The 248,829-nt window shown below is 40.4% G+C and overlaps 8 protein-coding genes and 1 long non-coding RNA gene across 13 annotated transcripts; 6 read left to right on the top strand and 3 right to left on the bottom strand.

Moving 5' to 3' along the window:
* Nucleotides 1–1,748: 1,748 nt before the first annotated feature.
* Nucleotides 1,749–21,166, top strand: rbbp8l (retinoblastoma binding protein 8-like). Of its 2 annotated transcripts, none has more exons than XM_036147105.1 (13): nt 1,749–1,838; nt 1,931–1,973; nt 5,523–5,618; nt 6,703–6,815; nt 6,950–7,025; nt 8,705–8,883; nt 8,979–9,022; nt 10,791–10,870; nt 11,139–11,850; nt 11,930–12,023; nt 15,141–15,202; nt 15,316–15,508; nt 19,961–21,166. In XM_036147105.1, exons 1-13 carry the CDS (start codon nt 1,778–1,780, stop codon nt 20,020–20,022), a joined length of 1,815 nt encoding a protein of 604 aa, XP_036002998.1. In that variant the 5' UTR covers nt 1,749–1,777; the 3' UTR covers nt 20,023–21,166. The 2 variants fall into 2 exon arrangements, with proteins under 2 accessions (XP_036002998.1, XP_036002956.1); XM_036147063.1 differs by having other exon boundaries at nt 15,138–15,202.
* A 26,574-nt stretch (nt 21,167–47,740) lies between these two features.
* On the top strand, nt 47,741–76,912 carry hck (HCK proto-oncogene, Src family tyrosine kinase). The gene is made up of 13 exons (XM_036147044.1): nt 47,741–48,103; nt 62,258–62,388; nt 66,762–66,795; nt 69,208–69,301; nt 71,030–71,125; nt 71,217–71,320; nt 71,520–71,669; nt 72,111–72,263; nt 72,358–72,540; nt 72,665–72,741; nt 74,289–74,442; nt 74,671–74,802; nt 74,970–76,912. The coding sequence occupies exons 2-13, from the start codon at nt 62,266–62,268 to the stop codon at nt 75,170–75,172; spliced, it is 1,503 nt and encodes a 500-aa protein (XP_036002937.1). The 5' UTR covers nt 47,741–48,103; nt 62,258–62,265; the 3' UTR covers nt 75,173–76,912.
* Nucleotides 76,913–82,883: 5,971 nt separating this feature from the next.
* On the top strand, nt 82,884–108,922 carry tm9sf4 (transmembrane 9 superfamily protein member 4). Its single transcript, XM_036146961.1, has 18 exons — nt 82,884–82,950; nt 89,046–89,156; nt 91,156–91,255; nt 92,111–92,267; nt 92,557–92,701; nt 94,355–94,478; nt 94,604–94,725; nt 97,027–97,138; nt 98,581–98,651; nt 98,832–98,964; nt 100,096–100,177; nt 100,259–100,334; nt 101,396–101,479; nt 102,447–102,622; nt 102,724–102,787; nt 102,923–103,042; nt 104,668–104,757; nt 106,024–108,922. The coding sequence occupies exons 1-18, from the start codon at nt 82,933–82,935 to the stop codon at nt 106,171–106,173; spliced, it is 1,935 nt and encodes a 644-aa protein (XP_036002854.1). The 5' UTR covers nt 82,884–82,932; the 3' UTR covers nt 106,174–108,922.
* A 7,709-nt stretch (nt 108,923–116,631) lies between these two features.
* plagl2 (pleiomorphic adenoma gene-like 2) lies at nt 116,632–177,199 on the bottom strand. Of its 2 annotated transcripts, none has more exons than XM_021324055.2 (4): nt 176,585–177,199; nt 120,373–120,520; nt 119,794–120,293; nt 116,632–118,842 (listed from the first exon to the last, which is right to left on the bottom strand). In XM_021324055.2, exons 3-4 carry the CDS (start codon nt 120,114–120,116, stop codon nt 117,375–117,377), a joined length of 1,791 nt encoding a protein of 596 aa, XP_021179730.1. In that variant the 5' UTR covers nt 120,117–120,293; nt 120,373–120,520; nt 176,585–177,199; the 3' UTR covers nt 116,632–117,374. The 2 variants fall into 2 exon arrangements, with proteins under 2 accessions (XP_021179730.1, XP_012732988.1); XM_012877534.3 differs by having other exon boundaries at nt 119,794–120,276.
* Nucleotides 177,200–179,202: 2,003 nt separating this feature from the next.
* On the bottom strand, nt 179,203–179,870 carry LOC118565783. Its single transcript, XR_004932613.1, has 2 exons — nt 179,819–179,870; nt 179,203–179,324 (listed from the first exon to the last, which is right to left on the bottom strand). It is a non-coding gene; the product is annotated as an uncharacterized LOC118565783 (long non-coding RNA).
* Nucleotides 179,871–183,637: 3,767 nt separating this feature from the next.
* LOC118565754 lies at nt 183,638–187,370 on the top strand. Its single transcript, XM_036146728.1, has 2 exons — nt 183,638–186,834; nt 187,329–187,370. The coding sequence occupies exon 1, from the start codon at nt 184,040–184,042 to the stop codon at nt 186,362–186,364; it is 2,325 nt and encodes a 774-aa protein (XP_036002621.1). The 5' UTR covers nt 183,638–184,039; the 3' UTR covers nt 186,365–186,834; nt 187,329–187,370.
* Nucleotides 187,371–201,859: 14,489 nt separating this feature from the next.
* Nucleotides 201,860–210,610, top strand: pofut1 (protein O-fucosyltransferase 1). Its single transcript, XM_012877594.3, has 7 exons — nt 201,860–202,039; nt 202,420–202,541; nt 204,452–204,634; nt 205,606–205,718; nt 205,887–206,079; nt 207,594–207,836; nt 209,936–210,610. Exons 1-7 carry the CDS (start codon nt 201,910–201,912, stop codon nt 210,128–210,130), a joined length of 1,179 nt encoding a protein of 392 aa, XP_012733048.2. The 5' UTR covers nt 201,860–201,909; the 3' UTR covers nt 210,131–210,610.
* Nucleotides 210,611–215,197: 4,587 nt separating this feature from the next.
* Nucleotides 215,198–226,871, bottom strand: LOC105924782 (kelch-like protein 7). 3 transcript variants are annotated; one of them, XM_036146465.1, is made up of 12 exons: nt 226,725–226,871; nt 226,536–226,638; nt 225,582–225,675; nt 225,367–225,491; nt 225,119–225,291; nt 224,589–224,763; nt 224,295–224,422; nt 223,844–224,087; nt 219,259–219,454; nt 218,885–218,982; nt 218,639–218,816; nt 215,198–215,315 (listed from the first exon to the last, which is right to left on the bottom strand). In XM_036146465.1, exons 1-12 carry the CDS (start codon nt 226,827–226,829, stop codon nt 215,249–215,251), a joined length of 1,686 nt encoding a protein of 561 aa, XP_036002358.1. In that variant the 5' UTR covers nt 226,830–226,871; the 3' UTR covers nt 215,198–215,248. The 3 variants fall into 3 exon arrangements, with proteins under 3 accessions (XP_036002358.1, XP_036002479.1, XP_036002426.1); XM_036146586.1 differs by having other exon boundaries at nt 218,639–218,795; XM_036146533.1 differs by having other exon boundaries at nt 218,891–218,982.
* Nucleotides 226,872–230,784: 3,913 nt separating this feature from the next.
* Nucleotides 230,785–242,815, top strand: kif3b (kinesin family member 3B). The gene is made up of 9 exons (XM_012877565.3): nt 230,785–230,930; nt 232,809–234,288; nt 234,382–234,483; nt 237,105–237,227; nt 237,465–237,583; nt 237,874–237,990; nt 238,998–239,103; nt 240,219–240,430; nt 240,548–242,815. The coding sequence occupies exons 2-9, from the start codon at nt 232,897–232,899 to the stop codon at nt 240,651–240,653; spliced, it is 2,277 nt and encodes a 758-aa protein (XP_012733019.2). The 5' UTR covers nt 230,785–230,930; nt 232,809–232,896; the 3' UTR covers nt 240,654–242,815.
* Nucleotides 242,816–248,829: the final 6,014 nt, after the last annotated feature.

The raw sequence follows: 248,829 nt of genomic DNA, 5'->3' as shown, positions 1-248,829 counted from the left end.
AATGGGAGAACAGTAGGAGAACTCAGCAGAGTGAGAGAAATAAACCCTGATGTCCTCAAGCAGCCTAAGCCTATAGCAGCATAACTATAGAGGTAGCTCAGGGTAACATGAGCCACTCTAACTATAAGCTTTGTCAAAAAGGAAAGTTTTAAGATTAGTCTTAAAAGTAGAAAGGGTGTCTGCCTCACGGACCCAAACTGGGAGTTGGTTCCACAGGAGAGGAGCCTGATGACTAAAGGATCTGCCTCCCATTCTACTTTTAGAGACTCTAGGAACCACCAGCAGACCTGCAGTCTGAGAGCGAAGTGCTCTGTTAGGACTTTGTCCAAAAATGACAACTTCTGTCTTCTCAGAATTTAAAAGCAGAAAATTTAAGGTCACCCAGGTTTTGATGTCATCAAGACATGCCTGTGGTCGAAGTAATTGATTGGATTTGTCAGCTCACAGATCCCAACAAGAATCAAGAGAATAAAGACTCAAGAAACTTTATTTGTATTTTTTTAAACTGATAATTGTACTGGCCAACAACAACACTCCCTGAGGGGTTTAAGCATGCGTATAGTCTTTAGCAGCTAATGGATTTATCTACAAGTCAAAAAGATTGCAGTCTATAATACTTTTCAATAAATTTTGTTGCAGAATTGTATAATTTCCATGGATGTCTAAACAGGCAGACCCTGAGAAATTGCGTAAATACTCATTAGCTAGTGAGAGACAGTAAAAATGATTTTCATCAGAACAGAGACCCGAGTAACCAGTTTGTTTGTAACATATAACAGACTGCACTCGCCTGGTGGTTTGTTGATTTTCAGCAAGGGGCGATAGCCCTTACAACTTTGGGAAAGAAGCTGTTTTTAAATGTTTCTGATTTAATGTTCCTGAATCGTTTCCCTGCTGGAAGTGGGTCAAACAGTGTAAGGTCTGCGGGATCTGTGGCTATGTGTCTGGCCCTTTTCTGGACTCATGCTGCATAAGCTGCGTCTCTGTCCTTTAGATGGCACCCCACAATCCCCAGTGCGACTCCCATACCACACTGTTATAGATCAAGTTTTGTTCTTTAAACGGTTTGCAGTGGACTTATTTTTGAGTGGTGTCATTGACAAGCCAGAGATTGTACATGTTATGGCTTAGTGATTATAGGGTATGATGAAGGTGTTCTAAAAAACCTGTAGAAAAAAGACTCTGATGCTGCCACAGCCCAAATCAGAGCAGATTGGCCCAGCTCTCTAGAAATCTATACACTGTGTGCTTTTGAGGTTTTTACTTAGGAGTATCATCTTCATCTTTATTCACTGAACTCAATTTGTTTTGTTTTGTATTTACTGATACAGGAGGGGAAGGTCTCTTAAAATGATTAGTTCCTACATGCGACCATTTGAAAATATGTCTCTTTATATAGTGAAAGCACACACAGTAACTTGTGTTGTTCATGTATTTGAAACACAAACTGCAAACAAAACCACCATCCCTAGCAGAGCTGGTCTAACAAGTTTTCCTCGATATAACAAAAAAAATTTGCTTCCACATGAGAAAAGTAAAGGGCACTGCACTTCTCGTTCTCATATTCACACAAACAGTCCTCAGGCTACAACGTTCATGCGTTTAAACTGTTGTTTTCACAAGTTTTGTTATTACGTAATAACAGCGGGTTAAGGGTGTGGTGTGCCAACTTGTACCAAATCTGATTCTCCTAAAAGGGAAATTTTGTTTAATTTTAATCTTCTGTTACCTTTCTGTTACACAATTTAGACCAAGTTCAACTCTGAGTGCTGAAGAAATGGAGAGCTTTAAGGATCTTCTGCAGAAGCTGCAGGATGCCCATGAGCGAGAAGTGGAAGGTGAGGCCTAAGGATTAATGAGCATTCCAACACATTTCTTTCACTTAGGTCCTCAAAATCAAATAGTTTTCTTATTTTGTTTATTTTTTCAGCTTTGCAGGGGAAAGTCAAAGAGCTGTCCAACAAGAAGGGCTGGTGAGTAGATAAAGGACAAATCTGAATCACAACATATGTGGACAAGCTGTTTAAGCTTGAATGCAGGAAATTTAAGACAGCTAAATACTGAAGTGTTTTTGGATCAGACAGTGAGGCGGGTGGGCATGCCAGACCTGCACCTGGCTCCATGTTCATTCACGTCATTTTTTGCATGGAAGGAAGCTCGTGTTTCAACAAGTCTGTTATTGAGTCACTAAACCTTTGATTTGTTCATCTTAGAACTGGGAAAATAGAAAGAAGCTGGACATATTCATTAGTCTAAAAACACCTATAATAATAATAATAATAATAATAATAATAATAATAATAATAATAATAATAATATGATTAAGCATTTAAAGAAGTTTAAATCTGCACTTTTAAACCATTGTACAAGTTTAATTGTTCTTAACATAGACATTTTCCCTGTGGATCTTTGTTTACTTTGAACGGTTAGTACATGTCAACAAAACTTGTATTAATTAAAATATAGCTAAAAAATTTGAGAACTGAATAAGAATACACTTCATTGCCACCAGCTCTCTTTGGCTGCGGCGAAGATAGTTCTCAGAAGAAGACAGGAGCAAAGGCTACATACGAAAATGTCTAATTATAGCTGGCTAGCTCCTAGCTCCTGTTTGTTGACCTTTCATGAAGTCAACAGTAAGAAAATTTTTCGTGGGTAGGAAAGGAACTTTGGACTGCGGTGCCGATTTTGAACAGCCTTTAAACTTACATATGTCACTACTCGGTGGAAGCGCATATGGATTATGCGAGTCAAATTAGGGCCTACAGGCTCCTGAACAAGAACTACAAAACACGCGAGTTAGACAAATGTAGCATATGGCGGAAGCTCTCCATTACAAAAACCCAAATATGAAGGTGTATAAACTTATATAGACTTTTCAGTTCAAAACTGAAACACCACTATTGAATGCTGTTCTGGAATAACACTATATTTAAATCAACAAACCCTCTCTACTAGGCTAGTGAAACTTAACTAAAACTACTAAGCAAAATTAAGATTAAAGAAACTAAAGAACTATGTACACACAAAATACCAAAAGGACAAATAAAAATAGTTGAAAACCATCACCATAATAATGATTCAGTGAATCTTGGGTTCACTGCAGATTAAAGCTAGAGAACCAAAGTTCATTTTACAAAATAGGGAATGAGGTAAAATTACCTTATTAATTTAGAACAACATTTGGTACATGTTAAACCAATTCACAATGCAACTTAGATAAAACATTATTTGAAGAAGTGACATACTGAAGAATGACTTGCTAAATTAAAATCAATGACCTTTAGGACACTTGATTTCTATTAATGTAATTATGCCCCCAGGAAATAATTAAAGCTCAAATTGGTAACTTAAGAGGCTAGAGGGCGCTGTAAGCGATCGATCAGCGAGAGATGATGTGTGTCGGAGCACATCCTGGCCATATCACTATTAGCATGATGTGTTAATCTTAAACAAAACACCATTAAATTGACAATAATTTCCCCTATTAATGCCGTACTAACACTTGCCGCACTGTCGGACAATGGCAGAGCGAAAAAAAACTAGCATTATTTCTAAACAAACAGTAGTTATGTTAAACTAGGGTTAGCAGCGAGTTATTGGGGAGGCTAATAGCGGCTAATGCTAGCGGACATTTGAAGCTCATTCAAAAGGACTTTTACTCTATATTTGATTGTAGTGAGCAGACTGGAAAACACAAACAATGTCCCATCAGTGTATAAAACCCTTGTGCAAATAAAATTTGTCATAACTGCAAAACACATCAGCAAAGCATTGCTTCAACCGTGGCGGTCAGCTGCTTAAGGTTCAATGTTAAAGAAGGCAGGCTGTACTTAGCTTCAATTCTGGTCTTTGCCCATGTGGCGGATCACCGAACTCCATTTGGACCCACGGTCGCTTCATGAGGTCCACGGAAAAGATAGAGCATTTCTCCAGTGCAGCTGGCCTTTTAGTTTCAGTAGGCACCCTGCTGTGAGAGACTATCCCTTGAAGAAGGAGCCTAATCTGCTACTTTTAGCATTAGAAACAGTGTGATTTTATTTCACTTGGCTGAAATCACAACACAATGATAAAATATTTGTCATTCCTATTGTGCAACGAGCAAAGCACAGCAATGCCAGAGCAATGTGCTTGCTTCTGCAATGTTTTCTATGCTTTTCTTTCCTCTGTTTGTTTTTTGTTTTGTTCATGTACAGCACCTTGAATCATCTTATTACTGAAAAGTTTTTTATAAATAAACTTGCCTTGCCTTGCCTTACACCAGTAAAGTGTTTCTCTCAGTGTTGCCAACTCAACGACTTTGTCGCTATATTTAGCGACTTTTCAGACCCCCCCCCAGCGACTCTTTTTCAAAACAGAGACTAGCGACAAATCTAGCGACTTTTCTGGTGTCACTGGGGACTTTTGAAGACTCTGACCTGAAAGCACGTATCGTTCCTACTCTTGTCCTCCAGCAGTAGGTGCTGCCGTTGGGAGTCCCTCTCAGCGCTGCAGTCAGAGCCACAGCATGTTTACCCTCAGCGTCCAGACTGCAAATGAAGCGCGCATGCGCCGGGATTGACGGTGCAGGTTGATCATAAATAACTAAAATAAATAAATATTTTATGTTAAATAAATAACGACATTTGATTCACACAGCCACATGTTCATGTTTTACCGTGATTTGTAGGCTCCTTAGTGGATCACAAGGCAAAAAAGAAAAAGTTAAAAAGTTGCAACAAAAAAAAAAAGAATTGTAACTCCGCCATAGTGTCTCTTTATGGTCCGTTTTTGCCCATCCCAAGCCCGGGTAAAGGAGGAGGGTTAGTATTGTAAAAAAATAAACATTAATTATGAAAAAAATAAAATAAATAAATAAACATTAATGGACAGAAAAAAGTAGCTCTATTTATTGAGTGTTTTTACTCACTTTTTGTCTCTAACATTACATAATGTGGCAGATTATGCAAATTAGGCGATGACATCATTCAGCTACTTCTAGCGACTTTTAGCACAGCCAATAACTACTTTCCTTACTGAGGAGTTGGCAACACTGATTCCTCTTCAAAAATGAAGTGAATGGTGATGGGATGGGCTTGGCTTGGCTGGGGTGGGGTTGCTTGGTGACAGACAGTGCCCACGCTGATTGTAAAGCAATAATCGGGAGTTATTTGAAACCAATAATTTTTAGACACCAGAAAACATTCACGTATTGCCAAAAAACGGCTGGATGAGTTTTCTTGGTGCTTGGACTGTTTACAGAAACAGTAGAGACCCAAATGGAAGTAAAAAAAAAATGCATTTTTCTTAATAGGTCACCTTTTGTCAGAAATCCCTTTTGTCAGAATAACATAATAATAATAATGTGACCTATAGAAATACATTCATCGGCAGCTTCACCTCCATACACACTGGATAATATTAGAGTAAGATAAAATAGGTTTCACAAGAAGCCTTCCAAGTAAAACAGAATTTTTTTTTTTAATTTTTTTTTATTGTTTTACTGAAACCCAACTCTGATCAGAATGATTTGGTTCCAACAGCGACACAAAGCGTATGGAGGAACTGTTCACCAGAAACCAACAGATGAAAGAGCAACACAGATTACTTACGGAGAACATCAAGACACTGGAAAATAGGTACAAATTAATTTTAAAAAACTGCAATTTTCTGTTTTTTAAAGTTGCTTGATATATTGATTTGTTTTCTGAAAATCGACCACTGTGCCATGCAGGTGGTATTTACAAAGAAGAACTTGGGAAACAAAAGAGTGACTAAAATTTAAGAAAGTGATAACATTAATTAAGCTATGCAGACTATACCAGTCAGAGAGAAAATTGATTACGTAATTGTTGTGAGGGCCAGAACCTCAAAACTAAAAGTTTACACTGAGTGGCACCTGGGGAGCAATCAGGAGCTCCTTGTTTCTCAGGGACACCTGGGGGCAGTCTGTGGGGATTGAACCTATTACTTGGAGCCTTCTCAAAATACAAGCGAACTGCTCTACCCACTAGGCCACCACTCCCCAAGCTGGCTTGATTAAATTCATTCATTAAATTATTTGAATGAAACCACACATTGCTTGTTTGATTTTTGTCATATCTCAGTCAGGCCTTTGTGTTATACTTCATCAGCTGTGCTTTTCATCTTTGAACTCTCTCCTGGTGGCCATTGTTTCCCAGTCCCTGTTTTATTATTGAATCATGACTTATGACTTTAACTGAGGTAACTTAGATGTTGTTCTGGCTTCTTTTGTGACCTCCTGGGTAAGTTGTTGATGCGGTCTTCAAGTATTTTTTTTTTACCCAGCTTACTGCTAAGTAGCTGGGTTATCGGCCCTTGGTGTGGCTAATCAATTTGAACTCAGCTTTCCAAAAAATGTATTTTTACAGTTAAGTCATATGTTTAACAACGCCTTGAAAATAAGACCAGGTTGGCATGTACAACTTTTTTTCCCTTAATAAACAAAATCATCATTTGAAAACTCTTTATCTTTGTCTGATATTAAATTTGTTTGATGATCTGAAACCATTACAGCCCAACTTAGCAGATGTGCTTAAAATACATGTCAATTCAAAGCATATTAGCAGTAAAGTAGATGGAAAATGATCTTGAATTGGCATTTTCCATTGCAATATAAACAGAGACACAGGGCAAAAGCAGAGTTTCAAACATGGACTTAATCTGTTTGTAAGGCCTTGTATCGTTGTGTCGTGTGTTCAGACTGAGAGCTGGGCTGTGTGACAGATGCACAGTAACACAAGAAGTCGCCAAGCAAAGACAGCAGGAATACGAAGCCTCACGGATACAGAGCCTCCAGCACATCTCCCTCCTCGGTATCGCAGATCTGTTCCCATTTATAATAATCATTACATTCTCTAACTATATATATATATATATATATATATATATATATATATATATATATATATATATATATATATATTGCAACTTAATTTTTGGGTTACAGCTGGAGAAATGACCAACTTGAGAAAAGAGAATCTTAAACTTAAAGATGATGTCGCCAATTTAAGAGCAGCTCTTGGGTGAGTATATAATATTTGAATATAAAGGTTTGGTTTACATTCATAAATTCATATATTTTTACTGAAAGCATACGCCAAGCAAGAACAGCTGGAGATGCATTTTGATTAAATTATCACAGGGTGTTACACCTACATGTGCCTTATGACAATTAACGAAGTCTAAGTCAGCTTAATGATAAAGCAACTTAACTAATAATGTTTATATTAAAATCAAAATGTAAAAATATGAAGACCAATTTAATCTACTCAATTAGAGACAGTTTAGAAATAGCTCTACAAGTTAAAATTGGCAGATAAAAATATACAGAAATTCAAATTTGTACTATAAAGATGGTGTCCAGTTTAGTTCACTACATGTACAGCACTAAAAACAATTCAAAAATAAATCCAAATCATTCCACATTTGTTCTGAAAGATTTAAGCGAGACCTTTCCAGTTTGATCCATTCAAACTGGAAAGTTTGATAATTAACGGTTAAATTACCTTATTTCATATCCGTAAGGTTTAATTTATATAATTCTAAGTAATCATTTCATTCCCAGTGGATGAAAGTTAAGTGCAATGCAATCAACTTCAAATACATAGTCCTTTTAAGACACTTAAATAAATCAAATATAGTAAAAATGTATTACATTCCAATGAAAATCACCACAATCTGATTCGGTTTACATAATTTTTTTATGTTGTCAGTTCGTAACAGATGGCTAAATGCTGGTTCACATGGCAAGATTATAAAATTCTTGGCCGGTTTTCAAAGCATGAGAGACCCCACTCATAACAATAAAACATATCATACTATACCATATTTAATTATAGAGCACTTCACAAGAACAAAGGTCATCAAAATGCTGTACACATACAACTGAAAATAACTGGAAAATGAATGGTGCCTGTCTCCGGCGGTCATTGGGCGAGAGGCTGCCACACCCCGGACAAGTCTCAAGTCAGTCACAGGACAGCACATGCCCACTTCAATATATTCCAGCAAAAAGTAAATAAAGTTTATTTCAGTTTTCTTTTTGAAATAACAGTCCACTAAATAAAATTCATCCCAAAAGAATGAAAGATTATTCTTTCACAAACCTTTGAATTCAATCAGTTTCAATTAAAATAGATTTTAATTCAGATAAGTTGTTCTTGTAATGTGATGCTCAGTTTTATTTGGATACTCTGTACTGAGACATTCCCATTAGCTTCAATTGTAACAAAATTTCTGTCATTTGATTTGATATAAATATATTTGAGTTATTTCAATTAAATTTCTTCAAATTCAGTTTAATATAAATAAAATCTTGCACAAATGTGTAGTATTTATTTTGAAACTTACAAGAAACAACAAAGAAGTGTTAAATCTGTTTGAGCAGTCCTGTTTAATCAGCACAGTCCAATTTATGCAGGTCAGTTCCTTCTGTTTCAGGCTATTATGGCACAGTTTGAAATTCATGACTAAAGTCAAACAGATGCACAGAAGAGAGAAGTTAAATACATATTACAGTTCTGTGAATCACGCTATTAACCAATTTTAATTAATTATGTCTAATTCTGTCTAAAATAGTTTTGAGCATCATTTTACATCCGTTTAACTGTGCTGTCTCCTCACATTTGCTCATATGACCAATATCACTATAAGCCATGTGTCTTTTACTTGTCCCACACCCCATGTCTGTGTGTGAAAACAGAAGTCGCAGCGAGCACTCCTTTAACAACAGCAACTCTGTCGACATGAAACCAAAGATGTCTCCTGACCTTTCGCCCTCTGGAGCCGTGGCCCTCGTCACCCCAACCATCACTAGGTCCAACAGCCAGCCAGCAGATGGGGATGTAGGGATAAAAACTGAGGCAGACCACAGGGGTGAAGGTGAGGATGAGATTCGATTTACAGGAGCCAAGGACAGAGAAACAGGGCTTATTTGTTAAGAACAAGGTTTGAAAATTGCTTTTTTTTTATTACAGAAACCGAATGCAGGCTGTTGAAAGTCACAAACCGAAGCAGTTTTGTAAGTTTTCAAGCCCAAGACCTTGGTGGGTGGGTCATTGATTTGCATCTGACTGAGAATGCACCTAGGAGGACGGGCCTCCGTGTCCTTAAAAACAGCAGTGCACCAACTTGCTCAAGTGCAAGCCACAAGAATTGACAGACTCCTGGATAGGCGTTAAAACGTCTTCAGAAAAAACTGAACCAAAGTCTGGTTGCCTCTGATTTAAGCCTGTTTGCGTTAAGCCTGAATCTAAAGTTTTTACAGTTACCTTATAAGCATGATTTTCAATTCAAAACAAATGTTTTTACAGAGCCTTTTTTACTGAGTCTTACAGTAAACATTGTAGAGTTTAACCTCAGGACTCCAGCAACACTTGAAGTACTGGACGAACAACTTTATTTGCTGACCAATGCGTTTCAGCTTGTGGCATTCAGCAGGCTCATCAGTGCTTCAAGCATTATTGGAGTCTTCACCTCACTAGATGTTTAACCTTCCCCATACACATTGGGAAGTTGTGCCAGAAACATTTGGTTCTCAAATTTTAACCTCAGGCATGTTTTGTAATTATTCTAATAATATACTTATTGGGATGTAATGGTGCAATTAAAGGTACCAACATGGGATCAATGGTTTATTTGTAGGTGTGCTTTGTAATATTGCTTCCTGATAATGTGAAAATGTAAAACGCAACCTGTGGATTTAAATATTTTTAAACCTTGTGGGGGGGGGGGGGGTTAAATATGTGTTCTCATCACATTCACCACTAGATAGTCCATAGAGGTCAGTATCAGACCTGAAGCAATCGAAATATGAGTCAGTTCGCTTTGGATTAAACAACTCACACCAGCAGTGTTTGGATTGGAGACGTTTTAAGGAGTGATCCTCTTCCAGCCTGTTCTAGTCAAGAACGCATGACGCTTCTAATAAAAAGCTGCTGTTCCATAATCTGCTCTGTCTTGGTGTGTTAGAGAGCAGCCAACTGGTGTGTGTCACTTAACATGCTTGCTGCAGCTCTCCAGATCTCTGTTAATGGATTGTCTAATCGGGTAGTCAAGCTAACAAGTGCTCAGAGCTGGGCCTTTTCAAGCCAGTTTGACTGAAGTCACTCCAACAGGTTCTGAAACTTTCTTCCACGATGAAGTAATTTTGCTACATGTCACTTTTGTATGAGAACATGTGTGTTTGTTTAGTTTTCAAAGCAAAGAACATTTTCAAGATATTTACTTTGTACTTCTGCTGTATAATCTGAATCATATGGATATATTTGTATCAAGCTTATGTACAGTTATTATAGAAAATTTCGATTATAATTATTTCAGATTTGCTTAAAAAAAACTGTAAACAATTGTCTTGTGCAAAATTTCCCCTTAACTGGAAAACCTATTTAGTTTGAGTTGTTTTGGGTAGTGGACAATTGGTCTTGAATGAGTCCTGGTCTGGGAACTTGTTAGTTTGACCCCTATCTGATTCTCCAAACTAACACTGATGTGAACGTGGTTCACTACAGACAACATACTGAGTACTAATATTTGAATCTAAAAACTATACTAAAAAGAAAAAAGAAATTTAAAGATTTACAGTGTGGTAAACTGTTGTTCAGTCTGACCTCCATGTTTATTACTGGGTTTAACAAAGTAGCTTATATTTAGCCTACACGTGAGAAAAGCACCAGTCAGGTTATGAAAACTTATCTTAATCTTATTTGGTATCATGTACTTCATTTTATCAAAGAAATATGATAGCCACATTGAAATTTGTTCTATTTCCACCTTTATTTCTCTTAAAGGAAGTATACAAGCCGCGGTCAACTTCAGCATCATCTTCCTGGAAGACAGAACACAAGATAACTCGAGGTGGCGAGATGAGGTAAGACCTTACAAGATATATTACATATATAAATCTCTTTTACACAAAGACAAATAGATGTATTCATAAGAAGGATTTAAATATAATGCCAAGTTATGTTTTTGTGCAATGCCTCTTAGACCTAACAAACAAACAAACAAAACAACACTGAATTATTTAACCCCCCATTTACTTTACTGCCTTTCTTTTCCCATCTTGTTAAAAAGAAATCCTACTAAACTATGATATAATCTATAACACAATACTTCTCTCATTAATTTCTTCAAAGTGTTGAAGCACTTGGGCAACATTCCTCCATTCATCCACCACCTTTTCACAAGATGTCTTCTTCCTCACCAAGTGGAGAGGTGAAACCAAGCAGACCTGTGGTCCACGCTCCCATTCCCTGTCATCCCAAAGCGATCAAGGGTGGCCCTCTCTCTCTGCCCTGGCCCCTATCTGAATGCTCAGACTGGCTTTCTGTGGCTGCTCCAGCAACCAGCCCAGTATTGCAAACCTCTTCCAGCAGGCTTCATTTGCCACGTTATCCAAACTTGGTTGCGCCAATCTCACCAGCCACCACCAGAAGACATGGTTTTGGTCCTCCATGGCAAAAGCAGAGTACCCCTCAGCCCCCTAAAGAACCAACAGTAGTGTTCACATTCAGGAGGATGCCAGAAAACACAGAGAATGAAACTAAGCCCCCGGAGAAAAAGGAAAAGCCACCTCCCAAGGCTCAGAAAGTCTCTGAAGAGGAGCTTAGAGACAGCTGTGATGGGCCTCTGGACCTTTCCGATCGAGCAAAGTCTAAACCTAACCAACCTGCAAATGATGATAGTCCCATTGCCTTACAATGTGAGGGAGGCATACAGAGGAGCCCTGACAGAAATGTGAATACGCAGAAACCAGCATCATCACCTTCAGTCATTGCCCTCCCTTCTTCTTCCTCTACAACAGCAGTCAAACAAGAACAAGAGCCAACCAATGATCATAACCAAGAGGTAATTCCAAGTTTCCTAACACTAAAATTAAAGGAACTGCAAGGGACAAAAGGGTGTAATGATGGCATTATCACTGCAGGTAAAGGACCAGGAACAAAATGAAGAGGGGATTGATAAAACAGAGCAAAGCAATGGAAAAAAAGTTCCTGTCCTCACCCTGTCACTACGTCCAGGTGAGTGAGTGAGTGTTGCACATAAGACTGTACAAACAAAGAGTAATGAAGCAAGTTATACGTTAAACGGCCAGTTCCACCAGCTCGTATTGGCTATGCACCGCTTGGCTTTGCCCACTTGCGAGTGTTTCAGGAGCAGTTTTTTTATGGGCCAGCCCAAAATGCTCCGGCCCCTCTCAAGAGCATGGTCAAACCAAGCGTACAAGACCAATAAGTAATACTGACACCTTGTGGCTACAACAGCCTGCCACTCAACAATCTACAGGATTTATCTAAGGTTCTGGAAAAATTAGTTCTTAATCAGTTTGAGATGTTTTTAAAAGACAATAATATAACTGAGAAATTTCAGTCTGGGTTTAAAGCTGCACATAGTACTGAAACAGCTTTGCTTCGAGTGTACAATGATCTTCTTTTAACAGTTGATTCAGGCAATGTCGCAGTTTTACTGCTTTTAGATCTGAGTGCTGCATTTGACACTGTAGATCATCAGATTGTCTTACACAGATTAAAACATTATGTTGGCCTGAGAGGCCCAGTATTTGAATGGTTTCAATCTTATTTAGAAAATAGAACTTTTTCAGTTCATCTTGACCAATGCTGTTCTGGGGCCAAACCTTTAAAGTATGGTGTTCCCCAAGGCTAAATTATAGGACCTATTTTGTTTATTTTGTATTTACTGCCTCTTGGTCAGATTTTCTATAAGTTTAGTGTTTCTTTTTATTGCTTTGCAGTGTTCAGATTTATATGCCCTTCAAACTACAAAATGGAAAAAATTTATCTCTTCAGCTGTTGATAGATTGTTTAGCTGAAGTCAAATCATGGATGGAACAAAACTTTCTTCACCTTAATTAAAGTAAAACTCAAGTTATATTATTTGGTCAGAGTCTTCACACTACAAATCCAGATCTGATTCTTGGTTCTTTAGCTTGGTTTTGTCAGACCTCTGCTAGAAATCTTGGTTTTACTTTTGATAGCCGTTTATTTTTTGTTTTATTTCGTTTTATTTCTTATTTTTGTTTTAGGGACTTTGAAGGACTTATCCATGCTTTTATTACATCCCGGTTGGAGTATTGCAATTTAAGAGGAAAGGAGATCAGGCTTTCTCTGTTGTTGCTCCAACTCTGTGGAACAATTTACCTCTTCAAATTAAATCTGCCCACAGCCTGGATCATTTTAAATCGCTTCTTAAAACTTATTTTTATTCTTTGGCTTTTATTTGAAGCAGTGTTTCCCGTTCTGTTTTGTTGATTGTTTTTGTCTTTTTGTAAAGCACTTTGGCGCAGTTTTATACCTGTTTTTAAAGTGCTATATAAATAAATTTGACATTGACATTTGACATAGGTACATGATGTTGTATTCTGTTCTATTTCCGGTCTGCTTCTCTTACTGGCTTCCAGGTTTGCAGGCTGCTGCTCTTTTACCAAGATAAAATATCAAATGCTGTGCTCTGTTTGAGGAACCCTGGGAGCTCTCATAGGATTGTCTCAGGAACTAGAAACAAACACAGGCTGCACACTGAGCCGAAGTAGTCCCAGACCATACCTGTAGGTTTGAATGGAGAGAAATGTGACAGATATTGTTGATGGAGATGACCAATTGTTTATGGGTAATTTTATTGCCATCCAAATTGACAAATGAGAATGATTTAGATTGGTTTTACAGTAAATATCCTACTTGTTGCTCCTTTAAAGCCATCCCCAGGAGGCATTCCCCCCTTCCAGGCCTTTCTAGGCTGTTTAAACACAACCCGCAGGAACATAAACCAAGTAGAGAAGAGCGGAGCTGGGCGAGCTAAACCGAGTAGGGTTGGTGGAACTGTGCCTTAAGTTGACTGTTTTTTTTATTTTATTTTCATCCAGTTTTGTTTCCCATATTGTTTGATACAGCCATCTTATTTAGAAACGTTAGTTTTATTTCAGAAAATATTACACCCCTGAAACTGTCCAATAAGGACTTGTCTGCTAAGGAAGCAGAGAATGACTTTGAATCACAACTTCTGAAATAACACTGCATCAGAAAATAGCCTAGAAAAGCTTATAAGTGAACGTTGCAATCACTTTTACTCTTTGTTTCTCAAATTTGTATATTATACTACTATTCTATAATCTGGATATACCTAATCTTTCAGCTGTCTGTGTGTGTGTCTGTCTGTCTGTCTCTCTCTGCATATATATATATATATATATATATATATATATATATATATATATATATATATATATATATATATACACATATACACATATATTATATATATATACATATATACATATATATATATATATACATGTTCAGCATGTATCTCTGGTGTGTACATTATTTATTCTTACATCAGTTTCCCAGCACGTCCCCTAAGTGTCACCATAGAGCCAATAACTGTACCAGTGCATGTACACCAGCCACAGAGATGCTGCATGATTGTGCAGATTTCCACTGTCAGTTCAGTTGATATGTTTGAACTCTTGCCTTGGCATATGTCATGTTTTGTGCATAATGCCTTTTGCAGATAATACTCTTGGTCTTTTGCCTTCCTTGTCTCGCAGGATAACACCTTTCTATGAATTTGTCAATGTTGGACTTGATCTAATATTTGGATGTCATCCAACTCAATACAGTTGCCCTGTTTTAAGCTCCACAGGAAAAAAGTCTAAATTGTTGCTTTTTTAAGTGTCCAAAGTACAAAGCCATGTCATGTTCTGATAACCTGTTCTATTTGTATTGTGTCTTTTTCATCCAGTGACAGTTTAGGTTTGGTATAACAAACAGTTGATACATCTAGTATTCTTTCACTCTGTCATGGTGGGTTCTGCATAACCATTCCACTAACATTCACCAATTCTTTGCCAACTACAATGGCTCTGTCAGAGGGTGTATTGAACGAGTGGTTTAGCAGGTTATTATGGAAATGTGTCACATGCTGATCTAGATAAGTAAAGTTAGAGGATACTGCCAGTAAGGCCTGTGGAAGCAAGAACTAGAAAAGAGGAAAGCAATGCTTTATTTTGGTGTTCAGTATTGGTGTCCTATAACAAAGTCATTTAGCTAAACATCTAAGAGTTGACAAGCATATTGTGGATAGGTGACTGATTTTTTTCTTGTATTGTTTATCCATAGCAGTGGTAAGGTTGGAGTCCATTACATCTGCGCTACAGCAAGATACTATATCATCAAATGGCAAGGTAATGCAAACCAAGACAGTCAACACAGTGCCGGGCTATGTTGGTGCACCACTTCATTCATTGTCAACAATCTAACATGTAAACATTAAGTGTCTCTTTATTCTCACTTGTAGAAAAAGTGCCCGTCTATTGTGAGCCCATGCGCGTCCTCTGCATCGTCACAGTCCTCGTCTCCTGCAAACGAGGTAGAGAGCAGCCTGGATGAGCAGGGAGGCAAGTGTGTGTCAGGTCAAGAGATCAAGCAGGACTTCAAGAGGAAGAGACCACGTGTTGAGACCGAAACCGACAGAGACTCAGACACAAGCAGTAAGCATGAGTTTATTTTTAGTCCCTGAGTGTCTGGTACATTTAATGTGTGAATTTCAGGGTAATGTGGCCATTACAAAAGACAAGAATGAAGATCCAAGGAGATACATAAAGTAAATAAAAAATAGAGGGTTTGGGAAAATAGCTCATTGAAAAGTACAACAGGTTGAGCAAAAGTTTCTTGCTACATGCCCTTAGCTAAGCCTTTACTTGCTACTTGGAAATATTTGTAAAGGTCCTGTCACCCTCTGACCCAGCTGCAGAAACAAATCCAATTTTTCAATGGGCACACTTTTTCAAAAAACATTTTATATGCTTCAACTGTTTGCCACCAGACCCTCTGACAGGACTGTTGTAGGCAGGATACGACCTTGTGTGAACTTGAAATGTGAAGCCCTACTTTTTTTTCTTTTAGATTTTTTGCGGCTCTAGTAGCTCGCTTTTTAACACAGTAGGCTGACAGGAAGGGGGGTGAATATATATATATATATATATATATATATATATATATATATATATATATATATATATATATATATATATAAATTGTTACATCCCTGGATGTCGCAAAGGTTGTCTAAACAAGCTGTGACTTACATGTCTCTAACCACATCTGTTGGTTTACTTTAAAGGGGAAACCACAGATGCACATTAGCAGCAAAATAACCCAGAACAGAGTTATAGATTGTTCCAATTTACAAAAATAAACAGCACATGTGGATGTGATAAAATCTTTTATTACGCAGAGGTTGAATACGCGTCCATTAACCCGTGTTAGTTCTGCGTTGTGTTGTGTTGCATTGACTGAAGAAAGGACTCTGACCACGACCAACTGCTGGTTGCTTTTACTGGAGGCAGGTTGGAGGATTTGTCTGTACAAGTCAACAGAACATAAAGGCTCTTTAACATGCAGTTTCTTCCACATAGCACACGCTCACGCTCCTGTTAGCAGATGAAAACACAGGAAACTCTGCAGAATATCATGCGGAAACATGTTTATTTTAATTTACAAAAAGTCCATTTACAATATTCATATTCAATAGACACATTAACTGCCTGTTTACAAGCCAAACACCAACATTTTTACATGAATAAAACAAAGTTTGCATTGTGCAAAAACCGAAACAAATGCTCAAAAATCTGAATCAGTATCAGAATCAGACATATTTTAATAATCCCAGAGGGAAATTACTTTTGTTATAAGCTCCAGATATTCAGATATACACACATTTTTATATATATATTTACAACATTCCACACAAAGTAATATAAATATATAGATATATAAGACAGCTGCCGAACAAATTAAACATGTAAGCTCCTCTTGGTTAGTCTAGCACATGCAGAATGATAAATTGCTTGTATTGTATAGCGCTATCAAGTCCTATGACCCCAAAACACTTTACACCACAGTCAGTCAGTTGCCCATTCACCCACACATTCACACCCTGATGGTGGTGAGCTATGTTAGGAGCCACAGCTGAGACTTCCATACAATGGAGCCACTGGGCCCTGTGACCACCAGGCAATTTGGTTCCTTTTGCCCAAGGAACAGCAACTGAGACGGTCGAAGCGGGGGATCGAATCAGCAACCTGCCAGTTGCAGGACGAACTCCCTAACTCCTACACCATTGTCGCCCCAGAAAGTGCAACAAGAAGGGACATTGGATCAGAGTGTGCCACACCAAAGCAGTAAGCAAAAAAAAAAAAAGAGTAATGGGCAGTTAACGTTTTTAGGGGAGGTTAGTGGAGATCATGGCCAAGATAAATGGACTGTCACCTTGAACATTTATGACGTGAACATTAAATGCAATACAATGGATTGCAATGAATGAAAACCTCCTTGACATTGCAAAATCCTCTGTGTGAAGGAGGAATTTCCATGGCTGTGTGCTACGTCCCTCATCCAAACAGCTCCTATACGAGGCGTCAGTTGCCTTGAGTAGAAGTGTTGTTGTATAAATGAGGTCTAACATATCGCTCTTTCGCCACTGAGCAGCGCTGTGGCAGGCAGCAGGCATCTGTCTTGCAAGTGTGAACTGCTATCACTTCTGGCCACAGGCAGTGCAAAGTTGTGACAAAAGTTTATTGATAGTGACGTCAAAGATGCATCAAATCCGGCTTGGTTGCTCCCACTGGAGTCACTTTCCAAAAGATCGGGTACAAATCGGATTAAGGACAGTGTCAGCGGAGCGAGCTCTAAGGGTTTTCCCGGTACAAGCTCCCTTCAGGGGCCACCTCTGAGTTAAATTTATAGCTTTATGAGATCTATTGCCTCAGCCATGACGGGAGTGAGGAGAACACGTTAATAGCTTACAAAATTTTTATAGGTTTGATTTTGCGTTGACTCCCCGGCTGTGTAAGCAGACAACCGCTGCTTACTACCGCATGAGGTGGATGGATGGACACTCCAGAGAAATAAGTGTCCATCCACGGTGTGTAAAATAAGAGAAAGCCTTGGTAAATCTACAGATCTGATACAGTACATCTGCATGTAATAAGCTGATCATGTTCTTTTTCGTTTCTTTTTTTCCCCTTCAGGCATGGGTCATGGTTTGTAAATAGTAAAATTATATTATATTATCATATTATATTATTTATTATATAATTTCTCCTCACCTCAATCACTGAGGAGCAGTGTATTCAGTTTGCTAGGTTTGACCTTAGCCTACTAGGGTCAGATGGGGGAATGTTCCTCCGAAAGGTGAAGCCGTTTGTTTTTTTGTCTATATACCCATAGAAGGCTATGCCTGAGAAAGGAAAGGACAGGCTGGGTTTTGTTTTGGTATTCAGACAGTGCTCAAGCAACATCAGGGCCCCGTTCTTCGTACATCGCTAACTCAGTTAGCTGGATTTGATTGTTGACGATTTGGCATGATCTTGGATCGTTTGGTTCTTCGAAAGACATCCTGCACTTGTTGTCATAGCAACATGTGTGCCAACTTAAACCTGCTCGCGAGCAGGCTTATTTCATGTAAACAGTATTAGATCGCAGCTTTATAAGCAGAGGAGATAGGGAAGTCTGTCATAGCCATGTCCATTTTTACGACTGCAACCTGTTGCGGAAGGTGCAAGAATAATTTGCAGAGCTTTTCGAATTAATCGCGTATTGCGCAATAGAGAGGATCCTTTAGCGCAGCGTGACAGTGTGATTGTAGAGAGATTTTTCTTGGTGGCTGTTATAAACAGACAAGCACATAAATTAACAGTGGCTTTTAAAGAGGAAAAAGTGGTGTTAGAGCCATAAATCTAAAATATTTAAGTTATTTGTATGATGGTTTGCTTTTTATTTTTATCATATTCAGTAAGAAGATTTGTTCAGGCCATTTTATTGTGAAGTTTAGTTTACTTTGAAAGGCTTGCTTCCTGTCGAGCCGTATATTGTATTAGAAAAAACTATGGATGGATTATCTAGACAAGGAGCAATACAGTTTTACCGTGTAAACTGTGGATGACTTGGAAAAAGAAAACTTCATTTTTTATAGATAAAGAATTTTTAGTTAAAATTCCCAGTTTGCACGCGTCCTTTACTTCCAGTGTCTAAGGAATGACACTGATATTGGATCTTCACTTTTACTTGTCCCCATGTTCTAGTGGGTCCCGTGGAGGCTCTGATATAAAAGAACAAAGTAAATATCAAGTTATTAAAATGCAAAAATTTATACTGTAGAAAGTGATAGAAACATCTACCATGGACAATATTTACGATTTAATTTGTTTGCTACTTTTTGCCAGCCCTCTCTCCTGGCTTTAGCAGACTTTGAGGTGTTCCCTGTCGTTTTAATTAATGACTCAAATTCGGCATAACCTTCCATTAAAAGCTCGTGTTCTGCTTGGGAGAAAAACTGTGGGCGTTCTTTGTTCATGCTGAACAGCTAATAGCAGCGCTGCTGATCAATGTTTCTACTATCGATACATTTCCCCTTTTAAACAAATGCATGAATGCGCAGTTATCTCAGATAACTCAATCCAGTCATACTAATCATAAACAACAGGTGTGTTCGAAGAACCCAATTAGCCGGATCACGATTAGCCGGATGAAATCATCTTGGATGTCTCATTTGATTTTGGATGTTTTAAGCAACGTACGAAGAAGAGCGTGTGTGCACCACTACATAACATTGGGGTCTTAGGTTATGATGTTTCTTGTTGACATAAGGATAGCACCCCCACCTCCCAATCTTAGCTTGGATCCACCCTGCATCTCAGTTATACTCTTGTCTATGTCTAAATATATATTTTATACTTTGACACCCACGTACTAAAATCCATATTTTCAACTTAATTAAACTTGGAATAAATAGCGATTCTCAGAATTGCGCTACAGCAGAATTTGCTAATTGTCTGTTGTGTCCCTCTTTTTTATCCTATTCAAACCAAGCACCATAGTGTTTTTTATGGATTTCTTTCTCTACGAGAATGACAAAGAATTCTTATTTCTCTTTCTCACAGAAATCCATCAGGAGAGAAGAATCAAAATTACAGTGAGAACTGAGGAGAGGAGCCCCAGCTAAAGAGGAGGATGCTGCATTGATATTACATGCACATGTTCACATCAATGAGTTGTGAACTCATGGAGGCAGGACGATAAACTGTATTCACAGCACTGAATTAATCAAACCTTCCTACCTTCTGCAGCAGAAAGGAAGAGTTTTTCTGTATATTGTTAATATTTTAAATGTGTAACGCCTAACCAGCTTTCCCTCTCCAGCTCTGCTTTTCTCTCACACAGAACATGCTCAAAATATCTCATGTATAATATCTTCATTTACAACTGTATATTAAAGTTAGTGTACAAACATTAACTTTGACCATCGGACTGTAGTTTCTAAGTGCCGCTATGTCAACTGGTGAAATAAGAATAAGTATGGTAAGATTAAACAAATACAAGTTGAAAGAACGTGATAGGACCTTATAACCATCTGTGGTCTACAGGAAATAGCAACTGCAGTGTCACATTGCTTTCATCTGTGGCCATATATCGATAAGTGACATTAGTTGGTTGTTTAGTTATTATAACAAATTATTTTAAAGTTGTGTTTTGTGTGTTTGTAAGTGTTACTTTTTAGCATTTAGACAAAGTTGTGTTAAATATACTAAGTCAATATTAGTTTTGTATGGTATGTTGTTGCATCATGCTGAATGTGTAGCAGTTAATAGTCAACATAAAACCCAAACCCATTTTTTGGCTCCATCTTTTTTTTTATTTTGAGACAAAACAAATATCCAGTGCCACAAAAGTACTTAGTTCCTTACAGATTTCTTCTGTTCTTGCTGTTTTGTCACACTCAAATCATGGAAGATTTTTTTTTTGCATATGACAGTTTTCAAATGATGATTTCACTCATGAAGGGTTCTCCAAACAATCCTGGCCTTATGTAGAATATAATTTCCAGTCCTGGTTAAATCATGACTTAACTGTGATTGATCACTTTTCGGTTCAGTTTTACTTGCCACATCCAGGTCCGATTACTTAGTTGTAGAATTAAGAAATCACATCACTACCGGTAGAAACTGTCTCATAACATGAAGAACACGAAAATGTCTTCAAAACTAACACATCATACCCTGATCTGCAGAAAGGAACTAGTGTTACTGGGCACATTTTGTATAATGTTGAAAATGTGATCTAAATAAAAAATAAAAACTTAACAGCTTTATTGTGGCCTGTCTGCCTTTCTATGGTTTGTCAGAATAAAGGCATTGGCAGCAAGACATTGGCAGGCACATAATGGAGAGTACAATGTTTAAATGGAAAAAAAAAACCTTTACAGAATCACAGACAACTCAGCAACAGGGATAAAAAACAGATAATGTGACAATGAAAGAACAAAAACACAGATTTTAATGTGACTGGGAAAGAACGGAAATTGCCTACAACACGGGTGAGTGGGGTCTCCTATTTCAGTCTGAGGGAGAATAATTAACTGGGGCAGACAGAAGAGCATAAAGAAACAAACAGAATCCAAATACTCAATGTACAAATCTGCACAAAACATGATAAATAACTAAAGATGTCATGATCCCAAAACAATCAAATTCAAAATACAAACACCCAAGGATGATGACAGAAGGTTTTGCAAATAAGTATTTAGATCACTTAGTAAACAGATTTATTATGACCAGTTTGGATTAAATATTTCAATATTTTGACCATTAAACATACTTTATGGGTGAGATCACTCAGCTTTCTACCCCATCCAAACAGCAATAACTTTATTTATAAAGCTGCTCGAAGATTTATAAATAAAACAATACAATTTAAAACATAACACAAAAAGGGAACACCAAAAGAAGCAGCAAAATATTGAGGTATAACATTAAGACACCTAAGAAAAGGGCAAAAAAGTGGGTCTTTAGTTTAGCTGTGAAAGCCTCCACAGAACATGCCTGCCTAATATCTTGAAGGGGATTGTTCCATAATGATGGGGCATGAAAGACAAAAGCACAATACCCATCGGTTTTTCTTTTAGCTTTGGGAACTTTTGGAAGTCTAGTGTCCCAAGATCTGAGAGCATAGTGTGGAACATGTAGGTGCAAAAGATCAGTGCACCTATTCACAAAGATTTTCAGTCCACTCAGAGAACTCCTTTCTCAGGCTGCATCTGAAGTTATAGCTCCTGTTCCTTGACCTTTCATTGGGTCAACAGTAAGAACTCTATTGTGGGAAGGAAAGGAGCTTCTGAGTGATGCGCCGATTTGGACAGCCGGTAGAATTGAACTTTCTTTGGCTGTACGATGGACATGGCTTCATGGTTTCCTCAGCAGATAGAAATAATGGAGAGGTAGCGGAATGGTAGATATCAAGATCTTCACAGATGAAAAGAACAATGAGGAAAAGACAGGAAAGAGACAGAAGCTGATCAGAGGAGAGTGAGGCACGAAAGGAGGTTTTCAAGAACTATGAAGCATGTCAGTTAATAGGCCTTCCTCCATGATTTATTTAATTAGAACTGGAAGCACGTTTGTCTGTTTGATAATATTAAACTTGCCTGGGTATATTTTTATAATAGTTTTAATCCTTTTATTGGCAAACATGCTTCTTTTCATCAGCTGAGAGTTAAGGGTCAGGTTAGTCCCTGGTTCACCACTGAATTAGCACAGGAGAAATAAGCTATGGGCAACTGCAAGTAAATCTGGTTATGAAGCCTATTGGCTACATTTCTGTCAATTATGAATCAATTGTACAGCCACCATATGGAAAGTAAAACAGGATTATTATGTTTCTCAGATTTCAAGACTTTGTGTTTTAGCCAAGGTTTTTGAAAACCTAGTTAATAATCATCTTAAAGAATATTTGTGGACAGCTAAAATCTTATCACGTCATCCGTCTGGTTTCAGTTGGTGCAACACGGTGGTCTGTTATGACATTGCCTAAATTCATAAAAGGTTTGCCACAGGGTTCCATTTTAGGTCCAACTCTGTTTCAATATAAACGATGTTGATAAAATATTACTGATACTTGTACACATTTTTATGCTGATAGCGCTGTAGTTTACAGCCATGCAAAAACGGTTACTGCTTGATTATCTGCAGTCTACGTTAGACACCATTCATTCTGACTTACTTCATCTGAGACTAGTCCCAAATGCTGTTAAAACTAAGTTCATGCTATTTGCTAACCAGAAGTTCTTCCTCTCAGAGAAGTCTTGACAAATAAGCTAATAGAGTGCCAATGCCTCAAAACTGACAATAAGCTGTCTTTTAAATCACATAAAGAAAATGTTAAGAGTTTTTCTTTATGTGATGTGTTAACTTCAAATGTTAAGAGTTGAAACTAAAACAAGAGTTTTAGCTTCAACACCTGCAAATGTTGGACGCAGTCTATCATTGAGCACTAAGGTTCAAAACACTTAATATATCACTTAATCACCACTGTAATTTATATTATCTGGTGAACTGGCCACGGAACTGGATCATCAATCCGACAAAAAGAGAACTCTTCGTATACAACGTGCTCTTGTTTTTAAGTCATATTTTGTTAGCTTGCTTTTTCTTTTTTGTTCCGGGTTATCAAAAAGGTATCTCATGACAATGAGAATATGTTACAATGTTTGGGTTTGTAGCGGGACCAAAGTACAGTACAAAGAATTTGGACCCTAAATTCAGCCCGACACAAAGAGAGACTTTAAAGAGATTTATCAGAGAAACATGTGCAGCCGGTGCGGGAAACTTCTGGAACCTCTGCAAGGAAGGTCAGTGGGAGTTGTTGAGCGCTGTATAAAAGCCACTAACCTCTCTTGAATCTGGGATGTAGCACTAAATCCAAAAAGTGGTTCCAGGAGGATCTCGGCTTATCCTTTGCTTGCAGAAGCAGGGTCCAAAACTCAACTAGATACAGTGGAGAAGATCCGGGGACAGTCCAGGGTCATGCATGGGGATTCTGAAGCAAGCTGAGGTATCAGAGGAGGAATACAACAGGCAGAGTACAGAGTCTGGTCCAGAGTCTAGATCCTCAAGGTTAACTGATAGAGAGAAGTACAGGAGGGCTTGGCAGAGAGGCAGAGCCAGGCAACAGTAGGGATGTTATGAGATGAGCCTCCAAAGTGGTTCCCCTCATGAAAATGTTGGAGCAAAGCCTTAGGAGGAGCAGACAGAGGAAGCACTAGCAGGTGCATTAAAAGTTGAAGACCATTTCTTTAGGCAACTACGGAAAAAGCTTCAGATTTTACAGATCATGAGCATCCTATCCCTAGCCATCCTTGACTCTAGATTCAAAGTGATAGGTTTTGGTTGACTGCATGTTTCATCATTTTTATATATAAAAAATATAAATATACTTATATTTTTGTGAAAAGGATGGCTTTGTTTTAGATTTTGTTCACTGCATATAGTTGCACATATTTTTAATTAAATTTCCTTAATAAAAAAAAAGGCCCAAAAAATTAGCGGTTTCAAAGGCTAGAGAAGTAGTGTGAAAAAAAATTTTTTAAAAACAAAAGCTGTTGAAAACCCTATTTCTGTATAAAATCTCCTGTTTTAGCAGATCATTGTCCAGGTTGCATAAGCACTTTAATAAGTGTTTCACCCCATGCCGTTTCATTTAAAGTGACATACACAACCAGTCATATAATATTCTACACAGAAGAAATACCCACAGAATATGTTAATAGATATTTTATTATACACATGTGATATTCATAAGAGAAATAAATGATAACTTGTCAATGATTATTTCCAAGGACCCTAAATGATGAAAATACAGACAAACATCACAGATTATATTGCTGACTGTGATTATGCACTCAGCCTGTAGGTGGTTTCATGTGCAAATGAAGCTTTGTGAAATTAATTAACCCTTTGGTGAAGCAATTGGCTCAAGTGGTTCAATGCCTCATGAGTTCTCAACTCTATGGAGGTCCTCCATACATCTCACCATCACCTGGCAACAGACACAGGTTGATGTCCAGAAATTGAGAACCGACAGGAGAGTCCGACAAGGGCGAAGCAAACAAGCAGGAGTCCAATCAATCAGTCAATCAATCAATCAATCAATCAATCAATCAATCAATCAATCAATCAATCAATCAATCAATCATAATCACTCACAGGAAAGCAGTCAAGTACTCACAAGATGGTTTTCGAGAATCTGGCGCCTGCACACTGGAGGAGCCAGGTATATATGGTGCTCCACACAGGTGTAGCAGCGCCCCTAATTAGAGGAATCACAGGTGCAGGAAATCAGGGGATAATTGCTAGAGCAGCACATGCAGCAAGGTTAAACATAAGCAGCAGAAACACAGAATCCCAGCCAAAAGCTGTGAATGTAACACAATGATTGAACAGACCATAATAAAATAAACTCACTAACTGAACCAAAGACAGGAAGGATCTAACTGGAACAAGAATAGCTAACTGTGGTAAATTATAAAGATCAGAATACCAAATGATGACAGGAAAGAACAGAATAAGATTAATAAACAACACTAAAAAAAGTGAAAACAGAATGCACAATCCCCAGGAACATAAAATAACCAAACCCCTGGGGATCGTGACAGAACATCTGTATGAATAAAGGTTAAATGAATAAATAAAAAAGACAAAAACAAATACAAGTCTGAGAAAACTTGTAGGTTTGGATAGTTTTTGTAGGGTTTATACAAGAAGGGAGACATTACAATCCGATAGAATTAACTAAAGTAATCGAGAAGGAAATCGAGAGGATAATTAGCCGGCTCGTGTAAAACAGACAAATATTAATTCATGCTGCAAACAAACAGCAACAGGAAAGAATTTTTAAAATGACAACTCTTACAATAAATATGACAACAGCAATATCAAATGGGGGAATTTCAGGAGTAGCACTTGACATGGCAATAGAAGATGTCAAAACAAGAAATCAAAGGAGGAAAAGTAACTAAGGCAACAAAGTTAGAACATTAAATTAACAGAGTTGTAAAAGATGTTAATAATTCTTCAGTTTGAGAATGCTATTCAAGACTCAGTACAGGTTGGCTATATAAACTGCAGAGTTAGATAATATATAACCCAGTCAGGTGTTTTGTCAAACAATGGACCATGTAACACAGGTACGCAAAAGAAAACAATGGTGTGCAAAATGTGTAGGTTCACGAAATGAGCATGAAAAATGTATTAAAGATGAAAAGTGAATTGTTGTATTTGTGGAGTGGAACAGAGTGCATCATATGGTGGATGCATAGTCCAGAGGGAAGCCAGAGAAGCTTAGAGAATTAAAAAAACAGAGAGAGTTTCATTTGCTGAGGCTTTAAAGAGGGTTAGAAAAGAAGGCACATAAGAATTGAGAACAAGAGAAACAAATCAGAGAAATGCAGGTCAGAGTACAAATGATATTCAGAGCGAACAGAAGCAAACCCTTTTACACCAACAGCGGAACATAATGCCTGTATGCACAAATGTAAAGTGGATCAAAACTCAATGATGGTGAAAAAAGAAGACTTTGTTATATTTGTCACACTGTTAATGTAACAGTCCAACTGAGATAGCAGAAAACTGTCTCTTTATGGAGCGTTTACATGTAAATGGTAAATGGACTGAACTTATATAGTGTTTTTCCAGTCATGCTGACAACCCAAAGCGCTGTACACTATAGCCACATTTACCCAATCGCTCTCACTAACACACACACCCATTCATACACCGAGACGCAGCTCGGTAGGCAACTTGTTGCTCATATTGAAGAATTAACGGCCCTCAACAAGTGTTCAAAATGCAAAAAACTGCTTGTTAGATCCGCAAAACTACGTGCAGTGCATGTTTGTGTGTCTCTCCTCCTTCTCTCCTTCCTAGTTCCATGGCTGAAACTCATTAAAGGCCGACCAGGAGGAGATTAAAGAGGAGCTGCTTCCCTGAGGCAGATGCCAGATTGTTTTGATCTCTCGAGTGGCAACCAGGCGTCCACATTGCGCTTTGCTCCTGGGAGAGCTGTGACATAGCTTCCCTGTTCGTCACTGACAGAAACCTGTGGTTGGCTATGTCACGCAAAGAGATAATTATAATAATATTAATAACCCAATCGGCAAACAAATGATTGTGCCGTGAACTTTTCATTTATCACATTGTTGTTCATAAGTTTAAACTTGCTGACAGGTTGGTGTCCTTTTTATTGGGTTTTGATACCTCTAAGTACAATAACAACGTTCAAGATATTCATCCACAGTTAACGTCACTGTCCTGGTTCTCTCTACACAATACACAGCCACACAGACGTCTCCACAACAGTAGCAGGCATGGCTCCACAAAAAACATTGTTACTAGCTGTGCTGTTTACTTCTTATTTTTCTATTTCTTATCGTGTAGTCTTAATATTGTCAATTCCCATCGTTTACAAACAGACTCACCGTTATTCGCAGGGGAGGGAAGGGGGAATGGGGGGGGGGGGGGGGGGGGTTCTTTAAAGAGGGTACGGCTGTGTGACCCTAATCCATGATTTAGTAGTTTGAGTGAATTGCAGCATGGCTCAGTGGGACTGTTTCATTTTTTCTACACTTCCGTACAAAACAAGACCCGGCTTATTGTCTACCTTGTAGAGATCCTGCAAAAAAATAAATAAAAAAACATGGGAAAACATGTTTCTACATAGCAATGATGAAACAGATTTCTATTTATGCTTTTCAATTCTAATTCTAACTTCAAAACTGATGTACAATAAATACAACAGTATTGTTGTTATTGATGTTACAACAATAAGTAAACAAAAAAGTTATGATTTATTGCACATTTGTAAAAGAGTCTGATGACAGAGGGATAAAGGGACCAGGTCTGCTTATTATCAGCAACGTTGGACTTGTTAATTTATAATATTTACAACGTAGAGGTAATAGAGCTTGTTTCTTTCACAAGAACTGGCAACACCATTTTCTTAAATGCAGCTGCCTGGCCATAGAGGGATAGAATCGTATAGAAAAATGTTATAACACTGTGGATAGAATATTTTTCTCAAATGCTTCCACTGCCATGTAAAAGTTAAAATCTAAAAGTTATTTACCCTAAACTAAAACAGCTATAACCTCAAACATGTAGCGCTGACACCTGTCTATACACAACTGCACACATAAACCCGTAGTTATGCTCAAGTACTTGCACTTTTGCCCTGGATGAGAAAAGTTCCCTTTTGTTTTGACATTTTATTCCTACTTGCTTTTATTGTTTTATTGTCCTATATTTTAATCATGCAAAGCACTTTGCATTGTCTTTGTACTGAAATGTGATATACAAAAAAATTTGCCTTTGCCTTTCTGCTCGGGAGCCATTTTTCTTCATTCATCAGAATTTAAACATAATTACACTCTCTGCCATCCAGTCTCCCAAAACTGTTTTGAAATTTGACAGACATTTAGTTGAGTTCTTGTGAGAATCAAGCTCTGGCCTGATCCATGATGCTGGTAGATGAAAACTTAAGCAACACCTGAAGTATAAGGAGCAGACTTCATTAACGAACCAACACGTTTCGGCTGGTGGCCTTCTTCAGGGTCATTACAAATTGCCATGCCAGCTATCTTTAAATAAGAAGTACAATGCAGAAAAAATTTAAATAAACCAATCACTTATTCACACATACATAAACAGACCAATCAGCATACAGGAGGATGGAACTTGCTGACTGGTTGAACTAGTACCCAGTTAGGCTCTTGTTGAAAATACTTCAGTTTTAAATAAGGCATATAATCCCACACTTGCAACAGTACTTCATTCCCACAAAAATACAAACAAACAAGATCCATACACTGCAACCATAAAAACACTAAAAGTAAGAGTATTGCGATAAAAAAATTAACTCTATAACAACAATAAGCAACACCATTAAAAATATAAATACAAAAAAATATTCAATTAAGGTAATTTTAAAAAGATAATTAAAAAACAAATGCAGAAAACCATAAAAATAACAATGGGGTTAATCACAGAAACTGATTAATGGACAGATCCTCATTCATACCGGTAGGAGCTAAATTCTTAAGGTAAAATATCCAGAACGCCTCTCTCTTTCTCCTAATAAATTATCCCAATACTGGTCTGAGACATGAAACTCCGGGGCTGAAAACGAATCTCACTCCGGGCCTGGAATAATCTGTGGCACACGTCACCCTGGCGATCATCAAGGAGAGAAATGTGACGGTGGAAAACCCTGGTAAAATGTTTATTTAAGTTGGCTTATGGACATTTTTTTTATTTGAAAGGTCCTGTCACTATCAGAACTGTCTGTGACATTAGATACAGGGGGTCTAAGAGGTTTAGCTTTGCCTTTATCTGGAGTAGAATACACTTAGCCTTTGCGTTAATAGCTGAGCAGAGGAAAAAGACCAAAATAAATATGTGCATAGACAAACACTGCCCTAAATTTTTGATGCAGTGAAGAAAAACAGCTATATATCATTCTATTTGGAAAATAAATGAATTCTGACCTTTGGAATCAATCATATAATTTATTTGCTGTTATAAAAATGTCAGAGATCATGGAACTTTACTGTACTGTAAGTAGTACTGCTTCCTCTACAACTGCGTGTAAATAACATAAAACTAAGCCAACCAAGCTGTTACTTCTTAGGTTACTTCTTTTTTGTCCTGAATTACCCAAAGGCCTTTATTGTACAGAAACAAAAGCTTGCAAGCAATGTAATGTAACAGCTGTTAGCTTCTTCCATCGCTGTTTAGCATAAACTAAGCAACACAATAAAGGTAGATGTGTAAAAATGTATTCAGCAGGCTGTAAGATAGCTTACTAAACACTTGTACAAATTCTCCGTTATCCGGGTCATCGCAACAGCGAACAGGATTAAATTCGAGGCAACTGGACTTTGGCTCAGTTTTCCTGAAAGCGTTTTAGTTTATGAGCACATTTCCAGAAAGCTTGATCATTTCACAAACCACCTTTGTCTGAAATGCAGACATCAAAAACCGGTTCTGAACAGCATATGCTTCAAGTCCTCTATCAAAGAACACAGAGTGGAATAAATAATTCTGAGAGGACAAGACCAGCATCTGAGCGAAAGAATACAACGGGTTAATTTCACTCCTGATGCACGCTCAGAAAGGAGTGAAAAACAGCTCACAGAATCGACAGACTCCTAGGCGTCGAAAGGTTCTCAGAAAAACTGAGCAAAAATGACATGCACAAATTAACATGACCTCATAACGAAACGGTTGCTAATCGATATGTTAGTTCTTTGTCCTTTTCAGTGATCAGTGGAAAGGTATCGACTTTAAGGCAAACCTGCCATATATGCGTACAATGTTGATGGAGTCAGGTTAACAAGTTATGTAGCCTGTTAGTTTAGCATTTACCTCCTACCACACAGAAGAATATAAACTTGGACATATTATATAATCAGAAATTCTGTTTACAGCAGAGAAAAACATAACTTACCAGTCTAATAATGAAGCAAAAAGAGAATGAGTCTTGCATCATGACTGCTCTTTCAACAAACACCAGCGAGCAAATTCTTTAGCAAGATCCGCTCTTGTTTTTCCTCTGGAGCAATCCCTGTCTCGCTTTCTCTTTTTGGCCATAGTTTTTCTCTTTTAGATTCCCTCAGCCATGACAAGCTTTGACTCGAGGATGAGAAAAGCAGAAGCATGTGGTAGCTCTCTTGTTTAAGGGGTGCTCTGATTGCCGTAAAGGGGCGTCCTAAGCCACATGACTTTCTGAGTGATGGATCCGCGCCTCTCAAGTTACATAGCTGGGTTTATGAGAAGGACAGCTCACACGGACGATCAATACATGCTGAATGCTGCACATTGACATGATAGTTAGTTATTAAGGAGGCTAATAGCGGATAATGCTAGTGGACATTCAGAGCTTATTTAAAAACTGATAAAATAAGGTTATACACACCAAGCCTCCATCCTGATAATGTTTTGATTATCCTTTTTGTGGATAAACACAGCCCTAGCGCTGGGCGCGGTGAGCAGATTTAAACCATGCCATCTAACGACAGTATCACAAAACTATCATAATGCTGGTTTGGTTAATTAATAAATTAAAATTAAATAATGCCAGACTAAGACTGACCCTCTGAAATGTAAAGCAGCAGCTCGGCTTGATTGAATACTAACCTTTATAAATTAAATAAAACGCTCTAACATCAACTTTAATACCCTCATGTCAGAACATTTACTCATGTCAGTACACTCTGCGGGGACATCTGAGCTTCGGCAGGTTTAGCGTCCGCATCAGTGAACACCAGCGTTCATACTGTATTCCCAGCGATACATACAGCATAACATATTTTTTCGCATATTTTTTTCACTAGATATTGGAACATTCTTCTTTTTTCGCCTGGAGATGCTAATAGCTGTTAGCTGCTTCCTTGTTTCAACCTCTGCTGCGCATGCGCAGAACTTCTTTCTGTTAAAATTATAAATGAACACATAAGGCTTTATGTACTAACAAACTGAACAAAGTATAAAACACCAAAATAACTATTACACCAGCAGGACATGATAATCTTTCATAAAAACTTTGTATCTATGCAACCAGAGTGAGCTACTGACGCATAAATTAAAAATAAGTCAAATAACATGGCTATGCACCTTTAAACCTTTTTTGTCCTTGAGTGTCTCCTGAGCCTCTCAACATTATACAGAACACGACTGAGAGTTCTGTCCTCCTACTGTTTCTCATTGAGCTCCTTTTCAGGGTAGGAAGGCAAGGTGTCCTGTCCAGGTGGGATCAATTGAGGCAGATGTTTGAGTAGGTCAACAGCACGGGCTCTTGGACCCGAATCCCTTTCAACATGTGATTATAGTACAGCAAACACATCCTCCCTCGCAATTGACTGAGGGAGCATCTGTGGTGGGCTACTTGTTGCCTGAGTGTTAAAACTCACTGAGGATGACTTCATGTGACCACCAGATGACCGAAAGGCATTTTTGACAGACGGGTTTGACACATTTTTGACCTCAGTGAGAAGGCTGGTAAATGATTCATTAAGTAGCTTCAATGATCAATGGCAAAGGAAAAATCATTTTTTGAGAGCCAGCTTCCAAAACACCATCTGTAACCGCTGCAAGCCAGTTTCCTCATCAGGTGCAAACACCAGCAGATCGTCCAAATAGCACAAAGATAGTGCCACGCTGATACAGAGTCTCTGCTGTGGGCATCAATGGGGCCACCCTGAAATTAGACCAACACTGGAGAGGTGTTTAACATACATAATGTTGAGATTGGGGAAATGAGGATGAAGGTAATGATCTTGGAGGGTGACATATGCTGTTAGGTTGAGTGATTATTGGTTAGCCTGCTCAGAGGTTATGGTGGCACCCTGTTTTTTTAGCTGATAAGCACTAGTGATTCTTCCAGCTGCCCTTAACTGTGTCTGATAACCATCAATCCTCAACTGAAAATCAAGTGAAGTTCACTCCTGGATTGGCTTACAATACAAGGTGCAGGATAACTCTGGGCCAGGACAGTGTTTAACAAATATGAGTCACTTCATCATTCATGTTCTCTGTCCACTTTTCTCTTTTGCACAGGCTGCCCAGGGCCAGGTCTGCTATCTTGTTAAGCCTAACCAGTAGTCAACAGAGTTTTCCTTGTGTCTGGGCAGAGTAGCATTAAAGTAGGCAAGAGGAAGACATGAGGAAGTTTCACTGAAATAATTAAGAAGAACATCATATATCTTAATTTTAACATCAAGACCAACATCACTATGCAAAGGAATCTGTACCACATCTTCAGCTTTGCCCATTAGGTGGCACACGGTTTCCTCTGTTTGTTCACGGGTAGGTATGCCTTGTTTTCTGAGGTGTGTCTTAATCATGTCAGTCCAGTCCTGGACTGATTATTTGTCAGAGTTTTCACCTCTGTGTGTCTGGAACACCTTATCAGCTTTAACATGTACACCATAGTGTTAATTCACCACTATACAAACAACATTGTATAGTGGTGTTCTCTGGATGTTCAAGTATTGTACTTGAAGAGAAGTTGTCACTCCCTTATTCTATATGTGTGCAGAGTTTGCTGTTTAAAGAACGGCAGTGCTTGAATCATTCTTTAAACTATTGGCCTAATATCAGCTACTCGGGCTGATATTCACCAAACAAAACCTAATAGACAAAGAGTTATTCGTTAAACATTAACGCCGGGCTCACATTGAATGCGAGGAACCCAAATAATTAAAATGGAATGTGACCACTCACATCAGTCGCATGGAGTTGCGGGTCCGGTTACCAAGGCCATGCGGCACTGAGAAAAACTCCACACAAAGATAGTTTGACTGGAGTTGTTACCGGAACAAGCTCCTATAATTTCACAAGCTAAACAGGAAGCTTTTGGGAGCGAATTTCAATCACCGCAACTAGGGCTGGACGATAATTCAATAACAATATAAATCGATCGATAGACGTGTGGAGCGATAGGAAAAAAACGGGTCGATAAAAGTTCGATAGAGACAGTTTTTCTTCCTTCCTTTCAGCCTATCATATTAGTTGATGCTACAGTCACTACTTCCTCTCGACCAATCGTAATCGCGGACCCGGGCACGCCGTCACAAAGCGGCGCCCTCTGAAACCACAACACAGAGCACGTGAATATGTCGCAGCAAAGAGAGGCAGAGGAAACTGTTCCAAGACGGGGTTTTACTAGTTCGCCAAGCTGGCAGAAATAAACCAGTGATTTGTAAAACTTGCAAGGAACCGGTAAAAACAAAGTTTGGTAACGCAACCAACTTGTTTCATCACGTAAGCCGCCCCAGCAGCGCGAGCTGTGTCAGCCACGCGCAACTCCACGTCTTTGTAGGAATCTTCTGGAAGTTCTTCCAAATCAAAGCAGGTATAGCAGCTAAACTGGGCTCCCTTCTTTGTGATAAAATGAAAAAGCTTCCATAAGGACATCACGCATGCAGTAACATGCTTCATAGTGAGGGATATGCTGCTGTTGTCTGCAGTTGAAAAACCTGGCTTCAAACTTGCCACTCTTGATCCGTGATATAAAGTTCCGGGATGCAAGTTTTTCTCTAACAGCGCTCCCTAAATCGTACAACTAGTGCAGGGAATCAGTGCAAAATGAGATGCAAATGTGTCTTCCCACGCCACAACCTCGGACCTCAGCCCTGCGTCAGCCTCTCAATTCTAAAACCTGAGAAGTAACTAATCCGAGACCATGGTCTTGAACCGGAAAAGGGTAGAGTGCCTTCTCCGGGTTGGGGAGGATGTGCTGCCCCTAGTGGAGGAGTTCAAGTATCTTGGGGTCTTGTTCACGAATGAGGGGAGGATGGAGAGGGAGATCGACAGGTGGATTGGTGCAGCGTCTGCTGTGAAGCGTCGCTGTACCGATCCGTTGTGGTGAAGAGAGAGCTGAGCCAAAAGGCGAAGCTCTTGATTTACCGGTCGATCTACGTTCCTACCCTCATCTATGGTCACGAGCTTTGGGTCGTGACCGAAAGAACGAGATCCCGGATACAAGCGGCTGAAATGAGTTTTCTCCGTATTGTGTCTGGGCTCTCCCTTAGAGATAGGGTGAGGAGCTCAGTCATCCGGGGAGGACTCAGAGTAGAGCCGCTGCTCCTCCACGTCGAGAGGAGCCAGTTGAGGTGGTTCGGGCATCTGGTCAGGATGCCTCCTGGACGCTTCCCTGGTGAGGTGTTCCGGGCACGTCCCACCGGGAGGAGGCCCAGGGGAAGACCCAGGACACGCTGGAGGGACTATGTCTCCCGGCTGGCCTGGGAACGCCTTGGGATTCCTCCTGAGGAGCTGGCCCAAGTGGCTGGGGAGAGGGACGTCTGGGCCTCCCTACTGAAGCTGCTACCCCCGCGACCCGACCCCGGATAAGCGGAAGAAGACGGACGGACGGACGGACGGACGGAGAAGTAACTAGTGTACTATTGCCACCTAAATAGGCTATTTTATTTATTTATTTGGTATATTTATTTTGGTCATTTTAGTGGTCACTTCAGTTTATTCTTTGTCAGTATTTAATAACATAACTCAGGTCTCTTAAGTTATTTGTCTGTTATGGTAAAAAAGTTGGTTAAATAAAGATTTAATTGGAATTCTGTGTTTGTGTTCTTTATTAAATTTAAATCATTTAGCAATATCATAAAATGTCCATGCAGAGCTGCACATAAAATATGGTTTTAAATATTATTAATAATTATCGATATCGATCAATATGCATTTTTTTTATCGATAAGCTTTTTTTCGATATCGTCCAGCCCTAACCGCAACATCACCGCAACAACTTAACTAGCTTGACTAGTGTAAACAAAATGGTGACACAGAAACGCAAGGAAACAGAGAGGCTTCTGGAGGATGAAATAGGATATTTAAGATGACAAGTTTTGCTCCAACAAAATGAAAACCATTTACGAGGGACAACAACAGAAAGGATCACATGAATTTCTGTTCTCACCCGTGCCGTGTGAGCAACCGGAGTCGCAGCTGGCCTGGGGGCATTGTGAGTCGGAGATTGCAGAAAACCGGAACTGGATCAGGACTGCAACCCAAACAGCATTCAATGTGAACCCAGTGTAAATAACTCAAATCATGCCTAATGGCACAACTCTTTCATTTATATCCATTTTCTTTTTGATCATTTACTTTAGAGGATATATCAGGTTTACTTGATAAATTGAAAGATTCTACTTGCCCAAATGACATCCTCTCTGCAATATTGTTTAAAAAAAGTTTCCCCTGTTATTGTCTCTTGCATTGTAAAGATTTACAATACCTCACTTTCAACAGGTGTGGTTCAAAGTTCTTTCAAGCATGCTATTGTTGAGCCGTTAGTGAAAAAGTACAACTTGGATCCTACCCAGCTTAAAAACTACAGGCCAATCTCCAAGATTCCTTTTATGTCCAAGGTTCTTGAAAAAGTAGTGGCAGCTAATTTATCAAAAATTATATGGAAAAACATGAGCTCTTCAACATTTTTTAGTCTGGATTTTGTATGCTCTGTTACACAGAAACTACCTTAATTAAAGTTTCTAGTGACATTTTAATGTCTGCAGACTCTGGAGCATCAACAGTAATGGTTCTCCTGGATCTTGCATCTGCCTTTGATACTGTGGATCATAGAATTTTGATTAATACGCTTCACGGTGTAGTCGGTCTATCGGGCAAGGCTCTAGAGTTGTTTAAATCATATCTCTCTGGAAGATCTTTTAATGTTTTTGGAAACCAGTTCATGTCCGACTCAAAATACCTGCTATTTGTGGTACCACAGGGCTCTGTCTTGGGACCTAACCTTTTTCTTTTATATATTATCCCTCCTGGTCAGATAAGCAGGCAGTTCGCTGATGTATCTTATAATTTCTATGCTGATGACATGCAGCTCTATTGTTCTTTTAAGCCTACTCAATATCTAAGTTGTCCTGCTTAATAAACGGTGTCAGTGATATTAAACAGTGGCTCTGTGACAACTATTTGCAGGTAAACGCTGATAAGACGGAAACACTCTTCATTGCCCCTGAGAACCAAATAATGGAAATGAATAAATTTCTGGGTGTATTGGCCTCCTCTGTCAAACCAAGCCTCAGAAATTTTGGCATATTTTTTTATTCTGCCATGTCACTAGAGTGTCATTCTCGCAGATTAATTAAAAAACAGTTTCTTTCAGCTAAGAAATATTTCTAAGCTTCAAACTTTGGTGTCAAAGGCTGAATTAGAGATGACTTTTTATATGTTTGACTAAGATAGATCTTGGTCGTAAGCAGTTAGTCCAGAATGCTGCCGCAAGACTTTTAACCAACATAAGAAAAGACAGCACATTAACCCAGTTTTAATCTATTTTCATTGGCTACCAGTACGTTTTAGAGTTCAGTTTAAAATTTTAGTCTCTACTTTTTATAGCCCTGAGTGGCGAACCTCCAGCTTATATTATTAACCTTTTACAATGATATTTCCCTTCTCGTAGTTTGAGAACCTGCAGTTAAAGGCTGTTAATGGTTCCATGAACTAATTTTTCAGGACCAGAGGTGGCCACCATTCTGTGGAATGTGTTGCCTTTATCTTTACGCTGTCTTGACTCTGTTCATTCTTTTAAGAAGCAGTTGAAGATCCATTTGTTCGGGCTGGCTTTAAACTAGTTTTTAACTAGTTTTATGCAATGATGTTGCATTTATGCTGTTTTATCTTTTTTATCTTTTTTTTTATGTTGTTTTATGGTGATCTTTATTGTGAAGCACTTTGTGGTTTTTATCCTGTGAAAGGTGCTATATAAATAAAGTTCACTTACTACTTACTTACTTATAAAAGTAGCCATGAGCAATTTCATGGCGACACATTTCCCCACAACTCACCCTCAACAGTGCAGGACAACACTATCAGGAGGAAAGGGACAGTGTTGCCAGATATTGTGTGACAAACAAGCAACCATCTCTATAAAAACAAGCCCAAAAGAATTGCAACAGGCAACCCACAACACCTTTTCTTTTTTTTTTTTTTTTAAAAGTGTTTGGAGTTTTGCACACTTCTTAAATGTGAAACACATCAGAAACTCTTAGCTGTAGGGTGGAGAAACAAGATGCAGTCAGGCTTAGAAAGTCACACATTTAGCAACACATGCCAACTTGTTTTCACAAGTTACAACTATGTGACCAGCTGAAGACGAGTGTTACTGTACGAGGTAAAAAAAAGAAAAAAGATCCCATTTCAATAATTGTGCTAACTCAGTTACTTCCGCTTTCTAATTTTTCAGACATAATCATAAAATAGCAGCGTCCCCTGCAGATAGCAGCTGATGGATCTTTGTGGAACACAGCAAAATGACCAGGACAAAGTAACTTTCAGCTTCTACACTTCTTCTTTTTCATTTTAGATGGATTTTATTAGAATTATGTAATTGAATCCAAAAGAAGCTAGCAAAACTGTTCCCTTTTTTGTGGGGTGTTGCCAGTCGAGATGTAAAACTAGTTAAAAAAATTAGTAAGGATTTCCCAGCACCGATCACTCCTTGGCTATTTTTAACCACAAAGAACTCCCCCCAACACACAAACACACACACACACACACACACACACACACACACACACACACACACACACACACACACACACATGCAAGTTTGAAAAAGAAGCAAGTTTAAAAAAAGAGAAAAAGTATGTTCCTCTTCCTCTTTTTAACCTTTCGAATGAACATATTTTGCAAGTATCAATTTTCCATCCACAGCTTTGGTGGGTTGTGTTATTATAGGTTGAAGAGGCTATTAAAAAAGAGTGAAAGACTGTTTCCTACAGCACAGAATGGTTGTTTCGTTCTGAATGTGATATATATATATATATATATATATATATATATATATATATATATATATATATATATATATATATATATAAAACCCAGTCACTTGATAAAATAAACTGACTGGTTCAAACAAAATATACATTTTATAAGTTATTTTTGTTGTAGAAAGTGTTTTGATTTTGATTGGTACATATGTTAAATCAAAAGAATGAAAATTTTCCTTTTTTACCTTTAATACAGTCCATCCGTCCGTTTTCTTCCGCTTATCCGGGGTCGGGTCGCGGGGGTAGCAGCTTCAGTAGAGAGGCCCAGACGTCCCTCTCCCCAGCCACTTGGGCCAGCTCCTCCGGGGGAATCCCAAGGCGTTCCCAGGCCAGCCAGACATAGTCCCTCCAGCATGGCCTGGGTCTTCCCCTGGGCCTCCTCCCGGTGGGACGTGCCTGGAACACCTCACCAGGGAGGTGTCCGGGAGGCATCCTGACCAGATGCCCGAGCCACCTCAACTGGCTCCTCTCGACGTAGAGGAGCAGCGGCTCTACTCTGAGTCCTCCCCGGATGACTGAGCTCCTCACTCTATCTCTAAGGGAGAGCCCAGACACACTACGGAGAAAACTCATTTCGGCCGCTTGTATCCAGGATCTCGTTCTTTCGGTCACGACCCAAAGCTTGTGACCATAGATGAGGGTAGGAACGTAGATCGACCGGTAAATCGAAAGCTTCGCCCTTTGGCTCAGCTCTCTCTTCACCACAACTGATCGGTACAGCGCCCGCTTCAAAGCAGACGCCACACCAATCCGCCTGTCGATCTCCCGCTCCATCTTCCCCTCATTCGTGAACAAGACCCCAAGATACTTGAACTCTTCCACTAGGGGCAGCACATCCTCCCCAACCCGGAGGAGGCACGCTATCCTTTTCCGGTTCAAGATCATGGTCTCGGATTTGGAGGCACTGGTTCTCATCCCGGCCGATTCGCACTCGGCTGCGAACCGCTCCAGTGAGAGCTGTAGATCACGCCCTGATGAAGCCAAAAGGGACCACGTGATCTGCGAATAGCAGAGACACAATCCTAAGGCCACCAAAATGGATCCCCTCAACACTTTGGCTGCGTGTAGAAATTCTGTCCATAAAAGTTATGAGCAGAATTAGTGACAAAGGGCAACCTTGGCAGAGTCCAACTCTCACTGGAAACGAGTCCGACTTACTGCCAGACTCTGACACCAGTTGTACAGCGACCTGACAGCCCTTATTAAAAGGCCCGGTACTCCATACTCCCGGAGTACCCCCCACAGGATCCCTCGGGGGACACGGTCGAATGCCTTCTCCAGGTCCACAAAACACATTAAGACCGGTTGGGCAAACTCCCATGCCCCCTCCAGGATCCTGCTGAGGGTGTAGAGCTGATCCAGTGTTCCACGGCCAGGACGAAAACCACACTGCTTATCCTGAATCCGAGATTCGACTATCCGACGGACTCTCCTTTCCAGAACCCCTGAATAGACCTTACCAGGGAGGCTTAAGAGCCTGTAGTTGGAACACACCCTCCGGTCCCCTTTTTTAAATAGGGGGACCACCACCACAGTCTGCCAATCCAGGGGAACTGCCCCCGATGTCCACGCAATGCTGCAGAGCCGCGTTAACCAACACAGCCCCACAACGTCCAGAGCCTTAAGGTACTCAGGGCGAATCTCATCCACCCCCGGGGCCTTGCCACCGAGGAGCTTTTTAACAACCTCGGCAACCTCAGCACCAGAGATGGGAGAACCCGACCCAGAGTCCTCAGGCTCTGTTTCCGCAATGGAAGACGTGTTGGTGGGATTAAGGAGGTCTTCGAAGTATTCCGCCCACCGAAGCACGACATCCCGAGTGGAGGTCAGCAGTACACAGGGCCGGATTTAGGAGGATGGGGGCCCCTGGGCTGGAGTCAGGATGGGGGCCCCTGGGCTAGAGTATATATATATATATATATATATATATATATATATATATATATATATATATATATATATATATATATGCCCTCTGAAGGATTTTTTACAGCCCCCGGTTCTCAATAAAAGCAGAGGTGGGTGCAAATGAACAATTTATCATGTTCTAGACCAAGGTTTTTACAGAGAACATCTTGAAAAATATGAAGAACAAAATACAGATTTCCATTTATTAATGACACTTTTGCATTCAACTTCTTTGTAGGAACTTGAACCACAAACACGACCTACATTTACTCAAACGCAAACCAAATAAGAAAACAATACTCAACCCTGAAAAGTTTGAAACTTTGAGCCTGTCTTATAATGCAGACATGCACAATCTTTGTTTTGTATCTACACTCATTTAAATTTTTACTTTCATTTAGCAGATAAACTTTAAAAAAGACCAAGTTTGTTTTCAAAATTATTTTACAGCCCCAAAGTTGTTTTAACATAATATTAACCCTCATGTCAAAAAGTTTGGACACCACTGCCCTAACCAGTAACACCAAGCCCTTTCAGTAATGAGTGAAAGGGTTATCAGACGTTTAAGCCTTAGTCTGATATGAAATTTGAAAAGTTGCCCACTTTTCTGGATTTTTTTGCTGGAGGTTTCCCTTGATGCTCCTCCTCCCCAATGCGTAAGATGCGTCAAAAGTGGACCAATAACAAGCAAACATTCAAGATGGACGTTTGCCAGAACAAACGGTGTTCCGCGAGCAAGTTATTTTAAAACGTGACGTCATATCACGTGGTACAAGTTGGGCAAATATGCGTTTTCCTCCACTCTTTTGCTGTACGTTACCCTTGGTTTAACTCAATAAAACGACTGCTTTTTCTAAGTAAGACGTCTCCTAACCATGGTATTTAAACATTGTTGTTATGGAACGTGCAACAGCGACTCGAGGTACGCTGATAGGCCGCATATGAAGGATGTTAAAGCCGCAAGCGGCGTTGATCGGCATTCGCAGCCAAGCGCCGCTGCGGTGCCGGCCGGTGGGCGGGGTCCGCGCACCGCCGACCGGCCGGCCGGCGAGGATCGCGCACTGCCGGCCGGCCGGCGGGCGGGGTTTGCGCAGCCAAGAGCTGCTGCGGTGCCGGTGTAGGTACCAGATTGACTCGGGCTGCCAGATTGGCTCGGGCGCTACCCGATGACGTCTATATATGGCAACTCAACTCAAACAAACTAGATTATGTGCCTGCGGTCTCCATTTGTTACAAATCAATTTTATTTTGTTAATTTACGGTTATTTTCCTGTAAATTAGTCGAGGCATGAAAACTTTTAACATCATTTTGGAATACTTGTGTGGTAGTCTGACAATTTAATCGGTAATTTTGCAGGATCAAAGAAGTTACAACCTTAGAGAAATTTAATTCCTCCAATTTTTTTTTAAATTGTGAAGGGAAATTAAACCATAAACTCATTTCATTTTTAATAAAAGTCAGCAGCCACATTTAATTTTATCACGGCATTCATCACTGTAAAATCAATAACGTTCATTCCTCCTTTTTGTACTGATGTTGTTCTTTCTGATCACATGTTTTTTTATTATTCCAGATGAAATTGTGATGAATTTGATAATTTTTTTATTGTGGTATTTGGTACATTTAAGATATATGCTGGATAAATTAGTCTGGCTAGCCCTTCCATTTTTGTTAACAATATTCTTCCAAACATTGAGCCAATTGTCAAATTTTTTTTTTTTTTTTTTTTTTTTATTTGTAAAATGGCTTGAATATTTGTTCAAGCTTTTGAGAAAAAAGAAACCGCTAAATTAACTTAATAAAATTGATTCGTTACAAATGCAGACCGCGGGCTCTATGTAGTTTGTTTGAGTGGTGTTGCCATAAGGTGACGTCATCGGGAGGCGCAAGGCCCACGGAGAATCTGGTGACGTCATCGGGAGGCGCAGGGACCATGGCGATTTTCTTCGTAAAATTGTCCGTTTACAAGCCGCAATCCCGCTCTCGAATAAAACCTACACCCCGCTATAATTACTTTAGTAAGTTGTCCAGACAAATTACAATATTTTGCGCAATTGAGCAAACGTTAAACCAACAATGTATAGTGACGTCATCAGAAGACGCAGGACCCGAGTCAATCTGGCAGCCCGAGTCAATCTGGTACCTACACCGGCTGGCGGTGCCGGCCGGCGGTGCGCATACCCCGCCCGCCGGCCAGCCGGCGGTGCGCGTACCGACTATCCATTCACAAAAATAGAAAACATCCTTCGGGGCCCCCGAAATGCCGGGGCCCTGGGCTGCAGCCCCGGTAAGCCCCTGCTAAAATCCGGCCCAGGCAGTACACCACCCCCACTATAAACAGTGTTGGTACTGCACTGCTTCCCCCTCCTGAGACGCCAGATAGTGGACCAGAATCGCTTCGAAGTCGTACGGAAGTCTTTCTACATGGCCTCTCCGATCTCCTTCCACGCCCGAGTTTTTGCCTCAGCGACCAGCCGAGCCGCCTGCCGCTTCGACTGCCAGTACCCATCAGCTGCTTCCGGAGTCCCACAGGCCAAAAAAGCCCGGTAGGACTCCTTCTTCAGCTTGACGGCTTCCCTCACCGCTGGTGTCCACCAGCGGGTTCGAGGGTTGCCACAGCGACATGCACCGACAACCTTACGGCCACAGCTCCGACTAGCCGCCTCAACAATAGAGGCGCAAAACATGGTCCATTCAGACTCAATGTCCCCCGCCTCCCTCGGGACGTGTTCAAAGTTCTCCCTGAGGTGGAAGTTAAAGCTCCGTCTCACAGGAGACTCTGCCAGACATTCCCAGCAAACCCTCACAGTACGTTTGGGCCTGCCAGGTCTGACCGGCTTCCTCCCCCGCCATCGGAGCCAACTCACCACCTGGTAGTGGTCGGTGGAGAGCTCTGCCCCTCTCTTCACCCGAGTGTCCAAGACATGCGGCCGCAGATCAGATGAAACGACAAAAAAGTCGATCATTGAACTACGGCCTAGGGTGTCCTGGTGCCAATAACACATATGGACACCCTTATGCTTTAACATGGTGTTTGTGATGAACAATCCGTGATGAGCACAGAAGTCCAACAACAGAACACCACTCGAGTTCAGATCAGGTGGGCTGTTCCTCCCAACTACGCCCCTCCAGGTCCCACTGTCATTGCCCACATGAGCGTTGAAGTCCCCCAGCAAAACGAGGGAGTCCCCAGGAGGGGCACTCTCCAGTACCCCCTTCCAAGGACTCCAAAAAGGGTGGGTAATCTTAACTGCTTTAATACAGTGACTATTTTTAATGTTCTGTGGTCGAAACACCCCTTGGCTACCTTTTGAACCTTTCTGTTAACAAAAGCACAATTAAGCACTGAAGTACAACCTTCTACAGTTTTTCTTTTACTTTAACAGTTCAGTCAAATGAGTTTGGTTTGTTTGTTTGTAAAACTGTAAAATTGTACAAAAAAGAAAAGAAAAGGCATGAAGCAGATGCAGTTTGGATATTAATTATTTAAATTGTAACTCGGTAAAGGAGTCCTTGTATGTTCCACACCCCATGAAGTGGAGTGGTGGCCTAGTAGTTAGCAGAGGTAGATGGAGTAGCCAAAAATTTTACTCAAATAAGCTTTGAACTATTTCAACATAGTTTTACTCAAATAAAAGGGAAAAAGTAGCCAACCAAGAATATATCAAGTAAGAGTAAAACGTATTTGGTAAGAAGGAACAGAACGGAAGTGCTGAATAATTGAACACAACATCTGATTTCATATTTTAAAATTACGTCATCTGAAACACAAAAATATAAAGTTATGTACAAATGCTGGTATTTTAAAGAATAAAATGAAACATATACATACAAAAAAAATAACATAATTTCAAAAGCAATTAGCCAAACTGTTCAGGCAGAAGAAGTTAAGCAGTGGCAAACTCACTACTTATGTTCTCTGTAATGTATGTACATATGTATATGTATGTCCTACCTTCTTTATTTCTTTTCTCTTTATTTCTTTTTTCTCTGGTTTATTTCTTTTTTCCTTTTTTTGTTTATTTTTTTTACCTGCTTAACTGCTAAACTAAGTCCCTTTTTTACTATTCTGTAAACATCTTCCTCACGCTTTCAGAGGGTTCATAGCTAGATGTGAAACCCAGAATTGCAGCCTTGGCTCTAGTTAATCCCAAAGGTGTTCTAAAAGGTTCAGGTCAGGGATCTGTGGGGGTCAGTCATGTTTCTCTACACCAAACTGTATATGCCTGCAGCAAGGGAAGCGACTGGAACACCTGCATCCATTGATCAGCTGGTGTCCCCCAATACTTCTGGAAATATAGTTTATGTTAGAACAAAGCAAAAACCCTTCGATTGACAAAATCTACTGCTATAGTTTGCTATATGCTTATTTGAAAAACTGCAGGTGTGTCTCGCTGGTGCATTTTTGCTCAAAACAAGTCTGTTCTTTATCCAATGAAGTTACTCGTGGTGGACAGAAAGTAGCCAGAAACTTTACTCAACTAGTAGATACTTCTTGATAATATCACAAAATAAAAAGTACTTTGCAGTAAATTTACTCGTAAAAGTACATTTTGTTCAAAAAGTTACTGAAGTAAATGTAACTAGTAACTAACCACCTCTGGTGATTAGATTGGAGTCCTTGTGTCCTTTACAAGGCGCAAGTTCCGTATTCCCACAGACTGCCACTCTGGGTCAGGAGCAAAAGGCTGCCTACTAGTCCCTAAAAAGGGATGGGTTGAATGCAGAGGATAAATCTCATTTGGATGTATGTTGCTGCAACACATACAGAAGATCATCATTATTATAAAAATGTGACTTGTTGGAGCAGGCACAAGCATGAGATTTACTAGCTTAACTCCAAAACCAACAAGGATTTCTTTACCCCTGGAAGCTCTCCCCTTTTTCCAGGGATGCAGAAGTGAGGACTAGCTTTGTAACACTACAAAATTGCAAGATATGGTAAACCATTCTCTGATGAGGAGTTTATCAAAGACTGTTTGGTGGAGTCTGCAGCTTTAATTTTCCCTGATTAAAGAAAATAACTATTTGCAAATGTGTCTCCCAAGGCGCACTGTAACGAGGCGAATTAAGAGCACTTTGAGCTTGCCATTTCAGCTGTCAAAGAAAATGGACAATTTGAAATAGTTTGAAATAGAATTGTGATGTCTGTGTTACAGCCCAAAAACATATCTCTGTATGTGGATTATCGAAGGGACTTTGAAATGACAGAGAAGCTGGTCAGTTAAAGGCACTACAATGGGGAGTGATTTGTTGAAAGAGGAAAATGCGTCAATGGACATGCTGGGACTAAAATAGGAATAAGGGGTAAATGTGACAACCAAATCTGACAAGTTGAACTGTGAAGCAGATGTAAAATAAAGTGATGGGGTCAGAGAACAGAGATTTAGGAGTTTTGTGAAAAGAAAGACAAGAACATTCCAGAGCTCTTAGCATACTGGATGGCAGATATGACCTTTGCTGTTGATGAGACTGTACTAATGAATAGACTAGAGTAAATACTAAGCTGCAAGGACTCCATTGGGGTTATGTGTCTTCTGACCGCGTAACATGGCGCCTGTGTCTGGTTGTGCTCCCTCTTCCATCTGTTTTATATGTTTGATCAGTGTTTTTGTTACATTTTCGTTTGTCATCTCAGTGTGAACATATGATGGTGTTACTCGGGATCTGTAATAGATCACACCCAGAGCCAACAAAATGGACTCTAGACTGTGTCTGCAATTATGGTCTTATTCTTGATCCTTTCCACAGAAATGATGTTGCCTTCAGTGATCATAAGTCGTTTTTAATGTACAGTAACTTGTTATTCAAAGTCCCGCTCTCAAAATTGTATTCAGCACAGATGTTTTATTGATGCTAATTCTGTTGTTAAAACTTTTCTTGTTATTTCAATTTCACATCTTTTTCTGATGATAATGTTAATTCTTTTAATGAAAGGTGCCTTGCCATTCTCAATCAGATTGTTCTTTACAAAACCAGTCATGGCTGTTGTAACTTGTTCATCCTGGTTAAACAATCAAACTTGGGGGACTTTTAGGTTTTATATCTATATTTTAAACATTAACATTTGGAATCAGACCGTATTTAGTTCACCTCTTTACGTCTGTTGAATTCTGCAGCAGACTACCTGAAGGTAGTGCCATGGAAATCAAAACTTGCCAAACTAGATTAAAAAAACTTTGACAGATTTTGGCTTCGTTGTTGGTGGCAACAAATATTTCTATAGTATTCAACCCTCTAGTCTAGGAGATACATTTTAAAAATAACTCTTCAATGTTTGTATGTTTAGTATTTTTAAGATTGTGAAATGGTAGGGACGTGCCAGGCATTGCAAGCAGCTGAGTTTGGTCTGTAAGCTAGATAGCTGAGACTGAGAGGAGGGACAGGTGATACACAAAGTGATACACTAAATGTCCAAACAAATTTGCATTATGGCTGAATTATTTTATTGAATATTTATCAAATTTGATTCAGATGGTAATATTTACTCTCTGGTGAGATATTGTGTTTTGAGTATCAAGTTGTAATAACATCACTGTTAACATGATTATTAAATACATTTGACCATGCCATTTCAACCAAGTTGATTACAAATTATTCTGTATTCTGTGAACAACACTGATAAGGTTCCATCAGTGTCACAAGAGTACATGCTCTTGAGAAATCTCTCTAAAACAATGAGAAAGAATTTCCCCCCTTGCCATTGACCACACTTTATTGTGAACAAGGAAGTGGGACATATAAAGTCCACATACAGCTTGGAGCCTCAAGAGCTGATGGGAAAATTACAGCAATTTATAAATAATAATCCACATGACAGAATACCAACTGGATCAAAGAGCTTAGGCAATGAGCTACGATCATGTAAAATATTAACAGAATGACAGAACAAGAGCTCATTGTGACACTTTGTCCAAGGAAGAATCAGATCCAAGCCACAGCACCATGCATGCAAACTGCTTGTGTTTCCGTAGTGCATGAATCACCCTAAATTCCAATGCTCTACTCTGGGTAATTTCTTGAGTAATTATTAAAATAACTCCGTCACTGTTGTCTGGTTAAAGGGGAAGTCATTTCTCCCTGAGGTTTGAATGTGAAAGGGTTGTCTTTGCGTGCGCAAAAATCTATTTTCTATACCCAGCATTAGTTGCCCTTCTTCTCTGTTTTTCGTTTCTCTTGTTATGTCGGCCCCTCTGTCCCATCCTCACCTCCACAGCTGGGTTTTCAGAAGGAACTTTGTTACTAATCCTGATTCTTGATTAAGGATTACATCTCTGTCTGTGTGTTAGTGCCAGGCTGCTGCTGTGACCCAGGGGCTGAACCGCCCACACACACACACACACACACACACACACACACACACACACACACACACACACACACACACACACACACACACACTACTCCCTCCCCCCCCCACACACACACACACACCCTGCTTCTGCCTGCCTTCTCTCTCTCACTTTCAGCATGATAGCTGTCAAACTATCATTTGAATACCTGTTAGAGCTTCCCAGCACACCATGCAAATGCCCCTCTCACATCTGAGAAGCCGTTTTTCACGGAACCGCCCAATCCAGGTGGATCTAAAATAAAGCCTAACTGGGATACTGCCTTCAGTGTTCATGGATTTGTCCTCTTTTCTACATGCTACCAGAGTAACCTAGAAGAAACAACTGACAAAAAGGAAGAAAGGCAAACCTATGGTCTGTTCAGCCAGTGAAACCAAGTGCACAGCTGACGTGTTACTGGTTCCTCTTTACAGCCGCTCAGATGTGCACAGCTCAAACTTCCTCCTTTGAGTCCAGTGTTCCGCCGCTCTGCCGCCCTGTTCACATCTGCAGCCTGACCCCGCAGGGTTAGGGAGGAATGGAAGCTCCGAGCGAGGAATGAGGAATATTCTTAACACCGTCATCTGAACCCTGAAGTTCATCTACAAGTGCAGAGAATAGCCTGTGACTCCAAGTGACTGATTAAAGCGAGGTAAGGGTCCACTCCTGAGTTTGCTTGTGTGAAGAAAGAGGAAACTGACGTGAAAGACAGTTGGGTATAGGATCAAGACCGTCAACAAAAAAGACAAATTAATATAAGAATAAAAGGTGTTGTTGTACTGTAACTGGAAGAACAGATGGTGTTTTTACTGAGAGGATGCTAAGTTCCAAAAGAGGAACTAGAAGGTGGAGGCAGCCATCGCCTCCAGAAGTTACAGTACACAAATGAGATGTAAACTTTTATGATCTGATAGGCGATAGCTATACAAGCGCTGCTGATAATTTCCTTCTATGACAAACACAATAAAGCATAGGGGGTGTCTCAATTAATTTCCACTCCTGACTTGGTGCTCTGCTGCATGTGTTGGTTATTTTTAGATAAAGGCAAAACTAGAAACCGCTCCAGTTTCAGTTCTGTGTTCTTACCGGGAGGCTTTGTTCACTTTGCCTTTTACATTTTCGACTCGATTAAGAATCAGGGACCACAAAGGTTCTGTATGTCAAGCTTTTTTTTTTTTTTCTACATATATAACAAAATCGAAGTGGGTTATGGAGCTACAGAAGTGCCAGAATTACATCATGCTTGTGACTAAGGTCTTGCAGTAATGAAGCTAGGTCTTCAAACTTGTGTGTTTCCCCTAATGTCGTAAACAGAAAAGAAAAAAGTGCAATTGATGCAACTATACAGCAAACTGCACAAAGCTGATTCATTTTAAGCCAAACACATAATGGAAAACATTGTGTGAATCAAATATATGTTGAAGATTTTGTGATTTTCTCTAACAGGGGTTGCATTTTATGTTTCCTTCTGAACGTTAGCTCCACATTTAGTCTCTGCTCCAAATAATCCAGAGAAATTCTGCATCGTCAGGGGGAAAAAAAAGCAACCATACATTTCCCATCTGCAAAGAAGAACCAGAGAAAGCAAAGCATCTGCGTCAGCAGAGCTGAATTCCATTTCTATTTAGCCATGGGCCAGTTATGAGCATGGATGTATGTCAAGATTTTCAAAATCCACAATTTCCAAACTGTTTAGATTTTCCCTCATATTGTTCATCGGGTTTAAAATGACTGTAGAAAGTGTAAAGCTTCCTATGCTTTTCTCTAAGAGTACATACGCTAACAAGGTATTGAAGTCTAAAACCCTTACATATAATTTATTCAAGTTTTATACTTTTAAAAAAAATTATCATTAAAAGGAGCAAATGTAGAAATCTTTCAAATTGCAAAAAAATTTTTCAGCATCACATCAAATGGTAGAACACAGTAGTAATAATTATCTTTATTGTCATTACAATGCTCATTTCATTGAAGTTTATTCTCTGCATTTAAGCCATCCCCTTAGGGAGCAGCGGGTTGCTACTTTGCGGAGCAATCTGGGGTTTAGGGTCTTGCTCAGGGACCCAGAGTGGCAGTCTGTGAGAGTTGAACCCAGAATCTCCAGGACACAAGCACAATGCTCTAACCAGTAGGCCACCTCTGCCCTGAAACAGATTGGGCAAATGGGTTAATAAGACAAATGTCGCCTTTACAGTGGCATGTTAATGGTGATCTCTAGGACTCACTTTTTGATCCACAAAAAATCCTCCAGCATATTTCTTTAAATGTTCAAATAGCTTGGAAATGTTTTCGTTTACTTCATTCCAATGACTTCTGACACTAGCATTGGAAACAAAGCATTCCAGGTTAGTTTACAATGGTCAGTGACATTTAGGATAAAAGCAAACAGATCATGTCATACAGGATATGCTTTTTATTTAATATTTGTATTAATGTTGGAATACTTTGTGGTTTTCTCTCTCAAGGTTATCATTGTGTAAGAATCTCAGACCGGCTCTTACTTATTTGCATTTTTCCACTGTGCTTTCTTGAAATTACTTGGCAAACTTTTAAACAGGATTATTTTATATGGTATGTATGATTTAATACTAGTTTTTATTACTAGTATTATTATTATTATATTATTCTTGACAATTGTATAATTATTCCTGTTTTTAAGGTGCTCATTAAGCATTACTTTGGAAAACCTAATTACGTGAATCATCTATTTTTTTAAACTACCTCTGGTAAAGCTAGAAATTCTTGGGTTTTTAAAATTAAATATTGCAGGTTTGCAAAAAAAAAAAAAAAAAAATAGGTGACTTATCATTATCCCAAAGTACAAATACCAAGGAGGGCATGGAATGAATATTATATTTGCCATCAGAGCTGGAATGGGACAGAAATTTTGCCCAGGCATTTTTGGTCCAGGTGGTCCACCATAATTGGTCAGACCTGATCTCTGCAGATGATCGTCATAAATATGGGGTGCATAAATTGGTATTAAAATGATAAACCCATAGGACAATGTGGACAAACGTTGCACATTTATTTATAAAACAGTTTTAAGAGATGTGATTGGATCTGGCTGGTGTCAGAAAATGAGATGGTTATGAGCCTCTTGGATAATAACACAAAAATGTAACTGCCCCAAGACCACAACACCAATGCCCAATAACCAGTCCAGCTCTGTTTGCCGTAATCATTTAATGTAACAGGATTGGCAGTTTGGAGTTGATGACTCAATAAAGTCAAAAAGACAGTAGTAGCCGTTTACCCCCAGAGGCATTAAGAATGTAAGAAACCCCAGTGAGATGCAAAAACAAAAAAAAAGAGTCTTTTCCTGTTGATAAGAGACTAAATAAGAAAGACTTCCTCACTCGCTTGGCTGATGGCAGGTGATGTTGTTGTGGCCTTAGGCAATTGAAAACATGTGCAAGCTGTTGCCTCATTGCAGCACCCTGAAAAACATCTCCATCTGGGCCAAACATCTCCTCACAAAGCAGGACACAACTATGAATAATTCCAATCACTTGTCTCCTGAGAGAGTCTTTGCTACCATGTCCCGCTGAAACAGTCAGAAGGTAGGATGTTAGAGGAGTCCACACTGTGCACAGAGGAGCTGAAGGTACCCAGGACTAACTCGCTTTCTGAGCTAGCACAGCATTAGGTAAACATGTGCAGTTGTGGTCTTATTGCTGATATCAGTTGTCAGTAACTTAAATTTCACTAACTTGTTTTCTGTCTTTTGCAATATGATGATTTCCCCACCACTATCCAAGAACCTTAAATCAATATCAGGTGTAGGAAAATGTACCTTTTTAACAGGCTAAATTCTATATTTTGAAGGAAATCCTTTTGTCATATTTTGTACTAAACTATAAAGTTGGCCTTTGAGTTATGGTATTCACTCAGTAATAAAGACAATAGAACAATCTCAAGCATGTTGATTTTGTTCGAACGTGGTCAAAAATAGACGCTAGAACACATGGTATCGCTCTATTTTCAACATTCTGGCTAGCTTTCTTCAAATGTGGTTAAGTACACAGTATCTGTCTTTTTTTTATGTTGTTAGACATCGTTTAGAAAATGGCATCGGTAACACTGATAATTTGTTAACAGACGCCTACTCTCCAAGCAAAAGAGTTCTGCACCCCGTATGTTGCAGCAGCACCCTCGATTTTCTGGGTTTGGTGAGAGTCTTGTGGTGCCGTTCTGCTGGTTCTCAGAAGTCCAACTGCATAAAAGGCTGGCAGAACTCTTACTTAATTTTTCACTTTTTTAGTCATGCTGACCGCTCAAAGCACTTTGCACAACATCCACATTCACTGTTGCATTCAGAAGCGCGCACACATCAGTACAAAGGTATGCAGATCAGTGGGGAAATTTCCGATTTCGTGACTGCTTTCCCCTTTTAGCCAGAGTCGCAATGGAACCATAGAGCTTGTTCACTGAGCACAGCAAATAGCAAATCCCACTGGTTTTCTGATTTGTGTCTCAGGTTGTTTGTGGCATCTTTCCAACTTCCAAGTTACAAATTCTGAGGCAGGAAAGAAAGAAACAGGGTTATTTTACGATGCTAAAACAGTATGATCACAGGCTTTTTTTCACCTTACTTCACGTTTTAAATACACTTATCTAAGAAAATTAATCTGGGGTTTTATGCAGCTATTTGACATTATTTAGAGAGCTTAGGTCAATTATTTCAGCAGTTACATTGTGACTTGTAAGTTTTATAGTATCAGAAAAGTTATACTGTGGCATGAACTGTTTAATGCTGGGAGAGGCAGTTTAAATGCGGGATATGGAAATCTGGCATGCAGTGCTTGGGATTAAGAAATTACTTAACTAAGATATAGTCCAAGCAAACCTTTACTGACAAACAATGAACAAAATAGACAATGAAGCAACACAAACCCTTGTTTTTGTAGTTTTGGTGTTTGTATTCATTGTATTACATACCCAAATAGATGGGTAAACCTGTATTTAAATGGAGATGGGTGTGCTAATCCACCCTTCTTGACATTACTGTGCAAAACTAGGCTAATCAGGTGCAATCTACCAACATTCTGTCTTTAAAAATGCAAAAAATAAAAATAAAAATACATGATCGTTGTTACAGAAGAAATCCTCATGCCTTTAGGTCCAGCTGTGATGAGGTTGGTTTTTGAGAATGATGCAGCCAGCTGATTGCCTGATTTAATATTGTCAAACCAAGGAATTCAGAGAATAAATAGCAGAAGTAAAACTGCCAGCGTTGTCATCAGGAATTTTTGACAGGTTTGTTTCACATCCACAATAAAATGAAAGAGGACTGAAGTGGCAGTGGTAGCATATTTTCTAGCAGTTTAAGACCCAGTCATTCATGCAGAAAAGCCATCTGGAACACAGATGATGATTAACTTTTGTTACATAAACAAAACATAGATATATATTTTTTTGTTTCCATTTCATACTCTTTACAGTAAAACCCTGTTTATGTGATGGTTTAGTGACATAAGGGACGGTTGGTGAGTTAATTTAATTTGCTGCTATTTTTGGGTAAATAAAGACCCGTTATTCAGAAATTAAGGACATTTGCATTAGACCTAAACTGACTTCTCACTCATTATGTCACAAGACAACAGATGTTTTGTGTGTGTGTGTATATATATATATATATATATATATATATATATATATATATATATATATATATATATATATATATATATATATATACATCCAGCAATTATCCAGTCATTAGTTTAAAAAAGCTTTGCCATGTTGGCTGCTGGTGCAGTATCTGTTTTTTAAAATGTAGCAAAAAATGCACGCCAGGTTGGACCATGCTACCTCTGGAAATTTACACCTGTTAAGATTTGTAACTGCAGAAAATGGGAAAGTCAGTGCCATGGTCGATTGGCAAGCCTCCTATAGCCCAGCGATTCCAGGAACAGGACAATTAAAAGGGTAGAACAAACCAAAAAAAAAAAACAGAAAAGCAGAAAACAGGAAGTTTAAATAAATTTTTTCCTTTGCCATCATGCAAATTTAGACTCCTGGTAAATAAAATCAATGAACTTGCGGTGTTGCCTACAACAGTGCATGATTATCAGAAGACATGGTAGAAAAGCCATCATTTGGATACTGGTACCTATGTAGCAAGCATTCAGGTTATGCAGGGACTGCAGACAGACCGCTAAGAGTAATATTAGGATGAAACGTTGCAGTACGGTTTTTCTGAATACTGAAACTTCAGGTGAAGAAAAAAATGCTGGGGTCATGTGTTTTTACTGCCATTTTACGGCCATCGCTGTCAGTAACTTTAATGATTAGAAAAAATATTTCACACATGCACCTCTAAATGCACCGTATTGGTGTGGAACCACTCTGAATTTCAGCTAAATGAAAAGGCATCTTAAGCATGATGTGGAATATATTTTACAACTTTAACAAAACAAAAGGAAAACTGTCCAAACACAAGTAAAGTTCTGTAATACTGATTTAGCTTTTACTTCATGGTGAGTGTTCACTGGCCTGAAGTGTGAAGCTACATGCAGACTGAGATCATGTAGTAACAGAGTAAGAAATAATTAATGGTGTACTGGCAGTAGCACTCTGGAACTGTGGACAATATCTTAATGATGCAGCCATTTCATTATGCCGCATTATACAGATTTAAGAAAAAAAATAACTTAAATTGTAATTTGACAAATTAATATAAAATAAGTCTACTTAATAGTATCTTCATTATGCATCTTCAGGAAGAAATCTAAACATTTTTAACACAAAAATGGATGCTTTTGTGTTGTGTAGCATGATAATACAGTTGTCTCACATTGGCTTGCTATACCAAAAGAAATCACTGAAATGTTTAAAGTTTAATCTAAAATATAAAGGATCAAAGTATCATGTTATGTGTTATGTTTCTGTACTGAATAATACCAGTATTCTCTGTTAAAACCAACAGTGTTTGTGAGTGCTCCTTGTATTGCTTACGCTATTTCTAAAAAGTCATTTTTGATCACTCTTTAAAAAAAGTGCCAAAGCACGAGTTATTCTCACGGTTTCAAGTATTAAAATAACTGACAGTATTCATGAAGGAAGTCAGAAAACGAAGTTTATAAATTCGCCTGAGAGCTCTATCTGTGAAAGCAGCTGCATGACGCTTTCTTGAGGATCTGGGACAGGCTGTGCAACTAAAATGTTGAGAGTGCCGTGTTTAAATCTCCAGATTTTGTTTTGTTTTGTTCTTTCTTATTTTAAACAAAAATCAACACAGGGCTGCAATTACAGCAAGTGACTCTCTGAACAGCACTACAGACTCAGCTGCCAAACACAGTCAACCTTTTAATATCGTCATGTAAGGCTGGTCTAATTACATTCTTCTTGATGCACTGTGTGAATTTCCTGTTTGCGGCTCTGCTGCTACTGAGCAGAGAAAGCCGCCATTTGGGATTGTTAGTATTGACGAACGCCGCTTGTTGATTAAAACGTCTTAATGAAATCAAGATGGTTATAATATTGTGGTTAAAGTCTTTCCCTGCAATGCAATGCTGCAACAAAATTCATGAAACGAAGGGTAAGATGTTTATGGGGACTGTTAGTTCTCTGGCTGCGAAACACTGAACCGATTCTTTTATAGAATCAGCAAGGAACTGGATGTAGCGCCAGTATTGAAACTGCCTGACTTAGCCCTTTTCCATTAGTTTAGTGTACAGTTCTCTACTGGTTCTATAAAAGTTCTATTTAGTTTTCCACAGCCAGAGAACCAGCCCAGAGAGACATAATTTACTGAAAGGGATGTTTAATCCCATTCAGTAAATGTTTAATCTTGTTCAAATCAGACTATTTGTGGAGGATTGCTGTTGGGGGGACAGTTTAGCTATGCAAAACTGTCAGTTTATCTCTGTATCCCTGCAAAAAGGCCTTTTAAATTACCAACTTAAATTATTAACAGTTTTTTTTTTTTAAAACAAGCATGTTTGTGAAGATTTTACAATCGCGACCAGGTGATTCATAATCAGTACCTGCAGAGCTGCATAAAGCAGGTAAATACAGCGTTTACAGGACAGTTTGTTAACTCTGCTGGATGATATCAGAAGATAGACACTGTTTGAAGGGAATGTATCATGCAAAATCCAAATTTTTATCCCTTAATTACATATTTTTGTGTGTACTTGGAGTCTGTAGGAGTGCAGAAAAGTTGAATGTAGTCTGTCTAGGTAATGCATAGATATGTTTATAGTCTGTTTGGGTCATATTTGTCGTGTCGTTCAGTTTTGCGTTTTCTGTTACTTTTTTTGAACAATTAGGTCACAATATTTGCAGCAGAGCTGCTTAAGTGCCTTTTTTAGATTTAAACACACAGTAGCAAAATGAGTTGCTCTCAGCCGCACCTCAGAAAAGGAGAATGTGGGGTAAATTAACAGGGATTTTGGACCAAAGTATTGCAGTTCCACTTTATATAGACCACAACTGAATGATTTCAATGTGAAAAGGAAGAATTGAAGAGCACAGGCTTTAAGGACAGAGTTGAAATACTGTCTCTGACCACATCTCTATGGAGTGATTTACTTAAATTTTATGACAGGTGATATCAAAATGAACAGTGGGAAGAAAACAGACAGTGACACAGAGACAGACGTATTACTCCACAGCTAAACTGAGATTTTAGCAACGCTGCGGCTGTTTGTTTTTGCTAGTTTTTGATCAGAAATGTAACTTTCTAAACAAGGAAACAAACTCTTTAAAGAGATTGATACATTTTGTTTGGTAGTTCCTCAGGCTCAGCAAAGAGTTTGTGCTGAGGTGGCATTGGGGTTGTTTTGGGGTTTTATTTCTGCTAAATCTGGGTTTCGTTGCTGGAAACAGACAGCTGCAATTACTGATTACAGTAAGTAACAGAACTACCCTGCCCTGTTGTATCATGAAAATATGAAAAGAGAACTCACAATGGTCCATATGGCTATAATAGAAAAGGCAATGCCCTGCAAAAGTATTCACCCCGTTGACCTTTTGACCTATTTTGTTACATTCTAACCTGAAGTTTAAACGTTTTTATCTTATTTAATGGAATGGATCTGCACTAAATAGTCTAAGTTGGTGAAATGAAATGAGGAAATAATATATAAAAAAAGAATAAAAGAAAATAAGCTTAGCGTGTGCATATCTATCCACCCCTTTTTTATGAAGGCTTGAGGAGGTTCTGGTGCAACCAATCACCTTCAAAGGTCCCATAATTAGTGGGATGAAGGCCACCTGTGTGCAGTCTAAGTGTCACATGACCTATCAGCATAAACAGCTTTTCTGATAAGCCCCAGAGGCTACAGCAGCACTAAGTAAGAGGCATCACACCATGAAGACCAAGAAGCTCTCCAGTCAAGTCAAGGACAAAGTTGTTGAGTCAGAGAGGGCTTAGACAAAATATCCTAATCTCTGAATACCCCTCAGAGAACCATTAGATAATCATCATCATCATCATCATAATCTAGGGAAAGCACAAGGTACCACAACAAGCTTCCCTTGAGAGGGCTGCCCACCAGAACTCCCAGACCAGGCCAGGAGGGCATTATCAAGGGAGGCTATAGAGACCAAAGGTCATCCTGAAGGAGCTGCAGAGCTCCACAGCAGAGACTGCAAGATATGTCCATAGGACCACAATAGTCCGTACCCTCTGGCTCTAACATAAAGCTGGGCTTTATGTTAGAGCCAGCTTTTTAGCACTAAGTCATTACTTAGTGCTAAAAATAAGAAAGTATGTTTTGAATTTTCTCAAGGGCACATAAATGTCTCCCCAAACGTACGGGGGAAGGTGCTCTGGTCAAATGAGACTAACATTGAACTTTTCCGCCACCAAAGAAAATACTGTCTGGCGCAAACCCAGCACCCCCCCCCCCCCCCCACCCCACCCCAAGAACACCTTCCTGACAGTGAAGCATGGTGGTGGCAGCATCATGCTATGGGGATGTTTTTCTGCAGCAGGAATGGGGACACTGGTCTGAATGGAGGAAAGGATGGGTGGTGCTACGTAGAGGGATATTACTGAGCAGAACCTGTCTGCATGTGACAGAGGTGTAAATTTGAGACTGGGACAGAGGTTCACCTTCCAGCTGGACAATTACCTGAGCCATACTGCTAAAGCATTGTTCGAGTGCTTTAAAGCTGCAGTGAGGAGCTTTGAAAAAATTTGAACAAGCACACCTTCCAGATCGCTCCTCCTTGCTTTTTACTGCGCTACAGCCCTCCCTCCACAGCTCCTCCCCCTGAGCGGGGAAGTTTAATGTTTACTGTTTATCTTTTATTTATTTTATTTTTTTCGAGCAGGTGGCACTCCAGACGTTGGCAGTTTTCCTGCAAAGCCGGTTGTTAGTCCACCAGTTCTCCACACAGCTGCAGCCCACAGACAATCTTCAGCTTGAATGACTGTAGCGCCATGTGGTGGCGGTGGTGGTGGGGGGGTGAGCAGCATCTACGCAAGAGTGATTGACAACCAATCAGAGCCAGACATTCCTCCAGGCTCTGATTGGTTGTTTCTGACCGGAAGATGTGTATTTTAGCAAATGGCAGTAGAACCACTGGGAGGAGCCTGACTTTTTTCACAGACACAATAGGCAAGGCACAGTATAATTTTGAAAAAGGCTCACCATGTGGTTTTTCTGAGATATTTTGGGATGCTATCTTTTGATCAGGTGATCAGGACCGACTGTCGGGTTTTCTCCTGTTTTGTTTATTTTCCACCAAGAGATCAGATGATTTATTGTACCTTGCTTGGCCCTCAGTTTAAGTAAATTTTAGTTTTGACTGCAACTGCATTCAGTTGTTGCCCTGCCTTTGAAAGGCAGTCCTGCCGTTTCATACACGCACGGACAAAAATGGTTGATCCCTGACACTCTAAGGCAATGTTTCACCAGCAGACTCATGCTGGCCTCCATTTAGCTAAAGTAGCAGCATAACAGTGAGGCATGTCTGTACATAAATTAGCAGAACTGTGCTGAATAGGGGTTACAACTTCCAAAAAAAACACAGAACATCCTCTTATTGGACACTTTAGGAGGAACATAGTTCAGAGAAGAGAGAAAAAAGGAACTTTAATATGCTAAAACCACACAAATAAAACCGACTATGGCAATTCCTGTGTTTTCACATTCAAATGCAACATTTTCCATTCCTCTCTGTGTAGCATTAGTATATTATTTGCATTCATTGGCCACGGTGAATAGTTAGAACTAAAAAAACAACACTTCTGACATTTCCTGGCTTTTAACTGTGCACATCATGTCTACTGTTGTACACAGTTGTAAATGGTCATATTAGACCTGACTTCCCTCACTCACTCCAGTAATCTGCCTCTGTGAGCAGAAGCGGGATTGAACCCACTGAATAATACGCTTGTGCCCTCTCCATCTGTGCAGCCTTGCATGCAGTAAAATGCAGCATATGGGTCCTATGACAGACTCCTCCTTTGTTCTGCTTCCTGCTAAACTTGTTGTATTCACCATGTCCTCCTCAGCTTTGTTTTATTCATCTGCATTCACATTTACATGCATACATACTCAAATGCATATACAAAGCATCATATTCCTGGAGGCTAAAGGTCAGAGGGGTTATGTAGAAGCATGCCCAGTGGCATTAGATATTGTACTGTGAAATATCACGTGGAATGTTAAAAACAAACCACTTAAATTGCAGTAACCTGATGTAAACTTATGTAGGTTAGATATTAAATATTCAAGAATTTTAAAATACAAAAAAAATCTCCTGAAAATTCACGTAAGAATTATAAAAAGAAAGAAATTAAAATTTCCTAAATGAACACTTCAAAAATAGAGTATTGTTTAAAATGTCTTGAAACCCTGACTCTTTGATCTCCTTCTCCATCCGTTGTTCAGATCTACCTTTAGACTAAGAATCTGAATTTTTTCAGAAGTGTGGATGCTGATCTAGGTAGATTGTTGTTAGGCAGCTTTTTCACCTGTTTCAAAAATATCCCATTTGAAATGAGCCATTTCATACACACAACAATCTCTACGTCACCATGTTTTATCATAACTTTATTTCCGCACCACGGCTACCGGCGGGTCGTTAGGTGTTTTTTTCTTTTTTTTATGTGGCGCAGCGCTGAGATGTAGCTGCTTTGGTTCTGTGTGCTGAATAAACTGTATGATGAATCACATTAAAAGCCAACATAAAGCCCTAAAAAATAACAAAACACAGATAAATGTACATTTATCTTTATTGCTATGACTCTAAACCATCAAGTAGTCAAGGTGTGAGTGGACCTGTGATGGAACTTAAAGTGGAACCAGTTCATGTTTTGTTTGATGCTGAGCTAACATCCCTGTCTGCTGCTGCGACACATCTCTGTCTCCTCTCTGATGATGAGTCGGCGTGTTGGGGGGTTCGGGTGACCTAAGGAAATCGTGTAGCTCTAGAGTCGTGTTGCCGTGCTAATGCTCATTGGAACAGGAAAAATTACCAAGTGGAGTTCCAACAATACTTTTGTTAGCATTTGTACTTTTGAAAAAGCACAATGTTCTTTATTTACATGAAATTGTGTTAAGTTGTAATATTGTTAAACCACCAGCTTTCCGAGGTCAAACTAATTGAAATCATTATCTAGAATTTACATTGCAGTTGTTGAAATTTGAATAGAATGTGCTCCAAAAGTTTACTGTCTGTTAATATTTGTAAAGAAAAATACTGCTGGATACTCAAGTTAATGGAAATAAGTAGGATTTGTTTAAAATTGATTTATAATGACTTGCACAAGCGCATACATTTTTTTTCCCTTCACTTCAGCATACTTGTTTTAAAAGCATGTTAAAGTAAATGATTTCACAAGTAAAATAAGGGTTTAGAAAGTTATTGGCATGATCTATAAAACTACACAAATGGATTTAACTACAAAATCTCAGAAATCATATTTCTCATAACTTTCACTCTGTCAGCTCACTCAGTCAAAGTGTGTGTGTGTGTGTGTGCCTTGTCCTACAGTGGTCAGTAATTTTAGAATATGATCTCATATTTAAATGCCTTTCTATCACTCAAAAAGGTTTTCAACAGCAACTGTCTGTAAAAAAAAAAAAAAAAAAAAAAAAAAAAAACGGTCTCCACTCTGCCCCATAATTGGTATTCATTGGTGTGAATTTATTTCATCATGGAAACTTGCAGAGTAACATGCAGCACAAAATGCAGGTTGGACAACAAACTGTGGTTGCAAGTGTGGTCAGCATGCAACAAAAAAAAAGACGAAACTGTCTTGTCACATTTTACAGACAGCTACACTTTAAGCCTCTTTTAACCCGTAAACCAGTGAGGCTCAACAAAAGACGGTAACTTAAAGTACTGCCATTTTGGCATCTGTGGGATCCACACTAACAACAGTAAGACTCTCAGATGCTACTTATTATTTATTATATTGGATGCTATTCACCTCCCTAACTGAGGTGTAAATAGCACCATTTAGTGACTTGGTACTTAACTATTTTTGTCAGTGACTGCATTTGCAAAGCAAAAACAAAACACACCTAGTAGGCATTACTTTTAGTTTTGCACCCAAATATATCTACAGTGTGTCTTCACCTCATAGGCATTGATGCTCATTGATACTCGCAACATGAAACTTAACCACCACATGTCCCAGCTTTGTGTTTAAAAATGATCTTATCATTATCATAGACAATACAGATGTTGGAATGGCCTCCAAGGAAACTTAAATTATACCTTTAAATAGGGTATCGTTAAAATAAGTCAATTTGTCATTTCCTGAAATTATTAATACTTTGAACAAAAGTTAAATGAGAAAGACAGTTCCCAAACATTTGAAAAGTGACATAAAATAATAGTTGCTGTATAAAAATGTTCAAAGTTGTTTTTACTGACATTTAAAACATACCCAGCTGATTTGCTTACAGTATTTGGTTATGTGTTGCATCCTTCCATCTATTTCTAAGAACTGATAGTATCTTTTAATGCCTTAGCATCTCAACATTTTTGCATTTTGGATCCTTATCTTGTAGACATCAGTCAACAGAGGATCTCTTGTATTAGTGTTTTTACTAAAGTCAGGAAGAAAAGACAATGAATTTTTCACCATTTAATCCAAAGCAGCTGCGTTAGATTTGGAAAATAATAAAGCAGGGTTTCTCATTTATAATTCAGATTTTTCTAAATAAACAAATGTATCATTTAAATTAATCGATTAATTTTTTTATCATTTAAATAAATTTTACAAAGGCTTGCTTTAAACTACAGTTGAACTGCAGGTTATCAGCCCTCTTTGTTGACGCTCCCTACAAATTTAATGCCTCTATAAATGCATCATGTAACTTCCTTCTTTGCTCTCGCAATGTTCACTATGGCCCGTATAAATTTTTTTCGTATGCTTTGATGGAAAGTCTGTTTTTACCAGACGCAAACATCAGTCAAATCTACAAAATGTACATGATGTTTAAAAGGCTCTCGGTTTATTTGAACTCCAGAGGTTTAATTATTTTTTTTTTTTGGATTCCAAGGTTGTTTATAGTTGATATAATTGTTGATTATATCAAACGAATATGTTGGAGACGCAATAACAGAAACTAGTTCATCACCTATTGCGCCTCTTACTAAGAACTCTGTTTTGCACCTTGGTGTGAAAACTGTGTTTGTGTAGTAACAATGTTAAAACAAGTAATAAACATTACATTGTAATAAATGTAGCCTTTTTGTGACATTGGCCATCTGACAGATGTTTCGGTTGTGACCATCAAGATGTCTCATGTTCCTTTGATTACAATCAAACAAATCACTGTGAAGCTTGGGTGGTTTTTCTGCAGCTTTAATGTGTTCTGTCATCCTGCAGACGACACCATGGGCTGTGTGGGCTCAAAGAAGGAGCAGAAGTCCACCAGCAAAGATGCGGATAACAGCGACCACCAGAACAGAGCTCAGGTACACTATGTCAAAGACCCCACCTCTGGAAGCAAGGCTGCTGTAAGTTGGAACTGAGAAAAAAAAATACTGCTTTAGACCTTCAACAATTCAAAGTTATAGAACAATTTCTCCTCATAAATATGAACGCAAATGTTTGCTTCATACATATCTATTTCATTTTAGTTCTTGCAGAGAGATGCTTTATTTGGTAATTGATTTACATTTATTATTTTGCCTGTTCTCCAGTTTATACCCCAATTTCATACCCAGACATCATTTAATTTCCAAACATGGCAATCCTATGTGCTTTTCATTTAAATATAGCACATACAATGGATATAAAAAGTAGGTATGATGTAAATTTGTGACATTAGGCAGAAACTGACATGACTGTAATTTTAGATGTATATTTTATTAGTGACTTTATTATTGCTAACCAGGGCTTTAAAACTAAATTACAATATGTTTTTTTTACAATCAATTCTAGTCTGCCATCAAAGTACAGTTTTTTAATTAAAACTTTATACTGTAAAATTAAAACTAAGGGTTGGTCTCTCGCTGACTGCTAGATGGCGTCAAAATGTTTCTAATACAATTGTTGGTTTGTTTAGATTTTGTATCAACAGGCATCTCAACTGCAATTTGATCTGAAGCAATTTGGTGATTGTCCTAACAGCAGTTTAAAAGCCTGAATCTATGATTAAAACTGAATAATCCTTTGGATATATGAGACAAGAAAAGAGGTCTAGTCACATTCTTTTCGTACATCTCATTCCAATCAGACAAATGCTATTCTCATCTTTCAACCATATTTTCTTCTGGTCTTGGAGGTAACAGAACTGTCATGATTTGTCTTCGTGAACCCGGACAGAGCATGCATACACAGAGCTTGTTCTTTTGAAGTTTATTGAAAATTAATGAGTTGTGGATGATGATGACCAGAGTTAGTTACCGGACTGGAGATGATGGGTGCAGGAGCAGGCTGACGGGAAAAGACTGGAGAACACAGAGCAGGATCTTGTGATGAATACTTGGAGGTGCTAGGACAGCTTTTGAACCAGAGGTACAGTGAGAAAGTATTTGAGATGCAGGGCTGCTGTTGAACCAGAGGAGCAGTGAGAGAGTATTTGAGATGCTGGGCTGTTGGAGCACAGGGGCAGCAGGAGATCCAGTAACAAGGCCGAGGGCTTACTTGGCTGACAGACGTAGAGTGAATGGGGACTGATGAGAACACGACTTGACAGGCATGGTGTTGGTAGAGACTGAAGACGAGCCGGCAGGGAAGAGAAGACTGAGAGCGCTTTATGTAGAGAGGCTGGCAGGTGGAGTGAGTACTGACTGATTGGTGCCTAACAGGTGTGACTGACTGCTGAGGGAGTGAAGGCTGAGCTGTGTGAGAGAAGGAGGTGCTGAAAAACAACAAGGGAAGACAGCCAGGCCAAAACTAAACCATGACAAGAGCCAAGAACTGAGTGACACTCTCAGGCTCATTTTGGGCATCCCAACGCATTTCCAGGTCAGACAAGAATTCCTGTCCCTCCAGCAAGCTCTGGGTCTGCCCCTGGGTCTCACCCAACTAGGAAGGACCCAGAATACCTCCAGAGGGAAATGATCGGGAACTATCCTGATCCTGATTACAATTCCATGTCTTCTAAATGTAGTTTGTGTTCAAGGACTTTGATGAAGGTAAAGGTTTGGGTTTAGGGCATTAAGGCAAATATTTCGGAACTTCCAGCTCTTCATTTTTCCACTTCCCTCGTCTTTTAAGGACACACTGCTGTCAAGTTGACTTACAAAGACTGAACAGAACATGTCTTAAACAAAGCAGCCAAAATCCAAAGACACAGTTGTAAAAATGCATTTATCAAGATCACTAGAAAAGATCAAATAAAAATCACTCTGACTGGAAGGAAAACTGATACATTTGGTGTGATTTGTAACAAACCCTCCTTGATGTTCAAAAATACGTTGCTGCTAAAGGAAGGTTCAAGTGCATGTCCATCTGTCAGAAGCAGAAAACTTCTAGCTTTATTTGAAAAAAAAAATGAGGAAGAGTAATGGTGAAAAGGCAGAAACAAGCGAGCAAAGTTGAGAGATGACAAGAACACATAGTTCCACAATTTTCCGCAAAGAATCAATAGGAAGTAGCCTTTCTTTGTTTTCATTTGCTGAAAGCTGCGTGTTTGACACAGGCTCAACATGTCCGCGTGACTTATTGTGAGTTTACATACTGGCTAGACTTTGATCTGTGGCAGAGTTAAAGTCGCAGTTTTAGTGTGAGTGTGGTTCCTCTGGCTACTGCTTCCTGTGCGTTGACTGTAAGATCTCTTTCACCCTCAATGAAGAAAGAGGAAGTGAGAGAAGCAGAACCAGGGCATTCAGACAGGACATGTGAAGCGAGAAGTGTTAAGCCACACTTTTTCATGCTGTAATAATCGTAATGTCTAAACTTATAGGCATCGCATTAAAGCAGCCTGGGGTTTAAACAGAACATTTAAAACATCTCAAAAAGCAACAGAATATGTCTGCAGCTGATACAAAGACATTTCTCTGACTTTTTTCTTTAACATCTTGCAAATGTTAATTTTGTTGCAAGGTTTAAAATGTTGTTAACTCCCCAAGCCCCCTTTTTAGCAACAACTATCTGAGACCGACACACAATTGTCATATGTCCAGATCTTCATCTGAGACTCCTCTGCAAAAGTATCTACTAAATATATAATAGCAACCCCCATTTTCAATTTCAAAAATAAATAAAAAATTTAAAATATTTGTGCCAAACTGTGCCAAAAATGGCACAAAAACCCTTGGGGTCCACCTGGATTTGTTTCGATCTAAACATGTATACCTTCCCAATTGCTTGTGTGGACACCAAATTTGCTACAGTTGTAACCAACATGTTGTAGTTACAATTTATTATGTTTCTTTACTTCTTTACACCAAAAGTAAGACACTTTGTATGTAAACATCTGTTTTTTTAGGCACGATTTATTTTTGGGGCATTTAAATCTCATTTACTCAGCCCCCGAATAATTTATTCTCAAATTTTCACACCCACATCATCCTCGAAAATATTTATGTTATTTGATAACAAGATTAGACGTTTAGACATTGTACTATTAATGCTTTATAAAGTATGAGTATGCATTTTTAAACCCTCGGGCTTAAGAGGTTAAAAACCAATAATTTCTAGGCTAAATGTTAATGCACTGAAAACATTTTTGTCACACAAAAATGTTTCAGATCATCAATTTACTTTCAATATCAGAGAAAGACAACCTGAACGAATACAAAATCCAGTCTGCAAATAATTTGACTTGTTTCAATTTAGTTTAGTGCTTATTTACAACAAATATCATCTCAAGGCACTTCACAAAAGAAAAAACTCCAATCAAATCATACAATTCAATCATAGAGTTTTAAGAGGAAAAAATGCATTAAAACCAGCATGACACTACAGTAAAAAGTCATTAAGTGGATTTCAGTTTCACTAGCTATGCCTAAGCATGAATCTGACAACATGAAGCAAGATTTACAAGATCTCATGATGAAACACATTGCGCCCGTAAATAATGAAACTCAAGAACAAATGGCAAAAAAGGCATTGATATCTATCAACCTGGAAAGGGATTTGGTGCTCCAGAGAACCACAGTGAGAGCCATTATCAACGAAGACAGAGAACATGGAATGGTGCTGAATGTTCTCAGGAGTGGTCGGCCAACCAACATTACCCCTTGAGTGCTCCAGTAATATTTCTGTCAGGAGGTCACAAAACAACTAAAGTACCACAGGCTTTAGCTGCCACAGTTAAGGTCGGTGTTGATGATTCAACAATGAGAAAGAGACTGGGCGAAAATGGCGTCCATAGGAGATATCCGAGGCAAAAACCACAGAAAATAAATAAATAAATACACAAAAGCCTGTTTCAATTTTGTCCAAAGCCAATCATTGAATTAATCGCAACGGGGAAAAAAAGGATCTGGGAGTGGTATAGTCATGTCTGGCCTCTGAAGTGATTGAGAAGCTGTGGCGTTACATTAAACGTCATTCATGCTTAAAAACCCCTCCAATGTGAATTAATTAAAACAATTCTGCAAAGAAGTGTGGGTCAACATTTCACCACAGCTATTTCAAATACTCGTTGCCAGCTATCCCATATCCCGTGTTGGTAGTTATTACTGTCAAGGGTGACACAGCCAGTTATTAGGTTTGTTGCATACTTGTATTTTGATGAAAAATGTGACTCTGAATACTAGTCTTATTGGTTATGCCCTGTTGTTGGTAACCACACTGCTCCTGTTTTTCAAAAATGTTTTGTATTTTTGAAAAACAGGTATTTTACTTTCATTTGAATACACGAAAATTAAAAAAGTGCTGCATTCATGTGTGACTCACTCTCTCTCTCTCTCTCTCTCTCTCCCTCCCTCCACAGGCCAAGCTGCCTTCTAATGCAACCTCTTCAGAAGGTGAGCTTATTTACAGTTAGGAACTACAAGGATTATTCAGGAACTATGGTAATGTTTGACTCAAAATGTCCATCAACACGGTAAAATGTCAACAACAGCCCTTGTAACATGATGTAGGTCAGTGCTTTTTGGAAACAGAGAAACCCTATCTCTAAACTCAAAAGAGGAAGGAGCAGTGTGTGGGTGCTGAGCGATAGTCCCTCTCACTGCCTCACCACGCATACTTAAAACACCGACACAGAAAAAGACCAGCCCTTCTGCTATTATTACTAGGCGTACAAGGAAGTTGGTCAACGAGCAGAAAACAGGGAAACCTATTTTAGCGACAATGCTTAGGTGTGTCAACGATTTATATATTTTGAAAATTATGTAACAGCAAAGTACTTAACATATCGACTAATTTTAGGCCGCTGATTCTGCTGCAAGTTTAGCTATGAAAGACTGTGAAAGACTGCCAAGTCTTTATTTAAAGTGAGGCTGCACAAAGTAAGAAGTGCATAAGCGGAAGGCAACTTCAAACTGTTCCCTCCCCCAAATCTAGATTCTTTATTATCTTTATAATCTCTGATTGGGCTAGCAGCAGTGACTGTGTAGTTCATTTAAAATGAAGGAACTGATGAGTTTATTTAAGAGTCACTTTCACTCAAGGTATCGGGATTAAATCGATACCTTAATTGTTTATTTGTCGTTTTTTTTCCAGTTTGCTTTAAGATGCAGGAATTAATACAGAAATGTACAAAGAAAACCTCACAGTTAAAATGGTTTAATCATCTTATATCTGTATGTTTTCTTTTATTTTATAGGTTTTTGTTGTTGTTGTTGTCTTAGCTCTTTTCTGCATTTCTCAACCCTTTTAATCTCTTCAAGCAAACTTGAATACAAAATATTATATAATGAAATATGTCTGACACCTTAAAATATTGTAATTATCGATCTTTCAATGTTAAAAAAATACAGTTGTGTATATGAAATAAGAGTGGGAAGCCATACTAAATGGTTGATTGATTTTTGGTTAAGCTAGTCACTATTGCTAAGTTAGGCTAGTCACTATTGCTAATCACTTAGCTTGCCCCTGATGATGATGCATTTTTAATGTTACTTTAACCACCCTGTCCTTCACTAGCATTAGATAGCAGTCCTTACTTAAGGAAATTAAAAAAGAAATTTTGTATTTGTCGTTTTGATTTTAAACAACATGCCTTTCTACTTTATTCTTAGCCAAGCAACTGAAGGATTTCTTTCTTTCTTCAAAACCGGAAAAGATTAAAAGAAATCTGGCCTGACTCAAGAACATTGCTCCATTTACCATCACACCAATGTATACAATACAACAAAACAACACAGTCATGTCAAAGCACACTATTGGAGAGAAAAGTTATTACACAGCAGCCATTTAACGATAGTTGCAGTGAAAAGTGTCCAGCAGACGGCGAATTTTCTTAAAAAAACGCCGGGATAAAGATAGTATTTCTATGTTGTGGGATAGCATTCCAAGCTTTGGTGTAAACATAGCTGAAAGATCTCTGTCCAGAAATGTTTTTAAAAGCTGGCAGAGACGATTTTTAGGTAGCAAGGTAAACAAAGCTACACAATCAGGGTTTTGTAGAATCTGACAGTAGAGTTTTACGCAATACATGGTTTTCAAATGTTATTGCCTTAGAGACAAAAATAGATGCAGTGACAAGTGCAACCAGGGAGTCTACAGTGGATTTTCTAAGGATGTTGGTTTTAAGATTTCATTTGTGGTGATAATGTTACGAACGTCTAGTAAAATATTGACCGATGCAGCAAATTTCTTTGATTTGTTTTGTTCTGTCTGCTACGTGTTGCGCTGTTAACAGCTGCACCTTTAATCAGACGGAGCTTCATCTGTTACTTCAGGTGATGCTTGTTTAGCATGCATTTAACTTGAAAAGGCATCATCCTTGCAATAAGTGGATTGTTTTCAATCGTTTAAGGGGAATCCAGAACAATGCGGCTGCAAAAAAAGCGACACACACACACACACACAGACAGACACACACACACACACCATTAGCCACCCAAGAAATTTCAGCTTCTGAAAAGGATTAACAGTGCTGTAGAGAGCAGATCAGGAAATTTACATTCCCAGAAAAACAGAAAGCTGGCATACAAATACACAATTAAAGTCTTAGTAATTTAAAACAGAAAATTTGGATAAATAAGAGATAAAAAGAGTGGCTAAGTATAACAAATGTAGTCAAAAGAGGTATAAAGTGCATCAAGAATTTAAATGAGGTGTGTTGACATTATGATCATCTATATAATTTTCTCTTTTTTCTTGGCTTTGGTGCTATCGGTTCTCCTAACAAAAGTACCTAATGTCTTTGTAAATGATTATCTCAGAAAGTAGACATAATGTCTTTGTCCTGTTTTCTTTTAATGCCATAGGTGAGAGTGTCGCCATTGCGCTGTATGACTATGAGGCAATTCATGATGGAGACCTTGGCTTCAAGAAGGGAGATAAACTCCGGATTTTAGAGGAGTGAGTAGCTTTGGGACTTCATCATAATTTAACGATCTGAAGGTCAATGTTTAAGACTTTTAGCAGCCCTCTGATCAGAGTGGTAACAGGATGAGAAGTTCGTGGGGTTCTTGGTGTTCTTTTATAAAGAACTATAAGTGTAGAGAAATTGGATGTTGCACTGTTAACAGCTGCACCTTTAATCAGACGGAGCTTAATCTGTTACTTTAGGTGGTGCTTGTTTAGCTGGCAGAGATGATTTTTAGGTAGCAAGGTAAACTTGCTACCTAAGGTAACCTTACATCTCTTACACCTTACATCTCTTTGACTGGGCATCTAAAGAGTTTGGGGGAAAAGTTTTAGCTTTTTGAGACAATTCTAAAGTTGATTCACAAAGTTTTGCTATAGAAAAAGTTTAAGCACCAATGTTTAAAATGTCATGCTTTTGTGATGTAAAGAATGAAACCATATTAAATCATTTCAGAACCTTTCCCTCTTGAAAATGACACTGAAACAAAAACAAATCTGCAAGGGCAAGAAGTTTAAAATGTAAAAATGAGCAACAACTTGGTTTAACGAGTGTGCACATCCTTAAAATAAAACTTTCTTGTTGCACCTTTTGATATAATTCAGCATTCAGTCTTGTGGAATCAGTTATAGTGAGCTATAGTGAATCTAATTTAGTCAAGTTGTCCCAGATGAACATTTGCTCACCTGAAGCCATATTTTGCAAACAAGTTATAAAAGCTTGTAAATGGGTTAAAAAAAAAAAAAAAAAAAACTGGCCAGAGTAGGACCATCAGGCCGCATCAACAGCATCAATGAAGGAGCTGCAGGAATTTCCCACACGTGACCACAGTCTTCCATTTTGTTTTCTTTCTATATTTCTGAACAAAAGAGTTGGCATGTAAAAAAAAAAATGCTTTTTCTTTCAAAGAAAACACCTAGGCCTGACTAAAATGGTCTAAAATCTTGTGTTAGAATGTATTTTGGTCTGATGAAACACAAATTGAGCTAATTCCAAAAGGCACATTGGACACAAAAACAAATGCCGGTTAGTTTTAATCCAAGACCTTCAGGCGCCTGGTCTTGAAAGCTGGAGAAAACTAGAGAGTTTGGCGTCACTATAAGTCCAAATGGACATCCAAATCAAGAAAACAATGGGCGGAACATTGAAGATTTGAAACAGCCAGAAGTAAATCTAGCAAAGCATATTTGAGCTCATTGAGAGAGCTGTGGACCAGAGGACCAGAGGTAGAGTGGACATATATTACCAAGTCAAGATGTGCAATGCAGATAGATTGCTTCCAAAGAAGGCAAAATACTGGAATTGGATGAAAATGCTTTGACAAAGCATTAGTGTTTAAACTTACCAAATAATGGCAGTTTTTTTATTTCATTTTTCCCAAAAAGATTTGCTTGCTTTTCCAGTTGAATTGTACATAATTGATCATGTGGGGAAAATAATGTAAAAACATTTTCAAATGATTTATCATGGTTTGTTTTTCTTTTTTACATCACAAAAACCTGGCATTTTAAAATTGGAGAGTCAATTTTTGAGAGTCACAGTAGATAACAATTTTGGAAGCTTCTGAAAGAGCCTTGTGCTGTAACAAGGCACATTTACCCCTTTAGTTGTCAAATGTTATGAGTGAAAAGCTAGATGTTTTCACTTGCTATACATTTTGTCGTTGATGGTTTTGTTTGTTGTCTCTTTTTTTTACCTCTGCCATCCCTATTCCACTTTAGATCAGGGGAGTGGTGGAGAGCTATGTCCATCAGCACAGGCAAAGAAGGCTTCATTCCCAGCAATTATGTAGCCAAAGATACTCTGGAGACAGAGGAGTGAGTGTGCACCCTTACACTTTGAACACAAACAGGGATCATTTTGTGGCTTGTTTTAGATTTCATAACTGATCTTTTTCCTATGGTTCAGTTGGTTCTTCAAAGGCGTGAGCAGAAAGGATGCAGAGAGGCAGCTGCTGGCCCCAGGGAATCGAGTCGGATCCTATATGATCCGTGACAGTGAGACCACCAAGGGTGAGAGGAACGAACTCTGAATGCATTCATGTGTCTTGTCTATACTCACTCTATATGTTAAAGTGGTTTGGTGAAGTCTGCCTAATTTAATTATATAGGGTTTCAGTTTAGGAATAAAAAATGACATTTTCAAATTTACCGCTACAACATGTGATCTGTTGTTTTATTTATTTGTTTGTTTGTTGTGTTTTTACCCCAGGTAGCTATTCTCTGTCTGTCAGGGATCTTGATCCTCAGTCTGGTGACACAGTTAAACATTATAAAATTCGAACACTGGACAATGGAGGATTTTACATCTCTCCACGCATCACCTTCAGCACTCTGCAAGAGCTGGTCGGCCATTATAAGAGTGAGTTATAACCACCAGACCTGATTTTTTTTTTTTTCCTAATTTCCTGTTCAGTAGTTTCAGTTTCTCATACTTATATGTACTCGTTTAGTGGTAAGCAACCTTTTTTTATAGTTTGTGTGTGTCATTTTTGGTGTTGCAAGGTAAGTCCTCGCCTTTGACAAAGGGAACCCAGGTTTGAATCCTGGTTGCATCAGGAAGGGCATAGGGCGTAAAAAACCAATGGCAAGTCTGTGTGTAAGTTGGAATGACTTGCTGCTGTGACCCCTGAGAAAGGGAACCGCTGAAAGGACTAATCACCATCATATTGGATAGTTAATATGACCATTTGCCTGTAGCATCAAAACTCTACTTAAGATAACAGAGACAGAAATCTTTTGTTTGTTTCCATAAAAAGCTGCATTTCACCTTAAACTGTGAAATATTGTCTGTTGTCTTCAGAGCAGGGAGATGGCCTCTGTCAAACTCTGACCAACCCATGTATAAGCCCCAAACCTGAAAAGCCCTGGGAAAAGGATGCTTGGGAGATCCCAAGATCTTCACTCAAGCTGGACAAGAGACTTGGTGCAGGACAGTTTGGAGAAGTTTGGATGGGTGAGACAAATTGGTGCCGCTGTAAACCGCAATCATTAGCGAGACTACTTTACTTGTAATAGATCCCTCTGACTGCATTTTCCCCCCCTTGAAGCTACATACAACAAGCACACCAAGGTAGCCGTGAAGACCATGAAGCCAGGCAGTATGTCAGTGGAAGCTTTCTTGATGGAGGCCAACTTGATGAAGAGTCTACAGCACGACAAACTGGTTCGACTCAACGCCGTGGTCACCAAAGAAGAGCCCATCTATATCATTACAGAATATATGGAAAAAGGTGCACCTACATGTGTAATTGTTGGCTCCAAAACATTTTACAGACAGACAGACAGATTTTTATTTTGATAGCCATTGTGTATTAATATAAATGTCAATGTCTATTAATGTGTGTTTTCTTACAGGTAGTCTGTTAGACTTCTTAAAGAGTGATGAGGGCAACCGCGTCCAGCTTCCAAAGCTCATTGACTTCTCTGCCCAGGTGGGAATTCTTCCATATTGTTGAGCTCAAATGGTGTATTGGTGTATAATGGTGTATAAGTGCTGGACGTGTATTACTAATCACATTTGACACTTGTGGTAGAGGTGCGTCATGGACCTTAAGATAAATTCATAGCTGCAGCCTTGTTTCACACTGAATGTAGAAAAGTCCAAGTGTTATTTTGTATACATTTACTCATTGGGGGGGGGGGGGAAATCATATATATAATAAATCAGTGATGTCAAAATTATTTCAAACCCTGCAGTCAAACCTCCCTTTCAGCAAAAGAACAACGCTTGTTAGTCTACTCCTATAACATTTGAAAAGGCTGGCGCATGCAGAGAAAAGGGGCCGTGTCTCTTTGCATAATCTGTTTTGATTAACCAGAGCCTGGTCCTCTGTCGCAGCACAGCCCACATGTTTTCTATAAGATTTAGGTCTGTAGGCTGACCTATACATGGAAGAAGGTTGATTTTATCCTATAAACTATTTCTGTAAAACTGAAGCTCCCAGCAATGACCCATTTTCAGTTCAGCGGCTAAAGTCACCAGATTTTTGTTTCAAAAGTTTTCCAAAAATTCTTTTCCCCAGGGCTTTTGGAAAAGAAACAGGCCCACAGCATCACTGACCTGTCATAATACTTCACAGTGAGCATGAGTGAACGTATTCATTTGTTTCACCTTAAACTCACCTGCACTATTGTTTCCAAAAGGCTCTTTCCTAGCCTCATCTGACCAAAGTAAATGGTTCTAGTGGAAGTCCCAGTAGAGTTTAGTAAAAGTCTCTTTGTTTACATTTATGATGGTAGGACAGAATTAATTTTCTGGCATCAGATAGCATCTGATGGTTGTTGTGGACTTGCTGGCCCCAAGATCCCTCTTTTTGCTGCCCCTGTCTCATTTCATAAATCTAAAAGTAGGTCATGGGTTGCTGACACTGCAGGTAGGGGTGGCTTGGATGATGATTTTAGGTCATGAGGTGTTAGAATTAGTGTTGCGCCGATGCCATTTTTTGGCCCCGATACCGATACCCGATACCTGGCTGTGCAATATTGGCCGATACCGATACCATCCGTTTGAAATTGATGTGTGTGTGTATATATGAAGAACTGCATACTACTTAGGATAGTAGAACTTTTTATTGCCTACCTGGAATGGGTGACAATAGTTGAATAAACTTTTGCCTCTCAAATGCCAAAATAGTGCAACTTTCATGAACTTATATAACATGTATAATACTAGTCGGGAGAGAGAAGGCTGCGTTCAAGTGACATACAAACATCAAAATGGTATCAGTGCCCTATTTGTTGGTACTCGCCATTTTACCACCATTTTAGTGCTGGTATCGGTATCGGCGCAACACTAGTTAGAATGTGGTGACAATATACTTAATCAGAGAGACTGTGGCGTTGTCCCCCAGCACATCCTCTCTATTGCTACTTTACGCTCTTGTGCAGCCATATAAGTCTTACTTTAAGCTGTAAGCAAAGCATGTACATGTTTATTATGTGAGATTTTACTCTCTTATGTGAAATTACTTGCTTCTAGATTGCAGAAGGTATGGCGTACATCGAACAGAAGAACTACATCCACAGAGACCTGAGGGCTGCCAACATCCTGGTCAATAAGTCCTTAGTGTGCAAAATCGCTGACTTTGGCCTTGCTCGTATCATTGAGGACAATGAGTACACAGCAAGAGAAGGTACGTCTCCTCTTTGTCCATGCTGGAGAAAAATGATCACACCCCTTCTTTTCATGTTGATGAACTGCTGCATGCTGAATGCCCTACTTGGATAAGACATTATTTTCCACAGCCAAAAATTCTCAGCATTTTTTGTAGGACTTAACAAGTGACATTGGTTTACTGTTTTTATTATTATTATTATTATTATTATTATTATTATTATTATTATTGTCCTTCCTTAACTAGGGGCCAAGTTCCCAATCAAATGGACAGCACCTGAAGCCATCAACTATGGCTCCTTCACGATAAAATCAGATGTCTGGTCCTTTGGAATTTTGCTGACCGAGATTATTAGTTATGGACGCACCCCCTACCCAGGTGAGAGCACTGCTGTAACGTCCTTTATTTCCTTTCATTTGATTTAGTTTAAGGTATGCTTTCAAAATGAGCACAGTTCTGTTATGGTATTTGGTGGAGGAAAAAAAAACGTTTTTTTTGAATATTTCCTGAGTGAGAAAGGTCGTAAGGAGCTTCTTATTTTCCAGGAATGACCAATCCAGAGGTGATCCGTTCTCTGGAGAAAGGCTACCGAATGCAGCGCCTTGACAGCTGTCCCACTGAACTCTATGAGATCATGATGGAGTGCTGGAAGAACAAGCCCGAGGACCGTCCCACCTTTGATTACCTGCAGAGTGTCCTGGAAGATTTCTACACGGCCACAGAGAGCCAGTACCAGCAGCAGCCATGAGACATGATGCATTAATATGTGCTGAAGGTTCAGTTTGGGTGTGCAGCATTGCAGCTCAGGTCACAAATACATATGCTGTTAGTTTAGCTATCTGGCTCTAATTTATGCAACCATACACAGTACAATAATGGTAGGGATTGTACAGAAATCATTAGTGGAAAAATTATTTGGCCTTTAGAAGCCAGGCCTCTATGCTTTTACTATTTAATAATATTCCACTTTTTATTTAAAAAGAAATAAATGAGCGACAGGGTAGACCGAAGCAAGCCCCCAAACAGCTCTGTCCATGAAAATGTCCCAATGCTGTTATTATACGGCAGCTACGAGGTCTCCGTTCACGCGAATTATATGCAGCAATAATTCTGCAGCACTAAAACGGCAAGTCAAAAAGTGTCAAAGAAATTACAGATAGAGATCACACGTAAAAACAGACACCTGTCGTTTTAGGAGGTACTGTGTGAAGAGATAAGTTTTTACTCAAAATGCAATCTATTTAATGTTAAATATATTATGAATTTAAAAAACAGTTCATTACTCAACGCCCACAGGCCAACACAAACTAAATCAAGCTCTGATGACAGATTGGTACCTCATCGGCATCCTTGTGGTTTGGAGTTTGACGGCACATCAGATTATGTGTAGTAATATTTTTAAATGTTAATTTTCCCAGAGCTGCATCAGCTTGTTTGATTATTTATCCTCTCAAAACTCACCACAAATCCTTTAGATGCTAACCAATCACTGTGTGTAAACTGTGTATTGGTGGATGTTCTGTGTTTTCAGAAATGCGTGTCAGTTTGGCCTCTGGCATGAATAGTAACGCTTCCAGGAACATTCTCAAATATCTTGCCGTCATCTTTGTACAGTCCCTAACATGTTAAAGATAATTAACTTCATCTGCAGCGGCTACTGCACAACCGTCGAGCTCAGCGCAAACGTCCACGCGGAAATATTTTCAGTGCTCACCTATGATGATACTGAGCTAACTCAGGAGCAGCGGAAATGAAAGCAGTGATTTACAATGTGAAAAAAAGCACAGGCCTGATTATGGTAACAATCTCTCTCTGCATGTTTTCAGACTATTTCTGGCGCTTTATTATATTCTTTGTAACAGTGCCTTTGACAGCGGTTATTTAATACTCATTCAATCAGCAGATTAAAATATATTCCATATGATTTGTATATACAGAAAAGGTAGCACCCAGAGTCTTAGGTTTATTCTACTTTTTAATGCTTATATATTTGATCCTTATCTTAAGTTATTAAAAAGCAGTGCGTCATAATTTCAATAATGTTTTTTCTTGGACAGAATATTTTCTTTAAAAGTAGAAACCTTTTATAACTTGTTTGTTTTGTTTGTTTGTTTCAGCACAGAGCAATGACTGATACTTGCTAATGCATTATTGATATTGCTGGAAGATGAATGTGAATTGCACATAAATGTTCAGGACCAAAATCCTGGACAAGTGAGCTTTCAAGATAGTTAGTTTTTCATGCTGTGACAGAAATGATCTCTATTTTGAAAAAGTTCAAAGCAAAAGGCAATGTATCAGAAATGTTGTTTTTAAGCGAAGAGCCATGTAAGAATGAACCACAACATTGATCAGAACTGTATATAATCATTCACTTAAGACTCTTTTTTTCCCCTCTCTTTTTCTATACAAATCCCTTGGCGGTTTATGAATGCTTCCATAAGTGCAACTGTCGTGAAAATGGTTAAATAAATGGTTTTAGAAATGACTGAAACTAGTATTCATATTCCTTACAGCGAATTAGATATTTTTCTCATGTCTTTCTATGTTTGTTTTTTCTTTTGCCTTTTGATTTATTCACCTGCTTATTTATGACATTTCAGTCCATTTAATTTCTTTGTTGTTTTACACGATCCACATAGTATAAAACTATATAAACTCAAATATTTTCACCAAGCACCCGAGGCAGAGTAGTGAGGGGGACTTTTAATGAACATAAGAGTGTCTGAAGCAGGGAAGATGGTGGAAACAGAGAGAGCTGATTGGCTGATCCTAGGGACACTGTGTCCTGAATTTTGAATGCAGCATTCAACTTTCAATATTTATAAACACTAGATGGCCCTCCTCACCCTACTTACCTAGAATACAGAGAAATTTTCATATTCATATTTTTCATATTTCATTTCATATTATTTGCCAAAAATGCTTTTAATAATAAACATTTTAGAAGAATTAAAAAAAGTCACAGAAAAATCCATCCATCCATCCATTTTCTGACCCACTTGTTCCCGCATGGGGTCGCGGGGATTGCTGGTGCCTATCTCCAGCGTTCACTGGGCGAGAGGCGGGGTACACCCTGGACAGGTCGCCAGTCTTCACAGAAAAAATATATGGCCTAAATGATCATCTAGACATTTGCTTGTGTGATTCCAACTATTCGCACCATAATCCAGGGACCAATTTACCTTTCAACACTCCTCTATTCTCCTCCCAGAGCTGTGGGACAGAGCTGCTGCTCCTCTGTCCAGTTCAGTTATCTCCACCTTTTTTCTCTCCTTTCTGTGTTTGTTCATTCTGCCAAATCTAGCCGCTTTATACCAGCAGGCAGTCCCAGTAAAATGCTGACAGGTGAGTGGACATTTATATTAAATAGATGAAGGTAGGAGCTCTCCAAGAGGACTCTAACAATCTTTGTGAATAAGGGCCCTGGCTTTTAAGCAGAGGTCCACACACTTCCAAGTGGGTAAAGCTCAGGGTTATACTTGACTCTTAATGTTACCCTGTTTCATCCAACCCAAAACACATTTGTGATGGTAGTTTGGGGTAATTTGATTAATACCGAAAGAAGCCTGCACTTTTCAGTCAAGCAGGAGCTGGAGTCTTGGTAGACAGCTTCTAATTGCATGGCCATGTAAAACTCAGTTCACTGTGCCAGCGGTGTCCCAGAGGCTTTCTGATCATGCAGTTGTGAGTCTTTTTGGTTACTTGTGCAATGTTTCTCATTCCCCTCACCACTTCACTCTCATCTTTCACCATACAGTGATGGCATTAACAGTAGCGATATAACGTCACTAACCCAATCAACCATGGTTTTTTGGTTCAAATCTACGTAGCAAATAATTCACTCAAGTCCAAAGTTATCTATAACCCTTGCAGATTAGAAAGGATTTTTATCTAACCAAGGATTTGTTTCTGTAGGGAAGAAGTTAAAACCACATAAAAAAAAATACTTTTGAAGAAAAAAAAAGATCAGTTTGTATTTAAACTTCTTACAATTGATGAGCAGGTTTTTGCAAGGGTCTGCTGGTGTTTTGGCAACTCGTCTTGGGTGATGAATTCCCTCCCCAGATCCTCTCAGATTCTCGTCAGAACTCTGGCAAGACCGCCCCAAAATGTTACTATTAAATCCAGTTAGAAGTAACAGGTTGCTCAAATTAAACCTAAATCTGCCAAGGGTATGAACCACTTGGGGCTGTACTGCAGCTATGAGTCATATAAAAAGACCCAACAGTCATAACATCTACAAAACCGATTCATTGTAACTGAATGATTAATTGAATGATTAATTGAATGGTGTGCTCAAAGTAAGAACAATCAGTGAAGTCACCCATTCTGCGTAAACATGTGCCGCTCATTTAAGGGATAAAGGCAGATACTCTAAATGTTGTTTCTATTGCATTCCTTTCTGAAGCCCTGAGAAATTGCATTCCTCTTTGGAACCTGTTGATATGTGAGGGGAAAAAAATTAAAACAGTGCAGAAAATGATGCTAGGCTAAAAGGACCTCAGATGCTTTAAAATGGAAACCAGAACCAGAAAGACACAAAAAAAATACCATTTAAAGATTAAAGAATAAACAAAATGACAAAGACTCAACCAATGATCAGCTCCAGGTGATCAAACAATGCTTCCAGTTACATGTGAGCACCGCAACAATTAAACACCTGAGAAACCCTGGCAGAGTCACACTGCTTAAAAATGTGACATGGGTTAAAGAGGGTTTACCAGTGCCAAAGCTCCGCCCATGCGCACCACGCACTGCAGGTAGGGCACCAAGAGCTCGGGGGCATGGGGGAAAGTGGACCTGACTACCAAAAGCCCGGGTAGAATGATGAGCCCATGAAAATCCTGTTTTTCTGGTTGTTGTCTGTCTTTGTTTGTTTTAGTTTTGTTTTGTGGTGATGTATTTATTTAAAAAGAATAGGGCCCTCTAATTCATTGGTGTCATAAATAATTTTAAATATATTGATAACTAAGACAATTAACCAGCTTCAGAAACTAACTGTGGCGCTGAAACATTTTTAATAATAATAATTGCAACCTTTCACATTATCTTTCTACTTGTTCTAAATGGTAGATGACAAGCGCTGACCAGCGCCCTCTTGTGGCTGCTTACCAGTTGAGACCACTGTTGACAGCCCACAGACATATACGTAACCTCATTGGGCCCAGGTTTGCACGTCGACGAAATAGATTTATGAATATAAAAACCAAATGGTTAAATTTAAACATTGTGGTCTTCATTATTTCATAAAACCGTGTGAACCTTTTAAGATCTGGTATAGGCACAGATTAGTAAAATACTTTTTGGGGGAGTATTAAAGAGATAAAATGACTAATATGAGAAAAAAGTCATAGGAGAATAAAGTAAAAAAAAAAGAAAAAAAAAGACAAAAGTGGTAATATTATGAGAAAAACGTCATATTATGACAATTAAGGGGGGACATTTCCAGAATAGTCACAGTTTGCAGAACTATTTTAGTCCTGGAGTAATAGGGCCAGGTTAGATTATGATCATTATTTTAATTATTTACTAGAATAAAGTCAAGAGAATGAAGTCAAAGGGATACGAAAATAAACTCGTAATATTACAAAAATAAAAATATTACGAATATAAAGTATATTCTGAGAGTCCCTCTGATACTGTTTAAGAGACTGAGTCTAACTGCAGATTTTCCACATTCAACATGGCGGATGCTCTGATGCATCCGCAGAACCCGCCCAACGAGGCTTCTACGTATATAATGTCTAAGCGACAGCCAGCTCCGCCCTTGGCAACACAAAATACGGCCCATTTGAAAGAGAATCTGTCAAAATAATAAGGAAATGCTTGGCCATATGTTTCATTATTTTTAGCAGTTTATCTTGACCTGAAATGGCTCTAGGAATACAACATGAGCTTGCGTTAAAAAATATGGTTCCCCAATTCTTTATTGGTAGAGATTTTGATAGTTCTGCATTGGATGCTCAAGGCAAGGTAGGCCAAATGCAGGACTTCAGCTGGTGAATGAAAAATGACCCCTCCTCAATATAATCTGATCTGATTGTAGCTTAAAACCCTATTTATGCTTTTTTTATTCTAAATAAACACCCCTTTTGTACTTTCTCTTTTTTCTCTTTTTTTTTTGTTAGTTTATTAATGGAAAACTGCTGTAATTTTATTTTATTTTTTCATCCACGATTACCACAAATCCATACTTTTTGGATCTTGTCTGCGCTATAGTTGGAACTATGCTTTGTTTTCTGTTAGAACGGTCTCAACAGTTTCTTCAACATTCAGGGAAAGTGATCCTTTCTGTCCCTCCTGTTCATCTCTCCCACACCTCGTGCTCAGAGAGGAGCTATGGATGCCCCTCAGTAGTGGCTGACAGGGAGAGAAACAAAAAGAACCTAATAACGCAGTAAAGCACCATTTTACATTTTATTGTATTCACTTCTGAAACGACAGTATTCATTGAGAAAAAAAAAAAACCAGCTCCACTCTGTCCCATCCTATGTCTCTCCTAATCGGTGCTGTGAAAGCTGCAGTGGGCGGCTGTGACCCTCAGTAGTGGCTGACAGGTAGGGAAACTGAAGGGATGTATAAAACCTATTGAGTTTTTTTTTTATTGTTGTAGATAAAAAAATAACATGGCAACCTTAAAATTCTTTGCGCAAAAGATAAAAAAAAGTGCAATATGGTGCACAAAGTGCTTTACGAGCTGAAAAAGAAACAAAAAGATGCAGACAAAATAGATCAAATATAAAAATGGAAAATAGCAGGATAAAAAGAGATTTAAAAAATACATACTAGCACAATTCAAAACAGTTTTAAGAGCTATACAGAAACATAAAACCACAAATAACGAAATGAAAACGTTATCCATAGTTGAACAGCTAGGAGTGAAAGGCCTTTCTGAACAGATGTGTTTTTAGCTGTGATTTAAAGACTCCTAGCTAAGTAATGGATCATAGCACTGGTGGTAAAGCTGATTCCTGCATCCTGAGCATTACATTAGTCCAGCCTTTAATTATGTAAAATAATATTTAGAAGAACGACTGACGGAGGATTCTTGGTTTTGATAAACTCCTGCTCATGAATATTCATATTAAATATCAGTATACCACAAAGCATCTGCGCTTAAGGCACCCAAATGGCTAGCGCCACCCCTGGGGTTTACAATTAGCCATGGAGCACATACCCTAAAGGGAAATGGTGCAATATGGTGTAGACTGAGAAAAGCAAGATACTTTTTTAAGTCTAAGTGCTGCAGTTTGTCATAGCCCAAAACACTGATTTCAACTCAAATTAATCAGTGAAACGCAGCAGCTAGCATGGTCAGTATGAAACATCCAGTGACAGACAGCTCAATTTGTACCTGAATAAGTCAGAAACAAAACAACCAGAACTACAGAGGTACAAAAAAAAAAAGGTTAAAATAACCAGCACCCAATCATCCTTAATCATTAGCCAGCTTTAACTAATAGTTTATTTTCCATATAAATGTTTTTGTATAATGAAACTTAATCCACTTAATGTGACCTACTGACTTTTATTTTAATATTTACTGGCAATAAGGCACATAAACTATTGAGTGTGGATTGCAATACTTTCTTGAGACCATGATTTTAATCAAGTTAAACCACAGCTGCTCACTTGGTTCATGCTCTCTGCCAACCCAATAGGAAACAATAACCAATATGCTTATATATAGCTGGAGCATGTGGAGCACACAGGTGGGGATTGAGTAGCCAAAATATATAGGCATACTCAGGTAAGACTAATTAATCAATTACTAGAGCAGGGTTATAAGATGGTATATGTTTGGTACAAAGGCTGCTCAAGTACTGTATGGCTAGTTGCTCATAAAAAAAATAAATCAAAACAACTGGAATAAAAATAATGAATTTAAGCAAATGTAGGCAGCACACATTTCGAAATCTAATTTTTGTCCAACTTAAAGGTACCAAAAACTGGCCCCAACAGTAGGTCCCGTTTATTTGTTACAAGACTGCGATGTCATCTCACAGCGATCATCTATCTATCTAATCATCTATCGAGCTAGTCTATCGATCTATCTAGCTATCTAGTCTGATCTATAGATCTATATCTATCTATATATATAAATTTTAATATATATAATAATGTATATATATATATTTATATATATATTATATAGGATATATATATATATAGTATATATGTTATATATATATTCTAGAGATAATATATATTATCTATATATCATATATTGATCTATATATATATATATATATATGATTATAGAGATATATCTTTAAGTATATATATATATATATTATATATATATATAGTCTTTATATGTATATATATATATGTTTATATATATATACTATATATCTATATATATATATATATATATATATACTAAGTATATATATATATATATATATATATAAAACACACACACACTCACTCACATTACATATATACAGAAAGAAGGAGCGCAGTAGTTAACTTCCGGAACGTCACTAATGACACGTATTCAAAATGGCGGCCGAGGCTAAGGTAAGTGGCAAAATGAACCCTTTCCTCTGTCTTAGTGTCGCATACCCTCTGCTCCTAAAATAAGCAAGAACCAGCGAGGTGACCATGACAGAGCAAGTGATCTGAGCCGGTGTACAGCATCTTAACGTAAACCCACATTCACTGGACTTAATTGTTTGAGTGCTGGCAATGGTGCTAACCAAGTTAGCCTGCTAACGTTAGCTAGCTTGGTTGTGACTGAGCTGTGGCTGTTGCAGGGATTCTTACTGTTAGTTTGAATGATGAGACTGAGCGGATACGCGGACTAGAGACCCCTGGCTGGGCAGTTTGAGGGCTGCCATGCCTGCAGAGCTGAGATAAAGCAGAACATTTCCAGTTAGCTTCAACACTGACGTCTGGAAGCGTCAGCTGGAGTCTGCTTGTTTTGACTGAGAGGTGTTAGCTTGACAGAGGAGCATTTAGTTCAACAGTATTCTCTCAGAAACCAAAATAAAACAGCTGCCATTCAACTCTGTTGGCACCGTTTGTCTCAGAAATTGTTGTTCCACATCCACCCCATCATAATGACCTGTTATTGCGGATGCAGTTGCTGCTTAAAGTTTGTGACGTTAAGAAATAACAAGGATCACATATAACAATTAAACTGAAGTAAACCAGCATTTACAGTCGTGCTTTTTAATATGCTGAGATGTGTGTGGGGAGGAACTGAGAGGCAATCTAAAGTCGATGCCCATCTTATCCTGTTGGTCAGTGACCGGGGTTGTGTAACGTGCCTGGGAATTCAGGTTTAAGGATAAAAAAAATCCTCAGTGTACAGGTATTGAGTTTTATTATTCATGTAACTTTAGATAAAAACAGCCATAAATTATGCCCCTTTGTGGGATTTAGACGATATAACGTTTTTTGTCCTATCTACAAAGGTTGATTAGATTTACTAGAATCATTTTTTCTTCTCTTAATTGCACTATATTGCATTTTTGTACAGTATCAGGGAACTATAGTGTGGTGAAACTGTTTTTATGCAGTCCCAGAAGGTCCCATCCCATTATATTTTTTTACCTATCCACAACTAAGTTAGTCTTCAGTCAAGTTTCAGGCCAAGTAATACCAGACTCATTTTTATTTTAAGATTCAAAGATACTGTGGAATTTGTTTTTAGCCACTCTGACTACGAGTACACAAACAAACAAACAGATGATGAACAAGGGTTACAGCGTTTTTTCCCCCCATTATAGCGTTCAAAGGATAACAAAAGAAAAGAAAAAAAGATGATTTCAAACTTTTTATGAACTAGTTGTTCTTCATGAGTCCCAGATAACAAATAAATAAATAGCTAGTTATCTGAATTTCAGTTTAGGTCACCTGGAGGAAGTTTAGTATAAAGCGCTTTGATTCAAATTCAGCCATGCAGTTTATTCATTGCTTTGTTTGTGTTTTTATTTTTTATTTATTTTTTTTATTTCTAACAGTCAGTTAAGGAGTGTTCACACCAAATGCGAATGATGCGACCGGAGCGAGTGATTTACATGCTGTCCCAATGTAGAGGCGCATTTAGGAGCAAAGCGATGCCAAGGACTCATTTCTAGTGAGGTGAACAGAGCGAAGTTAGGGTTAATTTCCATAGAGTTCAAAAACTTTTCTGTCAGTTTACGTCTGATTGTGACATTGGGTGAAGGGACGGCAGCAGAAACTTTTTTTTTTTTTATTATTTAAATGGAAGATAAAAATATTTATGTTGACATGGGATGAAGTAAGGAATGCTCTAGAGATTTGTGGGTGGCTTTGAAAAAAGCCGCTTTAATTTAGCCCTTACAAGGACTAAATCATTCGTCCTCCTCTTGTAGTCCCGGGGCTGGTCCCGGCCCGCCTCTCGCTCCTCTCTCCGCCGCTCCGGTCCAGAGCGCCTCCTCGCCTTACCTCTGTTTGTCAGGTGACCCGTCCCTGAAGCAGGGTAACGCTTTTGGGTCCCGATCAGACGGAAGCGACCGTGATCCAGCTGTGGCTCCTGGACTGACATCCCTGAACTGGGAGCATCTCTGGAGCATCCGGTGGACCTGCAGGGACGCCGGCTCTGTTATTGGGCTTTCCACATTAAATACAGCACCGGGACCCGCTTGTTAAAATCCCTGTGTGCTCTGTTCAGTTGAAACCACCAAGCAGATGGAAGCTCTTCCTATTTGACGACGCGGTGAGGAGAGTGAAGCGATGACCACGTTGGCCATGCAAATTGTAGGGAAAATGTCAAGCGAGCAAAAGCTTGTGAATCACACAGAAAATTTGCTGGAATGGCGTTCGACGTCAACGCACCATTAGGGCGAGAGGAAGGGTACACCCTAAACTGATTGGTAGCCTATAACAGGGAATCATGGGGGACACAACCTACACAGTTCGATTTGATCTTGTACTTTCCAGTTCTAATAAAACAGAGGCAGCAAAAGTGATGCAGCAGATGGTATCTTGTCTAATCTTTCCTTCACTGCAATCCTTCATTCTGAGCTTGCACCGGGCAACAGTGTAGAACAACCACTCCCTTGTAACATGAGGAGATCTCCAGCAGAACCAGGCTCAGCATGAAGGACCATCTTCCTCCACTGCTTAGTGGCTGAAAGGACATTAAGAAAGGGCTAAGATGTCAGTTCTGGGTCAGGTGTTGTTTTTAGGGGAAGAAAAAAGGGAATGTAATGTCCATGAAAGGAATAATCGCTAAGAATGCATCAACAGAGAGTTGGGACAGTAAAGATGGCTGGGTGAGAAAAAGTCTGTTCTCCATCAGTCTAAGCTTGTAGCTGCGTAACGACATTGGTATTTAAAAAAAAAAAAAAACTTGATCAACTTTTTTCTTTATTTTGTTTCTCTCAAAAAGCTGTGTAGGTTTTCCAGCTAGAGAGAAATTTGATGTAGGAGGACAGCAATGGTCCTTTGAAGTGCAAAGGTTGCTGAGCCCTGCCTTATCATTACCTACCAGTTAGTGATGTAACAATGTTAGAGAAAAAAGGCTACAGACACAGGGATGATTTGGTAGAATTTCTGCCGACATTCTGTTTGTTGTGTTTGATGTTGCCTGGGTGGTGTTGTTTATCTTTTTAAATTACAGATTTTTAACTTGGCTTAAGACACTAAGTTTACCTCGAGTCTGAAGTTCTGATACGGTGCCTTGCAAAAGTAATCAACCCCTTTCCATTTTTCCTTTTTTGTTGCCACACCAACTGGAATTAGAATTGATTGAGCTTTTGCACCATTTGATTTGCAATTTTGGAGATGTATTATTTTTATTATGGCAAAACAGCAGAAAACCTTAGTGTGCATCACTGTTCACCCCCCCTAAGGTCAGTCTTTGTAGTCTCTCTGAGCTCGCCACCTCTTACAGGTGGGAGTTCTGTCCATTCCTCAAGGCTACACTGCCTTTCATGCTGGACGACTTTCACGTATGAACAAAGATCTTAAAGTCTAACCACACAAGGTCCAGACTTTGACTAGGCCATTCCAACACATTAAAATGTTTCCCCTGAAACCAGTCAGGTTTTGCTTTAGCAACTTCTCTAATCACAGACAGACAGGTTCTACTCAAGAATGTCACTGTGTTCAGTCTGCGACCCATGTGTCTACTTTTGTAAGGCACTGTACCAATAATCAGTCATTTGGAATCGTCCAATTTTCACATATTTTTAATCTGTTGATTAAATTAACCAAAAGTTGAAACTGACACCTTCAGTCTAAAACTGCGTCAGCCAACAGCTTGTATTTTTATCCTCTTTACTTATTTGTATGCATATATTTCGAAGTTTGTTTTCAGTTAGATAACAGGGAGAGATGCTGTGATGCTTAAATTGGGATAATCTGCAATTCATTCAGCTTGTACAATTTCCCAAACACAAAGAATTGCGTGGACACAATATTGGTACGATGTTATATCTAAAATGTGAGGGATATAAGCTCTAAACTAATAGCATTGTACACAGACTGAAGATGGGCCATGGAGGATTTAAATAGTAAATAGCAGATATTGTCATTTGAAGTACTTTTCACTGTTCCAACATACGGTAATACGTTAACTGCTGTAAATATTGCTTTCAAGTTTAATGCTGAAAAAAGGATTTAGAAAAGTTTCTTCTGCCTGAATGTATTTAGTAATTGTTTTTATATATATTTTTTTTTTCATTTTTGTCTTTAATATACCAGAATTTGCACATAACTTTATATTCATACTGAATACTTTTTTACTCTTACTTGAGTAAAAATATGTTGAAGTAGTGCTGCTCTTACCTGAGTACAATTCTTTTTGGCTATTCTGCCCACCTCTGGTTATGCCTTGCTGTGAAACTGGGGTAATAACCATTTAACTGACTTAGTTTATTTTTAATATTTCTATCAAAGTAGATAGTTTTTTTTTTAGTGTAAAAATGTTTAAAAAAAATCTTTCGACCTTTATGCTTTTAATATTGCTTAATGTTGACAAAATTTTTAAACTAAGTTTATAGTGTAAAAAGCGGGGGATATTAACTCGTTTTCAGTTAAGCTTTTTCTCGTTAATAAGCCAATATTCCCAGCATCAACAATACCGATGAGTGAATTATTCCTTTCCAAATATGCTCTCTGTCGCTCTAGTTAGACATTAAAGTTAAATAAAACTGCCATTACAGTGTTTCCCCAGAGATTTAGTCATGGTGGCGGTGGCTCTTTCTTCCACTTAGCTTTCCATTAATCTCACAGAATACACCTTTATACAAGCAGACATCTCTGTCTCTCTTAACCTTTCTCTTATTTCTACATCTTTCTGTCTCTCTTTTAGGGTTGTTCGGTATACCGGTACTAATTTAATTTAAAACAGTACTATACTGCATTTGGATGGTACCGCGACAGCGCATTCATTTTATGTGTCGATAAGATATTTAGGCAAACTAAGAAGCAGATTCATTTACAATTTCTCTTCATCGCTGTGAGTCGAGCCATTTTGTTTTCACATTTGTTTTAAAAAGCCAGCGGTGTTATATGTGAGGAGATTTTTAGCAGGCAGTAGCTCAGGTTTTGCTTTAGGAGAACGTGTTTTTCCTGTCTTACTCTCTTCTGGGTCCATACGGTGACATGGCCATCTCTGTACAGTCTTAAGAAACAGCCACGGTTTTTTTTCTTTGCTGACTTCTCATTTTAATACCTTGATATTCATGTATAATCTGACTGCTGTTTATAAGTAGTTCTAACCAGGTATTTGACAAAAATGTTGCCACATTCAGAATCACTCTTTTTAAGTTATTAGTGAACCGAACTGTCAGGGTTTGATTCTATTTTCATATAACAAAAGGTAACGAGTGGAACCAAGTGTTGCTGGCTCTGGTCCTGGAGTCAAAAGACTTAATGAATGAATTACATCAGAGGATCTCTGGTTCATTTTGTAGAACAGTTTTAATCACCAACACATTATTAAAATGGTCTAATGCAGCAGATCTGTGGAAAAATCCTTCCCCAACAAAACAGGCATATGTGAACTCTTAAGTGTGATGGAGACAAGTGGATTTTTAACACCAAGGAAAAACACTTTTTTTCTTTGTTTCATTAGTTGATGCAACAAAATGGTTTGGAAACAATTGCTAAACATTGTTTCCTCCAGAGGAATAAAGGTTCCTTGTCCATCTAAAAACGATCTTCTTGTTTATGTCCGGTGTGCTGCTGATAAGCTCAAGCATGTCCGTCCTTTCTGATGGAAGCTGTTATCTCCCAGCCCATCTTATTGCAGAATGAGGGAACTACAGCCATGCAGCAGTGGCGCTTTCGTGTCTCTCAGCCTGAAAGAACTAGCAGATGTCACTGCAGGCTTGACTCTCGCTCCTGCTATTTGAATAAACACATTCTCCAGCTTTTTTTGGTAACCTAACTCTTCATAATATGTTTCAAAGGTATACAGCCTTTCTTTCTCCTGTACGTTTTTACATTGTTGCTTCCACCCCACCCCAGTCAAGCATGTTTGAAGCAATTGAAATGAACTTGAAATGATCAGCTTGTTGTTGTGAAATGTCTAATCTACTAGAGACCCTTAAGTGTGCAAAGTTAGTTTGGCTTTGCCTTTTCTTATAACAAGCCTGAACATCAGATTGTTTAATGGTTAATGATGGATGTTGCAGGAGACGTGGGGGGCCTTGCTGCTGTTGGCCTTGTTTCCTGTGGTCCAGTCCTTCTACGTTCCTGGAGTTGCTCCTCAGGACTTCCATGCGGGTGATCAAGTGGAAATTAAGGTAAGACTGATATTAGGGTTAGAAAGACAGGTTTTCAAAACATTCAGGTCTGGTTTCAAATTGCATAACACTGTTTTGTTTAATCTGGTAGGGAGCTTTTACAAAGTTCAAAGAAAAAAATTAAATTGATCTTAAATCGCCTCATTTATTTCTTTGGAGCTGTATAAACAGTGTTTTATTAAACAATAATGATCCAATTTATTAATTGTACAACTGAAGATAAGGCCGTTTTCCCATTAGAACTCAAAAGCCCCAGTGGTTGCTTTTCTTCCACAGCAATAGAGAAAGCGAAGGAATAGCCTAATCTGTGCAGCGTGTATATCTTATAACCGATAAAAATTATTTTGCAGCAGTTTTGGACTGTATAGCCACATAATATGCTTATAAAAAAATACCAAAAACCATTTGATCACAATAAAATAAGGTTATATACACCATTTTTGACAGTGTTTTGATCCTTTTATGAGCTGAAAAATTATTTGCTCTCGGGCGCGTTTAACAAATCTAAACAGACGTGGCGACATCTAGTGAGCGTATCACAGAACTATCATAATGCCGGTTTGCTTAATTTCTAAATCAATTGTAAATAATTCCAGACCGAGCCTGACCCTCTGCAATGCCTCACAATAAAGCGGCAGCTCAGTCAGATCAAAGACCAACTGTTATTAATTAAATACACAGATCTACAAAAACGTGAACAGCCTCATAGCAGAACATTTAGTCACGTCAATCAACTCTGCGGTCACAGCTGAGCCTCGGCAGGTTCAGCGTCCGAACACCAACGTTCATTCTGTATTCCCAGCGACATTCCAGTGTTTTCCCTCTTGGAATCATATATTTTTTGCATTTTTTTTTTTTTCACTGGATCTTGGACTTTTCTAAATTGTTTCGCTGGGAGATGCTAATAGCCGTTAGCCACTTCCTTGTTTTAATCCCTGCTGTGCATTTGCAGTAGGTACTTCTGTTAAAATCCCAAATAAAAACGAAAGGCTTTATTTACTAACAAATTCAGCAAAAACAATGCGTAAAACACCAAATTAACAACTAATACACCATCAGAACGTGATAATCTTTCATAAAAACTTTGTATGCAACCAGAGTGCGCTATTGACGTATACATAAAAAAAAAAAAAAGTCGAGCATCGTGGCTATGCACCTTTAAAAAAAAATAAACTCCTCATCCTCGCCACGGGTGAGGTAAAAGCCTGCTCATGAAGCTCTAAATTTTAATTCCACGAGGCAAACTTTGGAGCAGACAGATCAGTCTCGTCTCCACTCTCCGCTTCTGTCCCCACCACCATTGCAGTCCCAGCGCAGGCAGAGAGAAGCTGTGCTTTTTTTTTTAATTTATTCATACCAATAGGAGTAGAATAGAATGGAGCCGAGCGGGTGGAATAGGGTGTATTATGTTAAACTTGTCTTTATCATTGTTATGAATGCATTGTGTGTGTTTTTTGGTTATGTTATGTAACTATTAATGTAATTGGGTGAATTAGTGGATCTTCAAATAATCAGATCTAGAACAGAAAATGTTGAAATCTCTTTTGTAAAACACAACTGTAAGTAGAAATGAGACATAATAGAAACAATCTGCAGGATTGAATGTCACCAAAAGCACAGAAACTGCTGTTTCTACATTCACAAATAATAATAAAAAAAAAGGTTGAAATACTAGCAGCAACATTTTAACTTTGGCCTTCTCATCTTTCGAATAATGGAGAAACGAGCTTAGAGGTGACTTGCTTTTTTGATGTAGAAACTATTTTTTTTTACCCTAATCTCTCCCCAAACATAATAAAATGTGATTATTTGAAATTTCTACATAAGTTAAAAAAGAAAAAACAAACTATCATTTAATGTATTCAGCAGTCATTACCTCAGTTGATATTTAGGACGTAGAGCTTGTGTTAGTTTGAGGTGTTTCCTGTTTGCTGCAGACCAAGTTGTCTGTGTGGTTTTACATGTTACCAATGTTGTCTAAATCAGATGTGTTTTTCAGGCGGTGAAGCTGACCAGCTCCCGGACACAGCTTCCATACGAATACTATTCCCTGCCTTTCTGTAAGCCTGCCTCTGTTTTATACAAGGCTGAAAACTTGGGTAAGTGGGCGGCAGATTACGGCAGGAATTTTGATTTATTTTTTCTCTTGTTTCTTAATGTCTGGTATGTTCATGTTTAAAGTAATAAAGTGTTTTTCTGTGACTCAGATGGATTTGTGTGTATGTCTAAGCACTGAATCGTTAAATTGATAATATTTTATTTGAGCAGTTTTTGTGTGCTATATAAAGATGACAAGTGGGACAATAACAGTTCCAAAGTGAACAGTTTTCGATACCTGCATTGAAACAGAATTTAGACCAGGTTAAAATCTTGTTGTAACATGTTTGGTTATTACCAGAACTTTGGCAGTTTTTCAAAATAAATTTATTGAAAAACCTCAATAGAAAAGGTTGAGGATCAGACATCCAGCAGCGCAGGTGAAGCTTAAACAGTTGACGCTTCTGGAGTGCTAAATATTCCAGCTGCATGAATTGCTCTAAAGGAAATACAGATGTAAAGTGTGGGCTGGATCACTTATTTTTCTATAGACTGATGCAGACTAAATGCAGAATGTGCTTCACTGGGGCAGAGGGGAGCTTATCTATGCTCACAATGCTAAAAGTATTTCAATCAGATGTTAATTTTCTTTTTTTCAACATTTAGATGTCTTTGTTACAGCACAACTGATTTAATTAGTTTAATTACAGTGGCATTCAAGTGATTCGGCAGTAAGGGTTATTATAAACAGATTTACTGAAGTTTACTGTAGCATTTTTGTTTCCTGTCTTATGTTTTCTTGTAAATGGCATTTTCAGATGGTTAAATATTTAAATGTACTCATTCAGGTCTTTTTTGGGGTTTTTTTTTTTGTTTTTTTTCTAACATCTTTTTATACTTATGCTTTTATTGTATAGGTGAGGTCTTGCGTGGAGATCGTATTGTGAATACATTTTACGATGTAAAGATGACTGAGGACAAGAAATGTGAGCTGGTTTGTGGCAAGAAGAAGCTCAGCATGGAGGAGAGTAAACTGATGGCTGAACGAATCCAGGAGGAGTATTACGTTCATCTGTGAGCAGTCCTTCGCCTCATTTACTGTCTAATGTCCATTTAGAAAAAACAAAGTAACAAAAGCTTGACTTATGTGCAGTTGAGTTAAAATAAAGTCTCAGCCCAAATATTTATTTTAATTTATACATGTATAATTGAGGGGCCACTTTTGAAACTTCTGACATTAAACTTGTATGCAGTTGGATTATTTTTCTTTTTCTTGCATCTATGCAGTGTATCTGTGGTAATTAAAAGTAAATTTTTACCATTCAACGGAAAATTAACTGAGGTTTTTAATGTGTTATTTCAGTATTGCAGACAACCTTCCAGTTGCCACGAGGTTGGAGTTTTACCCCAACAGAGAAGCTGCAGGGGATGAAGAGCAGAAGAAGGTGGCAGATAAAGATGTCCAGTTTGAACATGGCTACAGACTTGGCTTCGTTGACAACAACAAGGTAGATTTTACAGTTTTTAGAAGTAGCTGTTGCCTTATCCCTCACTAAACGGGAGGACGAGAGAAATCTTGCGATATTTTCATCAGGAACAAACTGATGCTGGGAATGCTGCTATATGAGGATATAATTGAAAAGAAAAAAAATTACACTATCTGTCAAAAATTGGACACCTTCTCATTGAATAGTTGGCTTTTATTTTTATTCTTACCTTTGGGAATGACTATAAGACTTTTTAAAATTACACGAAACACCATTAAATCAACATTAATGCTTCCTATTAATGCTGTAATTACACTCGTAGCACTGTCGAAACAATGGTGGAGCGAGACGAAAACAAACAATATGTTTAAAATGAACCGTAGTTACGTTTACTCTGTGTAGCAGTAAGCTATTAAGAGGGGCTAACTAGTGCTATGCTAGCGGGCGTTTGGTGGTAATTTAAAAAGACTTTTAAGCTCTGTTTGGTAGCAATGAGCCAACCGGAAAACCAAGACATTAATATCCCAATCGATATATAAAACCCTTATAGAGATAAAGTTTGTTATAACCGTTAAAACACACTCAAACTACATCAGCAAAGAATGCTAGGGGGCTATGAGCGCTAGGTCTTTTTACTCAATTAAACCTTAAAACAAAACGGTAAAAACATTTTGAAATTAAAGCATTTTAAATTTTCCCTGCCAAACGTCAGCCTTTGTGTCTGTTCGGTTGACTTTGAGCATCCAGTTGCAAGCAGTTTGAGCAGATGAAGTTGTTTTTTCAGCCCGGGGTGGCGAGCGAGATAAAGGAGACTCCTCGTGAAACCTGGTCTGCACAGGGTACTCTGCATGGCCTTCCTGGCGTGGTTATGTCTTGAGGTTTTCTGTGCTGGCCTGCACAGGTTGCAGCAAGCAACTTCAGATTAGCTTTTAGCTGAGCTTAGCCAAAGGAGACCGCTCTGCGCCACGCCGTCTTGACTCAGCTTTCCTGCAACAGTGGAGAAAACAAGCAGACCGTTTCCATGGCATTCGGATGTTGGAAAAGGGCACGGATGCACGTAGCCTGCATATGTGGCGGGTCTCCGAACTCCAGTCAGATCCTCCACAGAAGAAGATCCCCCTATGCTGCTTAAAGCAGCCGGCAAAAAGAGACCAATTGTAGCGTAAGCAGGGGCTTTATACACAGTGCCCCCCTGCTGTGAGGGGCGGTTCCTTGGTGCCCTGTAAAAGTTTCATTTCTCATGTTGCTTTCAACTCAGTCTGATTTATCCCACATGGCTGATTGCACAACTAGATTTTTTTTTTCTTTTTGAGAGAGATCATATGTATATGCAGTCAATCAAAATATTTGTCATTTAAAGATAAGAAGCTGGCAGCCATTTTGGGTAAATTGGCTCAAGAGTTTTCATGTTTGCTGTGGCATTCCTATATACGGGCCACCACCATCTAAGGAGTGAGTGTACTCAGTAACTTAAACACACTCGGGTAAGTACAACTGAAACATCTAACTGCACCCAACAGTAAATCTCTTCTAGGTATAGTTTAGCATCAAAGCCCACTGTTGGAAAAAAACGTATCATATTTCCTCATCAGGATTTCCAGTTCTTAGTAACATGAAACAGAAGCCGGGGTGGAGCACCACTAATCAAATCGTTTTTCTTTTTTTTTCCTACAGTTTTACCTACACAACCACTTGTCCTTTATCCTGTACTTTCACAAGGAGAAAGTAGAAGAGGGAGAGACTCACAACTACAGAGTGGTGCGTTTTGAGGTTGTACCCCAGAGTGTCAAAGTGGAAGGTTTGTATCCACACCAGTTTACAAAAAGCTTTGGCCTTGGTGACGTGTCAAGCTTGAGGTTAATGCTAACAATTGGTGTGAAAAGGAAAGTCACCTGTTGCTTTGAATTTGTTTTTCATTTTTAGATCTGAAGGCTGTTGATACAGAGAAAAGCTGCACTTTGCCTGAAGCCAGTGGTTCCGCCCCACAAGAGATTGACCCGGCAAAAGATAACGAGATTCTGTTCACCTATTCTGTCACCTGGAAGGTGGGCAAAATAAAACACTTTCTAACAAAAGTCAGACCTGTTTGTAAACCATTTACCCATATCTGATGAAGTAAGGCAAAGTAAAAACCAAACCCGTAAAGGTAGTTTTAAAACTTTTCAATTTAATTTATATAGTGGCAATTCACGACAAGTCAACTTAAGGCACTTTACAAAGTCAATTCAACCAAGGTGAAAAAGTTTTCTGTCTAAGAGAATCCAGCAGATTACATTGAGTCATTGAGTTGAAGGAGGCAATCAAATAATTGACCGACAATTAATTGTTTATTAATGGTTAATTAGATTAAAGTTTGTTCCATCCCATTAAATGATAACCTCCACTTAGAACATCTTTCGGTGTTGTATGCCCTCCATCCAGCAGAGGGCGCTGCCGGTCTTTCTAAAGTGGAGACAGACCTAGTAAGAGAAAAAAGTAATGGCTGAGCAACATGAAGCAGTCCAAACGTATTCTGATGTGGGATTATTTTTGCACTGTTTGAGGATGCAAAATTATGTTTAGGCAGTTCTGTTTTTAAATATAAACGCTCATCAAGCTCCCTAAGTTGTCAGCTAAATAACTCCCATTCAGCCGGCCTGCGTTGCTGAGCAGCGTCAGTTTCTCAACCAAAACTCACTGATGTGCTCAGAAGACCAGGATGTGATGACAGAAAAGCTCAGGGCATTATGCAAAAAAAAATTGTACCATGATCGAAAAAGATATGATGCTGAAAGAGGATTGTTTGTGTTTCATCTGTTCTATTCAACTTATTTGTTTCTATTCAGTAACTTAATGGGTTCCTGTTTTGTTATATTTTATGAATATGTCCAAGTTTAATAGTATGTGAGAAAACTACAATTTTTGTTTATTCAGTCAGTATTTAATACAGGTGGTGCAATAAACTGTTAAAGTATAATGACGTGCTTCTTTTAAAATTCTGCATATTGTAAAACAAAATTAGCTCTCAATGTTATGGCAAGAGAAAACTAAGGTTTTACACAAAATGGCCACTTACCAATCAGTCGTTAGTCGATTGATAAGATCAAACAACTTTAGATTAACCCATTAATCAATAACTTGCATCCCTAATTTGCGGCATTCCCTCACGAAAGAGCGTAGAGCCACAGTGGACAGTCATCTTCATTGTTGATGGCTTTGCAGCAATCCCTCATACTGAGCATGCATGAAGCGACGGTGGAGAGGAAAACTCCCCTTTAACAGGGAGGAGAACCTCCAGCAGAACCAAAACCAGGCTCTGTGTGAATGACCATCTGCCTCGATTTACTGGGGGTTAGAGAAGACAGAGCAGAGACACAACAAACGCTGAAGCAATGATCTTTATATGTTGGAAAAGGGCAGTGGCAGACTACCTCTATAGGTGGCTATGACTAGGAAAGAAACGCAGCTAAGCAGATAATCTCTGTGCCAGTTTAACGGTCAAGAAGATAAAAGAGAGCACATCCAGTTAGTTGCAGTAAAAGTTCAGGTAATAGCTATGTCTAGGAGAGAAGCAGGGTTAGACTGAGAGACTGGGCAAGCTATATTATCTGTAAGATGAAGTTGTTGACAGCAGTAGCTCAACCAATCTACCCCCCAAGATGCTGTCACAACTAACCAGAATGCCCGGTCAGATGTAGCTTCTACAGTGCTGCTCACCATTATTGGCACCTGTGAAGTTGAAGTAGATATGACTGAATATCTACTAAGGGAAATTCCTCAAGTGAAACAACATTTTACTACCAGATTGACCAGATTTCTGCTTTGAAATCATTTATTACAACTGTCTAAATATTGCAAATGTTTTCAAAGCAATACTGACCCAAATCCTGTTCTTATTGTTTACCAAAAGGAATTCACTTTTTTTTTTTTTTTTTTTCAGTCGAGCCCAAAATGATTTGCAAACTGGATGACCATCTTTCAATATGGCAAATGAGCAAAAGCTTCTTTAAAATTCTAGTTCTACAATGATTTACATGTCCCTTTCCTACTGACAATCTGACAAAATTGTTAAATTCAAATGATCAGAGTTTGTAGAGCTGGTTAAAAAAAAAAAATTACATTATAGAATTTATTTATTATTTATTTTTTTATGGCCCCTGGGTACTTTTGACTTGACTATTTCGGCCCGCATTAAAAAGTTTGGACATCCATGCATAAGATTTACAATTTCAATACGTTGTTTTGTGTTACAGTGTTGATTACCTTTTTAATAGTAGACAAGGTTGGCAGCTAAACCTTCTATTCTTCAAGTTTACATTTGTTTTTGTCAATTGTAGTCACTGACCAGCTTTTCTTTTTTTACACAGGAGAGCGAGGTGAAGTGGGCGTCTCGCTGGGATACGTACCTGACCATGAGCGACGTCCAAATTCACTGGTTCTCCATCGTCAACTCTGTGGTGGTTGTCTTCTTCCTGTCCGGTACGTCTGGAATACCTTTAAATAAGCAGAAACTGACTGTTTCCCTCTGCAGGATGTCTTCAATCAACTGAACCACATCTGGTTATTATTTCATGTTCTCATTTAATTGAAACCTTAGGCAAACGTATGTTTTCTGCAGTGCCTGGTAGAAGTTTTCATACCCTCAGATCAGGTCACCAGTCCATCACAGAGCAACACAGAGAAACACAGGAAGATCAACCATACACACCCAGACTGTTGATGTCTACCGCCCCCTGTCAGCGGTTACACGCCTCTGCGCCCTGCCTGGTCCTTTTACCTTGTTTCATTGTGTTGAAGAGATGACCTGCCAAGATGCATCCTAAAAAAGCTTGGAAAAACATCCCTCATCTCTTTCCAAAATAACCTATAGAATTCTGTTTCCCAGAGGACATCTTCAAAATGGCCTCATCTAACTCATCAATTTTAGTTTGTTTTTCCATAAATTGATTAACATCTACATGAATAACTTTTTTACATTTCCTTGTATCATGTAGAAAAATTATGTTGCATTAAAAGTGATGTATTTGTCCATCAATTTAACTTTCATCTTTAGAAACAGATCAGTTTGTGTTCACTGTAGTCTTTTTCTATTTTAACTGTACATCTTTTTTAAAAGTTAAAAAAACAAGTTGTATTGTATTCCTCTCTCCCTTCTCAATCCAGGGAACTCGGGACCAACGGAGGCTCCTTTGGCTTTTCCTAAGAATAAGCTGGCTGGTTCATTCAGTAATTTCTTTAGTTTAACAAGTTCCCTTAGGTGACAAATCAGTTATTCTAAAAAGACTATTAATATAGGTGACACGATAAATTTGTCTCTGTATTTTTTAGTTAGCCAGTTTTTATTTATATTAACTGCCACATCTCCTATCTTAAAACCTCTTAACTTTCAGCCCCAAAATGCCAAATAAAAAAGATGCCTTTGCTGTTGCGATGACCCGGATAACAGAATTTGCAAACAGGCTAAACTCTGAGACATTCCCAAAGTTAGTTAAATGCTGGTCTTTGTAGAGGTAACCCTTTAAATGCTTTAACTGAGCCATCCTGGTAATCAGTTTTTAGTTATTGAAGTTGGAACACAGACATTATGCATTTTTTTGTTCATCATGCGGCTGCTGCATGATGTAAGAAGGTCCTGGCTGAAAAAATAAAAGATCCAACAGAGAAAAGTCTTTTCTATGAGAGGGTTAAATTTAGAGTCTTGTGGACCAGTTTTCTGTGGTTATGTCTAGGCATTTTCCAAGAGTTGTCCTAATGTATCCAGACTGTGCTAAAATGGAGAAGGCCTGGGCACACGTGCACGCTCCTTATCTCTAGCACAACTTATGTATAGTTCAACATATTTATAATTCTAAATTGCTGTGCAGAAAGTGTCTTTCTAACAGCATGTAAACCTTTCTCCTTCTCTGCGTTTTGTCTTTCAGGGATTCTGAGTATGATCATCATTAGAACCTTGCGGAAGGACATTGCTAACTACAACAGGGAGGACGACATTGTAAGAAATTACAAAACTGATCAAAGAGAGTTTGTATTCAAGGAAATGTTTTTGTCTTTGAAGTTACTTTGACTTAGAGTTAAGATATTTGTTGTTCCTAAGGCCTGCTGAAGTCGGCCTCTTGTTCATGGCGCTCACATAATCGGAACCCTTAAGCAGGCCTTTCTCCTTTCTAACCAGGAGGACACCATGGAGGAGTCGGGATGGAAGAATGTCCACGGCGATGTCTTCAGACCGCCTCAGTACCCCATGATCCTCAGCTCTCTGCTGGGCTCAGGGATCCAGCTTTTCTGCATGATCCTCATCGTCATCTGTGAGTTTGGCTCTTTTCTCGCTCTTGACAAGTCCTTTCAATTTACATAAATTCTTATTCTTCGTGATTTAAAATGAGCTTAAATAGATGTTATATGTGGTCAGCATGCTTATTTATGATGTTTAATATCTAAGAAACAACACAACAGACTGGAAGCTGGCCTCGTAGTAGAAAGACAGCAAAGACACGCATCCAGAAACAGACTGAGATTCCCCAAGAATGGCGAGAACTGGGCTCAAGTTGTTTTCCCTAAGGAAGTGGGCTTATTCACAGTGTTGTCTAAAACACTGCGGTGAATTAAATATGCAATCCACACATCTTCCATCAGCTTTTCCCAACAATCTGGGAGCAAACTGTTGATGAACAATTATTTTTTTTATGACACAATGCAGCAATATGAAAGCTTCACAGAACAAAACATGTAAATTTTCCTTCCATAACGAAAAGACTCCAGATCTTAATCCCATGGTGGTGATCAGTCGTCACACAGCAGGTGGGAATCAGCCAGGATTTGACCCAGAAGCTGGGATCCAGTGAGCCAGGCCAAACAGCAGAAGCCTTGAAAATAAAGCTCAACTTTATAAATATTAGTGGTTGGACAAACTGGATTTGGCCTTTAGGGTTTATGAAGTGTTTATTATTGAATCTAAGTATATCGTAGAAACCTTTGAGGAAAAGACACCAAACTTTGTGGGGAAAAACAATATTTCTGTTGGTCTCGGGGCTTTTGGCCGTGATCTGCTGTATGGAATTAATTAGCTGCTGGATATTAATTATGTCAACTCTGCTTGCTATGAACCCTAATAAGAAAGACAAAGACCTTTTTATTATTTGTTTATCCCAAGTGAGCTAACGGACCATTTGGCACCAATGTTCTTCCTTCCCTGTAGCCTTTGACTTCCTCAGATGTTTTTGATCATCTCGTTGTATAAATAAACACAGTTAACTGCAGCTATGTAGGGCATGCTGGTACTTATTTAGCTCATTTCTTTTATCTAACCTGCTTTGCCATTTTACCCTGTTCCCTTTATGCTCATTAGTTTTAGTTTTTTATCTCGTTTTGCCTCAGATCCTCACCATAAAAGACGCAGGTGGACCTTTCCTCAGCTAACTCTTGTTTATATGTTGCAGTTGTTGCCATGTTGGGCATGTTGTCCCCATCTAGCAGAGGAGCCTTGATGACTACTTCCTGTTTCCTCTTCATGTTTATGGGGTAAGGGCCACAATAGTTGCTTTAAATCCTCACAGAAATGGAAACAGGGACATTTTAACAGCAGACATGTTTTTCCTTTAGTGTATTTGGAGGTTTTTTTGCTGGCAGACTGTACCGCACGCTAAAGGGCCATCGGTGGAGGAAAGGAGCATTTTGTGTGAGTCAGTCCTTGGTGTTTTAAAAAAAAAATTGTCTGCCCTGCGTTCAATTGATCGACCCTTTCTCTAGGAAATCTGTCTCCTGCTGGTATGAAGCGTAGCGCACTAGAAACTGATCACATGCTGCGATAAAACTGCACAAGGAGTTCACTATTCTGCTTAACGTAGACCACAGCGCGTTGCAGTCTGAGGCAGAACACCAACGTGGACAGCTCAACAGGCGTTTCACAGCCATTTTCTCATTTTCAACTGTAAATCGCTTGATTAGAACATGCTAAACACGCTACAATCTTACAAGACTCTGCCCTGCAGCCATGTTTGACAGTCAGATCTGACCGCCAAGCATGTTGAAGCTGTGTTAAGGTTTAAAATGGGTATAATGCAGGTTTTTATTTGTATTTACATACACCTGTGATATTAAAATAGGTTTGTTCTGACATATTTAACATGTTCTCAATCGTAACATAATTAGTGGAAGATTAGATCATAGTAAAAGCCAAGTTTGTATAAGTTGGAGACAGAAAGCTCAGATTTGTCATCACATTTTCTGGAGACCTTTCTGAGTCCGTCGTCTGGACTTTAGGCATGGACAGCCTTCCTGTGTGTCCTGCTGCCATTATTATTGATCTGCTTTATCTAACTGAATATTAACCGCCTTTGATGAAGCCCTGCTTCACTCACAGCTAACAAAGTGCACCAGCATCTAGTCGTATTCGATTTTGATTAAGATTTTCTGCTGATAAAAACGCGACATTTAAGATTACAACATCATCAGACCAGTTAAAACATTTTTAATACAGAAATGGAGGCTTGATAAAAAAGTGTTAATAGCTGATTAAAAGTTATTTTCAAACAGTAATTTTAATCAGAAAAATGAGCCTCACTGGAACAGCTGTTCTGATTTGTTGGTTATGACTCTATATCCAGCTACTGCAGAGTCCTCTGTCTAAAGCGTAGTGACTAGTGAATGGAAACACAGCTTAGTTTAGTGATCTGTAAGCATGAGACCTACTGGAAGGAACTGAGAATCATGTCTGTACTGAATGTGCTTCTCTTCTAGACGGCCACTTTGTATCCTGGCGTGGTGTTTGGAATCTGCTTCGTTCTCAACTGTTTCATTTGGGGCGAACACTCGTCAGGAGCGGTGAGTTCAGTCGTCTAAATACAACCAGAAATGACACAAGTCAGAAGTTATCACTGCTAAACCTCCATGTTTCCTGTATGAAATATTATCAGCGTAGAATATTTCAGTCCAGGTCTGACTAGATCACATGTTGCAGTTTTCATGCTCGTCTGATCTAAGAAGTTCATAATGCCAACAATGACTTTTAGTGATCTCACAAAGAGAATCATTTTAATTACGTACTGGAGACAAATATTTAACACTCTTGCAACGTTGTGAGTGTGGGACTGAGCCCCTGCTTGGTACTATTCGCTATCCCTCCACTTACATGATCTAACCTCCCGTGGTGTTAGATCATGTAACCCAGGCGTCTGATTCTGTTCAAATGCAAACGTCCTGAACCGGCTTCTCACAACAGCTGACTTAGGGAAACTTGAAAACATTATATACATAGATTCATTGCTGGTTCTTGCAAGATCTGGCAACCCTTCTGAGGCTGGATGATGACGGCACGTGGTTACATACACACTAAGTTCTCTTGGCCAAAAGGGAAGAGAACAGGGCAACCAAAGACCACTTCCTTTCTTAGAACCTTAAACACAGGTCACAGGTTTAAAAGCCTTCATATCAGGGGTCCATGCAAGCAGGTAACACTTCACCAGATGAAAACCAAGACTTCACTGTAATCCCTTTAATGTGATCATTAAATTCAAACTAATCAGAAGAGTTGTGGAATTGAGAAAGATGCCATTCTTTATATTGCGACAAGAACAGAGATCTTTACTTTCACCTTCTCAAGGCTATGTGCGCTTACTAAATGTAGTTTAGTAATAGAATAGTTCTGAGATATGTAGATGTGGGAGAGCGATTATTCTGAGGTTCAGTCCAAAAGAACCAGTCCGTGGCTATAGGGGAGGGTTCCACTCATCTCATGTTCTTATTGATGCTTCTTAACATTCTCTTTGTCTCCTCCTGTGGTGTGTTGCAGGTTCCCTTCACCACCATGCTGGCCCTGCTGTGCATGTGGTTCGGCATCTCCATGCCTTTGGTCTACCTGGGTTATTACTTTGGCTTCCGCAAACAGCCGTATGATAACCCGGTGCGCACCAACCAGATTCCCCGACAGGTCCCAGAGCAGCGCTGGTACATGAACAAGTTCGTAGGGTAAGTTTGGTCCAAATTCACGTCCTTTGCTCATATTTAAAGATTACCAGTGTGTTTGGACTTGTGAACTGAAGGCATGCTTTTCCTTCTCCACCTCCCAGAATCCTCATGGCTGGGATCTTACCGTTTGGTGCCATGTTCATTGAACTCTTCTTTATTTTCAGTGTAAGTCACAGCGGGTCTCAGATAGATCATTTCATCAGTTGTAAGGAAGTTCTTCCTACATTAAGATAGGAAGGCGATGGTTGGAGCTCCACCCTCTAACATCCTCATCATGTGTGTGTGTGTCGCCACCTACAGGCCATCTGGGAGAATCAGTTTTATTACCTCTTTGGCTTTCTGTTCCTGGTTTTCATCATCCTGGTGGTGTCCTGCTCCCAGATCAGCATTGTGATGGTTTATTTCCAGCTGTGTGCAGAGGTAAGGCCTTCCAGACTGGATGGAAGCACACAGGAGTGCTCATCATAGACCAGGGATCTGCTCATCATGCTTTACATACATGCTGGTGAATAGCATCAGGGGGCAACCTCCTTTTACGTCTGACTTAAAGCAGTTCAGAACTCCCAGAATAAACGTCATAATCCAGTCATCATTTGGTCCATCACCACCTACCCAGGCAGCTAAAACACCTGCCAACACCTACGCCATGTTCAGTCTCCTAAATCTCCGTTCTTCCTCACTCTGATGTTGAGCTCGAGCTTCAGCAAGACGTCTTTTCTAATTCTAGATGTCTAAAGGCTTTGAGTTGCTGCCGTGTCATTGGCTCTTTCGCCCTTTAATGTGACAACCGATTGAACAGTTGCCTCTAATAAAGTGACTGTTGTATGTATGTATAAATAAATGAATAAAGGAGACATGCAAAATCCACTTTTTTAGCCCTTAAATACATTTTGCTGTTACTTGGAGTCTCTAGGAATGCAGAAAAAAATTTAAAGCTTTCTGTCCAGAAATCTTTGAATTGTGTTTGAGTCATAGTTTTCAAGTTGTTCAGTTTTCTATATTACATTTTTCAAACAATTACGTCACAGTATTTGCTGCAGAGCTGCTAAACAAGGCCATGGCTTTCCAGCTTACCAATTTCTCAAATCCGCTATTTTTATTTTTAGAAATTTTGTTGTCCAAGCTGAAGGATGCCGAAGCTACAAGTGTAAAAGTAAAAAAAAAAAAAAAAAAAAAGTCAGTTTTCTTTACACTGTCCCCCAGCATAATACAAAATGTCTGACTGGTGGAATTAGAACGCTCTGCGTCTGTCCCAATTCAGGGGCTGCATCCTTTGAAGGAGGTTATTTGTAGGCTGTCCCAATTCACAAATCCTTCAAATGCGGCCGACAAATGTGTTCTTTTCCCCAATTTGAAGGTTCGGTCTGTTGTATCCTTCATTGCTAATCCTAATAATCGGAAACAGCAATGGTGGAGGAGAGAAAAAAGATGTGAATAAAGTTTTATTACGCTTTCTGTGACATAAAAGTAACTTTTAAAAAGTTTTTAGGTGAGAATTAGCTACGTTAAACCGGAATATCTGATTGGTTTGTTGACATATTGCTTGCTTGTAAAAACGCTTGGATGTGATTGGACCGCAGCGGCTCACTTTGTCAGCTTCCAGCTCAGCGGGCGGCCGAGGCTCACCACGCCGAGAGAGAAGGCCTTTCTGAACTGGGACAGACCCTCTATGACCTGGAGGGGGCGGTGTGAAGTGCCTCCTTTAGATTTAAAGAGACGGCACCAGAACGAGTTGCTGTCAGATGCACCTCAGAACGGGGGTAAAAAGGGGGGAAGTGGGGGGAAATTAACGAGGAACTCTGGCCAAAGGAAAAGGAAGAACTGAGAAGCATAATATGTCCCCTTATTAATAGTTTTATTGAAGAATTTTATAGTAACACTGCAGTTTTAAAGGGTGAATTATAGACACTAAATGGGCTTAGTCTCCTATGGGGCTTTCTTTGCTGAATATTCTTCATCATATCAGAACATGTTTCATGCAGTAATAGACCAACTTGTCTTTGGTCCCATGAACAAACATGATGTGCCATCTCTGTCTTCCTCAGGACTATCGATGGTGGTGGAGAACCTTCCTGGTGTCTGGAGGCTCTGCTTTCTATGTCCTTATTTACGCCGTCTTCTACTTTGTCAACAAGGTAACAACCAGAAGAAACTCAACTGTAGACGAGAGCTGTCTTTAAATTAGACTGTAGTCTCTAGTTCACTGGGATGAACGATGATGAGTAGTTTTAGCAAGTAAACCCAGGTGGCCCACCAGGCCTATAATATAGAGGGGGACACCCTGTCTACTGTCCAGCTCTTACTGGAAGTAAGGTAAATGTCATGTAGAGGTCCAGCCAGAGTCCTGACTGGAGACATTGTGGAAGCATCTAAAGATTAGGGTGATGGCATGGAGGCCTTCCAGCCTCAAAGCTCATCCACAAAGAGAAATCATGAAAATAGAACTGGAAACATGCAGAAAGCTGCTCAGTAATTATACCAAGGGGTTGATTACTGGAATGCCAATAAAGATTTGTTCATAGATTATTGACAAAGGTATCTTCATTTATTTGTGAATAAATATGTTTTTCTTTTCAAAAGCTAATTTCTTGGTTTAACGGAAATGATTTTGAACCTATATGTACCAGGGCTATGAATAATTTTTTGCTTTACTGTATTTTATTCACGTTTCCATCGTCAAAACAGCAGAGCTGTGTGCAGCTTTTCATATAATCAAACTACTTTAAACTTAAATGTCATCTGACATTAAAGGGAAGTTTGAAGTTTTGTAAAGTTATCAGTAAACGCTCCCTTCCCGCGTCCAGACAGATGTTGTCAGTGAGTTTGTAGAAGAGGAAAGACATCCTCAGAGGTGGAAGGCTAACAACTAGTCAGACTCATTTCAGGAATTTAAAACGACTGAAAACATTCGTGGTCCAGCTAGTGACCATTAAACATCTAGAACTTTGTTGCTGTTTTCTGAACCAAACGGCTCGATCAGCGGGGACTCGTCTGCTTTTAGTCCACCAGGACTAGAGTACATGTTTGGATTTTGTGAGAAGCTGTCATTTAAGTAACGACATCAAAAACCGTTTATTCCTTGATTGTTAGAGCCGCCTCCACCAGCGTAACGTTAGCAGAGGAAAAGAAGCTGTTTGACAGAGAAAACAGCAACAGACCTGTAGCTAAGAACAGCTAAACCTCTCTGCACATTCCCTGTAACCTGACATCCGTCTGCTACGCATGTTGCTCTTACAGCTTTACAGGGACTCACCTGCAGCACTCACACAGCGCCATTGAACCATTGGGTGTTGTGTAAATGTGTTTCTAGGTGAAGAGCTGTGATGATGATGGTGGAAATGAAGCAGGTTTTACTGTGAATGAATCCTTTCTGACTTCCTCTCTGTCTGATTTCTCCCCAGCTGGACATCGTGGAGTTCATCCCCTCCCTGTTGTACTTTGGTTACACCACCCTGATGGTGTTGTCCTTCTGGCTGCTAACAGGCACGATCGGTTTTTACGCCGCCTACATGTTCATCAGGAAAATCTACGCTGCAGTCAAGATCGACTGATTCCTCGGCGCCGCTGCTATTCTTCTAGTTTTTGCTTTATTTTTTCTCACATTCAATTTTTTTGTTTTTTTTTATCTTTTTGTCCAACAAGCACTGACTTGTGTACAGGACCAGTGGTTTATTGTGATGCACAGCCCCATCTGCTGGCCACATGGTGGAACAACAGCAAAACAGCAGCTCCATTTCCTTCCTTCCTCCGTGTCAGGACAGACTGAGAGGAAGTCCTCCTCTGCTGGGACAATTTATGTCTCCCGTCGCCTCTCCCTGCACACAAACACTGCGGGCCAAAGCTTGTTAGACAATTATTTTGTCACTTTTTTTCCTTTTTCAATTTATTTCTAACTTAAAGTTTTCGTTTTGGCCATCATAAGATTGATATGGGACTTTGTTTTTCTTTTAATTGTCTCCTGAGATGCTATTTTCCTGTGATTTCCTCACAGTAACGGCATCTTATCGTCACTGATTCTGCTGTCAGAGGGCACTTTGGTTTCAGTTCAGAGACTTTATGGATCCGGGTTGTGGTGTTTGTTTAACCGATGGGAATTATGCTGGGCTCTTTTACATTGTAATACAAGAAGAGGATCAATTAAATATTCTATTACTTTTTTACTTCAGTTTCTGTGTTCAGTTGAAACCAAGTTACAACAATAACGTTCTGCCAAAAACAATGGATCTCAGCATACTGGCCCGTTTATTCTAAATATTGCAGAACATCTCCTGATCTGACTGAAATAAAACATTTGGACTGAAGAGCATCATCGCCGGCATGGACCCAGTTGGAGCAGACGGCGTGGGGGAGAAACTGTTTGCAGAACTTACACATGTATCTTTTACAGCGGCAGCAGTGTAGCCTTAGCAGAGCCCACAGAACTATGCAGTAATGGAAAGAGTGTAACATTTGAAGCTAATATCAAAGGACCGTGTTTGTTTGAAAGAAATCACAGTAAACCATAAAGTTGAAATCTAGAGTTTGTGTACTTTTTGCCTAAGAACCAGTGCTGTATTAGTGGCCATGCCTGGAAATGTTCTCTGGGCCGTTTTCACACATTTCTGCTGAACATTCTCTGACTTAAAAACACATCAGGGGATGCAAATCCAGCTTCTGTTGACACGTTATGTCAGATAAATTCTTCTGAAACGTAACTTCTGTCATCCGGGTCTTGTTCCACAATCTTCCAGAAGGCTTGGTTGGAATGTGGCTGGAAAGCCTTGAGGTTTGGAGCAGTTTAAAATGTTCTGTGCCTGCATGACGTCTCTAGAGCTCAGGATGGCGCTACGTGTGTGAAAATGGCTTTTGGCTGTAACCCAATGCTCTTAAACCTGTACAGTCACAGTTGCTCTATCAGCTGATTTTACAGATCGAACATCTCATGTCAAGTTGCATTTTCCTCTGTGATATATTAAATATTATTATTTTAGGATATCAGAAAATTGGTTAAGTAAAGGGCTCCCCAAAGATGATCCATAGTGTTTTATAGTAGCAAAAGCATGGAGATGTGTACATCTTTGCTCAATGGGCACAAACCAGAGGAGGAAGTTGACTGATGGCAAGGTTCTGTCCAGAAGTAACAACCTTTTAATTTTCAGCACGTTGTTACAGGAAATATAACTCCTTAGAATAATTTAGTGTTTCAAATCTGCTCTAATCCTATAAATCTAAGACGAGGCTTTGGGGTTGAAGAAGACTGAATCATCATTCAGTCATTAGAAACGCACTGAAGCGCCGACGTTCTGTACCGCTGAGACAAATCACCTCTCTTAACGGCAGCTTCCTCTTTGAAAAACTTTTAGCGAGTTTTGTTTTCTAACTTCCTGAAATCTGACTCGGGCTTCTCAGCAGAGTCGGGCTGACGGACTGCATGTCGCAGAGCGGGTAAACCTGTCCGAGCCCCTAAACAAATAAGGCAGTAACATTTGCCTCGTACGTTTTGAGATTCAAATCAAATGCTGTACTTGTTTTGTTTTTGGGTTGGATTGGGTGGGGGTGGGGGGGACTTGCATAGAGTACAGATCTTTGGAGGAAAACTAGTTTGTTGGTCCTCATTAATATCACACCACCCAACTGTATGTTTGAGTGCAAACAAGTTCCTAGAAGGGAGCAAGTAGAGCCTGGATCAGTTTTCTGCAGCTTGGTGAACTCTTATTGATTTAATTTCCTTCTTCTGGCTATGGAACCTTCTCAAACCTTCGGAGTCCTCGTTGCTTTCTGCCTGAAGGCAGAGAGCCGCCTCTCCTGCTGCTGCGGCGCACACGCCAGGAGAGATTTTTTTTTTAAACAGACTCAGGAGGCCTGAGTCCTGTGTGTGAACAGACGCATGGACCAGGGTTTCCAGTGTAAATAAGAGCTTTGTATTTGTTACATTTGGCTGTTTGTGGCGCTCTGTAATGATTGCTGTCATTGTTTTAGCCAAAAGCATGACGCTCTTGATGACTTAGAGCAGCGGTCCTCAAGTCCGGTCCTCGAGGGTCAGCGTCCTGCAACTTTTGTTACTCTGCTTCAGCTCGCCTGAATCAAATAATGAGGCCATCAGCAGGACTTCTGACTACTGAGCCATTTGACTCGGGTGTGCTGGACCTGAGACGCATCTAAAAGCTGCAGGACACCTGCCCTCCAGGACCCCAATTGAGGACCACTGAGTTAGAGCAATGTTTGTTTTTGTTTTTTTAAAACTTTTTTTTTGTTCCTTTTACAAATTGTCTAAATGTACAATGACAAAACAATAAAGTGATGACGAGTTGAATATGAAAACTGGTTGTTTACGTCATTGACCTTGCAGGCCTGATTGCAGTGAAATGTTTCCACCTCTCCCTTCGACAGAAGACCCGATATTTATATAAATCCAATTAGTCTGAAGCAGCTTGTCTTGTTTTTCTAAACGATATAATGAAATTTAATAAAGTAATCGATGCTGATTTAAAAAAACGTTCATAGAGGAAAATGGTCGCATTAGACCAGGCTATTTTGAAGATGTCCTCTGGGAAGTCGCCCAGCTTAGATGGGTTAAATATAGAATTTTATAAGTTCTTTGGGAAGATATTAGAGATGTTGTCCCAAGCCGTTTTAGACTGCATTTGAACAGGTAATCTCTCTATACAATGAAACGGGATCCTCATCTTAATTCTAAAGCCTAATAAAGATTAACTTTTTTAGATAACTGGAGATCTATCACTCTGAACTGATTAGAAAATATTGGTTCACGTCTTTGCTGAGCGACCGAAAAGAGGATTCAGAGTTAATTGATGAAAGCCAATCAGCCTTTGTTACAATCATAGAACAAGAAGTAGCTTGTTTTGACCTAAGTTTTTATAGCCATATATATTCAACAAAATAAATGTTGCATTATCCAAACAGATAGTGAGGATCATCCAGTGCCCATAATTGTCCTTTTTCTGAAAAAGTATGTTAACAGATGGACAACCACTGCTAATTTTGAGGTGCGATTACAAAAATCACCCCCCCCCCCCCCCATTGTTTTGACCAAAAGTTGTTGTCTTCCTGTACTGAGTGACTTTCCTCCAAGTATATTTGCATTTTTCCCGCTGCGGAGATATAAATAAACTATTCCTTTTAGTTATAGGCAGATGGAAAATTTCCATAAGCTTTTTGAATATTAAATTATATTAATTCTTGTGTTACTCAAATTAAACCTTAGAAGGTTACATACATATTCTATAAAGGGGATTCATGGACTGAAATGTAATTTTGTTTTGTTGCATGCATGAGAAATTAACGACTGAAACTGTGAGCTGATAATTTAAAACTACCCTCTAGAAATCTTTGACATTTACTATAAAGAAGAAAAAGAAAGAAATATAGGCAGTAACAGCGATTATGGCAATTTCATTTTACTATTTTATCTTATAGGATCCTTATTCAGTCCTTAATGCATGCCAGCTCATATAAGAATCTTTCTAGTAATTGTGCACAGAAAAATAACAGTAAACAAAGCATACAACATTTATTTTCCATCCATCCATCCATTTTCCGTCACGCTTCTCCCTGGTGGGGTCCTGAGGGGTGCTGGTGCCTATCTCCTGCGTTCAGACTTGTTTTCCATAACCACCGAATCTAAAAAAAATAGTTTCTGTGGACAAGCTCCCATGCCATGCAGTGGATAAAAGTTTTACAGCTTTCTTCACTTGTATATGACAGTTTTTGTGTATTTTCTTTCTCTGCTGTTGATTTTAAATACATTAAAATGAATATTTAGATGATTTAAGAAGTAAACACTGACACAGAGTGCTGCAGAATTTATAAAATCCTTCAGAAAAACATCAGATCTCTTTCCAGCAAAGTTGATCTGTTATGAATTAGTGATGTCTGTATTTCTACTTCTCTTATTCGGTGGCTGGAGTTTAAATTAATTGGATAAGAGAAGTGTGGGCAGGACCCTGTTTAATTTGAGAAATTGGCGTTTAATACGGCATAATAAATGTCAGAAGCAATGAAAATGACGTTTATTATTTTGCTCATTGAACGCCGCCTTGAAAGCTGTTTATAAGCGTTCAAAGACCCTAAAAAAACTTAATTTTTTTCCCCCGGCGTTTAGCTGGTGCTCTCAAATCGGCGCATTAGCGCTGTGGTAATAGGGTTTTCAATGTATTTTACGCTGCCCTGACTTGTAACATGCTGTTTTTTGTGTCACTTTTTAACCAGACGCGTGGTAAAGGGGCATTTTGTGGCACGTTTGGCTTTCCATATATCGAAGTGCCTAGAGGCGCGTACACCATAGACTTTGCATTTAAACCAGATACTCTTGACACTCAGAATTTGTTCGGTCTGAATGCAGCATAAGGCATCCATTTGAAAACTGCACACAAACCTGCAAAACGCCAAAGGTAAGACGGCATTTCTGTGGGTTTCATTGGTTACCTTGGCTGGTCTAAGGTAGTTTCCACAATAAACACAGGAATGCAGATAGGGTATGAAACCACCGGTTTGTCTTTTAATTATTTAACATAACACATGAGAAGTCAAAGATACACTGTACTGTACAATAAGTCAATAGTTCTGCTGTTGTGTTCATCTCTTTGGATCAACCAATATACATCTGTCGCTAGGAAACTGCAGCAACTGATTACATGAGAGATATGTTATGTTTTTTAAACAAAGGAAGACTTCTGATGCAATCATTTCTTGAACTCTCCCTGTAGTCAATAAACTCCATGCTAGAAAACATAGTGTGAGAGAGCCTGTTTAGCCTGGTATTGTTCACCTTTTCCGTTTCTTCCAAAGGTGGCTGTAGTTGCTTGTAAAAAAATAAAAATGGGCTTTTTCACTTAACGAGATACACAAAGAGGATGGAATGCACGACTTACATTTAGCTAGAAATATATAAATCTACATATGGATGATGCCTGCACCAGACACCACCCGGTTTCGTACTAAAGCCAAAAACAATAGAGGGTGAGAAAGAAAAAAAGATCATTCAAATCGAATCAGCATTTCTCAGGTTTACGACGATGGAGAAAATTCCCTTAAAATGTCTGTACTGCACCTACTAGTAAGGAGGAAAGGGGGAGGATAAGTGCATCCCTAGTAGGTGCAGGCTGAGGTATTGGCGCTCCAGCCAAGCTGAGGAGCGACGCAGCGTCTCTGTCAGAGGTCGGTGCTTCATAGTTCTCAATTTAGCGGTAGCTTCCTTCAACGCAAGCAACAGAGGCTCTATCAACACTGAATAAGTGGGAAATTTAAGTGAAATAATGACACCATGGCCGTCCAATGATCAAAATACTTCTCTTGAGGAATGATAATTACATTTTTTTCCTTTATGGGAAAAAAATAATATTTACCTAAAACACTTCTGCATCATAGATGTTCACTTTGACTTGTTAGGTCTTCTATATTCTCAAAGAGATTTATTTTTGTATCTCTATAATCATCATCTACAGAATAATTCACATTAAACTCTTCCCAACTTCCTGAATTATCAACGAATTATCAAATTCTATTTTCTCCCTACTGAAAGACTTATCTAGTTTTGATTAAAGCGAAGCCCCCCCCCCCAAACCCCCCCCCCCCAAAAAAAAAACAATAGAAGTTTTTTAAAAGTCGACCACTTTGACTTTGTCTTATTACTATACCAACAGCTCTTTCATTTATATTTTCTATATTTCTATTTGGCTCAACTTCAGTGATAAAAATGCTTTGGGGATTTTAATTCATTAAAAGTACCAATGAGCATTATTTGCATTTTTTTTTTTTTGTAAATTCTTGGATCTTTAACACTTTCCCCTGCTCACCAAACACTGCTTCTGAAATGTAAGTGTGAATATGTCCAGATTTCTAACGTCCTTCTAAAGGCTTTGGTTTCTACTCCTAAATCTTTTTCCTTCCAGATGTAGAACATTACTCCAAATCTGGTCAATAAACCCTTTTTATCTTCCATCCATGAGAAAAGTCCAACTGGCATGTTGTTAATAATGAGTCCAAGTACCCTGAAAGGCAGTCAGATTCAGCCATATGTGTGTCATCAGGTCAGATAATTCCCCAGATTGAAGCTGCAGCTATTACACCTGAACAGCACCGTTCTGACTCCTTAACGAGCTTTAGATTCGCAGGCTCTGTGATGAAGACCGTAGGTGCTTTTATTGCAGGAGTGGCTCAGAGTTTAGTTTTCGTTGGAATAAAAACGCGATCCCAGCGCTGCGATCCCGAGCGACGGCCATGTTTATCACCGCCTCTGACGACCAGACATGCTGCTGCTGTTTACTTCAAATGCTTGGCTGCAGTTTGACTAGATACACTTTTGAAAGAGAAAGCAAGGCTGATTGGGTAAAAACAGGAGAGAGAAGGGGGGGGGCTCTGCTGCAGAAGGATATTAGTGAAACGTATATCAAAAATACTGTTATTCTTTTTGGAGGAGAGAAATACACAAATCCTGATAAAGTTTAAACGTCAAACTACTGGCACATACATATACAGGATCAATACAAAATTAAAAACATATGAACATATAAGCTGAAACTTTAGAAGAAAAAAAAAATACTCTTTTTTTAAAGTTGAAAGTGCTAGAATTCAGATTAGCTCACAGAAACCCAGGGAGGACAAACTTAATGCACACTAAAAGCTTTTTGTTCTGTCATTCAAAGACTGAAGGAAAATTCGTTCCAAACGTATAAATGCTCAATGGGACTGCTACAAATTGGGCTTAAACCAGAAGAGTTTTTCTTTAAAAAGTCTTAAAACTCCCACAAAGAAAAAAAAAAAATGAAATTTTAATCTTGCCTTCAATTTAAAATAGAACTTCTAAGGAAGGTGCCGACAGCTAGAACTTTTGATCCGTCATAACAATAGTAACAATTTAATATTAGAACTTTAATTTTGACATTAGTCACAGTTAAAGTTCTGTAATTTTAGATTGACAATTGGAATAAAAGAGTAGAACTTTAACAACAAGGCCAAGCTGTGTAGTTTTGAGCTTTTAGACACCATTGCTCATTCAGAATTAGCTTTCCTAAGGCCACCAGCTGCCCGTCGTCAGCGTTCCTTTTCCTACAGTATATAAAAAAAAAAAAAAAACATCGGAAGTAGTTTCTTAATAAGCTGTTTGTGCAAAGATGTAGTTTCTTCTCCCAAGGTTTTGGTAAGAAAATAAACAAATAAAAATGAGGTGATGTGTTGTGTTGTTTCTTTCGAGGTCCTGTTTTAAGCAAACAGAAAATAACATATCATGACAAAAAAAATAAATCAAAACATAACTATAAGCAATACCCCAAGTTGCGCAGTCAGTCTCTTAGTACCCTCCTGTTGCTTTGAATGTCAAAGCGCAGGCGGTTGTTGGGTGACTGTTCTCCTGGAGTCGCCGTGTTTTCAGACCCTTTTACTCTACAAAGCAGCTACAAAAGGAGGAGGAGAGGAGTAACGAAGTGGTGGGGCAGACGAACACTTTGTTGGTTGGGCTCACTGTCTGTGTTGCAGAAAAAAAAAAGACACTTCTGAAATGTTCTAGTGGTCTACAGTCGTCACATCACCAGCCGTGGCTAAAGCAGCAATATGGGGTTCAGCTTCATAGTTTATGTGCTCTGGTTTTGGGTTTTGCTTTTTTTTCCTCAGATGGGCCTCACCTGATGCCCTCACGTTACCATACATAAAGAGAGCTGGTGTGAAATGATGATAAATTGTAACAATATTTATGAAGGATATAAGCTATTTCAAAAAGGAGTGAGATGAACATTCAGATTTCTCTGCCATTTCTGGAACAGAACAAAGGATGCTCTTTGTTCAGACGTGGGGCATTCCTCAATAGTGTGGCCACTGTGGCAACTTCATGTCTAGAGTCTTAAGTATTAATACAATATATCTAAAAAAAAAAAAAAATCATCTTTACCTTCATGTGTTTCGCCTTTTTACAACAGCTTACTGCAGAAAAGCCAGGAAAGTTCCCTTCATATTGTCAAAAAATGTCTTCTCAGGTAAAATAAGGGGCAGTAGTGTAACTAAAACCAAACAAAAACAGATTTGTATGGTAAGCACTCCCACACAGAGTTAATATGGTAAGAAAAAGAATCAATATGGGTTGTAATAGGCCAAAAGGGTAAGAAAAAGTTCTGTCTGATGAGCAGATAGACCTGCACGGTAAGACCAGAAAACAAACCCCTAAATGGTAGCGGGGGAAAACAATACAGATGGCAATAGCCCTGTATGGTAAGGAAAAGCTCCATACTGTAAGCAATATCCCTGTATGGTTGAAAATAACCTTCATGGAAAGCAATAATACCACATGGATAGTAACAGGCCTGTATGCTAAGAAAAAGCATAATACATAGTAAGTAACAGGCTTGTATGGTAAATAAAAGCTCTATACAGCAAGCAATAGCCCCATACAAGAGGTAATAGCTGTTATAACAAGAAAATGTGACCAGCGTCACATGGTGCTGAAATCAGGGTGACTGTTATGTGAACATTTAGAGGGAATTTCCACCTGCTAGTCTTTTTAAACACATCTCAATCAAAGGAGCCACAGTGACCACACTATAGGAGACTTCCAGCAGAGTCGACTAAATCTAAAATGACAAGCTTCCTTATTGGATCTTTAGGCTTTAAGTTAACTTTGGACTAAGGTTTTTTTTATAGGATCTTGGTTTTAGATTAGAACTCCAAGACCTACGGTTTGAAGTACGTGAAGGCCATCCATGTCAGCATCCCCAGAACACCATCTACGGCTAGCTCAGATCCTAGCTGATCACTACGCCACTAACAGCCTCCTACCAATATTTCCCATCCAACGTTTGGATTCTTCCTGACCGACCCAAGGGCACGTCAAGGTCGGGAACGACAGAGAAAGCTTGAGGGACAAAGAAAAGACTTCATCTTTTTCTTGATCAGAAAATGCAAGATACAAAAAAAAAATGTAAACCTGCAAGACATCAAAAACATCAGCACTTAGTTTTAATACATCTACCTAAAATACACATTTCCATATTTATTTTTGAGATATTTCGTACACTGCAATAACATTCTTGAACACATTTTTTTTTTACTCATCTGCCTTTGTTCTTTTTCTCCATTCACATATCTCAGGGTTCATCGTTTACCGTGATGATGCATCTTTTTAAAAGACTGCCTAACAGATGAGTTTGGAGGACTTCCCCCAAAATATAGACACTTTAGAAAACATTAAGGCAGCTAAGAAACTTCCGCTAGTAAACTGATAATCGGAAACTTTTAAAGGCAACTCCGGGGGAGGCGACGCGTGAAGGAAAGAGAGCCGTGCTCCCGGTGGAGCACAGAGGAGGAGCGCGGCCAGAGCCAGGTGCTGGAACGCCAACCTGTCTGTACTCCGCAACAATCCAGAAAGTCGGATTTCTCTCCTAGAGAAATCCGACTTTCTCTAGGAAAGTCGGATTCCTAGAGAAATCCGACTTTCCTAGTCGTTCTTCCCTGCAAGCCCCGGTTTGGGGCTCCTCGCAGCTCGTTGTCGACACCAACGAGTCGAAGTGAAGCGACCGCGTTTAAAGCAGAAAGCCCGTCGTCTCGCCATCCCCCGTCCTGGGAACCCTGCACCCCGGTTTCTCACCGGTATGGAACCCAGTTGGCCCGGAACTAACTCCCGCCACCTGGAGCGAAGGATCCGCGCGGTGATTGTTGCGGAGTACGTACAGACCTTAGAGGGCAGGGGGAAAGTCATTCTCCTGGTTTAAAGTTCACACTCAGTTTTGTAAACCGTACGTGTCAACTTGTGAGTAAACGGATTTTCACAGAGCTCTTTGTGAGTCACCGAGCCGGCACAAAGTGGCCTTCGTACGGCAGCACGAGAGGAGAAGTGCCCTCGGTTAAACTAAAAAGTGCTTTTCTTGAGAAACTACAAAAGAAAGCTGCGGTAAAGCTTTTCGTTTCATATTCATCTGTTACGTTTGCTTGCCTGTAGCAAGGGGGTTTTCGAATGACACGGTGGGAGACTAAAGCGGCCTTGCCTAACTCTCCAAGAGAACAGGGATTCTTATGTTATTTTTTTGTTTGTTTAATTATATAAAGAGCACTTTTTTTGGAGGCTGTCGTTGTTTTGAGGCTCTGGCTACGTCGACCCGAAGAAGAAATGCTGGTTCATCCCTTTGTTCCCCCACTGAGCTCTCTCCTCTCCAAATGAATCATGACACTACAGGGTATCGGCGTGGGTGGTTCAAACACTCAAGATATGACACATTCTACCATGTTCTTACATTTGGGGAAGGGGGAGTAAAGTAAAACAAAATTTCCACTTCAAACTATATTTTTTCTGGGTCACAACAAGACAGATAATCTCCACTAAAATCATCTTTGTTTTTTTGTTCTTTTTATATTATTACTTTAAGTATGCAGTACCACGCCTTTAGGCCTACTGATCCTGCCCTCTATTCTACTAAAAAAGGGAAGATAAACGGGGAAGTAAATGAAAAACAAACAAAAAATAATGGGTTAATACACTGTTATATCTATAGGATAAGGAAAGAAAAGCCCAAATAAAAGCTGCTTCAATTCTTTTCTTACATTTTCCTTTTTTTTTCTCCGCTCAAAGGGGTTTAACTTCCTTTTAAGGCTCAATCAAAAGCTTTTGTGCGCACTTTCATTTAAGGCTTCCAAGTGTTCATTTCTGCGTTTACTTTTACTCTTAATTCTCCAACTTTTCCATCAGGCCTTGTTCAGAGCGACGACCTGAAACATCCAAGCTGAGCTTGTGCTGGTGTGGTCGGCCACGTTGGCAGGGAACGCGCCGCCCCTGTCACTGAAAGGCCTGGTGAAAGCGAGGCAACGTGGTGGTGCTAAGGCTGGAGCTGAACACTGGTGGAAGGGGGTGCAGGGATCCAAGGCTGAGACCCCCGCTGGAGCTCTGCTGCTCCTGAGGTTGCGGTTGCAAAGAGGTAAGAGGTGCCGTGGAGACGGCGGCGACTGCGGCGGCGTGGGGCTCGGCAGCGTGCAGAGATGAGGAGGAAGAGGAGGACGTGGAGGAGGTCACAGATGAGGTGTAGCCCATAACCAGTCCTCCTGTGCTCATGGGGGCACTGTAGGGAGGAAGGTTGAGGGGCAGGAAACCCAGCAGGTGGGAGAAGTCCATGTTAGCAGCACATAGAGACTCAGCTATCACTGCAGGGCTCTTGGACAGGAGGGGATCCCCGCAAAGTTCATCGGCTAGGCCCGAAGTGGGCACCAATCCGTCCTTGGGGGGTGAGGCAGCAGCATGGGGCTCTACAGAGGGTAGTGGGCCTGGTAAACCACTCTGCAGATCCATGAGGAAACTCTCCATCTCTACTTTCAAGGGCTTGTCCAGCAGGTATGAGGTAGATCCCAGCTGGTATTTGGGCGCAGGCTGGGGCTGGTGCTGCTGCTGGGGAGCCGCGGGCTGGTGGTGCGGGGGGGTCGGAGGGGAATGGTGATGATGATGGTGGTGGTGATGGTGGTGGTGATGGGAGTGTGGGTGAATGGATGCCGGGGATTCCATATGACAGCCCATGCCCATAGCTGCAGACAAGGAATTGGGCATCAGGGAAGGGTGTGGAGGACCCACGCCAGAATTAGACATGGCCTGGAGATGGTGAGGGTTGTACATGCTCATGGGAAAGGGCGCCCCGCTGGGGAAGGATTTCCCCATCATGGGGTCTTTGTTGGGTCCCATGCCGCACATCATGGGGCTGAGTTCCTCCTTGACCGAGCACGGTGGAGACCCCGTTGTCAAAATGCCCAACATATCCGGAGGCTCCGTCTTAATCTTCAGCAGCTCCTGCGAGTGGCTCTTCTTCACGTGCCGCGTCAGGTGGTCCTTCCTGCCAAAGCGCTGGGCACAGTACTGGCACAGAAAGTCTTTCCGCCCCGTGTGGACCACCATGTGCCGTCTCACATCTTTCCGCGTGTAGAAGCGTCGGTCGCAGTGGTCGCAAGGGTGCTTTTTCTCCTTGGCCCCACCCGAGGACTTCCCCGAGTGGCTCTTCAGGTGCTCCAGCAGAACAGGCGTGCTCTCGTAACTCTGCATGCACACTTTGCAGGTCAAGTCCCCGGCGGTCGCAGAGTGCATGGCCACATGGCGCTTGTATCCCAGCTTGGTGTTGTAGTGCTTTCCACACTCCTCACACTTGAAGGCCTCTTTGTTGGGGTCGTGGGTCTGCAGGTGGTTCTTCAGGTGGTCTTTGCGGTGGAACATTTTCTCACAGAACGAACACTGATGGGTCTTCTGTGGAGAGTGTGTGGCCATATGCCTGCAAAGATTGAGACAAAGTGAAAAAAACGTTCCAGTCTTACGAACACCACCTGTCACAGCCCTTGAAAGCCAAAACCGGAAGAAGGTTTTGGAAGTAGTTTGGCCGCTTCACGAGACTACCAATGTCCGAGGATGCTGATGTGTTTAAAACTTGGTTCAGAACTTTGACAGAAATATGTTTTATGTATTTCAACTCTGGACTGGGAAGGGTTAGACAGTCCTTGCAAAATAAGAATGACTTCTTTCAATGATATGTTTCATGAGCTAAAATAAAAAAGTGGTTGTCCTCTTTGCTTTCACAATGTGCTCAGATGCACAGATGGATTCATACCAACTAATAATGAGCTGCTTCTCTCACTGATGTTCTCTATGGCCGGCCAGCAGCTTTAGGTCGCTGGATATGTCTTGGTAGGATTGCTGCTCCTCCAGACTCCTTCCATTTTCAGATGATGGGCTGAGCAGAAAATTTTTCTATATGTCCTAAGCTTGGGGTATGGTTTTATTACCCAACCATACTTGAAACCCTCTCCTGAACATGTTCCCTGACCTCTGATGTGTTCTATGATGTTCATGATGCTGTTTGTTCTCTAACATTCTCCAACAAACCTCTGCTGTCTTCCAAGAACAGCTGGATCTATACAGGTAGACTTCACTTGTTACTTAGGCGACTTTTAAGATTGTTTAACGTACGGATTTGTATTTAGGGCTATCAGAGTGAAAATCCTTGCAACACTTGTTAGCAGTGAACCCCACTGAAGAGTTTTACTGCTTATAATGTGAGCATATAATGTGACGAAACGCGGAAACGTTTGAGTCATATGAATAGACCTATGTCTCTATTTAACTTACACCTTTTCAAGGTTCAAACCGCAACCTACGAATGGTTTCAATCGGAGGCTCCAGTCACATGATCTGAAGCTGTAGATGAAGGAGGAAACGTGAGCGATACCTGAAGAGTTTGTACTTGGAGCTGAAGGCCTTGGGACAGTGCGGCTGCGAGCAGCGGAAAGGCTTCTCGCCTGTGTGACTCAAGGCGTGGAGCCGCAGCTTCTCCTGCGAGACGAACAGGGCCCCGCACACCAGACACTCGTTCCCACTTGCTCGTCCGACTTTCTCTCCGTCCTCTTCCCTCTCTTTCCCCCTGTCTCGCTCTCTCTCCGTCCGCGGCAGCGGGGCGGCGCTCCCGAACAGCTTGGCGGCAGTGCGGCGTCCCTCTTCCTCCGGCGTCAGTGCGGTAATACAGTGTGAGGCATCGGCGGCAGCAGCTGCCATGGCAGCCCTAGAGTGCCGCTGCCATGAAAGTCACGCGCGGCTCCCCTGCCTCGCAAGCTCAACGTTGGAAGGTTGTCGTGGGGGAGGGGGGTGGGTGGGGGGACGGGGAGCAAAAGGTGACTGGCAGGTCAAAGGTTGTGTCTGGTGTCCGGCTGAAACACTGAGGTCAAACAAATTCTGTGGTGAGATGAAAAAGGACAATCTAAAAGTCACCACCATTGGCAAAAAGAAGGTTCCAATGAAGCCCAAACCTTACCTGTTGGTCAGAAGCCTGTCTGTAGGTCTCCCACCTGACGGCTGTAGCTCAGTCACTCCTCCGCTCTCTTGGCTTCTCTACCCCTCACCCAGTCCCAACAGCTATGGCTGGCGGTGAGTGGGAAATACTCTTCAGCATCTTTACTGTCCTGTCGGAGGACAGCAAACACAACAAGCACACAGATCAGTGAACAACATGGCGGCAAAACACATTTTACTGACGTCTGAACGAGCAATATAGGCTGAAATGGGCCGAACCTGAACATTTGGAGCTTTATTACAAGTCCAAACTTGGAGCCGTTTCAGCCGTCACAGACAAGTGTACGAAGAGAGGAGACCGTCGCGCCGGGTAACACGGCTACACAATCGCACACTTCTGCAAATAGCTTACATGTTCAGAACTCGTCATGTGAGCCAGTCAGGTTTTACTGCTGCGGCATTGTGAAAATACGTTTTAACAAACACCGATTAAACTCCTGTGCCTCAAATAATCTGTTCTTGTTACCAAACATCTCACATTTTGCCTTTATGTAAATGAGCTGCCTGTAGCCAGCCTTTTAACAGGTTAAATAATCAGCAACGTTTTCGATAAAAAAAAATCTGTGTTGATTCAAAAAGCCATTACAGCACAAATATGAAGATGTTAAATTATTATAACTACTATTTTTTCCCACACTGATATTATTATAGTAATATCACAACTGTGAAAAAAGGCTTCGGTTGGTTCATTCAGACTGAATTAAAGGAAGCTGCCTTTAAGAATCAAAAGCTGAAGCTTTCAGGAATGTTTGCATGATTTACAGACTTTTTTTATTCTAAGGCTGAGACCGCCTTTATATAGGTCTGCATCAGAATTCCCTATAGACTCAACGTTTAATCTTGTCTAAATGAGGCCCTCTGTGTAGCCTTAACATCACAATCTACTGCTGTGCTGGAATGCAGTGAAACTACAGTATCTTTGCTTAAAGTTACCATTCAGCCACAATCCTTTCCCGGTTAAATCTTTTCCAACAGCTTGCCTTGATGCCCACTAGAGGGCGCTGCACTGCAAATCTGACAGAAGGTAATGCAAAGAAATCATTCTGTCTTCAAAGGAACCTGGTGCAATCACCCCCCATGTGTCAACAGATAACAGAACAGAGCAGTGTGTGTGTGTGTGTGTGTGTGTGTGTGTGTGTGTGGGTGCATGCATACATGTATGTACTTGCTATGAAACAAGACAAGGCTCCTGTCTAATCCTTAGAAACACACACGACCACCCTAAGGCTAGAGGTGTGTGTGGGGTGGAGTACCCATCACCCTGAATTTCTAATTAATCTAAAGTCACGATAGGTCAGAACACACATTACGTGCTGAAGGAGTAAATTAACTCTCCGTCTTTGGGTCCTCGCTCCAATCCGTTTTTGCCCTCAGAAACCTACATGGCCTCTCCCCGGCAGGCGATCACGCAGCTAAGTTCAAGGTTGAGAGGATGCAACACTGATCCCATGTCAGCCGTTCTTTGAGCGTCTGTCATGAGAACACAGACGGTAGTTATGTGCAGGAAAACACAACCGTCCACTTAAAATTTAAGGGTTTCACTTCAATGAGTTCTGAAAGATAGCAACTATCCTAAAATGTCCCCTGAGTTGTTTCAAAGATACTTCTGATATTTATTGATATAGGTGCAGACACATTTACCCGCAGCCTGCGGCTGAAGGACGTGTGCCTGAGGGCGGTGCGTGCAATTTCTCTTTTACAAGATACTCTTCACCTCATCTGCACTGACTGCATTACGCACACGTGCATCGATAAGTCCGCACCATCTATGTGTGCATGTTTACAGCAGTACTCTAGAGGACATGGCAGCAGGAGCAGTGAGTGGTGGTCATCACCCAGCAGGGGGGTGACACCCGTCCCATTGAGCGCCCTCAGGGAGCCCTGCTCTGTTGTTAAGGGGCTACCCACATCGCACATTCCTGCCCTGTACCATGTCGCGTCGCCCTGCACCGCCTTGCTCTTCATCCGTCACATTCAGTACATCCTAGCCACAGTGAGTGTGGGATCGTGCTCACTCAAAACAAGCCACCAAGTCAAAGCAACCTGACAAGGCTCGCTGGAGCCAGGATGCGTACACATGTAAATGTTTATTTCAAATCATTTTTCGTTCAACTAAAAAGTTGGGTAAAAAAGGATCTGTTTTTAAATAAATGCACAGCAACAGGCGGAAGAGTGGCACTTTCTGGTAACTCCAAAAAGCGCTGGAGTTACCAGAGCCTCGTCTGGATTTCGGAAGACAGACACAGTGCTGCCCCTCCCCCACCTGTTCTTGTGCACTGCTGGACAGCTGACTGAAAGAAGGCCACAGCAAAAACAAAGAAAAGTGTATTTTCAGCCAGGCTTCTAGACACAAAACACAAACAGGTCTTGTTTGGAAAATAAAGAGATGCAATGCTTACGTTCTAATGAGACTAAACTGCTGCTGAAGAATGGTCAGCAAGATACAAGCAGTACGTCTGTGACTGGAGACCACAGACACACCAACCAACTAATATCTGCTTGCTAGACTTGTGCTCATTTAGAACGAGTAGAATAGCAACAAGGTATAATTGTGTGCAAAGAACCTGAAGACTACTGTTAATTGTGACTGGAGTATTTTTCGGCTAAGTCTACGTGTCAAAATATCATTCAATTTGGAATGAGTGCATCAAAAAGATATACTCATATTTTTATTAAATATGTTCCAAAAATAATAAAGCTTTAGACGCAAACATTTGCAGAATGCCACAAGACATTCATTCGAGTGAAAATGAGCTAGCTATCACTAAAACTGCTTTCCTTTTCATCCTCATCTTAAAAAGTCTCACAGCTTGCGTGATTTCCGTTTGATTTACAAAATAAACAACCACGGCCTTAGCTAGGAAGTATGTCCCATTGTGTTAAAGGAATTAAAAGCTAAAACGTTTCCTAATGACATCTGTTAAAATGGTTTAACAGTTAGCTAATAACTCTATTTGGATGGTTTTCTAAGCATACATCTAGTAAAATTATCTGAGTGAACATGTCAAGTGTACACTCCGATATGGCATAATATTCAAAATAAAGACAGACACAGCTAGCCTTCATTGGGAGCTTTCCTCCTCTCACTCCTCTTTAAAGCTTTTACTAATTTTGAGAATTTAGCTTGTTAACCGTCAGCAAGGCCTTAGCTAGGAACAACAGTCAATCATGACAAAAAAACAGCCAAACTATTCCTGATAAAGATGAAATACATTTTTCTTTCTTTCAGAAAGCCTTTTTAAACTGCAATAAATTGTGTGCTCTAAGTAAGATGGTCAAACAGAAGGCATACATTTAATAAAAGAGTAATAAAATATCAAGAATACCATTGCTTGGAATATGCTATAAGTTAGCCAGTAGGTGGTGACAAATATTAACTTTTTTCTACTAATCACTCACAAAGTCTTAGCTCTTCATTAATTCTTAGAGAAAAGATTGCAAATTTACAGACAATAGTTATGTTAAAATTAGATGATTAGTTCCAGTAAAATTTAGCTATTTTCTACTGGATGAAGTTAACTAGAGCTGACTAACAGATCCTGTTGTACTCCTAAAATAATACACCAGACTGGCTGCGCGTATTTGACACATTTTTTTTTTACCCATTTTAAAAAGTCCCTTAAAGTTTTATGGGGGGGGGGAATGAAAGAAGCGGCCAGTTGAATTTGATTTTAAGACTCAATTTGTTTAATACACAAGTCCCACACAGGCCCTTTTTTGTTTCTAGATCACAAAAAACACTGAAAGCCAAGTACTTACCTTACTTGCAGTGAAGTTAATCAGGTAGACAATTATTTTATTCTGCAATGACTTACATAGACAATTTTAAACTAAAAAATATTTCTCAGTATTTTAGTTGAATTACATTTATGGTTTTCTTTATTATTGTTATTACAGGATTCCTCAATTAAGAGCAAAGTAGCAAATACAGTGCCTAACTAACATATTAATAATTACACTAAAAAAAAAAAACTAAAGTTTACTTAGTACATCAAACTTAATGATTTTGGAGTTAAGTCAGACCTTGGCATTTTAATATCCCAGACTGGTAGTCAATTGACATTGGGAAATTAAACCTCCATAAAGTGCTATTTTATATTTAAATCTGAAAACGTGTATTTTATAAACGCGTCCATCCATTGTCCACACTTGCTTTATCAGTGCCAGGTTGCGGGGGGCTTCTGGTGCCCATCTCCAGCATTCATTGGACGAGAGGAGGAGTCCACCCAGGACAGGTCTCCAGGCCTTCACAGGACAACCCTTCACACACACTCACACCTGAGAGCTACCTGTGATGTTTTTGGACTGTGGGAGGATGCCAGAATACCCAGAGAAAAACCCCCGCATGCAAACTGCACTACTGTGTATAAAGACAACTGCTTTTACCTGTTTGTGTAACCATATCAGCACCTCTGCTTGTGTGAAACATGCTGGTCACTTCTCCCATCGCCATTTGGTCCTTTGTAGTTTTGGTCATTTATACCAAACTTTCTCAAGTAGGTGTCAATTTCTACCTGTCAGGGGGACCCATCATACCATCTTCAAAAATCCCAATATTTAGAAAATAATGTCTAGTAATGTAATTGAAAGTATAAGTGAGAGTTGAGCAATTCAACGACTAATTATCACCATAATTCGTGAAAATATTTCTCTACATAGAGAGATACACTGAAAAGCACTGGTTTACGTACATGGATATGAAACAGAGGTACGAGGAAATGAAAAGTGGATATTAAATGCAGGTATGAGTTTCCAAATAAGCAAACTGACCCTAAGTCATGGGACAACACTATAGCTTCTAGCTGCATGATACATCAACATCACATCAATATTCTGCATAATAATATTCATCTAAAAGTCCTGTTTGAAATGGACTTTTTTTTACTTGTAAAGAAAACACTCGTTATATGCAATAAAATATTCAGCCTCCTGGATGAAGTCTCACACCAGATGTTCAGGGATACAGCAGGCGTATTGTCGAATTTATTTACCTCAGTCAAAGGTTACATGGCTTCTGCTTGCTGAGGACAGGCGGCTGTTTGTAGAGATAAATAAATAAATAAATCAACTTGATCAGACAACACATTCAGAGAAATAAAAAAAAAATGCATATAACAGCTTTTCTAAAACACAAAGCTTTAAAAAAAAAAAAAATCTATATAAATTTTTAGTGTTGCATTTAATTGTACTACTGCAATAACTATTGTTACCGACAGCCAATAAACATCTGATTTACATTTGATCTTCAAACATATTTTGGTCACAAATCAGTTCAGCTGATGATCGGCAAACATAGTTACTCTCATGCCTCTTTGGGAGGCTTAACTGGACATCAATGAGAAAAAAAAAACCTGATTCACCATCAGCTCAGACTCCCGGAGAACACACTTTTGGACACTTTTGTTTTTTTTTACTGTATAAGTTGAAAGATTAAACAGGAAAAAATGACATAGTGATTAATAATGATAATGCCTGATAACTTCTTTTTCCCGTTAGTAATGGGCAGTGGTTATTTTGTTCGGCTTGTAACAAACAAATCCAGGGGGAATATATGAGGTTTTTATGTCACACAGGCCTTTTAGCTTCCCCAAGCAACAACGACACAACAGCAGCCACCCCAAAGCAACCACAGAGTCAATGTAGTGTCACATAGTAACCAAAACATTGGCGCAGGAAGGAAAAGCAAAATGGCAGACGCCTCTATGACAAACACAGAAACAGCACATTCACGAGGAGCCGCTGCTTACTTTCCCTAATCAAAAACGTTGAAAGCAGAATTGAACCGCCACTTTCCAACCGCCTGGGTGTCTTTGGTTTCTGTCCTGGATGAAAGAGCTTCCACATTCCTTTCCTGAGGGGTCAGAGGTCAGCTTCTGCGCTGCCTGCCCGCCCGCCCGCCCGCCTGCCACGGCTCCCGCATGCTGAGGGATTGGTGTTAACCCCTTCGCTGCCTGCCACAGCCACACAGAGTGGTCAGAGTTTTCTGGCTGATGGCGGCAGGGCCCCTGCAGAAGCGAGCTCTGTAAACCGGGGCAAGGCAACTGCACCAGCTCCCTAACTGAACTATACGAAGAGGCTAAATATAGACAGTGAGTTCAGCGTCCGGAGCTTAGGTGACAACAGGCGCACTAGTGAGGAGTGGGGGGTGGGCGAAGAGCTCCGCTGCACAAACATTTCGGCTAAAACGTAGGAAATGATCATTGGCGAACGAGGAAAGATTCCACAGAACCGGAAAAACTCCAGTTTTACAAGCTGGGTCATGAATTTCAGGGGGGGGGGGGGAAACACGAGTCCTAAAATTAAAACCTACAACATATGCTGTAAAACCAGATGGTTTGGCATTTTAAATCTGAATTCTTCAGCTTGTTTAGTTGTTCTCATACTTTTAGACAGATTTTAAGCAGAAATCCTTCATTAGTAGCATAAAGCAGGATTTTAATTATCAGAAACAAAGCTTTATTATTTCCTGGATGTCAGTCGCCAATTTAGTTTCCAGCTAGATAACGAAGTCAGAAACGTAAATTTCAACCACGCTTTATTTTTAAATAAACTTGGCTATAAACTAGCAAGAAAAAATTAGATATTTCAATGGTACCTCTATATCTGTATCATATTTATCTTTTTTTCCACCCCGGTTAATATTAAAGGTACAAGCTGAAGTTAGTTTGTTCTTTTTGGCTGAATTTTTATTTGTTTTTCCTACTTTTTAACTTTGTGCTAAATTCAATTTAGATGCCAATCGGGGCTAAAATGGTAGATCTAAAGTGTTTTAGTAACTTGAGAAAAAAAGACAGACAGAAACGAACTGGGGAAAGTATGAAACAATGTTCACATGGAATTCCTGACTACAGAAGACGCTTATTTCAAGCGTTTTTATTTATGTCAAGTACATACACGTTTTAAACGAGAAGAAGAGATATAATCAATGAAAACAGAGAGTTTTCCAAAAGAAATAAGGGATGATAAAATCAGCCTGACAAGGACTAACTTTGGTGATTCAAGAGAAGGCCAGGGAGGCGCAGGGTAAGACTGGGGGTGGGGGACATAGCCGAGGTAAATAAGAGAGGGATAAAGCCACGATGAAAAAGGGAGAGAGAAGCGTCATTTGCAGCGGTGGAGTCAGGGCCTGCGCAGCAGTCAAGTGACTCTGGAGAGGGAGAAAGAGATGAGGACGGCTAGGGGAGGGGGCGGCAGGTCACGCTTTACTGACCACATTGACCTGGATGAGAAGCAAGGAAGTTTAGGGTTAGTGAGGGCAGCGGGGCCACCATCAGCTCACTCAGTTACACTTCACATTCCAAGAAAGCTTCTCTGGCCAAGAAAAGGTTGTGTATTTTGAACGCTGTCAGCATGGAGTGTTGGTCTAAGAGCAAAGAAGATGAACAGGGAGATCGTGTTGGGGCTGAAAAGCTCTGAACATCCTTTACAGTAGTAAAGGATGCCCTGCAACATGATCATACCCAAAAAACACCGGAGAAAACGGTGAGACCCAGGAAGAGAAACCACAACGACCGCTCTGTCCAACAGATCTAGCCAATGACAAGAAAAAAAATAAACTTAAATAAGCATCCCATTTCATGAAAAGAACAGCATATGGCCTGGTTTTTTTAAAGTGTAAGATTGATGATATTATGCAGTTTGGATGGATGAAGCTGAACCAAAGCCTGAACCAATGTTTCTGGCATTTATTGTAATGACGAAACACAGTCACAGTCTCACAAGTCCAGATTTTGTTCCCAAAAGAAAACCTATATTTAAAAAGACTAGTTCATTTACATGAAATAGTCAAACTGTGCTGGTACACAGTAATCATAAAAAACAATCCTAACCACAATTATTTTGATCAATGTTGAAATTATTTCTCACTTTGTTCATTGAGGTGTGAAAGAACACCACATTCTGTTTTTTTAGTTTTTCTCTTTCTGAATTCCGACTTCTTAAGCAGACATTTCTTCCCCACTTACAAAGTATCCAGTAATTTCTCTGATCAGTTTATCGTTTCAACAATTCAGTAGCATAAAGTCCCATATAAAAGTTTTCATAAAAACACAAAAACCGTCTCAATACGTTTAAATAAAACAAACTTTATTACAGAGACGCGTTTCACGACCACAGTCCTCTCTGCTGGGTCGACTGGGCTTCAGGAAGCTGCTGTGATCTTGTTTGGCTTTCATTTTTATTTCTAGAGGAATAAAATCATATTCAATCAATTCTAAGATGCATTCTGATATGGCTTGGTTGCACATTTTGAAAATACCAGGTGTTAAAACACACTTTTCATTAAACTAACTGTTTTGTATTAAAATAGTTTTTTTATTGTTCTGATGTAATATTGTAATCTTAAACAGTGTTTTCACCAGCTGTTAGCAGAAAATCATCATAATGAACCGAAATAAAAACTTGAAAGCATCAGTCTGTGTGGAATTAATCTTTCCCCTAGTGATGGAGTTATAAATTAAATTAACTTTTCAATAATATTGTGATTTAGTGAATGTGGCTAGAGATAACAGTTAATAGAGTGTAAACTAAACCAACAGAAAAGATCTAAAGTTTTAGCCTATCCTGCAGTTTGCTTTTGTCTCTCAATTTCAGTTGCCTTTGAACCGAAGCGACCGATGCTTTGACACTGCTCTTTTATTGTGAACATGAAAAACTTAGGTGACTTCTATTAAGTCCCATAATGCTCTGCATTTTACAGAGGAAGGCTTCATCAGCATCCGCCACATCATGCAACTAATAGGAGACGTGTTACATAGTCTTTGTGTTGGTCTGCCATGGCCGGCCTCAGTGTATTTCCCGTCTGAACTACCTCCATCTTACTTTATCTGCTACAACCAGTGTCTGAAATTAACTTCCTGATTCACCTGCCAAGTTGGTCAGTAGATATAAAAATCAACCGGCAAGCATATTTTTACCAGCCAAAATATGAATTCTGACTGACTCCTGCTAAATATCTCCACATAATCCCGTTATGTAATTAGCCTGAGCTAAATGCTAGCTGTTAGCAAACGGAATATTTACTCACATTTGGAGACATGTTACCATAGAAACATAGTGGTTGAGAATGGTGGTGCAAACTCATCTCTTATAATTTTTTTTAAGCTGAATCTACAACAGCAGGTGGCATTCACACATCTGGAATTTCTGGATCTACATCAAACATAATAGACACTGAAATCGGACAATGTACCATAAAAGTTCCCTTTACACTGCTTTTCTAGTTCTTGAGATGATCTAACTTTTTTTATTGCAACTATATGTTTACACTTATAATAAACAACTGGCCACAAACTGGTTTACAGTTTCTTTTTTTGATTGCTGGATTTTACTGGCTAATCAAAGCTAAAAAAAAATAAAATAAAGCTTTCAACATGGCTTTTCAACTGGGGCGTGAAAAGAAAAGCTGCCAACCTTCACAGAAACAGTTTCCTATCTCACCATTTTTACCTATAGGTTCCAGCTTTATAAAAAGGACGAGAACTTGTGTGCAGATGAGTAAATATATCTTGATAAACTACAAATATTTCTCCAGGAATTCTCTTGAACCATGTTGAAGCAGCAGATCAGCGCTGCCTTAAAGCTGCCCAAACCCATCATCTATTTCAGCAATACTAACCCTTTCTTGCTCTCCATCCTTCCTCCTCTTGGTTTCATTTCCTCTCCTGACCGAGGGACATGCTTTGGGGGAGGAGGGGGTCGGATGGTGTAAGGACAGCAAGAGGAAGAGTCTTTGGCATGGCAAACACTCACCCATCCCGGCAGTAACCACGGGCCACATCGGGCCGGGATGTGGCCATAAACCCAGAAGCACTGCCCCGGTGTCCTGGCTAAAAATAGCTGTGGTTGGGATGAGGGGGGGTGCAGAGCTCAACTGCCATCAAGAAACACCTTCACTGCAGCACCAGTGGTGGAAAAAAAAAAGCTTACTTTCCTTCAACTGTCACTTATATTCTAACAGAGGATGGACCATGATCCTTTTAAAAAGAAAACTAATATTTAGGAATGTGGTCGTTTGGTCGAGGTTGCTTACAGAGACCAACCTGTGCTGAAAGTCTGGGGAGCTTCATGTCCGTCAGGGAACAGGGTGTGTACAGTATGTACCTGAGATTTATTTTGTTCAAAATAACGCTAAGAGGTGCAGCAGAACTTGATTCAAAAAAGGAAGTTCTTTTTATCATGTTTTCTTGTCTAGATTTCTAGACTGCAGTGACTATTCATCCTTCCCTGACCTAATCAATTTGTTTTTTAATCTTTGCGTATCACACAGTGGTTTCGCCCAATGTTACGATCCACAACACCTGATCACTACTTTTTATTCTGACTTCCCAAATCTCCGTTTCTAGCCTGGTTCTTTTGGTTTTGACTCCTAACTTGGACAAAGCAAAGAACCACTCCTGTCAGGCACCGAGAGTGGTGCTGAGATGGAAAACAACCTGTTAAAATAATGTGAATGTCATTTTAGAGTCAAGTTCATTTGCCTTGTTTGCTTAATTTAAGATATTAATTAGGATATTTAGAGAAAAAAAATGTATTTTCTGTTCTGTTTGCACCTGAAGTCCCCAGACACAGGATTTTTAGTGAGAAAATATGATGATATGGTGAGACTCACTTGGTACATGTCCATTATCACCATCTGCACGGGAGATCAAAATATTTATTGATCCTGTTTCCATAGCGCTTCAACTCAGAGGAGAAGGAGTTGAGACGAAAGGCTGAACAGCATCAGAGAATCTTAAGGCCACTGCTTTAGCGATACTCAGGAACTTATTCCTTTGGATGTTGATGAGGTTACTGTCAACATTATCACCACCTGCTGGGTGCAGCATATGTATTATTATTATTATTATTATTATTATTATGATTATTGTTATTAATATTACTGGAATCCCACTGTATAGAGGAAGAATATCTACATACAAATTATGCAAGGTTGTGTAGGTGGTTCAGAGACAAGAGTGGATAAAAGTCGAAGCCAAAAACCCAAACAGAAAGCCGGATCAACACAGAGATATTTGCCCCTTTCTGCTGACTTTATAAACTTTGTCTTTAACTTTGTTAGTGGCGCTGATTTTAATTACAATCGCTAGCTAGTGTTTAAAATCCTGCATGGATTATGAATTGATAAGAAAATTTTACTCCACAGTGTCTAAATACTATTCAATTCAATTCAACTCAATTTTATTTATATAGCACCAAATCATGAAACATGTCATCTCAAGGCACTTGACAGTTGATTGCATCAAAGTCCCGACAAGCAGCAAATACTAAAGTCAGAAATAAATTTTAAAGGGTGTTGACAAAAAATGCGGCTGCTATGTCAAACTGCAAATAGATTATATGTGAATACAGGATTGTTTTTTAGCAGAGATGACAAAGACAAAAAAGATTCACATATAGATTTATTTATAAATGACAATCCTGCCTTGAACCTTGACACAAAAAAACTGAATGCAACAAAAAAAGATTCACTTATTGAATACCAATGGGTTACTTGGTATTTAATTACTTACTTGTAATTACTTCTATTTTTAATTGAACCCATTTAAGAAGTGGCTTTAGCACCAGCCTCTCCACAAAACAGACCCTGCGGAGAAATTCTACCCCAGGCTTTTTCAAGCACACAGTGTTCGTCATCAATCAAAATATTGCTGTCATTTGATGGTCCTACATGAAACCATCATTCAAGTCATTTTGATTTAACCTTATAAAAAATGCGCTGTAAAAAAGTTTACCATGAATGCAAAACTGCACATTTTACTCAAGCTAGTATTTTAGCATCAAAGATGTTCACCTGCTCAGTCAAAATTTAACATAAAAACAGATAATTTTTTTTGGAAATAGCAATTCTTTGAACATTTAGCCTTCTTTTTAGATACTGTATGTGGAAAACAAAAATGGGGGGTGGGGGTGAAAAAAATGAATTGCAAGCTGCTGCAGTTAAGATTTCAGAAAGGCAGCCGAACATACAATAAATGATCAAACCACGTTATCATGTAGAGTTGATCAAATGAAATTTGACCAGTGCATTAACTGACAGAGAGGAATATTCATGCATCTGTGAAAACAGAGCATAAAGTTATGTTGTAATGAGTAAAGTTAAAAAACACAGCTATGTTTGCAATACTGCACGTTTAACTGACGTTCCTCGTTCACCTTAGATATTTAACTAAACTTTGTGTGTCTGAGAGTGTTTGTGCTTTATTAGTGCTGCGCTGGGGTTAGACAGGTCGTTGAAGTTGACACTGAGCCCACCCTGCTTATCTGACACTGGTAATGTTTCTGTTAGTGAAACTGGAGATTACACACTCACACATATGGGTGGGCACGCACACGCACGCATCCTTGTTTTAAAGGCAAAGTGAGGACCTTGCCTTGACTACCATTGATTTATTTTCATTTTTTAACCCTTTCTATGGCCCTACCCTGACCCTAAACCAACCCTAACCATTACCACTACAAACCTAGTCCTAATCCTACCCTAAACCTAACTGACACCTTGGTCCTAAACCTAATCCTTAGCCCAGAAAAAAGTGAGGACGGAAAAAGAAGAAGACCTCACACGACAGCTGAACACAGTTCAGGCAAAGGAAGATAGAGCAGAAATCTACACCAGATCATATACCTTTTGTTTTTTTCATGCCACTTGTAGGTGAGCATAATTGAAAAAGGTGATTTTTGAGGTTCTGGTTGATCTTGTCAGTATTGATAGTTTGCTTCAATATCTCCCTGATCTAAAATTAAATATCGACTCAGTTTATCAAGAAGAATCAATAATCAAGTCTTCATTGTCATTATTTATCCATAATGAAATTCTGGTGAGACACCGACTCAGAGTTCACACAGATTCCCACATAACACACAGACACAACAAGACCGGGTTTCCCCCAGCATATAAGCCTGGCGGGCGGGCGGATCGACCCCCACCCAGCAGGCTAAGCGTCGTCTGTTTATTTTAAATGCGTGGATGTTTCAGAGCCACATAAAACGGAGAGTAAAGTTCCCGTCCGTGAGAAAACCTCCCGGTATAAATAAGCCCACACGCTAACTTGGCTTGACGCACAGCATGTCCGTGTTGTGCTCCTCCTTAAGAGTCGCATGAACCAATGCCGCCGCACCCCCCCCCGGCCAACACGCGCACTTCCTAGAGCCTACGACACTTACTGCCAGGATTAACCCATTTACTGAGGGAAACCCTAGCAAGACAATATTTAAATTGTGGGATGTGCCGACAACACTTCCCGAGAAGCTAAAAGTGTGCAAATAGTCCTTAGCATCTCATAGATTTCAACGTTCGATTCAAAAAAGAAAAAGACATAAAGTAATTTTACTGAAAATGACTGTCCAATTGCATCCTGGAGAAGTTAAAGTGTGCAAATGGACATTAGAATGTGAGCGACAATGTAAATAATTCTCAATTGGATCAAGAACCTGTGGAACCAGCAGCATGTTCGTAAACAGACCATGAACTGGGCTGGTGGTTTGATGATTCTCAGCAGGGGGCGATAGCCCTCACAGCTTTGGAAAGAAGCTGTTTTTAAGTATGTTAGCTTTTTATTTAACGTTCCTGAATCGTTTACCTGATGGAAGCAGAAGAAACGGTGCATTGTCCGGATGGTTTGGATCTGTGGCAATACGTCTGGCCCTTTTCTGGACTCATGTCTAATCGAACATGCCTATCAAAACAAAGCTGCACCATGAGCAGAGCACTGTGAGAGCCAAGCAGCAAAAGGAAAACCCTGGGAAAAGTCTCTCACTCGATGCGAGCCTGCTCTCCTGATTTACTACAAAGCAAACGTTCTCTCACAGCTGCATCTTTTTGCCCATGAAACATCCCTAACTGCAGACATCTATTGTTTAGAGAAGTTCTCCATCTTTAAAATGAGTCTTTCTGGTGTGCTGCAAGTTGATAATCAATGTGCGACTTAGGAGTGGAGGGGATGGAGGGGAATCAATCTCTGCAGCGGATGTTTCCTGCTCAGGTGTTGCAGCAACGAGGACGTGCTATTATCAAATGCTAATTTAGTTTAGTCCTAAACTAAATTAGCATTTGATAATAGCACGTCCTGAGTGCCTGTACTGCGCTGTGCTTTCTTTTTTTAATACGTTTAAAATTATCCACAATTTTGACATTGTTTTCTTGGTGCATCTTTTATCCCCGTATGTCTCCCACCGTGGCTGATAACTGCACTTAGAGTCCATGTATGAGCAGGATAGGTAATCATTAGCAGAGAGGAGAGCAATGTGCAACACAAATAAGCACCCAGCGGGGACACAGGGAGCTGGACAGAATTTAGTTAAGCCTCAAAAGGCAGATAATTTGCCTTTCGACAATTAAGGCACTTGAATAATTCTAGATATCATTTCAGGATCAGTTTCAACCGTATTTATGGAAATGTTTATGGAATGTTTTTGCTGGTGATAACATACTGACTTGTGAAAGGATTTTACTTACAGTATTTAAAAAGAGAAGTAACCCATAGAGCTCCTGTAAGTAGTGATAAGGTCTCTTTTTGCAGCTTTGATTGCAGATCAAACCATTTTTTCCCAATCAGTGAATCCTTCTCTATTTGAACAGAATCAACAAAGCTCCAGCTGACAGGCCCAATGGCTACATCCATCGGTAAAGATTTAGTCCACACTAAGAATTACTGCCTTTCTTTCTATGGATACCAGCATGATGGCTAAAACAAATTATCTAAAACTTTCATCTGAAAATGTAAAAACAAAGAAAGGAAAACTGTTTTTTGCTTTAATCAAGTATCATTTCCCACTCCGTTATATCAGCAACGCCTTCCTTTATAAATCAATTTAGTTGAATGATAAAAATCATGTTTCACTGGTAATGTATAACCAAGATGTGAAAGGTTTTGACACCCTTTACTTCATCTTTATTTTATATTTCTCTATGTCCCATGAGCAGTTTGACACAGATCTGACTGCTCTTTAAAAGCTTCATCGACCATCCTAACCCGACTCGCTCTTCTCCCTCAGCCTCCTGCTGTGGTTACTGCAGACAACATGTCTTGGAGGCACCTATCAAAACAAGCGGCACACGTGTTAAAGCTCAGCCAAAATTGAGCCACACCTCCCGTCAACACGAACCACATCACAATCCAGTGTCAAGTTAACAAAGATCCAAAGCATCACCATCATAATCCAAGGCGTGACAGAATGTGGTCTAATCCGCTTCAGTCTCTGCATCACAAGAGTGAGAGAGACATCTGGATAACACACATCCTTTAGGAATAACGGAGCTTGGAAAAGACCAATTAGAAAATGAACCAGCTCCACAAACTCTCTCTGTTTCTCCCTCAGAGCTAATAAGGTAAGAAAACATTGGGTTTGGTTTTAACACAAGTCGTCTGCCCAGCTGACCACCTATCATCATCAACAGTTTGGCTCGGGCATTTCCTGAAGAATCCCATACAAAGCTATAATAAAAAACGTTGTACTTTGTATCAAGCACTTTAAATATAAAGACTTAAATTGTGTTATATTTTACTGTAATCGACTCAGTCAGGTTTAATCTCTAACTAAAATCCATGATCCATGGTGATGCTTATGTTCAGAAGTATTCAAAGTCAGATAAGGTAGATAGTTAGTAAGGTAGTATATTTGGTGTCATTTTCCTTAAAGGGGCCTAGTCACGTATTTTGACCATAAAAAGAAAACCAAAAAAACAACACATATTCAAATAAAATGATATATGCCAAGCAGTTGTCCTGATAGTGTGTAGTTAGTCCTTTTTTAGGCTAAAAAGAACTTTGCACCTGGCGTGATCAGTAGACATTGTTGCACCAGCTGCAGGCAGTAACGCAGAACTATCAGAAAGCAAGATGGCGACAACTGACGCAGCTACAGTAAGCGGCAGTAAAGTGGCATCTTGGCGTGGTCGAACACCAACCGGATCTACAGGTTTTGTGTGACTTACTCTTCTTTTCATCCCTCTCTGGATGCACTCAAATATTTTATTAAGGATCAAATAATTCAGTAATAATAAAATAAGGCACAGTTTCTCTCTGCCTGCACAGGAATTGCATGTGTGTGTGCATCTGCTCCACATTTTGCAATACGGAGTTAGAATTTAGATCTTCATGAGGAGGTTTTTGCCTCAGCCATGGAGAAAACAAGGAAAACCACAGACTTTTGAACACAGTTTAATTTCTTATAGGTTGGATATTGGATATTTACGCAGTGCTGATTTAGTGTTCTTTTGGTTTGAGCCACTCTGTGAACAGCAGTCCTTAATATTAATGTCGTCACTCTTCAATTTTCCTGGGCTTCCTCTGAGAGAACCTTCTGCTTGGCATCTGCCAATCACTGAAAAGCAGTGAGTTCACGTCAAACCCCTCCCTCATGTCCAATTTGTTTGACCCTGCTACTGAGCAGGACCAAAAAAATCCAGGCTGGCACTGAAAAAAACTGTTGCTCAAACACTCAAAAGCAGGAGGACCAGAGAAGAGCCCAGCCAAACTGGACCGGTGGAAACAGGTTAGTGCAAAAAGAGTGGTTTGCATCTGGAACGGAGCAGAAAATTTTAGTTTTTGTAATTTGGCGTTTACCAAAGAGAGCGGATCCGTCGACGGTGACGTTCAGAGTAGTCAGGGTGAATGTGAAACTTTTCTCATTAATTAACGTAACGTAGCGGCTCCGTCAACTGGATGTGAGCGGAACACCGCAAGCACGGAGGATGTGGAATCAGGGGAAAATCAACATAAACCCAACACCACCACTAAGTTTTAAAAGGCAGAGAGAAAATATGAGTTATTAAGAGATTTAAAAACTGGTCAGAGAGGAGGCCTGTCTAAAGTACAGCAGGCGATCTGTCCAGAGTTTAGGACCGGCTTAAGTTAAGGCCCGGTCCCCTCTGAGATGACACCTGGTTCTTGGTACTGACAAGAGCAAAAGGTCAGCTGACTCAAGACAACGAGTTGGCATGTGGTGCTGTAAAAACTCAGACATGCAGAGCGGGGCGGGGCCATTTAACTGTTAATCCCTAAGGGTTTTAGGAGCTATTTCCGCTCCAAAATTAAATACCTGATATAAATCAACCACAGCTCCATAGTTCTAAAATATAAATTAAAACTTTTATTACCTGTCTAACGGTATGACATAAAAGAAGATTTCTTCCAGTGGAACCACCATTACAACCTGATTTATTGATGATTGAACAAAGAGCCCAAATATTTTCCTAAACAAACATTACAATACCCCTTTATGTAACCTAGGAGAAGCATCAGATTTTATAGGTCCACATCTTAAATATAAGTGCATCAAATCTGGCCTGAATCTGTTGAAACATATTTATTCTACAAAGGTCTTAGCTGTGATTTGGCACAATTAAGCCAAATGTGTTTTTCGACTCATAAAATGGAATCTGGTTAAACAAACAGGCTGATTTCCATTGTAGGACTCCTTCTGCATATGAAATAATCTTTTATCAACACATTTACCTTGTATCATTAAAATGTACCGTTGTGCACGACATTATATCAATAATGCACAAAGCAATGTGTAACGCTAAATCTTAAACTTGATTATGCACAGAAACGACATCACTGGGTATGGTGCAACAAAGACAAGCTTTCCAAAACTTTCTCTAGTTTCATGTGCTACTAGACATGTTCGGTTTGAGCCATGTGTGTTTTATGCTGTGTTTTCACCATGTTTAGAGGACCTTTAAATCCCATCAGGTATATTTAAACTGCTGTAAAACCATAAGCCTTTGTGCAAAAACAAAAAAGCAAAAAATTGGGGGATTGTTTAGGAAATATTATAGCCTCCTCTTGTGAGAGAAAAAAAAAAGTTTTTTCAGGTTGTTTAGAGGTGGAGTTTAAACACCTGTGTCAGGGGGGCCTGTCGGGGTTAAAGGGAGACTTCTAAAGAGAGAAAAAAGGAAACCTGAAATGAACGGACAGCCAGTGAAGTGAACTCAGAACCGGTGGAATTTGCTCAAACCTGGGTGTGTTGGTTAAAAGACGTGCAGCAGCATCTGCAGACGTCTGATTAAAGACCCGCTGACACCAGAACTTTTTCGCTCCACATATGGAACTTGTGAGCCGAGACGATCCAACAAGACCGTCACTTTGAACTGAAAGCTGACAAGGTGAAAAATGATCAGCATCTTTTTAAAAGTAATTAATAGTATGCCAAGTTCTAACAACTTATTTTAATAAATAAGAAAGTATCACTGAATATAGTTAGTTCTTTAAGGTTTTTGTGCTAACATGGATAACAGGTTCTGTATCTGACGTCACCTTAAGCTCCGGGACTTTTATCATCTCTACTGGTCACAGGGAGAGGAAAAAAAACAACAACACAAAGATCTGCTGAGTCAAACCTTTCCTCAGAGCTTCTTTTTTTAAATCGTTGCGCTGAAGTACATGACCGAGATGACTGCGTGGGCCGTTTATCTTTCGGCCGGAGAAAGAGTGGGTGTGTATGTGTGGAGAAGAGGGTCTGGGGAAGCCCTTCTGGCGGGGAGTCCTGGCCGTGACACGGAGCTCAGCAGCAGCTGGAGATGTGGGCACGGTGCCAGCGGGCGTAACGCCAGTCGCCCTCAACCTCACTCTAACTCTCTCTTTTCTTGCTCCGTCATGTTTAAAGAGCACAGCTCCGACAGACACAACAAGCACGCGCACTTTTACAGACGCCGGCCTCCACGCTTGTGCACTTAAACAAGCACAGGGCATATTTTGGATTACTCGCCAAAGTCCAAATAGCTCTGAGGGCATCTCTGGCCATAAAAGTGACAGCAGCAGTACACCTAAATGAGATTGATTGCATTAACGCATAGAGACATGTATAGTTTGTGACATTAAGTGCATCCACTACAGCAGCCTCTGTCTGCTTACGCCTTCTGAGACGGGCCAGGACTCATTACCTGCTCCTGCAAGGTTGTAGATTTGAACATGTGTCAGAACTTGGAAGGGAATCGGTCTCTCTCTGTTTTAAAAAAAACTGAAAGGTCTTTTCCCAGCAGTAGCAGCTTTCCCCCCCTCTGTCCCCCGCGGCACACGCCGCTTCCACCTTCACAGCATCCAGAGTCACCATTCCCAAAAGCCCATGCGGAGGACAAAATTCTACATGTGCAGCTTTTTTGAGGCTTTTAATCATAAAAACATTAAAATGCAAATGAAAACTAAATGTACACAACGAGGGCCTGGCTCTAAAGGCAACATATGCATGAGATCACTGATGCACAAAGTGCCCACCAACACATGCAGCTCGTGGCCTAAGCCGGTCCGTCCACCCGCCGGCTCTCTCCCATTCAGATGGGGTCAGCAACAAACAATCTCTAAGTTTGGCAACGTCAGCTCAGCTTAAAACAACAGGCATTGTTTTCCGGGCTTTTGCTCACAGAAATCTACAGGTTTCAATGGACCTGCTGCCATTTCCAACGTTTCCCCATCCCCACAGTTCATTTTCCTCTCTTTCGGTTCTTGTTTTGACCAATGCCCCCTGCTCACGGCTTCCTCGCAAAAGATACGCACGGCGAAAGGATAAAAGTCGGTCAGGATAACGAGGAAGCATAAAGAATGGGAGTTTGTGTCGGTGGCAAAAATGTAGCCTCGTAAAAATAATATTCTTGCATAAACTGGGCCTTGAAAGCAGGCAGAGAGCAGCTTGCATTCCTAGGATGTTTTTTTTCCCGAAACCCGATCTTGTTCAGTAAATTAGAGGCTGCAAAAACCTTTAGGCACATGACAGCGACAAGTAGAAAAACAAAGGAAACTATAACAAAAAACATGGTGAACAAGTAGAATTAAACAGATGGATGAATGATAGATCGTCCCAGCGTTTCACACAACAATGCAGTTTACAGTAAATGGATACGATTGGTGCTCGTTGTTGATTTGCTGATTTTCTCAAAGTGTGCTCATACATGATATTTATTCATCATGACAATAATTAAAAATAAAGAGATATTCTGCATATTTTACCAAACAAAAGACAAAAAAAGCTTTACACTTAAATATTAGAAATCTGTTAGGAAGTCCCTAAGCTCATTCCTGGTGGTTGCTTATAACATCATAAAACAATCAGACAAGAGTTTATGTGCCAAATGTTGGCAGACTGTTTCTGTTTGCAGTAAGATAAAGAAATGATGTAAGAAGGCATGCTCAGCATGAGGTATCGCTGATGACTAGATGAAATTGGCTGGAATGTATTATTTAGCCAACTATTTACTAATTGGATCTATAAACTGAATTTTCTTAGAGTCATGCTTTAAACAGGATGTTACCTTAGCAACTACACAATGAAATTAAGTATTTTCTCTATCAAAACGATTTCATAACTTCAACAATGTTTTGTAAAGCAAAATTACAGGCAAGAAGTAACAAAACAGAGTCGTATACTGAGGTTTGCAGCAAGTTGAATAAAGCTAGATGGAATAATGGAACACTGCTTATTCCAGAGGAATTGAAGTTAGCTAATGACACAAAATCCATCTTGTAGTGAAACATTTTAACTCCCATACCTTGTAACTATAAATTAGGATCAAACAGGACCCTGAATCTCTTAGCACTGGCATGGGAAATGGGAAAAAATGGATATCCACCTGAAAAACCTAGATCTTTTGCAAAGAATGGATTAGGCCATCCTCTAAAACAGTGCTATGAGTTTAAGATGGTTGTCCAGGTAAAGATAATGAAAGCTTAAAATTTATTAATATACATTAATGGCTACAAAACATGCAATTCGTTGATTTCTTTCAAATTTAGGCTTAAATGGTGTCCAGCTGGAATTAGTACTAACTACTGAACTAGTTTCCCTCAGTAGTAATAAAATGATTTACATTTTCTAAAGGTGATTAAAAATGGTTAGCAGCAACAGCCTCTTGTTAGGAGTGAGGATGTATTGCAGCACAGAAATGGACGATTCAGAATCAATTTAATGTCAAAACTCTTTTTTTTTTTCATCATAATTAATAACCCTAATTTTAAAGGGAATGCAAGAGGCAGAATTTTGAAGTGTTTAAGTGTTACCCCTGGACATTCCAGCTCACTGAGGCATGTGGTGGAGCAATAAATACAACCTGCACCCTTAATATTAAAGGTATATAGCTATGTAATACCCTTCTAAAAAATGACCAAAAACCATTTAATCATGATAAGATAAGGTTATATACACCAAGTCTCCGTCCTGATGATGTTTTGATAGTCCTTTTTGAAAAATGATTTGCTCTCAGGCGCGTTTAACAAATATAAACAGACGTGGCGCCATCTAGTGAGAGTATTATAGAACTATCATAATGCCGGTTTGCTTAATTTATAAACCCTTTGTAAAAAATGCTGGACCGAGCCTGACCCTCTGCAATGCCTCGCAATAAAGAGACCAAAGACCAAAAATACACAGATCTACAAAAACGTGAACAGCCTCCTAGCAGAACATTTAACGTCAGTCAACTCTGCGGTCACATCTGAGCCTCGGCAGGTTCAGCGTCCGAACACCAACGTTCATTCTGTATTCCCAGCGACATTCCAGTGTTTGCCCTCTTGGAATCATTTATTTTTTTTTAATTTTTTAAACTGGATCTTGGACCTTTCTAAATTGTTTTGCTGGGAGATGCTAATAGCCGTTAGCCACTTCCTTGTTTTAACCCCTGCTGTGCATTTGCAGTAGGTACTTCTGTTAAAATCATAAATAAACACGAAAGGCTTTATTTACTAACAAATTGAGCAAAGAGAAAGCATAAAACACCAAATTAACAACTAATACGCCAGAAGGATGTGACAATCTTTTATAAAAACTTTGTAAGCAACCAGAGTGAGCTACTGGTGCACAAATAAAAAAAAAGTCAAATAGCGTGACTATGCACCTTTATTGGGGACTAGCCTTAACTAGAGCCACACCATATGCAGACTGTGTGTAACCAGAATCATAAATGTCGATAATCTTTAGAATTTCTGGCATAGCTTTCTGACAACTAATAAAGCAGAATTGTGAAACCCTTCAGGATTCCCATCTCTAGTTCAATTAAAAAAAAAATTCTCAATACTAAATGAAGTCATCAATATATAAAGTTTCAGAACCAGGCGGAGCTTCAGGGTCCCTGGTTAATCTTACTGCACTCATGTGATTTAGTGAACTCCAGGCAAATTACACGTTTTTACTCAAAGATTGTGAAGTTCTCACAACATCCTGTCCAAAGACCGTCACGATGGTGGTCCAAGGAGAACCTCATCTTAAATATAAGATGAGGTTTTGATCAAAGTTTTGATCATCATAAAAGTTTAAGACCAAAATATCACAAATACAAACATGTAGGGCTATAATAAGAGTTCATAAGTAAGAGTAAGAGTTCATAATGTCAATAAATCTTCCACCCTCCATTTCAGCTCCATCTTGGTTCTGCTGGGCTTTCAGAACCAATGGTTTGTACTACACAGTTTTTTAGTTTTTGACTCTCATTTGGATTTTAAATATAAAATCCTAAGCCATGGAAAGTTTCTTCACTTCATTTTGATCAGGCATCATATTATTACTTTTTACAAAATTGGTCAAAATCCATGAGTGATAGTTGTGTTTTAGTCTGTTTCATCAGGAAAACATTTAGCCGTGAATAAACACAAACAATGTCTAAAATGTGACACACAGCTCTGTAGCAAAAGCCAGCTAACAACCCAAGCTAAATCTTGGTTTAAATCCAGCTGTGGATCAACTTCCATGGTTTTATCCTTGTAACCAAGCCAAGATTCTGATAAGCCCAGAGAAGAGGACGGTCCTGCTGCAGAACGGAGCGCATAATCAACTGTATGATCATGGACATGATGTCCTCTGATAAGATCAGCCCGTCACAATGTGACAGAGAGATTCACTTGTAAAGAAATTTAAAGCGGTGAAGCTGGTGTTGCTGCTTTTCAAATACAGCAGCTCTCAGTTAAGGATGTCGCTCATAAAGCAAAGGTAACACAAATGTTAGAATACTAGAAGTAAAAACAAAATGAAAACACAAAGGAAATTGGCATTTCAACCACAATAAAGGGCAAAATCTCTTTATAGGTGAAGTAAACTACAGTATCTGAAATTGTGCACCGATTTGCAATGCCCTTTTTGTATTCGGTTTGACGATTCTACGCTCCAGCGATTGTGGATTTTCAGGAAGACAGCCCACTGGTTGCAGGTTTTTTTTTTTATCTCAGTTGGGAAAAACTGCATTGGGTGATTGTGTTTTAGGTGCAGCGTTTTGTTGTCACTGCTGTGGAACAAAGGCAAGGCAAGTTTATTTGTACAGCACAATTCAGTAGCAAGACAAATGTGACATACAGGCTTGTCCAGGTTAAGTGGTTTACCCCGGTCCTTTGGTTTAAATCCAAAGAGCTCCCACACTGCCGCTGTTAACGTTCGATTTTTATCAAATCTCGACTAAAAGGAGAGAGGTGAGTGGGGACCGTAGACCGTAGTGAAACCTTCTGTTATCCAGTCTCTTTGGTAGAAAGCATCGGAGACACAAAGAAAACAAACGCATGCAAACGCAAATTATCGAGACGATTAAAATGTATCATGCAATTCATATTTATCATGTAATTAATTGTTTTATTGTTTATTGCGACAGGCTTAAGAGTAAATCTATAATTTGACCAACATATCAATACCATTGATAATAGTGTAATTCAGGGTATACCCAGGATTAATCTTATTAGTTAATCAAGAATCACAATGGAATTCTGCTGAGACACCAGCTCAGTATTCACAGATTCACACATAACACACTGGCACAAACAAGGCAGAAAGTTCAAAGAGTTGGATGCACCAACAACACCTCCTGAGAAACTAAAAACGAGAAAAAGTGTGCAAATAGTCATTAGTGAAAATTTGTGGAACCAGCAGCATGTTCGGAAACATGTAACACACCATGAACTGGGCTGGTGGTTTAATTGATTTCCAGCAGGGGGCGCTAGCCTTCACAGCTTTGGAAATAAGCTGTTTTTAAGTCTTATTGGTTTTTGATTCAATGTTCCTGAATCATTTCGACTGTCCGCTGTGGCTACATGCACATAAAAGACGAGTGAATGCTGCTAGTCAATATCTTGATGCATTGTGCTGGGTTTCCTTAGGCAGAAAACATTTAACCAATCTGTCTGGATGAATTGATGGAATTGGCTTTTGTAAAGTGCCTTGAGATGATATGTGTTGTGAATTGGTGCTATACATCTGCATCGGTGGATTTAAATCTAGATCAATCCATCCATCCATCTACTTTCCTGCAACCAACAGGCTGAAAATGAGCTCTTTCTCCAAAAATATCCAAGGTTTCGCCAACTGATACTTTGTTGAGCTACGCAATATCAGAAATATATTTTGAGCGACATTACGTCTAAAAATTCCATCAATATCAATTACGGTTAACCCACATTTTCCAGACTTTTCTCTTTATGAACTATTCCATACAGTCAGTCTCCTCCACTCCTGGTAAGTTTCAGCTTCTCAGTCAATAAAGATGTTTTATTATTGGTGGTTAAACATTTTCTGAACTAATCAGATTATGCATTTAAACAACGGGCTAAAATAATATGTGATCCATGAATGATATTTAGTTTTTTATTATAGTTATTGTCGGTAAACAGTGTGACGAGAGAGACCCCCAGAGATAAAAAAAAAACATACCCTAAATTGCATGACTGGGATACCTTAGGGGTGTCTTCCAGCTCACTGCCTCTTGCTTTGAATCTGTATGTGTGTGTCCCGTCTGTATGGGCGTGGGTGTGTGTGTGTGTGTGGGTGTGTGTGTGGGGTTCTTTGAAACGTTGTCCTTCTATTGGAAAGGTTTAAGTTTCACTAGGAGGGTAAAATGGTTACCAGATTGTCTTGTATCCGCATTGCTAGTCCACTTGGAAAGGCACATCAGACCCCTTTTGCAATTAAGCGAAATCTTGACAATTTAATCAGATATCTGAGCTTTACACACCTTCATTCTCCCCTAAAAACAGGGGGTAGGGGTTGTTTATCCTTGTGGGGTAAACCTCTCATTCCTCCTGGTCTCCCTTCTTCAGATTGTTGATCTGGACACAAAGCCTCAGGAGTTTCAATATGGAGCACGATGCGAGGCTGTCATCTGCCGTTAAAAATAGAAATCAAGTTTACTTTTTAACAAGTTCTTTTTAATAAACTCTGTTTAATAAACTACTCTCTGTGAATTGCTTTCACGTTTTGTTTGCTTTTTCTCTGTGGTTGTCATTTCACCATGAAAGAAAATACGATCAGCTGACCCATTTTTAATCCACATAACATTCATGGGTGCTTTGCATTGATCATTAATGGTTGAATCAGGGCGTGTAGAGGACTGAACGTGAGAAAGAGGCAGAACCAGTAAACATTAAGGCACAGTTGGTAGTAAGGAAAATTGTGCATTGGTGTCCATGGTTGTATAAATCAGATTTTTTTTTGGCATACATACACTTTCATTATGGTTTCTACACAATGTCTTAGCAATGAGACCCCAGGATCTTTTATCCACAAAGGTGTGAACCCGGGAAATCAAAATCACACCGGTAAAATTGCGGTGAAACAGGCGGACAGCTTTAAAAACACTGGCATGTGGCTGAAAATGACCAGCAATGAAAATGGCTAAAGATTTATTATAGAAATCCTTTGGCAGGAGCTAGCAATATCCATGTAAAATCCCAGAAAAGAGATAAACGTAAGTCTTTTTTCTTCACAGGCAAACAATACAGCAAAGTTTCAGTGTCTGGTCACATGACTCAGTGGCAAAAATATTGATTTCCCGCCCTCTGAACAGCTGCAATGAAAACATGGCGTCCTGGTGGATATGTTAGGTAAAACAGGGGTGGGGTGGGGTTCTGACTGATCCTTCTTCTGAACTGTAGCTTGGCTGTGCATTTTGGAAAAGGTAGATCTGACTGGATAATACAACATTAAAAATATCTGTAATACATCTGTAAAAACAAGACAAAACCGATCATGTTGTGCAGGCTGTGCAGCACAACACCTGCCCCTTTGGGGATAATACAGACGATGGATTGACTTTTATAAGACTAATGCAAATCCCTTAAACAATAATCAGACCATACAGATGCTAAATAGGGACAAGACCACAAACCTATCTACAAAAAACACACCAACAACTATCCATCCATCCGTTTTCTAACACATCTATCCCTTTTGTGTTCACGAGAGGTGCTGGTGCCTATCTCCAGCTGTCAGTGGGTGAGAGGCGGGGTACAACCTGGACAGGTCACACCAACAACTAAATAAAAGTAATTTAAACAGTATGATAATGCAAATAAGCACCACAAATTCTAATATATATTGTGCATGAACATTTTTAAATCTTCTGTATTGAGAACTTTATAAGTCATTTAAAGGACTATTTCAAATGAACTCAAAGTTCAGCTAAAAAAACAGCAAGATCACAGTTTGAAGGATCATGCACACCAGCCCTGTTTAGTCCGCTTTAAACGGACTCTGGTTCGTTTGCTGAGAAAGTTTGGTTTGTTTGGGGAGGTGTGAACGTATGATTGTGTTCTGAGCCGGACCAAAAAAGCCAACTTGGGTCCGCCTCAAAACCTTAGCCTCGGCTTGGCTGAACTGAACTCTGGAGCGGTTCAGATATATATGGGAATGCCAAGCGGACCGGAGGCCGCTCCAAAAGCAGGAAGCAGACTACAGCGCAGGGCAATCTGGGTAAATACAATAGTGACGGAGCTATAATACTAATGAAGTAAATTACATGTTGTAAATAACTTGCTCGACATCTGTGTTAACGTGACATCAGTTCAATGAAGCTGTATGCGCCCCAGCACGGCGCCGCCGCCTCATATGGAGCCATCTTACCCGATATATAACAATCCACTCATCCTCCGCTCATGCAGAGCCCACTGGAGAATCGTGCTCGTCTGGCACACTTACCAAAGACAGCTTTGTAATAACACGGCTTTTTTTTTTTTTCTTAAATATCTTTTTTGCCATGCTTATATTGCTTAGAACTGCAAGGTGTGGCATTTATTTGTTCCCAAATCCACTTTTGAGATGTCACCTAGATAGCAAACTGAGGGGCAGATTAGACCCTGTCTACTCTCGGTCTTCTCATACTAATCCCCAGTTTCTTGTAAACAATCGCAGGTGTGCATAGAATAATATCGCTGACATTCTTGGGATCAAAGGTTTAGCTATTTTGAAAAAGCTGCATAATTATGGAGGACCAAGTCTTCCATATCTAAAAATAAATACAGAAATAAATAAATGCTCAATAAATAAATAAGCATACAATTAATTGCCACCAAATTAATAAATGTAGGTAGAAATTAAATTATACAGTGAGACATAAATGTATATATCTCTTTTAATTAGCTTATTCTTTTATTCGCCTTTGTAATAATTACCTTATTTATTGTGCGTTATAATCTTCAACTTTATTTATTAATTACTTATTTTTTTTAAGTATTTATTTTTGTGCATGTTATAATATTTTTGTCTGTTTTATTCTTCCTTTGTATTTTTTTACCCTATATATTTCTGTGATGCTATTTATTTCTGCCTGTCGTTTTTACATTTCTGCCTGTCCTTTTTACATTTCTGTATGCATTTCTGCCTCATTATGCAAATGAGGAGGGGCTGTGTCTTAAGGGCTCAACGTCTTCCCATTGGTTGGTTAGCATTTTACTGCGTCGGTCAAATCTACATGGCTTTTCCCCGCACTAAAGCTTAAGTAATGTCAAACTCAGCAGGCAGACGTTCAGTGGCCGACCTCTTAAGGGAAGCTGCTAATAGACTGGAAGAATTAGAACGCTGTACATTTGGGATCTGAATGTTTTTTCTGTGGTTTCAGATTCGGTTTTTCCAGATCAGTAACTCATCGGCGGATGATTTATTCTACAAAACAGACACCTCTCCGCAACCACAGCAAGGCAGGCAGTGAGCTACAACCATAGTTTCCTCAAAGCGAGTCTCCCATCGCGCTGGGTGAATTACATTGGACCCTATGCAGAGCTCGCTTGATAATAAAATACTGTAGTTGATTATAAAAGTCCCGTTGACTCCATGGAGTCAACAGGATCTAGCTCATGGTTGATCCGGTTGAGGGGCTCCGATTTCGGCCAGCGTCTCTCAGCTGCTCCCTCCTCCCACACGCGTGGTGCATTTGGGGACCGCCAAAAAACCTTTGAATCAAGCACTCTTGAGAAACAAAAATCAATAAATTCCGTATTTTGTGACCACCTATGACAAAACTAATATAAAATCATGCCACTAAATAACATCTGTAAGGCACCCTTGTTTTTATTAATTTTTAAGCTATTTTCAATTTTCAAGACAAAAATTTGGACTTTTCTTCAATAGCTTCCAGGTCATGTGACCCACTCACTCAAATTCTTTGTGAAATTGTTCTACTACTTCAGCCAACTATTGTCTTTGAATAAATCTTAAAAATTGAAAATAGCTTAAAATGGAATAAAAACAAGGGTGCCTTACAGATGTTATTTAGTGGCATGATTTTATATTAGTTTTGTCATAGGTGGTCACAAAATACGGAATTTATTGATTTTTGTTTCTCAAGAGTGCTTGATTCAAAGGTTTTTTGGCGGTCCCTAAATGCACCACGCGTGTGGGAGGAGGGAGCAGCTGAGAGACGCTGGCCGAAATCGGAGCCCCTCAACCGGATCAACCATGAGCTAGATCCTGTTGACTCCGTGGAGTCAACGGGACTTTTATAATCAACTACAGTATTTTATTATCAAGCGAGCTCTGCATAGGGTCCAATGTAATTCACCCGGCGCGATGGGAGACTCGTTTTGAGGAAACTATGGTTGTAGCTCACTGTCTGCCTTGCTGTGGTTGCAGAGAGGTGTTTGTTTTGTAGAATAAATCATCCGCCGATGAGTTACTGATCTGGAAAAACCGAATCTGAAACCACAGAAAAAACATTCAGATCCCAAATGTACAGCGTTCTAATTCTTCCAGTCTATTAGCAGCTTCCCTTAAGAGGTCGGCCACTGAACGTCTGCCTGCTGAGTTTGACATTACTTAAGCTTTAGTGCGGGGAAAAGCCATGTAGATTTGACCGATGCAGTAAAATGCTAACCAACCAATGGGAAGAAGTTGAGCCCTTAAGACACAGCCCCTCCTCATTTGCATAATGAGGCAGAAATGCATACAGAAATGTAAAAAGGACAGGCAGAAATGTAAAAACGACAGGCAGAAATAAATAGCATCACAGAAATATATAGGGTAAAAAAATACAAAGGAAGAATAAAACAGACAAAAATATTATAACATGCACAAAAATAAATACTTAAAAAAATAAGTAATTAATAAATAAAGTTGAAGACTATAACGCACAATAAATAAATAAGGTAATTATTACAAAGGCGAATAAAAGAATAAGCTAATTAAAAGAGATATATACATTTATGTCTCACTGTATAATTTAATTTCTACCTACATTTATTAATTTGGTGGCAATTAATTGTATGCTTATTTATTTATTGAGCATTTATTTATTTCTGTATTTATTTTTAGATATGGAAGACTTGGTCCTCCATACATAATGATCATGTACACAAAAAAAAAAGGAGCAGTTTGAAGACTTTTCCTCCTGGAATCCATTTCTGTCATTCCTTTCCTATGAGGTAGTCTGCATACTGAACAACAAAAAATTGTCAATATGGCCACAGAGAGTTTCAACTCGTTTCAGGAAACTACTTTCTACGACTGTTTTCTTCAGGCCCTGAGACAGCGAGACTTTTAGATGATGGCAGGAAGGCTGAGCATAGTACAGAAAAGTTCGACACAGAGACTAATGCTAATCAAGCTAATTACTAATCGAAATTGCTGACCAGAAGCAAATTAGAGAAACATAGTTCAGATGAAGGCTTTATCGATGCAAATTACAGGCTGATGGTACAATTTATTTCTCCACTTAACGTCACATTTTTTTTTGAGTTACAAAGCCAGAATACTTTGCTGTCACATAAATTAGCTTTTGGTTATATCTATGAGAAAAGTAAAACAGCTGACTGAACCTCCTCCAAGAGTAGCAAATTCCCATTTTTTGCCATGGATTGTGTGACACAGACACTAAAAAAAAACCACACACACAAACAGAGCTAGCTGCTTCAGAGAGTCACTCGCTGGCAAAATGAGCCCATCCAACCAAACTGGCACATTGAAGGGAAGGCAACACTGAGAAGGGATTGGCTGGCCCACACTAGAGAGAGAGAGAGAGGGGGGGGGACAGCAAAGGTTGGGGTGGGGATGCACAGAGCGGAGAGGGCGAGTAGCGGGGAGCAAGGCAGCGTCACGTGATCGAGTCCAGCAGAGAGCGTTATAATAGCCCCCCTCTTGGAGCAGAGAGGCAGAGGCTGGATGTGAACCAAAATCCTTCTACCACACACAGGCTGGCCATTGTTGGCTATTCACTGGACTCCATCTCAGGGCACTTTATCATTCAATTAGGACAGCTTTCACACTGCACACCACAGAAAAGAGGCCTTCAATCAAACTGAAAACTTCACACTGGCCCTGGAGGGGATGCAGAAAGGGGACTCGCAGTTGTCACCCCACTTTCATTTTTCCAACTTGTTGTTGCCGTTCACAGAGAGGGAGCGATGGAGGAGAGGGTGGAGAGTAGATGGAGATATGTGAGGAGAGAGGAGGAGAGCACAGGAAGGGTCGTTTCATGTTTGGTACCACGTGTGTGTTTATGAAGCTGATGGAATGCACTGGAGTGGGTGAGGGGTTAAATTCGGTACGTGGTCATGGATGAGGGGGAGGGAGGGAGGGAGGGAGGGAGGGAGGGAGAGAGGGAGGGAGAGAAAGAGGGGGGAAATTTCAAAGCTTAGACAGGAGAATGACACAGAGGAGTGTAGCTGAAGAAAATAATGAGAAGGAGAAGTATGCTCGGGGAAAAAAAAAAAGAGAAAGGAAAGGGCGGGGAAAAGAGGGCGCTGACGGCAGATGAAAACAGCATGAAGAGCGAGGACCATGAGGGGCCAAAAATAGATGAAGCAAGTTGATAAACAAGAAAGGAAGAGAGAAGAAAAAAGCAGCTCACCTCAGGTGGTAAAGGTTAAAAGACTAAAACTGAAAGTAGCAGTTCTGCATGTTCAACCAAGTCTAAACTGAATTTACACATTGATTTTATTCATCCTTGAATGTTGCGGTTTTATTCGTTTAGACCACACATAACAATGAGGGCCAGAGGTAGTTCAGTTTGTCCCTCAACATCTGTCTAAACTAAGCAAGCTGCGCTAAATCAGAGAAAAGCAGGATTTCAAAGGCAAGTTGTTGGTGCTTATCTCCAGCGGTCATTGTCCGAGAACAAGGTTCATTAAAGAAATTAATGCCTTTAAAAGGAAAGTTTTTTCCCCCTATGTTCACGTTACCAAGTCGTTTTCAACTTATCAACTCATGACTTTGTTAGGTGTCCCTAACTGTGCATGTGGGCAGAAAGCCCATATCTGTGTGTGTGTATATATATATATATATATATATATATATATATATATATATATATATATATATAGCGGATGGAACACTTAAAGGAATTAACCAACTTTAAGGTAATGTTAATTAATGGTAACCAAGACAAATCGACAATAAAGCCCAAGTTTGAATACCCAACTTAAAATATATATATAACGTAAAACAGTTACTGCAGAGTGCAGATGTTTTCATGCTGCCACCAAGCTATCAATGGCAATAGTTTACATGTAAAATCTGTATTAGGAGTGCAAGGTTTACGTTACACTACATATCAAAAGCAAAATCGGAGTCCTTGTAAACGATCATAGCTGACAAAGATTCAGGTTATGCAATAAGACATTGAAACACATATTTGCAAACTACATAAAACGTAGCAGAACTAGCGTCAAACATTGGCTTCTAATTTAACTGCTAAGCATGTAATTATGAACAAAAACTGAACATTTGCAGTAGTTCCCCGTCGATCGCTGTTGTGTTCAGCTGCTCATGAGGTCGGCAGCATGCCTTTATCCATCTTTTACATTTTTCTAGACTCCTTTTAGGTTTTGGAAAAGTAATGAACTGCATTCCACCCTCTTAAATGTTCGGGTTAACGCGTGTCTGAACTGCACTTTCCCCACAGAACCATTTAACCACATTTAACCATTTTTAACCATTAACTAAATCCCTCTAACAGCCATGCGCTCGTAATGCAAAATCCCAACAATCTTGTGGGAGGTAAAGGTTCTGGAGCTCCTGCAGGTAAGGGGTGTTTCAATTTGGGACAGATTGAGATCGCCAGTTGATCAGCTGGTGATGAGTCTGGTGATGAGTGGCAGGTGGCGCCATGACAATTATTGCTCTGTACCAATTCTAAACAGTGAAGTGGTAGGACTGACATTCAGCCATACCTGTAGAATTTTTAAAGGCTCTCTAACACCCTTTGCAATGAAAATGTTTTGCATCAAACTGGAAAGTTTTGTTGCATTTCTACTGCTTGTGCACCACAACAGCACGTTTGCTCTGAAAACGGCGGGATTCAAAAACGGTTTCCAAGGTTAATTCAAGTTAATAAACAATCTAAACTAAAACAAGGTGTTTAGTTTTTGCTGTAGCTGTAGCCCCCAGGCTGTGGAAGGCCCTGTCCCTGTCTCTTCCTGTGGCCGTCTCTGTTGAATCCTTTAAAAAGCAGCGGAAGACTTTTATTTAGACAAGCGTTTACTTAAATGTACAGATTTTTGACGTTATCCTTGTAAGCCATTCTTGTGATACTTCTATTTGGTATTTATTACACTCTGTAAAGCACTTTGTGATTTTTATCTGTGAAAGGTCAACGCTGAGTCTCGTTTTAAACATGCCAGACACACAGAGGGCCTTATTCTGCAAAGCTAAAACCTATGTCAGCCAGTCAGAATCCTTCAAAATAAAGGCGATGTTGAACAGTACTGTACCTCTTTAAAACATCTGACCTTCAATCCCTTTTCCTCCTTGGCACATCAACATATTGGAGCAGCTAGGCTTGTAAAAACAAATAAGCAAAAAGCCTCTGAACCAACTGTAATGTTTCTATTGTTCCATGTATTCTTTAACTTTGAAGTCTCTATAATGAGGAGAAGACAGGAAATGGGCAGTGCCATGGTAGGGGGAAATAAACAACAGATGACATAGGGTAGTGAATTTATCCATTTTAACATTGATTAAACACATTGTGTAAAAAGTCAATCACAACACCAACATAGAAATCAGCACCTCTCTGACAGCTTTCATTTTTTACTCCACTGTTTAGCCAAGTCTATAACAATGGCCGCACATGTGACGTCAGCACCATGTGACACGCTGGACCCTAAAACTCCTTCCTGTCATGTACACACGCAGGCTCAAATATGGAGTTTTTAGAAATCTTCCCTTTAGCCGGAGATTTCCGAATCATTTGTTTTTGGAGATGTAAAACAGTGTTCACTGTTGGATGAAGGGCCTAAGTTTTCCCAGATATCCGGCTATGTATGGACTAGGCCAAAGAATAACTCACCCCAAAATCAAACTGAGCCTAAGGGAGCTACTTTAATATTACTGTGCAATTAAAAAAAAACATATTTTTTTTAGTTGTTTAGTTTTGCAATATTTGTCTTAAAGCCAACTTAATGCTGCCCTCTTAGGGTTAAACAGTAGCTTTTGCTGTTGAATTTCCCTATTAGTTTAAACAGTACATGCTTTTGTCACAATATCCCCACGTTGGGTGTAAAAGCATCTATTCAATTCAATTCAGTTTTATTTATATAGTGCCGATTCATGATACATGTCATCTCAAGGCACTTTACAAAATCAAATTCAATTTACTGCTCAAAAACTGCTCCTGTTCTGTTTTACGGACGGACGGACGGATCTCACTAACTGATGGTTGACTGGCCACATCAGCTACTAAGTGTTCCAGATCAGTTGCATTTATTCAACTTAGCCACCTTTATTCTCACAAAAAAAATTCCCAAATTTATTTGGGTCTGAAACATCTATGTGCTTTAAAATGGGCAAGATGTGAAGCAGTAGCTTATTTCTTTGTCCCAGTTCAAAAGGAGAGAGCTTTCCCAGTCCTGACCATAATATGGAGTTATCTGCTTGCTAAACTACAGCTTACTGAAGGTTAATTATTAATCCAGCGGCAAACAAGAGACACTGACGGTTCTGTTGCATCTGCTAGAAGAAAGGCAGATATTTATTACTGCAAGTAGTTTGTAATTTTTTTGGCAGGCCACCGGCCAAACTGGACCCATTGCTCTTCATCATACAAAGACTTGGTCTAAAACATGTTGACGGGTGAAACAGCATTTGTGCTACACTGGCAATGAAACTCTATTTGAATATATTTTGTCATTACTGCAATCACTATGTGATGCTGTTTAAATTCCTACTCATTCTAAAAAAAAATGTCAGGACCCTAAATGAATGAAATAAATGGGTCAAGAAGACTGTAGTAGTTAAAACCACAAAATATTTATATCATAAAAAACACAAAAGTACAGGTACTTAACAAAAACAGTGAACTAGTAATTTGAAGTCGACTTAAACCCAGTACAGTTTAATTCAGGGATAGTATAGTTCAGCACACTCAAAATTAAAATCAATTCAGTTTATTAATGTATTAATGTTCATGTCACATGGTGTGTCAAGGAACTTCAACCAAATCAAACAGATAGATTATAAGTCATTCCATCATACCATTATGCTATGAATATAATGGTAACTTAATAATGTTTAAAAAGTAATAAACTTGCATGATCACAATAGTATTGCCACATAAAATAATCTATACAGCCTAGATGGCTAAAATTCAGATTGAGAAAATAAATAAAAATAGAGCTTCACCATCAGGCAGACTATCTTCAGAGGCAATTAAAATATTGAAGATGCTTACAAAAAACAAGAAGTTCATACAAACATCTGAAAGCAAAAGGTATTTAAAAAAGAAAACTAAAGAACATAACTCTCAGCTCTACACTGAACTAGAACCTCACCACACACACTAAATTGTTACAATGACCATTGTTTTATCTGAAACTTGAATTAATATCTTTGTCATCAAGAGTTTGAATGAAAGTTTGCAATGTTTTAGACACAACTTCAAGGATTCTAACCAGTGTGCAGTTAAAGCCCATATGCGTGTCTTTCAGATATTTGTCCTTTCTGTGTTTTAATTTTATGTTCAGCTCTGCAAATGATTTGAGTCCAAGACCTTGGATTTGTCTGCAGTTGGACATGTGCTCATTTTGCAGGGTTGTGGTTTACAGTTCCTGCGGTTACAGTGGTTTAGGCATTTCATTACTTCTTAACCCACTGCCTGTAACCTGTTGGTTCAACATTAAAGCTAAACCATAACAATGAAGCAGCCATGCATACAGGAATCTTTGGCACTTCTGAAGCACGCCGGGGTTTAACCTTCCATCTCGTCCTGTTCTTTAAAACAACCTTTTCGAGAGGCTCACGCTGCAAACAAACCTCTGGCATTATTTAGCAAACCGAGACTTCCGAGATCCACCAGTTGGAGAAAGGAAGACAAGAGGATGCGTCAGAGGCTGCGGCTGCCTTTTGGGGTTCTGTTTACCCGTTGCCGTCCATGAGTCAGGATCAGAGCAATCATCCGTCATAACTGCAGCTAAATATGTGTGCGTGTCTGAGTGGGGGAGAGACAGAACGAAAGACGGAAATAAATGTTTCCCTTTATAGTCCCGCTGAGGGGAAACCTGTCTCTGTGCTGAACCCGTCCCTCAGGGAGCAGCGTGCTGCCGACACTGAGCGGCGCAGGGGGAGCTATAGAGGGTCTCGCTCAGGGACCCCGAGTGACAAACAGAGTTTTCGAACCGGCGACCTTCGCAGCCTCCCTAAGGCGCAAATGCCCGGTTCCCTCCGCAGCCACCACTCCCACCAGAGAGAGAGAGAGAGAGAGAGAGAGAGGGAAAGTGTGTGAGTCAGGGCTTACTCTTCCTAACCGCACAGATTGAGTTTCACTCCATCCGGTGAATCACAAGCTCCCAGACCAGAACATGCTGATTTCATATTGCAGATATTACAGTGCCGGTAACGCATACATTGCTCTGTGTTGAGTCACGTGCCGTAGTGCCCTAACTCTGCGAGGCTTCGGCTGTCTGTCTCTGTGCCGCCGTAGCTGTCCGGCGCCAGCGCATTCCTCCACAACGCACGGTACCAGCGCACCACAGCAAATCCACTCCAGAGCTTCGCATGTGAGCAGATGATATCAGGAACGCTGATAGTCATGAAGACAGCTTTGTGCTGCACATTTTGGGCAGTTTTACCCTTCATTAAAGGGAACATGATGACCGAAAAAAAAGAAAGGTTTGAAAAAATTAACAATAAATGGAGGACTCAGAGGGGGAAGGAGAAGACTGGATTCAGAAATGCAGATCCTCTGGATGTCTACTTTCTGCAATTAAATACGTTCACCTGACTGAGAACGTTCCAAATCAGCATCAAAAGCCTTTCTTGTCAGCAAGAATGGCCAAAACAAAACTGCAACAAAATTAATTAATTAAAAAATAGAAATGAAAAATAAACTTCCTGCCATATTGTTTCACTTACACCGCTTCAATCCTCATAACAAATCTAGAGCGAAAATGTCCTGAAATGTTTTACTGTTTTCTATAAAGTGAAAAAGAGAGAAAGTTTTAAACCGTTTCCATTTATTTTTTCATCCGCACCAGCTAACACTTCTTATTAGCTGTTAAAAGAAAAACACTGCAAAGACTGAATAACCCATGGAGAGAAAGTGAGGTGTGAGGACCAAAGGTCCAAAATCACCAGTAATTTCAGTCAGAATGTGGAATATAAAAACTGTGATAATTAATTTTTCTTCATAATGCAAATTTGAACTTTTATATACTGATTTTAAGGACAAAACTTTCGGATCAATTTGAAATTCGTTTCAGTCGAGTTATAAGAAATGTTCTGATAGTTGTGTAAAAGCAAAAAGGGAACAAACCTCCATCACAAAACAGGAGGAAAATGTTGGAATATTTTTAAGGTAAAACAATTGTTTAAATATGTAAAATAAGCCATCAAATTTTTTCTGCCATTACAATAATTATCCGACCCAGAAGACATTCATTTAAACTCCATTTCTGTCAGATCTTTAAATTAGGACACAAAAAACAGCTCGCTGTGTCCTTTTTCATAAAAGAAATTAAAACTGTTTTGATTTAATAATAGGAATTACAGAAATTAAGAGATATTTAATATTATAGGATATTATAAAATGTATTTTAAAAAAAGCAATCACAAACAATAAAAATAGATTTTATAATGTTGATTTTTTTAAAATTCAAAACAAGAATGATTTTTTTGAACATATTAGTTTCTATTTTCTATCTTAGAATTTTTGTATACGTTTTATATTGATATAACTTGATCTGAAATAATATAACTGATTTATATATAATTGATCTAACTGATAAAGCAACAATAACTGTTTACAGCTTTTGAGTTTTGGGTTTCAGCATATTTTCTAATATAATATCAACTGAAAAATCGACACGATAGCTAAAAACGAAATACGTGTTTGTAGCGTTAAAAAAAGATAATTCCAGTAAATTCTTTGCTTGCTCTTAAAATGTTGTGAAGGTCACATTCAGACATAACAGGCCCGAAACTTAAAGGTGGCCTACTGCGATCCTGGTGTCAGAACTTCTAACAGATTAAATTATAGAAGCGAAAGTGTCCAGAAAAATTAAAGCATTTAATTATTATTATTATTATAATTGAAGGACAAACATGGCAAAAGCCAAAAGTGTAGCTATAACAAACTGCAGTATAAGTCTCTGCTAATAGGAACTGTGTTTGATGCAACATGTGCTGCACATCCACATTAACAAGTTGATTTCCTTCAGAGTAAAAAAAAAATCTATAAATAATTGTTTTGTTTTAAAGTCATCGATCAACTAATTTTTTGATTATTCTGTTAGTCGGAACAACACATTTTTAAACCAAAAAATGAAACCAAACTTTCATTTTTATTGTTTTGCTTTTTACAATAAACTTTTCCATCTGTTACCTAACATTAAATATGCTTTTTTAAAAGGATTTTGGAATTTTAATTTTTATTATTTGTACCAAAATAAATAACACTAAGTTTTTAAAATGTATGTAGTTACAAAATAAAAGCCTGCAAATATAATAACACTGACCTGGAAATGAAGCAGGCTTCAGTTCAGTCACGTCAGTAAAGGAAAAATAATCTGTTTTTATAAAAGCTTTTAGTTAACAGGCAATGATTGAGAGTTTTCCATGTAACTTACAAATAACTTATAACCTGTGCGTATTATGTATGGGTTTGTCTCACTTAAACACTATTAAATCTGATTAAAAAATGAGACAAAGTAAAACGGATTTCGCATGGCTACAAAAAGTCACCACATTAACACGTGCAGTGACAGTGCTAATGAGAAACGTGCATCTAAACGTTTCCAGAAACATTTATTCAGGGGAAAACGTAGCTTCACAAAAAGGATTGAGCAGTTTAAAACAAACACAAAAACAACAAAGCTGATCAGCAGCCCCAGCCTGGGTTAGTCTCTGCAGGAGCTCATGCATGGATGGAGCATATGCTGCAATGAAACCAACACTGTGGGTCAGAAGCTCCCCCATACCAAGGACCACCTCTGCCTTTGATTGTTACACCCGATTACGGCGACTAATGGCAGCGGCCGTAATATGCAGGGCCCTGTGATTCCCATGATGCAGGAAACACAGATGGAATTGCACAATTTAACAAACAAAATGCAATGCGGTACAATACACAAAATTTCACAGAATTAGCAGACATCAGCGAGTGCAGAAAGAGATATATCACAGAAATATTTTTGGCCACTGCAGCTCCCCTACCTATTGCTACCTTGCTCAGCAGTGGTCATCTCGCCTCTTCTCTCCACACAGACAGAAAAAATACTGTCCCTCCATTGTGAAAAAGCTCACTAAAATATACAAATAAAAAGACTGAGCTAGGAGCAAAGTTTAGGGCACAACAATAACCCAGTATTTTTTTTAACAGTCGGGAGAAAACATTTTCTGTAGCAAGATTTAAGATGTGTTTAGATGTGACGACCACTTACAGTCAAAGAGTCACATCAGAAACAGGGAGAGGGCTAGCGTGAGCCAGTCACTCCTGTTCACTCATAAGTGAATCAGAAACAGGGCAAACATTTATTGAAGATTTTGTTGCTATGTTCCCAATCAGATACTGAAATCGGAAGAAGGCGAAAACTTGACACAAACAGGCTGGCAATCATGTACAAATATGGAGACGTCTTTGACAGATGACAAAACTAACAAAATTAACATGGGTCCTGTTCGTCATGTAAGTGAGAAAAAGGTTTTATTGTTTGCTGGTTTCTTAATGAGACACATTTTGGTGTTGAGTTCAACTCTAAAGCATTTCTAAAACAAAACAAAAAAACATTTAATGTAACATATGGTATGTGACATTCTTTGTTCTACACATAAATAATGTTTTTTGTTCTCAATTATGGGGACATCCTTTTTTAAAATACCTTGCAAAAAAAGCACAAAACGTTCCGTTGAAGCGCCGTTATATTTGTGAAAGCTGAATCCCAGAATATGTGGAACTCTTTGGCTGTTGTTCTGTTCAATTAGTTTTCCATCACTCCATATTCACACACTTTGTGGGTTAACAAATATGATTAGTTAAATTATGGGATTCAGAAAAACAGAATTTGGAAAAAATAAATAAAATAAAACAGATTTCATAGGGCCTTAAATAGCATTACAGACCATCATGTCTTCAGGGAAGCTAGAACAAGTGAGCCAGATCTGAGGCAGCTGTCAGTCACTCTGAAGAGACCATCATCTGCCCTCCCATATACATCACACTTTGTTAAAACAATTCATTCTCATTTGCCCAGATTGTTGCACTTGTTCCAGCAGCAGCTCTACAATCAGAGTCTCCTCTCCCTGCAGCGACTTTGAAACTCTGCTAACATGTGGAGCACAGCCAGAAGAAAACATGTGAAACCCTCCTGAGCCGACGAGGCAAACACAAATTGTTGTTCGGATGGACTTTCCCAAGAGGCCGGCGGGCGGGAAAAAACATGCTACATGCTAAGCTAACACTACAAGCTAGTGCTACGACACCGCTGTTTGAGAGCAACGTCAAATGGTCAATAACGCTCCAGAATCTGCTCCGGTGAAGGAGTAAAGACGACAAACGTTAACGCTAGCTGTTCAAAGATCCGCTTCACGGACAACGACGGGAAACGAGTTTTGGATGCACCAGATCCATGTTTGTTTTATTTCAGGATAAAGTGATCCTTTGTTTGTCCCTTAATAGTAGAATAGATTTGGATCTACAGTAAACTGACAGGCAAATGTAAGCACACAATGGTACATAAAAGAGAACCAATTCTAATAAAATAATTGCAAGACTGAATCAAAGACTTTCATAAAGCATATTGACGCTTGTACTAAGTGTTGTCTTGTCCTTGTTCTGGCAAACAAGGAGGTGAGACTTAAGTGATTAAGTGACTTTAACTGAAGGCTAAATTGTCCCCTACGTTTTGACTTAATTAAAAGAGCTAGAATGTTGTCTTTTTGTAATTGATCATATTTGTTACTCTTAAATCAGACAGAACTCTTTTCTTTCAAAAACAATTAGCTGTGGTATATGTATTTTTTGTGGTACCGGTATCAAGTCTGAAATGTTTGTATCGTGACAACTCTACATCGCACAACACAGCTGTTGCACAAACAAAACAGAACGTAATAATCTACAATTCAGTCCCTGAAGCGCTCGCTCTGCCAGCGCCTGGCGGTGTTGAACGCGAGCTGTTCTGTGTTACGGCGCTGCAGCTGTTTTACTGCTGGTCTTGGTTAATGTGGGTCTGACTACATCGATTTTTGTTCCTGCGTAAATCATTGCAGGCTGTAAATACAGAAATATTACATGTCTAAATTGTATTTGACATTTTTTAGAAGCAATATAAACTAAGATGTGAGTATTAGAGTAACTACATACTTTAATAGATACTAAATATTAGATAAATACAAACTTTTTCTAACATTGCAGGTATGGAATAAGGTTTGTTCAATTGTCAGGGAGAATAGGGATTATTTTAGCACCTTCTCACGGTTACATTGGAACTATGAGCCTCCCTTACCTCCTAGTCAAAAGGAGAATTTCATCCATAACTACAGGGAAGTTTAGTGATCCTCCTCTGCCAGGGACAATGCTCCATTTCACAAGCACTAAAATGTAATGGCTTCTTCCTCTGCTTCTGTTCCAGCTCTCTGTTAGGATTCTGGCAGCCAGATACATCTTTCAGGATTGTCCTACAGAACAAGGTCATGTGCTTCGACCATTCTCCCAAGCAAAAGGCTACTGCTGTAAGGTGATCTGGTTTGAGATGTTAAAACTGCACTGCCCTTTTCTGTTATTAGAAATCTGAGAATCCTCCAACACCAACTGCTAAATTTATTATCTGATCCCGTATAACACTTCAGAAACGAACCATTCAGAAACTTTTGCTGCGTCTTTGCAGGTTCTGCAGGAGGCTCCGCCTCTTCAGGTTCTGGGTCTGTTGCACGGTCAAAGGTGTACTGTTGTACCATTCTGTATCTGTTTGCAGCCATTTTCACATGTGAGTGTAAACACTGATTTGGGAGCTTGGCTTGTCACAGCTTTAAAACAGCTCATGAGCTCAAAATAAGTGAAACTGGGGAGGTAAAGTCTCATCATCTGAGAATGATTTTGTGCAACAAATGTAATAGACATGTTTTGTATAGCCCCTAGACCTACCCTAAATGTTATATGGAAGCATAATAGGTCACCTTTATAAATATATATATATATATATATATATATATATATATATATATATATATATATATATATATATGCATTTTAATTTACCGTATTTTCAGACTATAAGTCGCTCCGAAGTATAAGTCTTATCAGTCAGAAAATGTGCCATAAAGAGGAAAAAAAGATTTATTTAGAATTTTATTTCACAATCCACAACTAAAAATTGACAATTAATCTGTTGAGCCAATTAATTCAATGACACATTTATATCCACAACTGGCTGAATAATATGGAACATACCAGGGAGGTTGAATACCCGCCAAAAGAGGGTCACCAGTCATTATTTTGGGGAGTTGCGGGTGGACAAATTTTGGGAACCCCTGCCCTAAGGCATAGGGTAAACTCAGAAACAAATTTTCCCTCTGTGGAACTATAAAGAGAATATTTATTTATTTACAAGGAGATTTACGTTGCAGAATTGCTCCATTAGACAAAAGCTGGTGTATAAGCTGGTGTGACATTCTCAGTGCGACACCTTAAGCCAAACCCTACAGTTTCGTGATATCAGCATAACATGATCTAATGGCTTGTATTTAAAACAGACGAGCAAAAATCATCACTTTGCTCCGGCTGAAATATTAACTATTGATCATTACAGTTCTATAAATGTTGTGGCTTCTTATGAAGATTAAGATTTAGGTTTTAGGCAAACAAAGACAGAGGGTTGACAGTGACTGTTTGCAATATCAGTCAGTCGTTTTATTCAATCATAACAAACTAAAGTTATCTAGAAAAATTAAAGATTAATCTGTACTAGTAACAATTAGTGAAGGAAACTTCTACTACAGTTATTGTTTTTTCAACAGACTCAGTGATGAAAGACTGAAATAAAATCTACAAAGGAAACACATAAGTGTTTAATCCCCTAACAATGCCCCCTAAAAAAAACCTAAAAATGCCTGGAAAAACATATTTTAAATTTGATGTTGTTGTTGCTTGGTCTCTCTGGTAAGGAAACACTGAATATTCAACCTGAGCAGTCAGACTTGTAGATCTAACTAGTTGGCAGTTGGAGCACAAAGACATGTAACATTTTTGTGGTAATGTGGTCAAAGAAGGTCTTTAACAGTTTTGGTGCGGCTGAGCCAGGAGAGGCCTGAGTGACGGCTGTGATGACTGTTCAACAAGACGCTGTGCTGGAATCCTACTCTTTGACTAACGCTCAATGAAAAGCAATTGTTTTTCACTTGCACTTTTGAGGCCCACTCAGTTTCATTGATTAGGCCGACCCTTTTTAATTAGGAGCCGATTTGGAGATCCTCCACACCTGCTCCAGAACCTCCCATGCATCCAAAAATCCTAATCAGAAAGCTAGCCCGGGAGATATCTTCAAAGTTCCCCTTGGCAGCCGAATTTACAGCGGGATTTAATGCGGACAAATAACCTCAGCCATCGTTCAGAAAGTTGGCTGAGGAAAACTGGACCGGGTTAGAGCAGAAACCCACCGAGGTCCAGCTAAAGCCTCTGTTTTCTTGATTGCGGTGGATTTGGGAGGTATGAAGCTGGCTTCATCGTTTTTCTGTTTACTTCTCCCCCAGACACCAGTACCCACAGAAATCTGAAGTATTGTTAAGTCAGATCTCTTACCAGGGTAAAAAAAAACACTAGGAAAATAATCAGATACTTGATAAAAATATCAGTTCTTCTATGATAGAAAGGAGCTCCCATTTTGTTCAGACTCTCAGCAAACAGTGTGTATCTTATTAATTATCCTGCTTTGATTATTAGGGAAGTACCTATCTCTTAAGATAATTAGGCTTCCTTAGCTTAGTACAATTAATAATGAGCAAATATTGATAATTATAAGCTTGATTGGTCCTCCATTAAATCTCTGGTAAGCTGATATGTTTATTACTGTTCTTAAATACATAATAAAGACTAAAATTACTTCTTATTTTAAAGCATAGTTTAAAACTTAATGAGAAGGTGTAGCTGAAGGATAAATGCTAGAAATACCAGAAAACATTTAGACAGACCTGGAGTTAGTTTGAACTTGTAATGAGTGTTAATCAGATGCTTTACTACTAATAAATTAACTCTTGCAGTCAAGAAAAAGTAAATCAATTACTATAGACTTCATTTAAAAAGTTGGACAAGAACATCTGGCGTACATTTAGTCATAAAGCCAAGTTATTTAAAGACATCGGTGCGAAGCCTAAAATTAGACGCAGTCGGAGCACCGTGCCGTTTTCTCCTTCGTGTGTCACTCAGCAAAAAGAAAAAAAAACAATAAAAAGCTGCTCCTGTTCTTGCTCCCTGAAAGTAGCTGTGTGGGGGTTTTGGTCTGAACATTCTCAGACAATACAGCGACCACAACTGTAAGCTTGTCTGCTGTCTTTAATCAAAGTCCAACGCAATCAGGTCAGGTCTTAGCGAGCAGACATATCCAGGAATATTTAACATCTAAAGATCAATGATGAGCAAACCTCCTCTGACATTAGACAAACCTTTTTGTCATTTTGTATGTACAGAATGCATACAAAACGAAATTTCATTGCATACAGCTTACGACAGTGTAATAAGATTGCCTTGCTGCTGTAGTCTAGCATAACTTACAAGTGGTACGCAGCAGGAGGTTTGCTCTGCTTCTTAGCCTCCATTCTACAATATAAGTTCAAAAATATAACCAATTTGACAAACTCTCTCTGATCATAAAGGATTTCTGTTTCCAACTTTATTTTACTGCTCCTTCGTCCTAGCCTAATTCGCAGCAAGTCCATGTCAATACAAACAGACCTTCCTCTATTAAAAGGTCAGCAAATGTGTAAGGTTAGGTGCCAGTCCATCAGTGTCTAAGAGTTGGCCTGTTAAACCAACGCCATGTTTACTGCACAGAGAAAAGCCTATTAATAAATCTGCTGCAGACAGCCTGGCGGAAGTAGCCTGGGGGCTGTAAACCAGGTCTGCAGGAGAGGGATGGATGAAGGGCTAAACAGAGGGCGAGTTGGACGGAGTAAAAAAAAACCAAAAACTTTGGTACAAAAAAGAGGGAACTGAGATGAAGACGTATGTAAATGGAGGAAAGGATGGAGTGGCAGGAAACCAAGCAGGGGAAAAGGGTGTGTTTCTCTGTGTGTGAACCGTGGGTATGGGTTGATGGATGGATGTAGGTTTCACAGAGCCACAGCCGCCCGTTCTTCCTAGAAAGCGATCCCCAAGGAAAAAAACGGCAGAGTGTGGTTCCAGCATGTAGCGTCGCCTTACTATTTCTGACTGGCACACTGCATAAGCCATCAGAATGGCCACAGGTAAAAAAAGCCTCGGTGGGAGCGTGAGTAAATAAGGGCATGTGTGCCTGTGCTAATAACTGCATGTGCATGCAGAGTAAAAAATGAAATTGAGAAGTTATTTATAGTTTAATTAGCCATGCAAATATCTGTTTAGAGTGGTATGTGTGAGTATGCTAGGCTCCCGATCCAGATGTCTGTTTTCAATCAGCCGCCAGAGTCCGTCCCGGATCTGTCACGGCTGCCAGCTACATGTTGTTAACGTACATATTACTCTATTTTTGTTAGGATGCAGGAGAGATGCTTGGTTTTTTTTTCACAAGGTGGTCCTAATACCAAGTAAAAGATTGATAAATTTACATGAAAATAAACATAAAACATGCATTTTATGAAAAATGTCTATAAAGCACAGTCCACCTTCTGTTAAACATGTTAGTAGTGTTTTAGCAGTCCAATTTAACTTTGTGTAGCCGTTCTACCAGCTTCATTATCCCTAGTCCTTTTTTTTCTATTCTTTTCAGCATCCAACTCGGAAATGAAGTGCATCCAACATGGATAGCTTGTTGGACCAATATATCTGTCAGGTGTGTCCTAACTTACTGTGCTACAGCAACCATTTGTGCAATCTGGCTTTTTCCATCATGCACCAGTAAATGTCTTACAGAGCTTGCACACTGCCATGCGCTGCAGTCTTGGCTGATTTTTTAAACCGTACAGCTTAACAACCACAAACTGAAATGGGACAGTTACTGGTATCAAGGTATATGTTTTAAACATAACATTACAGTCTCAAAACCACAAACAATTTCCTGTCATACAGTTCCAATGGTTTCAATTCCTTTTAATCAGATGCGAGCTACAGTGCTGGAGTGAGGGCCGATTCTCTGGCTGCATGGAGCATAATCTAACGCAGATCGTCCCTCCCCCAGTTGCTGAGGCACACCGTCAACTAGAAAACAAGCAGCAATATTGGTAAATGTTCCAATAATAATGTGACTTGCAATAAATAAACAAATTTATTTTGCTTTTGGCACGTAGCAAACTTAGACACTGGAAAATGAGTATTCTTTCCACTTACAATGATAATAATAATAATAATTTGAAAAGTTGCTTCTGACCAGTGTTTACAGCTTTGGCACTGAAATCACTGTTGTGCAACAATAGTGTTGGTTTAGCTATGCACATCTATTAATAAATGTTAGGCACAATTATTAACAAAGTTTGTCATTTTAATCAAAATACCAAATTCAGACACCACCTGAATATCAGGAATAAATAGCTTCGTGTGCAGACACTCTAAAACACCAAGTACTACACACGTATACAGACTAAACAACTTCTCACCATTAATACAACAATTTACTAACTAAATACTACAGCTTTCAGGTAAAATACTTTAGTCAAGAAACTAACTAGGCTAGTAACATTCAACAAAATAACTAAGTCAAAATAAAAAAGGAAAATAAACTATGGAAAAAATAGCAGAAAGGAACAAGTAATGGATAAAACGGAATGGACAATGCAGTGATTTCACAGTCAGGTGTGAATGCGTATGTTTAAAAACCAAGGTTTATTTTGAGGAATTTGGAATAGCGGCAAATTATCTCTGAAAGCTAACAGTTGCTAGATGTTCAAACAACCAGTTCTCAATGCAAAGCAGAAAATATAACACTTTTTTAACAGTATAATAACTGATTCTTAATGCCGTATTAACAAGCCATTACAGTTACTGACTGAATGTAGTGTTGGACTAGCAACATTGCCGTAACAAACGTTTATGGACTCAGAAGAACACGAACGACCGCGCAGACACCGTGGTGATGTCATATCCAGAATTAGCGAATCAGTTATTAGCTATGAACATACCAGCTGTGGCACTATTTAGCAACCCCTCCAAGTTCCACACTTACAGTAGGTACCACCTATACTAACATTAATGCGTGTGTGAGAACTGGCAGTGTAGCTCTAATAGAATGAGCTATGTTGCAAACTCAGCTAAACTCACAGTGGCTGCTGTCTCATCATTAGCAAAGCTTTAGCGTTAGCAGCTGACACAACAGTAACACAATTTCAGGACATGTATGAGGACTATAAGGGTATATTTTGAAAAGGTTAGTGAGAGGAGAAAATGGGAAAAACAGAACACACAACAAGCTTGCAATGCAGGATTAACAGGCTGTTTACTAGTCGTCAACTTAATAAGACAAATTTTACCATTAAGCTAAGTAGCCTTTGAGCACTCAAGCAGTTTAGCAACACAAACAATGCAAAGCACAGTGAAATGAATGATATTAAAATTGTTTTATCCTCCAAGGCAACCAAGGAAAATGTTATGTTAAGAACACATGTTTTTCAGCAGCAGGAACTGGGAAACTGGTCCGACACGAGGGAAAGATGGCTGGTGCTAAATTAGGGATATAGGAAAGCAGGTTTTATAATGTTGCACTAAGCTTTAGGGTTTTGGTCAGTTGTAATTCACATTCCATAAACGTGATATAAAATTGTTATTCTATAAACGATTTGAGTGTCAGGGGCGTCTGGTTTACATGCAAAGCCAATGGTGGTGTTTTTGACTCTCTAGATGCACCACTAACTTCAAAGTGCACAGGTGTCCAAGTTGAGGCAATGGGCGCCTTTTTACGCACGAAACGCGTCCGATCTGACCAGAGCATTATAAGGCTGCAGTTAGGGCTAGGCGATATGTCAGGTCAGAACTTTTTCTCTCAAGGGGTGTCCGACTACTGGACTGTGATTGAAATGTGCAATATGCAAATGTCACTTGCATATTGCGTTTTAAATTTTTAAAGATTTTGTCAACATCAAAAATTATATCTTATCCAAATAAAATAGAACCGTTGTGGAGTACTTAAGTACTAATCTACAGAATTCTTTTTTCTTTTTTTTTTGACTACACAAACTAACATTACACTGCGAAAAGGGAAGTAAAAGTAAGCAAAATTTTCTTGAAATGAGTGTATTGTCCTTGATTGGAGCAGGCAAACAAAATGATCTGCCGATGGAATGAGTATCTTCACCCCTAAAATAGGATTATTAGATATATTCACTTGAATTAAGATGATTGAGATGAGTTGTTCCTATTTTAACTGCAAAAATCTTATTACACTGGTAGATCATCTTATTTACCAGCTAAAATCAAGGGCCTTTGACACTCATTTCAAGAAAATTTTAAATTACTTTTAGTTCCCCTTTTTCAGTGTAAAACAATGTAAACAAATCCACCGAACAGAACCAGAATCAAACTGTTCTCCAACCTGACTGTGGGATGGACCGTTCTGATGCGTCTGTGCCGCCTATTACCCAAACATCACTGTTAATTGGTGTGTTCCTGCATGTTGTTGGTTCTGTGCGTCTCTGTGACTGACGACGTGTCCTCTATGAACCCTGACTTTCTCCCAATGAACACAATGACTGTGTTAACCAAGGAGAAAATGGCACATCTATTTCTTACTTAAAGTTTTCAGTACAGCCCTTTAGTTTGGCACAAACATGTTTTGAATGAATGGAGTGTCATGAACCTGTTCACACACAGAACTTTAATGAGCGGGACTGAACTGGGGGATTCTGCAGTCCGCTGTGCAGCTTTAAAAAGTGGCAAGGACTCCTACGATCACTAAACGCTGCTGTTTGAAGGCAGGAAGCTAGACTGAACCAAAGCGTTATGTCTGCATTTTTCAACTTATTTTACTGTAGCACCTTATTTCAACAGCAATAAGGTGCTACGGTAAAATAAGTACTGAACAGTTTAAAGTTTTCGTAGTAAAATATATTAGTAATACTTCTATGACATGAACTGAACACCAGACGTCGGGAACAACTCAAGTAATCCACACATACCAAGAAGTCAAAAGATATAAGTTCAAAAATAAAGTTAAAGGTAAAAAAAAATAATTGGAATGACTCAGTAAATAAGAATAAGCATATAGTACTGAACTTTGACTTATTCCACACAAACTCTCTATGTGGTCTAATGATTCTTTCCATGAATTGTTATCTGGATGCAGGTCAGCCGATTAAGCAATTCTAGCGGTTACTTTGGTTCTCTGACACAAATCAGAACTTTCCTTAGCTGGGGGATTAGAACAATTGTCTTGCTTGGAAATCTACAATCTTTTCATCTTCAGATTCTAAAAAGAACGTTCTGGTACATTTCTCCGTTCATTCTCTCTTCAAAGCCAGGCAGTACCGTATGCTGTTGAGCAGCCTACACAATGATAGACTAGGGCCCGTATGAGATTCTCACGGTACGATGACCTTCAGTAAAATGATGATATGGTCTAATTCTCAATTCTGGTGCTCAGGGTCTACATTCCTTCTTGTTTTCCATGTGTCTCTGCGCCAGAACACCTGATTCAAATGATTGCGTTACTACCTCAGCATGCTATCAGGTGCTGCAGCATCCTGTTAGTCACCCACTCATTCAAGTCAGGTGTGTGGCAGCAGGGAAGCAGCTGAACACGTAGGACAGAGGCTCCTGACATACAGGGTTGAGAAGCAATGCTCTAATTCTGACTTAAAAACAGAAAAGCAACAATTATTTCAACTTAACCTTAAAATAAAAGAGAGTGATTGTTCCCACACTAATACTGTTATCTTAAGCATATGCTATATTTCCTTATGTGTTTACTCAACCATCCAAATGACGTAAGTATAAACCCCAGCGTGATTCTGTGATGGGATGCCCCCCGTGCTACAAGTCCAGTCGTGACATTTCCTCGCTCCTAAATATTCCAGTCAGTGGTTTTATAACAAAGGGGAAGAGTCTGGGAACATCAGCAACTCAACCTTGAAGTGGGTAGGCCACTTAAACTGATGAAGCGGGGGCAGCAGATGCTGAGGAAAATCGTGAGTCAATCACTACAGACCGCCAACCTTCATGTGACCTTCAGATTAGCTCAAGAAGAGAGCACAGAGAGCTTCATGGAATGGGTTTCCATGGTCCAGTAGCTGCATCCAAGCCATGCATCATCAATGCAAAGGGTCGGCTGCAGTGGTGTAAAGCAGTCACCACTGGACTCCAGAGCAGTGGAGGCGCATCCTTTGGAATGAAGAACCGTGCTTCTGCATCTGGCAATGTGATGGATGGGTCTGGGTTTGGCCGTTTGGAGTTGTTTCTCAGGAGCTGCACTGGACCCCTTACACCAAAGTCCATGAAGAGATGGAGGAGAGAGTTTGGTGAGGAAGATCTTGACTGGCCTGCAGAGTCCTGACCTCAACCCGACAGAACACCTTTGGGAGGAATTAGAGCGGAGACTAAGAGCCAGGCCGTCTCGTCCAACATCAGTGTCTGACCTCATAAATGTACTTCTGGAAGAAGGTTGAAAAATTCAGTCCACAACCTTGTGGACAGCTTCCCTGAAAGGTTTAAGCTGGTAAACGAGCAAAGGGTGGATCAATGCAACATTGAACGCTATGGATTGAGACTGGGAGGTCACTAAAGTTCATTTGCAAATAGGCATGAGCCGGGATTAGATTGTATGGCAGCCTTAGGCAAAAACATCAGGGTTTCACGGTACCGTGGCATGACAGCTGTGAATGTGTTGCTTCGAAGTGTCTGCATTTAAAACGATAAAGTTGTTTATTTTTAGAACATATGAAACATGGAACAAAATAACAGAATTCTTTCTAAATAAAAAATGTATTAAAACAAATGCAGTCATTAATGCGCTGTCTATTTTAATCGTCGGTGAGAGCTGTTTTTAGATCACGGACGTCGAGCCGAAGTTTCACTCGCCTACCGCAGTGAAGCTATATGGATAAAATAACGGAAACACGATTATCTAGAAATCTAGAACAAGAAGAATAACAAAGTTTACAAATGATAGGCTCTCTTATCAACAATATAGTGTATGTTGTTTCCATAACATATGGAGATCTGCTTGGGTTATGACAATGTTTTTATTAGCAGGAGATATTTTCAAACAGCTGAATTATTCATTCTTGGAATCAAGAGAATAGTTTAGGAACATTCTTTCAGCCAGCTGACCAACAGTGCACAGCAACAAAGAGAAGAAAAGCACCTCTGCTGTACCTTATGCACTAAAAGGCTTGAGAAAAGACCGGCCATTCTGGCTTTTCCTGGCAACTTGTTATAAGGACTTTAGTGGTTTTCAAAATGCAACTTTTTGACACCAAGGCAAACCTTTATAGCAGCTTAAAACGGAGGCAACCAGGCTTTCGCTCAGTTTCTTCCTGAAAAGCACCCATCCAGGAGTCTGTCAGTTCTGGTGGCTGACACTTGAGCGGTAACTGCCTGATGTTTAAAAGGAGGAAAAGCATGAAGCGCTTCTTTCCCACCGGCAGCTATGTTCCCTCAAAGTGACCTGAAATTCAGCGGCTACTGTTCTGAGAGACTCAAAACAAATAAATCCTTTTTTTCCCCCCTCCCTCTCGTCCCAGCCGTGCTGGACATGTGTCCACAAAACTACTCCCGTCCACATAGGAGCATGCCACCAGCACGAAAACCCTGCACGCTTAACTTCTGCAGGAACGGCGCCTGTCCTAAGGTGCTTCTCAGGCTCTCGTCTTGCTGCTGCCTGCAGAAAAATAACAACTAGCCCAAGCTTCTTCGGCGAGCAACATCCATTCTGGCATGAACCCGGTGTCCCTAGCCCCCTCGCCATGCCTCCCCCGCGCACCCCAGCCCCAGCCCGTCCATTCCCTCTATAAGGTGAAGAAGTACAAAGAGAGGGATCAGAGCTTTTCCGATTCTTCCCTGGTTATTAACCACCATTTGTCCCCTCCAAGGCCTGTCCCTCCCATTAACCCAACTGATGCTCTTTTCTCATGGAAATCAGCCTGCTGTTGCAGCCACCGTTGCTGCCGCTGCCGCCACCGCTGCAGCCTGCAAAGGTGCAAGGAATTGTGGGGGGATTTCACGAGGAGACCTCCCCCAGACTCTGAAACTGCTCCCTCTCTCTCTCTCTCCCTCTCTCTCTCCCTCTCTCTCTCTCTCTCTCTCTCTCTCTCATACACACACACTGGGCGTACCGGGCAAAACGCACGTATCTCCCAAACAGGAGTATATGTGCGCGCGTGAGGGAAGCGCTCGCTCTAGCACAGAAGCAAACGTGAAACGTGCTGACTGCCGACCACAGGGGCATGGAAGTAATGTGCAACACGCATAGAACTTAATGAGAAGAAGCTGACTGCATGCACCCAGGGACCGAAGGTTTAGGAGAGCCGAGCACGGAGGAATGCCTCGGGAACCAGAAAAACATCAAACCGGCCGCCGTTTATGAAGGCACGGAAACCGACGGGGGAGAGGATGAACTGCCTGGTCCTTTTAATCCTTACAGCAAAGTGACCCAGAGGACATGTCTGAAGATTAGGACTCCAAGGGGGCAGTCAAGATAGATTTCACCTATTAAATTCACAAAAGTCCCAGTTAACTGTTAAAACACACAAAACCACATCCATCTGTCGGCGCCTGTGAAACCACCATAACAACAACAAGCGCCGCCTCGCACAATGCTCCAAATGTTTGAAGAAATGAAATCTCCTCAATCCCTGCGGGGCCGATCCATCAGCAGCTGGGTGGTTATGGTGAGAGAGCAGCAAACATCAACACATGGGTCTCGACTTGCTGTGAAAGCAGCAGAAACAGAGCCATTGTCTCGTGACAAACTCACTTCCATTTCCTTATTATGTAGCCGGAGGCTGGGTACGCGTTCCACGGAGCGCTGCAGGGCGGAGGAGAGGGGACACAACTCACCTGAAGCGTCTGGACCTCGTTCTTCAGAGGCGGGAAGGAGCATCGGGAGGATTGCAAATGTGTGTCACGTGGATTATATTCAGATCTGAGCATGCACCTTAAACGGTGGCACTAGATTCCTGCTACACTGGTGACTCCTTGACGGACCCTGCAACAGGTTCTGGAAAAAGACGCCAACCCACTGCCTCCACCTGACAGCTAGTTACTCCATCATCTGTCACAGTCATTCAGCTCAGCTGGCTGGAAATGATCCGACATCCGACGACAGCAGCCAAGTCGCAAAGTCTAAGCATTACTTTATTTTATTCAGCAAAGTCCCGACTTTAGCTTTAATCAGAACCACCAACATGCATTGGTACTTTAACAGAGCCGCTGTGCTGGGCCACTGAAGAACTTTGACTTGGTGATGGTTTTGGGACAACGTTCTGCGATTTTTGATGAATCAATTACAAACATACTCCACTGCGGAAACGGGTCTAGACTACAAACATCTGCAATGGGATAAAATGGAAGCATAAAAGCGAGAACGTATGGAACCGTCCACGATTCTCACAGCATGAGAACGTTCAGTAAAGACACCACGATTTTAGCACAGCTTGCTATTTAAACCAGTTTTTAAAAAATAAAAAAGATTATTGGATTGCCTTAATTTAAAACCGAAAGGTAACCTTTATTCCTGCTGATGCTATAACAACGCAACACGACGGTTAGCTTAAAACAATGTCATTTAAAGCATTTATTAATTTTGATTTGTAAACAGAAGACCACTCGGGGCTGGCCAGCTGTAGTTTTAAAGGAGTTGGCAGACCAGCGGTTTCTAAGTGTTTCCACATCATGCCTGTCCAGAAATCTTCCCAAACCGCCACATTTGTTTCCTTTTTGTCAGAAATGAAGATGTAGACTGGCAATGTGCAGCCAGTAGTGGGCAGCAGGTAAAGCTGCATGACTTTATGCACCGTGCAGGCAGAAAACCTCCTCTGGGGTCTTCTTTAAAAGGACTTTAGACTGTAGGAACAATATAATGCCACATTTGTACTGCTTTAAAACCGTAACGTTTTAAATCCTTGGTGCCGTTAAATACCAGTAACAGATCCACGTTTAGCTGCAACTGCCCTAAACTTTTTAAATAAACCTTCATAGTAATAGCAAACGTTCACTGACCTCAAATCAGAAAAGACAGAGTCCAATTACAAACCAGAATCTCTCCTCTATGGTTGAAACAACTGATGTAGGAATCAATTAGTTGTAGTTTTACACAGATGTTGAACAGCCAAATCCGAAAAAGTCTAAACATTTCGAAGCAAAACGATGAAGTAAACATTTTGGACACATGGAACTGAGCTCATTTAAAATCAGGCTACTAGAGATCTGCTGATTCCATTTCTCTGACGTTTTCGGTTCCCCCCCTGAGTTCCGTAGACATAAATCAGACATGTGCAGCAGATCGCTTCTTAGAGGCATTAGTTTTTTTTAAAAAAAACAAAAACAAAACAAGATTATCCTAATCAATGCATCTAAGCATAACATGTCCCCAAGCTTTACCTTATTTTATTCAGCAAAAAACATGTGAATCAGAGCACAGCCTGCTGGTTAATGGGTTCATAGCCTGAGATGGAGCAGGTTCTTAGTTTTGATACAATTCATTCATTCATTCATTTATTCATTCATTAATGAGGAGGGTCAGATTTTCTGTATCTGAGTGACTGATCACATAAAGAAAAATTGTTCAATTCTGATTTCTGGCCCATCTTTCCATAAAACTATTTTAATGAGGCACCTTATTTCTTTACATAAATGAACTGGTTAGTGCAGATCAAGTTTTAGTTTAAATGATTATGATCAATGTTTATGATGTGTTATATGTGTTGTATGAGAGGCATCAGATGGATTCAACCAAATTTCTGTTTTTATGGACAATAATAATAATAATAATAATAATAATAATAATAATAATAATAATAATAATAATAATAATAATAATAATAATAATAATAATAATAAAAATATTCTGGATTCCGTCCTGATTACAATAAAGTTTTATCTTATATAAATAAATAAACAAATACAGGAATAAGAAAATAATAATAAAGCACAGAGAAGAATCCATCAGCTCAATTCTTTAAAAAATAATTCTGATAAAGAATGTAAAATCTGGGCCTTTTTCCCCCATTGTAGATTTTTATTTTAAACTGATCTAAAAAAATTGTAAAAGTATTATTTGTCGTCAACTGTTATATTTCAGTAAAGAAAATCAACCTGCAATGCTTTCTAGCATGGTAATAACTATTCAAGTCCTAATTATTCATCAATTCAGTAGCTTCTGTATTCTTTGTGTCTTACAACACCAACATTAATTATGACCCTTGAGTTTTGTCGTTTTTCAATTTCAAAATCTCTCACCTCACTTTAAAAGCTGATTTTTTTATTATTTTTTTAAGAGAGAAACAGAAAGCAGTGATCAGAGCGTTAAAATAAGGCTTATTTGGATCAGTCAGAGGCGTGTGTGTGTTCTGCTGTCCAATCACAGGATGTCGGACGGTAGCTGATGTCAGGAAAACACCTTAAATAAGCCAGAGTTCAGAGCAAGTTCACCGTGCCGTTTGCTCCATAGGAAACCGAACCAGAGGAAAGTTCTGATGAGCCGCACTGCGCACAACAGCTGCTCCTTTAAACTTCAACTCTTTCTGCGCATTTTCACACTCAAGTGGCAACAAACCCTGCAGCAAAAAACAGCAATCAGCAACAAGTGCACAAACTGAGCCCACACATTATGAACCCAACAACCCCTTCCCCCTTTTCTTTTTTTTTTTTTTCTTTTTTTTTTTTTTTTGGAAGCCTCTTGCTTGTTTACTCTCTTGCAAGGCGAAGAGCCTTTCTCCGAAACGTCCGATCAGAGGCAGGAACGGCGCCGAACAGACCCTCTGATTTACACCAGAACTTTCTGACAGAGACCTGAATGTGGAACTTAGACAAAATAAAGAATGCATGGTGCGGAGCGTGTAACTTTCAGCCAACTCTGCTCCTCTCGCTGGACGAAAGCAACGCAAACAGGACGTGCAGTCCCGCTGTCCTCTGCAGCGCCGGGCATGGCACGCTTCAGAAACATTCCCAAACTGGTTCCGACGAACCAAAGCGCCCCAAACCCGTCCAGCGACGGGCCCGCCGCGGTACAAAAGCAGCGACGCGGCACAATAGCTGCGTTAAACTAAGCGGACCGGGTTCTGGCTGCACGGAGAGTGGAGGCAGTCGGACCGAGCGGCCGTCCGTCCGTCCGTCCGTCCGTCCGCCTGCGGGGTTCTGCGCGTCAGGCGGCACCAGTTCACCCCCAGCCGCAGAAAGTTGCTCCAAAGACCGCACATGCAGCGCAGCGGGACGCGCGGCTACGCTACGAGAAAAGGAGCAGTTTACTCACCGAAAACTTTCCAGCACCGCATGAAGTCAAATTCACATGGAGTCCCGGTGAGCTTCAGCGTCCATTGCCCCCGGTCCGGTCCAGTCCGCTGTAGAGTCCTGCCGCGGCGGATCCTGCGGCCCACGGCTCCCACGCTTCCCTTTCTCCCGTCGGATCCGCTCTTCGGGGACTTTTTCTGCTCCGCCACTGGTCCGTGTCTGCGTCTGTATCCGAGGCCTGACAGTGCGCCTGGCTCTGCAGCCAGCGGAGTTCTGGCTGGGGCGGGACGCGTTGTGGGACCGTGACGTCACGCCACTTTCACAAACTTTGCTTTTTGGAAGCAGTCGCGCCGTAGGTAGATGGTGTTTCAGCTGCCAGAACCCCCCCCCACTGCCATTTGTGACCCAGTTAAAACACCTGCAGCTGAGCTTCCTCTAAACAACGCTCTCCTCTCTCCCTTTTTTTTTTTTTTGGTATTTTATAAATATGTTGGATGGTTTGTATTGGATTATCATCAGTTCCTCTCGAGGTTTCTAAGTCAAATATTTCAAAATCACAAGAGGGAAAACCTAAAGTTCAAGTACCCAATCAGGACAGTCACCAATCCCAACCTAGAAATTCAACATGGCGACTGCACATTTAACACACTGCGATATCTGCTATAAAATAAAATGTTTATATGCCCTGTAATTGGTTTGACTCTCATTTAATCACTTTGACACAACGTCTGGTAGTCAAGCCGTTGCTGTGGAGTTTGAAGGCATAAAATTGCAGAGAAGTACATTGTTGTTAGCATTCGTCACTAGCAACATTTAGCCAACATCACTGGTGTTCTGTGTGTAACAGCTGCATTCAAAGGGCCTATGCATGTCCCTACATAAAATAAGAAAGTATAAACCTTTTTTAGGTTTAATTTGCTTTTCACATTCGAAAAAAATTAAATAACAATACCATAAAAAGGTTAGCAAAGAGAAACATAAAACTGGCCCATGTTGTAAACCTCCTTCCATACTTACTGTAGGGAAGCATGTGATTCATTCTGTGACATCACTGCACAAGGATGGTAGGGATGAGTGTGTGACATAGCTCAAAACCATGGAAAATGCTAAAATAAAAATATAAGGTTGTTGTCGTTTAATTTACTACTTGTTTCAAATGAGATAATCCAATAAGTAAAACACACAGAGCTCACTCTTAATTCCAAAAATACATAAATTCTGCTCTCTCTCTCTCTCTCTCTCTCTCTCTCTCTCTCTCTCTCTCTATATATATATATATATATATATATATATATATATATATATATATATATATATATATATATATAAACACAAATTCACTCAGCAGAATATGAATATATACTAATGAAATAGAATTATTTCAGTAGTATATATAATATATATTTATAAAACATGAACTATTTTATAAATATGTTTAATATATACAACTGAAACAATTACCTTTCCATATTATCATATGCCATTAACTGTATTCCATAATTGTTATTATGTTCAAATATTACAGATTACAGATGTTAATATGATATTTTTAAGAAATTTTATTGCTTATGACTGCTTATGTTTTTGTATTGTTTTTCATAAGAAGAATAAAAACAACAACGGTAATATTAGATACTACTATTACTACTACTACTACTATTACTACTACTTCTACTACTACTACTACTACTACTACTACTACTACTACTACTACTAATAATAATAATAATAATAATAATAATAATAATAATAATAATAATAATAATAATAATAATAAAATTAAAAACAACATGTATAAAGAGGAAGTAGAGTGTTTGTGGTCCCCGTGTTCCAGCAGGGGTGGTCTCTCCCCACCTATATTTTTTTCGGAGTGGAGGGAAGGTGGGGGAGAGGGGTGAAAGGATTACTTCCAGGGCACATCAGCTCGTTTCCTCACCGTCCTAACTGCGACCCCCGCACCTCCTCTCAGCCCCTCCACCAAGCCCCGAGCCCACGGGGGGAATATGTTTATGCAGAGAGAGCAGGGAGGAGGGGGCAGCGGGAGGCTTCAGTGATGCTGCATTCAAGTACTGCTCAAATTTAGGGATTGATTAATTGTAAGAAAATAAAATAAAAATCCCGAGCTTTTTTAATTTTCTTCTAAACCACTGGACACACGCACTCGCGCGCACTCTCTCTCTCTATCTCTCTCTCTCTCTCTCTCTCTCTCTCTCTCTCTCTCTCTCTCTCTCTCTCTCTCTCTCTCTCTCTCTCTCTCCTCTCTCTCTATATATATATATATATATATATATAGTAGATAAATGTGTATATATATTATATATATATATACATATAAATTATATATATATATAAAAATTATATATATATAGTATATATATATATATATATATATATATAAATATATATATAAATAAATTGTGTGTGTGTGTATATATATATATATATATAATATATATATATATATATATATATATATATATATATATATATATAATAAATGTGTGTGTGTGTATATATATATATATATATATATATATATTGTGGCGCACCCAAAACAGGTGACCACATTGGTCATATGTTTATTAGTAAATGAATATGATCTCTATGTACATATATATATATATATATTTACACTGTCGCTTTAAGGAATGGCACAAGCAGTTGCGTTCCGGTTGCTATGGGAACGGACCTCCGCTCGCTCTCAGATCCAATTTGGGAGAAAACATGGAAAGCTGCTGTGTCTAAATCTCCTTTCATTTCACCTGTCTTTCAGGTCAGTAATGGGTAAACTGTCCATCTTTACATGTCTGTTTGATAACTGATTGTAGTGTTGTTTATAATCTAACAATAAGAGTATAAATAGAAAGTTTGCCGTTGATCGAGGCAGTTAGCTGAGGTAGGCTACTGTAAACCGTTAGCCAGTAGAATAACGGTTTAACTGAAATAACGGTTTAACTGGAATAACGGTACTGCAGTCGGTTAACTGCCGTCTCTTGGTTCATTTTCAGGTAACATAGCATGTTGAGCTCCGACACTCTGCTTGTTAGAAGTGGTTTTGTATGAATTGTTATGTATGCATTGCTATTTACTATTGTATATTTGTGTATTGTGTGCTTTGTGTGTTGTGCACCACACTGGAGCTTGAGCGAGACAGTTGATGCACAGGTGTTTTGTGGTTTATTCTGAATAAATAACTCAGATCCAATTTGGGAGAAAACATGGAAAGCTGCTGTGTCTAAATCTCCTTTCATTTCACCTGTCTTTCAGGATATTTAAATTTGTTATTACAGTCCCATATTTGGGACCTGTAACAAATTTTGGGGGCTCGAGTCCGGGATTGGCGCCACCGCTGACAGCTGTTGGAGGACGCCAGTCCAGTGATCCATGAACCTGTGGACCAGACGGTGACGTGTCATCAGAGTGAAGAGGGTCTGTCCGAATCCAGGGCGTCTGACTGCTGCCAGAGCGAGGGAGTTCGAGGACCACAGACATCTGACAACCGTCCACCATGAGCCACGAGAGAAAGAAGCTGGTGTGGTCCATCAAGAAGGGACTGTTCCATCTGTCTGTTGATGAACTGTTCCAGCTTGCAACTGACATCACGCCAACACCCGACCAGGACCCAGCTAAGTTGCACCAACATGATGACGAGAGTGGTATTGAGTATTTGTGCTCATACATGGACAGTGTAGCTTTACTGGAATTGGAGGATGAGGGCATGTCGCAGTTACTTCTGCTAAAAGACCAGGTTGACAAAATGATTAACAGCCATAGTCAGAGTGTGGGTCGTGGGGGTAGTGGAGATTCTAATGTGTCTGATATGAAGGTGGTATCTGATGTGAAAGTATCACCGGTGACATCTGAGGTTGCACGCATGAACACCCAGGGTACCAGTATACACACTGCGACAACAGATTTAGCTTCTCAGACCAAAGATCTTGAAACACAGATTAGTAAATTGTTCGCTGTGTACAATGAACTCAAGCTAAAACAGAGTAGTGCTCCACCCACCACGCACATGGTAGACAATCCACCCACTGCTCGTGACAGTAGCCAGTTTCGCACCTCACATGACACACTGCAACTGCACTCAAACACCTCACACACCACCTATAGCACAGAAAGCATGATTGCCCTTAAAGACCTTCCCCTCCTACAAAGGAAAGAGTTCAAGATACACGGTGGGCAAATTGGCGATAACACTTCAGAGATCAGTTACAACAACATCACTAGGCAGATTGATGAAGGCCTCAGAGAAAATCACACTGAAGGTGAGATCACCCGCGCTGTGCTACATGTCATAAAGCCTGGCAACTTCAAAGACATGCTTGCTAGTAAAGAGGACCTGACGGTAGGTGAACTTAAGAGCTTCCTTCAGTCACACCTAGGAGAGAAAAGCAGCACTGAGCTCTTCCAGGAACTCATGACGGCCAAGCAGCACGAGCATGAAACACCGCAGCAGTTCCTGTACAGGATGATGGGGCTGAAACAGAGAGTGATATTCACATCCAAGTGGGCGGGAGCAGACATCAAGTACGAGGCACTAACAGCACAGAATGTGTTCCTCCACACCATCTATCAGGGCTTAAGCGAAAAGCATGACTACGTCCGTCGTGAGTTAAAACTCCTCCTCTCCGACCCTGCAGTCACTGATGAGACACTCTTGAGGCAGGTCACTAAAACAACAAGTGAGGAGAGTGAGAGAAAGCGACGCTTGGGGCGCAGCACCCATCCAAGAACCGCTCATGCTCAAAGTACTGAAGCCAGCAGCAGGGACGAGAGTGCAGGGAAGTGTACCGCTGACCACAAGGACGAGCAGATTCATGAGTTGAGTGCTCAAGTACAGGCCCTGACCCAGGTAGTGAGCACCCTTCAGTCCAGTGCCTCAGCAGTGAAGCCAGCAACCTCCGAGCTTCAGCCACAGTGTAACTGTGGCTGCCCCAATAGGCAGAGTAGACCACTGAGGACAGAGAGACCCCGTGGCTGCCCCAGTTGTGTCGCTAATAGCCGTCCTGACTGCAACCACTGCTTCGCTTGTGGGGAAAACGGACACCGTGCTGTGGGATGCCTGAAGAGGACCAAACCGTCGGGAAATGCACCCCGGTCACGGCAAGGGGACTACCTGTGATCGGCTATAACGTTCAGTCCCATCAAGGTGCTGATATGCCAGGTCCAGCACGGGTTAATTACAGCCGTGCCATCCCCCCCCCAGCCACTGACTGGTGCAAAGTCATCAGCAGAGCGAGTGGCCAAGCTTATCGGGGAGAAATGCACATTGAAATGCAATCTCAGTGGACATGCCGTGACTGTACTTCTTGACTCGGGCGCTCAGGTCAGCATCATCAGCCATGCATGGAAAGAAAAACACTTACCTCAACAACAACTGCACCCTCTCAGTGAGCTTATGGGTGATAGGGACCTTGACCTTACAGCTGCTAATGGTGAGCCAATACCATATGATGGATGGGTTGAACTTACCTTTAGCTTGCCTGGAAATGAAGATCCAAGGCTCTCCATCCGAGTACCCTTTCTGGTCAGCCGTGTGAGCCTCACAAGACCCATCGTAGGCTTTAATGTGATCCAGGAGCTAATCCAAGGACGGGAGGGCGGAGTTGAAGTGGTCACTATCGTTGCTCAATTGCTGCAGAAGGCCATGCAGATTGAAGGGGATACAGCTGAGGCCATTGTGAACTTTGTGCAGACCCAGGAACACACCCAGGACCAAGCATTGGTGAGAGTTGGCCGGCGGGATTTTGTCATCCACCCTGGCCGAGCTGCTCACATCAGATGCAAGGTGCCTGTTGAGTTCATCTCACCAGTGGTGCTGTTTGAGGTCAGCCAGGAAGACCCAAGACTGGAACAGCTAGACCTGGGTGATGGCCTGGTTGAGGTCCACCACACCAGACGGCCTTTTGTTGAGATCCCTGTATTCAACCATACTCAGCACAGCATCTCACTCAACCACTTTACAATACTAGGCAGTATCCAGTCAATTGACAAGGTGGTAGAGACAGACCAGAGGCACAGCTTCGAGGTAAACAGTGTCAACTCACCTGAGCTTGTTCCTGTTGGGGAGTATGACAAAGACCGAGCAGAGCCTATGTCCCAGCTGTGGCACCCTCCTGTTGATATAAGCCATCTAACAGATGAACAACAAGCAACAGTGAGAAGAATGCTTTATGAGGAGTCCAGCGCCTTTGCACAGGATGACAATGACATTGGGTGTGTCCCAAGTCTCCAGATGAGCTTAACACTGAAAGATGACATCCCAGTGCAGCGATCCTATGCGGCTGTCCCCAAACCCCTCTACAAAGAAGTCAAGGAGTATATCCAGGACTTGCTGGCTAAGCAGTGGATCGTAAAATCAAAATCCCCTTATGCCGCTCCTGTTGTTTGTGTCCGCAAGAAGGATGGAACCTTGAGGCTTTGCATTGATTATCGACTGCTAAACCAAAAGACCGTTCCAGACAGACACCCCCTGCCCCGTATCCAAGATCTTATCGACACGCTGGGTGGGTACAGCTGGTTCTCAATCCTAGATCAAGGAAAAGCCTACCATCAAGGTTTCATTGCAGAGGGGTCACGGCACATGACTGCATTCATCACCCCATGGGGCTTGTATGAGTGGGTACGTATCCCTTTTGGCCTTTCCAATGCCCCAGCAGCATTCCAGAGGAGTATGGAGGAGATGCTCAGCTCCTTGCGGGACGAATGCTGCATCCCCTACTTAGATGATGTCCTCTGCTATGCCAAGACGTTTGGAGCTCATGTGGAGGCGCTGAGACATGTTTTGAAGGCCCTCCAGCTCCACGGTGTGAAGCTCAGACCAACAAAGTGCGAGCTTTTCAAGAAGGAAGTTCGCTATGTGGGAAGGCTGGTGTCTGCTGAGGGAGTAAGACTTGACCCCAAGGATCTGGAAGCCATCCAGGCGTTGAGGACCAAGACCCCGACCACCGTGGGAGAAGTCCGTAAGCTGCTAGGGTTCCTCAGCTATTACCGGACATATATCCAAGACTTCTCAAGAATTGCCAAGCCAATGTATGAACTCTTGCAAGTAAAACCCCCTGCCACTGGTACGCCTCCACCCAGAACAAACAAGGGAAAAGGAGCACAGCTGTCATCCAGGACTCCTGTCCAGTGGAGGGAGGAACATCAAAGGGCCTTGGACCAGCTCATCCATGTCCTCTCTAACCCACCAGTACTTGCCTATCCTGACTTTAACCTCCCTTTTGTCTTACACACAGATGCGTCAGAAAAAGGACTTGGTGCTGTGCTGTACCAACGGCAGGGAGGGAAACTCAGAGTAATCGCCTATGGGTCCAGAACACTCACGCCTGCTGAGCGCAATTACCACCTTCACTCAGGCAAGCTTGAATTTCTGGCACTGAAGTGGGCAATATGTGAAAAATTCAGGGACTACCTCTTCTATGCACCCCACTTCACTGTGTACACGGATAACAACCCATTGACATACGTGATGAGCACTGCTAAGCTGAATGCTGTTGGTCACCGTTGGGTGGGTGAGCTCGCTGACTTTAGGTTCGAAGTGAGATACCGACCGGGAAAAGCAAACGTGGATGCAGACACACTGTCAAGGTTGCCTGTGAACATCAACAGCTATGTCGACTCCTGCACAGAAGAGCTGTCAAGAGACACCATTCTGGCAATGTGGGAGGGCAGTAGGGCAGCAAAGCAACAAGACGTTGCTTATGTGGCTGTTCTGAACCTCTCACAACGCCCAGCATCTCAGTCACCAGAATTGCTCCCTGCCATAAGCCATGCCGAACTCATGAAATCTCAGCAAGATGATCCTGTGATCAGTCAAGTCATCAGACTGAAAGAGAACACCAACATACTGACGAGTGACATGAGAAGAGGAGTAAGTGGCCTGGCCAGGAAACTACTGCATGAGTGGGGGAGACTACAGCTGAAGGATGGTCTGCTGTACAGGGAAACCAGTCAGAGAAGTCAACTTGTCCTGCCATCTCAGTACCGATCCTTGGTCCTTAAACACCTCCATGACGACATGGGTCACATGGGTATGGAAAGAGTCCTGGACCTCGCTAGAGACCGGTTTTACTGGCCCTACATGAAACAGGATGTTGAAGCTTATGTGACAAGGAAGTGTCCCTGTATCAAGCAGAAGAAACCGGTCTCCCACATCAGAGCACCAATGGGGAGCATTACCACCAGCTCACCCCTAGAACTTGTGTCCATTGATTACCTGCATCTAGAACCTAGCAAGGGAGGCTTTGAGTATATCCTGGTTGTTGTAGACCACTTTACCAGATTTGCCCAAGCCTATGCCACCAGAAACAAGTCCGGGAAGGCAGCTGCAGAGAAACTTTTCGATGATTTCATTCCACGGTTCGGCTACCCATGGAAACTACATCATGACCAAGGGAGGGAATTTGAGAATGACCTTTTCAAGACCCTGCAACAGTTGAGTGGAGTGGGTCACTCAAGGACCACTCCCTACCACCCCCAAGGAAATCCTGCAGAAAGATTTAACCGCACACTGCTTCAGATGCTCAGGACCCTGGAGGAGAAGGAAAAGGAAAGATGGAGAGAACACCTACCCCAAATCCTCCACGCTTATAACTGTACCCGGCACGAGGCAACTGGATTTTCACCCTTTTACCTGATGTATGGCCGTCACCCACGTCTGCCTGTGGATATGATCTTTGGCTTGCTGTCTGAAGAAGAAGCAACTTCTCCAAGAGGCTATGCAGAGAAATGGGCCTCTCGGATGCAGGAAGCATACAGACTCGCCTCAGAGAACAGTCAACAATCCAGCTCTCGGGGAAAGAGATACTACGACCAACATTTGAAGGGTGTTGTCCTTGAGCAGGGTGACCGCGTCTTGGTGCGGAACATGAGGGAAAGAGGGGGCCCTGGAAAGCTAAAGCCGTACTGGGAAGACACAGTTCATGTTGTGAGGGAGAGGATCGCAGATGGGCCGGTGTATAAAGTGTCTCCAGAAACAGGTGGAGGTCGAGTACGAACTTTACACCGCAACCTGCTTCACTTGGTCAACGACTTACCTGTGGATTTACCCCAGTCATCACAGAGATCACCTGTCAGAGAAGGAGGCTCACCGAGACACCTACCTGCTCTATCAACAGACCAGCCACGACAGAGAGCAAGAAACAGCTCTTCACGCCACACAGAGAGACAGAGTGAGTGGCGCCCGAGTAGTGACTCCTCCGACAATGAGGATGAGCCTCGATACTGGTTGAGGATACCATCAAGAATGGAGTCTGAGAACAACCAAACCCAGCCTCTCCAGGAAGAATTCCAGAGGACCTACAGTCCAGTAATCTCCCCTCAGAGACTCAATGTACCTGAGCAAATCCTGCCTGAAAGGGAAGACCAGTGGACTGACAGTGTACTTCCAAGGAGAGAGAGCATGCCTGTAGTAGAAAGCAGACAAAGTGAACATAGAGCACTCCAAGAGGAATACCTACCCGTCAATCCAATGCCTGCAGTAGATGGACAGGAAGATGCCATGCAGGAGAGGCCAGTAACCCCTGAAGCAGTCAGTGAACAGTCCAACAATGAACAGTCCAGCCCACTACAGATGTGGAGGTCCACACGTGAAAGGAGGCCTGCCCAGATGCTCACGTACAGCTCCTTAGGACAGCCCTCTTTCCAACCCCCAGCCAGTTGCAATACAGTAGGGGCCTATGGGACGCCGTCAATGCCACCATGGGGAGTGCATACATACCCCAGTTACTTCCAGACACCACTTCCATACCTTATTCCCATTCATAGTATACCTTATATGTGTCTGGTGTACTGATTGGCCCGCATACATACACTCACACACATGCACACACACACACCTACATACTTACCTGGGACTGGCCTGCAGGGTTGAGCAACAGACAGATACACATACATACACGCACGCGCACACACACATGCTCAAACACACACATACTTACCTTTAGTCACACAGAGATTCTCACTAGTGATTCTTAGGTTTAGTTGCTGATAGTAGCAAGTGTCAGGAGCCACTTTTGAAGTTGGGGAGCGTGTGGCGCACCCAAAACAGGTGACCACATTGGTCATATGTTTATTAGTAAATGAATATGATCTCTATGTACATATATATATATATATATTTACACTGTCGCTTTAAGGAATGGCACAAGCAGTTGCGTTCCGGTTGCTATGGGAACGGACCTCCGCTCGCTCTCAGATCCAATTTGGGAGAAAACATGGAAAGCTGCTGTGTCTAAATCTCCTTTCATTTCACCTGTCTTTCAGGTCAGTAATGGGTAAACTGTCCATCTTTACATGTCTGTTTGATAACTGATTGTAGTGTTGTTTATAATCTAACAATAAGAGTATAAATAGAAAGTTTGCCGTTGATCGAGGCAGTTAGCTGAGGTAGGCTACTGTAAACCGTTAGCCAGTAGAATAACGGTTTAACTGAAATAACGGTTTAACTGGAATAACGGTACTGCAGTCGGTTAACTGCCGTCTCTTGGTTCATTTTCAGGTAACATAGCATGTTGAGCTCCGACACTCTGCTTGTTAGAAGTGGTTTTGTATGAATTGTTATGTATGCATTGCTATTTACTATTGTATATTTGTGTATTGTGTGCTTTGTGTGTTGTGCACCACACTGGAGCTTGAGCGAGACAGTTGATGCACAGGTGTTTTGTGGTTTATTCTGAATAAATAACTCAGATCCAATTTGGGAGAAAACATGGAAAGCTGCTGTGTCTAAATCTCCTTTCATTTCACCTGTCTTTCAGGATATTTAAATTTGTTATTACAGTCCCATATTTGGGACCTGTAACAATATATATATATATATATATATATATATATATATATATATATGAACATGTGTTGAAAGAATGTTTGGGTTTAATAGTATTTGCATTTTTACAATTTACAACAACAACAATTTGAACCGCCATGTGTCCTGGGTAGGCCTATGTGGTTTTATGTTGCGGTAGGCCTAAATTAAACGTGACTTAAAGCACCTCATTTCTCACCCGGTTGAACTTAAAACTAGTAACGACTGCAAATGACGCAAACGTTCACTCATATTCATTAACTTCAAATAGTCACATTTCCGACGGCACGCGAACGCACCTAAGCCTTTTCGGCGTGCTGAATATGAGGAGCGGGGCTGCATGCCTGTTGTTCCGTGTGGGGAGCAGAGAACAGCGGCGTACCTGTTAGAACCCAGGTTCTGCCTTCCGCTTTTAACACCGCGGCTGGAGGGGAAATGGGAGGAAAACATGCAGCATTTCTAGATCAGAAACTTCCAGATTATTTCTTTCTCTCCGTCTACTTTGGGGTGGTCGGGCTTCTGTTTTGGGGCGATCTGGAGCGGCTGCCTGAAACGCGGAGAGACGAACACGCAGAACATCCACTTTTGTTTAGATTTTGAAATGGGCACAAGTTAAGCAGCTATCATTTTAATGGCATGTCAGGGAATGATTGTTCGATTATTAAAAGAAAGGGGGAAAACACCAGTTAGTTTTCTTCCCACACAAACAGAAGTTATTTGCCTTTTAAAACAGGCCATAAAAACAAACGTTTCTGTGAAAATTTAAGTAAAATAAAACAAACAAAAAGTGTTCACAGAACCATTTGGGAATAGAACAGTTTAATTAAATGAAAATACATTTAAAAATTAAATGCAAACTAAAAGCTGCAAAACAGAACATTTCAAATCCTTTTAATAATATTTTGCAATTTTCAAGAAGTAATTCAGATAAAAATCACTCAAACAGTTGTCAGCTGGCTTTTTAGAAACAGGGGAGAGTAATGCAGCTTATTTTATTTTAATTAAATTAGGAATCTCCTTTTATACACTTTTCATGTATATTTGTTTGTTGAAAACTATTCATTAAAAAAATCTACCCTATACAGAAACGAAAGATGTCTCAACTGCTTCCTTATTGCAATTGTTTTGAATTTGTTAACAAACATCATAACACATTTTTTTGTATTCGTCAATGTTTATTGGCCGGAGAAAAATGGCCAAAATTAACAAGCATAAACAAGATGTGATAAAACGGTGCCTGCTGAGGTTTATTTCTCTCCACGTTTATTCTCTTTTTAATCTCATCCTCAATATTACGGCACTGCACATTAAGACGGGGAGAAAAGTAAGAGTGCTTAAGCTGCACAGGCTCCATTTAATTCAAATATTAACAGCAACAAATAAACTACAAAGCCTTCAACATTTTGGCGTCAGTCTTGTGGGGATGAATCTTTATTCCATAATATTTAAAAAAATATTTTAAAGGATAAATTAATTATAAACAAATGATTTAATAATCAATAACATTATTATGTGTCATTGCATTTGTGTACATTCCAAAGAAACGTGTCCTCAGGGAGCAGTGGGCTGCCACGGTGCGGCGCCTGGGGAGCATTCTGGGGCCAAGGGTCTCGGTCAGGGACCCGCAGTAACAGCTTTTGGGATTTGAACCACAAACCTGCCGCCTTCCCAGGACCTGCTCCACTGTCTCAGCCCAAACAAAGCTTGTGGTTACTTGATGATCTTTATTTTATTTTATTTTTGCAGAACTGTTCCAGCTCTATTTCAGTCTTGATATTACCAGCTCAAGAGAATACTTTTGGTCTTAAATCTTTACTATGTTTTCAGCCTAATTAAAGTGAAATGTTTAAAGGTCTGAGGGTGCGCTACTAACAGACACAAGGGTTCTGATGTTTCACGTCTCTTTTTCTGTCTGATCATGTTAAGCATAACAACTCAAAACGGTTGCATATATCTAAAATATTCAGGATCCTGCTTTTTGGTCTTTGAATCACCCTCAAGTGGTTCAAGGTCCTATTAACATGATTATTTCAGAGTCCGTGGGATTTTTCAGTTTTCGTTAGCACTCTGACTGGAATAAAAACAAGCGGTTTGAACGGATCGTCGTCAGATCTGTCTGCAGCTGGACTGTTTTCAGCTCCCTTTCTAACGTCTAACTAGCAATACTTTCTGACTGATCCTGCGTTCAGGATAATGTTCAGTGTGAGAGCAGATTGTGTAGCTGACTGATTTTCTGTTAAATGTTGCAGCGAGTCCTAATTTCCATCAACACATCTGACTGAATTGCAGTCAGGGAGCAGCTTTGCTGTTTTTTTCCTGTCTGACAGAAGGTTTTCTGGGTTCTGACCCGCTCTTATTCAAACACTGGACGCCCAGCGCTGGGTAGAAGTTTCCAAGTCCTAAATCAGTCTATCAAAGAAGAGGGGATGCTGAAACAGCATCAGACTGAGCTTCAACAAAATAGTTTGAGGGGGTGTGCACTTTCACAGCTTAGTGAGCCTTTTTAACAGTTTTTCCCACCTTTAAGATTTTTTTTTTTTGCTAAAATTATGAAGGATAAATATCACATTAAGATCTACGACCACCCTTTGTGTCAGCAGCATCGCTTAAAGGATCCTTCAAGATAACGTGGGGAGATCCCAAATCTCCACAATGTGTGAACATTATAACTTTTATTTCAAGGCTTCGTTGTAACATGTTGGAACAAGATAAGCTCAGAGTACATTTAGGAGTAAATGGGTCTGAGTGCTGTTTGGGAGCCAGCTTGCAGGTATCATGATCAGCAGTCTTTCTATCCCAGATGTGAAAACACATCAGTGGAACTGTGAGGAGAACCGCTGGTCTTCTGCTCCCAAAGGAGACAGCTGAGGAGGGCTGGGCATCTGACCAGGATGCATTCTGGGTGTCAGCCGTACCACGCTGGGTATGCATCACCTCCTGTGGGGACTTCTCCAGAACACGCTAGAGGAACTCTGTAGCACTTGCGGTATGGGGACGCCTTGGGATCCTCCAGAATAAGCTACAGAGAAGGATTTCAGGGTTTTCCTCCTGGATCTGGTCCCCCCTGCTACCAGATCGTGGATAAGCCAGGACGGATGGAGGAAGGGAGGGATGGATGAGGAGCGCTGTGGCTTCTGGTCATAGCTGTGGTTGTGTGTTCAGCCCGTCTGTCTTTGACTTCATCTGTCATCTTTCTGCTCGTTTCTTTTGTCTGTCTCTTCCTGCAGCTTTTCAGCTTTAGGGATGCCACAGAGCTAAACAGAAAACAAGCAGGAACGGACAGCAGAGGAAATGATGGCTTAAAGATGGATGAGGCGCAGCCATTTCCCAGCACTAGGACGGAGACCTCTTTCATGATCCGGTTGTTTATTTGGCTCAGCACGGCTGCTGCCGCCACAGCCAGGTCGATGCCAGTTGTTGCACGGTGGTCCGCTGTTTGGAGCCGGAGAGTGAGTTTTAACTATATAATGAAACGCCACCTCTCCACTTCCTTTCTCGGTCTCTTTGGTGTCCCCCAGCCGCCCAGGAAAGGTTCTCAGATGCACGGGCATGCCTGAAAGCAGGAGTTTGTGCAGATAGGCTTTGATGGGAAGGCAAAAGAAAGAGGAAAGACATAAATGAAGCACCAGGCTGAACACCGGCGTATCTATTTATATGACAGCTCCTCTTGTCCTACCAGTTCCTTTCCACTTCAGCAGGGTTCAACGGGATCAAACGTCGCTTTCCTTCTCCAGCCCAACGCCAGCATCTATGAGCACGATGCGATTAGAACGAGGGACCATTTGTTCACATCTGGAGTGGATTTTCTCGCCACCAGACCGCTCAGCCGCCCCGTCTTTCTGTGGCGGGGGAACCGACCATGTCTGTGTTTTTATGTGTTTTGTTTAAAGCAGATGGGCGGTTTACATTAGCGGAGATGAGCGATAAACAGATCAGAATAGAAAGCGTCGGGACACGCAGAGGGAAGCAGCATCCTCCTGTCCAGCACGGACAGCCTCCCAGGCTGCACGTCTTTATGGCCCTGCCAGCTTCAAGACCTAAACAATGATTTCATTACATCATTGCCTGATATCCATATATATCCACTTTATTAGGTACACCTCACTGATACCGGGTCCGTCACTCTTTTGTCTTCAGAACTGTCTGAATTATTGGTGGTATTTATTCTCCAACACCTTCCTCAGAGATTACCTGTCGGCCCAGGTAACTGTTTTCCAATCAGTTACTATGCAGTTTTGGCGAGCCTTTGAAAATTACAGCCTTAGATTCTTGTGAAGTGGGACCTTGTGTGTGTTTTTTTTTTGTTTTGTTGTTGTTTTTTTGCAGCTGTAGCTTCAAGGTCCACCCTGGATGTGTGCTCAGGGATGATATTTTGCATAACTTGCATGTAATGTTAGTTTATTTGAGCCGCTCTTCCTTTTTTCTGGTTTTGAATCACTCTGCCCATTCTCCTCTGACATCAACAAGGCGTTTTCCTCCGCACAACTGAAGCTCACCTCATGTTTTTTTTTTTCTTTTCTTCTCCAGGCCGTTCTCTGGAACCCTGAGAGATGGCTGTGTGAGAAACTCCAGGCAGATCATCAGGTTTAGAAACAGCCAGGCCACCAATAACCAGTTGTCCAATAATCAGTTTGCACACAGTTCCCTGAAAAAATGTTGTCCTTGCTTTAAATAATGCTTAATTTAGTGCAGTGTTTGTGTCGGTATTAGGGATCCAACTGCGTGGAAATGTCTGATTATGAGACGTTTCATGTGCAAAGTCTCTCCATGGCAATTTCCTCCCGATTCCCCAAACTAACATTAAGCTCACTTTTTTTTTTGTCTGTAGGTAGGATACTGACTGCTCTGAACTGCCAGACACGCTCTTGCCAGCAGAGCTCACACAAAAGTGTTTCACGGCATGTGATTGGCTGCTGCGATGACGCTGGAGTTAAAGGCCCCTTCCTGTGTGTATGATGTCAGCGCCGGGCAGCTGGTAGGTGATAAACTCAGCGTATAGGTGGTGATGTGTATGTATTTTCTGGAGTTTTCTGACAAGGTGTGGGTATCACTCTGAAGACAGCTGAAGTGAGCCGCCTGCAGCAGGTCGATAAGGTGGCAGGGTGGAGCCCGGCGTTCTGTCCGGCGAAACAGCGAAGTCATGAAGTGACACCACAGCTGAGGGGACAGCTAAAAATAACTGCAGGCTTTTTCTAGACACCGCTTCTGCCACTTGTGGTCCCCTTTCTGAACAAGTCCAAACTGAAATGCTTCGTACGTTCGCCGAGGTTCCCTGGGACGATGAGAATTTAGATGATATGTTAGATTTTCTAGTTTTGCTGCCTTTGTGCATTTGTCACTTCGTTGGCCCGATGGCTCAAACAGAACCCAGAGCACCTGGTTAAACACGCAGAACGCAGCTGATTAAAAAAATTCTGCTTCATACATTCACAATACCTAAAAATAAAAGTGTTTCAGACAAGGTTCAAAAACAAAGAAAAAGCAACGTGGTCATGGCTGCTCTTTATTTGATGGACGTTCTTTATGATGCTCAGCTCAAGGGATAAACAGGGATGTCATTAAAATTAAAAAAAGACTTTGTTTTAGCATGTTCACTGAAAAATGTGAGTCCCTAACCGCTATCTCAACTATTAAGGAGAATTTAAATGAAATTTGAATGAAACGAGATGAGCTGCACAGGGGTGGGGTTGTTCTTACCCCAACATGATCTCCAGCATGCATGTTAAGTCAAGCGGTCTCTTGGGCTTGAGTGTTGGACTGATGCCCAGATGGGTACCTGCCTCCAGTTCCCTGGAAGCAAGAAGCTGGCTGCAGCCCCAAAGCATGGCAGAGGGAGATAAAAACAGAAAGCTTGAACCTCAAAAGGCTTTTTCTTGTCACGTTTAGCTTAGAATGGTGGAAATGGTGATAATTAACGAACGTCCTGCGCTAAAACAAAGGGACGTAAGGACTTAATACTAAACAGGTTTAGCTGTCAGAGGGATATACCTGGTGAGAGTCCAGGCCGGAAAGCAAAAGTAAGAGAAAAATTGAAATAGGAGGTTAAATCAACTCTATTCAGAAACAAATGTTAACTAAACCAACCATTACATTAATCCAGGAAACTAAAGAACAAGGCAAAAACCAGAGGGTCCAGCAGGGATGTCATTTCTCAACATGCTATTACATAATTTTGACAATTAAAAGGAGATAGTTACATAGTTTCTTTTCCCCACATTCAACTTCTTTAACCTTAATCACACAACTTGTATGCAATGATCTAATATAAACCTAAAGGTTTATTTATTTGGTGTTAAACAACCATTAAGAGAAGGAGACGCAGAGGGAGCTGAATACGACACAAAGGAATTACACAACTGACACTAAGATAACCTCACAAATAAGTAAGATGCTAAACACAAAGTTTAACACAAATGAGCTAAAATGACAGGACCTAAGCGGCAACAATGAACTCGGAAAGGACTTGGATCTGGAACGCCCTCAAATTAACAAACTCCCTCGGGTCATCATGGTCATCTTAAATGTATTTATATGATGGAAACAAAATTACCAAGAAACTAAATTATAAATATTTTATCATCTCTCTCGTCAGATGAATTCAGCTATTAAAACCAGTATCTTGGATATATATATATATATGCATATATATATATACATAGATACATATATATATATATATATATATATATATATATATATATATATATATATATATATATATATATTAGCCTCATTGTTGGATCTACTGACTTGTTTTATTGAAATACTATTACAGTTACGTTTCATAACCTAATCATCAACCATTTCTTATTTTTTGTTTCTCTTCAACAAGGTGGAAAAAAAACAGATGTCGATGAAAGAAACAGTGAGGTTTCTTGTTTCTCATGAGTCTGCAGTCAAGGAGGACAGTAGAGAGATCCTAAATTTATTGCGATCCGTGCAGCTGGGATTCAGAGGGAACATCATTAATCTAAATGGTGTGTTTGACACTGAAACATGTGAGCTTTGAGGTTTAAAATGTATTTTAATGAAGAACCTTCTGGAGAGAGAAATGTTAGAAAACCTGCTTTTTATCCTGTTGGTTATGAACTGTTGCGTGTTTAAATCAATCGAACATAAACGGACTGAATACCATGAGCTGTGAAACTAACTCTTTTTTTTTTTTGCGTAATCTAATTGATCTTAAACCTCATTACGATTTGTCTGAATTTAACGTTAACAAGGTGAAATTTTTAATTGAAAATTCTAATTGAACTAATCCAGTTTCAACGTCTTTTAAATAATTACATTATTGCAGAAAGACTGATCAAAACCTGGTCAATTGTTAAATGATCTGTTTTATCATGACCCAAAAGTGCAATATTTGCAAGTCTGGTGTGTTTTTGGAGGAATTTTGATGCTCTAATGAGAAAGCTTTCATCTGTAATGAGGCCTTCAGTTGATCCTCCCCTTAATCAACAAGTTCTTAAAAATCCTTCATATCCAGATAATCTCCTTTGCTCTTTTACTTGTTTCGTTTTTTTTTTGTTATTTATTTCAAGAAAACTCATCTCCACATTTCATTTCTATGACGCTAGCAAATAGCTGCTAGTGTTTAGTGTTTCTTTTGCTGATAAGTGTGAAAGGACTTGTTAGTAACGGCACAGTTGCCGGCTTATTTCCCCCTTGTTAAAAGCCTCTGCAGGCAGAGGACGAGCCTGCATGTTCCGCTGCAACAGCAGCAACCAGGTTAAAGCACACAGCGGAAAACTGGGGGCAACATCAGTGACATACATGTGTGCACATTTCCTAATGAGCTGCAAACGCCTTCCTCTGCAGCCACACAAGGTGAGGTGGTGTGTATGAGGAACTTAAAGCTTACAAAAAGGGAAACGAAATTGTTCGAAGCAGCAAGCAGTGAGTCAGAGAAGCTGAAACAGAAGTTAGGAGCGCATTTTCAGGCTTTCGTCCAATGCTTTTGATCCAGAAAGCGTGCTGTCCGGAGAGAAAGCCCCTCTGGTTTTGTCTCTTTCTCACACTGGGGCTGTGAGTTGTGGTTCTCTGCATTGTTATCATTGCTGTCATCGCCAACAATGAGAAACAGTGTGTGTTCAGGGGATGGGGGAGGAGCAGACACACTGAACGACACAGGAAAAGAGGGAAAGAGCAGCCAGCTGTCGAGCGTCAGAGAAAAAAAGAAGAAAGAGAGAAAGAAAACGTGTGTGATTGAGTACAAAAGGAGAATATGTTGGAGTGGACTGGCTGAGCTGGAGGATGTGGAAGGATTAAGTGTCCTTCAAAGTCCGAGTAGGACACCTCCGATTCCTGCTCGTCAAGAATGTGGGACTTTCGTGAAGTAAAGAAAAACTTTTTTCTTTTGTTGTTTTAACTCCAGGTTGGGTTTGTGACGTCTTGATGATTCGGTTTACTCTCTGATTTGGAGTAATTACCAGCAACAAATTGTGTGCAGAACACAGCGCCTGCGTTACTCAGCCTCGCAGCAGTGGATAATGAGCTCTTTAATGGGACATATTTTAGCAATCATCAGTTGGTTCAGTCAAACAAGGCAGGTTGGCAGACAATCCACACGTCTGAATCAAAGTTTCACGACCGCACCCTTCAGGCCGTGAGTTGCCATGCCTACCCTGCTCAGTGCGTTTGGGCATGTTGAGCACACATGTGAAGATCTATTGATGAACATATAATGACAAAGTTCTGGGAGTACTGCCCTTCATTTCATCCAACTGATTGACTCAATCTGATTCTGGAGAGGAACCTAATTTGACAAGAACACATGTCATTTCTTTATTTCTTTGGATAACTCTCCAAAGGTCTGAATTTCCCCACTGTGGGACAATAAAGGATCTTTCTAGTCTATCCTATTCTTTTCATCCTTTTGCTGACATGAGGATCAGTGGTGGCTTGTTAAAAAGGGTTCTCAGGATCAAAAATAACAGGGAGAAAGTGCAGAAACTGTAAACATACATTGTTAAAATATAAAAAGTTGTGTAATAAACTTTTTGGGGTTATATTTTTGTTGTGTGCAGGCCTAATTACGTGTGTCAATGGCGAGGAGTGCAGGCCAGATGAATGCGTATGTATGGGTGTAACCTTTTGGCTTCCATGTGACTTCAGGCTGGTCTCTAATTGGTTACTTAAAGATTCTCCTCAGGTTGCAGCTCAGGGCTTTTTTTTTTTTGTCATTCTTCATCCAATCAGAATAATGATATCTGCCAATTCAAAGTCACACCCCCAACCGCGTTGATGCCCGAATGTCACTCAGGCATGATGCAGACTGAAGAGTCAGGCTGCCACTACATTTAGTTGACCCCTGGCTGTTGACCCCTGCTTAATTTTACTACCAAGTGTATTCTGTTTTGTTATATTGCATGAAAAGGATCATTTTTTAATGCTGTGCCCGTTTTATAGCCAGTTGTGGTCTGTTAATGTGCAAAAATGACAAAGTTCTAAAACACCTATATTTGTTTTATTGTTCTTTTATTATTAACGTTGAACTTGAATAATAATAATTATATCTACATAAATAGCTATATTACAGCTGAAAGGTCTCTTGACGCTTGTCCCACCGGACACTAAAATGGTATAGATTACCATTACCAGTACAATGTTTTCAGATATTTAGTCCCTTTAGTTAACCATTTTTGCATTTTAATTTTGAAGACTGAACTCAGTAGTATTTGATGTTCCAATAACAGGAAAGTCATTCTAATTCATTTGCATTTTAGATCATAAAAAAGTAACTGCACAGTTACTTTGATAGTGCAGCCACTGAATCAGTAACTCAGTTACTTTTTGGGAGAAGTAACTAGTAACTATAACTAATTTTAAGCAGCTTGCAGAAGTGACCATGGACAGACGCCCATGGTCACTTCGCTCTGCAAAACCCAGCGGTCCAATCCTCGGCTAATAACTGTTCCTCTTAGTAATATGATCATCACTTGTTCATCATTATTTCTTTCTCCTTTCTGATAATTATTGTTAGGACTTTTCTTTATGCTTGGTGGAAATTCTCTCCCATCCATGGCTGAGCAAAGCAGTGATCCTTCAGCGTCATGTACTCCATTCAGAGGACCGTCAACGTGTTGCAGATGAGCTGAGTTTATGTTGTAGATATCTGTCGTTGTCCGTGATCCGTGATTTGTTAGAGGAGGAATGTGTTTTGAAATGCCAGTTTAAATATACCATTGTCCTGTTGCAGAGATGTTCCAGGCATCATATAATCAAAGCGATTTGTTTTTTTTCTTTTTAAATGACAGTGAAAATGATTTTAAAAACATTTCAAATCATGCCACCATTGCAGGAGTCCAAAGAGCAGGATGTTTCCAAAACCGTGCAACAACAGAGAGTAAAAGTGTCAACAAAAAGAATAAAAAACCCCCAATAAAACAGTAATTAAAAGTAAAAACTTGGAAGTAAAAATAAAGTGATATTCTATTCTATCAAAGGCCATCAAAGGAGTTCATGATCTGAGTATTTAAACAGTTTGTATCCCTTTAAATTAGTTCCCTTTGTGGTCCTAAACAATTTCTAACTTTTAATTTCCTGAATGTGTTGACAATTATTTAAAAAAATTAATGCCATGTGTTTTGTGTGATAAATGGAATCTAAATTAAGTCTATTAAGATTGTACATTATAACATAGCACATTTTATATATATATATATATATATATATATATATATATATATATATATATATATATATATATATATATATATATATATATATATATAAATGTAGGCATTTAGTATACTGACCACTAGATAGAGGGAATATGCTTCTAGTGTTGATATGATGACTAAGTATCAAAGGCCTTTAGTGGAACACAGAGGCCGTAGTGGCAGTGGGGCAGTTTGAGGCCAATTAGTGACAATGGTGCAAGGAGTTAATGAGAATGCTCCCAGATTTTGAATGCATAGAAAATGCCAAGAATTACTAGTGTTGCTGACAGGATATAGCTGACTTTCTACGCACAGTGAAATCGTCCTGGCCGTTCTGTTGGAGGTGACATCGTTCCCAGATGTCCAGGTCTTCGTGCTGTTGACAGCATACTGCCTGTTTTTAACATCCACTGACCTGGATGGCATTCCTTCAGGCTCACATATATGACCAAAACTGATTTATTGCTGCATATCTCAGTTCCTCCACAAACCTGAAGGCAGCCTGATCATGTCACGGTGTTAAGAAAGGCCTTGGTCATAACTTATGTGTGCTGACAGGCCTTGTAAACGTTTAGCATTAACTAGTTGAGCTCACCTCAGTCACCTCACTCTTCCACTCATTAAGAGACAAATGTTTTATTTGACATTCTTATAAGAAAGTTGTTCTTTTCATGTCAATTGAGTTCTCCGATAAGATGTATGTGTTGCGAGTGATGTGTATGATAAAAACTGTCCTCTCTCTGAAACAGGTTGATGAAATCTCTTAAACTCCAGTCTGATTTACTAATGTCGCTTCATCGCTTATTAATGCACGTCTTTTATTTCAGGGTGTCTGGATAACACACTCAGAGAACAGCCAAGGAATGGATAAAGTGCAGAAATAGAGCAATCCCAGAGTGTGGCTTCTTTCAACAAGTTTTACAAAGAGTTCAGCATATGCCTGCAGGAAAACGGCCTTTAATTAACTGTCCTCTTAGCTTCCATCCATATACATATACAGATATATTCAATAAATTAGAATTTGCATTCTGATGAGGCCCGTTGGTCAGATTAAAAGTACCAAAACATGTAAGCAGGCATTAAGTACTTTTTGTTAAGCCCACACTTCTCTGTTAGAACGTGCTTTTATTAGTCCTATGCAATATTCTAATTTTAAATATGTGTTTTCATTCAACAGAGTGGAAAATTATTGTATTTAGCTATGTATGATGTCTCACTTGGTGAATTGAGTTTTTTATACACACACATATATATATATATATATATATATATATATATATATATATATATATATATATATATATATATATATATATATATATATGCAGTAGGGCTGATGTACATACAGTATATAGGACAATCCATAATTTTCATCTCTGATTTGGCAAGTGAGGATGGAATGAAATCAGCATTATGCTTGTAATGTGTCTCTGCATATAATGTGTACTTTTACTGTAAGACGTCTTCAATCTTTCTCAGTCTTTCATGTGTTTCCGCTCTCTGTCATTCAGGTAAAGTCAAAGCCTTTTCCTTCTGTTCATATTTTGTCACCTTGTCCAAAAATAAATGTGTGATTTCACATCCTTCTTTTAGCAGAGCTCTGTCAAACCTTTAACACTTTGTCAGTTTAAATTGAAACCTACAATCCACACACACACCAAGCAGTGGCTTACTAGGAGATTCAGCATTTATCAGTTTGAGTTTAGAAACCCTGCGATTTTAAGGCAGGGCAAGCTTACTTGTGTAGTACATTTCAGTGACGAGGCAATTCAAAGTTCTCTGGATATTTAGCATATTCATGAACATCCTTTTCTTCTGCTTGAGATAAAAGTAACAAAAACATAAAGACTGTTGATTTAGCAGTTTTTTGTAACATCATCAACTGTCTCAGCGGAAAAGGCAGCACAGTGATGAAATCTATATATGTTGATTTAGAATCCAAGGATTTAGAATGATTAAATAAAGAGTTGTTTTTATGTTTACGCGCCCAAGGTTCAGAAGGAAAACTTGTCATATTTGTTTTGAGCAGGCAACAATTATCAGTTATCAACCTCACTAACAGACCTGCCAGAAGAAAGAAAAATATATGTTAAAATATATGAAGAGAAACAGAACATTTTTCAGGTATCAAAATTCTAGCCCAGGACTTTCTACGCTGCTGTGTTTGCTATAAAAATGAGAAGATGATAAAAAGTACTTACAAATACATAAAAGCATTACATTGTCTATTTGTCCTCTCTATGCTTTCATTGTCCCTATAATATCGTTGATACTCTGACAGTCGGATGGCAAAGCTCTTCCTCTGTAACTTTGGGAGTCTGAAGCTGAACCGTTTTAGGAACCAATGAAATGGTCCCAGAAAAAGATGAAGACTAAAGCAGGAAAACATTCAGGTACAAATCTGAAACGGTATGATGTCATTTTAGCACGGAAAAAAGGAGATTTGGAGCGTGTCCGGTTGTGTTCCTTTTCTGTTTAAATGAAATGAAGTTGGAACCTTTTGGTGCTGTATGTGCCGCTATCTGCCAGGCGGTGGCAGTAATGAGCTTACAGCGGCTTTACCGGCTCACAAAGAGCTGCAGAACAAAACAGCGGTAGACATGGGAGAAATGCCGTTAGATCGAAGAACAAACTGCAAAACCTGGATCATCCAACTCGAGAGATTTTAAAGAGAAAAAGAAAAGAAAAGATACAAAATGTTTTGGATGGACCATTGGAAGGAAGACTTTCAAATACAAAATGTAGAAATAAATCCCAGCTGATGCCCTGGTTTTTACCGGAAGCAATAGTAGATATGAATTTTTTGGAAGAGAAAAAGGAAAGGACGTGCATTTTACAGTGAAATTCAGTACAGGAATATATAAACAGCTTATTCATTCATTCAGATGCATGCAGATGCATCAAAAATAAAGGAAAAAGTAGGAGTGGCAGTCATAGTACCTGAATTTCAAGTAGAAATTGGAAAACGAACAACTGATGGTTCATCTGTTTACACAGGAGAAATATTGGGAGTTTCGTTGGCAGTACAGTGGGCGGAGAACATTGGGCATTTAAAAACAATTATTTGCACGGATTCAAGTTCTGTAATAATGAGTTTAAAACATGATCATTTAGAAAGCAGACCAGAATTGTTATTAGAAATACAGTTTACATTATTCAGAATACAACAGATGGGTTTAACAGTAATATCTGTATGGATACCAGCACATGTTGGATTGAAATTAAATGGCAGAATATCAGTGATATCGGTAAATCAGACGCAAAGAGTACAAAAACTGAAGCTAGAATGGCAGAAAAGATGGGACAGAGAAAGCGAAGAAATATGTATTTGTAGGATCAAAAGGTCAGTTGGCACATCAGAAATGGAAGAAGGAACAGAAAGGAGGTAATGGGTAATAAAAAGATTAAGATTTGGACACACCAGCCTGAACAGTACACTTTTTAAAAAACAGAAACATAATGCAAGAAATGTGACCATTGCGGTGAAAATTAAACAATTGAACGTGTTATATTAGATTGTCAAAAATATCGAATAGAAAGAAGTTTTATGAGGAGAGAATTTGAGATTAAAATGGAAAGAAGTTTCACGAGGAGAAGATTTATAAAATGAAAGAAACATTTAATATAATATATATTACAAAGAAATTTATGAAGCAAACAGATAAAAATTATTATGAGATTTTCAAAAAGGACTTAATTGTTTAATAGAATCTGATTATATATATTATGTAATTTAAAGATTAATCCATCGCGAACCACACTCCATACCTGTCGATGGCGGTAATGCACAACTCAAGTTTTTTTTTGCCAACCGCCACAAAAACAGAAGAAGAAGAAGCTGCAGCACAAGCAGCGGAAGCGCAATGAAGCACGATGGCGCTCAGCAAGCGAGCCGCCGTTGTTGTCAGAGTCAAACTTGTCCTTCTTCTCCGTGTGTGTCTGCTCTCTGGGGAAGAACTGACGTGGGATGACAGCGGCTACGTGCTGTACTGCCCCTGCATGGGTAACTCTGCTCACAGCTTGACGTGTGGCCTTTATTCTGCCCAAACGCACCGTTACACTCTCACAAGTTCAGAGGATGCAACCAGGAGGGTTAACGCGTCTCATTAGTGCGCGTAGAGGTTTAGCCCGCTGGCTCCTAGGAGCGTGTCTCCGGGCCCCTAGGAGCGTGTCTCCGGGCCCCTAGGAGCGTGTCTCCGGGCTCCTAGGAGCGTGTCTCCGGGCCCCTAGGAGCGTGTCTCCGGGCCCCTAGGAGCCTGTCTCCGGGCTCCTAGGAGCGTGTCTCCGGGCCCCTAGGAGACGGGGGACCGGGTGATTATGAGGGGCTGCTCCCGGTTCCCCCTCAGCGGTCTGAGCTCATACAGTCCCCATCTTGTCCCGCAGGTCGCTTTGGGAACCAGGCAGACCACTTCCTGGGATCTCTAGCCTTCGCTAAGATGCTGAACCGAACCCTCGCGGTTCCTCCCTGGATAGTGTACCGCCACCACACCCCCCCTTACACCAACGTAAGTACCGCTGGGAGCTCCCCGCAGGCCGGCCAGGTTCTGCCTCCTCTCTGGGTGCTCTGCCTCACAGCACACACTCCCAGTTCTGGTTCTAAAGTCCAGATCTGGTTTCTAGAGCAGATCAAAGGCATCATCTCCCAGAACTGTTCGCCTGTGATCTCTTGACCGATCCGTTGTCTGTAAAAGACAGTGAGCTCTTTGCTTTGATGATACATTTTACCCAAGCTTGACTAACTTGATTACTTTTCATGCCTTGGCAAAACTTCCCTGACACAGAAAAGAAGAAAATTGAACTTTAATTGGATATAAAAAAGATTTGTCTTAACATTTTAACAAAGGATGGTTTTATTTAAAACCTTCTCAAAATAAAAGGAAAAGCCTTTGTTGCTTGTAACAAACTAGCGTCTTTTGTTTTGCTCACAATTAACCGATCTGTTGTAAGTTTAGCTTTTGTCTGGTTTTAAACTGCTGGATTTTACTGAGATTTTGTTTGTCAACTACATTTGAATGTTTTTCGGTCCAATTGTAAAATCTTTTTCATTTCTTGCCGTTCTGTCTCCTCTGTCATCCCTTATGTTGACGTTTTTTTCCACATAGCTCCAAAACACATGAGCTCCATCTCTGCCAAAGGATCTCAGTCTCTTTGAATGTTTCCACCCACCGGCATCGCTTCACAACTAAAATGAGATCTGATTCCATTTCCTGAACTTCCACATTTTCTTCTTGTTTTTAATTGTTAGTGAACTTTAGATCAGGTCTTTTTGTAGCTTTAATATGGTTTTTTCCTCCAACCAAATGAGCCCTGCCCGGCCCCTTTGCTCTGCGAGCCCACCCTCAGTTTCCTAAAGCATCCTGGGATCTCACCAGACTGACTTGTATGATATAAATGAGCAGCTAACCTGTTCAGAGGGGTCTGGCTGGGTTGAGGGTGGAACTATGACCACGCGCTTACTTTTCTGTGACGTCAGCATCTAAACTTTATTTTTTTTTTTACCTTTTTCCTGATAAATAATAACCTTGAAAAGACAGCTTGGTGTTCTATGGGTTCCACCGTGTGGTCAGAGTAATGAGAGTGAATCGTGCCGTGAGTGAAGCCTCGTCAGAACGCAGCGTGAGATAAAGTGACGTCATTATCAGGTTGCTGGGATATTTGAGTCACAATTGTGTTGCTTCATTAGAGCACAGCAGCATAGTTATGTAGAAAAATAGGGACGGGCGATATGGACTCAATATTTTTAGGTTGAATGGTGATATACGATTGTTATCTCTAAGTGTTTTTCTTTTCATGAAGTAATTACAGCACTGCAAAAAGGGAACTAAAAGTAAAATTTTCTTAAAATGTGTATATTTTTCCTTGATTTCAGCAGCTGAATAAGATTATTTGCCAATGGAATGAGAATTTCTAACCCTAAAATAAGATAATTAGCTAAACTGCACTTGAAATAAGATGATAGAGATGAATAGTTTTTATTTTAAGTACAAAACTCTTATTCCATTGGCAAATCGTCTGATTTACCAGCTCACATCAAAGAAAAATACACTTATTTCATAAGGTTTTTTTTTACCTACTTTTAGTTCCCTTTTTGCAGTGAAGGCATCTCTGAACCAAAGCTTTATCTCACAGGCACATTTTTTTTTACACCTGTAGATAAATATCATAAATGGCTGGAATACATAACAGTATATTTTTTAACGCAATATAGATCTTGCTATGGAAAGAAATAGTTTAAACTTATATTGCTATTAATTTTTTTTTTTTTTTTTACCCAGCCCGACCGTTGCAGCCTAAGTTATGTGGCCGTCAAACTCACGTCACATCTTCTGATGCAGCTCCAACAAAAAGCTAATATGCAAGAGTGCTAGAGATGCGCCGCTCCAAAGGTTTATTTTATTTTTTCTCTCCTGTCCAGGTCCATGTTCCGTACAGAGAGTTCTTCCAGTTGGAGGTGCTGTCTGCATACCACCGTGTGGTCAGTTTGGAGGACTTCATGGAGGTGCTGGCTCCCAAATACTGGCCCCCGGGACAGAGGAGGGCCTACTGCTTTGAGAGCGCTGCACAGCGCAGCGCAGACAAGAAGTCCTGCCCTATGAAGGTTGGATTGGGAGATGAGACGGATAGAGTGGCTGTGAAAAGGCAAAACTATTCCGCCCCCTTGGCTTTTTAACTATTTTGACATGTTCCAGCCTGTCAGTGCTTAAAATTAAAATGCATTTTAAGCCTTTATTGTGATGGATCTGCACAAAATAGTCTAAGATGGTGAAACGAAATGAAATGATCTATATTTGAAAGAAAATTTTAAAAACCTGAAAATTGGCGTGTACATACAGTATGTATCTAACGCCTTTGCTATGAAGTCCCTAAAAAGTTCTGGTGCCATAAGTGTCACATGACCTGTCAGCATAAACAGCTTCTCTGAAAGGCCCCAGAGGCTGCAGCAGCACTAAGCAAGAGGCATCACACCATGAAGACCAAGAAGCTCTAAGAGCAAGTCAGGGTGGGGTTATAAAAAAATATCCAGATTTTAGATGCTCCTCTGGAGCACCATCAGATCCGTCATCATCAAATGGGAAGCCCCTGGTACCACAACAAACCTGCCCACCAGAACTCAGACTCCTGAAGCACGCTGCTGAAGAAACACCTGGGTGGCTAAAGGGGAAATATTTAAATGTAATTGAATGGCCTAGTCAAAGTCTAGACGCCAGTCCAATTGAGAATCTCCCTGTGGTTAGTCCCTGTTCACTAGTGAAAACCAAACATGAAGGAGCAGTTTAGCCTTGAGGGAGGGGCAGAAATGAGCTCATAGAGACTGAGAGCTGGAATGGCTGCAAAAGGCTCCACAAAGTACTGACTAGGAGGGTGAAATGTGATCTGGTCCTATTTGTTGTTTATCAATACAAAAAACATCCAAGAGGCGTGAATACTTTTGCAAGGCAGCGTAGCAGGATGGATCCATCCTGACAGTGTTTGACCCCCGGGATGCATGTGAAGTAGCAGATCTGGAGTCAGATGTCTAACTGAGCAGCAGCCGTCCAACCTGGACTCTCGCTTCTGATTTGTTTCCAGGACGGAAATCCTTTCGGTCCGTTCTGGGACTACGCCGGCGTGGAGTTTAACGAGTCGGTTCTGTTTGGAGGGATTTCCTTCAGTGCTTATCATAAACCTCAGTGGATGAAGAAGTAAGAGCTATCTGTACATTTCAGGGTAATGTGGAACATTTTGTGTTGGTAGTTTGACCTGTAAAACTGATCTAGAAACCTCGGTCCATTTTAAGTGATTTGACCTTCATCGTTATTTGAACAGCACCTGTTAATTAGAGCTTTTCTCCCCCTCTCTGGTTGGAACAGATTCCCGCCGTCTGAGCACCCGGTCCTGGCGCTGCCCGGAGCTCCGGCCCAGTTCCCGGTGATGGAGGAGCACGTGGGCTTGCAGCGTTACGTGGTGTGGTCAGAGAAGACGGTGAAGGAGGGAGAGGAGCACATCGCCGCCCTGCTGGCCAGACCATATGTTGGCATTCACCTGAGGATCGGCATCGACTGGGTCAGATAAGCCTCAGCAGAGGGGAGCGTTTTCTAGATCAGTGGGTCACGGTTGTCCTAAGTTAGAGAATCTGACAATAAGCAGGCTTCTTCAGAACCTGCCAGGGTTCCTAAAGAATCTGCAAAAACCTGCAAAAGTCTGAATTATTTCAGTATTTTCCATGTTTGGGCAGATATGGAAACTTCTTTCCTTCCTCCCTCGTGTCCTTCTGTCCATCTTTTCCCTTGTGATGTCTTTCCTTTCATTTATCCTTCTGTTCTTCCTTTTCTCCTGCATCTATTTATCACCTACTTACTTAACTTACTGTTATAGATCACTTTTTCCGCCCACAGCAGATGCATCTTTCCAGCTGTGGCCAGTAACAGTAGTGGGAAAAATGTGATGAAGAAAAATATGGAATTATTCTGATATCAACATTCCAAGAAGAATCAAAAGTCTTTATTGTCATTATGTGTTACCATAACAAAATTTTTGAAGAGGCAGACACCGGCTCAGAATGTGCACAAATTACATATAACACACAGGACAATCTTTCCAAATAAAACCTTTTCTTCAAACAATTGACTGCTCTTGCCATCAACATTCCCTGAGGGGCTTAAGCGTGGATATAGTCCTTAGCTGCTAATAGACTCATTTTTGAGTCAGTCAGTTGCAGTCTACAGAACGGTGTAATAGTAAAAACGCAGAATTGTCCCAATTCTGCGTTTTTACTATTGGGCTGAGTCAGGCTGATGAAGAACAAAATGAACAACAAAAAGGAAAGAGAAGCATTACAGAGACAGAGGGAAAACATTACAGGGCAAGCACATTGCATTAGAATAGTAGCAGCAGCCCACGATATCAGACAAGTTGGACTACAAACTTCCACATTAACATTTAAAGGCAGCTCTAAACAAATTTAAAGGATCTCAGGCTTTCCGCACTTTTACAGTTTTCTGGATGTTTGTTCCAGATAAGTGGAGCATAGGAACTAAATGCTGCTTCTCCGTGTTTGGTTCTGGTTCTGGTTCTGCAGAGTTGGCTGGAGTCAGAATACGTGAGCAGTCTGGAGGGTTGATACACTGATAACAAGTCTGTGATGTATTTGGGCGCTAAGCTATTCAGAGATTTATAGACAAACAGAAGGATTTTAAAGTCTATTCTCTGAGATACAGGGAGCCAGTGGAAGGACTTTAGAACTGGGGTTATGTGCTCTACTTTCTTAGTCTTAGTGAGGACGCGGGCAGCAGCGTTCTGGATCAGCTGCAGCTGTCTGACCCACTTTTTAGGCAGACCTGTGAAAACTCAGTTGCAGTAATCAATTCTACTAAAAATAAACGCATGGATTAGTTTTTCCAGATCCTGCTGAGACATCAGTACTTTAATCCTGGAAATGTTCCTCAAGTGATAGAAAGCTGAGAAACTTTTCAAACATTGAGCTTTTGCCGTTGGGTAGATCTCAGATGAAATCTGCCCTTTTTCACATAACCTTCAGATTTTTTACCTTTACCTGGAGTCTCTTGGTCCTCTTCCAGCAAAACGCCTGCAGACTGCTGGAGAGCGGCGACACCGGCCCTCACTTCATGGCCTCCCCTCAGTGTGTGGGCTACAACCGCCAGGCGGCCCTCCCCCTCACCATGACCATGTGCCTGCCTGACCTGGCAGAGATCCGCAGGGCCGTCAAACTGTGGGTGAAGAGGACCGCCGCTCGCTCCGTCTACATCGCCACCGACTCAGAGTCCCACAGCAAAGACATCGAGAAGCTCTTCAAGGGCAAGGTGGGTTTGTCTGGGATTTCTACAAATCTCTCATCAAACTTCTAGTCAGCAATTTTAGTTTATTTTCTTACAACAGCAAACTTGATTCACTCAAAGTCTTTATATTAGCTTTTATTTCCTAAATAAAAGCTAATATTCCAAAACAAAACCATTATCTCACTGTATTAGAAAAAATACTTGGTTGTTTAAATAAAATCAGTGCGTGCATTTTTTTTTTTTTAACAAATTCAAACATTAAACTGTATAAAGTAGGATTAAGCATGAGTCACTGAACTAACATTTAGTTGAATAATCACTGTTTGCGGAAACACATCTGTACCACATGGAGTCCAACACCTTCCAGCTTAGAACCTTAAACTACGTTCCACCGTTCCTCTGGAGTTCTTGGTTTGTTGGATGCCACCTCAGGTTCTCTTTGGCCTTTACATCACACTGATCACTCTTGGTTAATTTGGTTCTCCTGGAACCAAGGTTCTACTCCTTCCTGGTCAGCGTGGGGTCGTTGTTCCGTAGACAGCCATTTAATTGGCATTTCCTCTCTCGGCCTGAGGCTCAATGAGCTCATATTGTACCAGTACAGTCCAGAAGATGTGATTTTCTTTTTTTTGTGTGTTTGTGTGAAAAGGTTGATTTTTTTTTTTTTTTTTTTTCAGAAAAGGAAACTAATATTAAATAAATTAGTTATAGATAGAGTAAAATATCTCAAGTCTTGATTGTTTGCAATTTTCACAGTTATGGCTGTCATAACTGTCAAAATTACAAACCCCAAATTCATTGGCTGGGAAAATTAGAATATTGTAAAGTTACATTATACTCATAAAAAGTTTAGTGGAAGGAAAAAGTGTGGGAAGAAAAGGTGCTCCTGCAACCACAGCCTTGAGAGGATTGTCAAGAAAAATCCATTCAAGAATGTGGAGGAGCTTCACAAGGAGTGGACGGAGGCTGGATTCAGCACATCAACAGCTACTACGCACAGACCGATCATACACAGGAGCTATGAAGATCACACTCCTCACGTCAAGCCGCTCCTGAACCAGAGACAATTTCAGAAGCATCTTGTCTGGGCTAATGAGCCAGGAACTGGATTGTTGTCTGAAAGCAGAGTGTAGAGCCACAGACTTGAAGTCCAGTGGTCTGCTGGTTCTGGTCCGCAGGGTTTTCTGAAGTTCACCGTCAATGCAGTCGTTGATTGGCCAATAACCTAAAAATAGAAAATCTCTGGGCTTTTGTCAAGAGGAAGATGAGAGACACCAGACCCAACAAAGCAGGAGCCCTGAAGGCAGCTATCAAAGCAACCTGGGCTTCCTTTTATGGCCCGTCACATCGTGGTGCGTCAACCAATCAGGGACTGGTTGCAGGTGATCCCTCTCCCCAGCAGGAACCTGGACAGACGGAAGTGTCGACCGTGATCCAGCTGTAGCTCCTGGACTCTGCGAACTGGGAGCATCTCTGGAGGATCTGGTGGAACCGCCGTTGTTCTGCTTTCTCCATTAAATACAGCGCCGTGACTTGCTTGGTCCGCTCTGTTGAGCTGGACAGACAAGCGTATAGAAGCTCCTCCCACACTGCAAAAACTAAACTAAAAAGAAGTCAACTTTTCTTAAACTGAGTGTATTTGTCCTTGATTTGAGCACGCAAATAAGATGATCTGCCAATGGAATAAGATTTCTGCACTTAAAATAGGGACAACTCATATCCATCATCTTATTTCAAGTACAGTATATCTAATCTTATTTTAGGTGTCAAAATACTTATACAGATCATCTTACCTGCTCAAATCAAGGACAAAGACACTAAGTTCAAGAAAATTTTACTTCTTTTTAGTTCTGTTTTTGCAGTGTATCTGAGGACGTGGTCACTGTTTATGTCTGTGAAGAGTCTTAGCGACCATCACTGTGCAGTTCAGGTGGAAGTTTAGCAGGAATAACATTCAGTCTTTGTCTTCTCCTACTTTAGTTTTTTCTTTTTAGTTGTATGCTTGTGTGTTCTGGCGTCATTGTCTGTGGTTGAGCACAGACAATGTGCCTTCTAAACACAGCCCATCCTTTTCCCTCCTGCCTGTCTTCTCTAACAGCTGACCTCCCTGGGTGTTTCCGCAGGTAAAGGTGGTGAGCCTCCAGCCGGACTCAGCCCAGACGGACCTGTACATCTTAGGACAAGCCGACCACTTCATTGGGAACTGCGTCTCCTCCTTCTCCGCCTTTGTGAAACGAGACAGAGACGTCCACGCCCTGCCGTCCTCTTTCTTTGGCATGGACACGCTCGGGAAAGTGAATCCCAAAGAAGAACTGTGAGCTGCGGACCATAACAGCGGAGTACGATAGTTAGCTGGACCGTCAGGTTCTTTTACGTGAAGCAGGCCGGAGTAAGGAAGGTCCCTGGGCTGTAACATGAGAGAGATGAGGAGGAATGGTTGTCAATTGGAGCCAATTTACTGGAAATAGTTTTTCATTTTACACATTCCTGGATTTTAGAGCCTCTGCTGAACTTTCACCATCTAGCTTTTGGCGCAAGCTTATTAGGGATTACATCAATGTTGTTTGGACATTAGCAGGATGTTAGTCCACCTCACCGTCCGTTATCTAGCCTTTAGGGAAAGCAATAAAAACACTAATAATAACTAAACCCAAATTACAAACCCTCTGAAGAGAGTCTTGTTGTGAAGAAATCTTTCACTGATTTGATTTTATTGAATTCAAACCATGATGGAAATGTTGACAAAGAAATTATTTTTTTTCTCTTTCACCAATAAATCAGTATTTTTGTAAGGATAAGTGTTTGTTTTTAACTTTCATTTAAGGCTCTGTGTTCATTTCCATCAGCTGATTTCTTTGGTTATGCTGGAGAAGAGCAAGACGATCTGGCCAACGTTTCCTATAGATGCCTTAATTTCCCCCTTCACTTCAACATGCAGAACTCGTGTTACTAAAGAAAAAAAACACACAGTCACATATTTTCTATTCTGGCTAGTAGCGTTGAGCGACATAGAACAAAAATAATATCTTGATATCTTTAGGCCAAATGCCAATATAGAGTATTTATCTCCATATATTTTTCTTTTTATAAAGTTTTTTTTTTTTTTTTTTATTGAACAATTTGATAATACAAATTCAAACAATATAAGTACAAGTAAACATAAGATGTCATCCAAAACAGCTGTTAGGAAACAGAAAAAAAAAAAACAGCGGTTTAGCTCATATATAGTGCTAACATTTCAGAAAACTGTAAGGCAGTATTATTTTACAGTATCTTAATGCATAGAGATATTTTAAGTCATTCTGAAATGCTTGAAAGTTTGTAGAAACCTTAAAAAATCTGCACTTGTGTATATAAAATTTTCCAATAATAAACATATTATTACACAGGAGTTCCACATCGTTGTTTTGACAAGTAATACTACATTTAACATCTTTATATTGAAAATTAGGTACCACATTTTTAGTTGACAGCCATTCATAAATTTTCTCCCTAAAGGACTTAACCAAACAACAACTGTAGAAAAGATGTTCCTTAGTCTAAATCTTTTTGACAAAAGTTACATACATTACTGTCAAACTTCAACCTTAAACTTAAGAACTCTGCACATGGATAAATATCATTTATAGTTTTAAAGTGAACTTCTTTCATCTTTGGTAACAAAGGAAATGAGAAAAATCCGGTTCTAATTTTCATGACCGTTTCTGAAAATATGTTTGTCATATTTCTTTTCACTGGCAGAGGACATTTTTCATTATTCATATGCTCTCCTAACATTTTATTGTTGCGTTTGTAATCCATAAAGTTGTATTAATCTATACAGAGAGTGGGAAAAACAGGTGTTAACCAGATTTAACATAGTCGCAGGAATCGCCTTGACTACAGACAGGAATTGTTTCTGTGGACAGTCTAAACTATATTTTCTTTTAAAATCTGCTTACTCTAAAATATTACCCTTTGTGTCCATTAAGTGCACAATGGCCCAAACTCCCTTTTCCTCCCAGTCCTTATAGTATAAGGATTTTCTCTTATGTAGAATATATCTGTTATTCCAAATAATCATATTATGTGGTGTGAAATTATGCTTTCATAGCATTTTCCAATACATTAATACCTGTGTGTGGTAATCACACGATTTAGTCGGCAACTTTGCAGGATCCAAGTCACATCTCAACAGAAATTTTATTTCTCCAACCCTTTGAAAAAGCTGTGAGAGGAAACTAAACCATAAACTATTTTCATTTTTTAGAAAGATCTGCAGCCATTTTAATTTTATTACAGCATTCATCGCCTCAAAATAAATAACATTCATCCCTCCTTTTTTTCTACTGGTTCTTCTTTTCATAAAGTAATTATTAAAAGGCATCTCTGAATCAAAGCTTTATCCCAAATGTTTTACAGCTAAATTTTTTAACAAACAGCTGTAGATAAATATGAGAAACAGCTGTAAAATAACCCACTGGAATACATAAAAGTATATTTCTAATGCAACATAAACCATCTCGATATAAACAATATAGTTTCATCTAGGGCTGAGCAATAAACTTTTAATGTAATAGATTAATTCGAATTTAAAATTTACAAAGATTACATTTTTGGAATATCAGGATTTTATTTAGTTGATGCACTCATTGGGCATGAAGAAAACAGCCTGCAATGCTGAATATATGTTTAGGAAAATATATTGTCAAAATATTGTAAAGAGAAAACTTATTTACCAAAAGACGAGACGCTGTAATTTATTCATTTACTTTTTTTTAAGTTAGTTTGAAGTTACTCAAGTGAAGCCTGTTCTCAGCTCATTGTGTAATACACTAGCAGCAAACATTTAGTTATATTTTCATTGTTTACAGCGACAGGGCGGCCATCTTTATTTTACAAGCATGTTTCTTAGCTTGTGTTTAGTTGCACTTTGAATTCAGGTCACCTCCCAGATAAAATGCTTGACAGAAAAGCAAGGTTTTAGAATTTATTTTGTGTAATGGAAAGGAAGGGGAAAATAGATTAATTGGATTGGGCATAATGACTCACTGCCGAGGAGGTGACAGAAAATAACTGATGACAATGAAAGCTATCAATAAATAAAGTCAAACCTAACCCAAATGAGATAAAAAAAAAAAATGAAAATAACAGAAAAACGAAGCCAAACCAAAACTCAACCATGACACTTTTGTGATCTAAAAGACAGATAGCTTTGAATCCACTTTAATGCAGAAGAATTAAAACCATAAAATTGAAGTTTTATGGTTTTATGGTTGAGTGGCCAACTCCATATGCATGCTGAGAGTCTGTAAAAAGTTTGTTTGTTACAAAATAATCTTGAACTTATGCATGTACCAACCTTTCCAGAATTTTACTTAAAACAGGTAAAATACTTATTGGTCTAGAGTTCCCCTCATTAAGAGCAGATTTAGTATCCTTAGGTAAAGGAATAACCTTAGCCCTCTTCCAGATCCTGGGATACTGGCCCACATCCAAGCAACTAATAAAAATATGACAGATGGGAGCTGCTATGACACCAGCAGTCATTCTCAGCAGTTTGCTATCCAGGTTATCTAATCAAGCTATCTTACTGTCAGAAGAGAACAGAGCACACATTCTACCATATGGACATCAACTTGTGTGTCATGTCAAGCAAAGGATCGTGGGATTCCTTATAGCTCTTAGTACCGATAAGTGACCTTGCAAGGTTCCTTTGCTAAATTAGCCACGGAAGGAAGCATACAGGCTCCTTTTCATACCTCCCACCTTACTGACTGCACTATTCGGACAGTACTTATCATGGTGGCCACTGACTCACTTCTGCTTTGGCTAAAGAGTTTTTACTCAATAAGGGTATTCAGATGGACCCCTGGAGTTTTGTTTTTCCTCAGTGATTTAATGGTGTCAAGTATTTCTGTTACGAGATCTCAGCATCAAGTGCTGAGTGGACTTCTTTGTCATTTTAAGACAAAGTTTGATAATTAGATTAATAAAACTAACAACCTAAGTATTAATCAATGTGCCCTCTTGTGGGTGGTAAAGGAGGGCTGGGGACAGTAGCCCTTTTTAATTACTAGGTATTTTAATTGTATTTTGAATATGCTGCTGTAAATTTCTTTGATAGTCAGGTTTAAGAAAATTACCAAAAATTACATTTATGAAAAACGTAATATCTGTAATGCAAACCGGTCCATGTTCTCCTGGTGTGGTTGTCATGTTTCTTCTCCACTCTACTCGCTTTTCTGGCTCGTTCGGTCGCCGACGTCTCAACATTGTGCCTTTTTTTCCCAGCTACTGACCCAACTGTTGCTGTGGAGCTTTTAAAATTATAAATGGTTAATGAACTGAACTTATAGGTGCTTGTCATATAAGAATATCATGAAAAAAAATTTTTTTTTCAGTAATTCCATTCAAAAAGTGAATCTTGTAGACTGATATATTTCAAGTGTTTTTCATTTTCATGATTATAACTGACAACTAACGAAAACCCCAAATTCAGTATCCCAGAAAATTTGATTACTTAAAACCAATACAGAAGAAAATAGATTTCCAGAACTGTTGGCCAGCCATAAAGTATGAACATGGAAAGTATGAACATGTACAGCACTCAATACTTAGTTGGGGCTCCTTTTCCCTGGATTACTGCAGCAAAGCGGCGTGGCATGGAGTCCATCAGTCTGTGGCACTGCTCTGGTGTAATGAGAGCCCAGGTTGCTCTGATAGTGGCCTTCAACTCATCTGCATTGCTAGGTCTGGCGTATATCGCATATTCCTCTTCACAATACCCCATAGATTCTCTATGGGGATAAGGTCAGGTGAGTTTGCTGGCCAGTTAACAGGGGAGTGCACTGTGTGCAAGTCCTGTTGGAAAATCTGCATTTCCATAAAGTTGGTCAGCAGCAGGGAGCATGAAGTGCTCTAAAACTTCCTGGTAGACAGCTAAGTTTACCTTGGATCGCAAAACCCAGTGGACCAACACCAGCAGAGATACATGGCACTCCAAACCATCACTGACTGGAAACTTCAGAGTGGAGCTCAAGCAACGTGGATTCTGTGCCTCTCCTCTCTTCCTCCAGACTCTGGGACAATGATTTCCAAAGGAAATGCAAAACTGACTTTCATCAGACAGAACTTTGGACCACTCAGCAGCAGTCCAGTCCTTTTTGTCTTTAGCCCAGGCGAGATGCCTCTGATGCTGTCTCTTGTTCAAGAGTGTCCAAATAAGCTCTATACAAGTTTGATGTATTATAAGAGTGGCTTGACAGAAGGAATGCCACAGCTAAAATGCCGCATATCCATTTAACAAGACTGTTTGACTTATAACTGCACATTAGAATTGACACTTTTATAAAAATATTTTATTATTTAGTACACAATCAAAAATTTTACAAACCAGTTTAAAAAAATATATTATCTACACATACACACATAAAAAAACACTTTGTCCTCATCAGTCAGTCAACCACACAGACAACAGAGCCTGGGTACGGTACCGCCTGGACCTTATGGCAAATCCTCCACCTAAGATAAGAAAAGGAAATCACACTTCAGATGAATTTTGTTTTTGGCTGGGAATAGAACAAGCATGCTAGCTGCACTGAATAATTTATAAAAGTATTTTGTGGTTATGGAAGTAAACTGACTTTTTAAAAACAAAACAACCACTAGAAAGAAGATGAAGTAGAGAGAGAAGAGGGGCTGCTACTGTTCAAGATGGGAATGGAAAAGCTTTGGATGCTCTATACACCAACCAAGAAGGCTGAGGCCCAAAAGCAGCGAGAATTTGGTATAATACAATAAAGGTCTGAAGAGGCCTTCAGACTCCAAATACTCTCCAGTCTCCACAGTAACATAAAACTACCATTTTTGACAGGTTTTAATAGCCACAAGTAGACAATGGTTTGGAGAACCCACATATGCATGGCGAGAACAGGCAAACATGGAGAAAAGGTCCCAACCAGGATTTCAATCAAGGAGCTTCATGCTAACATGAACAGTCCTAATAGCTGCTCCATTCTGCAATTTTCAAAAAGATGCTTTTTCAATTACATTACAAGAATGCTGCAGGGAGGAGGATGGCTTGGTTTCATAAAAAAAAAAAAAAAAAAAACAAAGTTACAAAAAATTGTCAATCACATACAAGAAACAACAGTCAAAAATGAAAGTCTAAGAAAGGTGGGGGCCAATGTAGGGATGTCGCTTTTAAACAGCACAATAATCTATATAGTTTGGAATTGTTAGTTTTGTCAGGCTGGAGCTCAGACCATAAAAGACCAAGTCTGCGGTCAACTGAACTTCCAACCATGAACGAGCTGCTCTGAGGCAGAGGAACCTAGTGATAGCAGCTGTAGCCAGCACTCAAGCAAGACTGAGGAGCATCAAGGAAGTAGCATTTATCCAATTTTCTGTGGACACACAAGGCAAGGTGAGCGAGTGTCTTGGGAAATGAAATCCACACAATTTCAATAAGCAGAATTACAAATGTTTTAAAGTTCTTTGAGGCCTGTTTCCAATAAACTTGGAGGCACCTCTGGTTTATGGATGGTAAACAAGCTTTATAATGATCTGCAGGGTTTCATTGCAACTTGCCAGCCTTCCATGTGGTTTGTTTTTAGCTCAGAGTGATTATGTTTTATCATTTCCTTGAGACAATTTAATCAGAGTATCCACATTTAGGACCTCTTCATTCTTGTTCATACTCTTACCGTCTGGGCAAAAGGTCAATGGGCTATGATGGTACAGCCAGGTACTACTCTTAAAGTACTTCTTGATTCTGAGATCGACTAACTCAGAAATACATGCATTAGTGACCATATTTTCAAAGAATGTAGCATTAAGATTGTGATTGTGCTGTTAAAAGTTTTTTTAAGGACTTAAAATTGTCCCTTGGCGACCGCTAGGCTGAAAATCCACAATTTGGGTCGATGACGTGGTTTGTGGGCGTTGCCCAGGCTACGCTACAGAGAGTTCAATGAAGTACACCACGAGAAGTTCCGATGGCGATTCACAAAGTGATGATTTTAACACGAAAGACGGCGCAAGTGTCTGTTACGACTCGGGTAAGTCTGAGAAAAACATTTTAGGAGAATAAACGGAATGGTTTGCTAATGTATTATTGGAATTGGTGCTCATAATCGCGGGCTGCTGTGATGACGGCGAGATTTCTCCGCTTCACTGCGTGATGAGGAGAGGAGAGAATATGGACATTTCAGCTGCCTGAAGACAGCGTTTCGTTATTTTTATTTTACAATTTTGTAAACAACAGCTGCCGATTAAACTGAATGTTACAATCTTGACATGATTATATGAGTTGTTTTACCGAGAAACCGATCAGAAGCGCCATGAAACCCCGCCTCTCTGGCTGCAGCGCTCCCGACTCAGAGGGGAACAGATTTTCACAGGGGAACTGAATTTCGCACAACACCGGGACTTTTTGGGTTGGGAAATGTGTGTAAGGAAACATTATCCTTGTTGGTATTTGACCAACCATAAGCCACACACTTTTTAGCCATGTTTAATCTGTCCATTTGTCTTTGAGAAAGCGAGTTTGCAACCAGGAAGTATCTTGTTACCATGTCAACAGATCAACGCCTACCCACGAATTACGTCATCGATCATGCAACATTTTTTTATGAGCCTTGAGCTAAAAAGCCTTAAAAATCCACTTTCATCGAATTTTTATTTTTTTTCCCCTCAGGTCATAATAATATATGAACTTTCTAACATTTAGCAACTTGTATGATCTCAGAATCAAGAAGTACTTTAAAATCTAAACGCAAATTAAACCAACTAGAATAGGTTCATCTCATTCTCAGAGAAGGGATTAGAATAAGCACTTTTGTTGTGCCAGTATGTCTGTTTCTCAGAGGATAAAATATGCAATTGTCATCTAAATGCACATAATATTTTAAATATGGACAAAAAAAAAAATAAAAATAAAATAATCACCCCCTAGTGCTAACCTGTTATGCACAAAGACCACCTGGTTTAAAGGAAACAGACACATGATCAATCAACACATCTGGGAATAGAAACTAATGCATCTATAGTTGCAACAATAAATAAGCACTAATGAGTCACGCCATCAGTAGGCTATGGATCACACGTGGATAACAGTTTTGTATAATGCTGTACAGCATTTTGACCTTTGTCAATTAGACAAAAGAAAAAAAGTTTGGATTTCCTCCCCTATTAGCCAATTGTCCCCCACAACATTTAGGAACTTCTAAACTAGGCTAATGCCGTTTGGTTAAAACCTTTGATATAAGACAATCTGGGGGTTTGATCAGGTTTCTTCCTTTATTAAACTTGTACAACAGGAAATTATGTTTGCATTGAGGAGCTTTTGAGAAAAAGTAGATTCTCTGATAGGAATGCGATTAATCCATTGTTGACATTCCTGTGTGGTACTTAAATGCACCATCCTGCTCGGTCCACCTGACAGATCGATAGCTTTGTTGATCAGCTAGACTGACAGGAAGAGAAGTCAGAATAGGTTGTAAAGTAAACTATTACTTTAGTTTTTTGTTTTTTTTTTAAAAAACAGTTCAATAAATTAACTATTTTTCTTATGAAAAATGATGTTCAACATGGCCAAAATATTCCTTAAAATAAAATGCAAGGAATTTTGCTTATCCTGCAGGAAGGTCATTACTGCAGACCTGTTCTTTAACAAGGCATTTTTAAATTTTTTTTTATCTAAGAACAGAATGCAAGGAAGCTGAGAAGTTATTACTAAAACATCTGAACAGCTTCTGAACTACTTTACTAATACACACTTCGATTAATCTATTGACTTTCTTTACATTAAAAAAAAAACAAAAAAACAAAAAACTAAAACCAACCTGTCAGTTCTGGTGTTGTATTTCAGAATGCGTCGGAGCGGCCCCTTCCCTTTGCCAGCCAGCACGTAGATTGTTTCACCAATGGCGACACATTTCGCCATTAGAGGATGGGGCATCGGTTCACAAAAATACCAATAGTTCTCGTTGATGTTGTACCCTTCCACAGAATTCAGAGGGCCTTTTTAAAAAGAAAGAAAACTAAGCATTGTTCTACATGTGGCATTACAGTCAAAGAGCTTAAGGTACCTTCACCATTCTTCCCTCCAATGGCATAGATCCTGTTGCCGACCACAACCAGTCCATGGTTCTTCCTTGGCATCAACATGGGACACAACTCCCTCCACCTGAAAAGTTCAGTTGTGAAGGAAAATAAATGTTTCTTGGTTATGTTACTCTAGAAGGTTTTGAGAAAGAACAAACTGCTTCAAGGCCATTTCATAAAAGCCCTTTATAATTTTTCTTTGCTGAAGTCAAGCTGATTTAGCACTTTTATAGCAGATGTTTTGGTCATATTTAACCCCAAATTTAATTCTCAGTTAAAAAAAAATGGAAAAGACTAGACAATAAATGTTCAGCCCTTTATGAAGTTCCCATTGTGCAGCTTTGAATTTGTGACTCACTGTCTGGTGTTGGGGTTGTACACTTCACAGGTTCCAACAATCCCAAAGTCCATCATCCCTAAACCACCACAAACGTAAATGAGCCCATTGACTTCCACTGATCCGTGGCAGCAGCGGGGAGTTAACAAGTTTGTTTCCTCTTGCCATGAATTAGTATTTGTGTCGAAAGACTCAAAGGAGTCCACAGGCAAGTGATCTGGAGACGGGCACAGAGCAGAGTACACGGACAGCAAGTCTGAAAGCCACTTCAGTGAAATATTGATGTACAAAAAATAAAAACACCAGTTGCACTTTTGACCAATTCTGGTTTCGGTTATATGAAATAAATTCTCATTTCACTGTAAAGAAAGTTACAGAATAATTTAGTTTCACATTACTTTAAAAAAATGCAACACTAAAACGAAGTTTACGCATGTAACTACGGTTCTATGAATCCCGGCTGACCGCCAGAGGGCGGTGCTGAAAGCACTGAATGTTCCCTTCGGGCATGCGCAGTTCGAGTAATTATACCAACAGAGTCAGCCGGATGACCACTCAGAGGCTATATAGCCTGGTGTCATCCTTGGCTCTGTTCCTACAGAATCTTCTCGAAGAAGCAAGGATTCTGAGTGACAGAGAAACTCTGGCTGTCATCCGGGATTCATAGAACCGTAGTTACATGCGTAACCTTCGTTCTATTTCATCCCTCCTGACCGCCAGAGGGCGGTGCTGAAAGCACTGAATGACTAATGTCAACTATGTCACTAGGAATCCTGAGCACATACCTCACTGAGAGGGCCCAGCAGAACCTTGTAAAAGGACCTGACCCAGTGGATGAGGGGCAGCCACATTGACATAGTAGAACCTCGTGAAGGTGGTCGGGGAAGCCCATGATGCAGAAACACATATTTCTTCCAGCGCAACCCCTCTCAAAGCCGCCCAGGAAGCAGAGACGCTCCTGGTGGAATGTGCCCTAACACTGGTTGGCAGGGAGCGGCGACCTGCAGCGTAGGCGTGGCAGATTACACTCACAATCCAATGGGACAGACGCTGCTTGGAAAGAGAACAGCCTAACCTCGGACCCCCATAACATAGGAAAAGCTGGTCTGAGCGTTGTAGATTTTCGGTGGCCGCAATGTATGCCTCCAATGCCCTGACTGGGCACAATAACTCAGACCCATCCTCAGTTGCACCTGACTGAGGCTGAAACTGAGCCAACCGCAATGGCTGGTTACGGTGAAAAGAAGACAACACCTTAGGCACAAATGCCGTATTAGGCCACAGGGCAACACCGGAGCCATCTGGAGCCCACCTGATACAGGTGGGGCTGACAGAGAGAGCATGTAGCTCACTGACCCTATTAGCTGAGACGATAGCCAACAGAAAAGCAGTCTTGCAGGAAAGCCACTCGAGGTCCGCTTGTGCCAAAGGCTCAAATGGAGGGTGGCACAGAGCCGCGAGAACCAATGGTAGGTCGCAATCAGGCACTCGTGGAACTAGCAGCGGGCGTAACCTACGAGCACTGCGAAAAAACAAACAAAAAGACCAGATCATAGCGCCCTATACGGTCGTCGACAGGTAGGTGACAACATGAGATTGCTGCAACATACTCCTTAAGGGTCGAAGAAGAGCAGCCCTTATCAAGGAGAGACTGGAGGAACTCCAGAATAGTGGGGACCGAGCAGGTAACCGGATTCTCATCGCAGGCAGAGCACCACTGAGAAAAGAGACGCCATCTGTTATACTGCAGCCTAGTGGAGGGCGCCCTAGCACTCAATATGGTGTGTTTGACAGGGTCCGAACACCCTGTCAGCCTCCCAGGGGCCATGCCCACAGCTGGAGACGTTGAGGATTGGGTGCCATATCTGTCCCCCAACTGAGACAGCAGATCCCTCCTTGTTGGAAGATGCCATGGAGTACTGAGACACAGACTCCAAAGCAGCGGGAACCATGTGCATGTTGGACAGAACGGAGCTGTGGCCTTCCTCAAGAAACCTCCGTAGAGTAGGCCAAATCAGCGAGAGGGGCAGAAAGGCATACAGGAGAACCAGTGGCCATGAATGAGCCAGCGTGTTCTGGCCCAGTGCCCCCACACCTGTCAGGGAATACCACAGGGGGCAATGGGTTGACTCCTCTGTGGCAAACAGATCTACCTCTGCCTGGCCAAAGAGGTTCCAGATCATGCGCACTACGTCACGGTGAAGAGACCACTCTCCCGGAGCAGGTGCCTGGCGGGATAGAGAGTCTGCAACCTGGTTCTGCCGCCCTGGTAGATACACAGCGCGCAGGGTGAACAGATGGGGAAACGCCCATTCCAGGAGATCCCTGGACACCTTCAGGAGGCGTGCCGACCTGGTGCCACCCTGGTGGTTTATATGGTAAACAGCAGAGGTGTTGTCTGTCCGAACCAACACATGCCTTCCCTCTAGGTGGGGCAGAAGGCACCTGAGGGCCATGTGCACAGCCTGCAGCTCCAGCACGTTTATGTGCTTGGTGCTCTCCCTTGGACCCCAGAGACCCCATTCTACTTTTAGGGACTCTAGGAACCACCAGCAGACCTGCAGCCTGAGAGCAAAGTGCTCTGTTAGGAACATACGGGGTAATCAGAGCTCTGATATATGATGGAGCTTGATTATTAATTCTGCATGGAGTTTGCATGTTCTCCCTGTGCATGCGTGGGTTCTCTCCTGGTACTCCAGCTTCCTCCCACAGTCCAAAAACATGACTGTTAGGTTAACTGGCTTCTCCAAAATGTCCTTAGGTTTGAGTGTGTGCGTGAATGGTCGTTTGTCCTGTCTGTCTATGTGTTGCCCTGCGACAGACTGGTGACCTGTTCAGGGTGTACCCTGCCTCTCGCCCAGTGAACGCTGGAGAACGGCCCCAGCAACCCCCGCAACCCCATGAGGGATTAAGCGGTTTGGAAAATGGATGGATGGATGATTATTGAGGGCTTTACACATTAGAAGAAGAATTTTAAATTCTATTCTTGATTTAACAGGAAGCCAATGAAGGGAAGCTAAAATTGGAGAAATATGATCCCTCTTGTTGATTTTCATCAGAACTCTTGCTGCAGCATTTTGGATCAGCTGAAGGCTTTGAACAGCATTTTGTGGACATCCTGATAGTAAAGAATGACAATAGTCCAGCCTTGAAGTAACAAATGCATGGACTAGTTTTTCAGCATCACCCCTGGACAGAATGTTTCTAATTTTGGCGATATTCCGGAGGTGAAAAAAGGAAACTCTGGAAACCTGTTTAATATGGGATTTAAATGACATGTCTTGGTCAAAAATAAAACCAAGATTTTTTTACTTTTTTTTTTAAACCAGAGGCCAAGTTGATGACATCCAGATTAAGTGATTAAGAAGTTTATTTTTGGAGGACTTTGGTCCAAAGATTACAACTTCTGTCTTGTCAGAATTTAAAAGCAGGAACTTTAAAGTAATCCATCTTTTGATGTCATCAAGACATGACTGCAGTCGAAGTAATTGATTGGATTCATCAGGATTTATGGATAAATATAGCTCAGTGTCATCAGCATAACAGTGGAAATTAATCCCATGCTGTCTGATAATTTTGCCAATCGGAAGCATATATATAGTAAATAGAATTGGTCCAAGGACTGAACCCTGTGGTACTCCACAAGTGACCCTGGAGTTTGAAGAAGATTTATTATTAACATGAACAAACTGGAATCTGTCCGATAGATAAGATTTAAACCAGCCTAGTGCTTTCCCCTTAATCCCTACAGTATGTTCAAGTCTTTGTAGTAGAATATTGTGAGGAACTGTATCAAATGCAGCACTGAGATAATTCTGTGTATTTATTTTGTGCTACTAGGAGAGAAAAAATACAAAGTGGCAGACTAACCAAGGTGAACAGAAAAAGATAAATGCAACCTACGGTCAATAACTGCCACGTTTTTGGTCCTGACCTTGAAATGTCTGAAAATCATCATCATAATTGGCAGTGATGTTCTACTCTTGTGATTTAACATGAAACTGCTTTCACTACAACTGACTACATGCTAAAAATAAGGGTACGTTTATCGATACTGGCTTCTGACGAGGACGTCCAAAACTGTCTGAAAACTTATCTTCATTTGGTTTGCTGCTACATTCCTGACAAATACCTTTATTTATAATGTTTCTCTTCTCACTTCTGTTTTTAGTTAGAGTCTTTCAACAAAACTTCACTCAACTGTCCATTGTGAACATGCAGCTGAATGACAAAGTCTATCTAAGTTTCAAAGTCTATGTACTAAGGCACGCAATGCATTTTTCTCTGTAAAACAAATTTTAAATAAAATTACCATATTACATATTAGACTTAATTTACATTTGTTCCTACATTTCGTTGCAATTACATGCAGGGTGGATTAGACCCAGATGAACTATGGAATTGTTTACATTTGTTCCTTGTTTGCATCACTTAGGAGTCGCAGATCGAACTAGATTCATCATTTCTTTAAAAGGGCAACTGGAACTAAATCATCATCATGGGATAAAATAAATAAATAAAGATGTGATGTGTTCATGGTTTAAAAAAAAAGCAGGCTAATGGAGTGCTTAGATGTTTGTGCATCATTACAACAACTCATACTCACTCTCTGCCACTCCACCTGATACGTAGAGCTTTTCCTGAAGGACACAGGCAGCCAGCTTGTTACGGGGCGAGGGCAGATCTGCCTTACTGTGCATTCTGTGATGAAGAGTGTTGTAGCAGTCTATGCGCTTTACAAGACCTTGGCAAGTCGAGCCTCCCAATATGTAGACCTCGTCATTCCAGTACACCGCTGTGGCGTTCCAGCGCTTTTCTAAGGAGCAGCGGATGGTTGTCCACTTTGAATCCTGCATGGAAAGCCACAATGACGCCGCAACATTTGCAATAGTGAGCATGGGCCTAGATGAGCAATAAGTGTGGGAACAGGAAACCCAAATAAATGGCCCATACTTGTATAGCGCTTCAACAAGTCCTGGGGACCCCAAAGCGCTTCACACTACAGTCTGTCATTCACGTATTCACTCACTGACAGGAGAAAACTTTCCAAAATCTACCTTAGGGTTGAAGTAGCGGCAGGGCTCAGGCTGCACGTGTCCGAACACAGCAATGTGTTTGCATTTTTTCAGGCGAGGCCGGCATATCACCGCCAGGTCCTTCCAGTTGTCATGGTAATGCATCGCATCTGGGAGAAAGATAGCAGGTTGTCTGGGGTGTCCTTCATAACTTTTATGGGAAAAGGTGTTCCAACACATGCCCGACAACCAGAACAACTTTCCCCAACTGCTTGCATACGTTCATCCATACGTTCAGGGCTGCCGTTTGGCTGAACTATGGATGCATCCTCTTACCAGTGACCATGCTGAGGCACTGTGGGCTGAACATAATCAGGGGCTCCGCCTGCGCAATTCGTGACAGAACGTCTTTAGAGAGCAGAGGAAAGCGAACACAGCTCAGCACCTCCACCAAATGCTGTTGTCTGTTGGGCAGATCATGGTTCAACCAGCGCAAGGCAGCCTCGTAGATCTGAAAACCAAGAGTGCAAGAAAATATGTTGCTACAGCGGCTGTTGGTTAACCCACAGGCCTTCAAAGACTGATGCATTTTTTTTTCTATGGCTGCACTTGTAGAGGTAATAATGGCCTCCATTATTCAGTTGTCTTTCTAAATCTCAGGACAATCCATTAGTCAGGGATTTTTACCTGCAGTAAATGTATGGTTTAACCTTTACTTTGAATATTTCCATGCATTAATTACTCCCCTAGGTTCTTTTAAAGAAGTGCATTTTTTTTTGCATAGTTTTGGCTTGACAAACTTTGGGGGGAATTCTCATCTTTGTTTTCTCCCCATCTTTTTCCAGGCATACTTAAAGGGTGCATACCTGCTCCTCAGGGACGCTGAGATTGTCATTCCAGAGTATCCTTGAGAGGCAGGTAACGTGAAGCTCCAGGAAGTCAATCGACATGCTTGATTCTTTGAAGTGCTTAATGACACAGACTTCAGCGTGTGCCTTCAGTCCCTCACAGTACAGATAATGTGCCAAGGCCCACATGCCTGCAGGAGCAAACAGACCTCCAACTATGACAGCTCTCACAGCAGCAGGCCTGTATTGGCGTTTCTTGATCTTACCCATGCAGTTTGTAACGTCAATGCTTTCCTTCAGAAAGTCCTCACACATCTTTTGCACAGGCTCAATCCGGTACTGACTGGCTGCATGGAGCAACGGCTGGACGTTTCTCGTGGTTATGCTGATTCTAAGTTAAAAGATAAATAATCACCCCTGTCATATGAATTGATGTGTGGTAAAATTACACATTGGTTTTTCTTTGCGTCTCGATTCCTACTGCGCCGTGTAGATGTAGTCCATCAGCAACTCAACAATTTCAGGGTCGACCCCTCTTAGCTCCACCTCATCAGATGCAGACTCCATCATGTTTGCTGAAAGTGACGGCACACTCTTAAATGAGACAGAAAAAAACCAGCTATCCACCATGTTGCCAAAAGCAGAGGGCCCCTCCTCCAAATCCATGAATTTGTGCGTTCCAGTTCCTTCCAGTCAGTCGGTTCCAGTGTGACGCCATGAAAGGATGCCACCAATGCGACATGTTCTGAAATTTCTCCACTATTAAATATTTAATAGTGGAGAATAGTGCTCCAAAGCAATAAATCACCAGGTGTCCTGCAAACATCTGATACACTGCCGTGGAGCATGCTGCCATTGGACTGTGGAGCAGTGGAGCTGCGGTCCCTACTGTGATGAATCCTGCTTCTGTCGGCCAAAGAATTAATCTGGGTTTGGCAGTTTCCATCTGCACTGCGGCAAGTGTGGTGCAGGGTGGAATGGTGAGAGGCCTTTTATGATTTTTATGCTTCCAACTGTATGTGGGGACAACTTGAGCAAGGCCCTTTCATATGCCAACATCACTAAACCAGTCCATAAAGATTGATTAAGTCATGGAGTCAGTTTGTTATTAAAGAACTAAACAGGCCTGGAGAGTCCTCAACTCCAAATAAGAGAACATCCGAGACGAATTAAAAGGGGAGACTTTCAAACATCAGTCCGACGTCCCAAAGGGACATCAGAAGATCTCATAAATGCACTCCTAGACAATGGAGAAGACCTTCCCAGAAGATCTGAAGGTGTTATCGCCGCAGAGGGTGGGCCAACAGTAAACCTTTAGAATAGGATGCTATTCAATCTCATGAGTAAAGGCAAAGTAGTAAATAGTTTTGGCAACATGGTGTAGCTTTGAAGCAGGAGGTTAAAAAACTTCTTCTGGTCTGCAAGTCCTGCATACTTGTGAACATCAGGCGAAATAATTCACTGCCAGCTGCTAAAACTAGTCGATGGGCAGAGAAGCGCCTCCCCTTAACCACAAGAGTGACATCACAGAGCGCATCCTGCAGGGAAAAAAAAAAGAAAATCAGCATGCATAAAGTTGATTTTTTTTTTTACTCAAGCACTAGATGCAAACATTAATCCTCACCCATTTTCTCATCTCATTCATGGATGTCACGAGGCCAGACAGCTGGACGGCTTCGGGTCCAGAGTGACGGGTTCTCACAGTGCTGTAGTTCGTGCTAGAGGCCATCTTTGAAGCTGTGCAGGGCTGATTAGCTCCTCACGCAAAAACCTGCCGCAGCAAAAAGCAGCAAAACTTCAGTCAAGCTTTTAAAAAAAAAAAAAATAGATTTGTTTTGTCCAAAGTAGTTAGACATCAGATTTGGCATTGTGAGGGCACTAGTTAATTCACCATGTGAAGTCAACACTATAAATGTAACAATAAAAATCAGTAGTATTAAGACATTATCTTAATTGTTACATTTTATTTGACAACCACATTAGGTGAGGACCAAATTACAGTCAGACCGAGTCCACTGTGCACCAAGCATCCGTGCTCTTGGATTTTTGGGTGCAAGAATAGAGAAGCTGCTGGATTTTTGTTGTCTTGATAAATTTTATTGAAATTCCAATAAATGTTTATTTAAGACTCTTAAACAAGACTCTTAGTGATCATTTGCAGGTCATACCATTTTGTTGGCTCAGTCCAAACCCGAGCCAACAAATTTTTTTTGTTTTTTCCCCCCCCACATCTGGAGTCAAAATCAGTTCCCCGTCAACTGGGCTGATTTCAGATCCAACTAAAGGATTTGTGTTTCGCTCTTGTTCCCTCCAGAGTACATTTTTTATTTTTAATCTAACTTTGGTGAAGTCCTAATAAATGTCAATTTTTCCTCCATGCCTCACAGCACTCGGCAACACTTAGGTACCAGGACACAGATGCTGAGCCAGAACCAAGAATCTTCCACCTCATGGGATTTCTCCAGCCAGAACAGTTGTGCTATCATCCCCCCTAAACTCCAGCTTCTTTCCTCAGATCCATGTAAAATCCTAAAGATAACAGAAAATAGGATTTTAACTCCAAAGTCATTTGGTAAAAGAGCTACTGGGTGAAAACATCCAGTAGAGGGGGACAATTGTGAGTCGCATGACCCAGTGCCCTACATGTTTAGATGTGGTCCTACTCCAGACCACCTGACTCAAAAAGTTAAATCGTCTCAGCCTGTCACCAGGTTCTGCAGGAGTCTTGCAGATTTAACTTTGTTTAAGCAAGGAAGAGCCGTAGATTAAAAATGAAAAATAAAAAATATCCAACACACAAAACATCTCCCAATGCCTGCAGTAGATGATCAATCTCTCAAGTTATGCGTCAGGTTATTTCCAGGATCCCTCCAGATACACCAGGGGATATTTTTGTTAATTAGCCTAATACCTTCGTTCTACATTTGTGCAGTTTTGTCACGTTGTTGCAGCACAAGGATGAACAGTATGAGGCTTCTGAGTGAAGGTTGCAGACCATGGATCTCTAATTTGTTAACTCCTATTGGTGTTGATAGGAGTTAACAAATAGGTTGATAGGCAGCTTTTTTTAAGTTGTCAATCAGACTCCAGTAGCAGGCATTTCTCACCTCATGAGATTTTTATTTCACATCAATCAAATCAAAACAATGTCCAGCTTCACCACACACTCCATATTAAAAAAAGCAGCCAGAACACAAACTAAAGGATAATTGAGGGATAAAGTTTAAATAAATGGTAAACTAAGCCTTAATATACAAATAAAAGCCATTGAATCTGAAATGTTTATAGCAGGCTAATGTATTCAGTGGAGCAACAATTACTCTAATGATTTGGGAAAAGAATAGTTGTATTTACACTTTCAAAACCTGTCCTATTTTCTCCCATTTAAAAACAACTCAGTCTTTCAAACCTACTTCAGCTGAAAATGTCCTCAGATTCATTGGCGTTTGGCATTTTAATCCTTCAGGTTTACAGAACTCCCCAAAAATGTCAAAATAGGATTCATGATGTCATCTCCAGCAGCATTTGTTTTGATGCACCTTTTGAATTGTCAGACAGAAAAACTCTACATCCGAATGAAAAAAAAATTTCCCCTTCTGTAAATCTGCAGTGAAATATTGTAGCCTACTCGCTGGCCTCACTCCTTCAGTGTGAAATCTACATAAATGCTACTTATATTTTTGCAATTTGGACGGTTTAATGACTCACTATACTCACAACTCACTTGTTTTTATAACGAAGGAACAAAAATATTTATTCCCCTCAAATACAGCCCACGGTTATAAAACAAAACAGCTCTACTCAGCCATTTTAACAGGAACGCACCAGAGCCGTATCGAAGGGGTGAAACAGCGCCATCTGGAGGACAGAAACATTACCGGTGGATAAGCAGTTTTCCAAAATATTTTCCTGAAGGCACGCAGTAATTTGTGTTCAGATAAACGTGGGACCAACACAGGCAATTTAATTTGTTTTCTTTGTCATTAGAAATAAATGTTCTAGTTCCAACGAAGCTTGGGGGTCTAATGTAAAAAAGGGAAAGAAATTGGGATGACACCATCTGGTGAAATTTGAGCGCTGTCCATAAATATATATATAAAAAATAAACACGCATCAAAATAGCAAAAAGGAAAATGGCACAAACGAGCCCATCGCAGAAGTATGGCGATAGTGGCGAACACAGGCCACATGATTTCTGTGGAGTGGAACTGGAATCTGTCAACTTGAAGCCATTGTTTCATGGAGCTTACGGAATTGACACCTTTCCGTTTTCTCCAAATGGACACTGGTGTCTGCGCGCTTTAGACAGACTCTGCGTTGGCCAAGCTTTGCCTCGTTGAGATGGACTCACAATTAAAACAAAACTGGGACTAATTGAAGCAACCGGAACTCCAAATAAACGTTGCGCGCAGGTCTCTTTAACAGCACTGTCTCATACACTGGGACTAAAGTCTGCCTGCCAACGGAGAGATGAGGGACGCCGCAGCCAAAAAAACGCTCCCAGGAGCTTACCTGATCATCCAGGTGTGGATCAGAAACGCACCGGATGTTGACGCCCCTCTTTATAGCCGAGACCATAGATATTATATATGTAGACTCCCCGTCGTCGGGTGAGAGGCGTGCCGACAGAGCGGCCGTCTTAGGTCAGACCAAGCTGCGCTCAGACAGTCAATTCAGGAAAGTTTATGTTTTCAGATACTCTGAATCCGGTGAATTCTCAACCGATTTCCAGATAACTGACTGAATTAAATGATTGATAGTCTAACTTAATACATAATTTCGATTTTGTTTTGACAGCAACTTCCAGAGCTCCGTCCCAGGATGCCCGACTTTTACTCCGCTTATGGGTGCGCAAATAAAAGGATATATATATATATATATATATATATATATATATATATATATATATATATATATATATATATATATATATATATATATATATATATATATATATAACAGAGTATTTTCTTTTTGCTATGATTTTGTAATCTCTTTGATAAGATGCATTATTTAGTTTTTTGTTGATTTCTTTCTTTTCTTCCACATTGCGGTTTGTATTATATAATTTTTAAATGCTGTTATTGGCACCTCTGCTCTCACTTGTCCGTATATAGTTTTGCTCCTATGTAGATCAGTGCTGTTGTCATCACATGCTCTTAAAAAGTGGCAGATGGTCACTGATGACTATCTATTTTTTGGACAGTTTAAAGTGCCATTTGTAAATGTACATGAAGTAGGAAGCTACCCTGTTGGAGCCAATTTATGATAAAAGGCATTGCGATGAATAGTCTATGAAAATATATATTTATCCCCCCCCCCACCCCCCCAAAAAATTATATATGATTTGTGTGTTTATTATATTAATATGTAACTGCAAAATATATTACTACATGTATATATCTCATCCAGTTTGACTTCAGTTTAAATTTTTTGATTCTGAATAAATATGTGTAATCTAACTGAAAGGTCACGAGCATTGTGAACATACGATTAAATGAGATCTGAGCTGCCTCCAGTTCATTCTGACAGCCATAGACATAAATATGTCTATGCTGGCAGCAGCTGTCTGATCTGTGGTCTGACCCAAGATGGCCGCCCTACAGGCACGTCGGTCTAGTGGCCGGCAGCGTCCAATGGGGCGTCTACGTATATAATGTCTATGGCCGAGACGCTCTCAGCCCGACTACCGTAAACACCCGAAGAGAGACGCAGCTCTCTCCCGTGCTCGGCTGCTTCTCTCAGGCTACAGCGGGATTGTTGTCAGGCAACCAGGGCAGGGCTCCCTTGGTGGGAATGGAAGTTGTGGACTGATCGACGCCGCTCACCGGTAAATCTGAACTGATAGTCGGCGGCTTGGTGTTCGTCTTTGACCCCTGCGGTAGTGCGTCTCCGAGGGGGAGGGGGGCTATCCAGGCGCTGCCGTCGGGCTGGAAGCCGAGGTTCCCCTCGGTGTGTTTGGCGTTGCTAGGCCGGTGCTGCTCTCTCTCCCCGGGCTGCCGCTACCCTAAGCTAGCGCTAGCTGCGCCGCTGCACCGGTCGGCCGCTCGTTTCGGCCGTTAATGGAAGCGGTAGCTACGGCCAGCAAACTGCTGTCACTCCTCTCTGCCTCGGTTAGCTCCCGCAGGGCTGGATGGGACCGAGTTAACCGCTAGTGACTGTAGGCATGGATGGACGAGCAGCTTACTCCAACCCCTTCATTTCCCCTGGATGTTGTGTCTGTATGAGTTTTTACTGAGCGCTCTGTAAAAGTCTTCCCATTCCCTTCCTTAACGTTTTTATTCCACACAGCAAAGATATTATATCAGTTTATTTACGGGCAGGTCTTTTAAAAGTCGTTGTGTTTTACTCTATTTCAGTCTCACGGCCCGTATTTTCAGAGTGATGTCTGTTTCGTTTGCTTTTTAAGCCGCTGATCGCTGACTCATTCAGGCACAAACAGGCTGTGAAACTCCGGGGAGGAACCAGGATCCCCCTGAGGAAGCGACCCATGGACGGCTCTGTGACCAGCAGCCCGTCACAAAGACCCAGCTTATCCCAGAGACGCTTCTCTTGCTCTCAGGTCCAACCCTGCTGTTCTAGTTTTAAACAGAAAAAGTTAAAACAGAAAAAAAACATGCTGCAGGTTCTTCACACAGGCAGCCGGGTTGAATCCAACTGCATAAGAAGGACTGGAGGATTTTGGCCTCCTGTGGACTGCTCTCCATTTTCTGAAATGCTGCGTCAGTTTGAAACCAAATCTTGTGGCTTTCAGAAAATGTTTGACCAAAACAGTTGGGGATCATTCATCCATTATCTGTGCCGGCTTTTTCGTGCAGGGTTATGGGGGGCTATCTTCAGCGGGAGAGAGGCGGGGTCCCCCATGGACAGGTTGTCAGTCCGGCACAGAGACACGAGGATCATGCACACACTCACACCTAAGGGCACTTTAGAGCTAAGCTAACTGTCATGTTTTTGGGCTGTGGGAGGAAGCTGGAGTACCCGGAGAGAACCCACCCATGCACAGAGAGAACATGCAAACTCCACCCAGAAAGACCCCAGGCCTAACCCTGCCTACGGCGCCACTGTGCAGCATCTTGAGGATCATCAAGGTGTTACTGTAACAAAGCTGAGGCGGGCCTTTGAGTTCTTGTTTTTTTTTTTTTTTGGCCGTTGGTGGTTTTGGGCTTTGAACTCTTATGTCTGTTCGCGAATGTTTCTTCATCCGTGGCACCAATTTCTGAAAATTATTACATTTTATCCGTGGCGGGTGATAACTCTTACCCTCACTGGAGTGCTGTAGCCGTAGAACCGACTTGTTCAACTCTTTGCAGACCAGGAGACAAGTGTACGCTCCTTTGACAAGGCTGGTTAGTATGAGGATCTGTTTTTCAGCCTGCAGTCTGAGCGCACGCTTTTCTAGCTAGAAACAACCCTGGAGTAAATATTTAGTGAGCAGCTATGCTGTGGTAGAGCTGTGGCGGTTAGGGTTGTCACAGATCTGCTCAAATAGAGTAAATTAGTAAAAACACCTGGAGTTGGTGTGATCGGTTCCTAACCCTGGAGTTAGATTACATCAGAGAGGTCCTGTTAAAGTACTTCTCATTTGGGCCAAATGCTTCCTCTGAAAGTGGTCAGGTTTTAGGCTGAAAACGAGCGAAAAAGCAGCCGAAGTTTGGAAGAAACGCTAAAATGTTACTGACACCAACGACTCCCTGTGTGTGCCCAGCTCGTTTAGGTGAGGCGTCGCTGCAGCCGTGTCCAGAGGACCAAGACCAGAGGTGCCGAGGGGCGAGGACCAGCCGCCGCTTCCCAACATGTCCAAGGCCAAGAGCTCCGAGTCCGTCAAGGTGGTGGTCCGCTGTCGTCCGATGAACGACAAAGAGAAGGCCTCGAAATTTGACCGGGTGGTTTCCGTGGACGTCAAGCTGGGCCAGATTCTGGTGAGGAACCCCCGGGAAGCCAGCGAACTCCCCAAAGTCTTCACCTTCGACTCGGTTTACGACTCTAACTCCAAACAAATAGACCTGTACGACGAAACCTTCCGGCCTCTGGTCGATTCCGTCCTCCTTGGCTTCAACGGGACCATCTTCGCTTACGGCCAGACGGGGACAGGAAAGACGTACACCATGGAGGGAGTGCGGAACGACCCAGAGAGGCGCGGGGTCATCCCCAACTCCTTTGAGCACATATTCACGCACATCTCCCGCTCCCAGAACCAGCAGTACCTGGTCAGAGCGTCGTACCTGGAGATCTACCAGGAGGAGATCCGGGACCTGCTCTCCAAGGACCAGTCCCACCGCCTGGAGCTGCGCGAGAGGCCCGACACCGGCGTGTACGTCAAGGACCTGTCGTCGTTCGTCACAAAGAGCGCGCGGGAGATCGAGCACGTGATGAACGTGGGCAACCAGAACCGCTCGGTGGGCTCCACCAACATGAACGAGCACAGTTCCCGCTCGCACGCCATCTTCGTCATCACGGTGGAGTGCAGCGAGCTGGGCGTGGACGGAGAGAACCACATCCGGGTGGGGAAGCTCAACCTGGTGGACCTGGCGGGGAGCGAAAGGCAGACCAAGACGGGCGCCCAGGGCGAGAGACTGAAGGAGGCCACCAAGATAAACCTGTCCCTCTCTGCCCTGGGCAATGTCATATCCGCCCTGGTGGACGGCAGGAGCAGCCACGTCCCCTACCGCGACTCCAAACTGACCCGCCTGCTGCAGGACTCCCTGGGGGGCAACGCCCGCACGGTGATGGTGGCCAACGTCGGCCCCGCGTCCTACAACGTGGAGGAGACGCTGACCACGCTGCGCTACGCCAACCGGGCCAAGAACATCAAGAACAAGCCGCACATCAACGAGGACCCCAAGGACGCCCTGCTGCGCGAGTTCCAGGAGGAGATCGCCAAGCTCAAGGAGCAGCTGGAGAAGCGCGTGGGCAAGAAGAAGAGGAGGAGGCAGAGGAAGAGGGCGGGGGAAGGAGGCGACGGCGAGGACGGGGAGGACGGAGAGACGGAGGAGGACGACGAAGAAGAAGCAGGCGACTACTGGAGGGAGCAGCAGGAGAAGCTGGAGCGGGAGAAGAAGGCCGTCCTGGAGGACCACAGCCTGGTGGCCGAGGAGAAGGAGCGGCTGCTCAGGGAGAAGGAGAAGAAGATGGAAGACCTGAGGAGAGAGCGAGAAGTCGGAGAGATGCTCGCCGCTAAAGTTAAGGTAAGCGGGGGGGAAAAAAGCGCCTGTGAGACCTGTACTGTGGGAGCTCTGCTTTTCTCTCCGTTCGTCTTTTTAACGTTGTGCCTCATCTAGGCGATGGAGAGCAAGCTCCTCGTCGGTGGGAAAAATATCGTGGATCACACCAACGAGCAGCAGAGGATGCTGGAGATGAGGAGGCAGGAAATCGCTGAACAGGTACATAAAAAAATAAGCAAAGAAAAAACGGCAAAGTAAAGGGGAGTTTTTACAATCTGACCCATCCTAAAGTCACCGTGTTTATTACAACGCTGTGTGCTTATCATCCCACGCTTTAGGATGAAAAGAGTTCAGAAAAAAAAAACAAATTAGAAACCTGCTCATACAGTCTCATGTTCCTCAGCAGAAGCTAGTAAGAAACATGTAAATTTAACGCAGGGGTTTCCCTAAATCTTCTGCTCTATGGCGCCCTAAACAGCAAGTAATGCTACTAAATATGCAAAGAACAATGTGCTTTTCTGATATTTTTCTCACTTTTATTCCCTATTCAATAATTATTACAATTGTTTTGGCATCAGAATATTAACTAACATATTCTATTGTCATGTCCATTATATTCTCCCTGAATAATAAACCTTTCAACAAACTGTTGATGACATGAACAGAAGAAAAGAAATCAAACCTGTGCGTGTAGTGGGAGGGCGGGGCTTAAGGTGGTCCAGGGGCGTACGTCATGCTCCATTATTTTTCTGAGGACCAGCTAGTAGCCCCTGGCAGCCCCCGCTTTGAGATAAACTGATATAAAGCACCTGTCTCACAAAGAAAAACAGGGAAATGTAAAGTAAAGAGTGGACAAAGAAGCTGAAAGCTTTTACTCTCAGGCCCACCTGTCTTCCTACCCTCTGCTCTAACCTCTAACCCTGACTTCCCCAAACATTAGCCTTTAATACAACTTATTCTGGTGAGATGTTCCATTTCAAAGGTTTTATCATCTGATTCTCAGTCGTGAACCAGAAGAGAACTTGGAAAAGTTTTCCTTGGTGTTGCATGTGCTGACTGGGCAGAAGGGGACCATTGAACAGAGCAGGAAGGGGTGCAGACCGGTGGGTCTCTGTGTGACCCTGACAGTCTGCCGGTTGATATATCGTTGGATTGAAGGCCAGTGAGCAGCTCTTCCTGCTGCTAGTCCATCGTTGGAGCAGCAGTCTGAGCCACGCATGAAAAGAGGGAGGCGGTGCAGACCTGGTGTCTGGTGCCGCCACAGATCTACCCACCGTGCTAGTACTGAGTGTGAATCCCGGCCTTAAGTCTTCAAGGCGTAGAATCAGCCAGAAGTCAAACATTCCTCACAGACCTGGGTCAATACTGGCATGATGGGAAACAGCTGAGGACGGGAATTTCCTGTTCCAGCGTAGGTCAGCGACGCTCCGTTGGATTGATGTCTGATGACTGAATGCCTTCCCAGTAGAGGGAACGGATGTGTGTTCAGAGATGGTAAAACCAAATAATTCCTTTGTTTGGGATGCAGTCCTGCCAAATGGCTGTGTGTATAAATCCTTAAAAGATGGAACAGTTTCTGTCTGGCACCAACAACCACGCCGTGCTCAAAGGCACTTCAGTCTCCTTCCCCCTCCCATTCTGATGCTCCCTTTAGACACCCAGACGTCTAAATGCATGGAGATGCTGCCACATGATTGGCTGATTCCCCGCTTGTCTCATCAGGCAATTCACCCGGCGTACCTGATAAACTGGATGTGAGTGCCTCCTACCACAGCTAGCTTCTCTCCTCACAGCCAGGTCCAGATGTGCTGCAGGAGTTAAGCTTGACCTGCATCTGGCAGGTCTGCCTGGATCATCGGTTCCAACTGGATGAAAAGTAGACCATTTATTTAAAGGCTGAGGTGTACAGTCAGTCATGTTAGCCTGGGTGCATGTAGTCAGTGGGATATATGCTGATGCTGTGTGGGACTGGCAGGTGACAGAAATGAGTAGTTTGTCAGTAATCTCCCTGCCTTTGCAGACGGGCAGATCTCCTGTTTTTACCTTAAACCTACCATTGCAAGGTGGCCATTACACAGTTCTACAAATTATTATGCATAATATATTTCTTCCTCGTCCCTAGGGAGCAAATGAAGAAAGCCAGTGGGGTAACGGCAGTTTAGAAACGACTTAAAATGACATGGCAATAAACGGATGAGACGGCTCTGAATAAATGAGCAGGACAAATGATCACAAACAGTTTTCAGCTTGTTTTAGCCTCTGCCTGATATTATCAAACTGCGATCATTGAGTGAAATGTTGTAATCAGATGCTCGGGTTCAAAGCTTCTCTGCTGTCCCCTCTGCATGTCACTTAACCCCTGCCACTGCTTTTTCAACCTGGAAATAAAATGGATCGGTTGGCAGTTGGCAGTTCATCTACAGAACATGCCTATAACTTTGAAGATGGATTATTTTCTTTCCATTGCGAAAAAAGGAACAGAAAACTTTAGCGTTGAACCTGTTGAGCCCCTAAATTCAGTACTTCTAGGAGCTTTTTGCTGCTGGCTTTAGATCAGTCTTCACTTCTGTCCATTCCTCAAGGCTAAACTACTCCAGCCTCTGCATGGTTTTCTCATTCTGAACAGAGATTATGAAGTCCAACCACAGATTAATCAATCGGATTGAGGTGTGGACTTTGACTAGGCCATTCCAACACATTTATACGTTTCCCCTTGAAGGACTCGAGGGCTGTTTTAGCACTCCATACTATGGGGAGTTGCCCAGGTGCATTTGGAAAACTCAAAACATGCCTTATTGTTTTTAACACTAACTAATAGCTTTATTTCTGGCCACTCACAGAAACGGAGAGAGAGGGAGATGCAGCAGCAGGTGGAGAGTCGCGATGAAGAGACTCTGGAGCTGAAGGAGACCTACAGCTCCCTGCAGCAGGAGGTTGACATCAAAACCAAGAAGCTGAAAAAGGTAGCAGCTGAAGACGATACTTTCAATCCAACAGACCGAATCACAATGTAGCGGCAGAATAAATCTGCGTAATGTATCCAAATCTTGTTCTTAAGATTACTAATGATTATTACATCTTGATGGCTGTTTTTTGATGTTACCCTTGATCTTTGATCTTAAGGTAAATTCTGCACAGAAACACTTTGAAGTCTTTTAGGCCCGGCTAACCTCGGCTTTCGGATCTTGTCCGTCCCGCAGCTGTTTTCCAAGCTGCAGGCAGTGAAGGCAGAAATTCAAGACACCCAGGAGGCGCACATCAAGGAGCGCCAGGACCATGAGCAGAACCAGAACGAGCTCACCAGGGACCTTAAACTCAAGTACGCAACACATTTCTATCCAGAGTGTGGTCCACAGTTCTCATGTGCATGAAACCATCAGCATTTTAAGCTTTTAAGGATTTCTTTAAAGGTATTTACTTGGATGATTTTGCGAGACACAACTGCACTAATTTCTACAAATACAATCTGGATGTGCAAATCTGAATGTATGGTTCAGATCCATGAGCTTTACTGGAACCGCGTTTCACACATTAATGGTCATCTGTTTGTTTTATGCTCAAAGGTCCTTTAGCCTTTATCTCCAAGAAATCCAAATGTTTTTCTTTCAGACATCTGATCATTGAAAACTTTATTCCACTGGAAGAGAAGAACAAAATCCTCAACAGGGCTTTCTACGACGATGAGGATGAGAGCTGGAAAATGAAGCCCATCACCCGCATTGAGGAGTAAGTGACAGAAGGCTCTGAGGTTGGCTTGACTCCTTCATAAAGTTAGTGAGAGCTCACCTTCATTGGACAAACGTGGACAGACATTAAGTTCAAATATTTCTTTTTTTACACGTCAGAAGCAATTGTTTGCTAGTTAAACGAGCTGATTAGTCCGTCAGAGACTGCTTAAAGGCTCAGGAAACCTTCAGAGGTGTTTTGAGTTGATTATCTGGTCAGGACATGACACCATGAGTTTTCAATAAAGAACTTTTTCACAATATTTTCATTTTCTCAGACACAGAATTTTGGGTTTTCATTACCTGTAGCTATAATCTTCAAAATGACAAGAAACAACAGATAGCTCTATGTGTAATGATTTTGTGTAATATAGGGCTGGATGATAATTCAATAACAATATATATCGATCCATAGACGTATATCGATGATAGAAAAAAAGGTCCATAAAAAGTTCAATAGAAGCACAGTTTTCCTTCCTTTTGCATTCTAGCCTATCATGTAGGTTAATATTACATTCTACTAACCAATCACTAAAGCAGACCCAGAATGCACTGCCCCCTTCAAAGAGTTCAGAGAACACGTGTTCCTTTTCCTTTTTTTAAAAAAGTTGCAGTTTTGGTAAAAAGTTGGTTGAATAAAGGGTTAAGAGTTTAAATTCAGTGTTTGTGTGTTCTGTATTTAAAATAAGTCACTATACAAAAGCATAAAATGGCCAGGGCTGCATTTAAAATATATATTTTGAATTTGTTGATAATTATCTATATCGCTCAATATGATTTCTAGTTTGTTGATATGCTTTTTTATCTATATCGTCCAGACCTAATGTAATATAAGAGTTCCACTTTTTGAGAGGCTGGCAAAATTATTGCACTTTACATTTTTTTTAGATGTACCTGTAGTATGTAAACCTCTGACTCTCATTTTTCAGGCATTTAGTCCCTCAGTTAGAAACTATTGTATCCAGTGTATGTATGCCCAGTTTTATTGTTCTGCCCTCTGTGCCTCAGTGACCATCAGATGATGTCCAGGCCTCCGTCTGCTGTCGGCTACAGGAGACCTCTCAGTCATCACGCTCAAATCGCCATGAAGATCAAGCCTGACATGAGATACAAAGTGAGCTGCCTCTCTTTTTCTTTTGGCACAAATATCAGCGATGATCATGTTTTCACGTCGACATGGAGCCACGAGTCCAAGTCAGGTCCAAAGTCTTATGATTTCATCAAGTTGGGTCTACAGTTATTACATGTTTGACAGGAGTCTGACTCAGTACTAGTCACATGACTCCAGTCCATGTCTCTGCCATGTACTGTTTGTTCTATGTATGCTCCCAGTGGATTGTTAAAGCACCTTTTTGCATGAGCTTCTGCATCAGTGCAGCATGGCATGCAGCAGATGAGCCTGAGGCGCAGTTCAAGTGTTCAAGAAGTCCAAGTTGCTTTAATAGTGGCCTTCAGCTGATCTGCGTTGTTTAATCTGGTGTCTCATCTTCCTCCTGACGATAGTAAAAAGTTCTGCTGGAGGTTTCTTCCTGTTAAAGGGGAGTTTTCCTCTCCACTGTCGCTACAGGCATGCTCTGTATGGGGGGGATTGCTGCAAAACCAACTGTCCACTGTGGCTCCAGGCTGATCCAGGAGGAGCAAATGCTGCAAGACAATGACGTGATGCAACCTGCTGGATTTCCTTAGAGAGAAACGTTTAACCAATCTGTCTGGATGACTATTTAAATAAAGTGAACCAAAATGAAGTATATCATGTATTTAAATGACATCTTTTATTTTGTCTAAGTTTCTAAATGTTAGTCATGAAGATTTAGGTTGTTTGGTTACTGGCATCAGGAGCATTTTATATCAGGGTCTTGAACAGTAAAGCTAAAGTAAACATTGCACAAACTTAATAAAGCTGTCGAAGATTAAAAACTGCGCTAGAGAATCGATCCTGATTCAATTCTCCCACTCATTGGAGCTTTGAAACGGTACCACTGATGGTTCAGATGCTAAAACCAGCCATGAAGCAGCCTTTTAGCAGACTGCTGATATCTCAGACAGACATCAGTGCTGTGTTTGAGGTGTGGAACATACAGGTGGTGAAACCTGACTTCTGTCCAAACACTGGAAGGGAAATACTTTGTAGTCAGATGTTCTGGAAACTGTCAGAAAACATCTAGACATTGGAGTGTGGGAATGCTCTCTTTTCTGAGTGACGTGTGTGTGTGTGTTGGGTTCCCTCAGGCTGAAAACATCCTGCTGCTGGACATGGACCTTCCCGCACGGACCACCAAAGAGTACCAGGAGCCAGTTATCGCCCCCAAGGTGGCAGCTGCCCTGGAGGACGCTCTGAGAGACGAGGATGAGATCCAGGTAGATGCCTCTGGCTTCCACGGCAGCTTGGGACCAACCCCGCCTGCCAGCGCCAGCGGCAGCATCAAGAAACCAAAGTCTGGGTAAGAACAGCCGCTGCCACATTCAGCTCTTAGGAAGTCTCACATTTTGCGCTAGCTTTCAGGAAGGAAAGCTCTTTTTAACGCCGACGCCTTCTTCCACTGCTCTCTGTCTCTCAGCCGACCCAGAACAAGCAAGAAGTCGAGCACCCCGACCTCTCCCTTCAGCCCCTGCAGTCCAGGATCCCCCATTTACCCACAGTCCCGCGGCCTGGTGCCCAAGTGACGCCTCCGCCCAGCGCCGCCACCAACCGCCACCGTGCACCTTCCCACTTTAAGACTCCTAGAGGACTGGGCCGGTTTGGTCAGAGGCTGAAGCAAACCTTTAAGACTGAACGGTCTGAACCGTCACCACATCACTGTTAACGGCTGCGACGCATGAAGCCCCGCATCACGCTACACTGAGACGGCCTCTCACCACCTCTGACTGTATGTCTTAAACATCGCAGCGTTCTTAATGTGCAGACTGACCGTTTTTTTTCCCCTTGTGCTACACTGGGCTCTTTCAAAGCTGTAAATTCATGCGCGTGTAGGCGATTTTTCACTGGTTCGGCTTTGTCGCAAAAAACGTTCTTTTATCGGCCGCCAAGCTCGTTTGCTAAAGATGAAGCCGGAGCTGTCGTTTTGATTGTATCTGAGAGGGGGAGAGAGCAGAAGACGCAACGGTTGCTGTCATCAATAGAAGCAGTTCTTCCTGAGGCCCAGCAGGGGGCGGAAAAGGATGGAAGCGCGCTGTGAGTTCCTGCTGGGTTGGACGCTGCTCGGTGCAGACCATCTCAGCAGGCGGCTAAAGCACCGCTTCAGATGCATCAGGGTTCCAAGGTGCCTTAAACCTGCAATCCTCAACGTCCTCGTCCTGAGCGGGGGAGCGTCTCCTCTCATTCATCCACTCACTCGCTCCATTTGGACACGGCATTCAGCCGTCCGCTGGCAGAGGGAGCATACACAGTCATGTCTCATAAAAGTACGCTCTTATTCAAGTGGTGCTGGGTAACAAAAGAATTGCAAAATGTGCTCTCAGAAAGGTGCTGAAGATAAGTGATGAAGTGACTACAGCTACGGCCCCACCAGGTTCCACCTTCAGGTAAATCAGATTAACCCCTTTTAGGTGATCCTTTCTCTCCGTGATCTGTTTAGTACGCAGACTGGTGGGGGTGGCTTGAAGTCAGCACACTAATATTAGGCCTCTGATCCACCTTGGCCTGTAGTCCCGACTCTGTCACCACTGCCAAGCGAAAAGCATGAACGAGCAGGCTATAACGAGAGAAAGACTGCAGCTACAGATACGCGCCGCTCTGTCCCCCAGTCGCCCGTCTGAGCGGAGAAACGCCATTTCTACCGCTTGAAAGGGGACGTACTTTTACTTCACCATGACTGTGCACTCCCTCTCTAATCACTTATTCATACCTCATCTACCTTCTGTATTCGTCTTCGAATGAGATCCCAGCACCCAAACTCCTCCTGCCTCTTCCACCACAGCTGGACTAAATGTGGAGTTTGCCACAAAGATCAGTGGAAACACTTGAAGGTTGCAGGCGGAAGCTCGACCTCTCTGCCTCTGTGCTACTCTGTTACTGTGAAGCGTGCGCTGTTCACTTGCTGCTACTGTGGAGGGGTCTCCAGCCCACTGTGACATGTTAACAAGCCTGGGTCAACTTGCAAACTACATCCTCTCACTTTGATATTTTCTGCTCCATTGTTTCCCCCCCGGCAGCTGAAAGCTCTCCTGCCGTTTGACCCACGCCTGCAGAGAATTTAGATATTTCACATTGTAGACTTGCTGATTGGCCATTCTTAGTCACTTTTAAACATGGGAAAGAGAAAAACAAAAAACAATAGCCTACCATATTAAGAGAAAAAGTACTTATAACTTATTGAAATCTTTCATTTTTATATGCAGATGTAGATTTAATTTTTATATACCTTTTTTTTTTCTGTGAAATACTTTTATTTTTTTTAGCTGTGTAATTTAAGGTTTAAAGGATTTATTTTAGCGTCTGACATGCAGTATGTGTGTTTTCGATTCACCGTGGCTTTTTCGTATGTTAGGTGGATAGCTATCCCACAGGTCTGAGACTGAAGTGTGTAACTGCAGAAAAATGCTGGATTCTTGAAGCGTCTCATGTAACTAACGTTGCAGATCTGTAGGCGTGTCGCATGATCTTAGCATGCTTAAGTAACACGTTTGGTTTTTTTAATGTCTTATTTTAGCGCAGCCATTCTCTGTCTGGATGTTACAGCGCTGGATCCAAACATTCTTACTTGGGTGACCAACTTTTACGCGCCGGTATCGCTGTCGAGCCAAAACCTTGATTCTGCAGTTATGTCTGTGATTGGTTGTCTTTTTCTTTGTTACTTTTTCATCATTAAAGGAATTTTAGTGAGAAACGTGGTGGTATGTGCTGTCATTAAAGAGAAGCATCCTGTAGCAGTAGCTTTTTGTTTTTCCATTCACTAGTGGCCATTTATGTAAAATGGGTTAATGACGTGTGGTGAAGTTGTGAGGAAAACTGCAGTACCACTACGGTCCAGTGAGTGGTGGCAAAAAGCACAGGTCAAACAGACAATGGCAGACTGAGAAGCTGTATCCTGAAAAAAAAGAAAAAAGAAAAAAGAAGCTGTATCCTGTCCTCCTGCCACTTACCCGAACTCTGGATAAAACAGGATGGACAATTTCTGCTGATGGTGTTACTCCTCCTTAACCTTCTTAAGCCCTTTTACACAGATCCTACCCTATCTGCCTGTTCGGATGTGCCGGGGTTTATTCTATTCTACTCCTGTTAATATAAATATATGAAAATAAAGCACAGCTTCTCTCTGCATGCGCTGAGACCGAAGTGGGGCAGAGCGGTGGAGCAGACTGACTAAAATGTCTGATACAAACTTTGCTTCACAGAGTTAAAATTAAGAGCTTTATGAGTAGGGGTTTGCCTCATCTATGGCCAGAATAACCAGGGGGATTTATCAGTACAATACTGAAAACTTTTGATGGCAGCAAAATTATCTATAGATTATAGAATATTTGCGCTAAGCAGATTTGACTCCGCTTTCTCTACTCCATCTGCCGTGGATGAAAAGCAGAGCCAGTTTGTAACGATCTGATTTAGGTTATTAAATAAAGTGCACCCATCTGTAGTTTGTAAATAATAAGTTTACAAGTCCACAAATTTAGGTTTAGATGATAGGTCTGTTTTAGGGAAATGTGTGTTTTCTGTGAACAAGGAAAATGAAAGGCCTCCATTTGATCATTAGTACTAAAATATCAGTCTAGTTACAGAGCTGTGGCAAAAAAGTTTACAATTGACTTAAAACGCAGAAAACTTGATATCTGGTATATACAGATATTCCCCACAAATTTAGTAAGCACCTTATATTAACTTTTCAGCCACAACAGATCCAGTCTGCGAGAAATCCCAGATGTTCTGGCTGGTTCCCCCTGCAGACCAACCTGCCAGCGGGTCTCTGCAGCTCCCGATAAGTCCGAGCAGAATTATAACTGATTCATGATTATGATGAACTGACTGCACAGATGACTTTTGGAGGTGTACTTTCTCACATAAAATCATCTTAAAACTACTTTTTGTGATAAATTAAGATTATAAAATGTATAGGTTTGTATACTCTTCATCTCCTTTCTTCCCCTTTGTGGTGGACAGTTTTTCTTGCTGCACGCAACCCCACCCCCTTAACAAGCCCTGGTAAAGCAGAGCAAAGAGCTGGGTCGCTTGAGGGTCCAAAGCCCCATGAAAGTCAAATTAGTTGGGTAAATGTGTGGAAATGATACCTGCTTTTTGAAAAGCAGCAGGCTTCTCAAAAGCTCCCGGCTTTTGAGCGGCAATGGAAAAGGGGCTAATAAAGAAATGAATTCCAAAGTTTAAGAATGTTACAGGATTCCAAAACAATGTGAGGGGCTCTGAGTATCGCATTACAAAGATTTTTTTTTTTTTTTTTACATTAATCAGGAATGATATTTTTAGTATTAGTTAAACCCTTCTCTTAATTACAAGTAGGAAATACTCTTGGCACCACAGTAATTAAGCCTTGCTTAAAATTGTGGACTTGCTCTTGTATTTTGATGATTTACCTTTGGTGATGAGCTCCATGTCTTTGAGGTTGGAAGGTGTCCTAGCCATCACCCTAATCTTGAGGTTCTCTCACAGACACTGAATTAGATTAAAGTCTGGACAGTGGGTACAAATATATTTGGGTTTAAATGTCCACCGGATATATGTCTTGTACGGATAAACTCCATACAAGACATATAATACACATGGTGAAGATGATTATCTGAAGTTCCACTCAAGCTTCCTCTTTTAACTTTCCCCAATCATTTTCTATGTAAGTTATCACTAAGGATGTAATATACTTTTTTTGGCCACTACCAAAAGAGCCCATTAGGTTCACCTTTTCATCCTCTGCCTTATTCTAATGGAATTTTTTTTATTAATAGAAGTGCATCTTAATTGATAAAAATATTAAAATGAATTTTTTACTCATTTTACTAAGAGAAACAATATATCACACAGACTGATGTTTTTTAAGCCTTTATGTTAGTCATAATGTGTTTCTGCTTACTGCTGATAAAAACATGAGATTTAAGATTAGCATATTACAGCACAACAATAAAAACATTTTTAATGTGGTAATGTGGATTTAATGAGAAGTTAGTTCAATATCGGCACACAGGCTGTTATTTTCAAAAAGTACTTTTGATTGTCAGATTAAACAGGTGACTACGACTGGCTACTCCAACAGAAAATAATCCTGAAGCTGATTGTTCTTTCGCCATCAGTTGTTTTAGCGGAACCACCACTGACCTCTGCCGCCTCTCCACATGCTGCTTGCACAGGTCCCATCAAAGCAGGTGGTCTGCTCCTTGACCTGGATCGTTCCTGGTGGACACAGCCAACCAGGGAGGCCTTTGATTGGTTTCTGGCCAAGAACCATGGGCAAAAAGTCAATGCTGGTTTTCAAGCTGTGCCCTGGGATCCTAACTGTCTGGTGCGCAACACCCCTAAACACATCTCTCTATATGTAAAGCACCTGATCAAGATGAAAAACACCAGCTCACCGTTTAACACCAGATGCCACAGCAGCTGGAATCCCAGGTTGCTGTTCCAGTAGTAACCCTGTAAGTCTTCCCAGCATTAAGTCCCAGAATGCACCTTTAACAAAAACGGAAATCAAGCAAAAGGAGACTGTTCATAAGGCAGCAGAAAAAACAACCACCACCTGTAAAAAAGTAACCAGGAACTGTGTTGTTAGTGGTCAACCAGAGTCCTGTTTCTGAGGGATTGCTGCAAAGCCATGAACAATGCAGACGACTGTCCCTGTGGCTCTACGCTCTTTCATGAGGAGGGAATGCTGCTTGTCAAGACTTGATGCAATGTATTGGGTTTCCTTAGAGAGGAAACTTTTTGACCAATCTGTATGACTTGATTGAATTTGACTATGTAAAATGCCTTGAGATGACATTTATCATGAATTGGCACTATGTAAATACATTTAAATTGAATTGTTTCCACAAGGATGGGTCCACAGTTCAGTTTTTAATCAGTCTGGCAATGTGAAATAATTTTACTGCTCCAAAAAGGTCAACCCACGGAGCAGAGGGTCCGACAGATCAGTGGATACCATTTGTTGTCTTTGCCGGCAAACATTTTCTCATAAGAGAGTAAGTAAAAAAAAAAAAAAAAGTAAGGCAGCAAAGCAGCTCTGCAGAATCAAGGCAAGTTATGGAAGAGCATCTCTCTGGGCGTCTTTGCAGGTTCTGCAACAAGCCTCTCAAACAGGACCCAGAGAGTCCACACATTCACACCTACTGTGGCCAGAAAATCTATTTACCGTCCTGCTAAAAGGTTTCCCAGACTGTACCTGTTTTTATAAAATTTTCTACAATTGAATAAAAACAAGCGCTGTTGCCTTGCAGCAAGAAGGTTCTGGGTTCAAATCCAACCCAGGGTCTTTCTGCATGGAGTTTGCATGTTCTCCCTGTACATGCGTGGGATCTCTCCGGGTACTACGGCTTCCTCCCACAGTCCAAAAATATGACTGTTAGGCTAATTGGCTTCTATAAATTGTCCTTAGGTGTGAGTGTGTGTGTGCGTGAATGGTTGTTTGTCCTGTTTGTCTCTGTGTTGCCCTGCGATGGACTGGTGACCTGTCCAGGGTGTACCCTGCCTCTCGCCCAGTGAACGCTGGAGATAGGCACCAGCACCCCTGTGACCCCATGAGGTATTAAGTGGGTCAGAAAATGAATGTACGGATGGATGAATAAAAACAAAACTGAAGTAATAATCTAAGGACCAACAGAGGAGCGATCAAAAGTTAGCACACAGCTTCAGCTAGGAACCACAGATCAGGCCTGAAATCTGGGAGTAGTGATGGACTCAGACCTGAACCTATAAAAGACAGTTACAAAGTCTGCCTTCTAAAATCTGAAGAACATTTCCAGGATTAAAGGACTAATGTGTCAGCAGGATCTGGAAAAACTAATCCATGCGTTTATATTTAGTAGAATTGATTACTGCAACGGTGTTTTCACAGGTCTGCCTAAAAAGTGGATCAGACAGCTGCAGCTGATCCAGAACGCTGCTGCCTGCGTCCTCACTAAGACTAAGAAAGTAGAGAACCTCACCCCAGTTCTAAAGTCCTTTCACTGGCTCCCTGTATCTCAGAGAATAGACTTTAAAATACTTCTGTTAGTCTATAAATCCCTGAATAGCTTAGCTTAGCGCCCAAATACATCACAGACTTTTTATCAGTGAATCAACCCTCCAGACCACTCAGGTCTTCTGGCTCCAGCTTACTCTGCAGAACCAAAACCAGAACCAAACACGGAGAAGCAGCATTTAGTTCCTATGCTCCACTGATCTGGAACAAACATCCAGAAAACTGTAAAAGTGCTGAAAGCCTGAGTTACTTTAAATCAAGAATAAAAACACATTTGTTTAGGATTGCCTTTGACTGTTCTAGTTAAACTGTTTTACTGAAACATCAGTAGTTCAACTTTGTAGTCCAACTGTTTTTAATGTTTGCTTCTAGTTTCTATTTTCACATGTTCTATTTTGTTTCTACATTTTATTCCTACTTGCTCTGCTGTATTCAGTTGTTTCCCCCTGTATTTTAATCATGTAAATCACTTTGCACTGTCTCTGTACTGAAATGTGCTATATAAATAAATTAGCCTTGCCTTGTACCAGCCAGAGGGGATGAGCAGGTAAATGACTGGGCCGAGTTCTGCCAGTCCTCTCTCTGTGAGGCTGAGAGAAGGAGCAGATCTGACGGCCGTAGCTTTGGGGGGTTGAGTGTACATACTGTGAGTATGCTGTCGTTGGAACAACACCACATTCTTTTTAGCTCTTTTTCAGTTTTTATGTGTATTTCCATGTAGCAAACTTTTATCACCATTTACAATAAAAACTTCAAAAACTTGCTGTACAAGTTGTTGTAATCTGTATCTCTCACTTTGGCATTTTAACATTCTCTAAAATTTTACAATGTGTTTTGGATAAAGGTTTACATATGAATTACTGACTGATTAGCTAATCACTTCACATAGCCTTTAATTTCTGACATGTTTTGTCCTGTTTCCTCTGATAAGACCTTTGAGTCCTCTATGTAAGTAATCGAGTATTCTAATGAAATGATCATTGTTGTATTTGAAATTCAGTGCTGGCACATTCATATTCCTAAATTTTACATATTATGGAAAAAAGATGATTATTTTAAGGTTCATGTGTAAATAAAAGATAATTGAATTGAACCCAGCCTATTTTGTTATGGGTGTTTTGTCATAAAATTTGAATATTTTATTTATATGATTAAAATATTGTTTTATAATTTCTTAACTTTAATTTAGTTTATTTACGGATTTAGCATTACGTCACAACCAACATCTCAAAGTACACGATGAACAGGCAACAGGTCCATTTCATATCCAGTCCAAATTCAGCTCATATTAGCAAAAAAAAAAAAATCCAATTGAGTAGAATCACAGAATTATAATCTGATTTGATTCCAATTGCATACACAAAATTTACAAAACGCGGGATTAAAAGGAGAGAATTTGTTTAATCTGAATTTTCCTCAGAGTGCTACTAAGACTTGGATTTGAACCCGGGTCAAACGGCAGGCGGTGTCTTACTGGCTGCCAGCGTTGAACGTCTGTAGACGGCTGGCCGTGGGAAAGAAAGGGCATTTAAGGGTGTTTGATTGTTGCTTGGTTGTTGGTACCATGAGGCTGGGCTGAGTATTTCAGAAACTGCTAAACTTCTGGGAGTTTCACCAGCAGGCATCTCTCAGGCTTACAGAGAATGGTCTAAAAAAAGACAAAATATCTATTGAGCGATATTTGTTTGTCTGATAATACCTTATTGCGATTAGAAGAGAATGATGAGCAG

Source organism: Fundulus heteroclitus, chromosome 1 (assembly GCF_011125445.2).
Source record: "Fundulus heteroclitus isolate FHET01 chromosome 1, MU-UCD_Fhet_4.1, whole genome shotgun sequence".
Lineage (NCBI taxonomy): Eukaryota > Metazoa > Chordata > Actinopteri > Cyprinodontiformes > Fundulidae > Fundulus > Fundulus heteroclitus.
This window is presented reverse-complemented; position numbering and strand designations above follow the sequence as displayed.

Coding starts and splice junctions, on each gene's coding strand:
- hck (XM_036147044.1), top strand. CDS start 62,266: ATGGGCTGTGTGGGCTCAAAGAAGGAGCAGAAGTCCACCAGCAAAGAT. Junction 71,670..72,110: donor GCTGGTCGGCCATTATAAGA/GTGAGTTATAAC, acceptor TGTTGTCTTCAG/AGCAGGGAGATGGCCTCTGT. Junction 72,742..74,288: donor TCATTGACTTCTCTGCCCAG/GTGGGAATTCTT, acceptor ACTTGCTTCTAG/ATTGCAGAAGGTATGGCGTA.
- plagl2 (XM_021324055.2), bottom strand. CDS start 120,116: ATGGCAGCTGCTGCCGCCGATGCCTCACACTGTATTACCGCACTGACG. Junction 118,843..119,793: donor TCCAAGTACAAACTCTTCAG/GTATCGCTCACG, acceptor CAATCTTTGCAG/GCATATGGCCACACACTCTC.
- LOC105924782 (XM_036146465.1), bottom strand. CDS start 226,829: ATGGCCTCTAGCACGAACTACAGCACTGTGAGAACCCGTCACTCTGGA. Junction 225,292..225,366: donor TGACGTTACAAACTGCATGG/GTAAGATCAAGA, acceptor TTGCTCCTGCAG/GCATGTGGGCCTTGGCACAT. Junction 219,455..223,843: donor ATCAGGTGGAGTGGCAGAGA/GTGAGTATGAGT, acceptor GCCCGTCTCCAG/ATCACTTGCCTGTGGACTCC.
- LOC118565754 (XM_036146728.1), top strand. CDS start 184,040: ATGAGCACTGCTAAGCTGAATGCTGTTGGTCACCGTTGGGTGGGTGAG.
- rbbp8l (XM_036147063.1), top strand. CDS start 1,778: ATGGAGAGCTTTAAGGATCTTCTGCAGAAGCTGCAGGATGCCCATGAG. Junction 9,023..10,790: donor TCACAAACCGAAGCAGTTTT/GTAAGTTTTCAA, acceptor TTTCTCTTAAAG/GAAGTATACAAGCCGCGGTC. Junction 11,851..11,929: donor CCAATGATCATAACCAAGAG/GTAATTCCAAGT, acceptor TTATCACTGCAG/GTAAAGGACCAGGAACAAAA.
- pofut1 (XM_012877594.3), top strand. CDS start 201,910: ATGGCGCTCAGCAAGCGAGCCGCCGTTGTTGTCAGAGTCAAACTTGTC. Junction 205,719..205,886: donor AAACCTCAGTGGATGAAGAA/GTAAGAGCTATC, acceptor TGGTTGGAACAG/ATTCCCGCCGTCTGAGCACC. Junction 206,080..207,593: donor TGAGGATCGGCATCGACTGG/GTCAGATAAGCC, acceptor GTCCTCTTCCAG/CAAAACGCCTGCAGACTGCT.
- tm9sf4 (XM_036146961.1), top strand. Junction 89,157..91,155: donor GTGATCAAGTGGAAATTAAG/GTAAGACTGATA, acceptor TGTGTTTTTCAG/GCGGTGAAGCTGACCAGCTC. Junction 92,268..92,556: donor GAGGAGTATTACGTTCATCT/GTGAGCAGTCCT, acceptor GTGTTATTTCAG/TATTGCAGACAACCTTCCAG.
- kif3b (XM_012877565.3), top strand. CDS start 232,897: ATGTCCAAGGCCAAGAGCTCCGAGTCCGTCAAGGTGGTGGTCCGCTGT. Junction 234,484..237,104: donor GGCAGGAAATCGCTGAACAG/GTACATAAAAAA, acceptor GGCCACTCACAG/AAACGGAGAGAGAGGGAGAT. Junction 239,104..240,218: donor AGCCTGACATGAGATACAAA/GTGAGCTGCCTC, acceptor GGGTTCCCTCAG/GCTGAAAACATCCTGCTGCT.